At 38.3% G+C, this 288,358-nt stretch overlaps 2 protein-coding genes across 19 annotated transcripts; both read right to left on the reverse strand.

Moving 5' to 3' along the window:
* Positions 1–2,892: 2,892 nt before the first annotated feature.
* DYNLT5 (dynein light chain Tctex-type family member 5) lies at positions 2,893–25,861 on the reverse strand. Of its 2 annotated transcripts, none has more exons than XM_041771679.1 (5): positions 25,726–25,861; positions 23,600–23,728; positions 12,580–12,671; positions 6,158–6,282; positions 2,893–5,318 (listed from the first exon to the last, which is right to left on the reverse strand). In XM_041771679.1, exons 2-5 carry the CDS (start codon positions 23,710–23,712, stop codon positions 5,115–5,117), a joined length of 534 nt encoding a protein of 177 aa, XP_041627613.1. In that variant the 5' UTR covers positions 23,713–23,728; positions 25,726–25,861; the 3' UTR covers positions 2,893–5,114. The 2 variants fall into 2 exon arrangements, with proteins under 2 accessions (XP_041627613.1, XP_041627614.1); XM_041771680.1 differs by having other exon boundaries at positions 23,600–23,718; positions 25,726–25,825.
* Positions 25,862–33,912: 8,051 nt separating this feature from the next.
* Positions 33,913–236,167, reverse strand: SGIP1 (SH3GL interacting endocytic adaptor 1). Of its 17 annotated transcripts, none has more exons than XM_041771006.1 (26): positions 235,989–236,167; positions 235,432–235,557; positions 146,880–146,943; positions 142,197–142,221; positions 139,166–139,237; positions 135,516–135,572; positions 130,931–130,985; positions 130,025–130,200; positions 112,987–112,998; positions 107,012–107,023; positions 103,868–103,892; positions 102,859–102,910; positions 101,456–101,541; positions 97,472–97,564; positions 94,644–94,718; positions 92,007–92,507; positions 86,201–86,328; positions 85,018–85,144; positions 78,891–78,950; positions 54,005–54,116; positions 46,794–46,949; positions 41,429–41,561; positions 38,481–38,683; positions 37,266–37,330; positions 36,520–36,684; positions 33,913–35,108 (listed from the first exon to the last, which is right to left on the reverse strand). In XM_041771006.1, exons 2-26 carry the CDS (start codon positions 235,439–235,441, stop codon positions 35,086–35,088), a joined length of 2,487 nt encoding a protein of 828 aa, XP_041626940.1. In that variant the 5' UTR covers positions 235,442–235,557; positions 235,989–236,167; the 3' UTR covers positions 33,913–35,085. The 17 variants fall into 17 exon arrangements, with proteins under 17 accessions (XP_041626940.1, XP_041626941.1, XP_041626939.1 ...); XM_041771007.1 differs by having other exon boundaries at positions 139,166–139,234; positions 235,863–236,167; XM_041771005.1 differs by having other exon boundaries at positions 235,863–236,167.
* Positions 236,168–288,358: the final 52,191 nt, after the last annotated feature.

Raw genomic sequence — 288,358 nt, forward strand, 5'->3', positions numbered from 1 at the left:
GCCAGACATTTTACATGTATACTGTCTTCAGCGGAAGAACATGAATGGTGGTCATTGATGACTGATCAATAACAAGTAGTGATCATCATTATAATCATTTTTACCTTTGAAAAAACTGAGGCTCAGGACATTGGCTACTTTACCCAAAGTTGCACAGCTACTAAAAGTTGAAAGCTAAAATGAGTATTTGTCTTCAAATCTGTGCTTAAAACAAAACAGGGACGCCTGGCTGGCTCAGTCAGTTAAGTGTGTGCCTTCAGCTCTGGTCATAACCCCAGGGTCCTGAGATTGAGCCCCACATCAGGCTCCCTGCTCAGCAAGCCAACGCTTCTCTCTCTCTGCTGCTCCCTCTGCTTGTGCTCTGTCAAAGAAATAAATAAAATCTTTAAAACAAAACAAAAAAGAAAAAAAAACTTCAAACAAAAAACAACGACATCACATTGCTGCTCAAAAGAAATGAATTCAGAAGAGAGCTGAGGTGGAATGGGACTGAAGAAATATGTGGCAGATTTGGCCTGGACCACCACTTCCACTGTTTGTGAAAGCATCATTGGTGGGGGATGTGAACAGATTGCAGGAGGGTAAGGTGGGAGTAGCAGAGGTGCTGAGTGCAGGCCACTACCTTAAGAATTCCGAGAATACAAAAGCATAGTAAATTATCAGTAACTATCTAATACTGACTTTTCTTGATGCATTTTTTAATAATATCTAGAAAGACAGGTCAAGTAATGGTCCCAACAAGGCAAGGGTTCATTCTGTAAAATGCTAGATTTAAAAGTCCTCATTTCTCAACTGTTGTTTTTTAAATCACTCCCTAGGCTGGATAATTCTCAACAGTTTTAAAAAAATCAATGAGTTGAAGTAGCGCTTAATTTCCCAGCACATAATCCATTGGAATCCTGTTACATTTTCTTTAAAGTTGTTCTATTAACAATGACAACAGACAACAACATTGTTACTTCCACTCAAGATGCTAATGTATTTTTGAGAGGATCTTTTCTTTCTTATGACGTCTGGCAACAGAAATGGTCATACAGAAATTTTTAACAGCAAAAATATAAAGAAATAAAAGCATCATTTAATTTGGGTTTTGAGGGAAATTTTTTGTATTGATTCTGGGGAAGGGTTTCCTGCTGACATTTCCCAACTTAACTGAATTTTCAGTAATTTGCTATTAGTACTCACTATACTTGCTGCTGCTGCTGCCGCTAATGAATATTTTATAAAGCAGGAGGAAGATGTTAGGTTTCAATTTGGATGACTGCCAAGTCGAAATCTCTCACCTTGATGTAGCTCAGCTCCAGCCCCACTTTTTCAGCTGCCTCGGGCTATTTCCATTTAAACGTCCCATTATTAATTTAAATTCAACAAGTGAAAAAGTGAGTTTAGTATTTTCATCCTCAAATTATTCCTTGCTGACTTCTTTATTTTTGCTACCAGGACCATTGATCTAGTTGTCCAGACTCAAACTTTCAACTATAATCAGGGGAACTACTATTGATTGAGGGTTTCCCATCTGTTAAATGCTTAGCAAACATGTATTTTTAATTTTTTTTGTCTTTTAGCAAGCAAGGCTGCACCTCCAAGCCCCTCCTGGGCCTCCCTTAGAGTCAGCATTGGGCTCCAGCCTGCCACCGTCTGCCAATCTAAAACTCTGTGATACCAGCATTATCACTACTCTGCTTTAAGATGAGGAAGCTTCAGCCCAAGTGAGTTTTGTCATTTATTTAAGATCACTTAACTAACTAGTGACTAGGACAGCAGGACTTAGACCTGAGACTGCAAACATCCCCAGAGCCACTTTGTCCTATTGCCTGAGTCACCTCCAACTCCTCCTTCCCCTCTGCCTGGTCATGAAGGCTATCCCTAAAATGTTCCATACAACTGTCCTCTCCTTTCCATCACTCAGTTCAGCCTCTCATTACTTCTCCCTTCTCCTGGGGTCTTCCCATTCTTTATTGACAGATTCATTTTCTTAAATAGTTATTTCACAATGAACTGAATGAAAAGCCTTCAATGATTATGCATGATCTGAATGTGGCTTTCTTGCCATCAATGCTTTCTGGGGAAGAAAGCATTCAGTTTACCATCCATGGACCCTTCCAGTCTTAGTTCTAACTACTGATCTTCATGAACACAGTCTAGACTTCTTCCTGTACTCTGAACTCCTCTGTCTGTTGAAATCCTACTTTGCAACTTCATAGTCTAGGTAAATGCTACTTCCTTCATGAAGCCTTCTCTGATTCCCTTAAGCACATTAAGATATTCTGGACTTTTCTTATGAAAACATATTCTAGCCTGTACTGTGGTTACTTGTGTACTTATCATCCCTATAGGATCCCAGTTCCTCTAGAGTTAAACTGTGTGTTACTATTATCTCTGTTGTTGGAGGTTAGATAGCAGAGTGCAATCGATGCATGTGATTTTGCTTGAAAAGTTAAAATGTGTTCAATTTTATTGTTAGGTACTATCAGGATATGTGGTCCACAGACTCAAGGTGTTTTGAGTCTAGTAGGGAAAACAAAATTGTCATTCACAAATTACCTAGAGAACAAACAGGAGACTGACTGATTAGAGATTAAAGCAAAGAGATAACAGGAGGGAAGAAATGGACGGAGAAGGATTTAGGGAAAAGGCAAGACCAGAGTTTAATGCTGAAAAGTGAAGAAAGTCACTAAAAGTGGAAGGGAGTGTTTATGTAGAGAAAAGCATGACTGAGGGGTCCGTGGTGAGGGCTGGCATGGCAAGTCTGGCAAGAAGGAGGTCACTTTAGGAACACCTATTGGGAAGGCAAAATACTAGGTAAGTTCAGGGTGTCTCAAAGTAAAACAATTCCCTCAAATTTACTGAGTCATTTCTTTTTTTAAAAAAAATTTATTTTTAAAACTGAGGTATAATTGATATAACATCCTGTAAGTTTAAGGTATACAATGTGTCGACCTGCTACATTTGTATTTTATGTTATGATTACTTCCATGGTGTTAGCTAATGCATCCATCAAAATTACCTATCATAAGGCTTTTTGTGATAACCAGCATCCTTCCAAGTTAGCTGCAATTAGTGAGACTTTACTGTATGGTCTTATGCTGCTCTTTAATTGCTGGAATTCATCATCGACTGTCTGAATTACAGTACATGGCAATATGCTGTTTAACTGCTTCCTTTTTTTGCTTTTTAACTACCATCATTTTTTAAGGTTTTGATTCCTAACACAGCCTAGGACAGATGGTAAGAAATTATCTCATGGATGAGACTTTAAGACTAAAAAAATAAAGCCATTTTTATAATGGACTTTCCACGTACTAAGGAATTTTCTCCATTCTGATTTACTTGTGCAAAATTGCAATACGATTTCCCTTGCTATTGCTCCAAGAGGGGTGATGTTTGCAAATGTGTAATGAAAATATGCAGCTCATTTACTTACTGTACTTATGACCTAATCCAGATTCAGAACTGGCCTATGGAGATTGACAAATACTGGTTGCGATGAATTATTACACAGACACATTCCCACGAAAGCACTAATAGAAAACATAATGAAAATTCACTAATTCATGTTGAAAAACTACCTTAAGGGCCACAACAAACAGAAGGCAAGGGATTTTAAAAGTATACATTTTTCAATTTTTTTTTAGTATAAGTTTTGGGGTAAAATAAGACATCAATACATTTTAAAACTATAGAGCATTGACTGCTTTCTCATTTGCAAAATTCTTTTTTGATATGAATTACACATAATTTTTTTCCTTAGGACTATAGCATTGCTAATTTTCTCCACATGTGTACAATTTGTCTTTGACCTTTAACAAATGTCCTCTGGGCAGTTCACTTACCAGCCAGAAACAACACCTCAGCATCATTTTATATGCACACAAAGGGTTGAAAGCTCCGTAAAAATAAATGATCCATGGTACAAGCTACATTAGCCAGCAGAATAATAAGCAATTTCAGCCCTGTAAATTTCAGTGCCATCCATTCAAAACTGCACTGGGTCACTTTAGCATTCAATTCATAGGAACAGAATAATAAATACACATGTTTTATTTGTTAAGATGCCAGCTATATATTTTGTGTAAAAGTTTGTTAGCCAAGGAAAGCCTATTTAAAGGCACATCAGGCAGTGTATATTTAAAAGCAGTGTCTCTCTCCAATACATGATATTAAGCGTTACAGATACATTTACTATTAAACATCATGTATATTTAATACGACAATGTCTACTGCAGTGCCCTAAAAGCCTTTGTTCACTTTATAGTTTCCATTACTGGAGAGCCAACATTCAGTTCTCCCACAATTTTGTAAAGTGCAGGCAACCCACAAGAGCTGCTAGTTTTAGCTAGCAGCCCTGTGGGACTACAATAATTGTTATGAAATCATTAATTCTACCTCAGCAGTTTCAACTGTCAGGTACATGTAACAATAATTGCAGTTAATGAATGCTGCTCAATTTATTAAGTACAAAATGAAAACCAGTATTCTTTTATATGCAGCACTGAAGACACATTAACATTTATCATTTGTGTATACCGTGTTGAATATTCTTCTGTCCTTTATTGGCCAGGGTACATAGTCACTTTTTTTAAAAACTTTTCTTCATTAAAAAAAAACCACACACACCGGAAATTTTCACTCTCTATATAAAGAGTAATTAAAATAATTAGTACCAACAGTAATATTAAATTAGAACTCATGTCTTTGAAAAACAATCCAGCAGAACCAATACTTAGTTCTTCCTTTGGATAAACAAGAGTCTTTCTTGTGCCACCTTTCCCTCCCTCAGTTCTTTGAAGAGCATTAAAAAGTTCAAAAATTCCAGTTGTTTGAAATATTAATGTTGTTTTCTTCTCTCTCTCTCTCTTTTTTAAAGATCTGTTTATTCATGATAGACATAGAGAGAGAGGCAGAGACACAGGCAGAGGGAGAAGCAGGCTCCATGGTGGGAGCCCGACACGGGACTTGATCCTGGGAATCCAGGATCATGCCCTGGGCCAAAGGCAGGCGCCAAACCGCTAAACCACCCAGGGATCCCCTGTTGTTTCCTTCTCAAACTTTTGGGCAGTAAAGCTTTTGTGTACATAGATACAGCCTATTTCTTGATTTAAGAAAGTAAGAACTCACTCAAAGTAAACTGCATAGACACTTGCAAGAGCAAAGAGAGAAGAATTTCTGAAAACATAAGATGAAAAGGTATCACTTTTAGGATCCCAGAGGCATCTGCTTCCAATAAGAATGCTCTGACTATTCAGTTGTCCAATGTGAACAATCACAATTAGCTTATACCGTGGAATCAACAGGTCCTTCACCTGGGTTTTAATAACCTAGAAATGAAAAGAAAAAACAACAAAAAGGTCCTCACTTAGCCACATGGAAACTTAGGAGTCTATCTTTGTCATTAATATGGTGGATTTAAGAAAATCACATGATGTGTTGTAGATATTTTCAGTAACTATAGAAACTTAACTATGATTTCCTTTAAGCACTGTTCTCATGAGATAGGATATTTAAGGAGAAAATTATAGCACCAGCAATAAATCTACATTTCCTAAGACACATGGAAAAAGTATAATCCAGAGAACAGGACTTAAAGGATTTATCACATTCTTTGAAAATCTATGTTAAGATGGCTTCCCTTCAAAGAATGTTGGCATGAGAGTTATGCCACGTTGTTTATGTCTAATTAAGGGATCACACGTCTGGTCTCCTGTAATATGACTAATCATGAATGTTTATTAAAGAATTTGTTACAGAGAATTAAGTAAAGAAAAGCTAATGGAGTGTCAGCACTTTAGTTGATAAAAATAGAAATGTATTTAAAGGCCACAATATCTATATTTGATGCACTCCAAGAAATTACCTTGAAGAAGAGAAAATGATCATTAAAATATATCTTTGACAGTAAGTTTTTAATAAATGGAGCAGTTATAAACATTTTTTAAACAAAATGCCTGCAAAATGATACACATAATGGTTGTTTTAGACAAAGGCTTTTTATACACACACACATACACAGAATATGACCTAATAAATATTTTCATAAAATATAAATTAACTTTTTTTCTACTACTGAAAATTAATTGCCTTCATCAAAAAAGTAGGGGGTTGTCCTTTTAGCAATATTCTAGTTTTAGCGAACACTTCAGTCAAATCATGCATATACCTCAGAAATCGTTTTAGTCATCTGTCTGCAGAGCTCTGGTTCATATTGTTCTTCTTGAAGATAGTTAGTTAAGACATCTTTCAGGATATGATTGACAATGACCACAGGAAAATGTTTGGTAGGACCTGAAAATACAGATGAAATTTCTAAGTAATTTCAAATGACATCCACCCACCCATAGGCTAATCAAAGGAGAACTGAATCATGGAGAGACATTTAATCTTCTGGGTGGTCCTATTTAAGGGAAAAAAATAGTCCTAATTAGGTTTCCAGTCAGGTTCTCTGGCAGAGGACCAGAAGACAACATGCTCATCCATTTACTAGGCTACCTAAAGAGTGTATTCAGTACCATTGAGGTTTGATATTGAAAGTGTTAATGACTTACTGTAAAATGTTAACATTTTTCTAACTGACTCCCGGCTCTTTATCTCCCCCTTCAATCTTATGTATATCACACTACAACTGGAAGGGTCCCTCTAAAACCCAGATCTGGCCATGATATTTCCCTTAGCAAAGTCTAAGGTTCAGTACCTCTAGCCCTTTCGCCGCCTACCATAGCTCTCCATGTAGATGCTGCTCCATCTATATAGAGAGTTGTCTTTTAAGGGATGTTTGTGTCCATCTGAGAAATATCCACTCATGTTTCACGGCCAGCTCTAACATCTTCTTCTCCAGGAAGCCTTTCTCCTCTCTTCAGGTTAAAAAAAAAAATCATTCCTTTCTTTTTGTTACTCCCAGTACCCTGGGTCCCCATTGTTCCCAATCTCCCAGATCATATTCAAAGCATTTCTGCTTTTCTCCCTAGTGAAATGGTAAGCTAGGTCATATTTTATCTATCTCAGAGTCTAATATACAATGCTAAAAGCACAGGAAATATTTAATGTATGATTTTTAAATTTCAAATAGAAGTAAACATTTTAGAGTTAATGATCATAGTACAGATAACAACTACTTTTACTGAGCTTTTTCTACATGTCATGTACTGTGATCATTATATATTTATTACCTTACAGAATCTTCCAACAAATCTTTGGGGTGAATTTTACTATTCTCTCCATTTCATACATGGGAAAGCAGAGGTTTAAATACATTCAGTGACTTGCTCAGAATCACACAGTGGCACAGTGGGATGTACTTCTTGTTTTATCTGACTTGAGAGCTTATATCCTTAACCACATTTAGTGTTCAGGACATAAAGTTTCAGATGGATCTTCCTTATCCAACATCCCAGGAATCTTCCCTGTACTTCCAGGGAATATTAACCTCATCATCATTCTGTCATTGTACAGCATGTACATGTCCCCAGAGCCTGGCATATAGCGACTCAATCATTTGCTGAGTTGATATGGATAAAGGAATGAGATCAAGAATTACATCCGATTCTATTTTAACAGTCATCAGTATCTTGTAAGTGTTTATTTTTAATCACTGTATCAGAGTCTAAAGAAATACATGGCACACTAAAAGCAGGACAATTCCAGGAGGATTTAATAAAGAGACTCCTTAGGAAGTTTTGAGCAGGATGTAGGACCAAAGGATGGTGCAGTATCCCTTGGCTAGTGAATTGAGGGTGTTACCTCCCACTCCAGGTTTGATGGACCTGAAAAGGGAACTCTTACTAGATCCAGAAGAAGCACGTGGAAAGGGCTCCTTTGAAAGAAGCTACACCCTGTAGGTGAGTTAGGTCAGCCTCCTGGGGCTCAATAAATAGTATTTGTATTCTGATGATTATATAAGAATTGTTCAATTTTAATCAGCCTGGGGAATGAATCTGGATAGGTAAGGGAGAGACACCTGATCTGATGGGTATGATGATTAACCCCAATATTTAGTTAGCAAGAAATCTACATTCTATAGGACAGACAAGCAGTTATAAAAACAGTAGGGCTGTAGGTTTATAACTCCAGCTTGGTCCTGATGGCTTCTCTTTCATGGGGTCAACGTATGTACCTACAAGCCTCTGTGGCTCTTTTACATTTCCATTTGTGTAAGGCTAAATTTGAGGGTGATTTCCCCGTTCTATTCAAGAAATTTAAAGATGATACAATTGACTTGAACTAAATTAAGTAGAATACATATGTTCTAACTATATTTTTCTGGTTTTCACTCCTTCCTGCCAAGCAAGCATATTGCATATACCTTGGCCTACATCACTCACATGGAACTTAATTTGGCCACATAGCTTGTATGCATTGTTCCCTTCAGCAAATAGTGAATTCCCTCAATATTTATCTGTTTAGTACTCCTCTCTGTCATTTGGGAACAGCAACTTGCCTCCTAAGAAGATGAGTTTTCCATCTCTAACCAGATGGTCCTTTAGGATCTACCATCACCTCCTTGAGCCCAAGTCCAGGTTATTGTAGATTGGCCCAGGAGTGGCACTTGCCCACAAGCCAGTCCGCTTAGAATCCTTTCTCAGAATTTTGATTTTAAACCGAAACTAGGAATAAAAAGTCAACCTCTTTATGGTGATAAAAGTTAGGACATGTGATGCTGAGGAACTGCAGAAGGCCATGATTCTCACCATGGAGAGGAAGCCAGGCCACAATGAGAGAAGGAGGCCCACACCCAGTTTAGTGCTGGAAACACAGAATCTTGGTTGCACTTGAGTCTCTGTTTCCAGTAGCCCCTACTATTTAGCTGTACCAATGTCCTTTCTGCACTTGACTGTGTATATGTTTTTTAAAATTTCATTTACCAGATCCTATTTTGAAGATATTTTGAAATATCATCATGGACTTTTTTTTTTTCATTTGTTTTGTGACTTCTCCCCTGTGCAGCCAGAATCATCCCTTGCCTTGCTCATGCTGGGATGCTGAGATGCAAAGACAGAGAAAGAATGAATGTTCAGCTTTTGACTTCCCAAATGAGATCCCTAATCTACTATCAAAGTCAACTAATGGGAATGGCAGAACTTTTTTCTATTTCTTTTTTTTTTCTTTTTGAGTGGATTTTTTTTCTTTAGGAGGAAAAGATATTTTTAGAAATCAAAAAGCAAAGATCTGAAGAAAGGTTGGGATAAAAAAAGAAAGGAGAGGAAAAGAAAAATAGGAAAAAGAAAGGAAAGAAAAAAAAGACTTGTCACAAAAATAGATTTAAGGTACAATAAATAAATATTTGGTTATTTAATTTGTCTGTGTGTCAGCTTCTTCAAATTGGGGTAATAATAAGAATTATCACATATTGTTTTTTGTTAGGATTAAATGAGGCAAAATATTCAAAATGTTTAGAATAGTGCTGCCATGCACAACTCCCCCGCCCCTCAAGACACACACTCATTAGGTATTTATTATTATTAGTGTTGTTGTTATGGTTGGCCACCTCATTTTGAGGGAGGAGATGGGCATTGTTCTTGCTGAGAAGGCAGCAAGGTTGGGTGAGGGTATAAGTAGGAAGGCAATTAGACCTCCGCAGTCAGGAAGGACCTCAGGGGGTGGAGTGAGGTCAGGGTGGAGAGCTTGGCAGTTTCTGTCCTTAAGAGCATCTGATGAGGGGATCCCTGGGTGGCACAGTGGTTTGGCGCCTGCCTTTGGCTCAGGGCACGATCCTGGAGACCCGGGATCGAATCCCACGTCAGGCTCCCGGTGCATGGAGCCTGCTTCTCCCTCTGTCTGTGTCTCTGCCTCTCTCTCTCTCTGTGACTATCATAAAAAATAAAAAAAATAAAAAAAATTTTTTAAAAAAAAGAGCATCTGATGACAGTGCCTAATCATCCTATGGAAGCTGAGCTCAAATGATGTCTCTCTCTCTTTCTTCTCTCCAATTTCCAGTTCTACTTTTGTTATGTTGTCTACATTCTCAGACAGGCTGTCTCACTGTGGCAGCAAAAATAGCCACCAATATAGGTCTTATCTGACTTCCTGCTAACTGTCAGTGTTTTTAAAGAATCAGATACTTCTTTAACCATTGCTCCAGAAAAAGTCCTGTGGAGAACTCATTCCGTAATTCATAGGAAATTATACTGGATGTCACAAAAGGCCTTTTTTTCTTAGTGATTTAAAGTGAAATCCTAGATTCAGTCACATTGAGAAACTACCATAATGAATGAGGAAGTAATTTAAATGCATTCCTTCATTTAGTTCTCACAAAATCCCTATGATGTATGGACTATTATCCATTCTTACAGATAAAGAAACTGAGAGTCAAGGGTGCTGATACCTTGCTCAAACATTATTTACTTAGGAATTGGCAAGACTAGTACTCAAATTCAGACATCCTGGATCTTACATCTTGTATTTTTCTCTATACTCATGTTTTAATAATTAATTAATGAGAAAATATAAATGGTGTTTTATTATAAGAAATATACTTTGATTTTTCCATTCCCTGTTCTTTTTTATTAATTATACTTATGTTTCATCTCATTCTGGCTATAATTATCCAGATACAGGGAGGACAAACATACTAAACATTTAAAATGCTTTTATATGATGCAAATATTATTGGATAGAATTGGAAAAAATAAACACAATAATGCTGATTGACAGGTTGCCCCCACAGTCGTTTGGGAAGTACTGCATTGTGTAGATGTGAGAAAATCTTTACCAAAGGTCTACAGAGTACCTTTCAGATGCAAAATAATCTCAGAAACAAGTAGAAGTGGAAATACATTTTTGTTTGAGTATCAAAAGATGGCTAGTTGAATGCTTAAGAAATGGATTGTCAAGCATAAAAGACTTTAATCATAAAGGAATAATTCACATGACTTTTTGTAAGAAAATATGGGAAATACTTTATACTAAGCTATTTCTAACATTGCTTTTCTAACTTGGTTCAACACTCAGTACTTCTTAAATTGATAAGATGATTTAGTTTATTTAAGGAAATAAGTTATGAAAGTACATGCTTATGAAGAAGAAACACAGGACTTCATATTTCAACTCCTTTATCTTGTCAAAATCTGTTTCAAACCCTTTCAGCATGCAGAGCCCAATGTCATAGGTATTAAATGGTTAAAATCTTTTAGTTCTAAGTGGAGGAAAACCTGACCCAAACCTACCTTGTCTAATGAAAAGTCTAAGAGCAGATAGCTGAATTTAGGATTCAAATAATTACATTAGGATTTGGTTCTCTCTTGGTCTCAAGCTTCATATATTGGAGCAAGATGGCAAAGGGTGCTATACCGCTACTTCTTTCAGGTTTCAGAGACTAATAAGCTTCTTCAACAGCTCAAACAACATTTTCTAAGTTGAATCTCAAACGTTTTGATTAGCTTGATGTATCAAACAGTCATATGCTATCCCAGAATTGATCACTGTTATATCTCTGAAACTAGTGTCAGCTTTAGCAGGATATTAATGGATCAAAAGTGGTAATGATGGCAGTAGCAGGCTTCCCCAAAGAAAACTGGGTAAGGTTACCAGAAGGAGTAGAAGATTACACTGGAGGGCAGGAATATTAGTTGTCTACCCCAGCCACTGTGAAAATACCAGTAGACTGACTAATTATGGAGCCTTGAAATCCATGTAGTCTTGGGAATTACTGTAGAAAACTGGCTACAAGGCCTAATGGGATGCACTGATGGTTGTAATTTTCTTGAATTTTACTGGCTACAGATGGAACCACTCTGGCCCATAGAGTCCTTCCTTTGGTCATTGGTAAGTCTCTGTGGGATTTCTATGTAGCAATAATTATATATAGTGGGCAGATAATAGTGGGCAGGTACACATTTAGAGAAAACAAGTCATTCTATGAAAAGACATGAATGGGAAAAGGTATTCACTGTGGACTCCATCTGGGAGCATAGGGACAGGTGCAAAGATCTTTGTTTTCAAAGACCCAAAGCCTCAGCGGAAAGGGATAAACACTCTGTCAACAAGGGACCAGAAATCATTTGCTTTTGCTTTGAAGGCTTTTTTCTCCACCTATCAACAACATTAGTTGGGTTTACAGTATAAAACTTAAATGCATATCTCTTCATTTAATTGAACATAGATAAAATTACTCTACAGGATGACCCAGAAATATCCAGAAATAAACTTCTTAGTTCAGTAATACACAATACACATCAGTGCTGCCAATGAATTGCTTGATATTTAGGAAACGCTGATAAAGAAAAGTAAGCAATTTGGTCCCATCTTGCAGAGGAAGAAATTAAAACCACATCAAATCACTTAATTAAGATCTATTATATTGTGCTAATATTGAAGATAATGCCATGTTATCAGATATTATTTTAAGTTAATAATGAGATCAGAAGTTTAAAATAAGGGGCTATCTGGGTGGCTCAGTTGGTTGAGTGGCCAACTAATGATCATGCTCAGGTCATGAGACTGAGCCCCACGGTGAGCTTCATGTGCTCAGTTTGGAGTCTGCTTGAGATCCTCTCTCCGGCTTCCTCTGCCCCTCCCCCACACTCTAAATAAATAAATAAAACCTTTAAAAAAAAGTTTAAAATAGAAATGAGTGATAAAATAACACACCCAACTGATAGGTGTTTTCCATCTGAACTGTAAGGCAAGAGGCATCATCCCGCTGGCTAGGTTCATCCATATAAGAGACAGTACTGGTGGAGCTAAAAGGAAGGAAGAAAACAAATTTCAATAGTTATAATAAAAATAACAAAATATTGCTGCTTTCAGCAAAAATGTTACAAAGGCAAAGTTTCTCTAATATTTCAAGGAAATTTCAGGTAAATAGGCCTGTGTCCTAAGTCTAAAACATTTTAGAGATGCAACCATCAGGATACCTGGGTGGCTCAGCAGTTGAGTGTCTGCCTTCGGCTCTAGGCATGATCCCGGGGTCTGGGATTGAGTCTTGTATTGGACTCCTTGCCTGCTTCTCCCTCTGCCTCTGTCTCTGCCTCTCTCTATCTCTCATGAATAAATAGATAAAAATCTTTAAAAAAAAAAAAAGAGAGAACAATGGAACCATCAGGGCCTAGAGAAATTACATGGAGTAGGTCTCAATATAGTGGTTGAAGCCCAGGAAGTCCAAGGCATCTGATGACTCAGAAAGTGTCCATGGGCTGGTCTGTCTTTGTGGTAACAGAATACATGCTTCAAAGGCCATTGCCAATGGCATGTCTACCACAATGCAAAGGTTCTCTCCTCAAAACCAACAAAAGGGACTAGGGAATATAGGAGGAAGCTTAACATGTTGGGAAATATATATATATATATATATATATACATATATATATATACATATATGTATATGTATATATATATATGGCATATTATGCTTTATAAAAGTTCACTCTTATACATACCACACAAAATCCCCTTAACAGAAAAAAGAAAAACAAGAAACTCAACTACATGGTGAGAGAAACCACAATTCACCCAAATTATCATAAATCACTCGTATCCATCACCCTTTTCAATACTAAGAAAGGGTTTTGGCTTGGTTACCAAGGCAATATAAGCTTATCCAGGTGCTGAACCAGAGACCCAAACAAGGAGGAACCCCCAGTGTACCTCCAGCACCACTTAATTCAGCTTAGTTCAGAGGAAATTCAACTGTCACTAATGAGTCTCAGCTCTAACCCCACCTGTGAAAATGGAAGTTAAGACAGATGTCATTTCAAAGGAGATACTACAATAGTGTGTGTGTTTGTGTGTGTGTGTGTGTGTGTGTGTGTGTGTGTGGTTATGCGTGTTTCTGAGTGACCACTTTTCTAAGCAGGCTATGTTTTTGCTTTCATTAAATGACAGATATGTTCTTAATCTTTGGCATTTTTTTTTCTCTGCAAGATTAAAATACTTAGTTTTCAGCTGTTTGGGATTAGTAAACTTTTTGCAAATGATATTTTAAGAAAATCACAGATAATCTGTTTTAAAAATCCTTAATACAACTTGTATAATAAATTAAGGTTTACCCACCCATCCCAAGAAATTGATGCAAGTAATTATGGCTGCATTTTCACGATAGATTTCTGGATTAGTGATTTAGTTTGCATTCTTGTAACACCTGCTTTTCTCAGTTTTCTGCTGCCCTTTGAAGTAGCAACCAACCTGTTGGGCTACATTGGCTGCAGGTGTTGTGGGCAGCACCCACAGAAGATGATTGCTTCTGCTCAGAAAACCCCATGTTGCAAAAGCCCCCTGATTTGAAGATAAACCAATCTTTCCTGATTTTATATGGGCTACTTTTCACTTTGCAAAAACGCTTTTCATCAAATATCTCATTTTACCTTCACAAGACTCTCTTAAGTACACAAGTTATTATTCTACCCATTTCAGAGAGAAAAAGGAACGAAGCAAAGGGCTTAATGCCGTACGTGTAGGAAAGGCACACTTGGATTTCAAATATCCTATTTACTTTCCAGTAACAAAGTCTCACATACAGTCATTTCTGACAGAACAAAAACAGGGATGATGACTATTTGAAATAATTAATGACTGCATTTGAAACTCACAGCAAGTGTTAATAAAAACCCAATTTCTTTCTTACTGAACACCATATTAAAAACTCAGAGAAGTAGTATTTGTACAAAACTCAACATAGCATAAGTTGGAGGTCTCAGACAAAAAAGCAAATGAGGCTTTTTTTTACAAATAGTCCTCACTATTGCTTTGTTCCATGTTACTGAGAAATTGATCATCAGTGCAGTACTGTTTATCAGTATGAAACTGGAAAGTGTGATAAGGGCAGTTTTAAAAACCCACTGGTTAAAGATAGGTTTGCAAACAGAAGGTGCTGCAAACTAATTTTTAAGGGCAGCCTGGGTGGCTCAGCGGTTTAGTCCCCACCTTCAGCCCAGGGCCTGATCCTGGAGACCCGGGATCAAGTCCCACGTCGGGCTCCCTACATGGAGCCTGCTTCTCCCTCTGCCTGTGTCTCTGCCTCTCTCTCTCTCTCTCTCTGTCTATCATGAATAAATAAATAAGATCTTCAAAAAAATAAAAACTTACTGAAGGCAATTTCATTCAGTGCCTTTTCTTTTCCACAGTAATCGTGTAAACAGTACATGTTCATTGTAAAAAGTTTGAAACATAAAAAAGTATAAAGACTAAAGTAAAACTACACAAAAAAATTACTAACCCCAGTGGTTACCTAACCACTGGTAACATTACAAAAATCTAAAAATCTTTTTAGACAGGATTTTGCACATGGGAGCGTAAGATAGATTGTGGCTTTTTTTTTTCTTTACTCAAGAAAGTATCATGGATGACTTCCTATGTTGTTAAATAGTAATCTACATTAATATTTTAAATATCAAGACAGTATTTAATATATTAACATATTATGTTTTATTTACAGACTTGTTCTCCTGGTCATTCTAGGCTGTTTCCAAAATGCTACTGTTGTGGAGAAAGCTGTAATAAACATCATGGCAGGAAGTACCTGTCATTCTCTCCATCTTCCTTGGTAACAGAACTCTAAATTTGTGGGGATATTTCTCTCTACACTAAAGACAAATTCTTGGATTTCTTTGGTGCTATTGTGGCCATGTGGCTTGTAAGCCAATGAGACGTTAAGTGGAAATTTTGGTTGAGATACTGAGAGAGTTTCCTCAAAAGAATGAATTAATCAAAAGGATCCTGTTTATATCCTTGAGGACTGGAATGTGGATATGATGGCAAAGGTTCAGCAGCTATCTTGGGTTTTGAGATGACCTTATACATTATACATCAGGAAGAGAGAAGAAGGCTAGGTCTCTGAATTGCTTCCCTCCAAACTTCTTCTACATAAGAGAAAAATACATTTCTATTTTGTTTAAGTCACTACTTAAAAAATATTATTATAAGAAGCATTATATAATACTGATACAAATTCTAACTGATACAGAGTTTGCTACTTGGAAGTGGGATGTTGCAAGTACTGGAGAACAAAACGTGGAGTTAGTTTTGGGGAGAAGATAGGGCTTTGGAGAGTGATATTTCAGATATTTTGCTGTAACCTGGCATCCTTTCTCATGCAGAAGGAAAATATTCGGTTTGCCTATTGCCTTCTGTACCATGTATCTACTAAAACTATAACTTTGTGAAAAATTACAGAAAATTTTTACTTGTTAGTTTAAAAAAGATTCTGTTTATGGTATTTTTTTGAAACTAAGATCTATTTGCTCCCACATTAAAGGAGAAAGTTTGGAAAAAGGAAGAGAGAAAAGACTGGGCTGAACAGAAAAAATAAAATATTTTTTCCTTGAAAAAAACATGGAAGGAAGAGATAAAATATTAAAATGCTTGCAATCTGGGTAGCTAACATTAAACCAGAATATGGGTTTGTAAATTTTTAGAAATAGGAGAAATTCTATATTTGAAAATGGGGAATGACCAATGGCAGTTCAGAATACTTTTGGAAAATAAGTAGAACATATTTTCTATTGATAAATAGCTTTACTCAAGCCTTTTGAAACATTTTTGGATAAAAAAAGCAATTTTATAATTTTAGTTATCAGTGCTGTACACAGCAGAAAACATTTATTAGGTATATGTCACAACATTACAAGTGGCTACGTTTCAGTAGAATTATGACCAGATTTTCCAGTTTATAATAATCCTTCTAGAGAGATACACGATCTCATCACAAAGGGAATGTTGTAGTTGATCTTATTTCTTATTTACTGATTTTATTGATCTTATTTCTTAAAGGTGAAAAATGCTCTTTGTATTTTGTCTATGTGTTTCATCAGTTATCGGAAGCTAGAAAGGAAAAAGATTCAATTAGCAAAATGTATCCAAGAGAGTTGTCAAGTTTTAGGAAGGAACGGAGATGAAAAGTGAACACAGGAAAGCCGAAGGTCTGGCAGAAATTATTGATGAAAACAAGGAACAAATCAACCAATGCTATCCTGGGAGAAGAGTAACTATTTGTCACCCAATGCAAGTTTCAGTAATACTTGCAATCATGTGTACTGCTGTGGAGGACACACATGGCATTAACCTGGATGCAGAAATAGCTGAACGACAGTGGTCCACAAAAACAAAAGGAACCCTTCTATATTGTACCTGATTGACATTGGAAGCATCCATGCCAACCCAACAGTCTGTGCTCTGATCATGCAGGAAAGAGGAAAAAGAAAATTAGCGATGGAGTTGGAATACGTTTACTCTTCCATGATATTCAGTTCTCCTGAAAACCTCTTACAAAGGTACTTGCTGGTCATCCCTTTAATTACACAGAATAAACAAAGGATTGTCTTATTTTTATGACTGTTAGAGACAGTCGTAATTTCAATTAAGTCTCACCAGCCTCAATACCATGTAGTTATTATTGAGAATTTATTTTCAGTCATTTTCACAGACATTATTACTGAGATGTTTTGAAGCTGCAGTAAGAAATAATATTTGAATGCATAACTGCCTTTGAACCATTAATTTAGTAGATTAAGAAAGTCAAAATATCATCTCTTTCTTCTATTTATAACCATGAAATACCTGGAACTACCATATTTTGAATGGTATCATTTAAGCAGTTTTCACTCCTAAATCTACTAAAGTTATATGCTGCCTCCCAGTGGAGATATTTCAGGGCACACAGTGTAAAAAGATTGTATAGATCAGGGTGTATAGGTTTGGACTTTTGTTCTTTTGTTTTTCCCTCATTCTTTCAACAAATAATTATTGCTCACAATGGGCAAGCTGGTGATATGAAGAAAAATTAGATTCCTTTGCTCAAGAAACAAGGTATTGAAAACAACATGAAATACGCATAAAGGCTCACTTATTTGAGAACTTTCTGCCTCAAAACATCCAAAGGATATTTTTATGAATGTTATGTTTAAGAGCAAAACCATACTAACTTTTCCCCTGTCAGCAGAAGGTGGCAGTTGCCTAGTAAGGTAATTTAGTTTTGTGGCCATCTAGTTTATAGTATTTTTTCTGGATTTTTATGTAGCTTTGAGATATTTTATTCACATCATTGGCCCCATTGTACCAGTAAGAGAAAGGTTATAATAGAAACAAAGGTCAAGATACATCCTCATAAATGAAAGAGAGAAAAATGACATGGCATGTGTTCTTCTAGGATATATTTTTCAAGAGCATGAATGATTCTGAAGGACAAAGGATAAATCCCACAACCTGTAAAAAATCTAGTTCTGATGTGATTGAAGATAAGCCATGGAAGGTGACTGATAAAATAGAATAATTTTGAGTATGTGGATAGAAAATCAGAGCATCTGAAGCCACTGAACTAATGTTCACTCAAGAGAAGGTGAGGTCAAAGCCAAAGGCAGCTGATGAAAATTCTGTTGCAGCTCCTGGATGAATGGAAAGATTCATATATGATGTTTCCATGTATTCGTGGGTCTATTTCTGAAGTTCCTATGTGTTCCATTGGTCTGTTTCTCTATTCATGCACCTATGTGTTCCTGCATTTATTATCATTTTTACTTACTACAACTTTGTAGTATATCTTAATACTTGATTGCATTCCCAAGACAGTTTTTACAAAGATGCCAATGAAGGACTATGTATGAAAATGTTCCACATGGCATGTGAAAGCCAATCTCGATGTTCATCCCTAGGGGAATGGATACAAACATATGTGATGATATATATTAAGAACTACTATGCCACAGCAAGAAGCAAAGAGCTAATCCATAGTTACACAAGTATATTAAAAAAATAAAAACGCTGAACAAGATATATGAAATTGAGAAAATAAAATGAGATTTATAGCACAACACCATTTGTGTAAATCAAAATCCTTGGTAAGTACTTGTTCCGTATTCTTTTATTAGATGGTCAGTCAGGTGTGGCACAAAAGGACACAGAGGAGAAAAAATAAAATAAAATAAAATAAAAAATAAAAAAAGAATTAAAAAAAAGGACACAGAGGAGGAGCCCAGGAAAACACAGCTGACTGTACTCACAGATCCTAGAGATAAGATACATGCCATGCCATGCAAGGCTATGTGGAAAGACACCAGAGTGTTATGACACAGAGGACAGCAGCCAGGGAGAGATAAGGCTAGAGCCTTTATTGGGGTTTCTGAGGAAAAGGCACAACTGGGCACGAGAAGCCATTCAAGACTAGCTAGTCTGAGTAATTTCAGTGGGCCTGGTACTTGGCTCTGGGCCAGTTAAGGCAGAGGAATATTGCATGGGGTGTGTTGGGGGGCACATAGAGGGAAGCTGGCTCTGGATAGTTTGCATGTATATCTAAGGCATGTTTCCTAATGAGACATCGGCTAGCTTCAAGAATTGGCTAGACCTGGGAGGGGCATCTCTCCCCAGCCAGAAAGTTTTTTTTAAATGTCAAAACAGCATAATACACAGAAAATTACAGTACTTAAATATGTGTATTCTTGTAGCACGTGTAGTGCTGTGTATATGAGAGTGGGTGCCTTTTGAGAGTTGGGAGTGAAGTGTGGAAGGGGAAGAAAAGGAACAATCAGGTGGACACCAGGGGCCTCACCCACATTGGTGATGACACTGTGCTATGAAATGAGGAAAATTTTTAACTCTGTTCCCGAGAGAAATAAGATAATAAATGAGATAACTGAAGATCATAAAAGTATCTTCTCTACTTAACCCACAGGATTTTTATGAGAATCATATGGGTATTGTATGTGAAACAGTCTCATAACCTATCAAATACAACATAATATGAGTTTTTACTGTGGTTTAATTTCAGATGATGGTAATTTCAGTTTTCTCAAGTTTCTCTCTCTTTGAAGGGGGGAAGCTGTATCTCATCTAGATCTTTCAGGGGCTTTACTTTTATTTAGATGGCAAAAGAACTTATCAAAATCAGGAAACAGATCAGGAAACATCATTTTGCGATTCACCCCCCCAGCATAATGCCTGGAATATACTCATTGGTCAATAAATATTTATCTCAAATGAAGTCATGAATTCAGGATTTTCCTTTTTGCAGAAAAAAAAATTACCAGGTGGCTTTCAGTTTACTTGAAAAATGACCTTCTACAGAGTAAAACTCTACAGTTAGTTACCTTTACATGCCTAACATGTGACACAATAATTGGCACAGAGTAGTTCAGTAAACCTTGAATAAATGAGTAAGTGAAAGAATACAGTATGGCCTAATGAGTGTGTTAGATACCACCAGTGTGGTTTAAATAGAGAGCTGTGGGATCCGTACTCTAAGTTCTTGTTATACAACATTGCTGTAATTTTGGTTTGAGACAAAAGAGAGACTCTTTATTCTCCAACCTTAGGCTTGACCTACTAGTTGAATTACTGTTATTTTCTACTTACAGAGAAAATAAACCTGGCTAGCATGTCACATTATCCTGGGAAAGTAACTTAACCTCAGGCTTCTGTTTCCATTTTAAGAACATGAGAGAAGCACATCTGTTCAAATACTGTTTGAAGGCTGCCAAAGGCTGAGCTTCCAAAAGAAAGATGTCACTGTCAATACCTGCTCTTACTCACAGATGGGAAACAAAAGGTTCAGGTGAATGAATAGAAGAGCTTCATTAACATAGGTTACACATAGATAGCCAATTTTCAAAGAATGAGAATACCTGTCTATACACAAAAGCCCATTTTGCCACTTGCTAATTCTGTGGCTTTGGAACATCAACCTTTCTAGGCTTCTGTTTCTTCATTTGTAAAATGGGGACGACAACAGCATCTATTTTAGAGAGCAGGATCAGCCAACATTTCTGTAAAATGCTAGAGCAAATATTTTGGCTTAGTGGGTCCTATGGTTTCTATTGCAACCCTTCTACTCTATAGTGAAGCAGCCAGAGACAATACACACATGAATAGGTGTGGCTGTGTTCCAATAAAAGTTAATTGACGGATACTGAGATTTGCATTTTTATTAATACTCACATGACAAAAGTATTATTAAATTTTTTTCAACCATGTAAAAACCATACTTAGCTAGGGGACCATACAAAAATAGGGGGTAGTTTGGACCTGGCCCTTGATCCAGTTTGTCACCCACTACTACAGAGCTTCTGTGAGACTTAAATAAGGTCATGGTGAGGGCTCAATAAATATGAGATACTTTCAGCCTTATTTCTATCAATTATTTAAGTGAAAAAGCAAATAAAATTCAAACTTGTAGACTAAGTATGATGACAACTAGAAAGGTATGAAAAGAAATATGCTGACATGCTAACAGTTATGATCCTGGGAGAGTAAGATCCAGCTTAAGACATTTCATCTTTTAAAAATAAAACATAAAAATTATATTATAATGAAAACATAATTTAAATAAAAAAGATCCAGCCTTAAAAACAGTTAATAGTAATTATACCGACTATAAATTCAATCTTCCATTCATAATTCAGAAGTCATTTTAGATATCCATTATGCCCAGGGATGAATCTTAAGAATTAGTTACTACTGTAAAGCAATGTAGACATAGAAACCAAGACTGGAGGGCTAAATCTATGCCAATGAGAAGTGCTCATCTCATCGATGAGAAGCCCCAGAAGTGACTTTCCAAGTATGTCTATCTCCTAGTCTTCTTTGTCTTCCTTATCAGTGTGTTTACTGCTGTAAAGGCAAATAAGTTCACAATCTAACAAGAAAAGACAGACAAGAAAACAGCCTAGTATAGTAGTATGTAGAAGAGAAGAGCAGCAGGAACAGAAAAGAACATCTAACCTAGCCCAGAAGAGGAAGTGGTTGTAGTTGAGTAGTTTAGAGAGAGCTTCCTAGAAAGGTGGAGCTGGACCTAATCCTGGAGGAGGAGAAGGAGGAGAAGGAAGCCAAAGTATAAGAAGAACATTCCAGACAAGGGTACCCCATGGGAAAGAAACATGGCAGCTTGGCTGGAGACAAGGCAAAGCACTGAGGATTATAAATCTGCAAGCTGAGTATGGCCAGAGAGTAGGATGGAAGTAGGCTAATGGAGAACACAGAGTTGGAGAAGTAGGCAGATATCCCTGGGCCCTATATGCTTTACTCATGATTTAGGACCATCCTAGTCACTAAATTATTCCTTGACCTCTAAGCCTCAGTTATTTCATGGTAAAATGGTGAGGATGTGGTCTTCCTAGTAGGATTAATGCTGGGGATATTAAATGACAGAATGTATTTGGTCCTCAGTAAATTTCAGGATAGGTTTTATAAAATTGAAACTGATCTACTAAAAAAAAAAAAAAGAAACTGATCTACTAAAAAAATATTTTAAATACTTTTCAAGAGAAAGGTATATGCTTTCCCATAAAACTCTGAAATTTCAAAACAATGCCACTGATTGATAACCATTGAGCTTTCAGAATTATTCTGCTAGCTCATTTCATGAAGGAGAACCATTTGCACAGTCCAGTCCCAGACAGTGCTAAAGACCTTGAAAGTAAGTAGGAGCTAGCTTGAGGAGAGAGCCTCCTAAATGGCCTCTGTACTGAAGGGTACTTGGAAGCCAGTCGTTTGCTTTCTAAGAAAAAAAAATTCAGGTAGAGGATCCATTCTGAATGTTTTGATAGTCTGAATTTCTTTTTTTTTTTTTTAATTTTTATTTATTTATGATAGTCACAGAGAGATAGAGAGAGGCAGAGACACAGGCAGAGGGAGAAGCAGGCTCCATGCACCGGGAGCCCGACGTGGGATTCGATCCCGGGTCTCCAGGATCGCGCCCCGGGCCAAAGGCAGGCGCCAAACCGCTGCGCCACCCAGGGATCCCAATAGTCTGAATTTCTAACTGTGAAATACATCAATGAAATTATCACTTAAATGTATCTGTTAGTGAAAAATCTATCCTCATGTGTTGGCGATACAATTTCTGTATTTTTGTTACTTTTAATTTGTATTTATTATATTTCATCAATTAAAAAAGAAAGCTAATTATTCAAATTTAGCTGTGGTGTTCTGATTCTATATGACTTTCTCATGCTTTAGAAGGGAAGATGTAAAATGAAAATGAGGCAAATAAGAATGACAGTTTAGTCTTCAGATGAGAGCAGGTTTTTTTTTTATATAACCACAGGAACATGATTTATGTCAGACTATTGTTATAAATATTTTCTTGGAAAAAGTTGAATTTAAGCTAATAATTATTATTGAATAATTTAAAAAGGAACTTTATCTTTTTGTTTGTTTGTTTGTTTTGAACTTTACCTTTAAATACTGGAAATAGTAGCCAAAATGGCTTAGGGTCAGAAGTAAAAGTTGCAGAGGTTAATTTTTCTCCCAGTTTTACTTCTGACATTAGCTGGGATTGCTACTCCTTTACATTTTCTATCTGTAAAAGAGAGAGATTGTATTTATAATCCACAAATGATCAGATTATGAAACAAAATCTATGTATTTATATGATCCTGAGGAGAAGCATTTATATGATACTAAGGAGACACAAAAGAAGTAGGTAGTCTGCACTGCACATGGCATTTCTTTGGGGTAGATGATTTTTGGGGGATGCTATCTGAAATAGTAAAAAATGTTGCTGGAATCAATATACCACTTAGATTTTCTCACTCTCCTTTTTTTTTTTCATTTTTAAAATATAGCCCCAAAAGATGACTCAAAATATTCCATTTGCCCATTTTCTCCCTTTTTATATTCCAAAGGAACACTATGCACTGGTTCATTCAATAGTTGAATTTAGGTTATTAGATATTCAGTTACTCACTTTTTGGTATAACCATGAAGTTCCTTCTGCCGGAATTCACGACCACTCAGAGAAGACACACTCCTCCTTTTCCCTAAATGAGCCATCCTGTCTTTAGCAATGTCTGACATCATCCTCACCTATGGAAAACTTTTGTAAAACAGCAGACAAAAGATCTGAAAGCAGTTTAGTTAACGTTAACACCAAGACTCATTCTAGATTAAAAAACATAATTCTTCTATCATTTTTGAATGGGAAAGTGCAGTTTCCTTAATAGTGATTTTTAGTGTATGTTGTCATTCTGGACAGTATAATTGGGAACACGAAAGCTGATAACTTTTGTCTGTGCAATAGTATATTAGTATAGTATAATTCACATAATCAGATATTAAGCTGCAGCAAAAATGCTTAATAGCAGAAGAGGTTTAGTCACTGAAAAAAGCCTTGTGTAGAAGAAAGATGTTACTTCACACCCGAAAGCAGTATTTTCTATTGCCCTTCCCTCCAAATTAATCTTGATAAAAGTTTGCTAATTAATATTTGTTGTTGATGCTTTATTTTAAAAATTAAAATCGTCTTCCCCAAAGGGTAGTTTTTTCAAGCAACAGTGATTTTCTTTGTAGAAAGCACACAAAATTTAACCTGTAACAACGTATTTTATTAGAAAGACCACTTCCTTCCAGCTAACGTTTGTCAAAAAGGTGGTAGTAGGAACGGACTTCCCAGAATTTAGACTGTAGGTCTACTGCCCTATTGCCTATATACAAATTTAGACATTCATTTAAATTATTTTATAATCTGTAAATCTGAGAGCCCTAACAAGGAAACACTGTGCTAGACAGTAACACAGAACTAAGACAGAGTCCCTGCCTTCAAGGAGCGGGAGTGGAGTCGGCAGGGCACACAAGGACACGATCTAAAGTGTGGGGATCCCTGGGTGGCTCAGCAGTTTAGCGCCCCCTTCAGCCCAGGGCCTGATCCTGGAGACCAGGGATCTAGTCTCACCTCGGGCTCCCTGCATGGAGCCTGCTTCTCCCTCTGCCTGTGTCTCTCCCTCTGTCTCCCTCTCTGTGTGTATCTCATGAATAAATAAATTAAAAATCTTAAAAAAATAAAAATAAAACCTCTGTGTGATAAGTGTCAGGTAGAGAAGAGCAAAGGGCACATGGAGGGCACATGGAATGGCAGAGGTACCGTGTGTTGGAACCGAGGCACTGAGGGTGTGTGTGTGATTCTGTGCCTGTGTGTGATTGTGGCTCTGTGTGTGTGTGTGTTTGTGTGTCTGTGGGTGAATGCCTGGGTAGGCACAAGTGTGTCCCCATGAGTGTGTGGGGCTGCATGTTTGAGCGTCTGTGTGCATGGATGTGTGTGCCCAGGGAACCTGTGTGGGCACCTGTGTGTATATGAATGATTATCTGTGCACCTAAATGGGTGTGTGCCTGTGTGTGTGTGTGTGTGTGTGTCTGTGCATGAGCCTTTGTGTGCCATGGGTCTGTGTACTGAATGTATGTGTGCACTTCGGTGTGTGTGCTTGGAGTATATTAGAGTCTATGAATGTGAGTGTCTGTGTATCTGTGAATGCGTGTGTGTATGTGTATGTATAACGAGTGTGAGTGTCTATGTGAGTGTGTCTGTGTGTAGCAGGCACACTGTGCCTGGTTAAGTGGGTCATCCAGGTTCTGATCCAAAGGAACCCTAGGTAGACCTCAGTCTGCTCCCTGGTTCCCACAGGCCAGAGCTGGAACCTAGGGGTCCCGGGGGTGTGGCCGCCAGGGCAGTCGGGCCTCAGGGACACTGCTGCTCCCCCAGCACACCGGCTGGCCAGCTCTGCACAGGCCCTCACCCTAAAGCTCAGACACGCAGGAAGTCGGTGGTGGGGTGAGGGGGTGGCGTGTGGGGAGGGGTGTGCGGTGGGGCGGGGCTGGCTGGGGGTGCAGTGAGCGCGCCGGGTACCAAAGGCCAGGATTCACTTGCAGTTCCCAAATTTGGGGCCACTGTTTCTTATTTGTTGCGGGGGGGGGGGGGGGTTGGAGCGGGGTTGGGAGAGGTCGAGGCCCAGTAGACGCGCCATTCCTTACCCCAGGGCCGTCCCCCCTCGAACCCGCTGTGTCTCCCGGCCCGCGGCGCCGCGGGGAGCGCGCACTTACCTGCAGCGGCGCGGGGCGGCGGCGGGGCCTCGGGGGCCTCGGGGGTCTCGGGGGCCTCGGGGGTCCTCGGGGGTCTCGGGGGTCTCGGGGCCGCGGCTCGCCCGCTGCAGGAGCCCGCGGCGCTGGCGAGGCCCCCTCCCGCGTCTCCTCCGCCCGCGGCCGCCGCGCCCTCCGCGGGGCCGTGCGCCCGGTCTCCAGGGCGACCTCCCCGAGCGCTGCCCCCCCCCCCCCGGGCCTCCGCCGGGGCCGCGCGGTGCTCCGAGCTGCCCGAGGGTCGTGAGGGTCTCGCTGTCCCTGCCCGGAGGCCGCCGTCCCGAGCCCGCCGGTGCCCGGGGGCGGGGGGTGGGGTGGGGGGCTGGTTTATCCTGCGGCCAGGAGGTCATCTGGGACTCAGGGTGCAGCAGCCTGAACCCTCGTCCAGGTTTTCCCCTAAGTGCCGGGGGAGGGGGGGGTCAGTTGTGGGAAGTAGTGGGGTCTCCTGGGACAGGAAATCCGAGGCGCAAAGAGAAAGGAGAACTCCCTTTCCCTTTCCCAGACCTCGGACACCACTTCCCACCACCCTGTTTCAAGGTCCAGAAGCTTGATCACAGGGATCCTTTATTGAGAGCTCACATCTACCAGCTACTGGCAGTTGGCTTTAGATTAGGTTGTCCCAACAACTGTTAAGGAAAGGTGGTTCTCCCTTTACAGACACAGAACACTGAGATTCTGAATCCTTAAATAATAGGATAGGGGCACTGAGCCGCGTACAGGCTTATCTCCTGAGCTGCCAAGGAGGCTCCTTCACTTTTCCTAAATAGGTTTCTTCCCAGCCTCTTAAAGTTTAAGAAGCTTTGAAATGGAGGCTGTTTGGCCTTGAGGACCTATCTGGCCTCTCTAAAAGGCCCTTCCCTCCTTAATAATTAACCAAGAGACCCCTCCCCCAACCCAAAGCAAACAAATCCAAACCTTTGAAAGGACCCTTCTGTAGTGGGCAATCACTGGAGTTAGAAATAAAACAATACCTCTAAGCTTTGGCACCTGTCCTCTTATGAGTGGTCAGTGCAGTTAGCAGAAGCTGACAAGAGCAATGCACCGGGATGACAGTAGAGCCGTAAGAGTTAGGACAGCGCGGGGGAGGGGGGGGGGTGCAGAGCGTTAGAGTGTTCTGGGCCCATCCCAATCGCTATTCACAAAAGAGGGAAGGGGTTGTTTATTGAATATCCACAACGTAGTAGGTAGGAACTATTAGGGGACTGGTAAAGATTATCTCTTTTAATCTGTTCATTGACCCTATGATAAGGGGAGAGTAGCTCCATTTTCTTAAAGACAGGGATGAAGAATCGAGTAATGTGCTCCAGTCTATCATTAAATCACGGGACTGGGATGTGTCCTACTCTAAAGCCCCTTGCACTGTGTCAAAACGTTTTGTCCGCTTTGCCACCCCAAACACGCAGTGAAATTTTCCAGAAATGCGGGTAAAATTTTAAGAGGCTGGTGATAAAAGAGGTTCACAACTGAATTTAGTTTTACATTTTTTCATTTATTTTCCAGAAAAAAAATTACATTTAAATAACAATTTACTTTAGATATTTCATCTTGATCTCATGTATAATTAAAGTTTGTTCGGAAATGGGAACCCTAGTTGCAGTAATGTGTCATGATAAATAATTGCATATTTAGGATTTTGTGAAATGGGTGATTGGTATGAAGGAAAAAACATTTGTAAAAATCATTATTTACAAAAAAAAATGATGTCCACACCTTTTCTAACTTATAAGGCAAGTAATGTTAAAATGTTCTCATGATTATCTTCAGTAAATCAATACTACACATTCATATCACCTTTGCTCACCAGCTAGCTTTGCTACAGTGAACTCTTGCTTCTTTTGCTGGTTTTTTTCTTGAGCACAGTACAGAAGCAGTAAAGCTTTCATCATAGACAAAGCAGTAACGGCCATGAGAATAAAAGTACTCTTGGTTGAATTACACATGTAGGAAAAAGAGCCAGGCATTAATATTTTAATTAGATTTTAAAAATATACTTGAGTATTTTAACCCACAATTTCTTTTATAAATATTTTATGCTCAAGGAATTCTGTGAAATTAAATACTTCATACTAGGTCATAAAGAAATTCAGTTTACCGTTGCTATAAAGATCACGGGGAGTTCTAAAGAAAGGCTACCACCAACTCAAAGTACACACTAACAGCATTTTTCTTAAGAAAGACAATTGACTGAATTTTATTACCTTTGGAAACACAGCAAAATTTCTCTGAGATTCTTTTCCTAGTTTCTCTTATTATCAAAGGAAAAAAAAAAGAATGCCACTTAGTAGGTGTGAAAATTAAAATTTGATCCTTTATAGATTTTTTTCCTACATGAAGTGAAAAATTAAAAGTATTTGTATATTGAACCCAGTAATATTCAAACAGTTAAAAAAGCCAGCTCTGTAAATGACTGCTTGGCCTGTAGTGAAGCTCTGCTCATATATAAGATTAGCATATCATCATACATATCCCAACACTTGGCTTTTTCAAGAAAAAATATTCAGGAGCAATTTTCCAATTCTCTTAGATTGAGAGAGAAACAGAGAGATTAGACAGGGGCCAGTCTTTCATGCACATCCATTTAAAAAACAAGAATTCAATACTGACCTGCAAAATTAACACAGCTTGTAAGAATTTTCATCCTATCATCTCACAAGGAAAAGAAAACTATCTGACTTTGGACCCTGGGATAGTGATCCCAGTGGTAGACATTTGGTGTATTATTTAAAATAGTTTAAAGTAATGATGCATGTATGAATAACACTAGGCATCTGTTTGGCCAGAGAGAAGAGGGAGAGAAAATCTCAGTGAAGTAATATACAGCTGAACAAATGAGATGGAATTAACATTTGCGTGACATATTCAATGGTATATTTAAAAATGATAAATGGCTTATCGTCTATCAAGCTGATTCACAAACTCTGAGTGAATTAAAAATTGAGCTATATTTAGAGAAATGTAAAGTGATTCAGCTTTATTCTGAATCAGTTCATCCAAGAATTTTTTAAAAAGGAATTTTGCTGCTTTTGTGTATGAACGATTGATTTGAAAAATAAAGCATTGCAAAAAAGAACTGTGAAATGCTCATCAGTAGAGTGTAGGGTTCTGCAAAATCTTTGCTAAGTAATGTATCCCTCTCATTTTAAAGTGTTTTTTGTATAGTTTCTAACGAGACTATGTAAAACTGCGTTCAGCGTTCATCTATCATGATCCAATTTCTTAAAGCCACTCAATACGATATTACCAAAGATTGTTCGCTAGCATTAATTCTACTCTGTAAAGAATTTGTTTTCAACAGTTGGTACTCTGATGTGCTTGGTCATAGGTGCAGACCTTAAAAATAATACTTAAAAAATTAAAGTATTACATGAATATTTTAGGTGATAAAGTTAAATTCACTAAGATATACTAAGGAAAATTTAAAATAGATACTAGCTCATTTGAAGTGGCAAGAATTTTTCTTCAAGTTAAACAAAAACCCAGAAGCATTCTTTCAAAACATTCCTGGTTGTATTATTTGTGATTCTTGAAAGATATGTAAGCTGGTGTTAAAAGAAAACTTTTCTAATGTTTCTTCAAGGTGTGTTTAGGGAAAAAAAAGTGTTTTGTGATTTAATAACTTTCTTAAGCTTCATTAAAACACTAACCTTTATTATCAGTGTCCAAGGAGTGGGGAATATGGCATAGGATCATATATTCTCAGGCCACAATGAATATTTCCCAGAACCAGTCGGCCTGGACACAATTTGGAAAATACTGGATTATAGGTGAATGCTGAAGTATCCTTTACTTATTTTCTTTTAGGCATTAAGAGACACATAAAAATATATATTTGCTTCTCATTGAAACATCTTTTCTTATAAGGTTAAAGGTGTATTTAGAATAAGCAACGTACTACCTTAGGGATAGAAGAAGACAATCAAAAATACTATAAGTCAAAGGAAAAATAACTTGAGAAGTTATACCTAGAAAATAATTATACTTATAGTGGATGTCAATAAGGAGGTGCTTTTCTCTCACAAGAATAATCATTTAGGATAGAAATCAAGTGTTAAACATGAGGGAGAATCAAGAGATCTGATAGTCAACTCAATAGACTCTAAAATTTGACTTTCCTCCAAGAAGAATATTTCAATTTGAATTAGATATTAAAATTACAACTCTAGCCTACAGAAGATGATAGAACGTCAAAGCAATGACACAGAAATGCTAGTGGGTTTTCTTTTTTTTTAATATTTGGAAATTTAAATATTTGACTTCTATCTCCTTTTCCTCCATACATTCCATGTACAAAAAATAATGTAATGGTAGACGTGTTTAATTCACGAGTGAGGGAATGGCATTTAGATGCTATTTGCCAAATGAAACAAACAAACAAACAAACAAACACAAAAGAAGCAGGAAAATCCAATAAAGTTTCATGACAGAAGTGCACACAGTAAAAGATGGTGTGGCAGGTCATCAGAACACCTTCTTTAATCAGTTAACGTAGATTGATTTGTTCATTCATATCAGCAACTTAATTTGATTTATTTAAAGGAAACATCATTTTTACTTATATTAACTAATTTTTAAAATGATATTTAGAGATCATCCTTCTTTTAATATCATAACAAAATTTCCTTCCATTAAATAAATTGCTGGTCAGAAAACCATGTAGCAGAAAGTACGTTTAGCCTGAATGGGATCTTGCTGAAATGAATAATCTGTAAGGAAAAAGAAAGCTTAAAAAAAAAAGGCAAAACTCAACAAACTCATCTTCTTAGTAGATATCTAAATATTTTACTATGCCATTCAAATTTAATTGACAACTGTGATTATTCTGAAAAAAAAAAAAGGAAAAATAAAATTATTGAGTTAACTCCTTTAGAATGACACTGGTCCATGGTTATAAAGCATTCAATTCAAAGGCCTACAAAATAAATAGGGTCAGCTCAAAAGTTACACATCCATCTGAGTGTCTCTTGCAAGGAGGGAGACATTTATCAGGACTTTTTTTGTGCAGTGAGTGATAGCTTGCAATCTGCCTACAGCTTCTCTTAGTCTTTTGAGCCATTGATGGAAAAGGAGAAATATGAAAACGAGAAAATACATTTCAGGCCACTTTGAGACTATATAGCGAGAACTCTAAGGAAAAGATAAGGATTTTCCCAGAAAAGCCTTGAGTCTTTTTTTTTTTTTTTCCATTTTTCTTTAACTGGAGAAAGTTAAATGGACTGAGTGAAAAAATAAACTCACCAGAAAAATGATATTCATTCAACTTACAATTTAATGTTTAAAATTTGATAGAATGTCATAACTAAGAAGGACCTCAGAGATGTATTAGGGCAATGATTCTCAGGTTTTGGGTGCTTGTCAAAATACATATTCCTAAACTGCATCCCTAGATATTTATTCTTTTAATTTAAACTTGTTGATGCTATCTGCTAGGCTCTGGGACTGAGCCAAAATCATCACCCTTTTAAATGAATGTTAATACAAGTGGTCCACAGTCATTCTTTGAGAAACATACTCTTCCAACAATTTTGCTATTGGAATTATCCTTATTTTGATACTAATTTTTCACGGCACCTTTAACCTTGGGATTCAAATGATATGTATATAGGAAAATAAAACAAGAGTTTATTTCCCAGAATGAGTAAGCAAAACTGGTCAGAGAGGCTCCCTCTGCAGTCAAGATAACTGGGTTACTTCCAGCTGCTGTGTCACTTCGGGCAAATTAATTAATCTAAGCCTGGATGTCATCATTTGTAAAATAGGAATTAAGAAGAGTACTTACAACTTCTGGATTGCTACAAGTATTAAACGAGCTAGTATCTATCGTGACTGGTATATGGTAAGCACTCAAGTAAATATAATTTTTTATTACACGTCAGTCAATTACTGTGATTGTCCAAGTTTTCTTATGAAGCCCCCACAGGAAATCTATCTGATCTAGTAGAACCATGGAACTTCAGAGGTGGGAGAAATTTTATAGATCATTGACATGTTATGATAGTGTTTAAATAGTGCTGGTGTCAGGGTGGGAGTGGGGGTAGGGGCGCCCAAATCTAAACTGCTTGAAGGAACTTCGTCATTGCTTTGAGCTGTTTTGCATAACAGGATTTCATATGCAATTTTGTTAGCAGAAAATGCTGCTGTTAAGAAAAACTTGAAAACCACTGGCAATCCCAATCCCAATCCTAATCCCTCATACTAAAGAGAACAAACCGAGAAAGGCAGTGATTGTCCAATGTCACACAGCAGTAGTTAGTGGTAGAGTTAGTGTAGTTACCTCTGAAAAGAAGATTTTGAAATGAAAATATGTGTCATTATTGCATCAAACACTTTGCAGATGGAAATGGATAAAAATACATAAAAACAAAAATAAAAAACATCTCTATTCACTCAAAACCATTTGAAATGTGGACCTTCTTTCTTTATAGGTGAAATATATTCCCAAATACCATACAATGAATTTTCATTTTGTCTGTAGATGTAGAGAAGAGAGCTTTAAAAATAATTAAAAATTTAACTCTTAGGAATTATAAATTCCAACTATGGTAAAATTCAGACTAATTCTTAACAAGAATTTATTTTTAAAAATATCAAGAAAATATGAAATTTATTTAGAAAAAAACATACTTTCCATGTTGTCAAAATAAAGCAATATCATTTATACTTTCTATCTTGTTAAAACAGAAACTTTTAAAATCATAAATCTCAAGAAATAGTGTTCTGGTTAATGAGAACTCTTTCTTTTTATTTTAACCCCTAGTATTGAAAATATTAATATGTACTTGCCTGTTTTCTTCTGTTTTAGGAATTGATAATGGACCTGACTTAATGTTTGTTAGTTTTTATAGCAGAGACTCTTGCATTGTCTAGGATCTTTTTTCCTAATATGAATTCTTATTGTACAGTACAGTGGATACAGGTTTAACAGGAGATTGTAAACTATAAAATTAGAAAAAAAAAACCCACTACCAAAATCTAAAGCCCTGATATGAGTTTATTGTGTTATTATTTGACCTATTTTTCTGAAAGGAGAAGGGATATCTTCTCTATCGAGATACTGGTTATTGAAAGTTTAATAATTATCAAGCCAATAACCTCCATTCTGTTTCACAAAGACCAATTAAGGGATCACAAGAGATCTTTATAGTTTCAAATTTAGTTCCTGGAAACGTTTGAATAACATTAAAGATTTTTGTAATCTATGTTTTAAATTATATTTTTACAATATCAACAAAATTATTCCTTGAAAAAAACCCTTGTGTTTAATTACTAAGTCACTCTAGAACTATATAAAATAAAATAAAATATAAAGAGCAAGACATAAGAACCAGTAATATTTACACATTTTTAATATGCTTTGTGTTAATATTCAATACGTTTTCCTTATGAATTGATTACTTAAAAATGCATCTTTAAATTCATATGCTGTATAATTCTCAATTTTCTGCTCCTTACTCTCCATTGGTTTCAGTGTTTGATGTTTTGCAGGATTAAAAGTTTGCATTTTCTATTTTGGTTTCAAAATCAAATTGAATATCTTTACTTAAAATGAGTACATTAATAATTTGTCCAAAAAAACTTCAACTCCAGACTTTCTGGGGAGCCAACTGAGAGTATTTGAATAATAGAAATTCTTCTGAGGTAAAACAGATCATTTTGAACATTTTCTTTGTAGCAAGCACTGACGCAGCAGTACAAATGGTAATTTAAAAAGTTCCACTATAAACAATTGCCAATCACAATCTCATTTTAAAAGTAAGACCTACAAAATTTAATTTGATTCTAAAATCTAAAGAGACTAATGATTCTTTGTCAAGTATCAGTGAACGTAAAAAAATTTAGCAACTAATGATAAATACAACGGCTTACTAATTCCAGGTATGTAATACTATAACTTAGGATAAGAATTGGTTCATGTTTAAAATAAGTTCTATGACTTAAAGGAAATTTCATGTTTGCAGATAGTGGAGGAGGAAGATTTGACAACTGGGACTAACCCTGAAGAAGTGCTTCTCCATTCTGAATCCTCCTCACATTGTGAGGCCAGACTGAGTAATTACAGTTTTAATCGTACCTTGCAATGATGAAATCATGACATTAATTTTTGATAACTCTCTTTCTGATTCCCCGAGAATGGCAAAGATTTATAGTCACATATGATGAATCTTATCCAAAATGAAATTTATTGCACAATAATGTGGATTGAATTTCATTTATAAAGCTTTTTTTTTTCTCCTTCCCCAATGATATAAATGATAATGATTAAAATTTGCCTTCTGGACTTAAAAGGGGTGGGAGGGACTGATTTTTTTTTTTTTTTCGAGTTTTAGCCTTAATGGTCTGATTCCTGCAGGTAAAGAGAAAGATACATGGTACCATTCTCAATGCTATACGGGAGAGACTCTGTTCAGACTAATTAAGCAAAAGTTGTTAACCAGTCCAACTATGGAAAGTCTTGAAATTTTAAAGTCACAATTTTGGCTTTAGTCTGATATTATTCAGCAATCTCCACATTTGCTAAACTGTAGAGTGAGGGGGAAGTAGTTAAGACTTCAACATCTTCTTTACTCTTGATTATAACTTCATCTACTTAAACTTTAAATATGAATTGCTTTCCCTTTTTACACAAGTTATAAAAATAAGAGGCCCTGTTTACACAGTTTGCATTTTTATGAAATTTGCAGTTTGAAAAAAAAGCTTTTTAAAAAGTGGTAATTAATGCTCTTCTTGAATATGCTGTAACTTTAGAATTTTTTTTCTGAAATAGTTTCTGAATTTAACCCACTAAATATTTGAAGATAGAATTTTTATTTAGCACTAGAGTAAAACATACTAAGGATTGAAGAAAATGAAGGTTTTTTTTCCTCTGGTTCCACTTAATTTTCTTTGTATGTGGCACCCCCTTTATGACAGCTATCAATATTATATTTAAATTTTATATATTGACAAAATGCAATCTACCTCTGTAAGCATTGTGCCATTCAACAGTACTACTATTAAATTTACATACCACAGTTTAAATTACATCCATTTCAGGAATGGTAAAATGCTAAAACTCAGGTGTCTAATCGCCTTACTGGAATGAGTACAATTTACAAATACAATAATTACATTTTAAAACCATTAACAATATTACACCTAGAAGTAAATACTGCGAGACTGGTCATCATGGTATTGTGTGAGGGAAATCATTGCTGAAAGTCACAGACATTTCCAGCAGATATATCCCAAGTGCAGATTTTGGTTTGTTTCCATCAAACCAAAATTAAAACCTGTTTCTCATACAACAGTTCTCCATTATATGAATCATCCAAATCCTTGCATAAGATTTTATTAGTTATCTGCCAAATATTTTCCTGCAAAACAAAACAACATATCAACAGGTTATCTGCTAGTTCCATAATGTGATTATGATACGGGCAACATTTTTATCCTTCCTGCCTACCCCGAGGAGCCTAATACTGCATTTTGAGAGGTGTGGTATTAGTATAAAATACATACAATTTTTTAAGTTTTCAATTTCCCAGACCAGGTAGTTGCCTTTTCACATGTCCGTGTATGAACACTTTGCAGAGGTTTAGGTTTTAGGATGGGCTGGGAGATTTGTTTCTGTATGTGGGAATCCAACTTGTTTTGGGAAGAGTAATCATGTAACCTGGGTCATTTTTGAGAGTGGAAGGGTTAAAACTAGTAATTACATGAGACCAGCAGGGATAAAAACCAGGAGTTATCCTGACAAGTCATTGATAAGTATAATCACCCTAGTATTGGGGACTTCTTCACCAAAAAACTATCATGTGTGCCAAAAACATGTCTTATGGCCATATTCAGCTCATGGGCAACCGTTTCTGATACCTGGCTTAGATTCTTGAAGGTTGCTTATATTGAAGTGAAAGATGGATCCTCTCAGATTTCAGCTATGCCTGACAAGTCTAAAATCTATGAAGTCTTGTTGGAAAAAAAATGTCTTTAGGTAAGAGGTAAATTCAGAGGCAAATAGCATTTACTTTGTTTATCAATATAAAAACAGTAGGATTGGGCAGCCCAGGTGGCCTGGCGGTTTAGCGCCGCCTTCAGCCTGGGGCGTGATCCTGGAGTCCTGGGATCCAGTCCCATGTCGGGCTCCCTGCATGGAGCCTGCTTCTCCCTCTGCCTGTGTCTCTGCCTCTCTCTCTCTCTCTCTCTCTCTCTCTCCCTCTCTCTGTGTCTCTCATGAATAAATAAATAAAATCTTAAAAAAAACAGTAGGATTTATTCCACTGGCCTTAGTGTATACCTGTGTATATAATGTATATAATAGGAATGACTGGTGATCCCCACATAAGAAACAGAGCCAGAGCCATGATCGGTAGGCAAGGCCTTCCTGATTCTGATTTCTAGTTTATTATCCAATTTTTCATTCTACAATCTGTTTGCTTTCTTTTTTTTTTAAATTTTTATTTATTATTTATGTATTATAGTCACAGAGAGAGAGAGAGAGAGAGGCAGAGACACAGGCAGAGGGAGAAGCAGGCTCCATGCACCGGGAGCCTGATGTGGGATTCGATCCCGGGTCTCCAGGATCGCGCCCTGGGCCAAAGGCAGGCGCCAAACCACTGCGCCACCCAGGGATCCCTCTGTTTGCTTTCTAACTGGGATGAGAAATGGGGATTGGGAATGGGGAAGAGGAAAAGAAAGAAGATGAGCAAATCAGACACTTTTCCTTCTCAAGAGAGTAGCTAAGGCAACACTATTTTTGCAAAGGGAACTCACAGGATGCCCACTTACCTGCAGCAAACCTTTTCTTAATGAGTGAAAACCGATACCCTGCTCCAACAAGTTCAATATCACAACCAGAAAGGGTGCTTCCTTCACTTGTGAACTGCACAACCAATGGGGAAGGTTTGCTTGGGCCTTCGGATAGCTGAAATCTCGCCAATAAAGAACCCACCCCTATAAAAAATTTTAAAAAAGAGTATCATTGCACAACACACTGGATATAGTTTTGCAAATTATATTCAAAAGTTAACACACAAAATCTAACTTAGTATAAATATACAAAATAAAACATACAAAATAATGTATGTTTCAGTGACAAAATGGTGATGAATAAATTTTTTCATGAAATATTATGAGGAACTTTTCTTGTACACTAATGAAAGTGTAATTCAACCACATGATATTTCAAAATTTGGGAGCATGTTACTTGGAAAGCAATGTATTTTCCCAGTCAGAGGAAAGTGAAAAATATGTAAACTATCAGGAAGTGGAGATCTGACACAAAATGAAAACATGTCTCATTAAAACTCTTCTCTGGTTGAAGTATGGCCTGTCTGATGTGGGGTTGGGCAGAAAAGGGGAAGTAGAGGATCCACTGAGAAATTATTTGCTTTTATTGGTTGAGATAAGTATACACCAAAGTAAAGTGAAATATTCTGCTTGCTTCTAATGCTAAGTGTATTTTGATTGATAGTTTTCTAATACCTGAAAGTTGTTTCGGCTTTATGTATTAAATAAGCCTATAATTACAGTACCTCCATTTTCTGACTTCTGAGAAATATCAGGAATCTTCCACAATATTCTTTGTTGTTCAGCATTCCTAAAAATAAATAAAATAGGTAAAAGGCTTTTGTGTATGTAAAGGTTTTTGTTTAATGGATGCCTTATTTTTTCTAGATAGTGTTCATTTTAAAAAATGAATCTTGACAATGTCAATTATGATTTACCCATTATCTATCTATCTATCTATCTATCTATCTATCTATCTATCTATCATCTATCCAACCATCCACACATCCGTCTACACATAAATGTTCTTTTTTCTGTTCCTTATTATAACCAGCTACAACTCTGTCAGATAGGAAAACATATAGAGGACAATGCAGTTAATTTTTTCTGACACCTCTAATGAATAATGAATTCAGGTAACTTAAGTTGGAGCTGTCATATGGCTGACTTTTTTTTTTAATGTTCTATTTTTTGCTTCTGACAATCACATGGAAAAACTAGAATATTTTCTCTAAGAGAACAAATCCTTTTTAACTTGGTTTCTCTTCAGCGTCTGTTCCTGTACCTTCTCCAGTGGTGATTTTTTATGGTCCAGAGGCTATAGAACAAAACCCTACATTTCTTAGATGCCCCTGCAGTTAGGGTCTTAGATGCGGCTTAGGGTCCACATGACGTGCACTGCTTGAGATTTGGAGGACAGAAGGGAGCAGAGGCCATTCTCCTGCTGTGTTCGTAGCTCTTTTCTGTTGGCCAGCAGTCTAACTGAGATGTGGGGATCTTCCCACAAAGTGCTATATACAATCCAGTCTCCCAGTTCCAGGAGTGGTGAGAAGCAGTTAAGGCAGTGTCGGTAGGAACTTTCTTATCCTTGGATCAACATGGCTCTGGTGAGTTCTTGAAATTAGTGGCTCCACGGGCAGCTTTCTCATTTTTCTGCTTCTTGGTTGTGGTAGAGCTAGCAGCTTCCGTGGTAAGCCAGTTCTGCAGTGTCCTGCGGAAACATTCTTGGAGATCCAGTCTAAAGCTTAGTCCTCTAGCACTTCTACTATTGTGTGAGCATCTAAATCCCTCTGCTAAATCTTTTCTTCTTAGAATAACGGGACAGTGTTTCCTGCCCTGCACCTTGACATACAGGCCTGCTGTATGGCCTCCTGTAGGAAATGCAAATGCTAAGAAGTTTATGATCCCTTTGCCCAGAAACAGCCGTTTGGTAAAGAGGAAGGGGACTAGTGGCTCCTTACCAGACTGCTGGTGGGAGCACAGCCTGGAGCTTGGTTACTCCTCCATCTATGGGGACCAGGAACTGCACATTGTTGAGGGCCACAGCAGTTGTCATTGCATCGATGTTGTATTTGTAATCGATGCGCAGGTCAGTGCTTGCTGGCTCACACCGCCAGTTCACTGCCAGGTTCAGAGGTGTGGATTGAAGGCCCTGGGCAGACACCTTGCCAAATGACAGGAAAGAGAATGTTTAAGGCTCAACTGTTAGTCTGAAACAAAGCCAGAAGCTATGGTTATCTCCCATGGAATATTCTTAGATATAAAATGTCATCATGTTGTTGGTGCTGCTTACAAATGAGCTTGCAGTAAATATCATTGGGAACAGTGCCCTGTGAAAGGGAGCTGCATGCTACAGGTAAACTGTTACAGATGAAAAATAAAATCAGCTACTAAAATCTCTACAACACTTTAGAGTTTACAACGCACTTGTGTCACTTAGGGAGGTAGTAGCATGCTGCTTAGGAGCTGAGGACAAGGAGTTAGTCTTGGATGTGAGTTCTGACTGTCACAAGCTGAGTAATCTTGGGTCAGTCACTAGTCCTCTCTGAGTCTCAGTTATTTCTTCATCTGCCAAATGAGAATTATAACAATAATATCTACCCATAGAGCTGTTGGGGAGATGGAAGATAGTTTATGTGAAATAGTCAGCATAGTGCCTAGCACTTAGTAAAGCATTAATGTTTTCATACATTAATACTCTTAAAAAATTTTTAAAATTTATTCATGAGAGACACACAGAGAGAGGCAGAGACATAGGCAGAGGGAGAAGCAGAGGGAGAAGCAGACTCCCTGTGGAGAGCCTGATGTGGCACTTGATCCTGGGACTCCAGGATCACGTCCTGAGCCGAAGGCAGACACTCAACCACTGAGCCACCCAAGCGTCCCCATACATTAATACTCTTATCATACTTTCTCTTCACAACACACCAGTGAGTTAAATGAAACAGGTTATCATTACTCCTTTGGATTTGCCAAAGTGAGTACTTGAACCCAAGTCCTCTAACTGGAAGGGGTACATTCTACTGTCTCCCGTCAATTCTAGTTAGAATCAACTGTGAGTTTGACCAAGGAAAAGCCATGTTTGCAGAATTAACGATATTATCTTAATCTAAAGACAATAATACCAACTTGATTTCTGGATCTACAACGAAAAAATTTTAACGTTATTATTTCTTGATTGTTCACTGTGACGATGAAGAGCTCTAAGAGATTCTTCTTTTACCAGCACACATACACTACAGGGGCCATGTGGGTGATGCCTACACCCTTTTGGTTTTATTCATGGAGTATGAGTTTTGCTGATTTTAAAGACTATACGTAGCTCTATTGGCCTAGCAATGCCTCCACAGACGGATACCATGGGGAAGGGGCCTGAGGGCAAGTTGAGCTCCTAAGGCAGCAGGAGTTGCTATAGAAACAAGCCCAGATATGAATTCTTTTATAAAATGCCATAGCTTTTGATGGCAATTTTTGTTAGATAACAATTATAGGTTTTTAAAAATTTAAATATTTTTAGCAGCACAGTTCTCTGCAAATGAACTTTGCTTTGGAAATGTGTTATTTAAGGTAAATCAAAAGAAGAGCAGACTGACCCCTCCGGGCTGGATTCTGTGCTCTGTCTCAGTGGTGGTTCTTGACTCCCCAGTGGCTCCTCTACCTAGGGACAGTGCGTTTTGGATTTGTGCGGGTGTGTTTTTGATCGACCCAGTTACTGGAGGATGCTATGCTCATAGCGGCCAAAAACTAAACATGCTGAGATTTGAGGGCAATCCCAAAGAATGCTTATTGTGCCTCCCACCCAATTCCTTGCATGTTGGAAAACACCACCACTGCAACTAAACAACAGCAGAAGGGATTCCTCAGAGCTCACTTTAAAACAAACCAGCAGCCCTAAGGCTACTTATATTTAACAAATACTTTGAAATATATTAGGTCATTAGCTCCTTACAACAGCCTGTAACATATCTAGGTAGGAATCACAATGATCCTTATTTGCAGATGAGGAAACAGAGCTTCAGGAAGATTCAGTGCCTAAAGTCAGAGGCCAGTAGGAAGCTGATTTAATTCCAGAATAAGTTTCTTGCCTCCAATGTAATACTTTACAATAGCCTCATGTTGCAATAGGTGAATTCTCTCTTCTTCCTAGATTCCCTGAATGACACGGTGGAGACTTAAAAAAAAAAAATCTGACAGCATTTAAGAATTTAAAAAAATGTTTTTAATCTGAAGTGACAATGTAGAGGTGGTGTTTGTAATGAATGGTTGTGAAAGAAAACAAGTGAAGTTTTATATTTCCCCCTTTGGGCATAAGAACCATGCATGTGCTTCTAAATTTAACTTCTCATTCAGGGAAATATTTCATTGGAGTTTGCTTTTCTTGCTCCTTTTCCTTTCTCTCAGAAGCTTAAAGCAGTCACTAAATGTGTTTTAAACGTTTGGGGGGAAGAAAGTTAAATAAAAATGTATTTTAAATCATATCTTAATTATACAAGAGATGAATTTTTGTGGCATCATGTTTGTTCAGTATTATTGATAACATCCAAAGCTTAGGTGGTATTATTTTCACAGGACAAACAATACAATCATTTGCATTTTTGTAAAATGTACCATCATATAGATACTTTACTTTTAGTGGTTTCCTTACAACAATGTAAATAAGTGTTTTCCAAACTGTAGGGTATATTACCACCACAATAACTAGTTTACCAATATTTATAATCTCAATTATTGAAAGTTTCTGCAACTTCATTTTTGTAGTCTTCAAGAAGCCTTTTATTTTCTTAAAAATGATAGGTTTTAAGTTATATTAAAAGAAATGCTATTTTGTTTAGTTTTACTTAATGTTAGACATGTTAGAATATACATTTATAATGTGAAAGGGACACCTTGATCAAATGAATAGGCTTACCTGATATTTGAGCATGTCCACATTATAATATGTAGCCTGGGGTTTTTGTTCTGACACTTTCTTTAGGTGCATCATCAAATTTGGCATATTTACCCAGAATTCCTTGGTATTGGCATCATTTTGAGTATTATCACTATTCAGTTGGGAAGAAAAAATTATTGAGTAATATCTTGTGACAAATATCCACACAAAGAAGCATCTTAGCCACTTGTCATCTGATTTTTATATCCATCTTTGACAATTTGTAGAGATCATGTTATTAGCAGTAGTATATTTTATTTTACTTAATTTTTTAGCAGTAGTATATTTTAGTACAGTTACAGTTCTGAATGGCATTATTATGTTAATAGATTAATGCCCATAGAGGCATGATTGTGTCACGATGAATCTCAGTGAGTACCCAGTAATATTAATCAATCCTGATGATGATTGGTTGCTTTAAAGAGTGAATTAACTTTTAAACCCAAACTTAATAGCCTTCTTTCTACATCACCAGTTTCCTCTGAATTAGTCAGCTAATGTAATCAAAGAGCTGAGTACATTGATTTTGTTTGTTTGTTTTAATTGACTTGAACAGTTTTCTCAGAAATTACGGAGTTAAATATTTGGCCAAATGTAAACACAGTCTTTATTTCCAACTGAGGGGAACAGTGCAATACTAAAACCACCTTCATTAAAGAGCATCTAAATCATAAAACAGTGACTGGGCTTACAAGATGATCCTGGAATTTGAATAATAATCATGGTGGTTACAATAGAGAAGTGAAGTTTTAATGAATTCAGGAGTTAGTATTCTTAGGGATTTGTTAGTTTTGCTCAGATGTCTGTCCACACATCATTCACCCCATGTATCTTGACAATGCTTGTCTCGGTGACAAAAGGAATCAGGCAATAGTGTGAAAAGCCTCTGCTCACTTCCCACATAATGAAGAAATTGAGGGCCCAAGTAATTCAGTAATCTGACATACAAATTACTTACTGAATGAAAGATAGAGGTCAAGAAGACTGAAGGATGATAATAATAATGATGATGGCAGGGGTGCCTGAGTAGCTCAGTTCGGTAACCTACCGAACTGATTTTGGCTCAGGTCATAATCTTAGGGTTGTAAGATTGAGACCCACACTGGGCTGTGTGCTGAATGTGGAGCCTACTTAAGGTTCTCTCTTGGGGCGCCTGAGTGGCTCAGTTGGTTAAGCCTCCAAATTTTCATTTTGGCTCAAGTCACACTATCCCAGGGTTGTGGAATCGAGCCCTGTGTCTGCTCTGTGCTCAGTGGGGAGTCTGCTTGAGATTTTCTCCATCTTCCTCTGACCCTCCCCCACTTACACTTGCTCTCTTTAATATAAAAAAAATCCCTTTTTTTAAAAAAGATTCTGGGCAGCCTGGGTAGCTCAGCAGTTTAGCGCCTGCCTTCAGCCCAGGGCCTGATCCTGGAGTCCTGGGATCGAGTCCTGCATCGAGCTCCCTGCATGGAGCCTGCTTCTCCCTCTGCCTGTGTCTCTGCCTCTCTCTCTCTCTCTCTGTGTGTGTGTCTCATGAATAAATAAATGAAATCTTTAAAAAAAAAAAGAAAAAAGAAAAAAAGATACTCTCTCTCCCTCTCTTTCTGGCCTCCCTCCCATAAATTGATGAGGATAGGTCAAAGGTAAGTTGCTATAATTCAGTCTCCAAAGGTCAAACAAATTAAGAGAGTGAGTTCAAAAACATCAGGGCTTTCTTTAAAACTCTATTGATCTGTTAGGAGGGGCTAGGTTTGTGGCCCAAGTCTTAGCATGACCATGTTTCTGCTGTGCCCTGGTATATAGGTTGTTGAGAACAAAGCAAAGATCTATAACTCCCAGAATATAGGAAGTGGATGGAAAAGACTACTGGCCCCTGAGATCTTGTTCCTGGTCAAGCTAAGTTAAGGATGCTGATGAGGACTATTTAAACTTTTATTACCTAAAAGCATCCAAGTTGCCCAGAGGCAGGAGATAAGAGTGATAGAAAGTCAGTGATATTAAGTAATTTGCTTAGAGGTAACAGCAAATAAGTAACAGTCAGGATTTCAGCCCAGGTCAGTATACCACAGGTCATACTTCCCCACTGTACCAAAAAGAGGTGCAGAATTAATATCCAGCAATGCGTCATTAATTTGTACTAAGTAGATCTGAATAGCTGGGAAAATTTCAATGACACTACTTTTTAAGGAAATGTATTTTCTAAATTTAATAACAAATTAAGCTAAATCATATATCTATACAATAATTCCTCAGAGAACTTGCTTTAATAAAGATTCAAGAAAGCTTCACCAGTCAGAGTTGCCAATAAGATAGAGATGCAATTCTTGAATGCTCAGGAAGTCTGGAAAATTCTTTAGTCTTATGATTGGTTTAACAATTGTTCCTGAATTCTTTACAAGCAAACTCCTTTTGTTTGGAAGAAGTAGAAGTAAACTTCAATTTGGTTTCTTTTGAGGGATTGTAAAGGCAAATGTCTTCTCAGGTGCCAAGCTCTTGACCCAAATGAAGCCTTTCAGAACACATGACTGAGATAATTGGCTGGGTCTAAGGTGATAAATGTAAAAGGTTTGTACTACAATTGAGAATAGTGATCCTTCATGACAAACCCACATAGGCTACATGACTGTGAGTTACCAGTCACAGCCCTGACATTAATCAAATACTTAAAGTTTATAAGGTCCAAATTAGTGACGATTTTTTTGTTTTAGCAAATAATAATGTAATGTCTATATAAGGTTTTGTCAGACAAAAACATATTCAGAGTGTTATTTAATTCAATTCATAAGACTGACTTATTAATATAAGTATAAAACTCTTCCAAAGATGCCTAAAATCTTGGCCACATAACTACCTAAAAATGCAACAAAACCCATAACATTAGGTTTATTAACAAACAAACCACTGGTTTGTTTGTTAATAAACCAGTGAAATAGTGGCACATATTCTCTAATTTCAGGTGGAGTAACTTTAAAAAATAAATTCAACTGGCTCAACTGTATGTAAGTGATGAATTACTAAATTCTACACCTGAAGTTAATATTACACTATATGTTAACTAACTGGAATTTAAATAAAAACTTGAAAAAAATTAACAGGCTCTATGTGCACATCAAAAGCAGGGAGAGAAACTGAATAAGAAGTTGTTGATTTCTTTTTTTTTAAGATTTTATTTATTTATTCATGAGAGACAGAGAGAGAGAGAGAGAGAGAGAGAGAGGCAGAGGGAGGAGGCTCCCTGCAAGGAGGCCGATGCAGGACTCACCGAAGGCAGATACTCAACAGCTGAGCCACCCAGGTATCCTAGAAGTTGTTGATTTCTAATTTTGATTGTTTTACATTTATCTTTCATTTAATGGGTGACCATTTCTTTCCATACTTTTAAACCTTGAGTCATGTTTGCTAGTTAAACCATGGCAAGGGCCAAAGAGGGGGAGATGATCTTGGTAATCACTTGAAAGACCTGTGACTGTTTTGTCACCACTGGAATGAAAATGTCTCACTCAGTGAGGTAAGTGAAGTAAGTGACTACATTGTTCCTTAAATTCTAAATGCCAACAACCTTTAGTCATTTTTTTTCTTTTCCTTTTTTTTTTTTCCTTTGCAGGGGGAGCGGCACTTGTGAGCTTGGGGGAGGCATTCAGGGGGAGGAGAGGCAGAGGGAGAGAGAGAATCTTAAGCAGGCTCCACGCCCAGTGCAGAGCCCTCTGCCACAGGGCTCCATTTCACAACCCTGGTATCATGACCTGACTCGAAACCAAGAGTCAGTGTCTTAACCATCTGAGCCACCCAGGTCCCCCCAACCTTTAGTTTTTCCTACATAAATATCCAGCTTGACTAAATTCTTTAAATTATAGTTGAGTTCATTCATTCAACAAATGTTAGTTTAGTTTTTACTGGACACCAGGGACAGTGGAAGATACTGAAGGTGTGATGGTGAACTAGGACATGTGTTCCATTCCCTCATGGATTTTCCAGTCTAGTGGGGGAGATGGATGTATGAGAAAACAGAAATAGATATACAATTAATAATTCTAGTAAGTGCAACAAAGCGCAAGAATAGAGTACCTTGAGAAAGAACAACAAACAAGCGGACATATTTAGTTTGAGGATGGGGGTTGGGGTAGAGAGGGGAGTGGAGTGGTCAGGGAAGGCCAAGCAGGGCTGAAATCTGAAGGGTGAGTCAGGGTCAGGTGCAGAGGGGCAGGAATGGTAGTGGAGGCAGACGAAGCAAGCACACAAATCCCTGATGTGGGAAAGGGCTCCGCCTGTTCTTAAGACCAGTAGGTCTGGCTGGAGCTCCAAGGATTCTGAGGCAGATGACGGGAGCTGATAACAGAGAAGCAGGTGAGGGTAGATGAGTCAGGGCTTCAAAGGCAATGGGAACAAATTCACATTCCGTACAGACGCAATGTGAAGCCACCTGAGAATTAAGCATGGTGATGACCTGATTCACCTCAGGAAAAGTCATTCAACTGTTATGTAAAAAATGTAGGAATGGGGCAAGATTGAGAGCAGGAAGGGAAAGAGAAAAGCAATTTCAGTGGTCTGGGAAAATGACAGTGGTCACTTGGACAGGAAGATCCTAGGAAAGAGAAAAAATGGCCACTTTAGAGAGAGATCTTTAAGTAAAATATCAGGACTTGATGGAGAGGCAGCTGTCAAGAATGACATCTTTGGTCTCTTTCATTGCCAATAACTAACCTGTATTATACGCTGATCAATTTTAATAGCCTTATACATGTGTATGTTTGTGTGAATCTGTGGGTGTGATAAAGACATCGTGTTCAGATTTAATAGCTAAAAAATGTGAAAAAGTGCATTTATACAAAGAAATTTACACAAGCTTCTTTGAATATAGTAAATATAGTAAATATTGTTTTGATAGTAAAGTTCCATCAAAACAATCACCATTACTGTGAAATTATATATTTCACAAAAAAGTCTTTCAAGCTCATGTGAAGAATAATAGCTCACAGTTCAAATATCATTTGACCTTAAAAGATGCTAATACAACAAGTGGATTTTCTTGCTTTTATTAGGCTGATTTCCCACCATCCTCATCCATTGTCACCAATGGTAAGTAAAATAGGCACTGGATAAACTGTCACTAATACAGATTTTATTGCTCTAAATATCTCTTTAGCCACTTGAGACAGTTGGCCATTAGAATTCATATAAGCTTGCACACAGGAGCATCCACTAAACACTCTGACAGATGGCAAAAGTTCTGTGTTGAATCTACAAACATATCTGAATAACAGTTATTGCTCTACCATGCTATATTCTTGCTAAGGTATATCGTTCATGTAAGTATCCACTGCTAAGCTACACACGTCTAAAAATTTGTGCAAAATATATTTACCAGCAGAGAAGTTGGGGATTTGGCAGGACATGTTCTAACCTGCTGAAATTTATCACCCGAAAAGTCAGAGCAGCAGGTGACGGGTTGTTGGCAAAATGTCTGGTGATGCCGGCAGGGAAGGACAGCACCATTTCTCCAGTAATCTTCACGATACATCTGGCATATCAAAACACAAGAGAGGAAAGAGAGGAAACCCAGGTCAATATGCTGTGAATCAAAAGAGTTGTGAAAAAGAAATGACTTATGCAACAATATTACAAAGCAGAAGAGACAAAAGGTAAGCTCTTATAATTCCACTATCAACAACTAAATCATTTCCTTAGAGTGGAAGAGGCCAGACAAAAAAAAAAAAAAAAAGATTCACATACTTTATGATTCTGTTTACATGAATGTGCAAATTAACATGTAGTGTCAGAAAGCATATTAGCAATTGCTAATTTTTTTTGTCTGGCCTCTTCCACTCTGTAATTATTTTGAGATTCATCCATGTAGCACGTGTATCTATAGTTCATGACTTTATTGCTGTGTAGCATATGGTTATACCACAGTCATTTTTCTTTTTAATCCATTCATTTGTTGAAGAACATTTGGATTTTTCAAGTTTTTGAGTATTCAAATAAAGCTGTGATGAATATGTTTCTACAAGTCTTTGTATGGACATATGTTCTCATTTTTCTTGGTAAATTAAATAGGAGTGGAATCACTGAATCACACTGAAATCAAGTAGTGATAATCCACAAACTTTGTTCTTTTTCAAAATTGTTTTGGCTATTTTAAGTCCTTTGCACTTCCATATCAAATAATCACTGCATCAATTTCTACATAAAATCAACGTAGTTCCAATTCACCCCTTATTGCCTGCACATAGCAAATTATTATTGGACCCTTTATATATACTTTTTCTTCGCCAACAGGCACTATGTTAAATTTTCAATAGAGGGCGCTGAAAAGACATCGCAGGAAGAGGCGATTTTTCCTTCCTCATTCCAGAGTGCTTGCTAGGCAGGCTCCGGTGGTACTTAGGGCATCTAGTGCCAGGCTTTTGTAGTGCAGGAGGCCTCTGTGTGACCTCCGCGGTGCAGGTGGCATCCCCAGGGTGTGGGTATTGCAGCCTATGTGGCTTTGTTGGTGCCCAGTGGCAGAGGCAGCTTCCCTAGCATCTGATTCTTGTAGGGCATGTGTCTGGGCTGTCCCAAGGCCCAGATCCTGCAATGCAAGTGGATTCTCCAGCCCCAGGCTCCTGGCATGTGGACACCTTCTCCACAACCAGCTTCTGTGGTGCATGGTGGCCTGAAGTACCCACCGTGTGGCCATTAGCTTTCTCTGTCAACCCCCTCAGCTGGTTTTGTTAGTGGAGTGTGCCTCAGGGAGACACCTCTTTGTGAACAGCTGGGAGTCCTCCAGGCTTCCCCTATGTCATGCCAGAAACTCTTAAGGAAGTAAGCTGGGGCCATCACAATGCACACCTCAGGTCCAGTGTCTTGTAAATCATTGTTTCATATGTTTTGTCCATTTTTGGGGTGTTTTCAGGTAGAAAGATAAATTGATCTCTACACCTTGGCCAGAAGCAGAAATCTCAAAGGATTATTCTTCTTTGGGAAACAGTAAATATTTCAAATGAGTGAACTTCTTTATGACTTCCTTCTACATTTGGATAATTTACTCTCATACCAATTCTATGACTTTAAGTTCAGGAGTGTACGTTCTAGGGGAATTGGGGCTACAAGATGGAAACTTTGCTCCCATTTGAGTATAAGGAACTCCATTTGCCCCATAGTCACCTTGTATGGCTGTGTGCCTGTGATTAACGGGACACATGGGGCTCAGGGGAAATGGCCCTTGGTACATTTAAAATAGCTTATGTGAAGAAGTGCTACAGCCTTGTATGTGTAAGGCTGCCTTTGAGGTAGAGGTGGAGGGCAGGGGAACTTTCTAAAGTTGCCATGTCCCCTTCTGAGCCCTCATTCAGATGTTATCATCCATAACTCTGCACTAATCTGGATGAAAATTCTGGCTTCTGGAAGTTTGCACTTCCATCTCTTGTGGAGAATACTACTCTTCTCCCAGTTTGCCTGCCAACTCTGCTGTCTTCCTTCTCTTTTAGATACATAAACCTCACTTTATTTACTGGTGCTGAGCTCAGAATTCCCCTGCAGCTGAGTCTACTCTTGATGTTTTTCAATACATGGGCATGCAGAATATGATTTCACAACTCTAGAAGACAACAATTAGAGCATTTGTTAAAATAGACTTCGGCATCTACCCTCACTCAGTATGTTGTTGTCAGCAGCATGACTCAAATGTTTTTAACGGGTAGGGAATCAGCTCAGTTGCTTTACTAGGTTGCTCAAAATGAGATCTAAATGGTCTCTTGGTGGGGGATAAAGTTTCTCTTTTGAAAACTAGTCAGTGAAGGCAGGGAGTAGCATTTTTTAAGTCAATAAAAATTTATTGACTCTTAATTCTGTAATTTTTGTTATTTATTTTGAATGGGGAGGTCATTTAAAAATGAGCAAAACAGCTCCCATCTTCAAAGGGCTTATGGTGCTGGGTGGCTGATAAAAGAAGTAGTCAATATAAACTAATATAAGAAGCACTGAGTTTCTTCATTTTTATTACTTTTTGCGATTGTGTCTCCACTGTCACAGGTGGAATTTTGCTGATTTATTAATTCATCCAGTATCTATTTATAGATCTGAAATTTCCTATACAAAAGTATTTTCAATCCACACTCACTAAAGGAAAATATTTAACTCTCATGATTGTTCCTAACAGTACACAATGTGGCTACATTTCATGTGAGTTTGAATTACAGAAATCTGAAATACAGAGATATGGAAATATTAACAAACTCAAGTTATGAATAAACTTTGAAATTATGTGAATCCCAACAAATGAAACACTTATCAAGAATGGCAGAATTTCAAAGTCATCTGGCTATAAACTGGGCTCTCCCCATTGCCACAGGCAGCACCACATTAGCCAATCAACAGAAATGCTGGCCAATTTTGGTCAGGAAATGTGTGAATTTGATATATGTGAGGTCATCAGAAATACATGTCTGACATAAATGTGACTTCTGTATACTGTTTGATAACTAAGCCCACGGTCTTCTTTTCAAGTATACATACTGCTGGGCATATACTTATAATTCCCTTTCATTGGCTTAGGTACTAGGCAAACTCCTTTTTAGGTTTCAAGACTTAGTTCAAAGGCAGGCCTTTCTGAAACCTTCCTTACTATTCTCTTTATTCAGCCCTCCTTACTTTTTCCTCTCTCCAGGTTCCTTGGACAGATGTACAGATTAAAAAAAAAAAGCTATTTCATAGCTTCTTGCACATATCTTACCCATTCTTCTGAAGACAAGTGCTGTGTCTTGGGTTCTAGAAAGGCAAACATGCATTACACAGAACCTAGTGCAGACTAGGAACTCGATAAAGTGTTAAAATAAATTCATACATTTAATAATTATATGTAGGGTGACTATACAATGTACCAGGTATTATGTGATGCCCTAGAAAGGACAGTGACAAACAGGACAAATGTGGTCTTTGCCCAAACTTCTGATTTAATTGGGGAGACAGACACTTGAATAAAAAATTTGAGAAATGATGAGAAGAGAAGGATAGAATATAGGTGAGAAACATAATTTTTCCAGAGAAGTAAAGAATTAATCCCTAGCACGAGGGTTGTTCAAATAGGAGTGAATAATGGTAGATATGTTTCTCCAGCCAGCTTCAAAAGAATCTATTATTAAAAAAAACAAATAAAAAAACAAAAACAGGTATCCCTGGGTGGCTCAGCGGTTTAGCGTCTGCCTTCAGCCTGGGGCCTGATCCTGGAGACCCAGGATCGAGTCCCACGTCAGGCTCCCTGCATGGAGTCTGCTTCTCCCTCTGCCTGTGTCTCTGCCTCTGTGTCTCTCATGAATAAATAAATAAAATATTAAAAAAAAACAAAAAGAAAACAAAGAAAGGGTATAACTATACTCGAATGGATTGTATATCACAGTATATAATAATTAAAGTAGTAGATTGTTTCCAATGTATGGTCTGAAAGCAAATGGGGAAGGCTTTGGGTGCAGGATGAGAAGAAACCACAGGCAAAAGCAAGTCAACATGGCTTTTCTATATCATTTCTCTATGTGGCACTGTGTTTGACTTTATCCTCCTCCTCTGCTCACCCTATGATAGAATTTTTGAACTTGAGATGTTTCCTTAAAAGTGAATAACAAAGGAACAGCAATTAAAATGATTCACTGCCTGGAGCTGAAATTAAATTTAGAAGACTGTCACCTCATGATCTGTTCATAAATTTCAGATCCCATAATTCCAATGAAATTTACTGAATCTCCCATCTACCAGTATGCAATATGTACTGCAACTACTTATGGCAATATATTTGAAAACAAACTCAGTATATGCAGTCATCTCAAGTCAAAGACTCAGTTCATTTAGAAGGGCATAAGAAAACACTAATATTAATTTGGCTCAAATGCCACATGGCTGGAATGCCAAGATCAGGGTTCTTCTAGTTGGGGAAGAGACAGACAGTGGACACTGAAAACATGCAACATGCTAATTAGAGAGAAGGGCAATGGGGAGGGAGAAAGTGATGACAGAGGGTGGGGAGGAGTGTTGCTATTTGCATGGGATGGACAGAGAAGGTCTCTGATACATCTGCTGAAGAATCCTGAAAGAGGTAAGGGGGCAAGTCACTCAGATAGCTGGAGAAGATTTCACCCAGGCTGAAAGAGCAACAAATTCTAAGGCCCTGAGATGCAGATAGGGTCTGCATAGCAGAGGAACAGCCTAATGACAGAGGAATAGCCATGAAGCCAGTGTGACCAGAGTGGAACAAACAAGGACACCACCAGTGATGGAGACAAGATCAGAGAGGTGGGAGCTGAAATGGGAGAAAAGTCTCAACAGTCTCTAGAGCCTCATGGACTATTGTAAAGCATTGGATTTTACTTTGAACAAGAAAGGAGGATACTGAGAAGAGTGATATATTGAAAATAGATTTTAGGGGCAAAAGTGGAAGCACTCCTACTACCTATTATGTCTCTCTGAATAAATGAATGAATGACAACCAATTAATAAGCAGACATGAAAAGGACTAATTCTTGTGTGATTCCCAGTGCTTTTCAAGCTGGTATAGACATCTTTCCACACTCCTGACCACTCTTATTCTTATTTTCTTTTTTTGAGAGAGAGACTGAGAGAGAGAGAGTTTGTGGGGGAGGGGCAGAGGAAGAGGGAAAGAGAATCTTTTTTTTTTTTTTTTTTAGGGAGAGAGAATCTTAAGCAGGCTCCATGCTCAGCACAGAACCCAACAGAGGGTTCAATCTCAAGACCATGATATCATGACCTGAGCCAAAATCAAGAGTCAGATGCTTAGCCAACTCAACCACCCAGGTGCCCGCTGACTACTCTTATTCTTTTATTTTTTTAGAAGATTTTATTTATTTATTCATGATAGACATAGAGAGAGAGAAAGACAGAGACACAGGCAGAGGGAGAAGCAGGCTCCATGCAGGCAGCCCAACGCGGGGCTTGATCCCGGGACTCCAGGATCACACCCTGGGCCAAAAGCAGGCGCTAAATCGCAGAGCCACCCAGGGATCCCCTACTCTTATTCTTTTAAAGGTGTGTTTCTACCTGCCTTTCTCAATTCTGGTCAGCCTGAGCTTTCTAAAGTATAGGCAGGTCCGTTGATAATAAGTAATCCTTAGAACTGGTATTATAAAAAGTTATGTAAATTCTTCGTTTAAAGAAGAGTTTACAGAACCAACATGTATATGTGTATATGAAGTATATATACAACTTAAGCACATGGCACTTACGCTAACAGTTCAAATGCATACTCTGTGTGAGGTAGCTTTTAATTCCTATTGATATGTGCATGTGACAAATTACCTTCCTGGTTTGAAGATTGAAAAGAAAAGATATGGGAGAAACCAGAGTGAATGTTTGTGTCCTTCCAAAACATGTATGCTGAAATCTAATTTCCAATACGATGGTGTTTGAAGGGGGGTTGTTGAGAGGTGATGAGGTCATGAGGGTAGTACCCTCATAAAGGAGATCAGCACCTTTATAAAAGTGACCTTGAAGAACTCCCTAGGACCCTCCCTCCTCCCATTTATGGTTACTGTGACCCAGGATGCTGGCTCTGGTCCGATACTAAATCTGCCAGAGCCTTGATCTTGGACTATTCAACCTCAAAGACCATGAGAAATAAATTTCTGTGGTTTAGAAGCCACTCAGTCTACACTATTCTGTTATAGTATCCAAATAGACTAAAACATCAGAGTCCATAGTGTTGGTTTCTCTACAATAGTCTGGGCACAGAATAAAATCTAAATGTTATTAAAAAGGACATGACATTTAGGGAGGTTGATAGACTCTATGTCTGGAGTTACTAATCATGTTTCCCAGCATAATATTGTTAGATTTAGGCTTACAAAAACTAGTGTTCCTGAAGTGTAAAGAGGATTCACAGTTAGTCATATAAATTCCCACTTAAAATATATGTGGAGATCCAAATCCTAATTATACTTAATTATCACTCTTTAAAAAGTTTTCATAAAATAGTTCAGTGTTCAATGTGAATGTTTTCTTTTTCTAATTCTTATTTCCATGGATACTAAGGTCTTTTCAGCCCTAGCCCTTGTAAGTGAAAAATAAAGAGCAATTCTTTCCTCATTTAGGTTTGCCCTTTGTTTATCCATCACATTCAACCCTGGAATTGTATTAATGACACACTTGAAAGCCAGTTTGACTTCGGAGTTTTGTTTTTAGTGTAGACTAATAATCACTTTTAATTTTTGTTTTTTTGGATCATAAACCTTTTTGTGAAATTGATGGATGCTGTAGACCCTCTCAATGACAAATGCACATATGTACACACACATAAGATATGCAGTATAATTTCAGGGAATCCATAACTTCCTGAACTCTATCCGTGGAATAAGACACTAGATTATTGGTCCTTTGGCATATTTTTTTAAAAAAGCAGTGAATTAATATATCTAATTAAATTTTCTCCTCCATTCAAGGTATGCCATCTGTTATTATTAATCAAATTTTTGTTTTTTGTTTGTTTTAGTTTTAAGATAAGGAATGAAATAGTTATGTTTAGGGTGTCCCCCCCACCCATCCACTGGATAGGATAGAGTTTGAAAAATATGGTGGACCAAGTCCCAGGCTTACTTGCTGGGATCTGCTCCTTTGAAGTAGGCATTGACCGTTTCTGTAAATGCTGCTGCAACAGGGAGGGTGTCCTGGGCTCCCATGGTTAGGGGGCTGGGGCCCCTGGAAGAACCTGCACGAAATGAAAAACTTTCATTTATTATGGACATAGGAGACATGTTAGTATATGTGGAACTAAAAGCCCATTAAAAAAGGATTAAAGGATGAAATCTATTATTGAAAAAAAGTAATGTGCTAAGAACCATGTGTGTATATTCAACATAGAGCTCAAGTATTTAAAAAGAAATATTTGGCTGATTTACAAACAAACACACTTGAAATTAATTCAATTACTAATTTTTCTACAGAAAAAAAATCCAAGCAGACGAATAAAGTCATCAGGGGGTTTCAATGTTTTACATAAAGCATAAGGCAGTATTTGAATGACAGTTTGTACAGCAGGTAGTTAATAAAGACAATTATTAGCTTCCTATTTGAGCATTCAACCTACACTCAAAACTTTTTGTTTCTTTATTTCAAAGACACAAATGGCCATGGGGTACCATGTTATGCATTGTTCTTTTTTGGATTATTTGTTTCGAAAAGCCCAATTACCTTCAGATCAAATAAGCTCAAGTTTACATGTCCAAAAACATACATGACATAATGTACATACATGACTTAACACAGACACACAAGCACATCAATTCATACTATAAACAATAACAGTAGCTCTCATGTTTATTGAACACCTGCTACTTGCCAGGCTGTACACCACATATCTTACAAGAATTACCTCATTCATACCCCACATCAGCCCTTTAGGATAACCATTATAGTTTCCATGCTACAGAAGAGAAAACTAAAGCTCAAAGAGATAAGGGACTCAACCCAAGATAACAGGTAAGTGCAAAACTAAAATTCAAAGCTAGATTTGCTGCTCTATAAAGCTTGTATTCTCCCTATTATACCATACAGTTTTTCTAAATGAAACATTTTCTTTTATGGTTTTGATATAACCTGAGGTTTCTGAAAGAAGCAAAACTTAGGATTGTTGTCTTTGCTCTTCATCTCTAGGTATGGTTCTAGACAGCAAAGTTTTAGTAATGACAAGGTATTTAATCATGTTGTTGCTCACTGCTTTTCCTTCCTATCAAACAAAGCACATTTACTCTTCCCAACCCTGGAGCAGACTACGTATTATCCTTTTTTTTCTTTTACTTTTGGTAACTTCTGTACTCTTCCTTTGCTATTAAAAAAGAAAAATCTACCCTTTGAGTATCTCACTTCTCAATAAAGTTTTCTTTGGTAATTCTCACTCATGCTGGTCTCTCCCATTTACTGTTTTCCACTGGCTTTCAATATCTTGGACTTGGGGTAATTGATCATTAACAAACACACGCTTACTATCTATTATGTATAAGGCACTATGGTAAGGTTCTGGGGATTCAAAGTTGAAACATAATCCCTGTCCTCAAGGACTTACAGTTCAGTGTGCTCATATCATCATCATCAATATTCATGAGCATTACCTCCATCACCACTATTTGTTGCATACTTAGTATGTGTTTTACATTTATTATCTATGTAATGTATGAAGTAAGTGGAGAGATCGGGGAAGATTTCATCGAGAAAGTACTGTTGGAACTGAGGTTTGAAAATGAATACAGTCTCACAAGAGGGAGAAGGAAGAAGGCTCAGCATGTACTTAAGTGTGGAACTGAGCAAACATGGTATTTTGAGAAACCACAGGAAGTTTGGCACTATTTGCAAATGTGTGCAAATGTGGTGGTTATTGAAAGATGAGACATGGAAGTAGATGAGGTTGGGGGCCACTAGAAATTAGGTCTTGAAAAGTTTTGTATAAAAAAAAAAAAGAAAAGTTTTGTATAAATAACTTAGTAAAAATTGTTTATTTTATAGGTGACTTATTGGCATTAAGATCATAGTTACTTTTTTGATAATCTAATACAAATCTATGGATGCTTTTCAAAGCGGAGTGCACATGTAGACAGCATTCATGTAATTTGAAATAGGGCTTGGAGGTCCTAAAACTGAGGTTAAGAACACCAGCTCTAGAAGATGAGAGGCCTCTGAAATATCTGAAATAGGGGAGTTATGATGGGCCTGAGTTTAGATTGCTCTAGTGATAGTGGGGCAGATAATTTAGGGGCCTAGAGACTATTTTCGAACATCTGGAAGAACATTACCAGACAGTGACGCAAGGGACCATGGCCATGAATCTGCAAATTAATAGCTTTGTGACCTTGGGCAAGTCAATTTACTTTTGGCTTTCTCAATCATAAAATAGAGGCAATAAATAGATCATATAATCTCTGTTTTAGGATTCTATGATTTTTAAGTTGTTGATACACATTTAGCTTTTTTTGAACTGTAGAAATAATGTTCTAACACAGAAGCAGGCTGCTTTGAAAACAGTTTCTCTTCAATGAGGATTTGAGTGGATCTGTCAAACACTTACTGAGCCTCTACTATGTGCAAGATAGTGGTGGGAACATCAATATGTAAACTTCCAGAAAATAAGACATAAACGTATGGAAACATCTAATAGCAGTAACATATGCAAGCAAGAGTTTAATAGTTCAGGGCTCCTGGGTGGCTCAGTCGGTTAAGCATCTGCATTTGGCTTGGGCCATGATCCCAGAATTCTGGGATTGAGCCCCACATCATCAGGCTCCTTGCTCACTGGGGAGGCTGTTTCTCTACCACTTGTGCTCTCTCTCTCTCTCTTGCTAACTCTGTTTCTCTCTCTCTCAAATAAATAAATAAAACCTTTAGAAAAAAAGAGCTTAATAGTTCAAGTGATAGTGCTACAAGATTATTTCACTGCAAATTAATTGCCAAATGAATAGTATAGGGTGGGCTGTTCTGTGATCTAACAAAGAGAAATTTCAGCTCTTGAGTCATACAGACTTGGATGTATGGTTTTTTGCAGATCACATAGGTGGCCATTGTATCTGTTAAAGTTGCTTGATATAATGCTTGGACCCGTAGGACATAAAAATTGGCTGAATATGTACTTTCTTTGGATTCATTTAAATATGAATTCCTGTAATAATTAAGCATTGTGCTAAGTGCTGACTGATATGCCAACCCCCCTTCATGGAGCTTATGGTCTGGAAGGGGACTACAATATTAGACACAAATGAAAGATAAAACACTATATGAAGTTAGAGAATAGCTTAATATTATAATTATTACATTACTGTTAATGATATTTTTAAAGAATTCAAAGTAGAAACAGTATTTATTATGTGTATCCTTTAACATAATAAAATATCAAACACTAAGATGGCTTTATGTTCTTCATACATTGAAAGGATGAACAGGTTCAGTATGATTATCTCTATTTTACTTGCCAAAGGTTACTCTGCTAGAAAGTAGTACAGCTAAAATTCAGTTCCAGGTCCTGACTAACAAAAACAGTAGTAGCAACAACAAAAACACATCTACTTCTTATTGCATACCCAGAACTATTCAAGGAGCTTTCCTGATGTTAGCTTTAAATCCAGCTATGATTCCAATAAGGCAACCACCATTATTGTTCTTCTTTTAGGGATGGGAAAACAGATCCTGAGCCTTGCCCACAGTCACCCATACTAACGTAAGCAGTATGAACAGAATTGGGATGCATTGCCTGACTCTGGATCCCACACTCTTACCTATTCTGCTCTAATAGCACAGAAGTCAGAACAAATTATGTTAGGCATATGATGGCGCATTTGCAGTACCCCCAGAAGGACAGGTTGCTGCCACTAGCTTGTGGAGTCTGACAAAATAGCAATTCCAAGCAAACTCAGGTACAGAAATTGAGTAAGAGTACAAGAAGGTTAACTCTGCAAATAAATAAATAAATGTTTGCATGTCAGGTTAACAGAGCCCCTGGCCTCACACCACTGCTGGTTGGGCATTGGCATGGAGGTGAAGCATGTCACGAAGGTGTGCACGAAGGTGCGCCCGAAGCAAACCTGTGGCAAGGTCTCACCTCCCCTTTATGTATCCTCTTCTTCATTTTGTGTATAATTTTTTCCACTTCACAGTACTGGACGTTAGAACTGTTTTCACATCAAGACCAGCTCATGGAAAGGACTTATTTTTTAGTTGTTTTAAATTTAATATGAGTTTATGTCAAAATCATGCCTCCCTCCAGGGTGTTTGTACCATTTGTTTCTATCTGTTCTAAATGGTAATAACTATTGTTCACTTTTCCCCAACTTTGTGCCAAACTCTTGTAATGCTTCTCTTATACCAACTCCTTTGATTCACACAACCGGTTCACTGAGTAGGTGTTATTGTTAACATCCCTTTCTTACAGATGATGAAGTGTTGAGAGCTTAAGTAACTAGCTCATATTCAGAGAGCAAGCAACCTACACTTGTAGTTACTAAGCTTTGCTTCTATAGTAAAGAGTCTAGGGCTGTGTCAGAGGCTGTGAACTTCACTCTTCACCGTGCTGCTTAGTTCACATCTGACCTTGAGCAGGTCAGTTATTCCAGCCACGTGCCCATGAAATTGGGACACTGATACAGTGCTAGCAACCTTATCTAATTAGAGAGGAGAGGGTGTGCACTTGTAAAAGCCCAGATGCCATAAGAGCAAAAGCTTTACCTTCTGTTCATCTGGGGTTGGAAACTGTCCCTTTGAAAGCCCAACTGGAAGCATGAGCAACAGGAGAGGCAGTTTACCAACCCCGGTAACTGCCCACTCCATCAGGCTTGCTGGAGGTGGGAGACAAATGATCCTATGTCCAGGAGTAAGAGTGCTGGAGATGGAACCAATAGATGGAAGCAACAGAAAGTCTCCGTATGCATAGAGGAAGAGAGAAGAAACTCTAAGAGTTGTATGAAGTAGTGGACAGTGGGAATTTTGGGTTAGCTTTTTCCAGAAAAAGTGGATTGTATTAGTTAGAATTAATAAAAAGATAAGTATATTCAATTCTATGATACTTTATAGATGATATTCTGTACAATGCAGTGAGAGAGACAAAAAATGTTGGAATCAAATTGAATTACATTTGAATCCTGACTTTATCACTTACTGTGTGGCCTTGAGCAGATTACTTAACCTCTCTGAGGCCCAGCATCATCCTTTCATGAAACGGAGATGGTACCTTCTACAGGTGTTACGAGAATTACATATGATAACATAGGATGCCCTTGTTATCTGAGGACAGTCAGTATCAGAAAAAAAATCACTTCAAAATGAATATATTTAAATTTCATAGTATGTAGTGGTAAAAGGCTTGATTGGGAATCAAAACTGTCATATATTCAATTTGTGAAAAAATATTTTAACACACTACGATTAAATAATCAGTGAGTTCTTAGGGTGAGGGAAAATGACTTGTGTTGATATTTTGAGAAAAGGTTCACTTTTCTGACAAAATTGTATTATAGCTTTACACATTAATCTAGATTCAGATTTGGCTTTGATTCATGATCATAAAGTGAACCATTACTGCAGAGTTAATTGAGAGTTTTATAAATTTCCTAAAGGCCTCCCAATTTCTTGATTTTCTTTTGAAGTGTGTATAGTGTAAGCTTCCTTTCCTTCTCTAGTTATTAATAATTTTTTTTGTTGCTAAACCCTCAGCTGACAAGGGCTATGAGTGTAACCTAAAGATCTTTACACCATTGCTTTCACTGACTTTATAGAATCCTGTATCCATTTTATGATTGGCAGTTTCACTTTTCAACAAATGTGCACTGTATTTGCATTGTATGTCCACTGTTCTTTTTTTAAATTTATTTATTTATTTATGATAGTCACACACACACACACACACAGAGAGGCAGAGACACAGGCAGAGGGAGGAAGCAGGCTCCATGCACCGGGAGGCCGACATGGGATTTGATCCCAGGTCTCCAGGATGGCGCCCTGGGCCAAAGGCAGGCGCTAAACCGCTGCGCCACCCAGGGATCCCTGTCCATTGTTCTTAAGATCGGACATTTACAGAGAAACTGACTGACTGCATTTATGCAATCAGTAAGGATACATACTATTGACACTAGTGTTAATTTGGGACTAATGTTATAAGTAAATGCTTTCATTTCATGTTGGTCTTTACCTACAAAATCTAATAACTGCAAAGATGCCAGTAATGACACTTGGATAGAGTTTCACTGGGTACCTTCCTGCACATAGTAAATGCTAATAAATGATAGCCATCACCATGCACAACAAAGAAAAATCTGCCTGGCAGTCCCAATATGTAACGTATTGCTTCAGGCCCCCTCAACACCTGATGCATTTAGCACACCAGAGAAGATGCAATGAAGATTAGAACTTTTTACATTAGAAAGAATTATATCCAGAGAGCTTACTTGAGAAGGTGAGTTGTGCTCTTGAGACCTTGTGAATCTTAGCTGAAGTGATGATTAGTAAAGCTATGGCATGTTTTAAGAATAACAGCTGCTTCATTAAAAAAAAAATTTAGGATAAATTTTTAAGAAGAGGAGTTAAGAGACAGTTACTACATAAAAATCTTCTGGTTTTTTCTTTTTCTCTACATCTTTGAATGTTATGATTTTACATAAGCTAGCTGGTTTAAATTATATGAAATACATATGTATATGTTGCATATATATGTGTGTTTATGTGTATGCTGCATATGAAGCTCTATCCACAAATTATTTTGTCTATTTTTAGTATATTTGTATATTTTTGTCTATTTAAGAATTTCTGGTAGCCTAATAAATGCTACAGCATAATCTAATAATGCTATGATGAGAGCTAAATTAAGCATATACTTTTTGTATTCTAGGGGCTTTGCTACATGTTTCATATGCATTACCTTATTGAATCCTCACATTTTAAGAAAAAAACATATTATTATCACTGTTTTGTAGATGACCAAACCAGAAGCATATAAAAGTTAAGAAGTACCCCCAATTGCTACTTTGACTTCTCACATCATGAGATAAGTAGCATCAACTAACATGCTAAGTATCGATAAAAAGGAAAAAGGGCAAACCTCATAAAAGAAGGCATCAGTATTACTGAGAACCTGTTATGAGTTAAACACTGTCTTTTATGCTTCACACATAGTACATAATTATCACCATAATCCTGTGCCCAATAGACATGACTACATATTACAGATCAAGAAAGCAAGTCTGAAAGAGTCATTTGCCTACATTTTCACAGACAATAGGTGGTGGAGTCAGGATGTAAGTGTAGGTCCACTTAACTTTCTGCTCTTTCTATAGAAGGAGCCCAAAAGGTCTTATCTTAACTCAGTAGCACTGTGCAAATTATATGTTACATGCTTTTCAGTGTGCAAGGCATTTGCCTCTATGAAAAACGAGGAAGGCACACTTAAAAAATCAGTTTGCACAAAATAGAATTAAGGATACTGAATTTCTGGGTAAGCAAATGGGATTAGAGTTATTTTCAGTTTTCTTCTTCATAAATCCCTGCGTACTTGCATATGGTACATATATAGTATATATTTGATAAGCATATATTTCTTGCTTTTCAAATATCACTCAATCCAGAAACATGATTAGCTAACATTTTTGTCATGTTTTATAGAGAATTTTCTTCAAACTAGGTCTTTGCTTACAGTTCCCAAACCATCATCCAACATTAATGCCATATTTAATTAACTTCCTAAAAATATTTTTTAAAGATTTTTTAAAATTTATTTACTCATGAGGGACAGACACACACACACACACACACACACACACACCGAGAGAGAGAGAGAGAGAGAGAGGCAGAGACACAAGCAGAAGGAGAAGCAGGCTCCATGCAGGGAGCCCAATGTGGGACTCAATCCCTGGTCTCCAGAATCAAGTCCTGGGCTGAAGGCAGCGCTAAACTTCTGAGCCACCTGGGCTGCCCCCTAAAAAATATTTTTGACTAGGAAAAAAATTATACTTGTTTTCATCATCAAAATCTTTGGGATATAGTAAAAGCAGTCCTGAGGGGGAAATACATCACAATACAAGCAACAATCCAAAAACTGGAAAGAATTCAAATACAAAAGCTTACCTTACACCTAAAGGAGCTAGAGAAAAAACAGCAAATAGATCCTACACCCAGCAGAAGAAGAGAGTTAATAAAGATTCGAGTAGAACTCAACGAAATCGAGACCAGAAGAACTGTGGAACAGATCAACAAAACCAGGAGGTGGTTCTTTGAAAGAATTAATAAGATAGATAAACCATTAGCCAGCCTTATTAAAAAGAGGAGAGAGAAGACTCAAATTAATAAAATCATGAATGAGAAAGGAGAGATCACTACCAACACCAAGGAAATACAAACGATTTTAAAAACATATTATGAACAGCTGTACGCCAATAAATTAGGCAATCTAGAAGAAATGGATGCATTTCTGGAAAGCCACAAATTACCAAAACTGGAACAGGAAGAAATAGAAAACCTGAGCAGGCCAATAACTAGGGAGGAAATTGAAGCAGTCATCAAAAACCTCCCAGACACAAAAGTCATCATCAAAATCACATCAAATATATTCAACACAAGGACTCTTGTTAAAAATAGACACAAGGTGGGAGACAAAGCCATAATGAAAATGTTCTCATTATGAGAACTCACTTGACCAAATCCTAGATAATTTTGTATAGACAGTACTAACTGTTTGATCCAGAATCTAAGGCTGAGCCAGCAGTAGCATGGTATACAAAGAATATGAATAATGATATCAAGAGCTAATTTACGTAGAGCACTGATGTGTGATGGTCACTGTGTTGGATACTTTATGTGCATTTTGTCTTATACTGTCAAAACATCTTTCTGAGGTACATTCCATTAATATGTACAGTTTACCATTGAAGGAATTGAATCTTTATAAAATTACATAATTTGCTCAGGTGCTGGGACTGAAAAGCGGATCAAAATTTAATGGCATTCTTAAACCCTACCCTATATTAGCAATGTTTGCCCATTCATATTAGTGAGCTTTGCTCTGAGATTTGCCTGGGTGCACAGTGTGTATCCTCTGTAGGGTAATATCACCCCAAAGGGTGTGGAAATTGGTTCTTGGGGGAACATGAAAGAAATCTTAATTTTTTATGTATAAAGCACACAGATATACAGCACACAACCAGATGTATAGTACATTTGTGATATTAAAATTCTAGTAGGGAGTGATTAGGAGAAAACAAAGGTCTAAAAAGACTCCCTAGGTAAGAAGGGGGATAATGAAAAAAAGTTTGAGTTGTAATGGTTTCTAGTTTTAAAAGAGCTATGGACATGGATGTCCTTGGATACCTCAGCAGCTCTTTTGGGAAAAACTTCAAGCAACTGGTTTTGCTAGAGGATAATAGTTTCTTTAAACTTACACTGAGGGGGGAATCCCTGGGTGGTTTAGCGCTTTAACACCTGCCTTCAGCCCAGGGCATGATCCTGGAGACCCGGGATCAGGTCCCACATCAGGCTCCCTGCATAGAGCCTGCTTCTTCCTCTGCCTATATCTCTGCCTCTGTCTCTCTCCTCTGTGTCCTTCATGAATAAATAAATAAAATCTTAAAAAAAACCAAATTACACTGAGTAATATCTGTCATGCCATAATTATGGGTGATCTAATCGAGATTCTTGGAAAAATATCTTATAAGGACCATCAAAGGAACAGAGCACAGGAAAGAAAGGCTGGAGAGCTTGGTCACATCAGGAAAGGTGTTTTCCCATGAGTAATCCCTGAGCTGAGGCAGGGAGGAAGTGAAAATAGTCAGGGGATTTTATTTAATCAGAGAAACTAGAGAGAGCCTGGGTCAGGTTTCAAACCAAACGGGAGCAATGACACAGGTCCAAGAGTACCAAAAGAACAAGCAAGGAGGGGATCCCTGGGTGGCTTAGCAGTTCATCGCCTGCCTGTGTGTGTTACATTTACTTGATTCCAAAAGGCTGTTCATTAGGATATGCTCCACTGGCTTAATGACAATTTTTGGGTGCAAAGGAAACTTCATTAAATGTAGAAAGCATTTTTTCTAACAGTAATAGACCAAATGCAAGTGACCATCTTCAGTATAACAGTTAGAAATTTAGACTAAACCTATTTCATATTAGGAATAAAGATGGTTCTATCTCAATTCTGGCCATCAGCAGTTAGGTTTTTATGCTGCATGTTCAGACCCCTGACCTCTTTCTTCTCTTTGACATTGATAGTTTAAGTGGGGGGCACATCAAAAATTCCAGGCTTTTATCTGTCCTGAGTTTTTTAATAAATTGCCAAAGGTAAATAGTTTTTCTCAAAGTCATCTAGAAGTTTTTGAGAGATAGTTTTATTATATATTCTATTATGATGCATAATTCAGTCATAACCTACTTGTCCCATCTTTCAGAACTCTGTGGTTTAGTTTACAAAGGATGTGGCAGTTTCTCCTGCCTGCAGGTGCATAGCCTGGTATGTGACAGTTTATCTCTTGTGTACAAATAATTTTTCACTTTATTACTGCATCAGATGGAATCTCTTTTTAAAAAGCATTTTAAGGGCAGCCCGGGTGGCTCAGAGGTTTAGTGCCACCTTCAGCCCAGGGTTTTATCCTGAAGACCCGGGATTGAGTCCCACGTCGGGCTCCCTGCATGGAGCCTGCTTCTCCCTCTGTCTGTGTCTCTGCCTCTCTCTCTCTCTCTGTGTCTCTCATGAATAAATAAATAAAATCTTTAAAAAATGCATTAAGGAAAAAATAAGGGTCCAAATGCAAGTTAAAATGTAGTGGTGAGAGGCTACCAATTCAAGTAACTCAGCTCAACTGAGGAGACCGTAAGGTGAACTGATAACTTCTACTTGTGGCTATGTCTGGCAAGTATAAAGACAATGGTGGAACATGCTCTATTAGGAGCTGTTTCTTTTGACTTTGGTTCCAAGATACATCTCAACTTTGGATCTTAACAGACTCCTTGTTTGTTAAAATTGTTTTCAAAAGTATATTTCTTAAGATCAAGGAAATATATTACAAATAATTTTATACAAATAGAATATATAATCTACCCTGTAATCTTCAGTCAACAGTAGGCATTTTTTTAAGATATATTTATTTTTTGAGAGAGAGAGAGAGAGAATGCACATGTGAGATGGGAGAAGGGCAAAGAGAGAGGGAGAATCTCCAGCAGATCCTGTGCTGATGCAGGGCTCGATCTCACAACCCTGACATCAGGACCCTGAGATTAGGACCTGAGTGGAAACTAAGAGTTGGACACTCAAAGGACTGAGCTACCCAAGCATCCCAATAGTAGTCATTTCAACTTACCATATGCAGTGTGTGTGTCTGTGTATACATGTATGTGTATATATACTCATTTATCTGATAACAATGTTAATGGTTCCATAGTATTATATGGATGTATCTATCTTCTATTAGGGGATATTTAGGTTTTTACCCTTTTTATTGCTATTATGTAAAATGGTGCAATGAGCAGTCTTAAATCTATATCTTAATGTATTTGTCTTAATTTGTCTAAAAATAAATCACTAAAAATGGAGTTGCTATATTAAAGGGTATGCACATTTTAGACATTACACTACATTACTGTCAAACGTCTCTCCAAAAAGTTCATACCAACATTATGATTAACAATTTTTCCATGCCCACATCAACAGTTATATCAATATTGTTCACTTTTCCCAATCTAATTGAGAAAATGTAATATGTAATTGCTTTTAGCTCTATTTTTAATTACTGAAAACTTTTTAACATCTGCCTAGCATTTCACTGTCATGAATCATGATTTATTTCACTTCAATTATTAGGCATTTAAATTGCTTCAAGTTTTCCTACATGCAGTGAACATCTTTGCATATAATCCTTTGGCCTGAAGATATTTTCTTAGAATAGATTTTTAAAATTGGAATTATGGGCTAAAACTGTGAAGCTTTTAAAAGTTCATGATACACATTGCCCAACAATTTTCCAGAAAGATTATACCAATTTTTACTTCCATTAATATTTTCTTATAGTGCCTATTTCATGAAGTTTTTTTTTTTTTAGACCTTTTCTAATCTGAAAGGTAAAAATTTCTCTCATCTTGTTGCATTGCTTTGGTAACTAGTTAAGGCTGAACTTTTCATAGTATTTTAGCCATTTATGGCTTTTCAGTGAATACCTTGTTCCTTTTTAAAAAGTCTTCATGTTGCCCACTTGTATTGCCCACTGGGCTATGTTACATATAGAGAGAGGCTTTTCTTTAATATTTTTCACCAAAGGTTAAAAATGTCATCTTGACTAGTCTCTCAATAGTATGATCAGGGTTGTATTTATTTATTTATTTTTTTGTAGTTTAGGGTCTTTTTTCCCCTTCAGCTTTATTGAAGTATAATTGAGAAAGAAAATTGTATGACATTTAAAGTGCACATCATAATGATTTGATATGAGTATACATTGTGAAAGGATTCCTCTTACCTAGTTAATTAACACATTCATCACCATATATATGTATATATTTTTGTATATATGCATATATTTTTTGGTGAGAACATTTAAGTTCTACTCTCTTAACAAATTCCGATTGCACAATACAGTACCATCAACTATAGTCACCATCTTATACAGTAGACCCCAAACCTTATTCATTGTATAATTGACACTTTCTACCCTTTTATCAACTTTTCCCTATTTCTCCCACCTGCCAGCCCCTGGCAACCACTTTTCTATTCTTTGTCTCTATAAGTTTGACTTGATTTTGTTTTTGTTTTAGATTCCACATATAAGTGATGTCATGCAGTATTTGTCTTTCTCTGTCTGGCTTATTTAGCAAATGTCCCCCAGATCCATTCATGTGGCTGCAAATAGGATTTCTTTCTTTCTCCATATTTACTTTCATATATACTTTCCATATTGTTTGAATTTTTAAAAATATGCTTAAATCAATGTCATGATCAGAGTGAAGCAAACTATGAGCTATTTTAAAATACATTTGAATGGCATGGTGGACATTATATGTTAAAATAAAAGGATGCATAATTATAAAAATATACACTACACATGCATACACACACACAGTGATATCACATGAAAAATGTTAGAAATGAAATAGACCAGTGATAGCAGTCCTTATTTATGGTTATTAGACTATAGGTTATTTCATTTTTTTTATATTTTTCTGTTTTTCTAAATTTTCTATAATGAGCACACATTGCTTTGATATTGTGGCAAAAAATATAAATAGAAATTGGGATTCAGATCTTAAATAACACTGAGATTTCTACATTTCTCCCTTATTTTTTGAATGGTTCTTCTTATAGCAAAAAAGTAAATGCTGGTGATTTTGATCACTACTAAAAGTTATTCCCCTAGGGTGCTAATATTTATGAATGGAGAGGCATGAAGAATGCTATTGTAGTCTGACTGTCTGAAAGCCTGGGATTTGAGCTGCCAGTTTCCTGAGGAATTTTTGCCCAAAAAAGGCAAAATCTAAGGAAAGGAGTGATCAATATTAAATAACTCATGCTTCCCCTTCCTGGCCTCATGCTTAACAATGACGACTGCAACTCTGAAGAGTCACCAAAACATCCTTGAAAAATTAACATCACCCTTGTTCCTTTGTGACGCTTCTCCAGAATGACCTCTCGTGCTTTCTCAGTGGCATATTTCAAGGATCTAAATCAGATCTTAGAAGGAGGCATGCTGTAATTATTCTGAATATAAGATCAAGAAACACAATGGTAAATAACACATACTGTCTGTATGGAGGTGTGCCAGCAGGAAAGAATTCCAAGGCCATATTTACTCATGTCCTGGTGACTTAATACAAAATAGCCAGCAGAAGTGGAACAAGTCCAGGAAGACTCCTGCCTGCTAAAAGTCCATGCTCTAGCAGAAATTATTGCCACATGCATGTTGCAAAATAGCTGAAGATACAAAAGGGTAAAAATCTTAAGGGCAATGGCTTCTTTTAATGCTTCGTCTTAAATTCCATATCTTAATGAGCCCAAATCAATCTCTGACTTAATAAATGAAGCAATGAATGCAAATTCTTAGCACATGTTAAATATTCATTAATGGCAATTATTATTTGAGGAAACGATTACATGCATATAGTACTGTATAGTTTACAAAGGCCTTTCACAAATAACTGAATAAAATATCTTAAAGGTATTTATGGTGTTGATTAAATATATTCATTCCACATACACGAAATGCTTAGAAATGGGAGATTCTCTTGAGTCTTGACACTACCTCTTTGAATCACTTCTTCATTCATTATGTCAGCTTTCGTCTCTGAAGGGGCCAGAGGGAGGGTCTTCTCTGTCTGGGGTGCCAGAGTCCAGAGCACAATGGATGGGCAGCCTTAATTTATAGATAGCTCTCCTTAGAGGACACATAATAATAATGAAAAAAAAAAAAAGCTATTGCATGATGAAGGCTTGCAACTCTGCAAAGGTAAAGCGGTATCCCCCCTGGTGATTCTCAGCTTCTCCTTTCTTTTTCTCAGGAAGTTTGAAATTACTTGTCAAATCTGCTGAAATGCCATGATTTACAAACCCTCTAATAAAAGAGATGGTAACAGACTTTCTTCCAGCATCTCCCATCAGCATTAACACAGCACCCTAAGGAGTGTCAGATCATTAGTCTCAACAAGTCAGCTTTAAAGATAGGCTCTGGTGGAGGCAGGGGGTGTACAGCAGGGAAGATGCATCCTGCTTCCAAATCATTCTCTTCCTCCATAAGCAGTGGGGAAAAGACTTCTCCTTGTCCCTGCTGACAAGGGGGGAGGCCATGTAGCAACTCACGGCTGATCAAGTTACCACGTTTTATGTGGAAGAAGGTTACAGTGCTACAACCCAACCTTCTCCAAAGCAGGCAAAAACTCCGCAAAACACAGCCATGTTACAAGCAAGGGAAGTGTGAAGTTGGAAAATAGTGCTAATAGCTAATGGCTATCGTGTGCTTTGCATGCACTGACCTCAGTACTTGACCATTTTTTAAAAAGATTTTATTATTTATTATTTATTTCTTTATTTCTTTATTTATTTATTCATGAGAGACACAGAGAGAGAGAGAGAGAGAGCTAGAGAAACGCAGGCAGAGGGAGAAGCAGGCTCCATGCAGGGAGCCTGAAGTGGGACTCTATCCTAGATCTCCAGGATCACACCCTGGGCTGAAGGCGGCACTAAACCACTGGGCCACTGGGGCTGCCCCGTACTTGACCATTTAATCGTGACTTTACCCTATGCACTAGGTGCCATTGCTATTCCAATTTCCATAAGAGGAAATCAAGACTTAGAAAGGTTAGATAACTTACTTAAAGTCGCTCAGGTGCTGAGGTTATATTTCAGACCTGGAAGGCTAATTCCAGAGCTAATGTGAGGACACACACATGTGCACACGCTTTTTCTCTCTTTCCACATATACATGAATGTACATTCTCTCTATATATAACATATATTTTTCTCTGTGTGTATGTGTGCGCATGTGTATGTGCTGAAAATAAACTGATATAAATTAATTGAAGACTCTTTTTCTATTTTTAATACCTAGGATAATACCCAATATATCTGTAGGTTAACATTTTTATATTACATAAGATTTTATATCAGAACTCTAACTCAGGGACATTTTATATTTCTTCAAAGCAGAAGCTGTGTACACTTAAATATCACTCCCATCTTTTCCTTTGGAAGCTCTCTCTAACCGGGGAGGCCAGGTGAGGTCTCCCTGCTGGTTGCCTCCAAAATACTTATTTCTTGAATATAGCAATCTCTGCACATTATTGTAACTACTTGTTTAATGTCTGACTTCTCTGCTCCATAAAAAGAGAAGCATGTCTTCCTTGTTCACTACTGTAAACCTAATGCATGAAATACCTTTCACCATGCACATAGTAGGGACTCAAAAAAACACTGATTGAATGAATACAGCCATAACACTATCTGTCCCTATAGCGATATTATCAAGGCCTTATTCCACAGTTTGTTATTGTTTTCCCTATCAGATACTTAATGACTGCAGAATTAGTAAATATAGAAAACTATTCATTTTGTTATGCACCCATCATAATCAATTTCATATATATATATATATATATATATATATATATATATATATATATATAAACATATGAAGACAGCCTTGAATCCAGCTGAAGCATAGTGACTATGAGCACATCGAGGCATATACATATTGGAGTTGCCCATGAGGAATATTTCAAGTCAAACTGTATAATATAATAGACAACAAATTCCTTCTTTTGAACATGACAGATATGGCTATAAGTTTATCATGGGGATAGGTAGGGAACATTACAGTATTTTGCAGAGCTCTTGCTTCATGGAAAAAGAAAAATGAAGAATCCTATAAAAAAGAATTTTCTTTCTATTCATGAACAAAGAAATACAAAATTTATTATCCAATTATTTTTAAGGTTTGTACAAGTCATTACATTTTTATTTGATGTACACAACAAATACTAAAACTATCCTTAGTCTCATATTATGTTCAATTTTGAGTGTTCATATCTGTGTGTCAGAAGGAAGAAAAAGGAAGTAGAGATAGAAGATTATAAGGCACTTGAGAAAGACATACACACAAAGAGGACAAAGGCTTTGATGGGGAAGCAGTTTGGGAAAGGAGGCAGTGCATCATTTCTAAGTTGACTTGCATTTGCAATAACAGCCATATAAAAGCTGGTATTTTCTTTCTAGGCTTGATGTCTGCAATCTTCCTATCTGGTACTTAGATTAACAGTCATAATGAGTGCAACTGGGTCAGCCAGTTAGGCATTCCCTAGAACAAGAATAACTGAGAGACAAAAGATCAGCAAAAGAACTAGGCATGGAATACATTTCACAAAAGCATATCCACTGAAATTATGCATTAAAAATTAATCACTAATATTTGTGTGGCTATTTAAAGCAAGAATACTATGGAGAAAGTTCCAAGTTACAATGCATTCTTTTTCCAACCTGGGTCCTGAATGTAGGCATGCCCCAAGATTAAACCCTTATCTCCATGGATTCAGTCCTTATCTCTAAGCAAATGACTCCCAAATTTGTATCGTCTGTTTACTCCGGGACTCATCTACGGATCTTAAAGTTGAGAGGTCTTAAAAGTAACTCATTTTTTCCCTAACCAAATCTAGCACTCTTGGAGACCTCTTTCTCTTGGTTTGACATCAGCACCCTTCTCCCTGTGTCTCAGGATGGAAGCTTTCACTCCCTTCTACATCCTAGTAGATTTTAAATGATTCTACCTCAATAGTGCTTCTCAAATCTCCAGAAGAAAACAATACTGTCTATGCCTGACTACTTCTCTTGAACTGCTTCAGTAAATCCCCAAGTTTCATCAGCTAGCTCAGGTCTCTGGGCCTCCACAAGTTATTCTAGATTCCTCTCGGTTAAAGTCTATCCATTAGTCATACATTTCCAGCACTTTGTTACATTCTATTATGACTTTTGGTATAGTATGTCTTTTGTAGGAAGTGCCTATCTTCTCCATTTCTTGTGAATTCCCAGAAGGCAAAAGCATTGTTTTACCTCCATCACTCCTGCACAGGGGCTTAGAGCTCTGAAAACATCATGGAATGCCTGTTAACCATTGAATGAAGGAACTAGTTCTCTTTTTAGTAACTCCAGTCAGATGGGAAATACCATTATATAATCTACTTCTGTACCCAAGCATGTGTAATTCAAACTCAGGGTTTATCTCCTTTGCTAGGGAGTAAAAGTCTTCAATCTTGAGCAAAGCAAGGCTATATATATATATATATATATATATATATATATATATATATACACCCACACACACTAAGATTGAGAGAGAGAGAGAGAGAGAGAGAGAGAGAGGAGTGTGGGAAGGGCAGAGTGAGAGGGAGAGAGGATCTTAATCAGGTTCCATGCCCCACATGGCACCCAACAGGGAGCTCGATCTCAGAACCCTAAGATTGTGCCCTGAACTGAAATCAAGAGTTGGACACTTAACCCATCCAGTTGCCCCTAACATTTATATATTTTAAAGTTATTGAATTACTCATTTTCTATTGAGTGAGGGACACATTCAGAAACAATTGTATATTTAAGACTGTTATGGCCATAAGGGAGTCTGATGGAGATACAAGAGAAAACTCTCCAGCTTAGTCACTACCAGAGACTCAAGAGATGACTTTGGAAACCAGGAAAATAGCAGACATAAGAAACAAACTCATCTTGGGTAGAGAACCTTTGTAGGCTCTTCCTTTAATTCTCCTTATTCAGTTTGAATGAAAGTTCAAAGTATGAATAATAAAATCCTTTCAGAGCTATTGAGCCATAAAAACATATAGAGGAACTTAAATACATCCTACTACATGAAAGAAGCCTATCTGAAAAAGCTACATATCATACGATTCCAAATATATAATACTCTGGAAAAGGAAAAACTATAGAACCAGTAAAAGATCAGTGGTTGCCAGGGGTTGAGGGCCAGAAGAGGGATGAACAAAGGATTTTTAGGGTAGTGAAAATATTCTTTATTGTGCTATAATGGTAGATACACATCATACATTTGTCCAAATCCACAAGATATAAAATACCAAGAGTGAACCCTAATGTAAACTATAGTCTTGAGTGATTATGATATATGAATGTAGGTTCATCAATTGTAATAAATATGTCATTCTGGTGGGGGATGTTGTGCATGTATGGGGCCAGGGTATATATGGAAAATTTCTATACTTCCTCTCAATTTTACTGTGAACCTAAAACTGCTCTAAAAACATAAAGTCCCAATAAAAACAAAATAAAACCAAAAAAATCTTTCATGTTACATTACATGTACATTAATAAAAAAATCTATCTTATTTGACTTTCCCAATTGTCTTGCAAAGTACTTATGACATTATAAAACAGAGGCTCAGAGATATTCTCAAGGTTACATGGTTATTGACTGGCACAGTCAAGATTTGAATATTATAGTAGTTAGGAACATTGGTTTTATAACTCCATACTTAACTCCTCCAGAACCAATTCACTCGCTGACTAGCTGTGTTATCTTAGGAAAGTGACCTAAAATCTCAGAGCCTCTGTTTAGTCATCTATAAAATGTAAATAACAATAGTGCCCACCTGGGACACCTGGGTGGTTCAGTGGTTGAGTGTCTGACTTTGGCTCGGGTTGTGATCCCAGGCTCTTGGGGTCAAGTCTTACATCAGACTCCCCGCAGGGAGCTTGCTTCTCCCTCTGCCTGTGTCTCTGCCTCTCTCTGTGTGTGTCTCCCATGAATAATAAATAAAATATTAAAAAAAACCCCAAAACAAAGCAATACTGCCCACCTCATACAGTTGCTTTGTGGATTTACATGAATTTGTGGATATGGAGTAATTAGCACAAAATGTGGCCCATGGTCAATTTCCAGCACACCAGCCATATAGTAGACATGAGTGAAACAGGGCAACTGCCTCAAAGGGCAAGAACCCAAGTGAAATATCAGCATATTAGTCAATCCTAGAGATTTTCAGAACTGGGTAACTACTTCCTTTATGAAGCAGCGACATGAATTTGGAAATCCTCAGCAACTCTGCCGGGTAGAACATTTTGCAGGTTCAGCCTCACTTGGATCTTAACACGTTTAGGCTATTTACAAAAGCTCTCTGTGACTTTCAGTTATTAATAGAAAGGATTTTACATTTTATATATACCATATAATTTACATATAGACATTCAGAAGAGTTAGGGAGTATGATTTTAATGTTTTCACTGTCTTGTGTCACTGCTTTTTATGTTTCTATATATTTTTCTTAGCCTAGTTGTACTTAATGCAACTTTACCAGGTTGTTGACTGTAAAGGGCCTACCTACAGTAGGGTGGGGACAATTAGTGGACACTTCTCACTTAAAGAATATTGTGAATTTAGCAAAACACTTGCTTTCTAGAAAACTGGTCATATCTTCCAATTTTCCTTTTCCTAATGATTCTCAGATGAATTAATTAATGTCCTCTGGCCCCATGTGAAAAATCTAACCTGTTTGCTTCTTACAGGATGTTATTACTATGTCAGGGTAAGGAAAGTTGACTGGTCCATGGCTATGCTTCTACCTTACCGACTACCCAGTAAGGATATTTAAAACCTTGCTGAAGGAGGTCAGAAGTTCAAAATGTCAAGAGTTAATTCTTTTCACATAGACAATGTAATTCCAAGAAGGAAAATGTAGCTGCTGTTGTAAGAAATAATTAAAGTCATTATCATTACAGAAACATATTTTTCCTCTAGGGGAAAGAACTCCCTAGAAAAGAACTTGAATGTAGGTTAGTGCTAGGGCAGCGAGAATAGGATGGACCTGAGACCAGAGGTCTCAGTGAGGTCAGAGACAAGGTATAGTTAGGGCAATGGAGAGCTGAAAGGTCAGGAGGGAGATTGGGGGAAAACCCACCAGAAACCCTGACCTGAACAGGTATTGCAAAGACTGAATGAGGTCATGTATGTAAAGCATCATTGATAGGCCACCTGGGTTTAAATTCCTACTGTGCCCTTTCTTGGCTGAGTGATCTTTTGAAAGTTACTTACATTCTCTGACTCTTAATTTCCTCATTGGTGAGTGGTTCAGATGAAATGACATAATAGTGGAATGTACTTTGCATATAGATAAGCACTCAGATAATATTTATTATTATCCATTACTTTTATTACTCCTGGCTCCCCTATTTAAAATTGCAATCTCCAATATGCTCCATTGGGAGTGTATTTCTCTATTTTATTTTTCTCTGTAGAACTTACTAACATCTCCATGACTTATTTATCTTCTTATTTTTGATTCTTCACATTAGAATGTAAGCTCCATGGTGACAGGGATATTTTTTCTTTTTTGCTTCCTACTGGGGAGTGCTTACACAGTACTAGCACAAAGTTCTCCTCAATACATATTTGTTAAATGAAAAAAATCACTGCCTAATGCAGTCCTTGGTGTACAGAAAGGATGACAAATTCTTGGTTATGAAATAGCAAAATGACACTTGCCAGTGGGGACCATTTTCAAGATGTGGTCAGAGGTGTGGATGACTGAGTAGTGTAGAGAGAAAGTGTGTTGGAGCTGAAGAAGTCAAAGAGGCCCTAAAACCAGGGTGTTGGATGGGTGATCCACATCAATCTCCATCACAGGATAAGCTAGGAAGCAAGGTGAAGAAGAGGGTCAAAGGGGGCTCCCAGAATATCTAAGCCTGAAGTTAAATGCAGAGGAATGCTCTGTAGGTCAGTAGTGTACAGCAATCAGGAGTGACAGGAGGTGGAATTATCAGGTGACGGCACAAAGGCTCACTAGGACGTGGTCTGGAAGCAGCAACAGGCAATTGGGGGAATTCAAACAGTGCCTTGTAGTCCCATGACATATGGCCCACAGAAGACTGAAGAACTTTTCAGGCTGAGTGCTATAGAAGTGATGGTCCCTGAAGAGAGCTGGGATTCAGTTAAAGAAACAGGTGGGCGAGGTTGGCAGAGAGCCTGAGAATGTAGAGGAGGTGTTGCTAAAGATGTGACATTTCCGAAGGCGTGATAGGAGTAAAAGCAATAGCAAGAGCACAGAACAGTCTAGAAATAAGTGTGCAAGAGGCTGTATGCACAGAGGATGGAGACGATATTCAGACACAAGGACACTTAAGAATGGTTGTAGGGCTTTTTGTTTGTTCATTTTTCATTACCAAATACAAGATGATTTTGTAGTTGAATAAGCTAATCAAAGAGAGGGACAGTAGTGGACATTTCTGGAAACATATTCATGTTAAATGAACATATGTCAAATGTCTAATGGTCTCATCTTCTACTTGTCATGGAAATATCTTTCCTTTCCTTCCATCTCAGAAGAATACTTGATAGCTTCAATAGGATACTCTTGGATGAATTAATTTATTACATTTTGCAGCCTTTACTTTGTAAAAAAAAAAAAAAACAACGTAAATAGGTTAAGATATTACTGAAATTATTTAAATTATTTACCAAAGTGAAACACTAAGAAGAGCTTTGGACTCTTGTGGGTTAGAACCATTGTTTAACACTTTTCTATCTTTCTTGTTAAATCAAATTTGAAAGTATGAAGCTTATCACATTTATCTCCAAATAAATTCATAAGCCAATGTTCATTAGTTAGTTGTTGGTTGTTCAGTGGCTCAAACACTTACTGAATAACTATAATGCCTAGAACGCTGTAAGAACAAAGCAAGAATAAGACCCACTAAGGTTTTGAACACTATAAGAACACTATTTAGATGTTAATAAATAATAACTTAAAAGCTGGTTAGAACAGGTGAATAATTTGACCTGGGAATCTTTTTCTCTATTCCCTGAATGAAGAATTGAAGAAAATGATAATATGAATGGTTTTACCCACATTTGGGTAAAACTGGAGTGCCATAGAAGAATATACTAGAAGGGCTATTTGATAGAACATGTTGAATGATGGTCCTTTTGGAGTTTAAAATTTGGATAGAAAAAAAAAATTTGGATAGGGGCACATTCTCAAGACAATTTCCATGTCATTTATCATTACAGCAGAAACAAAAAAAATCCTTCCAGCTCGCACTAGCTAAAAATACCTGAGGCTAATGTACAAGGAGCAATGGGGGAGAGAGCATGGAGCCAATGCAGGGGTGGATCTCATAACCCTAAGATCATGACCTGAGCTGAAACCAAGAGTCAGCTGCTTAACCAGGTAGCCCAATGTGGGACTTGATCTTATGACCCTGAGATCATGACCTAAGCCAAAACCAGAGTTGGGCACTTAATCAATTGAGTTATCCAGGAACCCCACCCTTCTCTAAAAACATAGCCATTCATGCTCAGATGGCAACGTGTCATGTTTAATTTCTTCTAAACAAAAGTTCTAAAGTCCTAAAGTTCATCTTAATGTACTTTTACCTACATAAGCATTTCTTTTTTTTTTTCTTTAATGAGACAACTAGGGGCATATATTTATGATATGGCTGCTCCCACAGTCCCTCAGGAAGCCCTTTCTATACTTCCTTGATTTGAGCTAAGTCCAAGATGAAGGTAAAACAGTACTAGAGATTCTGATTTATTTCTATTAAAACACTTTCTTGCATGACTTTCTTGTTCCAAATCAAGATGCTTATGAAATTCAGATCTTACTAATTAGAATGGCTGTGTTATCAACTTTAAATACCTCATATTATGTTGTATATTATATATTATAATTGTATTTTTCTAAAATGAAAAAACTGTAGTTTACAGTATGTTATTCCACACAGTTATTAAAACTTATATTTGATTGATAATATATATTTTAAAAACAAACAAATCAACAATCTAAAATTGTCTTGAGACAGGTATCTTTTTAAAAAGTCTCTCTCTCTAATTTAAAGAAACCCAAGCTCAAACACAAGCAAAGGAGCCAATAGCTACTCTAAAACCGAAACAAAAGGAAACAACAAAAACCATCCAAGTTGCTTTTTTATGAAGTCCCAATTACTTGAGGATTAGCAGTAGCATATTGTTCAATTTCCTGATGGAAACAAGGTAAACTATTCTGCTGTGGTCAGACTGAACCAGAGATAGAGCCTTTACATATGCAGGTATTGGCTGTACTTGGGGATTACCAACCTATTCAACCATAGCTTCTCCTTTTGAGATGTGCTGATCAGTAAAAAGACACCTGGGCACTTTTTAATTCCATCTGATTCAAAGAAAACGTTTAGAAGATCATGTTTGTGGATTTTGCATCTTGGTTATTACAAAAGTAATGACCTGAGGTGATGAAGGCTTCTGACATCATGTGGGAAACATGCATTCTTGCCTGAAGACTACCTATTCAGCTGTCCTCCACCTGAGCCAGGACTGGGCATCAGGTATTTGGAAAACCTTGAATCAGGTCGTTCTTTTCTGCTGCTATCCAAGCTACTCCAAGCTAAGGACTTCCAGCACCAGGACCATCTTGCAGGGAAAATTCATCCCAGAGAGAAAAAAGCCACCACCTCACAAGCTACTTAAAAATATGTATCAGTCATTCTGATTTTTAGAATTGCTATAAAACACACACTCAAGTTAGGAATGTTCTTTTTGTTGTCATGGAACAGAAAGACAAGATGAATGTTCAGATTTGACTCTAGAGCAGAACATATTTTGGACAACTTTTGATCCTAGGAGAAATTTAGCTATTTAAAATGGTAGAAAGTAGGGGCTTAAGTGATAAATACTTATGGGTAAGAGGGCCCACAGTTAAATTACTTAAATTTTCCTCACAATTAGCCTACATTAAACTTTTAATCAAATGCCTGATCTGTTAAAATGGCTAAGAATTTAAATATAAAACAGATAAATGTTAATCCTTAATTCAGAATATAACAAACTATCCAACATTGAGGTTAAATATCTGACATTATATCTATGTATATTCTCCTTAGTTTTCTAAAATAGCAAGTCCAGTAATAGTTGTCCATTTTACTATAGCCATGTCAGTTGCAATTTCAGTAGATAGAATTTACTAAAATACTCCTTTTCACTGTTTTCCTCATTTTTAAATTTCCTATGCAGCATTCCTTGTCATAAGAGTATGTATACATATTTATGTTTTACAATGATGGATGTCGTATTTGAAATATTAATTATCCAAAACAAAATTGAATGCCAATTCCAACTAAAAACATCCTTACATTTGTTGTATTGCATTTGCAAAAGAGTCAAGAAAGAGCCCTGGTTGACAGAGTTAAGTTCCTTGGCCAAAAAAGGTGTTTTTTTGTTTTTTGTTTTTCCCAATTTAACACAGTTAATTAAGTAACCAATATTGACTGCAAATTGGCTTGATTTTTTTAATATGAAAAATTGAAGATGCATACAAACCAAATTCATGTCATATTTTCTTTAGTATTTAATATTTTCTAAGTAGCCATAGCATTTGTACATAGAAGGTGAGACCAGGTCTTTTGAAGAGAACTGGGATTTGGAAATGCAGAGGGGAAAAAAAGGATGCGGGGTATAAATTAGAATCTGGTATGCTATGTACTACTTACCTTCAAAAGTCAAATAAAACTTTCCTCTGTCAAACCAAACGAGGGAAGGCTGTTCATTCTCTGTATGGCCAGGAGTTGAAGCGGGATGGGAAAGGTTAAGGAGAGGGAGAGAGAAGGACACAGTATGAGTTACAGGTCATTAATCTCACTATGGGGGAGGGCGGAGGCACTGCATGCCATTAGCGTGCAGGAAAAAGGGAAGGCTGGCAATCTATGATTTAGTTTTTGTTTTTAGTTCGGGAAACAGAAAGCAAAAGCAAAGCTATGGAGGCCTAAAGGGATGGGCACATGTTGTTGGTAGCTTGATACTCGGTGCTTGCGCGCATGGAGCGGAAGTCTTCCTGGCCATGCAGGGGCGTCAGCATATTTTAACTGCACTAGTTAGGGCAAACGGTCATTCAGCAATTGCTGTATCCATTTCATCTTCAATGTCATCCCCTTCTATAGTTTCAAAAAGATAAACTCGGAGTTATGGATTATATCAAACTTAGCTTAGGTTTTAAATGACAACAGCATTGCATATCAATTTAAAGTTCATGGAAGATGTCACATATCTTCCGTCCCCTCCCCTGGAATCACCTTAGGCATCCAGACACAAAACACCCTTTACCTATGTACCAAAGAGAAAACAAGATTACTGACGGTGTTCTATTATATTTTAAATTAAAAAGCAGTCACTGGACATGTAATTCTGAGCAGTTAAATTATTCCTTCCTTTGTAAATTCACAAAGCAATAGCATCTCACCTTTTTCAAACCTTTTGAGAAACTGTCATGCAACCTGCTGCTTTTTAATATGTTCACTTAAAAAATTGGTGATATGAGTTCCACGATGAATAATAAATAGACAGGGTGCATCTGAGAGGCATCAGACACTCATGAGGTGACTAGCATGTCCATTAAGTTTACAGCATTCAGATGGCATAATGGCTTGGATTTTTGAAGTCTGGATATCTAGAGATCACTCGGCTAGCACCATACCTGCCAGCGTTTCACAGCGCCTTTCAAACGAGGGCAGTTTGTCATAAAAAACATCATCTTCTGACACTACGAACCAAAGAAATATAAAGGAATGGAAAACAAAAACACAAATACAAATCCCAAATGAAATCAAGCAGTACACTTCATAAATTGAAACACAGGAATGATATTAATGGAAAAAGGAAACAAAACCTAACACATCAGGATCATGATGATAGGGTATAAAAAAAGGGGATGTGCTTATTTTATGATGGTTCTATGAGGAAAAAATTAAAGATTTTTAAATGTCAGGTTTTAGCATCTGTGAATTTGGTTGAAGTCAGTGCCATGGAAGAAATCACACCTCCACCTTTTCAGGGAATTGTTAAACGCACTCCCATTAGTAATTGACTTGTGTAAGTGCATTCTACTCAGACATAGTTCTCAGGTGGCCAGACATATGTCCATCAATAGAACCTCTTGGTACACAGGATCACTCAGAATACACCTTCCCCCTGCCCCAGTGGGAAAGAGTAAGCTTTCAACAGACCATAAAAAAGCAACAGTATAAATCTGAGGTAGCTGAATGAAGTATCCCCTTTCAAACTCATCAGTATCCAAATTCAGTTTGCCTTGCATGCATCTTTAGTAGTTGTGGCTTGTTAATTTTGGGCAATATGACTGTAATTCCATCTTTGGCTATGGTATCCAACTATGGACAAATATCTTTGTAAATTGATCACAACAGTTGTTCTGGACCCCAACTGTTCCAGATCTTTGCACGTGGTCTCCTTTCTCACCTATTAACAAATACAGGTAGTTGGAGTTCTATTCTATATGATCAACTAAAGACGTGCTCAGTTCCACAGGTCTAAAGAATATTATTACAACTTAAATTAAAAACTGAATCAAATCTGTACAAAGACCCATAAGGGAGAATCCCCCCCACAATATAGAGAAGATAAGGAAATGGATGAGGGTAGTAAAATTATTCTATAACCAATGTTTCTTGGAAAAAATATTCTACTGCCTTGCCTTCTAGATTTAAGTAAAGCAGGAAAACTGCTTCTTAACAATTTTTCAGGTTCTAGGATAGCACCTGTCAATCAGGTTTTATTATACAAGTGGCTTCCTTGGTGCCTGGAACAAGTTGATGCAATGCCTGCAATATCAGTAGGAGAGGACAAGACAAATGGAACTGGCAACAAGAAGGACACTCCATAATCTGTCCAGAAAATAGGAAGCCAAACAGTTACTGGCAGTATCTGAATGTTACAATACCCTTTCATACCAGTTAATGGAGAATGATGGAGGATATTTCTTTCCTTTGAAGACCTAACTTCATATTTACAATTTCCTTAAAATGAGGAGCCTCCATCATGATAGGTACTGAGTAATATATAGAATTGTTGGATCACTATTGTGTACACCTGAAACTAATATAACACTGTATGTTAACTATACTAGGATTAAAATTTTTTAAAAAATTGAAAAATAAAGAGAAGGCAAGAATTCACATACAAAAAAAAAAAAAAAAAAAAAGGAGCCTCCAATACTGCCATTTGTTTTTTGAGTTGAAGTTCCAAAAGAATAGTTCATAGGGCTGAATAACATGCTGACAATTTTTTTTTTGTGGTGGTTGTGGATTTGAGGGCTTAGAATACAGCATCATAACTAAATTGGGAAACAAAAGATGAATTTTTGGATAGCTCTGTGCTTGCTTTAAGTAAGGGCAACACTCAAATTAAGTACAGAAGAAAAAATTTCCTTAGGAACTAACTGTGGAAATTGCCTCAAACTGATCTGAGATGGGGAAGCCAATAATAGAGACAGGTTTAAAAAAAATAGTAGAAAGAAAAAAAGACTAAAATTAAATGTGGGAATTTTACATTGAGATTGGGAATATCCATCTCCAAAGATCTTTCTGTGTAAAGTAATTGGCATTAATACAAGTATTTTTAAAAGAATGTTTATCCAATTCAGAATTGCCACCCAGCCTGGAGAGACAAAGACTTGGAGAAAATATTGTAAGATTTAGATGCTATGGCTAATATTCCAGTACTGAATATAAATCACTTTTGCTTAGAGTTCTACACCAAAGGAAACATCAAAATCTACCTACTGCTTCCTCTGGTGTCCATAAGTGGTTACTTTTCATTCATTCAGATTTCTGAGAGGATGTTAAAGATGCAGTTGTAAATGCATAATTAACAGGGAAGGAATATAATTAACAATATATTTTATAATATAATATATAAATATATATATTATATTATAATATATATTTATTTTCATTTAACAATGAAAAAGTTGTCTTTATGGTATTCTTATTGCATTGGGGTACCAAAGATTTTGCAAACATCTAAAAAAACCCCATTACTATTATCCATAGAAATAAGAAAAAAAAAAGTAAGAAAAATGGATATTTAAATTAGAAGCAACTCTGTTTATCTCTAAATGGCTAAGAGTTTGTTTCTTAGAATAATTTTAAACATTTTCTCTATCCCCATAATATTAATAGGATTTCCCCCCCAAATCAGTGAAGATCCTTTAAGTTTTTCTCATGGAAAAGGAGTGTATTGTATTTCATTAATTCTGATATGTGCACTTTTTTACATTTTTGACATCTTTGAAATTGGGATGGGCCTTAAAATTAATGTGATAAGAATGTATTGTATCTTAGCTCCCTTGGCAGCTTTCCCCTTCCTTTCTTAGTCATATATAAAATAATAGTGTATTTTCTGATGGGAGGTGTCTTAAATTCAGTGATATACAGTTGCAGAGGGGTTCTTCATTATTTGAGTGTGGCAATGCAGAGAAAGTCCTATTTTTAGGTGTGGTTTCAGATTTATTACTTTATATCAGAGCTTTCATGGAAGATTTTATGTCCCAAGTCTTCAGGGGGCATAGTCTTACTTAAAAAGTTTGTCCTTGAATTACAGTAAACTTTGCAATAAGCAAGTGCAAATAAATATGTACGAAGTTTCCACCACATTTGCCCCAGTTTTGGCTCAGATGTCATAGGAAATGTCGAAAAAATTTTGTGTGGTAGGAGGAAAGTTTCCTGCTAAAATTCTCCATCCTCTGCAAGCCATTTGACTACATAAAGTTGACATTCCACGTCAGTCATGAATAGTCGACCCCTTGGTGCTGAACTGCTAAAGCACATCTTCTCCAGAAAGAGATAAACAGCAATACACAGGAGCTGCTGGGCAGCCATTTAACAAGGCAGTTACTTCGGAGAGAAGTGGCTGTTGGGTGACTCACAGACGCAGGAAGTAAAGGACAAGAGCGTGAGGAAGAGGAAAACTAAAACAAAACAAAAAACCAGAACCAAACAAATTAAGTCGGAACGCTCCTCAGCAATGAAGCAGTGTGAGTATCTTCTCAGGTGGCTTTATTGTTTTTCAACCCCTCTGTCATTCATTTTGAAAGAATGCGTACTGGTTGTGCTAAGAATCAAAATCACTGGCCAGGATTTGAGATTTCTGAGGCAGGGAGTATAAAAACCCATTGTATAAAACATGGACACAGTTCAAATTCTCTGTGTGTGTCATTTTCTCTACGAATCTCAATGAGTTTAAAGAATATGTTAGTCGGTCATCTGAGGTCAGTCGAGGTCTGCTTTGTGAGAGTTTATGCTTCTTACTTTCCTCTTTGACCAACCAGGAAAATCACACAGAGTGGGTGGAACAAATAATCTTGAGAAAAAAATAAAACAAAACAACCCTCCCCCCCAAAACAAAAACAAACAAACAAACAAAAAAACAGAGCAAGAGTGAGAGAAATGGCAGTTGCAATCAGAAGTATTAAAGTGTCCAAAAAAAAAAAAAATGTTGGGACATTACAGAAAAAAATGAACAACAACAAAAAAAAACCCAGACAGAACTGACCTCATAGGCATCTTAAAACAGGAAGCCCCAAATTATCTCCATGGATGATGCAGAGAAAGAATAGTCTTATCTATATAAATAATGTCAAATATCTGTCTGTTAATGAATCCTACAAAATTGGATAGCTGGCTATATTTTCACCCAATTTGAAGGATTGTTTTGGGTTTGTCTGATTAAAACTATAGAACACATGATATAGTTGAAATTCTCTTTAGGGCCCCTATGAGGCACACCTCCATTTATATCCCTGGGAAAATAAGTAGTTTTCCAGAAGAGCTTCAGGCTTTGATCAAACTATTTCTCCCATGGGCAACTCTGTAGCATGCTCTTCTTTGGTAAATAATAGCAGGGATTTATTTAGCTTTGGGTTAATGATTCTCCCAAGCAATGCAGGATGGGCCAGCTGTTTACAATATGGGACACTTGGAAGAGAGTTCAGACAATGAAGGAAGACAATGGGAAAAAATGTAAGGGCAGAGCCCCAGGTCAGAGATACCATGCAAACATGAGAGAGGCAGCAGCTTGTGGAAGATGGGTAAAGAGGTATGTAGAGAGATCAGCCTTGGGAAGAGGAAAAATGCTCCAGGCAAAATGAGGCATTTAAACCTGGGAAAACCTGAGCAGCCATTCTCAACTCTTGACTTTCATCATACCATATGGAAAGAGGCACAAAGGCATTTGCTGAAAATGCCAGCAATGACTTATTTCTCAGGGAAAATTGACCACACATCATTGCAAAGCACTAGAAAAGAATGTGAAAAAGTTTGCCCAAGTCCCAGTTACACCAACACTTATACCATCTGTCAACATAAGAACAACCAAAAGGAATGAAGAAATGAAAGCTTGAAGAAAACAAAAGATTTAAATTTTGTGATTTCTGATGTGGTACACGATTGGAACTTAAAGAAGTTCCAGTATACTATACAAACATTCTTCTTCAAAGGAGACTAGTTTTATTATAAGAAATAATATGTAAATAACAGGACCTTTTTGATGATTTCTTCTTTACTTTTATGAGTAGCTCTGTATGGAATAGCATAAGAGAATTCCTGCAAAATACAGGTGTTAATGTTCTTTTATTTGTTTATTTGCTTAGTCAAAGCATTTTGCCTCCTTTGCTGAGAAGCTGCTTTTAAAAAAGAAGAGTCAGCTGATAGTAGCAGAACAGAGAGCAAAACAATTTCAACCAGAAATACAGGGCCTTGAGGTATTCAGATCATAAAAAATAGCCAGTCAAAACAACAAACAGATTAAAAGAGAGGAGATAATTTTTACCAACTGTGGGAGTGGTGGCTGCACTCAAGGAATTGGTGGACGATATTGAAGAAGTACTCTCAGCTCGTGCAAGGGGTGCTATTGGAGGAGGGCTGGAAGAGTGTATGGGAGGGCTAAAAGGTCTGGGCTGCAGGAAGAAGAAAAGAGATAAAAAATTAGATATGCAGGTTGTAGTATTTTTGTTCCATATTTTTGACATCTTCCAACCCTGGATATGACAACTCAGGTTCTTAAAAGAGTATAGGTGACACCATTTTTATCTTGAAATTGCTTATATCTATACAAGGAGCTTGTGGATGGAGCTAGAGGAATTACAAACCATGGTATGCTACACTCAGCAGGTACATCAGGCTTAGAGAAACTGAGATCTGTGATGTTTCAAGACTGTGAACCTACCTTCCCCCAGGGACTAAGCAAATAACTTCAGGTGTGAGCTTATACCCATTTAAAGATATTTAAATAGGGACATCTGGGTGGCTTAGAGGTTAAGCAGTTAAGCATCTGCCTTTGGCTCAGTGGCTCAGGGCGTGATCCCGGGGTCTCGGGATTGAGTCCCACATCAGGCTCCCTACATGGAGCCTGTTTCTACCTCTGCCTGCGTCTTTGCCTCTTCTCATGAATAAATAAAAATCTTTTTTTAAAAAAAGATATTTAAATACAGTATACTAAACTGTGCTTGCTAAACCAGATGGTATGGGCATCACAAAGTTGTGACTCCTGTGTGTTGATATCAAAGTGCGTTGATATCAAAGAAACTGACCTCTTTCAGAGGTCTCTTAGTCACACAGAAGGTTTTCCACCTTTTCAGCCCAAATATGATGCAAGAAACTTCTGGAACAAATTTAGCAGGCTACCACCCTCCTATAAATCCACACGGTGTGCCAGTAAGATCTCTTAGTCTGGGGATGGAGACCAAGACTTACCTTCTCTTGGAGTCTTCCCAAACCAGATACATAGGGTGAAAGGAAATACCTCTCTTTCTAAAGAACTCCCTATTTTAGACCTCGACTTGAAAGATACATAAATCAGTATCATCTTTCAAATGTGATATTTAAGATGACATCTGTTGGGCCATTTGAACCAGCGATCTGAGGCCATTGAGGTGGCCCGTGTTACGGCATTTTGGCTTGTTTGTCATTCTCACCATGAGTCTCTGAGCAAGGCAGGGCAGAAGGGAACATACCACATCTCCAACTCCAGGTTTTCCCGGAGGTAGCTTTGGCCGAGATGGAGGCCGGGGAGGAGGTGGTGGAGGGGTGGTGCTGCTGCAGGGAACCAAGGGAGTGGCTGGTCGAGCAGGGGATGATGCACCTGAAAAACAAGCTGGTGTTAACAATGGCTGGAACCACATGTGGCCAAGAGCTGTCATCAAGGAATCCTCCTTCCCCACCCCCACAGTACAGTGCCAGTCCCAGGTACTTTTCTTCACCGAGCAGTTAGTACACTCAACACTCTAGCATCTAGTGTGTATGTGTTTTTTTTTTTTAATAAAGAAAAAAAATCACTCAGTTGAACTATAGTTGATGGCAGAAGCTGAAGCTTATTGCCTTTTGTTGTCATGTGACACCCAGTGAAAGGTAAATCCTTTTATTATTCTCTGTGATGGAAAATACGCTTTAAGACCCTTTTAGCCTGGTAGTGAGGACCTTTCATTTGACCAAACACACACCAAACTTATAATAAATTATCTTGTTTTGCATATTCAGAATTTATGTCCAAGATGAAAATGAAAGTTAGACCTTGAAGGAAGGTGAATGATTTTTCCACATTATTTATTTATACATATATATATATATATATATATATATATATAATCATGTATAAGGGATTTATCTTTTTAATGTGCTTCAAAATATGAGTGCTAACTTTAATAAATGTAAGTAAGCACTTGATAGTAAGCAAAGGACAGAATATAAGACAGTAAATTAGATGTTGCACGAATAGTTTGCATTTAGCATCTTAATAACAGAATCACATTGAATTTAGAGGACTGTATTTTTTGAAGGAGGCTGCTTAGGAATCTATGTCGAGTTGGCCCATGATGATTTTTGTGGTGATTTTGAAAAGAGTCTTGGATTTACTTTTCTGGCTGTCAATGACAAACATGGGACACACAGAAGACACACAGAGGCCGGCATGCACACTAATCAGCACACCAGTAGGGTCTCGAGACTCAAAGGTCTGCCTATCTTTAGCCAGATGTCTGGGGTACATGGATCAACTACTTGACTCCAAACCTGAAGAAATTCAGATCACTTTTCCAAAACGTGCGTGTTCAGAAAAGTTCCAACTACTCCAGAGGTTTTGTCACTTTGGTTAGAAGCACAGGTATCGGATCATTCCAAGAAAATTCTAAGAAATCCTGCCTCAGGAAAATAACCGCCCACTCCTATCTTCCCATCCAACATGCCACAAAACCGTGCTTTCTGGAGAATCCTAGATTGGCAAGATGCTGGTCCCCATCTCCAGATCTTCAGATTCCCAAAGAGCTTTGAAGTTGAACAGCAAAATCCATCATCTTGGAATCTGCTCTCATCTTAAGAGAGTCTGGGTGTAAACCTTGCTCCTCTTATCTAAATGCAACCTGAAAAATTGAGTGTGTTGTGTTTCTCTGTGCTGTTTATTCTAAGTGTAATTTCATTAGTGTGAAACTACTAAAATTACTGCCACATCCATCCCTATCTCTATTACCTCTACACCTCTACCACTTTTCTAACTGTATTCGTATTTTTTATTGTATTGGGCCAAGATTGTTGCTAGACACTTTACATACACTATCTTATTTTATCACCACACTAAATTTTGCAGGAAAGTACTGTGGTTATCTCAATTGGAGCTAAAGCTCAGAGATATTGAGTAACTTGTTCAAGATCACAGAGCTCAGATGGTTGATTTAACTCCAAGGCCCAAGATCTTAAATGCAGTGTCTTGTAGCTTTAGGTGGACTGTGAAGTCCCATATTTTGCATTAAGTCTGCTCTGAGTTTTGCAGCAGCAGCTTGCACACATCTCTCTCTACGTAAATATTTTTAGTCTTTGGCAAATCTTTTCTTGAATAAAAAAATAAGATATGTTTTGACAGGTCCCACTACAAAGTTTTCTTTTGACTTAATAGATTGACGCCCAGGATGTTTCCAGGAAACAGAAGTGACAGCTGAGAGACAGAGAATAACCCTTTAAACAACAGAGTCTTTGTCAGGAAGTTTCATGAGGCTTTTTCTAGGTTCTGTTTCACTGGAAAACCATGCCATAGGAATGGTTCAAAATATCTATCCAAGAAATAGTCTTCTGAATCAAGCTCAGGAGAAGGTCATGCTGCTTATCCTCATTCTACATGTTCTAAAAGGGAAAGTTTTGAAAACCACTGTCAATAATGCTTGGGATAGTTAATATGGGGGTTGTTATCAAAGCAGTGTGAAATAATGAAAAAAAAAAAAAGAAAATTAATGAAAAGGCAGATGATCTGACTCCTGGCCCGGCCTGCCGCTTATCAGCTGGGGGATCTTAACCTCTCCGAATCTCAGCTTCCTATTTTAAAAAAATGAGACATTTCTAACATACAAGGTAGTTGTAACAATCGAAATGGAAATGCTTATAAAGTGTTTAGTAAACTACAAAATGCCACACAAATAAAAGGGAATAGATGTTGACGATGATAGTAAAGACTGTCTTTTCATACAGACACAACTGAAAGCAAAGAAAAAAGTGGCTAGTTAACTGTTTTCCTTGCTCTTTCACTTTTTCCTAACTGAATTGACTTAATTGATTTGTTGCGCAGTCAGAAAGACACTGAGCGTCTTTAAGAAGCAAAAGAAGTATTTAGGAAGCAAAACAATCTTGATAGAACCCTGAGGTTCAGCAGAGAATAGTCAGGGCCTGAGGCTTATTTTATAACTGAACTGAGGCTTCCCATGCTTTTGTGAGATCGCACAATTGTTTCGTATGCTAAGAGTGTAGAAGACTGTACATCTCTATCCTCATTCTTTGATCTGGAATTATGTTTTCATTTCTTCTCCAAGCAGTGTTTACTCCCATGAGCAGTTCTGGAAAAATTAACTGGACATCGCTGAGTAAGGTTTAACTTTAAAAATCACATGTATGTTATTTGAGTTTTGTGAGTTCAAAAAAGTTGACAACCATTGACATACTTTCAGTTCATTTGCTGCTTCAACTTGAAATTCTAGCATAGTTTCGTTGGTAGCCCCTTGAAAACCACACAATTATTGCTTCAACTTTCATTTCTCTTTGTTGAAGAGTGCCTTCCCTATTTGGACTCTGCCACTCTAAAAAGACTTGTAGTTAGGAAATATATGTGTCTAGTTCAACCCCAGTTAGCTCATTTTCATTTGTTTATAAATGTGTGTGTATGTGTATAATATCTTTTATATTGGCTTAGTCTCTCAAGTTGGAAAGTGTTGCACATCCTATCTTTACTAACCTCTTTTTCTCTGGTCTCTATAGGCCAGTAAAACTCTTTCCCCCTCCCATTCTCTGGCACACCACCCACAAGGAAGAAGAAATGGCCTTTGCAAAGAGAATTATTGTCTGCATTCCAATAAAGCAAAGTTTTGGCCAAACTAGGTATTTATAACTTTTCCATAAGGAAATCAAAATTCTTGGAGCAAATTCTTAACTTCCAACTGTTTTTCAACATCAGGTAACTCAACTAATTCACAAGGCTGTGAATACTGTCTAAATTTGGTCAGTGACCAAGTGAATGAAATTTTAAAAGTGAGTAATGGTATTCAGTTAAATACAGTTTGAGATGTATAGGAAAAGTTAGTCTCATCAGGCTAAGTTTTATAAAAAGGAGGTCTTGAGAAGCATTGCTAATCTTTAAAACATGAGGCCATCTCTCATTGTTTTAATCGTAAATGTACATTTCTGCTAGTCTGTGTATATTATATCAATAAAACATTAAATGGAAAATAAACTGGGGCTTAATTAAGGACATAATTGTGCAGTTTTATTTATTCATGAGCTTCATTGACTCAGTTCAATCTTCCGCTTAGAAATTCAATCTTTTACCAGCAAAGTAGAGGGTTTTTTCCAACTCAGTTATTAAGAATCAATAGCCTTTACTGGTAACACCTAAAAATAATTTCAAACATTTATGCTAAACAAAGATGACAACAAAATTCTCAAAGATTTCAGAAAGAAGGCAAAGACCCCATTCTTCACTCATTAGATCTGTGGTCAATTCAATTAAACTTCTTCCAGAGTCTTGTGGTAGGTGATGGAAGAAACAGATGAGCAACAAATCTGCCCTGTCCTCCTTCTCCCCAACTAAACATGTTCATTTTGAGGAAAGTAAAGTGGCCTGCCATTGGAACAAAGGGGTTATTCCTCTATGTCTTTCAGAAGAGCCTGGAAAGAAAGAATACCCTGGAGATATTCCCCACTTTGACAATAGACAGCCAGCTTCTTTGGGTTTGAAGTCTGAACCAAAGGCTTCACCTACAGTCCTTTTATTACTTTGACAGATAAGTAAAGAGGCTTATATTCCCAAAATGATCTAAAAAAGCAACCGAGGATGAAGGTGGGTGCTCTAATCCTCTAAACTTAGGGAGAGAAGCACAGAGAAGTGGGTTTTGAGAGAAAACTGTTGATCTTGTTGGGCAGTATAGGTGGGTGTCAGTGGTCAAAAAGTTTGGGCTATTTTGTAACTAAACCTTAAAAGAGTGCTTAGAGAGGGGTGAAGAACACAGCCTGAAAATTAGACCTGAGTATGACTGAGTATCCCAAGTCTATCACCTGTAGCTGTGTAAACTTTGGAAAGTTACTTGACATCTCTGAGCCTCTGTTTCCCCAAGTTTACACAGCTGTAAAATAGGAGCAATAAGAGAGCATTTATCACATGGGGTTGTTGTAAGGATGAAATGGTGTGCACAAAGCATTAATGATACCCAGGAGAAGAAACTGTAGCCATATTATTGACAAAGGCTCTCAGAGGTCCTATGGTAAAGAAACCTGCCGATTTTAACACAATGTTCCCCAAATTTGATAATTGAGTAGCTCTTCTCTTTTGGTAGAAGAAGGCACATGGGACACGTGTAGTGATATAAAGGTGAATCTCCAGCCCTCTCCTTGATCAGATTGGATGCTTGAAGCACAGGAATTTTCAAACACATGCACTCTGTGCACTGTTTGCCTATTGAAAGAGGCAACAGTGATAAATGACTGTTACAAAAGAGACAAATGCCTTTCCTTCCTATCTCTTACTAGATCTAAATTATCATAAACTTGGTTGCTTCTTCCAAAGCAACGAACAAACAAACAAACAAAAAAAACACATGGCACTCAGAAGGTGCCTAAATCGAACCCACGGGCATAAGAGGGAAGGCACTGTAGGGTCTTGCCAGGTAAGTCTGAGCACCAGTAGAATAAAAAAATATTGAAGAAGATACCTTAAAAATTTTTTTTATCTTTCTTAGGTTTGTGTGGCAGATATTGCCATCCTTTCATAGGATGGGAACACAATATGAAGCTCCAAGGAAGGAAAACCAAAACATCAGATTCAATATCAACATTTGCATAGAAAGGCCCAAATTCCATTTCTGATTGACTTTTCCATCTCCTGTCACCATACTTAGAGTTGACTTCATGTGCTGACAGGGAAATTAGACACTGAACATGAAATTCACTGGCTAGGAAATCTGTCTTTCTAGAACTTTCCTAAATTCCAAACAGTGACAAAGCAGCTTCCTTTAAAAAACTATGCACTTCCTAACAGCAGGGTGGAAGGCAGAGCACTCCCAAGGAGTGCTAGGAGTGCTAGGAGTGCGGGGAAGAACACATCCACAGACTTGCACTATGACACTTAGCATTCGATGCACTAGGACATGCCATGGGGCCACAGAACACCCAGACCAAAGGAGGAACGGCGGAAGCTCTAAAGCCAACTGCCAGGCAGGAGGAGGGTGTTGTTCACACTGCAGCAGCCACGGCCATTCCCGGTCACACGAAGCACACTCAAACAGTAAGACGTACCACTGGTGGTCCCCGTACCACTGCCCGAGCCAGGTCCAGGGGATGAAACCACAGTCCTGTAGGTGGGTGGTGGTGGGGGAGGTGGGGTTGCTCTCTGTCCCAACCCAAAATCTTTGGGAGATGAGATTGTTTCTAAGTAATCATCTTTAATGAAGGTCTGCTCAGCGATTTTCTTCTGGACTTCTTCTAAATTGAGCGGCGATGGTACATTGCGCGGAGGGCCAGGGGGTCCTGGGGGCCCTGGGGGGCCTGTAGGTCCCGGGGGGCCCGGAGGTGGGGAGTCAGATGGGTTGTCTGATGCAGCTGGTGGGGACACCACCTTTTCCCTTGGAGTCAACTCTGGCGTAACATGTTCCGGGGATGTATCAGAAAAATGGACCCACTTTTCTTCAGCATTAGCAGCAACAGACTTGGGGGATGACACTGGACCAAAAATGCTGTCCAAGTCATTGATGGATGGTAGCTTTTCAATTTTGACCTCTGTGGCTGACTGGTCACTTCCTGTGGTTAAAGTAGTTGATTTTTAACTTTAATTGACTTTGTGAATATTATTTTCATGGGGCAGGAGTGGGAGGGGGTGAGGCAAAGAATAGTAAGCAGATTGCCTCCTGAGGTGTAAAAATAACTGGATCAGAACTGAAGGGGAGGAGAGACAGTTCCCTGCCTCCAGAATGTGAGCATCACCTTTTTATGTTGTTATTTTACCCTTTCTATTGAGTGACCCCAGGTAGCTGTTTTTACCACCATTGAAAGCGCTGAGTGTGTTACTACTCTCAAAGGCTGCTCACAAGAGTGCAGAGGGTGATCACTCTGAAAACGTTGCACTTTGAAAACGTTCACAGAATACAGGCTCTGGAACTGCACTTCCAAAAGGGAGGTCCCTTCTGAAAGTCTGGCCTACCAAATTACAGACAACACAGTAGAAAGATAATTGATAGCTGAAAATCACCCTCATATTTGATAAATACTGTCTGCTCTAGCACATTAAAATGTTTGGTGAAACTAATAATTATCTGTTAGTTTAAAAAAGTTATTGTATCATAACAAGCTGTACATCCTCCACCTTAAATACACCAGAAACACAGTACAGAGATTATTTAGAGGAATATCCCCCACATATATTCACAAACACACACATATACACCCCACATACAACACACACAGGTTATTGAGAAGACATTTACTACTTATTAGAACTGTTATGAATATACTTGCTTAAGAGGGAGGAAAACTCAAAATATTTTTGTAATTTCTTTTCTCATAAAGTCTAACCTGTTAGCATCGTAGATGGAACTGTGCTATACATCGATCTGGAGTCATGAAACACAAAAGTCTCTATTTTGCTTAATCATTAGCGGCAGCTCTTCTTTTTAATTTAACTTATCAGTAATACGAGAGAAAATTAAAACTATCTTCTACAGCTTGGCAGGAAATGCTTGATAACAAGTGCAATGTGAAGAGTGCACTTTTTATTTAAACACTACAGTTATTGAAATTCGAAACTGTCCCTGAATAATTGCAAGGCATGAGCAGAAGCAACTTTACCTTTAAATAACCCATTGACTCTAAGAACTGGCTCAGCACTTCCATATTTCACATTAGAAAAGAATTAACCTTCAAGACTCCAAGGCCACAGATAAACAGGGTAGCAGATTGCATGTCCCACAATATTTATAATTCTGTCACTAGTAGATTTATTTCTATCTAACATATTTATGAGAATACAAGGATCCAAAATGATTTGAACTTGCAGATACCTTTACCTTTGATGCTCTGGATGACTCTTCGTTGGGTTTTAATCAATACAAATTTCAAAAATGACTATGGCTTGCACTTGGTCTTGTTGATAAATACCTACTCTGCAGCTATCAAACTCACCAGGCTACATAAATAGCAAAGGACAAAGCAGCAATAGAATTCCAAAGGTGATAAAGAACCATATTCTAAGGGCCCAGACACATAACATAGCAATTACTGCTTTTGACTTGCTAGCCCAATAGAACAGGGTAGATTATAAATTGCATGAATATGTAGTATTGATTTCAATAGAAGGTAAAGATGTGCCTTAGAAATTATCTGTCTAAAGGCATGTGGCAGTTCCTTGACATATGCCATGATCCTCACACATCTCTTTGCCACTGGATAATAGGGATTCCTGGGGAAAAAATTCCCCATCTCCCAAGCTTACCCACAGGCTGCACATCCTGGGAACCATTCTATGTCTTTGTAGACTAGGCAGTTTTAATTCTAGAAAAAATAATGATCGGTTCTTGGGAAAATATGAATTGTGCCTTGAGATTTTTAATTTGTAAATCATTAAAATGAGTTCCAAAGAAGTAAAATGCCAATTAAACAGGGACTTTCGATGTCGACATTTTTTTTCTTTCATTTCCTAGTAAATGTGGCCCTCATTCAATAAGATGGTACACAGGAAAAATTAATTGAGAAAGAATATTTTGTGAAACCTGGGAGTGATACTCTAAAATAAATCTGTAGAGTAAGTTGTAATGGAAGGAAAACCAAACGCAAACGTTTTCATGCTAAGTCTCTACAGCTTCAGACACATCGGGGTGTGTTGGGGTCCAGGGCCATTGCTGATTGCTGTATCATCCCAGCACAGAAAAAACTGAAGCTTACCTGGTGCAACTGTTAGTGGGGAGCCTGTTCGGGGTGGGGTGGCTGGTACATTTTTGGGAGGCAGTGGTGGAGGTGCTGAAAAGACATGAGAAACCAAGCATTATTGATTACTTTCTCCTTAACTGACACAATATTTTGTAGATAAGCAGGATTTAGGCTTTCATCCATATTGCTGCTATTGGTAATGTCATAACCATTAATAAATTTTTTTAAGTTCAGAGCTAAGAAAGTGAAGCAGGACTCATTCAGATTCTTCCACTTTATGATAATAAGAATTTGTCAAAAGAATGTCAGATGATGTGGGACACCTGGGTGGCTCAGCAGTTGGGTGCCACCTTCGGCTCAGGTCGTGATCCTGGGATCTGGGATTGAGTTCTGTATTGGGCTCCCTTCGAGGAGCCTGCTTCTCCCTCTGCCTATGTCTCTGCCTCTCTATCTCTCTGTCTCTCTGTGTCTCTCATGAATAAATAAATAAATCTTAAAAAAAGAATGTCAGGTGATAATTATAAAGTCATCTTTTTATTCATGCATCCCTTTATTTGACAAACTTCAAGCACTAGCAAAGTTTTACAGCATACTAGGAACTAGGGACTTGGGTTGAATAAAAGAATCTTCTGTCCTCAGGGAGTTATGGTTGAATGAATGAATATCACATTAACAGATGATTATAATCTAGGGTGTGGTGAAGGAAATGAAAATATCTTGGGGTAGACTCAGGTGAAGGGTTTTTAATATAGTCAGGATTGTATTGCTTAGAGTGAATCTGGAAAGATGTCTCAAAGTTATATATTTTAACTTTTAGTATATTTTTTAAAGTCTGAAGCAATATAATTGGGGGCAAGGAAAAATATCCCGATTCCCCTGGTAAAAATTACAGCAAAGCAAAACCCCTGAGATAGAAAAAGTATTGTATTATGGCCTGAACCCAGAGATTCAGCCCCCTGAACTAGACTTGTCATTTTGCAGGCAAGGTTAGGGATCATTGTTTCAACACGTACATCTTTTTTCTTCTTTTTTCCTTACATGTTTGTTTTCCTGTCACTGGCTCCATTTGGTAGACTCAAGGAGTTCACACTAATTTCATAAACCAGATTCCAGTTCATTTGTGAATCTCAAATGTTGTTCAATCTTTCAGGACCTAAAAGCAGAGTGGGTCAGCTGGTTGGAGAGTGCTTGGCAGCACGAGAAAGAGTACCTTTCTGTCACTCCAACTCCACCTGACTTCATTTAATTTTAGAGAGCATCCTGTCTTTCTACACAACAGGCATGACTAATAGTTATCATCCTAAAGCCCAGTGCTTCCTAGTCTTTGTTGTGAGCTTCTGAAAACTACACCTCAATTGGATCATGTTTTTCCATAGAAGTTAAAAGTCAATCAGGGGCTCTGTTTCTGATGAAGGTTCACTGCAAAACTTGAGGTCATAATCAACAAAAACACATAAAATACAGCAAAAGCATAATAATTTAAAATAGCTGATTTATGCTGCAATCACAAAATGAGCAAAATTATACCATACACACCAATTATACAACAGCCTCTGCCATGCTAAGTGCAGTTGCTGCACATGAAACTCAGAAAACTCTAAAATGCCAATAATTGGCCTTAAAATCAATACATTACCTACATAAACATTTCATTTATGTAGTTTCTTGGCATCTAGGAAAGGTTTTCTAGGAAGAATCTGGATGGCTCAGGTTTCTAAAGAAAGCTTTTCAAGGAAGTTAGAGCTTTTGCACTGGCTTTGTTTCCCAGTAGCACAGAGACACATTCAAAATCACATCACTGGGGTTCAAATTTTCTCAAAGCACATCTCTAAAAGTTTAGGTGTTAAAATAGTTATTGGTGATGCTGTTTTTCCTCTCCTGTTTTATGAAGGAAATATCTTTGAAAAGACTGGATTGCATGGTTTTATAGCAATATCTCTTGGAAACAAACTCTTGGGCCTTTGATTAGGTATCCCTCTGGTTAATTCTGATGATTATTTTTAGGCCCCATAAAGCAGAACCCCGGGAATACTGAACTAGAAAAGTATTGATTAGTGTGTATGTAAGCCTCACAAAGTGAAGATACCCATTGCATCTCACTACTGCCCCAAATGCCTCTCCCTGAGACTCAGTCTTCCTTCCAAAGGCATTTTAAGGAGTGCTTTCCACAAGTGTGGATGCTCTGAGAAGTCTACTGAAATGAGAACTCAAGAGATCCATCAAGGAGGTGGCTTGACCAAATAAGCAATCCACTCAGGCCAAATAGTCCAACCCACTATTACCTGACTCTCAGCATCTTCAGGAGGAAGGGGGGTGAGTGCTGGAATAGTAGTTCTCACAGCCCCTGGTTTGAGACAAGTTTGCCCAGGCCTCCTGTCTCAGCTTCCTACCAAATAGCATCATTTCTCTTGCTTTCCAATTATCCCTCTTTCATCTCAATGTGTCCTTTCTGTACCTTGCATCCTCCTTGTCTTGTAGGACTAGCAGAGACTATCTGACTCCACTTCTGTGTTGAGTGGTAGCCCAGTATCTGGAGCAGGGTAGGTTTCTTTAGCTTATTTGCTTCTTCCTCTTATATATGCATATTCAATTAATGAAGGAACAGGCATATAGGATGTCAGAAGAGGCTATGATTCAAAGTTAATAACTTTATTGTATTACTTTTGCCTTGACAAACTGCCCTAGGCCCCTAAAACTCTAAAGCCCTACTAGAGTAACCTCTTCTAATATTATACAGTCAAAATGTTGCTTACGTACTTTCTACAAGTTGCTTAATTTCACTATGCAGACAGACAGTAAAATGAGTCACTTATTTTTCCAGACAGAACAAACACATAACTTACTTCCAGTGGGAAAAGGCCTTGTTAACTTTGGCGACTCGATGCTTGGATTAATTGGTTGGCCTGAACCCCATATCTCAGGCTGATCTAAAAGAACTGGAACCATAAAAAGAAAATTTCCCAAAGTGAGTTCAAAAAAGAAATACTCCTGGATTTCAGCACTTAAAATTTCAATTCAAAATTGAGCTTCACAAAATTATCTCTCTCTTGCCTCAGTTCTGGCAAAGTAATTTAGAAGTGTGCTGCTCCTCATTCTTTTCAAGCACAGAATGCAAATGACAGTGGTGTGTGTGTGTGTGTGTGTGTGTGTGTGTGTGTGTGTGTGTGGTGATGGTAGGGGTGTGTGTGTGTGTACACATAGCTAAATAAAAACTTTTGAAATACAGCATCTGTATTTTCTTCCTGGTTGGTCATTTAAGGACATTCTGAATGTCAGTATATGTACTAGCTCTATTTCTGGCACCCATTTGAAGATCTAGGCATTAATCTCATGGACAGTCATTTCAAGTTGGCTTATTTAAAGTTTGGTATGAATATGCTTCAAAAATGAAAATGGGTTTTACAGTGACTTGTATCTTTAAAGGATCATATAGGGTCTTTAAGTAAACTTTTTACAGTATCATAAAGAGAAATGAAATTATTCTAAAGATATTTGGTAAATATCTTAAGAGAACGAGAAAAATAAATAAGGGCTTCGACACTTAAAGGAAATCAGAGAAATTAAGTATTAGGTCTAATGACACTGAATCTAACATTGTTTCTATTTCTTCTGTCTCTGTGTTTTGATTTTTTTATTGCTATGATAATAATGTAAACAATTAGGTCTTTTCTGCACATATCATGTACCAGAGTCTATGCAAGTACTGCTTTTAATTCATTATGTTGTAAAACACAATCTGGGAAGTTAATGGGATATGAATTTAAATCCAGCCTCTAGGGACACCTGGGTGGCTCAGTGGTTGAGCATCTGCCTTCAGCTCAGGACCGGATCCCAGGATCTGGGACTCCCTGCGAGGAGCCTGCTTCTCCCTCTGCCTGTGTCTCTGCCTCTCTCTCTCTGTGTCTCTCATGAATAAATAAGTAAATCTTTAATGTAAATAAATAAATAAATCCAGCCTCTAAACTTAGACTGTAGGACCTTGGGCCAGTCATTTCACCTCTAAGTTTCCTTTCCTTCAGAGTAGAGGTAATAAAGAGCAATCTGAGAATTATTAAAAGGATCAAGGATCATGGGAGATAATGCATATAAATACAATGTTTACAAACTGCATATAACACACTTATCACAAGGCCAGTAGCTATTATTAGATATTATAGTCCTCACAACATCACCTGGTGGTTGATATTAGTACAATTTTAAGTAGAGGAAGCAAAGATTAAAGTGATTAAATAACATGCCTAAGAGCTACCTGATGAAGTAGAGAAGCTAAGATTTGATCCCAGGCATGCATACCTGACTCCAAAATAAATATTTTCCCTCCAGGCATTTTAATTTAGTGATGGAAGAATCAGTGAAAAGAAGTGAGAGTGAGTAGATCTGAAAGGTAAGTGCGGGTACTGTAAGACCTAGCGTGCTTGGTGCAAATGTTGAAATTGAATAGAATCTTGGGGGATGAAACCATCTCAAGAGAAAGCAAACTAGGCTCATGGGCAAGTTCAGGTGTGTATTTCGTCTCCATCATAAACCCAAAGATGGTTTTAGTTCTGTTTTGTTTTAACATGAAAGCAAACATTCTCCAAAGCTGTGAAGCAGTGTTTTTTGTTTTTGTTTTTGTTTTTTGTTTTTTTTTTTCATGGATTTGATGTGGGACACCTCCTTGATTTTTTAAGAACTATTTTCTATTTTGTAAATTAGGTTTCTATACAGTTATGGGATTCTTTTAATAGGTAGATGGAGAAGTAACAAATAAAATTCCACCATTAGTCACTACACAATAATGTCATTAAAAGCAAAATTGAGGGGTATCTGGGTGGCTCAGTCAAATAAGTGTCTGCTTTCAGCTCAGGTAATGACCTCAGAGTCCTGGGATTGAGCTTCATGTCAGGCTCCATGCTCAGCGGGGAGTTTGCTTCTTCCCCTCCCATGGCTCCTCTTCCTGTTCATGCTCTCTCTCACTCTGTCTCTCTCTCAAATAAATACATAAAATCTTTTAAAAATTTAAAAGCAAAATTGATCATAGTTAACAAGACAACTGGTAGTAGCCTCATTACAAGGCCACATCTACTTGGATTCTAAGTTGTAGACATTTAAATCTCTGAAGGAGTATTTAGGGGTGTTCCTTATATATTTCCTTTTTTTAAAAATTTTTTTTATTATTTATTCATGATAGAGAGAGAGAGGCAGAGACACAGGCAGAGGGAGAAGCAGGCTCCATGCACCGGGAGCCCGACGTGGGATTCGATCCAGGGTCTCCAGGATCGCGCCCTGGGCCAAAGGCAGGCGCCAAACCGCTGTGCCACCCAGGGATCCCCCTTATATATTTCCTAACCAAATCATTGAAAAACATTTTGATGTGGTTGACTCCTAGCTCTTCTCCAGTATCCATTTTCCATTTCTTTTACAATTAAAAAGTTCTAGCTGGCCATATGGCACTAAATTCTCTCTGATTGGCTCTGGTTAAGGTGATGTATGTGTCTTTCAGATTTTGCTCTCACGGGAATTGGCAGTGAGTACACTGGTCCTCCCTTTGCTCCCACCCCCTCCCCACATTATTCTGTTTGGGAAGTGATGAGAGCTGGACCAGCTCCTTTGGATCCAGAGACGAAGGCCACATGTTGAGAATAGCAGAACCACCCTACCAGTCCTATATTGTTTACTTTGAGATTGTAAACACAAGACAAAGATAAAATTCTGTATTGTTTAAGTCCCTATACTTTAGAATGTCATTGTTACTATAACTTAGTCTACTAATTATGTTTTCAAGTTCTATTGTCCTTAATAGTTCAATTTGATTTCTTTGCTCAACAGTATAAAAAAATAACATAATATTATACGTATACCATAGTGTGTGTTTGTTTGTTTGTTTGTTTATTTATTTATAAAGATTTTATTTATTTATTCATGAAAGACAGAGAAAGAGGGAGAGACAGAGACATAGGCAGAGGGAGAAGCAGGCTCCATGCAGGAAGCCCAATGTGGGACTTGACCCCAGAACTCCAGGATCACACCCTGAGCCAAAGGCAGATGCTTAACCGCTGAGCCACCCAGGTGTCCCTACCATAGTGTTTTTAGATCAAATGACTTTTTAAAAATAAAAACATTCCATATTACCCAACACATCTACCAGAGATACATGCACTAGACCTAAATACATTTCAAGAAGAGTTTGGATGCCTTTTATAGAGTTTTATTTATGTTAGCAAGGTATATACTATTTATAGCCACAAAAAATGGTTAATTTTAAAAACTTAAATATTTAATTCTAGGAATAAATATTTAATAGGTAAACCCAATAATAATGGCTGCATTGATATTTTTCCCACAACATTTTATTTTTAAGTTGGTCAATGATTCAAGGTCATTCTTGGGTCTTGAGCCCACAAACAAGTCTGTTGTGAGCAACCCACTGACATCTCCACAGAAGAGGTGGAGAAGAGAGTAAATGTAGTCAGAGAGGCTAGATCACAGGGACAGTGACTATGCCAGGAAGTCTGAAGTTCTAGCTCCACAATGATGACTTACTTGGCTCACAGAGCACTATTCCCTGACTTATTCCCTGTAATTTGTATACATTTGCAGTAATTTTTACCCACCACTTTTGAGGAATGAACTTGTTAGTTATTTGATGTTTCCAGAAGTAAAGTTTCAAATCCTAAAATACTAGAGGTTTGCAAATGAAATTCTTGTTCCAACAGCATACCTAGATTGGAACTTTGCTTTCACATGAGGATCTGATGGTGCATGACTAAAAACATATACCTTTATTCTAGGTAAGTTATACTTTAATGAAAAGAAAAAAGATCTATAGAGATACATGTTTCTCCTACCTTCTGTCTTCTGTTCATCAAAAGCTGATTCTAATGGTGGGCCAAAGAGGGGAGCCAGGGCCATAGTGTCATCTGTAGGCTTTTTGCTAAATCACACAGATTAAAACAAAACATAAAAGAAAAGGAATATTAATGCTAAAAAGATATACAAGCTTTCAAATTTTTTCATGGTAAGGCACATATATGTGTAATTGTATACATACGTGTACATGTATACAAACTCCCATGGGACTGGAAAGTATATGTATGAATGTCAATGTGTCATGGACAAGAGAATCAGTAGGAGATAAGATCCCTGGTTTTCACTGGGAGATCAAGGTGATGGTTCAATAGAAATAAGTTGGAAAAGAGGAACTCTTTCAAATCATCATGATTCTTTATACCTAGAAGAGATGATACTAGAGATAACAGTTTATTGCAAAGCACCTTCATCTCTTCAGATCTCAAAAACCATTTATATTTCTCTTCATCATCTCTCTATATTGTAGTTAATATGGTGATTAGTAAGAGTCAGGTAGAGAGAAGTTAAGTGACAAGCCACCCAGGAAGTTTGTGTTTGAGTAAGAAACTAGGTCTACTAGTTTCTCATTTCCATCCTGTCTCCCCAATCAATACACACAATAGACTAGTTATAACCTCTGAACACCTTAAATACAGCACATCTCAGAAAAAGAACATGAAGAAATCAAGGGGAAAGGATGGAATAAGTTAAAATCATACCCTTTCTCCTAATTATTACTTAAAGGCTATTAACAATAGGCTGCATAATCTTCATTTCTTCCCTTCATTGATACTGATGAATTCTGTGTCTATATGTGTGTGGTGGGAGTAAGGGGTGAAGGGGGAGGGGAGCTGGAGAAGGAAGGAAAATGAAAAGGATCCAGCTTTTAAATAGAAATAGTAGCCCCTTTGGAAAACAATGTCCATTTGTACAATACTTAACCTAAAGAATACACAGTGCAAAATGCGATGTTTTGCCAAAGTGAAAAAAAAAATAGTAAATTCTTTTTTGGTGTATGACATGTGGAATGTATCACGAAACTGAATCCAACTGAACAGGTTATTCTTCATAGGACAATATAATTATATATCAGATCCAACACCAAGAGACATCTTCCAAACACCAAAAGACATCTTCATACAGTCTTTAACCCTTCCATTAGTGTGGGGCCTGCATATTCTGATAGACAGTTACTTTAGATGACCATACAGTACTTCCCCCTAAGGATCTCTCTCAGGCTACACTTCTGAGAAATGATAGCATGCTTGAACCATGCTATGGACTTACATGCAAACAGGACCTTTATTAATAGAAGTTGAAGTTCAGGCTAAAGGAGATTTGCTGAATTGTTAACAATATGTGATGCCGTCTGTAAAACTCAACTAATGTCTTCCATGCTTACCTTATAAGTTCTGGAGTTGGTGTGGAACGCCTGGGTCTCACCACTTCCTCACCTGATGTACAGGACAAAGAAACCTTTTAGGCATACTTTTACTATTCCTTTCTTATATGTCTTATGAGCTATGTTTGGAAACACTTAGAGATTTAAGTCCCATCCATAAGCAACTCAATATGAAAATTTTGTAAAACAAACCCTCTACCCCGGCAATGCAACAGCCACATATCAGACATATGTAGTAGCATCTTATCTGGCATTTGTAAAACCTAATTAACCAAGGAATTACCATGATAAGCTGTCAAACAGAAGAGTTGTATATTGCAGTTTAGTGGAGTAGTCTGCCATTCTTCGAATGTCTGCCGCCTTGAGCAGTTCTACTTTCCAATTACCATAAGAGAATACTAAGCCAGGCCATATGTACATAGTACAGGAATCCAGCATTCTTTGCCTGTTCTTTTCTTGAAATGCCAAGAAAATGTTATATCTTTAACTAGCATCCATGAATTTAGAATTTGCTATATGTAGCAGAGGAAAATTGTGCCCTACATAAATTATAACCTGTATCATATCATTGTGGTTGACTAAAATTTTTATATCAGATAACATTATGAATGGGTTAGTTGCATCTCCCTTCAGTTCTTTCCGCCTTTCTCTTCTCCCGACCCCCATCAACAAACACTTCATTAGATTCATTTCTAAAGTCAAATGATACAGCAAGAGTTCACAAATATAAGAAGAAAATAGCAATGTTTTTCCAAAAACATATTCATTTTCATAATTTGAATATTACTCATTCAGAACCCACGAGGCCCCTTTGTCATTATAAGATTTCTTTGCTATAAAACATTCATGAGCCTTAAAAATCAAGCCCAAGAATGTATAATGCAAATGTATATATATAATATATATACTTATATATATATACTTATATATATATATAATTCTCGAAGATCCAAGGAACTGTTTCTTCTTTTAAATTTTACTCTATTTCTGGTAGCTAGGATATACTTACTGGATAAGTTCCTTTTAATTGCACCCTAGAATTAGAAATAGACACTATAAGGTTTAAGACCACATATATGTTATGTACAATATGTATATTTCTGTCATTTCAATTCAACTGAACTCAGAAATGCAGATGGGGAAAAATGAAATTTTTCTCAGAATTGTTTTCAAGTTGGAAATTGTAGACACACACATATAAATCAGTTTTTCATTTAACTCAAGGATTATAGGGAGAAAAGGAGGGTAAATCATAAGTCTTCTGAACCAGAGAAATCCCTACCTGGGCAGATTTGGTAAATTAAGCAAATATTGAATAGCCTATTAAACAACAACAACCACCACCTTGAAGTCTATCAGACAAATAAAACCAAGCTTAACAAATGTTTTATATTTGAAAATTATAGAATGTATTAGGAGTATGGTCTGCTTTTATCAGGGTAGGGGCAGTCCATGAATTGTTAGTAAAAACAGTCATTATTTTACTAATGTAATTTGTAAAGATACAAGCAGCAAATGTTAAAGGGAAGGAAAACTTGGAGGCATTAATCCTGGATGGGTATTGTAACCAGGGGGCCAGGGAATTTCATTCTCCTCAGCTGCCCTCCCCACCCCAGTTTCTTCCATTTACCTACACAGGCCCACCTATTTGCGAATTGAAAGTCATTCCTTTTGTTCAAGGCATTGTGATAGTACAGGAATGCAAACAGCCATGGCAGGAAATATTCGAAGTCATGCATAGTTTTTATAATACCCTAGCAGAAATTTACTTCCATAACAGAAAGGCTGATTAGATAAAAAGTTCTGATTCAAAACTACTATGAAAGGGTCTTAGCATGGGATGCTATCAGGAAAGCAGAGCACTGGAAGGGTGGCATCACGGAGTGGGAGGTAGCCTGGAAGGGCCTGCCTTAGGAGAACAGTAGGGCCATAGCTGGGTCAGGGGAGGGTACAATTATAAGTATTCCAGAGGGTATGACCATGTGCTTGGTGGGGTGTGGTGTCACAGGTATGTTTTCTTCTCTCATATGATAACATTAACAGCTCAGGACAAGATGTAGTGCCTCTATAATAGACCTAGAAGGAACTTCTCACCTTCTTTCCTAGGATTTATCAGAATTTTCTCTCATTTTGAACTCATTTACAATAGAGCAGTAGTTTCAATCTAAGCAAGAATTCACTAGGTGTTTTCTAGTGAATGACTCAATCTTTCAAACTCTATTCTCTGGCTTGTCTTGCCTAATAATACAATCTGTGTGTATGTGCCATTATAGAGAATTATTCTATTACTAGTAAAGATTTTTAAAATAGATTATTTTATTTACTTTAATGAATAAACACTTTAAATTAATATATTAGACTAAGTTAATATGTTTATTTAGATTAATAAACATTTAAATTCAATATGGTCATTTAAATCAGCTATAGTCATTATGAGAGTTTAGACAGGTTGGCTTTTGGATAATAAGGCTCCACAGAAAAAAATAAGAGAACAAATTGTCAAAATGGAATTAAAATGTTTTTCTAGGTTTGGAAGTCTCAGATGGTCAGATTCTTATGGGTGTGATGGAAAGATACCAGGGTTCTAACTTCCAAGTAGTCAATCACAAGGTTGGCAATGAGGGAACAGGACCCACCTAGAATTGTGAGAGCTGAAACCCAAGAGATAGGAGACCCCAGAGGCTGTATTGAAGATCTTTTGGCTCTCTATCTTATCCCTTTTATTAAAAATGTAATACTTATGAAACCAAGAAGCTACAATAGATGTTTATTGTTGAAAGGCACTGTTTAGTGCCAAGAAGCCCCTGTACATTCTTATTAAATATGCCTCATAAATGAACAATCACCAGTTAAGTGCAATCAAGGTATGGCAGAAATAGGCAAGAAAACTCTGTGGTTTAGAATTTAGGAAAAATAAAATAATATCAATTTAGAAAGGAACAGTTAACTTGGATGATCAGCAAGTCAGCAGCAACAGAAAAGAAAGTCGCCATTGTCAGCTGGATCCAGCCCACAGCTCTGATGGCCTGGAGTTGCAGCATGGCAAATCTAGAACGAGGTTAAGTTTTTGTTGACACAAACCACATTCAGCCCACTGAATCAAAAAATCTTCTTCTTTCCAAAGGACCACATTTTTCTCTTTTCAATGATTGTCCTTACATGTATATTGTGAATAAACTACCTTCATTTTGAATTAGTTAATTCCCCTTTTCCTTTAAAATAAAAAAAGTACTTGTCATAATCTGAAATGTCGCCTAACTGGTGGGTAGGAATCATCCACACCTGAACAGCAGTCCCTGGAGGTGTTGTCTTTGATCATTGGCTGTATAGTACAAACAGCTTGTCAACTGGGGGCAGAGTAGTGGCCTCAAATAATGATTAATCAAATGCATATGCCCCTGGAGGGCATTTCAGAGAGCATTGTTTTCAGTTCCATTTCCTCTTTCAAGGCAGATGGGGGTCATTTCAAACAGAGCAAAGACCCTTCTTTTTGTTGCTTGAATTCATCATACTCTTCAACCTGAGAAAAATGACTGAGATTTCACTTTGAGCAATGCAAATTAATACTCATTGGTCTTCAGTGGTGAAATAATAGAATAATGTGACAGCCTAGAGGTATTGCCTGAAAATATGTCTCTTTCTCCTAATACATAAATTATGATTATATTATTATGTATCAGTATATACTGATCAATGTAAATTATGGTCCAGGAATTTATATTAAATTCAGTCTTAAAAACAATGTGGCTTAAAAATCGTTTCCTTACAATTCTTATTCTTTATCATCATTTTGCTCTAAACTTCTATGGTGCTTTCTGGTCAATCTTCAGGCCTTGCATACACACACACACACACACACACACACACCCCTCCCCCGCCCAACACACACACACACACACACACATATTTTTCAAATTTAGCACTAGGTTTGGAATACCTATCTATTAATTTAGTTTGTTATAGAAAACTGCTCTGATAATCCTAAAATACGCTCTTGATGCTTATAGAACCAAAGGCTTCCAACCAGTAAACCTAATTTATCTGCTTCATTCATACTGGGTTTTAAGTTTAATGGGAAGCCAAAAGTGGCTACCTTGCCTTGGCAATTATTTTCTCTATAGATGTTTAAGGTAAAAATGTTGAGAGTTCTTACCGGGCTGCGCCTCTGTGATCAGCAAAAAGGAAGAGAGAACAGATACCTAGTCAGAGAATGATGGATCAGTCAACAGGCTTGGGTAATAGAGGACTTCATCAACAGCCAACCAAACATACACTCCAAGTAACTAGGCCAAAGGAAGACAGGCAGTCATCGCGCCTTCAGCTTCTTTAAAAACCATAAGGAAGTTTTGGGAGAACCTAAAAAGAAGCTATCTGTGGTAAAATATAGCTTTGCTAATTGGGTGTACTATCTCAGTGACATGTATTCAAGAACAAGACAAACATACAGGAGAACATGACTGATGGCTTTTAATGTTTTGTTATAAGAAGTTTCTCTCCAGATTATTTGGGGAGGAGGTTCTAGAGACTAGATACTATGGAGAAAAGTGTTTTCCACACACAACAGGTGTTAGCAAATGCCACAGACACCATAATTTGGACTAAATTGGATTCTCCCCAAATCAGAGAGCAGGATTTGAAAGATCTCTTCTTTGCCTGGCTCTTCTTTTTGGTGTACTATTGCATGAATGCTGATGAGAACTTTTTTCTTAAGTATCTGTTCTTGGGCTGGTGATTTGGGCAGCCTCTAGCAATGAGTAGGAATGTAATGGGGAAGACGAGGAGCCCCTGACAAGCACAGATGGCAATAATGCAAACTGTCCAACATCAGTAGAACAACGGTGGACCAGATGATGTCTGGAATAATACAATGAGCAGACATGACTCCTCTCTTTCACTTCTCAAACCTGGATTATAGCTGCTATCAATTTATTCCAACAATCTCTGATTACTCTCCCTCTTCTCCCCCTTCAGGATTTTTCTGTAGTAACAAGAATGACTATCATGTGAGTGGGGAGAGAGATGTTGCTTAGAGTTTTGCTTTCAAAATATGGGCTACCTCGAGAAGTCACTAGAGGCTACCTGGGAACCAGTATTACTTAAATCCCCAAATCCAGGCCAGGGGCACAAACACCTAAGTATCTTGAATGTTGCTCAAAGGAAAAGGATCGTTCTTCTCTAGAACAGACAGGAAATGAGCCTCTAGTGTTTTATCCCTGGGAGGCCTCTATGGGTATCTGGTCCAATGGCCTATATGATAAAGAGGGGGAAAATGAGTCTCTGAGACCAACAGCTAGTGAATGGGTAGAACCAGACACAGACTTTAGAGCTCTGGTCACATTCTTACATTACATTGTGGGAGGACTCCTAAAGCAGAGAACCATGAATGGTTATTTCTTGATTTGAATGTTTTGTAACAAAACTCATCATTTTAGACATATTTACTCTAGTCAATTCTACTTATAATATTTTAGACTTTCTCATTTGCCTTATTTTCCAGATTCTGCTCTATATTGTTCCCACCTTTTTTGTACATTTGTTGATATGCATGGATGTAATTTATGTAAAATCAGAAAAAAGCCCAGAAAATACGTATTTCTGGGCTTGGATCATTTTACTGACTAATTCATACTGTGTTTTGAGAGGAATTCACTATTTTATATGAAAATTTAGGCTTTATAATTCTTTTAATGACCAGACTAAAGTTCTTCTCTAAGAAGAAAATGTAGGAGCTTATAATTTTAGCTTCAATTTCGTGGCTGACCATTCACTTTTAAAAGTTGCATAAACTACAGCAAAGGGGATTAAAAGCAACACAAATCTCTCTAAAATGAAATTATGAAAAGTAATGCATCTAAAATGTGGATTGCACCCATACAGAGGCAGAACCTTAAATTCAAAGAAACCATATTAATTTAAGATTATAGAGAACACTTTTCAAAATAATTAGGTATATTAATATACCCAATTTAAGCCATATTTTAATTCCAATGAGTTAAAAACCTATATTTTTTAATCAACCGTTCCTGTTTGTATTGTTTTTCTAGTGAAAGATAATAACATAAAATAACATTTTGGCTTGTTGTTGGGAGGTAGGTGGGGGGGATGGGCTAAATGTGTCATGGACATTAAGGAGGGCACTTGTGGGATAACACTGGGTGTCATATGTAAGTGATGAATCACTAAATTTTACTCTTGAAACCAATACTACACTATATGTTAACTAACTTGAATTAAAAAAGAAAAAAAGCATTCTGGAAACTCCACTTGCAAAATGCCTTCATCTGGGGCAAAACTGTTCAAATTCATGCAGTCACAAGCTTATTATCCAGAATCCAGAAGGCCCAGCTAGCAGCTGTGGGGAGGTCAGACCCAGAAAGCCTCAAAGTCCATAATTAAGAGCTATTTGAGAGGTGCCTAGGTGGTTCAGTTGGTTAAGCATATGCCTTCAGCTCAGGTCATGATCCCATGGTCCTGGGATCGGGCCCTGTGTCTGGCTCCCTGCTCAGGGGAGAGTCTGCTTCTTCCTCTGCTTCTGTCCCTACTCATGCTCTCTTGGTCTCTCTGTCAAATAAATCTTTTTTTAAAAAAAGAGCTATTTGAAACCTTCAAAAGAAAAAGAATTCTACACCTCAGAACGAAGGACTTCATATATGTTATTTATCACCATTAAAGTGTATAAAGCAGCTGTAGGCTCTGCTGAACAACAATTTTGACAGCAAAGTCTGTATGAGCCAGGAGAGGAGTGTCTTTGCTAATTAAAAGTTTTATTTTACTCCTTCTCCTCTCATTTCCCAAGAACTTTGAAAGCTTTAGTGTTCTATCTTTGCTCTAGCAATATATAGAATTTGCTTCAAAAATGGAAGGAAAGTCATTTGTATCCGGTCTTGGTATATTTTAGTTTAGATTCTTTTTTTTTTTTTTTAAGAGCGAAAGTATGAGAGCATGAACTAGGGGAGTAGGGAGGGCAGAGGGAGAGAGAGAATCTCAAGCAGGCTCTACACCCAGGATGGAGCCTGAAGTACTGATCCATCTCATAACTCTGAGCTTACGACCTGAGCCGAAATCAAGAGTCAGACACTTAACTGTCTGAGCCACCCAGGCGGCCCTGGTCTTGATATATTATATAAGCTGAACACTATGCATTGAGTGACAAACTTAGATGCGTACAGGGCAAGGAGAGGGGTGCTGTTGGTAAGGGCATGTTCACAAAGCTTTGGTGAATTCACCACTACTCGGGTGCATCTGTGCCTGCCCTGCAAATATTTGGGCCTAGGGTTGCAAGATCTTCACAGTTGTCAAGAGAAGAAGCACATCCTGTTGTTTTTTGTTGATTTTTTTTTTTAATTTCAAACATTCTGGCTTTTAAATGCGGGTTAAAGCCGTTTTTAATGGCATAAGCAAACAAAACACTTACTCAGTTGTTTAGACTGCAGGTGGCCAATTTGTCTCTGATTGCAAGCATCTGTACTACATATAATAAGCTCTCAGTAAATTTTATCTACTGTTCTTATTACTTCACCTGATTACTCAAACAGGGACTTTGCTACTAGTCTATTCCTTTTCTGAACAAACGTCCTGTGTTCCTATTTAAATATTAATCCCTCAATTCCTAGGTTTCTCTCAATCTTCTGATACATTCTGAAAAAGGTTTTGGAAAGATTTTATTATTCCCTCTATTTTTATTTTGGTGTTCAAAGAAGAGATAACTCTTTCTTTGTATCTCAAGGCTATTTTCTAAGTGTGTGTACACCAATAATTTATGAAGATCTTTGTTTAGAACATGTTGTATTTCTAGAAGGTATATCATTTGCAATATGAATATGCCTCCCTAAAATAATATTTCAGCCTATGTCCTCACAGTCTCCACAGTGTCCTTATTCCATACCAGATTTGCTTTATTATTTTTTTGCACAAAAGGATTAATTTAAATCCAGCCTACTAGGATACCTTAGTTTTAGCCATTGCGGGTAAGTGTTTTAAGATATTTATAAAAAGAAGTAACCAAACACAATCTGTCTTGCTCATCAAAATCACTAAATCAGCCTCAAGTTTTGAAGCTTTACAACATCCTCATTTGCTAAATTTAGTATGGGGAACCAGGGGGAAATGCATAAAAAGCTACAAAGCACTACAAAGCACCAAACAAATATTTTTATACAGGCTAGTCATATCAAATTCAGTGATTCATGTTACAGAATTTTCTAGGAATGAATTAGAATATGTGACCATTATGCTTATCATTTTGATTCCAGCCCATTTTCTGACTTGCTTTTAAATGCTGATGGGGAAGGCCAACTATCTGACAAGAACTTATCTCACACCCTTGCCCCTTGCAGATATTTGTCTAAAGTTTTTTTAAAGATTTTTCTTTATTTATTCATGAGACAGAGAGAGAGGCAGAGACACAGGCAAAGGGACAAACATGCTCCCCGCGGGGAACCTGACGTGGGACTCGATTGCAGGATCGACCTGGGATCACGACCTGAGCTGAAGGCAGACGCTCAACTACTGAGCCACCCAGGTGTCCCCGTTTGTCTAAATTTGTTCCTGTATCCATTACAAGTCAGACTATAGTAAATACCTATCATGTCCATCCAATGGGACTTGGTTGAGATGATCTCCTGAAACTCCATTTGGGAAGAGAAGCAAAGAGCCTGCTATTAACCAAGATACCTTAAAACTCAACCAGATTGAGCAATCAGCAAGATGGACATTTCCAAAGGAAAATGAAGTCAGGGAGTAGGAAGAGGACTCATCCTTAAAAACACACGGCTTAAAATGACAAGGACTACTTGTAGTTAAAATTGCTATGAGGACAACAGGAGGAAACCAATGAGGAATGGAGCCTTCTTGAGGCACTGCAGATAAACTTCAGGTCTTGCAGTTGAGTCAATTTTTGAAGTAGCCAAATTTGGAAAATTTGGAGAAAGATTCAGAGTCAAGAATAAGTGCAGTTGGAAAAATATAAGAAAAGCTACTAAGGCACATCAGCAAAATTGAATGCCACACAATATAGGATAGGTAGCTGACTCTCAATTACTCAGAAGTGGGCCATTCAGTTTAGTAGTAGCTATAGTGATAATAGTAATGTGTTTATTTTTTGAAACCAAAAGACTTTGGATTTATATGTTGATGAATTGTAGTATTTTGTTCCCATTTTTGTTCTTCTCATTCTTCCACTTTTCCTATCATGTGAACTTCCTGCAAATGTGATATCCTGCAGGTTGTATGGAGACTGCCAGGCTGGGGGCAATGGATGGGATGACATGTTATAGCACTTATTATAGCATCCACTTTGGTGAGTTAAGTACAACCAATCACTAGTCATTTCTTGGTGCTCATTAAGGTGGAAACACCATTTTTCCATATCTTCCAGTGGAGAGGTTACCTGTATCAGCCATGCACTGGCATCCTAGGAACATTTTCCCAATATACCAGGCAATTGAGAAGAGAACATTGAATTTTTTCTTTTCTTACTTTCTTTTTTTTTTTCCAGTGGATCTATTTCATTGTTGTCCTAAAATAAAAAAAGATGTAGGTACATCATAGCAGATTTGTGCTGCCACTGAAAATCACCCACTGGTGCTAAAAAGGACTGTGGAAGAGTTGCATTGCACTTTATAAAGATCCTCTTTTTCTGTATCTTTGACAATTCCAGAAGGGGATATTTTTCTGATTAGCTGAAAAATAAAATAAAAAAGACAACTTCCCTCTTCTAGGCCAGCTTCACAATCCTTCCTTCATGGATGCCATCCTATTGTGCATTAAACAAAAAGTTAACTTAAAAGAACGCTTGTCTACCTCAAGGTATGTATACATAGCTTGACTAATCCACGTGGAAGCTGCAATAAATAAAACTTAATGCCTAAAATATTTAATCATATGACTGTGATTGAGGCAGAGGTGAATCTTCACAAAATTACACTGTGGCCCTTCTTAACAGACTTGTAAAATCACTTAGCAACTTTCTTCCTTTTTTCCCCATGGGGTATAATTAGACCTTGTCCTGGTTCAGGAAGGTTTGTTTTTAAAATTCTTGTTTAGGTGTGAAACACAGTCGATGATTATGATGATGAAAATGAACATAAGTCATGTTTGGCCAAAATGTGGAAAGGACTTATTTCTTACCGGACTTTTCCTCTAGAAAGCGTAGGCATGAGGAAGAAAAAGAAAGAGAAAATGAGAGAGGTGAAATGTATTTTCAGAGAAACAGCTCAAGCCTCAGGATAACAACCTTCCTTAAAGCAGCTCCCTAGGCGTTGCTCTTCTAATGGCTTTCTCCGGGCCACTGACATTGTCATTCCCAGGCCACCAGCTTTAGCTTGAAGGGTGGCAGAGTAGTCCCAAAATATGCTATTTTGCTATATTGATTGTTTTGAACTGCAAGCATTTGAAAACAGCCAAGGCAAGGAGACACGTTCTCTGAACAATCCTCACCTGCCTAAAGATAAATCCTCCAAAAGAATTGTCATAAATCCCCTTCCCAGGAGTGTTATCGATCAGGGAGGAAGGACTATTAGCACAGGGCAGGAGACCAGAAGTTGATACCGCCCTGACAAGCCTGGTCATGCACTGTTCTTCCTATTTATTCTTCCTAAAGATCAGATGTTCTGCTTCAGAGGCCTACATCCTCTCCCCTTTACCTACTCAGTGATATTTAAACTCAGGATTTTACAGCCACCTCTTTGAGTTACTTATTTTCCTAGGTGTCCCCCACTTATACATGAAATGTACCTGTTAATATACTTCAGACAGATGAATTGCCCTCTGTTTTCTCTTGTTAACCTGACTTTTTGTTAAAGTCCCAGCTGAACACCCAAGTGGGTAGAGATCAAGGTTTGCCTCCCCTTTAAGTTCAAGCTATAGAGGGCATTGGTGGGGCCCCTTGGAGCAGATGCTAAGCTCTCTTTTGAATGGTTTGCTTTTATCAAATAGATTTGTGCCTTGAAAATAGAAAAGTATGGTTTGTAATATTGAAAGGATTTGGAAGATGCCATAAATGCAATGCAGTTGAGCATGGTCATAAAACTAAACCATGAGCTTTTCCAGTACTGGTTTTGTCAGGGAACTGGGTAACTGTCAGCTTCTTACAAGATACCCTGGCTACAATCACCAATTCTTTCATCCCATCTTTCATTTCTCCCTACTCCCCCACAAACAATAGCAAATCATTGTCCTGGTGAGTGGTTGCTGGCCCCCTTGGACAACTCTTTTATTTACTGGGCAACTGTCTTGATGAGGGCCTCATCCCTGGATGATAGTAGTGCTCCATGAACCTTCTGCACCCACACTTCCGAGCTGATGGTCCTACTTCCAGTTTCACCCCCTAAAGTCATCCTCTGCACTACCTCCAGAATTATTTTTCACAATAGTGACATGAATATATTACTCTTCTCTTCAAAAACCTCCCAATTATTCAGAAAATAGAACACATGCTCCATTCTACATCCGTTCTGCCTCCACGATTGGTCCCCAGTCACTCTCATGCCTTCACCTTCGGCTGCTGCCTGTATGAAGCCCAGGGTTAACTGCAGAGGATCCTGGCCCACAGGCTGAATGTTCCGTTCCCTCAACCACTTCTCTGCCTTCTATTCAGGCTGCTTCAGTAGCCCTCAGTTACAATTTTACCCATTCTTTGAGACCAGGACCATGTCTTCCATGAGGACTGCCCCAAGCTTCCCCATCAGAATAAGTTGTTTCCCTTCTTTTGTTTGATCACAGTACATTCCTTTTGTTCAAAATAACAACCTCATATTGAAGGTCTTTCTGTTTGCCTGGCATTTATTAGCCTCAGGGAAAGTAAAGGTCCACATTGCAAGCATATTTTTTGCAGTTCTTATTTTATCCTGTATTATTTAGGTGTCTCCACCCGATTATTGGTTCACAGTAGTGGTCACGGGTGGACTCTCTCTGGTCCCAAACATAGTGCTAGGCACACAGGAGGCATTCAAAGCATGTTTAGGAATTCCCTTTTTGGGGGCCACTAAAACACTGTAAGATGTTCGAAGCACAATGTGTTTTAAAATGCAGACAGATGAATTACCGTCTGAAATAAAGCTGAATTGTATATACCCAAGGGATGTGGCCCCAGTGGTAATGTTCCTTCACCAGCTCCTATAAATATTTCACTTAGCTCCCACTTAACTGTTGATCTCTCTGCCATTAGTGACCCCAGGGGCGAATATATGTTACAAAGGCTCCATGGAAGTAGCACAGCTTTGTATAAACATTAGTATAGGGCTACATGATCAGATCTCCAGGGTAGAATGTTCTCTTATAGCAAAAAACTAATGCTTCAGAGTAACTGAGGGTCAAAGTAGGGGTTGACAATCCTAGTGCTGCTCTCAGCCCCAGACCCTTGGTAAGTAGCACAGAGAAGTGAAAATTATTAAGGCCCATGTTCTCAACCTACAGAGAAAAATAAAAAATCAAATAGCTTCATCAGAGGAGTTGTCCCAGAAGGAGGAGCGGGAGCTTTTCTATATTTAAATTAGTCTCATACCTTATTTTCTGGATGCCTTTGAGTTGTCCTGTGCCTAGATTCGATAATTTCCAAGGCAGGCATGTAGATTTATTGTGGAATTATAGAATTGTTGTAGGAATGTTGTGAAGATTAAAAGGAGTGGGTGATATTGATAGCTAATGTTTACAGAGAACTGACTTACTGTTTTTGTTTTACTTTATGCAGTTGGTGTCCCTGTTATTTCTAATTTACCAGTGAGGAAAAGGAGGTTCAGATGAATTCCAAGGCCATGCAGTTACAAAGGAGCAGAGTTGGGACTGGTTCCCAGCTTATCTACCTCCCCAGAGCCTGGTCAGGGTGGGCCTATAGCACAGACCAAGTCTTCGAAAGTGATTAACCCACTTTCAGGGCCTTAATTAGCATCGGGATCTAGAAACAACACAGATAAAAGCTCACAGACCGCACACCTGGAAAATAACCTTGGATCTTCCAAAGGAAAGAGTTAAATACATCACATCTATCTATCATAGCAGGTCTCAGGGAATGAGCTTTTCAGAATGTGAGCTTGTGTTTCTAGGCATGGTTGGACCTTGGAATTAAACTCTAATTAGGAGGTAAATTTCTCAGCCTTCTCTTAGAATTAAATGCATTAAGTTGAATTAGAATCAGAAGAAAAAACACGAGCACACAAATGCTAAGGGCCCTCTCTCCTCCGCACATCTTCTTCCCATTCCAGGCTTCATGATAATTAAACCATTTTTATTCAATATATTGTTTTGCTTTCATTGTTAGCAGCTGTTGACACCAAGGCTATGGCCTCTTGGCTTAGGATTTCTTCAGAATATTAAACAAATAAATAAAGAAAAAAATCTATAAGACAGTTTTCCTTTGGGGAAAAACAAAGATATTTCTTGATTTAAACTGAATTCATAGCATCAGAGTTGATTTTTAATTATGGAAAAGATACTAAGAAAATTGGAAAAGAGATTTATACCCCCAAGTGCACTTGTACAGATAAACAGAGTGAGTGAATTTTGGGGCTAGACAAAACGTATACCTAAAATATAATCAATGAATCATCTCTAGTGCAAGGATTTTCCTGTGCGATAGCCTGAGAAAGTGTAATTCTTTAGGTTGCAAGCTTTGCTGAAAGGCAGCTCATCCTTATCCTAAATCACTTTCTAGTGCCAGGAGTCATTCAAGTCAGGTCTTGTCCAAGCCTACATTTCTGCATAAGGGGCTCAAAAGCAGCAACATTTACAGTAGAATTTAGTTTAAGGTCCAGAGCCAAAGCTAAGAGAGGTGAATGAAGAAAGTATACACCAGAATTTAGTGATCCTTACACAGAGGTTTTATGCTCTAGATACATCCCTGCATTCTTAACAAGGAACCAGCTGCCATGGGATTTTTTTGGTATCAAGCTTCTAAGAGTGGAACCAAGACACACACAAAAAAGCAAGTCTAATATAAAGCTTCTTAAAAGTTTGCAACTGTTTAACCTTAAAAATAAGATGGCTATATTTTGGAATTTAATATTTAATGAGTGAGATTTTATCATAAATATAACCACTTCTTTCAGTTATGTATGACAAAAGAAGCAAAAGGAAAATTTATTCATTTATTAAACCATTAACAAATATGTGCTGGGTACCTAATAAAGACCAGACATGACTCTAGAGATATTGGTGAACAAAACAACAAGAACAATAGACAAAAAGGCTCCTATGCGCTTAATTTGGGGGCCAGAGGAAGGAGATAGATAATAAGTAAGAAACATAATAAATAAAACAAAGTATTTTGTATTTTAGAAGATGATAAATGCCATTTTTAAAAGCAGAGCAAATAAAGAGGTTTGAGAATGCCAGGGTAGAGAGCTCTCTGGTTTTCAATGAGGTGGTCAGAGTAAGCCAGTGAGAACATGACTTGAACAAGTACCTGAGGTGGAGAGGGGGAAGGGGGCACAGCCAGGGAGCCAGGGAAGAGTGGAATGAGAAGGAAGAGTGGCGAGTGCTAGCCTGCAGGCTGGGAGTGTCCCCACCATGAAGGTCTTGGAGGCCACTGCAAAGACTCTGGCTTTGCAGACTCTGTTCCAATACAGCTTATGGCTATCACTTCTCAGGAGTTCTCCAGTGTGGGGGTTTAGTCACTGCTGGCTGCTGAGAAGAGGCATAGAGGAAGCAATCTCAGAGAATGCCTGGATGCCCCAGATCCTGTCATATTTCATCACTCTTTGGAAGCTGACTTTGATTCCACAAGAATCAAGTTAAAACATAAGATAGAGATGGGTTTCACATAGGTTAGGAAGTGGAAAGGGAGTTTCTACTCTGCAAAACAGAGTGAGGCCAGTCTCTCCTGTCTTCCCTGTCTGCTGGCCACTTTAGGACAAGTGGTTCAGACAGGCTCTCCAGCCCTGAACCCATGCTGTGCTGGTAGCCAATTGAACTCATGCGTCCTAAGGTCCATAGGCAGTTAGTGGCTGTGTTTTAGACAGAAAGAAATCTCACTTCATTCTGTTCATTCTGAAAATGTCCCCAGTCTCCAAAGAGACATTTTCTGACATAATGGAATGTGAGTGATTCACACTCTAAGAGCTCTTTTTCTTCCTAAAACAATAACAAAATACATCCATTGCTTTAGATTATTTCTGGCCCTAAAAATTTTTTTTTCTTTCAAAGGACAAAAGGATAGATACATTTTTCTTATGCTATTATACTTATTTATAATTTATACTATTACTCATATACTTATCAAAACTCCTTGGTACAAAAATAAATACAATAGTATATAAAAGATAATACAGTATGTACCACTAAAGGACAGAACCCTGGGGCTTTAGATAGGAGAAGAGACATCTCCCTGGATATGCGGGATCAGGGGAAGAGGATTATGACAAAATACTAGTACTCCCAGAAAATAAGAGTGCATTAATAAACTTAAAAAAAGAACTTTGCAAACAGTAAGAGAAGAAACAGTTATTGTTCGTATTATTCATCCACCCAATAATGCAGAAAAATGAGTGAATTGAAAGGGGAAAAGACCAAAGAATGGAGAGCTATAAACCTACTCTCTAAAACGTGAGGTATGTAAGTGGCATTTTGTCACAGTGAAACACCAAGCTCCATATAAATTCCCACAGTGAAGAGCATCCATCCAACCAACCAACATGTATTTTCTAAGTACCTACTATGTGTCATTCAGTTGTAGGCTCTCAAGGCCCCATTCAGTAGGTAAGAATCTGCAGCATCTGGGTGCAGGATGACTTGTCAGAAACCCAACATTTCCTGAATTGTTCACAAATGTGCTTCTGTTACAAATTTATTTTCCAAATTGATTACTTCATTATAGAGCCCATTCCACCTTGATTATGGCCATTAAGTAATAAAAATGGTTTTAAAGTCTAAACTCTACATCAGTAGGACTAACACAAAGCAAGGCAGAAGAATTTAACAATATAAAATTAGCTTTTTTGATGATGATTAGCATTGTAATTAAAAGCGTGTAATCCAAGAATTTCCTGTCTCTGGTCAAGGACACCTTAACATTTTCATGTGTCAAAACTGTGGGTATATTGTCTCAATTAGATATTAAGTTGGTAACAGAAATTGGGGGTTTTAGGTCTCTATACCTGGTGGTCATGTTTCTGACCCTCCTCCCAACCACATCAGATCAAGTTGTCTGAGACAGTAAGACAAGATAGAAGAATAAGGAGTGGGGATTCCTGGGTGGCTCAGTGGTTTAGCACCTGCTTTTGGCCCAGGGTGTGATCCTGGAATCCTGGGATCAAGTCCCACATCAGGCTCCCTGCGTGGAGCCTGCTTCTCCCTCTGCCTCTCTCTCTCTGTGTCTTTCATGAATAAATAAATAAAATCTTAAAAAAAAAGAATATGGAGTTATGCAAGGAAATTCTAATTCTAAACAAAAGACCATGTGCTCAAAAGGTACAACCAACATTAAATGGAGAAATAATGACATAGGCAATCCAGAGAGAATTCATATTCTGCCCATTTTCAAGAAGATCAAACCACACAACACAGAGTTTTCTTCTGACCAGCACAGGATGGGCATGAAAGGTATGGAATAACGATATTTTTATTTTAAAGGTCAGGAAATGGAAGCAACAGAGAATTCTTTAGGAAAAAAATAATTGGTAATGAGGAAAAGAACAAACACATCTCAGGTATGAAACTAATTCTTCTGCAGAGAGCCCATGGCTTATTAGAATGTAAGAAAGAGAACAATATATTTTGAAAAAGGAAGGTCCTACCCGTTTCTCCATCTATCCTTCTCAGTAAGGCCTGAAAAAAAAAAGCTACCTCTTATGTGCCAACTGGATGATTCTGGTCAGGCTGCTTGCAGCTCTGTCTGGAGGGGGCTTCTCAGACTACATCAGGGATATGGAATCTGATCATTGTGTTTGCAGAGTTTTTGGAAGGAGGGAACAGCATCTCAGATGCCCCATGTTTAATATCCCTGGTCTAGACCCAACCCAGACCATGTTTGCCCTGCGAAGATCTCCTTGAAGAGTAGAACCCAAGCTGAGCCTCTTGCCCCCAACTAGCTGCACTTGAGCACTGGGCTGAGCACTTAGCATCAGAATGCACACAATCATTAGCCTCCCGTTGCACCATGCAGTAATCCTACCCAGAGCGAATGCCAGCATGTAGGAGACAGAGCTTTCCTCCCCCACAGATGACTCTTTGTTTTTACTGAACTCAATGGGGTGCTGAACCTTCTGCCAAAGTGAGGACAAGAAAGGGGGTGGTGTTACCAAGCAGCAGCAAATTCATGGATTTTACTCACTGGCAGGCTAATTTGGGGGTGGCAGGGTGGGTGGGCCACCTAGAACAGGCAAACAGCACCAGACTGTCTCCAGTTCAGAGCTATCTCCCTCTTCCCATATTTTTTGATTAAATAACTCCATTCTGGATTGCAAATCACCAGGAACAAGCTTAAACTAATGGCTCCTTCAGAATAGCACTGAATTTCACAGGGGACGGGGAGGAGGCACCAGCATACATGCCAGGATAGGTCAACACCTACTCCCATATTTCTTCCTTTTTTTTTTTTAAAGTAGGCTCAGCACCCAGCATAGAGTCTTTTTTTTTTTTTCCAGCATGGAGTCTAATGCAGGCTTGAACTCATGATCGTGAGATCAAGATGTGAGCCAAGATCAAGAGTTGGACACTTAACCAACTGAGCCACCCAGATACCGCTCCCACATCCTTTCTATCAGCCTTTTTCTCCTTGATTTTGCTCAAGTCCTCCTTTACTATTTTTATTTTCTTTCCCTCTCCCACAAGTCTCCAAACTTACAGAGAAGCAGAGATGAAAGGGAACTAATACTTTAGAGCCCCTCCAGGGAGACAGGCATCTAACTGGGCATTTTTTTAAAAATTAAAAAAAAATTTTTTTAACTGGGCATTCTGCAACATAATCTCATGTCCTCTTTACATTAGTCCCGAGAGGATGGATATTCCTGTTTCCATCTTCCAAACTTAGGATCTGAAGCTCCATATTCAGGAACTTGCCCATGGACACAGATAATAAGATACAGACTCAAAAGTCTGTGTTCTTCCAACTGAACCAATGTGCTTCAAGAAAATGTTCTTTCTTGGTCCCCTTACTATATTCCCAACCTACCACTAAAACAGCTTCCCACAAAGGCTCTTGAGTCAGAATACACAGCATAGTATTCACATTGAGAGGGATTTAAAGATGATAGAATCACAGACCCTTACTCTGTAGATGAAAAAAAACCTACTGTGTTTTCAACTTGGCAGAAAGGAGGCAGATGTTGGAGTTCAAGTCCTGGTCCTCAAACCTTCAGCAGCCATTCAATCTTTCTGGGTTGATTGCTTCTGTAAAATGGAGTGATCACCACCTCTCTGCCTGCTTAGTAGAGTGGCTGTTCATTCCATCTTTCTGATTATAACAGCACATATAAAATATAAACCCTTATTATAATGAAACTTCAACATAAAAAAATGCTTGATTGTTTAGGGGAACTGAAATATGAGTCATATAAAAATGAGACATCATTCCTTAACATTTAAAACAAAGGTGTATGAGGTCTTAATATAAAATGAGAAACTTCTGGGCGGCCTGGGTGGCTCAGCGGTTTAGCGCCTACCTTTGGCCCAGGGCGTGATCCCGAAGACCCAGGATCGAGTCCCACGTCAGGCTCCCTGCATGGAGCCTGCTTCTCCCTCTGTCTGTGTCTCTGCCTCTCTCTGTCTCTGTCTCTCTGTCTCTCATGAATAAATAAATAAAATCTTTAAAAAAATGAGAAAATTTTAATAAAGTAGAAATCACACATGACACGGCAGCACTTAAGGCTGACTGACTTTTCAGCTCAGCCTTCCTCTCTTGTCACATAGAATGGCATAGGAGGTATCATAGAAGGTATGTCTGTAGATTGAAGGGGGAAGAAAGCCTGGGTGGTGGGCTTCTGAGCTGGGACCAAGAGCCCCTTAGGGACCATCAAAGTGACAGCCTTCAAAGGGTTTATGAGTACTCAGAAGTTGTATGTAAAATGTTTTAGAAGAGCTAACGAACTTTTAATTTTTCCCCTGGAAAGAGAACCAATAGTTTCTATCAGAAGTAGGATAATGTAATGGGTATTAGTTCTGAATTAGAAATTAAACCTTCTGGGGATCCCTGGGTGGCGCAGCGGTTTAGTGCCTGCCTTTGGCCCAGGGCGCGATCCTGGAGACCCGGGATCGAATCCCACGTCAGGCTCCCGGTGCATGGAGCCTGCTTCTCCCTCTGCCTGTGTCTCTGCCTCTCTCTCTCTCTCTCTCTCTCTCTCTCTCTGTGACTATCATAAATAAATGAAAATTAAAAAAAAAAAAAAGAAATTAAACCTTCTGGCTTTAAATCCCAGGAACGTCGCTTATTAGCTATGACATCTTGGGTGAGTTTAATTAATCTTACCATGCCTCAAATTTCTCACCTGTAAAATGGGGTAATAATAGTAACTTTCTCATAGAGTTGCTATGTGTGAAGCATCTGACATACGGTCACACTCAAATTTTCATAGCTGCTACCACCTATACCATCATTATCACCATTGTGATTTCTCAAAGGGTCCATAACCTTAAAGGATGTTGACAAGTATTCACCATGAATACTTTATTATTATGATTAGTAATAGCCATCATTTACTAAGCATCTCCATTGGACCTTATATACATAAATATACTTACAAAGTACTAAGCACTTTACATGTATCACTTCCTTAATCCTTACACAGACCCTATGAGGTGAGCAGTAGTATTAACCTCATTTTACACTCGATTAAGCCTTGACTGAGGCTTAAAGGTTTAAGTAACTTGTCCAGGGTCACATGAGTAATGAGCACAGAGCCAGGATGCAAACTTTGTTCTGACTTCCTCCAGAGCAAAAATTCTTAGTGAGTACAGAACTAAACACTTGTAGTTCAAGACAACTTCTCCAGGTAAGCCTGCAGTGATTTGTGGCTTACCAAAACACATAAATAAAGGCATCAGGGGGTAGCACATGAGAAAAAAAAAAGATGCTGGTGCAGCAAAAATTAAACCATAGCATTTGTCTTCTCATTTTCATGAAAGCTGCGAGAGCCACAAGTTTCAAAGGATCTAGTGAGTGAAACACACAGCTGAAGATTTGTCAGAGATAGTGCTCCTTGTGGGTTCTGGGAGAAGAGGAGGTGTCCATATCTGAGACCCAGGAAGCAGTGAGGAAACCAGGAGACTCTGCAGTAGAGGCCAGAGGGGAAGTTGAAAGACTCTAACTTCAGTCAGGAAACTGTAGTGAATGCGGGCAGGGGTTTGGACCACGAGAGGAAGATCAGCTTCTGTGTGCTGCTAGTGACATTGGTTAGACATTGTTTTTAGATAGATTTGTATGTAGGCAGATGGTTAGCTAGGTGGTTGGATAAAGTTTGCCCATTATTTGTGATATTAGCTCTCAGTGCCCAATACATGGAAGGTGCTTACCAAATATTTGGTGAACTGATTTGAAGGGGAAGTGGTAAATGATGTCAATTCTCCATGAAATAATTTAGTGGGGAATTGACAGTACAGGATCCCATTGTGAACATTAGTCTTCAACACAGTCTTCTGAAGAAGCACCATACTTGTTCAGGTGATTTTGATGTTATTCAAAACAATTTAGGAATGCTTTTTTTTCAGGAATTTTCTCCAAAGCCAGTTGATAGGCATGACACACACACAAAAAACAGTTATTTTATTAATTTTCCCAGTGTTATGCACAGGGTTATTACTGGTCTTGGCTCTAAATGACTTTTGATCATTTGGGTTTCCTAACTTATCACTATTAATGATGTTCCTTAAACTGTGCTCCAGGCTTTGCAGATCATCCTGACAATGAGGGAATAATCTCTACATGTAGTATGTGTAATGATACTTTATATGTATTAACTCATTCAACCTTCACGATACCTTATGAAGTTGGTTCATGAATTAACTTCATTTATAGATGAAGAATCCAAGACATAGGTTTTAAAACTTGCTCAGGGCAACTCATTTAAGAGGTAGAGACCAGGTATTTGAATCACTGTGACATTACTGAAATAAGTGTCCATTTCCATTTCCCTCAAATGATCTAAAATGGAATTGTATTCAGTTGGATGTTGAATTCTCATTTTGTTGCTTTATAAAGGCATATTTTCTTATGGTTCAATCTTGTACCCATTATTTTCTTTAGCCACTTTCAGGAGATAATTTTACAAAGCCACTGAAAGATGTAATGAAGGTGTGCTTCTATTCTGAATGTAGGGGATGTGGTACAAAGGTACACAAATAGCAGAAACACTCACCTCATGTCCCTGTTTCTATCTCCTTCATTAGGATCTGTGTGTTGTACTAATAGAAACGGATGGTCATCCCCAAAACCACCTTGTAAGGTAGGTGTATGTTATTCTTATTTTAGACATGAAGAAACTGAAATGGGAATAGTTTTAAGAAACCTGCCTAAGCAGTTCTGTTAACCAGGGGTTCAGATCTTTCAGATTTCAATGTCTGTCCCACTATATACTTATATGTCTTGATCCTTCGGGGTTTCCATTTTTGTGTAATGAAATATCAATCACAAATGTCCAGTATGAAAAAACTTGTCTTAAAAGTAGTTCCTTTAAAAGGTGGATCAGGTTTGGTTCAGAATTAAAGTCTAAGATATGCAAGACGTCCTCAAACCCATTTAACTGAATTGAAGCCTTGAGATACAGATATATTATAATCCAAAACATGTAAACACAGAATTTTTTAGGGCAGGAGACTGATAATGGAAAAGCAAAGCCATGACTGTCAATTAAAGGAGAAAAATATTTTTAAAAAAATTCATATATGTTCACATAGGCTAGTGTGGTGATTAATTTTATGTGTCGACTTGCCTGGTCATAGGATGCCCAGAATAAATATTATTCCCGGGTATGTCTGTAAGGTTGTTTCTGGATGAGATTAGCATTTGAATTTATGGATTCAGTAAAATAAGCCCCCTCCTCTATGTGGGTGGGCATTAAGCAATCTATTGAGTACCTGAATAGAACAAAAGGCAGAGGAAGAAGGAATTCACCCTCTTTTTCTGCCTGACACCTATATGAGCTGGAACATCTCATCTCATCTTCTTCTGCCCTGGGATCTGGACTGACACATTACTTCCTGTTCTCAGGCCCTTGGACTTAGAGTGAATTACACCACCAGCTTTCCTGGGTCTCCACTTGGCATATGACATATAGTGATACTCCTTACCCTCCATAATCATGTGAACCAATTTCTCATAACAAATTTCTTCACACACACACACACACACACACACACACACACACACACACCTGTTGGTTATGCTCCTCTGGAGAACCCTGACTAATACAGCTAATATTAAAGAGCCAAGAATTGCAACATACTAATTATGCATCAGGTACTGTGACTAGGATCTTCTGCATGCTTTGCTTTGTTCATAAGTCATTTACTAAATAACTATCTGAGTGCCTAATGTGGGCCATGCTCTGTGCTAAGCACAGGGTACAAAAAGTCAAAGAAGATTGACCTGCCAGAGACCTACAATAATCTGCACAAAAAGTCCATTAAGGACTATTATTAACCTCACTTTCCAGAAGAGGAAATAGAGGCTCAGAACAATGATGGAGCTTATCTAAGGTCACACAAGTAGAACACTGTAGACCACACAGCTGCCTCCTACAAACCCAAAATTCTAGAAAAAATTATGTAAATGGGCAGACACAAAGCACTTGGAAAAGAAGGTGATAACCTTAGGTGCCAGCACGAAGAAATACTTATGGCAAATTAAGCCCACCATTATCTCCAATAGTTTTTCTGCTCTGGCAGATTTAGGCAAAGCTGCAGACATCCTGGGTTTCTCAAATTCATTGTGTTCAATGAGCTTCTATCACCGGTTTGAATGAAATGGAAATACGTGACCAGGATGAGAGCACAGTTAGGTAAACTTTGGGGTAGACCCCAAAGGTACCATGCAGATTTCTCTTCCAAAGATTTCTTGTACCAGCTGCGAGGTGTGCTATTCACACAGCACCTCAGGATCTGCTTCCGCTGCCCAGAGCCACTTGCTCTAAGGCCAATCCTCTTCTTAGCTTGCCCATATCAGAGCAGTGACTGATGTGGCAGGAAAAAGGTTATTCATCTCCGTCAAACTCAGGACAATTCTGAAGGGGCATCCTAGCTCTAGAGTTCCCTGTATGGTCAGCTCAGGCTGTTGCTGAGCATGAGAACTGCTTAACTTCTCCTTCTGCCCACCCTACCCCACACGAGGTAAGCCCAAGGTCACTCCTTAATAAATATCCTGTACTATAAACCTGGAGGTAGAAACGGAGGCGTTTTGTTCTTTGTTAATCTTCTAAACAGCACAGCTACAATCAAGGACAAAAGTTGCACAGAGATAGCATTTGGTTTTAATAATTTCTTTCAACAATGAAACAGCCTGCCTCAAAAAGCAGGGCACTTTGCAAGACAGAGGAAGCACTGTTACTATTGGAAGGGTCAGTATCATCCAAACAGGTTGTATTTTAATGAAATTTGTTTCTGTTCATCTGCTGCTGGCTAGTATATTTAGAATTTAGTGATTAGAAATTTTTAAAAGGAAACCTCCTGGGTTCAATAGGTTTTGCGAATAGTTTGCAGGTAAATGGGGGAAAAAAACATTTCCTAAGGAACTTCCAGAAGGAATCTGAGATTAGCTAAGACCCAGTGGCGGAAACTGTCAATGCCCACCACAATTCATTCACTCCTTTGTCTTTTTATAACAGAACCCTGAATTTTAGCTGGTTACATGTCAATCCAGCCAAATGTAAACAGCCAATACCTATTTACATTTTCCCAGACTCCCTTTTAGCTAATGTGTCCATGACTCAATTATGGCTCATGGTAGTGATGTTTGCAAACTCCTAGTGAAATTTTTAAAGAAAACCACTTGCCTTTTATTTTCTCTTTCCTCCATCCTAAGGCTGGAACACGGAGGTTATTGATGGTGGTAAGAGAGGCACAGTCTCAGAAAGGTAGAGCAATAATAGAGAAAGTTTCTGGGTTCTTGAATAAAGCCTAGAGTAAGGCTCTATTACCCATCTGGAGTGCTTGCCAGTCTTGACTTTTACATGCGAGAAAAGAAAACCCCACTTGTTTTGTTAAAGTCATCACTATTTTGGTCTCTGTTAAAGCAGCTCTTCCAATGTTCTAATTTGTACAGATACCAAATCAACAACTCAAACCTGAGTGCTATTCATTTCTTGCCCAATCAGCACAGTATCTTTTCAGGAGACTACAACATGAAAAGAATAGAAATTAACATCCTTTCCTGTGAGTTAACCCTTGCATTATCCCCTCTTCTTTTGTAGTCCTCTATCTTGTTCCAGCCCATATTATACTTCTGTAAGAAATCAAGGGCCAAGGCAAGTTCTGGACTGAAATTACATTCATTTGTCTATACAGTAGGACTTTTGCCAACTATCAAAACCCTGATTTTCTTTGCTGCTTATGTTTTATTTCTGGGAGGAGTAATTTTCAGATAGGTTTATATTATATATACACATAGCTATCTCTATATGATACAGCATGCATGCATGCATCCATCCATTCACTCATTTCATTCATTATTGGGTAATTTGGCCATGTAGTGTGTATAGGGAGCCATTCAAATAAAATAAGAACCTGTTTATGATAAGAGATATAAAATGGGTTATAATTCATTGATACATATTCACAGATGGATGAACAGAACAAGTGAAACACAACCTAATCTTTAAATTCCTTAAAACAAATAGAGATTAGAAATCCAGCATAAGCCATTGTTATGAATAGTTTACCATTTGAAGTTTCCTCTATTTCTATTAGTACGATGATTGACGCTTTTGTAGCATAAGAATCATAGCCTACATGAAATATACTGATATATTATTAGCTAGTATAGACTCTATTTCTCTTTTTTGCACCGGAACTCAGTGTAGACATATAAATGTCTGATTGTCTGACTGGAAACATCTAAAGTTGCACAAAGGATTTGCCATTTTTATCATGACACTAACTGGATTTCAGATGTTTTTTTTCTACTTATCTGGTTCTGGAGATAACATACTATTCATGTCATTTGTGAAATGTAGGTACACATGGGTTATCTAGAAGAGAGTAAGGATCCTAAAACCAAGAATATGTTCTCCATTACAATCTCTCTTTTTACTTATGTATATCCAGAAACACTACCTTTCCCTAAAGTAGCAATAACAGCCCATTCCCCCATACTAAATATCAAACATCATAAATGTTTGGGAATCATACTAATGGCAGAGCCAGGTTCTCACATTAGATGGAGCAGGCTGGGGATGCAGGGGTGGTGGTGGTAAGTGGATCCGAGGGTCCCTTGGTTTGTGGTGTTGTTGGTGTGAAGAAATAGCCTAACTCTGTAGCTGATTTCCCTGGGTGTCCCCACTACTCTTCACATTGCTTTCCCTAAATCTTTTCATCAGTCTTAACCACATCATATCAAGATATTACCTTGAAAATAGGCGTTGAGAAGAGTTCAGAGTAAACCACCACTCTTCTTGCTGCACCTTCAGCAACATATCTGGTTGGAGGAATATCTGCCGGGTGACTTGGGCATACATATTGTTTGTGATACAGGGGATTTCTTCCTTCCTAGATGCAACTAGCTCTCAGTAAATATATACTGTGTATCTGAAACTGTTCCAGTAAATTTTCTTTCACGTAAATTTGTTCATTTAATCCCATGATCTTATCTTCTGACACATACTCCCAGGTAGCTTCCAAATGCCCACTAAGTGTATTAGACCCTATAGAAAAGTGAATATAAATGGATTTCAGGCATTTAGATAAAATTTTATAATCAATTTTAAAAACAAATTCAGCGAGTGAAAAATGATTTGAAAGATGTCAACTTGAAAAGTGAAAATGTATGCATTGAAATTGCCCCTCTTACTTGAAATAACTAGTATTACAGACCAACGTATGAGTTTAAAATTTGTACTTCCAAAAAAAATAAATAAAATAAAATTTGTACTTCTATTGCAGAATGGACAGAAAATGAATAGATTTCATGTCTCTTTTCTCAGGGAGACATCTTGAAATACCAAGTGAGTTAAAAATTATCTGAAATATCATTTCTGGTGGTTGATTACTATTAACAATCATTTTATTCATCACCAACAGTAGTGATAAAGGCCATTATAAGCACTAAGTTCCAAAGAAGGCATCAGTATAGATTTTATTCATCCCAGGTAGGTAAATATTTATTCTCAAAGGATAGATGATTGTAACTTCTTTAGAAAGTTTAGTTGAGATATTTTTAAAAAGCATCTCAAAAATGGTTCAGCATTTATTAACCACCTCTTTAAGGGGCTGCTGTAAGAAGATCACATCTTTCTGAAGAATATGCCAAGAACATATTAGCTGCTAGTTTGAGAACCTTCATCTACTCTTTACAGCTATCTTTAGAAGACAGTTGTAGCATTTATCAACCACCACCAAGAAAATAGCGTATGTGTTGGAACTTAGAAATCAGCAACTACAGAAATCTGGCAGATGGGAATGGGGTGGGGATGAAGAGCAAATTGTAGAGAAATACCAATTTGAATAATATAAATAAGGCTACCTAAACCTTAGGTGCCTAAAAAATGAGAGCACTTAAAACAATTTGCTAATAAAATATGAGGATTATGAGTTAATATCTTTTTAGACTATGATCTATATTAGGTTAATATTTCTTTTGGGAGCATAGCAATGAAAAGGTTGGTTTCTTGTTTGTTTGTTTTTAAGAAAATAATTTCTTTGTTTCTAGGTGTTACATCATAAAAAAGGACACTATGTTTTTAAATTATCATCTTTAGGAAACATGTAAACTTCATATTGGTTTTAATTGTCCCAGAAGTAACTCTGGATAATCTTTTTGTTATTTTTTCCTTCTTTTTCAAATGCTTGCAGGAGAGTAAGTCAAAAAGAAATGTGGTCCCATACATTTTTACCATTTTGAAAAGTACAAGTATTACAGTATAAAATGAGGATAGCTTTCTAAAATAGAACGAGCTGTTTAAGGTTGACAAAGTTCACAAAACGGTGACCATATGCAGCCTCCAGCTTAAGGAGTTTCTGATCTATTTAACATGTATGGGCAGAACACAGCTGTCTGTCCAGACTCATCAAAGATCTACATAAAACCACTCACCACCGGTGATGGGGAAAGTGCAATGTTGCCTATGGACGCCTTCAGCTCGTCTACGGTTGCAGCATTCTTAAGAATGTCTTTAGATTGCAATGGCTTAATCTTGATGTTAAATTTCTTGTGTGATTCTTCTTCCTCTTCCGATTCGCTTGAAGAATAAAAGTGCTTTCCTTTGGTAGGTAGAACACAGTTAAAGATACATAACTTAAAGATACTCTTTTCCTTAATGGGAAGCAATGAGTATAACTCAAGAGTGATTGCAAATAGAGGCAGCAAAAGTACCCTTAGATGGCAGAAAACCAAAGCAAAATACACAGATGACTAAAGAGCAAATCAGGAAAGGGTTTGAATTTATTCACCTTTTCTTGGAACACGATTAAGGATAGTGAATTTCCAGGAGGAATAGTTCAATGTCCTACATTTTTGCTTCGAGTGACCATTTGTGATGTCCCAGTAGCACAAACACTGACAGGCCCACATGAGCTTCCCTGTCTACCAAAAGAGGAAAGCCACTCTCTGGATGATTCGTGAGGAGTTTTCCATCCTTCAGAGATGCTTGCCCAAGGATGGTTTGTGGAGAGGGCACAGGTGAGAGCTCTTTTCCAGTCACGAAAAGTGACATGGTCATGTCAGGTATTAACAGACAACCCCAGTACCCGCAATTTACACAATTGTTTCTCAGTACATTTTTCTCTTTCTCCTCTCTCTCTCTTTTTTTAATAAATAGATCAAGGCAAAATGCCTGCTTGTTAGTGATGAGGCTGTTCCCTGCTGTTTATTCATTTCTAGTATTAGGAACAACGGGACTTGGGAAGCTTGGGTTATTTCAACATCTTTTCAAAATCTGAGTTTATCATTCAGTTTCTTAGAGAAAATAAAGATTAAAATTAAAAAACAAAGAAAGGATATAGCCGGGTTCCTCAGGTCTGATGCTGTAGCCTTCTTCATCTAGCTCAGGGGAGTTCTACAAAATATAAGAGTAGATTAAGCATTTATTATTCTGACAATAATCAAGGAATTGTTCATTTTTTCCTAGAGACTTCTATTTCAAGATACAGATATGACTCTTATTTTAGAAGGTGAGGATTTTAACCTTTGGAAGTGAATGCTGAGCAATATATGTGTAGATATTTACTGAAGGATACTTGGAGAGTCTTCCTATCAGAAAAATAATCTAGGAATCCACTGTCAATGAAAGAAAACATTCAAAGAGCATTTATAAAGGTTTTATTGTAAGCCAAGGACTATACTAAGCAACATAGAGGAAGACAAAAGGCAAATTATTTTTCCTCTGGAAAATGGCAAAGTATTTTGATAGGCAAAACAGGTTAAGAAGTAAAATATAGGGCTACTTGGGTGGCTCAGTGATTGAGCATCTGCCTTTGGCTCAAGTCATGATCCCGGGGTCCTGGGATCGAGTCCTGCATCAGGCTCCCCACGGGAAGCCTGCTTCTATTTCTGCATATGTCTCTGCTTCTCTTTCTGTGTCCCTCATGAATAGATAAATAAAATCTTTTTTTAAAAAAAGAAGTGAAATATAAAACACCAATCATCAGTGATAGGAGTTTGAAGGAAGAGGAAATTAGTGAAACTTGAAAGAATCCAAGGGGTCTGCATGTGCCTTTCAGGACAGATGGAGAGGGCAGAGGGGAGTTGGTAGTAAGGAAGAGACTGTAAGAATGGACAGCATGGTTCAGATGGGGAAGGGAGAGGCAACAAAGAAGACAACTGGCTAGAAAGGAAGCCGCAAAGGGGGAGAACATTGGAATTGAGACCACAGATGGCCAACATGCTGGAGGAAGAATTCAAACCTAATGTAGCTACTGCTGCTTCTCAGGGTAGAAAGCAGCTTCCAAAGGTGTTTTGGAAGTATGCTTCAGGACAGACTGTGGGCAGAAGAAACTGGAGAAAGGAAATCTTATTCAAAATACTTGTATCAATTCAAAGAAGATGTGCTAAGAATATGAACCATGTTGGTGGTGGTGGGAAGTGATGAAAATCAAAGAATTTCATAAGGATAAGTGCTTAGTTCTTTGTAACATCTGTCATAGGAAAAAAAGGAGAGGGAAGGGTCAAAAAAGACTCCAAGATTTCTACTCTCAGTTTGTGGGACACTGCTGGTATTCCCTAATTAGCTAATTATAACAGCACACAACTAACATTTTTAAAAAGGAGGAAAGATACAGGAGAGTTTGCATAATTGGAATTAGTATTATCATCTTTAAGTTCCTATTATATGGTAAGTACTATAACCTACGCTTTATTGCATGGAACCTTCATGACAATCCCACGTGGAAAGAATTATTTGCTAGGGAGAAAAATAAGAAAAATGAGATGCCATTTCCCAAGGACACACACACAGCAAATGGTAGACCTGTGTGCTGTGACTCCAGACATTTGAGACTTATACCCTGTGCCCTAGAAGGGATACAGGTGAATCCATTCAAAGGTGGCCCTTTTAAAGGGGAGATTATAGGCCTTGGAAGTGAGAAAGGACAGAACCGGAGAGAGAGATGTTGGAGTCCCCAAAGTGATAAAAGTGCTATGACTATGGAGAGAAAGAAGGCCTGAATGCTATGGAAAAGCCATCATTTCCTAAGCATTTATTGTCTACCTCTTGTTCTTTAGTATTCAAGTTTACTTTTTTAAAAATACAAGTGTATTGAGGTCACTTCCCTGCTAAAAACTTGTCCCTGGCCTCTTACTGCACTTCTAATGAAAGCCCAGGAATGCCTGGGTAGCTCATTGGTTGAGCGTCTGCCTTTGGCTCAGGTCGTGATCCTGGGGTCCTGGGATTGAGTCTCATATCAGGCTCCCTCTGCCTCTGTCTCTCTCTCTGCGTCTATCATGAATAAATAATTAAAATCTCAAAAAAAAAAAAAAAAGGAAAAAGAAAGGAAGTCCAATGCCTCTGTGCAGCCCAGGGCCCTCGTGACCTGGCTCAGGTCTGAGCTTCCCTTCCCTGAAGCCTCTCAGCTACACGGCCTTCTTTCCATTGTTGACTTATACTGTCTGAATACACAAGCTCTTTCCCATTTCAGCGTCCTTATAAATGACATTCTCTCTGCCTGGAATTGTCTCCCCTCAAATGTTCAGCCAGTTAATCCCTACTATACTTAAGGGCTCTGCTTAAGGTCACATCTTCTCTGGGGTCTCCTGTACTCTCACCTCTCCCTGCCAAAAGCAAGATGACATAATCTTTTTTTTTTTTTAATTTTTATTTATTTATGATAGTCACAGAGAGAGAGAGAGAGAGAGGCAGAGACACAGGCAGAGGGAGAAGCAGGCTCCATGCACCGGGAGCCTGATGTGGGATTCGATCCCGGGTCTCCAGGATCGCGCCCTGGGCCAAAGGCAGGCACCAAACCGCTGCGCCACCCAGGGATCCCCAAGATGACATAATCTTTTAAGAATAAAACCTTTCTTATGACTTAAAGAAGGTAGTGTCTAGTGTAGAATTGCAACAGCAATTCCTACATGATCTAATTAGTTTTCAAGACTAAATAAATATGAGGAAAATTATACTTCATTTAAGCATTCACATGTTGACCAAGGATAGCACTAGAGTGTAGGGTTTAGATGGAGTAGTATGTGATTTGATAAGTGATTTGGTATTTTTACTGTCATACTTCTTGTTTGCTTAGAGTATGCCATTTTTTTGTGTGTATTAAAGAATCTTACAAAATACAAAAGTCCTTACAAAGTCCTTCTAGGTAATGAAGGACTAACTAACTCTGGGAAAACAAATCACACTTTCTTAATATTTAGTAGTTCCCCTTACTTGTGAACAATTTGGATTTAGGGTAATGTATTTGTGAAAAATTTGGATTTAGTGTAACATAGGGGTTGGGATAGATTTTAGGGAGCTGAACTGCTAAAAATACCTAAAAGATCCCGATCCTGGGAAACAGATAGAGAGGACCAGGTGATGAGGTTGGCAGACTGACCTGTTTTAGACTGAAGGAATGGGAAGCATCAAGAATTTAACCTCGCTGAGGTTCAGTTTTCTTTTATGTGAAATGCAAATAATGTGTTTGCTTTTTAGGGTGGTAAGGACCCATAGCATTTGATATTATGACTGACAGAGTCAATAAATGGTGGTATTATTTATTGTAAAAATAAAATATTGGGGCTCCTGAGTGGCTCAGTTGGTTAAGTGGCTGCCTTTGCCTCAGGTCATGATTCCAAGGTTTTGGGATCAAGCCCTTCCTCAGGATCCCTGCTCAGCAGAGAGTCTGCTTCTCCCTCTACTCTTCCTGCTTGTGCACTGTCTCTTCTGTTAAATAAGTAAATAAAATAAAGTAAAAATAAAATTATTGTTAAGAAATATGGAAAAGCTTTAATATCAAGATTAACTTTTATAATAGCGGAGGCTGGGTCAAGATATTCATCTAATGGATATACATGCAAAAGCTTTTTGTAGGGATTGTGAATTTGGGCACCTGCTATACAATAGAAATGATCTTTGATATGAATATGATCTACATGTTTTACATAATTGGAAATCCAAGAATGATTGTGCCTATCCTATTGTGGTTGGCAAAGTAGGTGTTGATGATGTGAATCCATTTCCAGGGGAATCCGGTGGAGAATTTAGGTCTCAGCTGAGAGTATGCTCACTCCTTGAAAACAACGAATGATTGTCACTTGACCTGGGAATAGTCTATACCATGAAGTTCTAATAATTGTTTTGTGCTATGGTTTGGATGTTTGTGTTCCTGCCAAATTCATATGTTGAAACCTTAACCCCAAAGTGATGGTGTTAGGAAGTAGGGCCTTTGGGAGGTAGGGCATAAGAGAGGAGCCATCATAGTTGGGCTGAGTGCCCTTACAAAAACTTCCCAGTGAGGTTGCAGCTAGAAGGTGCATCCACAAACCAGAATGTGGGCCCACAACCAGTCACACCAAACACCAAATCTGCTGGCACCATAACAACAGACTTCTCAGCCTACACAACTGTTAGAAATAAATTTTTGTTATTTATAAGCCACTAAGTTATGGTATTTTTGTTATAGCAGAAAGAATGGACTAAGACACTATGAAACCAAGCCCCAGAGGTTAACTGACTTGACTTGATTCTCAAAGATGCTTAGAAAAAGACCAGGACTGTAAAATCTGGAGCTAATATTTTAAAAAGCATATTTCTGGAACACATATCACAGGCTAGGCAGGTACTGATATAATCTGCAAATCATTAGCTCATTGAACCCTCTCAGTGTTATAAAGTAACTACTGACTTCATTCCTGCTGGTTAGCAAACAACTATCCCAAAGCCAGACACAGCTGATATATGGAAGGGCTGGGTCTTGAATCCAGTGTTAGAGACTCTAGTGCCCTTAACCTCTATATCACCCTAAGCATGCCAGGCACTGCCTAATGGAATGGAATGGAGAATGGTCACTTATTTCTTTGCCTTTTATAAACATAAGGATGCCTCAACTCATTTTCAAATTGTGAAACACTTAATAAAGAAAAACAATCTTCTGATACTCACGTATCTTTCCCAATCAATTTCCGCATAAAATCCATTTGGTGCCCCATTGCTTTTCTTCTGCAATAAATTTGAAAATAAATTTAGAATAGAAACATTTGAATTAAAAAAAAGGAACAAAGAACACTTAACTCTTATCTCTATTTAGCAAGAGCTATCAAAATCCAGCACTGGAAAGACAAATTAGAGCAGCCTATTAAGCAACCACAATGGTGTAACTGAATGGTAAATTGAGCTGCTGTGACACTGCATAAAAGAGCTTACATACTTATTTCACAAAAGACTGTAGGATACCTAAGCATAGGGATGGTAACAGCTAGCTGTTCAAATTTTATTCAGTTACTGAAAAATTAGAAGTATCTACATTATAATTTAATCCTCCATACCTTAAGGGGATATAATCATTGACTTTCATGTTGCTCTTATATACAATTAGTTCCAACATGTCTAAAGAGTATTCATGTCATTAACTAACCTTCCTTTAGCTTTTCTAACACTGACTCAACTTTTCCCTAACCACCTCCTTGATAGAATGTAAAGGAAATCAATCTGAATTAATTCAGCTCCTAGGTATTAAAAATAGTGTTGGTATTCTTTTCAAGTATAGGATTCAAGGATTGACTGTGGATTTCTGTCATCTGTGTGTTCTATGACTCCATGAGCATACATCATTGAAAGATGACTAGATATCAGCGTTACTCTCTCTGGATTCTATTCAAGTTCTATTTTAACAACTAGAACAATCACGATAATGGCCACAAGCACTTGAGCAAGGATGTGGCAACACACAAATAGAGATTTCTAGGATTTCCTACTTTTTTGTGAGCAAAGGACAAAAACACAAATCAGGTTGGTAATGGAGAGTCCATTTAACAACATTCCTATATTTAGCACATACAGCAATGGTATGTCACCAAGCACTAGCAGATCTCAGAACAGCACATATCAAAAATGGTGAAGCATGAAGGGTGAGGACAGGACTTAAAATTTTACAATCACAGGTAAAGTCCACTGGAACTACAATGTGAACAGCCAACACCAAATTAGGTATTAGACAAATAGGTAGGAGAAGTAAGCTTTTCATGTATGTGTAGCACTAGAAAAGCAAATTAGAGGCAACCTAGTAACCATGGTCATTGGCTAAGACTTATTGGATGTTGGCCTAGGCATTCTAAGAACTAGCAGTTCAGTTAGGGTGAAGAGTGGGGGAGGCATGGATATTGCGTCCACGTCCTCTCTCTCCTTATCCACCAGCACTGCGCTAGTGTACAAATACAAGAACTCAGACATGCCTCCAGCATCCAGCAACATAGGCTCTGTAACCCTCTTCCATTTTGTTTCGCTCCTGACAAAGATCATATACTTTGTCAGACTACAACATTTTAACCTTCTCACAGAATTGCCTTTATTGAATTAGTGTTTTGATGATATTCTCCCTAATTTGAACAAAGGGCATTTTTAAAACCTGCCAAGTCAACCTTGTACCTCTAAAAGCTACAGAGTTAAGGACATGGTCCATTACATAATGGGCTATCCAATAATAAAAAATCTCTCCCATGGAGAATGGGCATGGTTCCTATCTTCTTTTTGTCATATTTGCTCTCTTGCTTTCTTTTTTAATTCCTACTTTACCAATTGGTTACCATATGACTTCTTTGCAAAGTTCTTCAAAGCTTTCTTAACAAGTATATTTATAAATTCAATATACAAATTTAATTTATGATAATGGGAAATCAAACTAACAAAGTTGATTCCAAAGAACTAAACTCACAAATTTTGTGATCACTATAGTACTACTATTAATATACTAAACATTTTTTCAATACAAAGGATAGTTATCTAAAAACCAAACAGATTAGGTAAATTACTGAGATCAAAATTCTAGTTTGCTTCCATAATAGTCTCATCTCCATAACCAAAGCCCTTTACAACCAAGATAGTTTATATGTTCAGCTAAATAAATAAATAAACATGTGTGTGTGTATCGTTCCTGAGAATACATATTCAACATTATGAATAAAAGTTACTGAATTTTCTAGATCTGGGCTGAGTGAAAAATTCCCAGTTTCCATGGAAACTAATATAGAAGATTGAGATGAAGAGAAAGCAAAATCTAAAAAAAGAAATTTCCTTTTAAACTAGAAACATTTTTAACAGAAATACCAGACACAAACAACAAATCATAAACAATACATTTTTGGGCAGATAGTCAGCATACAAGCACACCACACAAATACACACACACATATACGGCTTTACCAGAGGAACTGACAATTTGGCCTCATTTGTGCTAGCAGATAATATAGATATATTTCGTTTCACAAGTGGAAATTGTCAAGTTAAAGCTTGGCTAGAGCCTGGCTGAAATTCTTCTAGTTAAACCCCAAGAAAAAAAGCAATTCTCCTGGTTAAACCACTGATGCAAGGTATAGCTCATAGCAATAATAGGCAAGGTGATGGCTCTTTCAATTTTCAATTGGAAACATTGAGGAAGCAAGAAGCAATATGAATAGGAAAATATCAATTAAAGACTAGGCTTCATTGTAAAAACAATATTGGATATTCACTAATACATGAACACTGATTTTTTTCTCTTGGAGTTGAAGTTACATATTCTTTTTTCTTTTCTGTATTTTCTAAAATTCTACATTAGCATAAGTAACTTTTCTAATTTGACTATATGACTTATTTAAAGATAATTGAGGCTCGATCAACGTTAGTCATGCTAAAATAGGTATTTTACTTTGGTCAGGCTTATGATCTGATTTCAGATAATGTGATGGGCTAAATCAATATATGTAGTAACAACAGTGTTCAATTATACATTCATCAAAGTTCTCAATTTCCACTGTGAATGCTCCTCTTTTCCAAGGTCAGCTCATGGCCACATAGTGTTCCTTGGACATGAAATATTAAAGATACATGATATACTACATAAATATTATCTTTTTGCCACTGAGGCAAGACTTGACTCACTTTGTAAATAATCCTATGGAACAACACTGTTCAATAGAACTGTCTGTGAATGTGAACATATTCTGTATGTGCACTTTCCAATATGATAGACACCAGCCACAAGTAGCTTCATATGAAGTACTTGAAATGCAGCAGGTGCAACTGAGGAACTGAATTTTGAATAGGCATATGTGGTTACCACATTGGAAAACACAGCCATAGTTGCTGATAATCTGGGCCTGGGTCAGCATCCTTGACTCACCAACCTTTGGTCAATACATTGGTTCCCACAAGCCAAGGTCCTGTCAAATTCTTGATGTTACTGAGATAGTGCTTATCCTCATAAATGACTACTCATTTTGTATGGTGATGTTTATATTATAGCCAAAGCTATAGATAACAGATTATTTTAAAAATTTGGATCTCTGTCCTTTGTCTAAGACAAAGGAAACACATATCTTTTTATACCAGATCACTCGTTGGTAGTATTTTCAAATGTCAATAAGGTCTATATGGCTGATTTAAAAATTGGTCCTGGATATTCAAGAGTAAAATTTGGAAATACCTAGGAAAACCTTCTCAAATTGATTAAATAAATGCTACTGGTTTTTTTTTTTTTTTTTCAAATTTCAAATTGGGATTTTACTCACTGTTTCTACCACCCCTTGCAAATTTTAAACTAAAATCTGTTTCCTTACCGAAACTTTTTTTCCTCCTTCACGAGCACACTCTGCTTTGTTATTGTAGGGTGGTTCATGTGGGCTGGGCTGCTGGAATTGATTGTTTTCATGTAGAAAAAAGTTGTTAAAGGATCTGTTTGTTCTTCAAGACACATATAAAGAATCACATGGAGTCAGCAAACATACCATAGAAGAAACAATTTCTAGACCAAATCGGAGGGCCTACCAATCTTGGCAGGGTTCCTTAAGCAAAGATGGACTTTGGGGCCCATAATGAGGCTCTATTCAGCAGGCCAGTTTGGCTAGGCCAGGAGAAGAAGGAAGAAGAAGGAAGATGCATCCCAGGCACTAGATTTTATGTGGAATTAGTCCTTATTCAGCCAGCACTCAATTTACAGGTAGAGAACAGACACCAGGACACAGCTAAGAGACTAAATAAAAATGCTTACACTTCCAATAGAAGTCTGAAAAATCTAGCTCTACCATATTTTCCTTTTATCAAAGCCTTCCTGGGGGTTGGCAAATACATACAGCATGAACAGCTGACAGCTCCAAATCTGGGCCTTTTTCCTGTGCACGTGTTCAGGAGGAGCAGAGATCTCTCACAGCAATGGCTGGGACTCCCTGAGCCCCCCAGGCTGTGTGGATGGAAATCTGAAAACATGTGAGTGTATCCTGTGCAAATTAGAGTTTGTCTCTGAGTTAGAATGCATTGTCACACGCAGCTGCCTGAAGTCTCAGATGTCATGACAGAGAGCTCTGCTGGGGAAACATTCACCAGTGGGGATCAAGACAAGCCCACCTTTGTACATGCAGCCCTGCCATGAAGCCTCTGTAGACTAACCTTCAAAAGCATTGTCACCAGAGATAGGCTTCCTTCAGTTTTGAGGAACAAATTAAATAAGCATCAGGAGATCAAACTTATTGCACAGCCATTTATAAGCATTAAGTGTGTGCACCACCACCTGTAGTTTGCAAATCACATTAGTGAAACCATACGTTTCAACCTCAGATACTTTTCAAAAGACAATGATTTGGAAGCTAAATCAGCCAGGTAAAAAGAGGTAAAAGAAAGTCTGTCTGGATTCACAGAGGATATTTAAGAAATCAGTCTGAGTTTGAAAGAAAATCAGATTGAGATCTCTGAGGACTGAATGCAAACAGGAACTTGCTCTCCTGGGCTGGAGCGCTATCATATCATAGCAGTGATACGATAAGGAAGTTCTCAAAATTTGGTGACCTAGGAGTATTTGGGGGAGTTTTTCCAAATGGTAAAACTAACAGCTGGTTAATAATTTCCAGTTACCTAGGAATCTGTTCACCCTGCTTCTGAGAACATTGCATTTATTTTGAATGTAGCCTTTTTTTTCCAAACAGGTCTGCTTTATTTCCTGAGAAATCAAAATTGAATGATTCCTCTTTCCTAAAATCGTGACCAGTGGTATTTACGGCATTTCCAATTAGGGAACGAGAAGGGTACAATGGTTGATAGATAACTTTATATGACTTGGAATGGTGGCAGAGAAAGAGAACTCAGGGAACTCGGGTAGGAAGCCCCGACTTCAGGTGCACAAGTCCCCAGAATCCCGGCCGCGTACTCATAACCGCCCGCTGCCTGCCAGGGCTGGACCTACATGCCAGAGCTGCGTGTTCCACCAGGGAATTAAACTGATGGCCCTAGAAGAGCAGAGAACACTGAGGTAGCAATGGGGCCTCAGAGACAATGGAGGGCTAGGGGATGAGGAGGTGTGGGGGGGGGCACAAGGGGGAAGGGGTTCAGAGAAAAATAGGACAAGGGTGAGGGTGGCAGAGCGAGAGAAGCAGGAGATAGCGGCCCAGCCTGGGAGCAGCAGGGACAGAAGCAGAGAAGAGCTAACAGAGCCTTGCCGAGGTCAGAATGAGGGGGACAAGAGAACCCAGGGAGGGGCCAGGACAGAAGCAGAGAGAAGACACAGAAGCAGAGAGTACCTGAGACAGAGTTAACGAGAGGGCTCTGAGCCAGAAGCAAGAGGTGAGGAGAAGCTGAGTCTTCTGGGTCTTTTTTTTCCCCTGCTGAATAGAGCCTTGATTATAGCGTTACCCAATGTCTGATCAATTTCAGTCTACTTTCTTAACATTTCATGGCGAGAACTACATGAATGCAAAGGGACCCCACAGCTAAGAACCTTGAGTCAAGTGTGGAAGAAAAACTTCAGCTATGGCTGCAATTAACACCTCAGTTTGGGTATAATATTATAAAGGGTGATTTTTAAAAAAATATATATTTTTAACCACCAGATTTATTTTAGTTCCCACTCCAGCCCAATGAGCCTAATGTGAGTCGCTCTTCTTATTCAGTAACAGCTGTTCTTTTGAACCTTCTGAATAGGCATCTGATTTAGATTCGGAGGAAGTCATTTTACAAGTTGGTACAGACTCCCATAAGCTCAACTCAGATAAATCCAAGGCCATGTGCCACAGACTTCTTAAAGAAGCAAGAAATCTGGTGGCCAGCAAGGAGTCAGAGTCACCGTTAAGCCTAAACCCAGCGGACACATTTTCCTCCTTCAGGCTCTAAATTCAGGCATAAGTGGTTTCAAGACCATTCCCTACTTAGGAATTTAATATAGAAAATGTATCTACAACTCAACTAAAGGGGAAAAGCTTCTTTCAATTTTATTGGATCTCAGCTCCATTATGACTTTGTGGCCTCTGTTGGAGAAAAACATTCTCACTTAATGAGCTTTTATATCATTAAATTGGAAATGAAATAACAGTTAATGGTAGCAGCCCCTGCAGGAACTGTCTGGCTTTTGACCCACAATATTGATGAGGTTTGCTTGCCTACTCTGGGGCAGGATTTTAGGTGAATGCAATAAATAAGTTTAACTTGACCAAGACTGCATTTGTATGTCCCATGCAATTACTACAGAAAATTATAGCAGTGAGAGGTCTGAAAAGTCATTTAGGCTATTTTTTCCCTACAAGAAAAAAAATGGGGCTTTAAGAAATTTAAACATAGTGTATATTGAAGTGCAAACCTACTGAAAATGGTCATTTAAATACTTACAATTCCATCTCTATCTGGTGAACCTCTGTAACAAAAAGAAATTGGTAGCTATTAGGAAAGGAATCATTCTTGCTACATAGACTAACGCACAACGATTAAGATTCACAAACCACATCTCTCCCCCTTTCCTGCATTCCCACCCCAGTGAACCTGGCTAATGCAAACTCAATCAAAATGAATTGGTTGAATGATATTTGATTGTGGGATGTGTGTCTGTCTGTCAGGGGTGGGGGAATGAGGGTGGGTGGGAAGGCAGATTCTCATTAAAAGCTGGTGTCCAAAAGGCACAGGTTGCTAGTGCAGTGCCTTGGTCCACTTTTGAGAGGGGAGTTTATTAAGAGTCTATCTTACTCAGCGGGCTCCATTAAACTACCACAAGGAATGTGAACTGACTTGTCCTCTCTCATCTTCTCCCCTGTGAGTGGTCTTGAATTTTCCCCTCTAGAAAGGAGTGCCTATGGTGTTTTTCTATTTACTTTGAGAATCTGTATTTTCTTCCCTATTTCTATACTTACTGTACCTTTGATTAGAGGAGAGCAGGAAATGGAGGACAATGTTTGCTAAATGGCTCGCTCTGCTGATTGAAGTCTAGGATAATTAATTCCTGGTGACACTGTGCTGTAGTGCCAAAAAGTAAGGGTTCTAGTGTAGGATAAATCTGGGTGTTCAGCCTCCACCACTTATTAGTTCTGTGACCTTGAATACAGTACTTAATCTCTCTGAGATTGTTTAAATAAGAGAAGGTATAAAGAATTTACAATTAGTTCCTGACACATAGTATTTTAGAATGTTCATTTGTTATCATTTTTTCCCCCTCGTTCATTATGTCTCCTCACTAAGAACACAAAACTGACCACTTGCAGTCGTTTTAGACTTCACAGCAAGTAATATCACTGTTTCTCTGGAAAACTGAAATGAAGGAGCTAGAGTAAGGGAGAAGCGAGAGGCTAGTCACTGTAACTTTAGAACTTCCGATTTTAGTTCACTCTGTAAGGAGCTAGAAAAAATGTCATTCTATTAACGTGGGGACCAGAATTATGCTTAGATGAAGACTTGCATTGTTTAGAAGAAAAACTTAATAGGTGCTTGAAGTGGACTATGAAGTTTTGTGGAGTTTGCTGTGGTTGGAACTGTTCTTTAGAAGGTGGGACCATTCTTTAGAAGAATGTAACAACATTCCATACTGATTCATAGAGTGGGGCAGAGGAGAGAGAGGGAGGAAAAGGGGAAGAGAGAGATGCAGAGAGTTGGTGGCACATCTTCTGGGCTCCAAGATGTGACTCCCCTTTCCCACTAACATGCCTTTCAAATTTAGCAAGATATTCCAGTTGGATTACAAAATGCTTGGTAGGAGTACATCATTTTTCACAACCAGTTCTGTGTCCATGTAGATGGATGCAGAGGTGAATCAGTGATACATGGGCTAGAAGCAGATAGGACCCAGATATTAAAAGACCCATAGGAGTTGACAGAAATCTTAGGGTCTTTGAACCTGGCTATGGGAATGAGCTGGTTCAAAGAAATTTCACCTAAAATAGAAGGGTAGGAACATAAAAGTTGATAAAAGTTAGAATTCATTGAACAAACATTGAGTGTTTCTGATGGGCCAGATACTAGGCTAGAATCAGGGGATAGAAGTAATGAAGATATGCTCCTCATAAAAAGAATGAGACAGGCAAGTAAATCCAATGGGTCATTATGGCCATAATAAGCCCAGATTGGACAGAAAGTACAGAGAAAAGGCATTGATCCACACTCATCAAAAACAACTTGCCCTTTTCAGATCTCTACACCACACACAAAACAAGGAGCATTTCTTACTAGGATAGTAAACTTGTTTGAAAGATATTGAGAGAGGTCATTGTATCAACTTTGGGGTAGGATATATTCAAAGGCACTTATCCTTGTGGATATGTCTTTGCGGGCAGCAAGTCATAGATGTAGAAAAGACAGGCTCTGGAGAAAGGCCTGGCTGTGGTGTTGCCCACTATTGGTCCAAGTACAAGAGTATATTAATAGGGGATCTAAATGAGAGGCTACTTGACTTTATGCATTTTTCAGCTATAGGGATGGCATTTCAAAATTTTAATCAGAAGCACTGTAATTATACACCACAGCATTACGTTTTATTCTGCCTTTGTCTTAACCATTGATGGAATGAGGCTGGTGCTTCCTAGTATGGCAGCAGTAAGCATGGCAGTGAAGATCACCAGCTGTAGTACCAGACTGCCTGGATTCAATCAACCTGGATTCCTAACTGCATCACCTTGGGCGAGTTGTTTTGCCCCAGTGTCTCAGTTTCCTCATTTACTAAATAGTCATGAAATTGGCATATACCCCATAGGTCTATTAAAGGATTCAATGAATTAATAGAAGAATATAGTAAATATTCATGAAATGTAATCTAGAATAAAATTATTATACAGTCTGATCTAGGACGGGGAGTAGAATGATATTAACAGTCTCAGACTCTTGAATGTATTTTCAATTCATTTCCTAACCCCCTCTTAGGAAGTTTTATATATTTTTAAAAATAAATCTTTTTTTTTTTTTCTTTTTAACAGCAGACCATCATATTTACTGACCTCTCTTAAAGCTAGTCATCTACCATGGACACTTTGTCTATTTTAAGAAGTGTCAGTAACCTATTGCAACCACTGCCCCTTCCTTCCTCTGATTATGGTCTTGATTATAATTTTGCCCATCTAGTCTTTTTCTTCTGGATGATAAAGAATGGGCATTTGATTCTGGACTACAATCCTGGCTCTAAGTCTTATTTTCCAGATAGCCTTCAGAGAGTTACTTAATCCCTTTTGGCACTGATTTCTCATCTCTAAAATTGAGATATTATTTCTGACCTTATTGAATCACCATGAGGATTAAAAAGGATATCAGTACATAGAAAATACCCTGTCCAGTGCCTGCCACTTAGCACCAGCTCTCTCTTTTCCTCTATCGGCCACTGGAATGATGATCAAATCAGGAAGCTCTGGTCCTAAGCCCCCTCTCTATTTAAGGAGGTACAATCAGTTATAGTTGGAGCTGGCTGGCTAACTGTAGCAGGTTGCCTGGCAACCCTCACAGATTTGCGACAGTCCTGAAAACAGTTTGCATCAACAAGCTTTCAGTGATTGCAGCCGAACAGAAGCATTACCTAAAGCTGAAGGGACAGCAAATTGCTGGAACATCTTCCCAGCCTTTTGCAAGAATGATGTATGACCCGATTAGAGAGCAAGGGTTCATGAAAAGCCAAGGTTTACAATAAACAGCCTGTTCTTTGACCGTCATTGCTGGTAGAACTAGTCAATGGCTAATTTGCTAACATGTACTTAATCTGGGGTGCTCAAATGATAAGAAGTTAAGAAGAGATGGTTAAGACACTACAGTAGTGTCCCACACAAGATGTGGCATGCTGTAGGTGACAACAGATGTCACTGACAGATGAACTGGTATAGTGTCTGGCCCTTTACAGGAATCAGATTCCATCTAGTATAAACTGAGGCCCAGGAAAGTAAAATTTATTCCGAAGGCCGAGGAGCTATTGGCCGTGCTGGAACAAAGTCCCAGTCTTCTGACTCTGGTGAATGTACCATCACCTATTCTGGCTGGTTCATTTTTAGACAATGGCAATTTCTTAAGAACTAATGGAGATTACATAAATCTCAGAAATACATTCTTAATTCAATCATTTTGAAAAATTTGCAAGACTAGAGTAAATGTGATTTCCATGAAATAATGATCTACCAAAAGAAAAGTATAAAGAAAAGATAAGAACAGATTTTTAACATGTGAGATCCAGACAAAAAATAGCTTCTTCCCCTTGCAAAACTCCTTACCCTGTCTGGTTTAAAAGCCTTCAAGGCTTCAAGATTGCCCAGTGCCTTAGAAAAGAAGACCAGACACCTCAACCTGGCCCTTAAAGCCTTTCTATCTGGCCCTAATGTCCTTTCTAGCTTTGCCCACCATTACCACCTTTACCTGTAGCCATCAGGTAGACAAACTGCCCTAGTTATCTTGTCCTGAATACCTACTTGACTTTTCTACCTCTCTGCTTTGGCTTTGTTGGTCCTTTTGCATGAGATGCATGTCTTCATTTTCTCCAAGTCCAAACTCAAGGCTCCTCCCTCTCTGAGATTTCACTGATCATCTGCCCAAACATGAGTTTAACCATCCTCAATTTTCCATAAAATTTCATTTTTAATTGCTTATAAGGAACTCACCACATATTAATTTGTCTTAGTAATAAGACTAGCATCCACTTGCCATTTACTGAGCATTTACTAAGTAGAAGGTACCATACAAGGCATTTCAACTGTTATCTCATTTTGTTATATGAAGGATATTTCTTTGGTATGGTAGATATTTTATCCCATGATTTATAAGTTCTTGGAGGACAAGGACACAGAGCAGTGTTTGGGTCTTGTGCAAAAATTTGTGCATGATAAAAGGGTACAGAATGAAAAGCTAAAGGTGAGAAATAAAGGTAGCTCTCTGATTTCACCTGTGTCCACAGAACTGTGAATTTTCCCATTTTCTAACTTTCTTTCAGGGATTCTAGCCAAATAGAGTTTAATAGGCTCTTTATTCTGAAGTGCAGCTGACCACACCAGATCTGCATTTCCACATGGCCACATGTGGTCCCTCCGCTGCAGCTGAGCAGTTGGGCCCTCCCAAAGTACGTACGTCGAATCAGTGTCCTTTTCTTTCTTCCGTATTCCAAAGGCCTTCCTTGTACGTTTTTTCAATCCTGTGGGAAAACAACAAAGGGTCAAGGAAATCTATTTTCTATTTGAATATCCCTAGCAACATTCAAAGGAATGATATTTTTAGTTGCAAAACACCAGTTAAATTTGAACATTCAAAAAGCAATGAAAATTTCTTCATTTGTATGTATGTGTCTGTGTGTGCACGTGCATATGACTTATTAGTATTTTCGACAGATGTTTATCAAAGACTCAGCACTGTAAGTTCTTAGCACTCTGTGCCACCTAAGAATATAAAGAATGGAAAGGAGATCAGGGCCAGATATAGAAGAGATCACAATCTTGTCTTAGATTATTGTTATTCATCACCAAATTGGTCCTTTGCCAAGAAACCAAATCACAGGTGTACATGAATAGCACTTTTTTGGGTGAGATATATTCCTGACAGGACTAGGACAATTCCAAGACACGGGTCATGTATACCATAACAAGACAGCTACATTGATCGGGCATATCTCTGTGTCCCATATTCCCAACTCATCTTTTTCTACTTCCTCAATTCTGTGACGAGACTGATCATTAGCCATTCTCTGAACATTCCTCAACATCTATACTCCCGTATCTCTTTCTTCCATATGTGGTTCTTACCTTTGATTGGAGTGCTTTTCCTATTTGGATATTTAGGACTTTAATTCATCCTCCAAGGCCCAGCCAAATGCCACTTCCTCTATGAGGGCCTTGTAGTCCTAGTGGTGCAAGAAACTCAGTGTTTTGTGCTCACCCTCTAAAATATTGCTCTCAGATGTATCATAATGTATCAAACTATTCCAGTAGTTCTTATGTCAGTTTCCCCTCTGTGAGCTATTTTAGGATAGAGGCCAGGATCCCTTCTATATGTTTCCTACACCTACCTTGGGTATCAGATAATATTTGTGGATTTAAAATGCCTTCCAGGAAGCATCATTTAACAGCATTGGAGTGAAAAGGCTCCTTTCTTCTATCTTGGACAAACCAAGCTCAGTCTTGATTCTTCCATTCCTATTCTGTGAAGGCTCAGTCTGGGATTCCTATCTCCTCCATGTTCCATAGTTACATACATGGCTAGTGTTTCTTAGTATTATTCAGATATACTAAATGCCTCTATATTTCAAGACCTTAGACTTGTTGGAGCATGTGGGTGGCTCAATTGGGTAAGTATCTAACTCTAGATTTAGGCTCAGGTCATGATCTCAGGATTGTGAGACTGAGCCCTGCATTGAGCCCTGCATTGGGCTCCATGCTCACCAGAGAGTCTGCTTGAGATTCTCTCTCTTCCTCTGCCCCTTCCCTGCTTGTGCAATCTCTCTCTCAAATAAATAAATAAGTCTTAAAACAAAACAAAACCTTAGACTTGTTATTGGTAGTTTGGAAAGTCTTTCTGGCAAACTGAAGCTGAAAAAGTCCCTGAATTTCAGGATTTGTTTGGCACTAACAGGTGGAACAAAGGGAAAAACATGACAATATCAGGGATTTGATGACACCTTCTTCCAAAACATGTGAGTCAGCCCAAACCACTCAGGCTACGTGAGTCATTCATTATCTAACACTTAGGATGCTACTCATATATAATCCCCAAAATGCCTCTGTTCAGTCTAATTTTGCATTTTAATGGTCATTCCATTTAAGATGCCTAGGTCCTTATAATGTCAATGTTTGTTTTTAAAAAACATTTCTTCCCACATTAAGCTCTTCTTCATTATTCTTTACATTTCTTTATAGGTAAATTAATTGACATTTACAACAACCCACTCATAATATCTAGGAACACCTTACCCCTATTCATTTTCAATTTTAATTGTGAAAAACTTTCTTCCTTCTTCCTTCTTCCTTCTAATTGCCTTAATCCCTTATAGGGACAAAATATCATAGTGACAATCATTTTCTTCTTATAATGTTCTTTGAGTTCAGGTCTCTTAATTGGCTTCTCCGTGCTTTTAATTCAGGTTTGGGGTCACAAGGAATGCTGTATTTCACCAATCGCTACTGATTCTTATAAGACTATAAAATAAATGCTATTATTATCTTAAGTTTCCAAATAATTTCATTTTCTGTAATTTGACTATGAGATAATAGATTGTATGCTCTACCTAATAGATCAGAAAATACACATAAATTCCAGTAATTCTTGTATTAAATTAGTAACAGAACAGGCAATAGTAGTTTTCCATAAGCTCTGTCCTGTATTTGATCACCAAATTTGTACAACAGCTAATATGAACTGGCTCAAGAACATCATGAATTGTCCATTTCTAGTATCATTTGTAAAAAAGATTTTATTTATTTGTTTTAGATACAGAAAGAGAAAGAACAAGAGAGGGAGAGAGAGCACATGGGAGTGTGGGACGAAGGCCTGAGGGAGAGGGACAAGCAGACTCCACACTCTATGGAGGGCTTGATCTCACTTGAGATCATTACCTGAGCTGAAATCAAGAGTCAGACGCTTAATCTACTGCACCACCCAGGTTACCCCCAGCAACATTTTTAAGTATGTAGCTTAATACAAGTTATATCTCTTTGTGCTTCAATCTCTCAGTCTATAACAAACCAGTCAATAATAAGTGATGAAAAAAATGCTATGCCAATCTGTAATTTTAGTTTCACAGAAAGTTATATTTCCTGTACCTAGAATACATTCCTATATATGGAATATATATATATAGTAATATACCAAGGATGTGACATTCCAGAAAAACAGAACTAATCAAATTGTGGAATAAAATAAAATATTGGAAACATTTTTCCCCCTTGAAATGTCAAAAGATATCAGAAATTTAAGAAGTTATGAAGATAACTTTGAAAGACTAAAGCAAAGTTATGAAATGTAGATTTTTTTTTCTTTTTTCCAGTCTCTTCAATAAATGGTGCTGGGAAAATTGGACATCCACAAACAGAAGAATGAAACTAGACCACTCTCTTGCACCATACACAAAGATAAATTCAAAATGGATGAAAGATCTTAATGTGAGACAAGATTCCATCAAAATCCTAGAAGAGAACACAGGCAACACCCTTTTGGAACTTGGCCACAATAACTTCTTGCAAGATTCATCCATGAAGGCAAGTGAAACAAAAGCAAAAATGAACCATTGGGACTTCATCAAGATAAGAAGCTTTTGCAAAGCAAAAGATACCGTCAACAAAACTCAAAGACAACCTACAGAATGGGAGAAGATATTTGCAAATGACGTATCAGATAAAAGGCTAGTTTCCAAGACCTATAAAGAACTTCTTAAATTCAACAGCAAAGAAACAAACAATCCAATCATGAAATGGGCAAAAGACATGAACAGAAATCTCACAGAGGAAGACACAGACATGGCTAACAAGCACATGAGGAAATTCTCTGCATCACTTGCCATCAGGGAAATACAAATCAAAACCACAATGAGATACCACCTCACACCAGTGAGAATGGGGAAAATTAACAAAGCAGGAAACCACAAATGTTGGAGAAGATGTGGGGAGAAAGGGGAACCCTCTTGCACTGTTGGTGGGAATGTGAACTGGTGCAGCCACTCTGGAAAACTATGTGGAAGTTCCTCAAAGAGTTAAAAATAGACCTGCCCTACGACTCAGCAACTGCACTGCTGGGGATTTACCCCAAAGATTCAGATGCAATGAAACGTCGGGACACTGCACCCCGATGTTTCTAGTAGCAATGTCCACAATAGCCAAACTGTGGAAGGAGCCTCGGTGTCCATCGACAGATGAATGGATAAAGAAGATGTGGTCTATGTATACAATGGAATATTACTCAGCCATTAGAAACGACAAATACCCACCATTTGCTTTGTCGTGGATGGAACCGGAGGGTATTATGCTGAGTGAAATAAGTCAATCGGAGAAGGACAAACATTATATGGTCTCATTCATTTGGGGAATATAAAAAATAGTGAAAGGGAATAAAGGGGAAAGGAGAAAAAATGAGTGGGAAATATCAGAAAGGGAGATCGAACATGAAAGACTCCTAACTCTGGGACACGAACTAGGGGTGGTGGAAGGGGAGGTGGGCGGGGGGTGGGAGTGACTGGGTGACGGGCACTGTGGTGGGCACTTGACGGGATGAGCACTGGGTGTTATGCTATATGTTGGCAAATTGAACACCAATAAAAAATAAATTTATAAAAAAAAAGAAATGTAGATGTTATTCATATCTTAACAGATCCTTCAGAAGATCCAGGAAGAAACAGTCATACCAACTGTGTTAAAAGTGAATGTACAGGTGTGGTCATGACTTCTGAGAGTTCATTAAAAAATATTTGAAGAAATTTTTTTAAAGAGTAATAATAGTCAAAGATCATATAGGAATAACAAGTTAAAGACAGTATGTCTGGTAATCTAACAAGCTTTAAAAACACTATAGCCAATGATTTTTCACTTCTGACTCCAGAACTTCATAAGAATTTTAAAGTTAATCACTATAGTATAGTTTTTAAGCTGGATCCTGAATATCTGTCAACTATTCTTTACCCAAAAATGAGAGGGAAAAGAAATCACTTATTTTTGAGAAATGAAGTAACTATTCTTTTGTCAATATCAAAAACATAGAGAAATTAAAGGAAAGAATTTTGTTGTCTTGATGATCTTGGGCTAGAAAGGTTCTCTTCCAAGTTCTGGAAGTGAGAACATCCTCCCGTACGCATCCAGAACTACAGCCTTGGGTCAGCCACACAAGAAGTCTGGCTTGTACTTCTAGCATCTTTCCACCTAATTCAGATTTCTTTTAGTTTCCTTTGGTATTATGAGAACATCTAGTCAAGTCTGGGAACAACAACAACAAAAAAATAAAAATAGACTGATATTTTAAGAGAGTGGGAAAGATCATTTATTTCAAAATAGGCAGTCCTGGATATGATATTACAAGATAATAAAATAAAGCAATGGGCACAGAAATTGACAATGGTGATACCACACACACAAAATATAGAATAAGAAGTTTCATCATTGCAATATTATTAGTTACTATTACTGAGATCCTACATATAGACCAAGCACCTGTTGCTTTGCATCTGTTGTCTCATTTATGTGAAAAAGTAGGTGTTTTTTTCTCAAATTATTTTGAGCCTGAGGTTTGCCTAGGTTAGGTGCTATTATCACCACCATCAGGGAGGAAATTGGAGGCTCCTTTACCTCTCTATTGCTCCCCAAATGTTGAAATTCTCCAGGACTTTATTCTAGGTTCCTCTGCATCCTCTCCCTGGGGCAATTTCATGTACTCACATGGTTTCACTTGCCATGTGTATGTAGATGAACCCTGAATCTATAGGTCAGGCCCAGTACCATCTCATGAGCTTCTGAATATATAGCACTTCTTCTCACACTCAGACTTCTATGAATAAATGTCAGATTTCTTCAAAAGTCTTTAGGCTCCACTTATTATACATATGCAATTAAACCTATAAAAGTATGCCCGATCACTTAGTTTACAATCATTTCTGAATAAAATTCCCCTTAAAATGAAATAGTTCTCATGGTGACAGATGGTAACTACACTTACTGTGGTAAACACTGCATAATATATGGAGTTGTCAAATCACTAAGTTGCGCACCTAAAACTAACATAACATTGTATGTTAACTGTACTTCAAAAATTAAAAATAAATTAATGAAATCATTCTCCAGGAAGAGATAAATGGATAAATAAAATGTATACCCATAAGTAAAATATATTTCTTTAAAAAAGTTTTCATTTGTAAAATATATCTCTTATGACAGGTCCAGAAAGTTTGAGTCTTTTTTTTTAAACTTAAAAAAATCTTTTAAATTTAAAACATAAATTGTGTTTGCTAGTGTTTTTCTCTGAAATTTTCCCAAGATAACCTAAAAAAAAAAATCAAGATACCTTAGAACTTCCTGGCTTTAAGAGTATACAATTCTGCAGATAAAGAAGAAACAGTACAGCTGAAAAAATTATCATTATCCATTTTATTTTCTCCTGAGTAAAACTGTTCTACAGGAATTCAATTAACAAATACTAAATTCTGAATTTGAGCCTTTAAGTGTTACACTGAAAGCAGAATTGTTCAGAGGGGTCTTCTAAAAAGAAAAATTTGGACTCTATATTATATTAGGTCAACATCAAAATCTGATACTCAAAAGAACCTGCAGGGTTTTTTTTTGCTTGGTTGGTTTTATGTATTCTGTTTTATTTTTTTAAAATCCTACTTGAAATATTTTTCTCCCAAACATGAAGATTGATTCTATGGATGAACAAGTTGAGGTAACAGTCCTTGAACTGAGTTTAGAAAAGGAGAAATCAAGATATGAAAATCCTCTAGACAGGAGCTAAGGACCAGCCACACAGGAGACACTGTTGGTCTTAACCACAGATGTTGCCCTGCCACATAGGAGTATAAGAGGAGAGTCTTGCCAATGATCCTCTTTTCTGTCCTTGTCCAGAATTCCTGCCACTCCACTGCTAGCTGGTAGTACAACAAAGAGAGACCAAACATAGAATGGTCATTGTCCTTTGACATGTTGACAGCTACTGGTTTTCCACCTGAGCTAATGTAAAGGGCTGAGCTGGGGAGACATCTGGGCTGGGTACAATAGAGAGGAGCCAAGGACAAAGCCAGGTTCCAACACTGGGGGATAGTGCACCTGCCAGGGTGAGGGAGGCATGTTCTGTGTATTTGATTGTTAATCTGTGAATCTGAAGGCATGACTTTTTGATTACGTTCTTTACTCATTTCCCAATCTTGCTTACTTTCCATTCATGGATAGCTTTTCATTGTGTTCAAATCCTCATATAAACACAACACCTACGAAATTGTTGAAAAGGCACTACTTTTGGAGATCATCTTCCTAGGGGATACTTGATTCTTCTACTTCCCACCTCTCCTGAAACAATACTTTTGAGCAGAGCTTGGACAAGGCAAGGCCTGGGCACAAAGCTGGCTGTAGGTTGACCTAGTGGTCTGGAAGAAAAAGGAGCATGAGGAGAAGTGGCAGTGACAGCTGTTTTGGGTTAGTATGTAAAACACAGGTCATAGAGGAACACAAATCATTCCTTCAGGTATCTCCCCAGAAGCCTGAAGACACTGCCTCCCAGAAACACAAGGGAAACATAGTGGAAAGGATCAGAATGCATGGAATTTGGAATCCAAAGATTTGGGATCAAACCCTAATTTGATCTGTTAGTGGCTGTCACTTGCAGCAAAACTTAGAGAATCTAAAAGGTGCTGTGTTATTTTTAATGTAAGATTTATGTCCTCACAGGGCATGAGATTTGGAGGGATAATCCCAGTTTCCCCCCTCTGTAATCACTAAGAGTGAGGGGAAGGTCACTCTAGTTCACTGAGTACCTTGTATGTACCAACACTATGCTTAGCACTTGACACAGACTAACCCTTTCAACAAACCTCAAAGGCGTTACCAACCCCCTATTTTATGGATTAAGAAACAGACTCAAGGTGCTTAAATTCCTCTTCTAGCATCACTAAACAAACAAGTGATAAGATGAATATTTGAGCCAGGTGTGTTTGACTCCAAAGCCAAGCAACCTCTAAAAGGGTGGTCATGAGGATTCTTGTAGTACCCAGAGCAATGCCTGGGATTTGGTGAACACACCATCAATATTTGTTTAACAATTTTTTTAAAGGCCACTCAAAATTTGAATAATAATTAAAACAGAAACTAATGACTTTTTTCTGATGTTTGCAATATATATTCCATTGATACTTAGTTTTCTGGTATTCATTTGCATATATAGACATGTTAAGGAAGCTCCAAACTGCACAGGATGGACTTACCTGAATGCATAGTCATTAGGCCAGGGAATAGAGACTTGGGGTGAAGGGCGTATTGTGAATTCACCACATTTTTAGGTGAAGAATGAATATAATGGCACATCAAAAGGCTCAATTTAGCCCAAAATGCATATCATAAATAAAAATGAATAGATGTAATTTATTAAGTACTTACAATGGTTTAGGAAATATGTCAGGAAGTTCTTTATCCTAGCCCAATACAACCTTATAAGGTGAGAGCTATTACTGTATTGATTCTATACCATGGGGCATGAGGAAAAACTGGTGCCAGAGCACATAGGTAGTACCTGTCAGACCACATTTCAGAGTTCCTTCTGCCCTGACTCCAGGATCCATGCTCTTCATATCTTTGGAATAACTTGTTGCCAGTCATCACAATTCATTTTATTTTCTTATAAAAAAACAAACAAAAAGCAACTGTATATTTTTTTAAATTGAAAGACATTTTTAGGAAAATTAAGAGGTACATTTCTTCAACATGAAGACTGTATTTTGCATGTTTAAATCTTCATATGCTGAACATAAGGAGACCCAATAGATGTTGCTAAATGGATTATTTCTGTAATAAGTGTAAATTTTCAGTTTGAGCCTTCATCAGCATGGTGGGTTACTCAAAGGTGAATCACATGTAATGAAATTATTTATTTTCTGCAGGAACCCAGGCCAAGCATTTGGTCTCAGTAATACAAAACAGGCAAATTTAATTGCCCTGGGCATAATGCCCCATATTGACAGCAACTCTAGACTGGCAATATCTGTTCATTATGATGGTCACTGTATTTCTGTCAGGAAAGATTAAGATGCTTTGCACATCAGTTCTTCCTCTAAGTTTTAAATATAGGTACTCTAATCTAATTCAGAGTCTTTGTCATAGGGTCTTACAGAACAATGTGAGACCAGTTAAAATGGAGGTCAGCTCTTTCCATGATTTTTTATGATGCTTATGATTTTCAGTACCTAGACTACTGCCTAAGATATGGGAACTGCTTTATAAAAACGAGTACCAGGAAATATAAAAAGCCGAGTTCAGTGTATTGCACTACTTGGCACATGATAGTCACTCAGCAAATGTTTGCTGGTTGCTCTACATATTTGCAATTTTAACCAAAATTGTTCCAATTTGATGGGCATGTGCCTTTGGTCTGAATGCTCTACCTTCATTTTTATTTGAGTCAAAGGAAATCCCGGTGTTCTTTGTACTTAGTAAGCACAAAGATGGTACCCCACCATTCTGAGCTGAGGCTACGGGGAGAAATGCACATCCTGATAATATACTTCATTTGCATTGGATTGCAAAAGGGCCTGAGATGGATGGCACCTTGAAATTCAGATGTGATATGTGAGAGTTCATGTTAATGCACTAAAATGGAGATTGCTAGAAGGCAATTAAGAACTTAAAGGAGCTAAAAACAGTGATGACTTTTTTTAAAAAAGAAATGTTTGACCTTTTGGTGACATGGATGAAAATGTTAAAGAGAAGATGGCCATGGAACAGATTTGCCATAAAAAGATTTAGTGTTTGCTATGCTATTATTAATGGAATAAAGGAGCTGAGTAGAATTAGGAAGAATTTTAAGCATGTGAACAACTTCTGTTAAGATTTAAGTAGCAAGATCCATGGGTAGCATATGTTGTTATAGTGAAAATGAGGAGGTTTGAGCTCTAAGAGACTTGAATTCAAATAACTTCTCTACCTCCTAGGGCAAGTATCGTTGAGTTTCACTCTTCTCAGCTATTTACCATAAAAGCTTTTTGTAAAGTTTAAAATGGGAGTAAAAGTCCTGTATAACACCTAACATATATTGTGCACCACTTTATGCAGATTCTTCTTGCCTTTCTTAGTTTTGATAGTTACAAAGCAATTGGAAATCAGCCATTTTAACTGATTACATAAGGACAACTAAATGCCTGATTTGTAGATCTATTCCTTTAGAAATAAAAAATACATAGAAATAAAAAATAATCAAATTTTCAAAATATGGAGCTTTCTTTGGTTACTTAAAAAGATTTATTTATTTATTTATTTACTGATAGCTCATGCGCACCAGTAATGATAGGGGCAGAGGAAGAGGGAAAGAATCCTCAAGCAGGCTCCCCAATAAGCGTGCGAAGCCCAACTTTGCAGGGCCAATCCCAGGATCCTGAAATGATGGCCTGAGTGGAAATCAAGGGTCAGATGCCCTTAACCAATTGAGCCACCCAGGCACCCCTGGTTACATTTTTAATAACAAAACTGAACTTGGTCTCAAAAAATGTAAATTTACTAATATCTATCACAAAAAGTAAGTGGAGATTAAGAGATTCAGCCTTTTAAAGCAGCACAATCATCTCCTATAGCAGAAAAATACAGCATTGATGAAGACTTTGCTAAATGCAAGTCTATTACAAACTTAATCAGCTGGTCTTCTCAGTGTGATTTGAAAAGAAGCCAATGGGGGGGAGGGGCAAGATGGCGGAGGAGCAGGGTCTCCAGGTCACCTGTCCTCAACAAATTACCTAGAAAACCATCCAATCATCCTGAAAATCTACGAATTCGGCCTGAGATTTAAAGAGAGACCAGCTGGAACGCTACAGTGAGAAGAGTTCGCGCTTCTATCAAGGTAGGAAGACGGGGAAAAAGAAATAAAGAAACAAAAGGCCTCCAAGGGGGAGGGGCCCCGCGAGGAGCCGGGCTGAGGCCGGGGCGAGTGTCCCCAGGACAGGAGAGCCCCGTCCCGGAGGAGCAGGAGCTGCACCGACCTTCCCCGCGGGAAAGCGGCTCCCCGGGAATTGGAGCAGGATCCCCAGAAAGGCGGGGATGCCCTCGGGCTCCCTAGGACAGTAACAGAGGAACTGCGCCCCGGAGAGTGCGCCGAGCTCCCTAAGGGCTGCAGCGCTCGGCGGGGCCCGGAGCAGCTCGGGGGGGCTCGGGCGGGGGCTCCGCGGAGGGGGCTGCGCGGCTCCGGGAACAGCTCGGAGGGGCTCGGGCGGCGGCTCCGCGGAGGGGGCTGCGGGGCGGGAGCGCGAATCCAACAGCGCAGGCCCCGGAGCACAGGGCGCCGGGACACAGCCCAGGATCCGGCCTCCCCCAGGGACAGGCAGAGGCCGGGAGGGCCCAGGACAGCAAGGACGCTCCTGCCCCGACCTGAGCAGATCAGCGGCCCCGCCCGGGAGCCTCCAGGCCCTGCAGACGGAGAGCCCCGGAGCTACTGCGGGAGCTGACTCCAGGGTCCCAGAGCTGCCCCTGCCACTGTGGCTTCCTCCCGGGGCCTCACGGGGTGAACAACCCCCACTGAGCCCTGCACCAGGCAGGGGCAGAGCAGCTCCTCCAAGTGCTAACACCTGAGAATCAGCACAGCAGGCCCCTCCCCCAGAAGACCAGGGAGACGGACCAGTTCCAAGGGAAGTCAAGGGACTTAAAGTACACAGAATCGGAAGATACTCCCCCGTGTTTTTTTTGTTTTTGTTTTTGTTTTTGTTTTGTTTTTTTTTTTTTGTTTTGTTTTGTGCTTTTTTTTCTCTCTCTTTCTTCTTGATTTCTGATTGCTTCCCCCACCCCCACCCCTTTTTTTTTCTTTTTTCTCCTTTCTTTTTCTTCTCTTTTTCCCCTTTTTTTTCTTCTTTCTCTTTTTTCTTTTTCTATTTTCTTTCCTTCTCTCTCTTTTTCTCCTTTTCCCAATACAACTTGTTTTTGGCCACTCTGCACTGAGCAAAATGACTAGAAGGAAAACCTCACCTCAAAAAAAAGAATCAGAAACAGCCCACTCTCCCACAGAGTTACAAAATATGGATTACAATTCAATGTCAGAAAGCCAATTCAGAAGCACTATTTTACAGCTACTGGTGGCTCTAGAAAAAACCATAAAGGACTCAAGAGACTTCATGACCGCAGAATTTAGATCCAGTCAGGCAGAAATTAAAAATCAATTAAATGAGATGCAATCCAAGCTAGAAGTCCTAACGATGAGGCTTAACGAGGTGGAAGAATGAGTGAGTGACATAGAAGACAAGTTGATGGCAAAGAGGGAAACTGAGGAAAAAAGAGACAAGCAATTAAAAGATCATGAGGATAGATTAAGGGAAATAAATGACAGCCTGAGGAAGAAAAACCTACGTTTAATTGGGGTTCCCGAGGGCGCCGAAAGGGCCAGAGGGCCAGAATATGTATTTGAACAAATCCTAGCTGAAAACTTTCCGAATCTGGGAAGGGAAACAGGCATTCAGATCCAGGAAATAGAGAGATCCCCCGCTAAAATCAACAAAAACCGTTCAACACCTCGACATTTAATAGTGAAGCTTGCAAATTCCAAAGATAAGGAGAAGATCCTTAAAGCAGCAAGAGAAAAAAAGTCCCTGACTTTTATGGGGAGGAATATTAGGGTAACAGCAGACCTCTCCACAGAGACCTGGCAGGCCAGAAAGGGCTGGCAGGATATATTCAGGGTCCTAAATGAAAAGAACATGCAACCAAGAATACTTTACCCAGCAAGGCTTTCATTCAAAATGGAAGGAGAGATAAAGAGCTTCCAAGACAGGCAGGAACTGAAAGAATATGTAACCTCCAAACCAGCTCTGCAAGAAATTTTAAGGGGGACTCTTAAAATTCCCCTTTAAGAAGAAGTTCAGTGGAACAATCCACAAAAACAAGGACTGAATAGATATGATGACACTAAACTCATATCTATCAATAGTAAAACTCTGAACGTGAACGGGCTTAATGACCCCATCAAAAGGCGCAGGGTTTCAGACTGGATAAAAAAGCAGGACCCATCTATTTGCTGTCTACAAGAGACTCATTTTAGACAGAAGGACACCTACAACCTGAAAATAAAAGGTTGGAGAACCATTTACCATTCAAATGGTCCTCAAAAGAAAGCGGGGGTTGCCATCCTTATATCAGATAAATTAAAATTTACCCCAAACTATAGTGAGAGATGAAGAGGGACACTAACTCATACTCAAAGGATCTATCCAACAAGAGGACTTAACAATCCTCAATATATATGCCCAGAATGTGGGAGCTGCCAAATATTTAAACCAATTAATAACCAAACTCAAGAAATACCTTGATAATAATACACTTATACTTGGTGACTTCAATCTAGCTCTTTCTACCCTGGATAGGTCTTCTAAGCACAACATCTCCAAAGAAACGAGAGCTTTAAATGATACACTGGACCAGATGGATTTCACAGATATCTACAGAACTTTACATCCAAACTCAACTGAATACACATTCTTCTCAAGTGCACATGAAACTTTCTCCAGAATAGACCGCATACTGGGTCACAAATCGGGTCTGAACCGATACCAAAAGATCGGGATAGTCCCCTGTATATTCTCAGACCATAATGCCTTGAAATTAGAACTTAATCACAACAAGAAGTATGGAAGGACCACAAACACGTGGAGGTTAAGGACCATCCTGCTAAAAGATGAAAAGGTCAACCAGGAAATTAAGGAAGAATTAAAAAGATTCATGGAAACTAATGAGAATGAAGATACAACCGTTCAAAATCTTTGGGATGCAGCAAAAGCAGTCCTGAGGGGGAAATACATCGCAATACAAGCATCCATTCAAAAACTGGAAAGATCTCAAATTCACAAGCTCACCTTACACATAAAGGAACTAGAGAAAAAGCAACAAATAGACCCCACCCCCAGCAGAAGAATACAGTTAATTAAAATTCGAGCAGAACTCAATGATATCGAGACCAAAAGAACTGTGGAACAGATCAACAGAACCAGGAGTTGGTTCTTTGAAAGAATTAATAAGATAGATAAACCATTAGCCAACCTTATTAAAAAGAAGAGAGAGAAGACTCAAATTAATAAAATCATGAATGAGAAAGGGGACATCACTACCAACACCAAGGAAATACAAACGATTTTAAAAACTTATTATGAACAGCTGTACGCCAATAAATTAGGAAATCTAGAAGAAATGGACGCATTCCTGGAAAGCCACAAACTACCAAAACTGGAGCAGGAAGAAATAGAAAACCTGAACAGGCCAATAACCAGGGAGGAAATTGAAGCAGTCATCAAAAACCTCCCAAGACACAAGAGTCCAGGGCCAGATGGCTTCCCAGGGGAATTCTATCAAACGTTTAAAGAAGAAATCATACCTATTCTACTAAAGCTGTTTGGAAAGATAGAAAGAGATGGAGTACTTCCAAATTCGTTCTATGAGGCCAGCATCACCTTAATTCCGAAACCAGACAAAGACCCCACCAAAAAGGAGAATTACAGACCAATATCCCTGATGAACATGGATGAAAAAATTCTCAACAAGATACTAGCGAATAGGATCCAACAACACATTAAGAAAATTATTCACCATGACCAAGTAGGATTTATCCCTGGGACACAAGGCTGGTTCAACACTCGTAAAACCATCAATGTGATTCATCATATCAGCAAGAGAAAAACCAAGAACCATATGATACTCTCATTAGATGCAGAGAAAGCATTTGACAAAATACAGCATCCATTCCTGATCAAAACCCTTCAGAGTGTTGGGATAGAGGGAACTTTCCTCGACATCTTAAAAGCCATTTACGAAAAGCCCACAGCAAATATCATTCTCAATGGGGAAGCACTGGGAGCCTTTCCCCTAAGATCAGGAACAAGACAGGGATGTCCACTCTCACCACTGCTGTTCAACATAGTTCTGGAAGTCCTCGCCTCAGCAATCAGACAACAAAAAGACATTAAAGGCATTCAAATTGGCAAAGAAGAAGTCAAACTCTCCCTCTTCGCCGATGACATGATACTCTACATAGAAAACCCAAAAGCCTCCACCCCAAGATTGCTAGAACTCATACAGCAATTTGGTAGCGTGGCAGGATACAAAATCAATGCCCAGAAATCAATGGCATTTCTATACACTAACAATGAGACTGAAGAAAGAGAAATTAAGGAGTCAATCCCATTTACAATTGCACCCAAAAGCATAAGATACCTAGGAATAAACCTAACCAAAGAGGTAAAAGATCTATACCCTAAAAACTACAGAACACTTCTGAAAGAACTTGAGGAAGACACAAAGAGATGGAAAAATATTCCATGCTCATGGATTGGCAGAATTAATATTGTAAAAATGTCAATGTTACCCAGGGCAATTTATACGTTTAATGCAATCCCTATCAAAATACCATGGACTTTCTTCAGAGAGTTAGAACAAATTATTTTAAGATTTGTGTGGAATCAGAAAAGACCCCGAATAGCCAGGGGAATTTTAAAAAAGAAAACCATAGCTGGGGGCATCACAATGCCAGATTTCAGGTTGTACTACAAAGCTGTGGTCATCAAGACAGTGTGGTACTGGCACAAAAACAGACACATAGATCAATGGAACAGAATAGAGAACCCAGAAGTGGACCCTGAAATGTATGGTCATCTAATATTCGATAAAGGAGGAAAGACTATCCATTGAAAGAAAGACAGTCTCTTCAGTAAATGGTGCTGGGAAAATTGGACATCCACATGCAGAAGAATGAAACTGGAACACTCTCTTTCACCATACACAAAGATAAACTCAAAATGGATGAGAGATCTAAATGTGAGACAAGATTCCATCAAAATCCTAGAGGAGAACACAGGCAACACCCTTTTTGAACTTGGCCACAGTAACTTCTTGCAAGATACATCCACAAAGGCAAAAGAAACAAAAGCAAAAATGAACTATTGGGACTTCATCAAGATAAGAAGCTTTTGCACAGCAAAGGATACCGTCAACAAAACTAAAAGACAACCTACAGAATGGGAGAAGATATTTGCAAATGACATATCAGATAAAGGGCTAGTTTCCAAAATCTATAAAGAACTTATTAAACTCAACACCAAAGAAACAAACAATCCAATCATGAAATGGGCAAAAGACATGAAGAGAAATCTCACAGAGGAAGACATGGACATGGCCAACAAGCACATGAGAAAATGCTCTGCATCACTTGCCATCAGGGAAATACAAATCAAAACCACAATGAGATACCACCTCACACCAGTGAGAATGGGGAAAATTAACAAGGCAGGAAACAACAAATGTTGGAGAGGATGCGGAGAAAAGGGAACCCTCTTACACTGTTGGTGGGAATGTGAACTGGTGCAGCCACTCTGGAAAACGGTGTGGAGGTTCCTCAAAGAGTTAAAAATAGACCTGCCCTACGACCCAGCAATTGCACTGTTGGGGATTTACCCCAAAGATTCAGATGCAATGAAACGTCGGGACACCTGCACCCCGATGTTTCTATCAGCAATGGCCACAATAGCCAAACTGTGGAAGGAGCCTCGGTGTCCATCAAAAGATGAATGGATAAAGAAGATGTGGTTTATGCATACAATGGAATATTACTCAGCAATTAGAAACGACAAATACCCACCATTTGCTTCAACGTGGATGGAACTGGAGGGTATTATGCTGAGTGAAATAAGTCAATCGGAGAAGGACAAACATTATATGGTCTCATTCATTTGGGGAATATGAATAATAGTGAAAGGGAATATAAAGGAAGGGAAAAGAAATGTTGGGAAATATCAGGAAGGGAGACAGAACATAAAGACTCCTAACTCGGGGAAACGAACTAGGGGTGGTGGAAGGGGAGGAGGGCGGGTGTTGGAGGGGAACGGGTGACGGGCACTGAGGTGGACACTTGACGGGATGAGCACTGGGTGTTTTTCTGTTTGTTGGTAAATTGAACACCAATAAAAATTAATTAAAAAAATATATAAACATAAAAAAAAATGAAAAGAAGCCAATGTTACTTCTACTTGGATCAGTGGTATATCGAATTTGAAGTTTCTTGCCCCCACCCTGAGGAGGAGAAACACACATTCTACTGGAAAAATAACACTGCAAACACTAGTGAAATTAATTTGACCTGTTCCTTAAGAACCTTGTTCTGTAAAATGGTTCCCCTCTTATTCACTCTTCCTCTCCTTCCTCACATTCACGGATTCTCTTCTCTCCCCTCTGTCTCCAATCCCTCCCCTGCCTGACATTGCCATGTAGACTAAATTGAAGTTAATGATCCTGTTTAGATGGACTCTGGTTTTCAGGCATAAACAGAAAAATTCAATTGAGTCATAATTCACCAAATATCATTTCCCAAACAAACTTCTATTTTCAACAAGAAAATAATTTTAAGAAAAGAAAACTGGACAATAACAGAAATCCTTTTCATGTCCTTTTTTTCTTTTTATATTTCATCCAGAGAGGAAGGAACAAGTACTTTCGTAAAACCTTTAAGTTGTTACTACATAACAACTAAATGTACCATTTAGGGCTCTGAATTAAATTCTTAAATTCTTCAAAGGTGAATTAAAAAAGAAAACTGGAACACAGCCTACTAGAATTCTTGTGGTTTAATTCTAACCTACAAGGTGGAGGCACAGAGATGGGCAAGGAGAAAGGAGATTTATATGGCACAGCCGAATTCAACACATCATAGGCTCTTAGCCAACTTTACTTAGTAAGAATCCATGAAGTCTACTTCCAAAATGGAATAGTAATAGTTTAAAAAGTTAAAAATATGTAAATATAGAGATATTGTCAAAAAAGATCAGTTATTGAATAAACAAGTACAAAAAAAGGTACAAAAGGGAGCTAAATACAGAATTTAGCTCTAAGTTTTTTTGAGAGCTCTTAGAGGCCTGCATCTAAGATGCATGTGGATTGACCCCATTTACTAAATTTATAAGGATAATGACTATCCATGTATTTATTCACCTTTCCTCCATCCATCCATCCTTTCATCCTCACACACATCCATTCTTTGGCTATAAATCTCAATAGATTACAAAGTTCATTGTCATGAAATTATTCCTGTGGGATAACATGAATCTATTAAGTTGCAATGAAAACCTGGTTCCCTTTTGCCTATTCTCATTAGGAGGCAGAAAATATCAAGTTAACCCTCTTGAGAAATTAATCCCTGGTAGGCTTTCAGATTTATCAAGCAATCCCCTCAGCATAGCTAAATGGCCATATTATTATTCCCTTCCTTTATATACAAGTCTTATACTCCAAACGTTTGTATTGATACTTGTTACTCTAATGAGTCTCTGGCTCTAGGTCTTCATACTTACCTAGCAAGCTCAGAATGGCTTCCATATTTTCCATATTGGTCAGTATTCTCTTCACTAATACCCCAGTATTGACCAAGGATATAACTTTAGTCTTTTATTCAGTGCCTAGCATCATGCAAGCTCCAGAGTATTTGTGATCACTGTCAGAAGATCTCCTCATCTTCTCATTCAGTGGTTGACAGAATAGGAACCTGTCAAACATCTATCACGTGCCAGGGACTCTTCTAGGCTAGGGATACAGTATCTAATAGAACCCTTGAATTATGTAAGATCACAGATCAGTTATTAAAACCCTAAAACACCCACCTTTAGTTAAGTAGCTGTTACCTATTTTAGCTCTTTCTTATCTGTTCATTAGTGTGACATATATGCATAATTGTGTGGTATTTGAGGTGAAGAGTGACATAAGATGAGGAAGTCAGGGGCCAGATCATGCAAGTTCTTGAAAGTTAAGGATTTTAGCTTTTAAGGGCAAGGGGCACTCATGAAAAGCCTTTGAGCAGAAAAGAACATCATCTATTATCTAGTCCCAGAATGTTCCATCATCTATTATCTAATTTAATGTCACTATGACATGCTAAATAAATGAAATGACTGTTTTCTAGATCATCAAAATTACTCAATTACATTGAGTATTCTTTGGTGTTAAAAGTATTATGCTATAGTGGTTATTGAAAACTAATATATTTTTAAAAGATGTTATTTATTTATTTATTTGGCAGAGAGAGAGAGAGAAAGCAAGCCCACGAGGGAGAGGGAGAAGCAGGGTCCCAGCTGAGCAAAGAGCTCAATGGAGGGCTCGACTCCAGGAGTCTGGGTTCATGAACTGAGCCACCCAGGTGCCCTGAAAACTAATATTTGAGTATGGTTTTGGTATAGAAATTCAAACCAAAGTAATTTGCCAGAACAGCTGAAATCTTACACTTTTTACCTCTTAAGAGTTTACCATTTGTGACAGTATGAAAATATATCACTTTTGATAATCCTAATTGAGATTCAAACTATTAAGAGCCTTCTGTTTAGATCTCCATAACTCCTGAATTCAAACCCCTCACAGTTTTGTCACATTTGCAATCAGCTTCAAAATCAAATTTTAGATTTACCACTAACCAGCTGTGTTTCCTGAATTGTAAAATACCTGTTTCCCATGATGTTGTAATAAATGAGAAAATAATTCAAATACGTAAATTAAATGCTACCTAAGCAGAAAGTAATATCATTACTTATTAGTGTGATTATTATTATCATTTTAATTGAGAGTTGAAAGACAGTAAACTGTGGTAGTGTATACCATCTAAAAGTAAAGTATTCAATCCAGTGAAAATAGTAAGGTCTCTCTCTTTCCTTGTTAACACAGAAGGGGAAGGAAAATCCATTTCTCCTCACAAACCATTTGGTATATTTTCTGGCTTCTGTTGGATATGTTAACTTGAAGATTCTATAAAATCTTGTCTACTTCTCAGCAATCTAACAAGATAATGACACATGTTCACATGAAGCATGAAGAATTGAAAGCAGAACTTCCTCCCAAGCCAGTTCCTCCCTTCTCTCCAATGGTACCATCATTCCTCAAGATGCTTCATCTAGAAATCCAAGAGGCATCTTTGACTCCTCCCTACCTTTCCTTTCTACAGCCAATCCATCAGGGAATGCTGTTAGCTCTCTTTCTTTTCTATTTCTTTTTTTTTTTTTAAAGACTTTATTTATTTATTCATGAGAGACACACACAGAGAGAGGCAGAGACATAGGCAGAGGGAGAGGTAGGCTTCCTGTGGAAACCTGATGGGGAACTCGATCCTGGGACTACAGGACCATGACCTAAGCCAAAGGCAAAAGCTCAACCACTGAGCTACCCAGGTACACCAGCTCTAGTTCTTATATAGATCCAACCCATTTCCCCTAGGCTCCTTCCTTCTCATAAGGTTCTCACCTTTAAGACATGGCTTCTAAGATTGCCTTGGAAGAGGAAGAAAGCATAAGAAAGGCAATCCAGAAATGGTTACCACCTCGGCCCGGAAAGAGTTCTCTACCATTAAGTAAAGAGGATGGCTTATATAGCCAATGGTCTCACCTAGATGTAAAAGATGCTGAAAAACAAAATTCCTGCCTGCCAAGCCAGTCCCTAGCAACACTTTGCACTGTGGTAAGGGAACTCAGCTCTTTGGAAGTCAGCTGGCTGTCTCTTTCAATCCCTGCTTGGATGGAAGACACTATCACTTCTGTGCAGCCATGAGCTCTAGTTCCACATAATTAACTGGTTCTGCCACTTGCTACTTGTGTTAATTTGAATAAATATATACCTCTCTTAGCCTCAGTATTCTCATCCAAAGGATTGCTATGAAAACTAAATAAATCATGCATATAATGTGCTTAACAAAATCAATGGCTTGACCCAATCATTATTATCTAAAAATTGAGTCTGAATATAAAACTGATCCCAGGATAAATTCTTAAAATGTTTGGGTTAATAAAAAAATCTATGCTATGGTTTATTGAATTACCTTTATCCCCCTAAGGGTAATGTTGAAGAAGGCTTTGAGGTTTTTAACCATCCCCTCAACCATAATTTAAGGCAAAAGATTTTGTTCTTGGAAGGGGGTTTTAATCAGCTTCTGTTAAAGGACAAGAAAGAGGAAATAACACAGCACACCTGACAGGTAATTGAGTCACAGAATAGCAGGGTGGAGGTCAACATCTGGTTTGGTACTAGACTGGCAAAACTAAAGCCCTGAGAAATTAAAGCAGTAGGCCCACAGCCACATAGATAATTCCAGAGGGTGCTGGATTACAACCTTCATGCTTTACTTCAGTCCAGCATACTTTACCTGTTGATCTGCTCAATATGGGTGAGCATATACATGCGTGTGTATGATAAATATGTATTAATATAAAATATAAATATGTATATGTGTTTGTATGTGTGTGTATATCTATCTATCATCTATCTATCTATAGAGAGCACATAAGCTACATACCTATCTTCTCTAGTACTCTAAAATACCATGTAGTTTCAGGTTTGAGTATACTTTTACTTTCTCCTTCTATGTTAAATATATCTCATTACTTTCTAAATGTCGAGAGTAGTGTTGTAAACACCTATTTGGCTGAATCTCATTGCCCTGGCAATCTGAATCACATTTCCAGTGGCACTAATACCTTTTTAGCTGGAATTTGGCTTAGCATTTTGATTAAGGTTTCTGTTAAGTACTCTAAAAAGACTTTTCCATTTATGAGACTATAACGTCAAAGACAGAAGGGGAGTAAAAGGTTGACTTTAATAATAGAAAACAAAACAAAACAGAAAAAAAAATTCATTAAGGACAGTGTCTGTAGAAACGCCAAGATCCAAATGCTGAATATGAATTAAGCTAATTATGTGGTACTCTCCACAAGTGTGTTTTTTCTTCCTGGAATAGTCACATTTACAAGAGAAATTGTATTCTTGATTCAAAAATTTGCCAGCATGCTAGTTGAGCTGCCCCAGATATTTCTCCTTTGAATCTCCCTTGAAAACCAAGGCTAGCTCTAGTTTTGTTTTGTTTTGTTTCATGGCCACCTAAACCCATGTACATGCCTTCTTCATCTCTGCCACTAGGTTTAAGTGCACCCTACCTCAGTGATTTCAGTGGGATTCAATTTGCTCTGAAGTTACCAGAAGGTAGAACTCCTTACTTAGTGTGGCATTTATGACCTGTTCTGTTTTATCTACACCATTACTCTTTGAACACCCTGCTCTGCAACCAAAGGAAAATTCTGCTCATTCCCTAAACAAGCACATTCATGACCTATCTGTTAGCTTCTGTTTGGAGGACTATCTCTTTGAACAACCTTCTCTTCAAACTAGAAACTCACCCACCCTCAGGAATGCCTGACTATATCTGTAGGAAGTGTTCCTTTAGAAGTGTTTTTCTTTTCTGCTTGGGTTCTTCCGAACTTCACTTAAGATTTCCTTATAGAATTTAATAGCTTTTTTTGCCTCATTTTTTGCCTGCTCCAGTTTATGTTATCTTTGTTCTTTTAGATTTTAAGCTGCTTTATTTTTATTTTATTTCATTTCATTTCATTTCATTTCATTTTATTTCATTTTATTTTATTTTATTTTTTAAGCTGCTTTAGAATAGGACCCACACATGTCATTCATTTTGTGCCCCAATCGGTGAACCTAATTCAGTGCCCTGTACACAGCAGATGGTCACTGAACATTCACTAATTGAGAAAAAGCTTTCAAGCCAAGCAGAGACTCAAGTGGTAAAAAATCACTTTCTCCATTATTATTTGATATAAGCCACCAAACAAGGAGTTTTTTAGTTAAGACTTTTTTCCATCACTGGGAAAAGAAACTCCACTAAATGCTTGGAAAGTTTTACTTATCTAAGAGCATGTATCATAAATACAGCCAAAATCCAAAAAAGAAAAAAAAGACCAACACCCCCTCCCTAGAAAAACAAAAAAACACAGCAAAGTATATGAATATGTAGAAGGAAAGGTAAAAGAAGTTGTCACACTTGGGTATGTAAGTATGTAAACATGAATGAGCTTACACGTATGTAAGTATGTAACACTTGTGTACGCAACACAGAAAGGACTCTCAGATTCTTCCTTAGTACCTACCCCCTCTTGTTTTAAGGACAAAAATAACAACATTAGTGATCTCCTTTTCCAGACCAGATGGGCAGCAGCTAAATGGAATGAGTCAAAGCGGCAAAGTTAAACATTGGTCATTATGGCAGCTGCCAGAGAGAGAAGGATCCATCATACTCTTTAGATAATGAAAGAGCTTTTATCTTGGGGCTACCAGCCCAATACATAACAACAGTGCCTGTTGCTTTCTTATTGGTTGAATTAGAGCATAGGGCATTAGTTGGAATTCTAAACAATGATACATATAAAAAACATTTTTATTTTTTTATGGTTTTATTTATTTATTTGACAGAGAGAGAGAACACAAGCAGGGGGAGTGGCAGGCAGAGGGAAAAGCAGGCTCCCCACTGAGCAGGGAGTCTGATCCCATGTTCTATCCCAGGACCCTGGGATCATGACCTGAGCTGATCCCTAAGCCAAAGGCAGATGCTTAACCAACTGAGCCACCCATGTGCCCCTTAAAAGCACTTTTAAAGTTGTCTTAAGTAGTTAGGAAAATGTTACTTTCACCATCAAAAAATAGATTAAATTACGTTTGATGATCTTTGCATAGGAAACACAAGCAATATGAGCATAATATATTTAAGAATGTATATCACATATATATTAAAGACATGAAATCTACACTAATATATATCCATAATATGTATTAACATAATACATCAAAACCTAATTTTTTATATTTCTAAACTGTAATATATATTATATTTACATATGTTATATGTAAAAATATTATATTCTTTTTTTTAGAAAATTTAATTCTATGGAATAAAACTAGCTAGCATTTATTAAATGCCATCATGTAATTTTTACGCATTATCTCATTAAAACTCACAGCTACACACTGTGATGTGGCTATAGTCATCCTTGCTTTGCAGATGAGGAACACTTCTCAGAGAAGTGCCACAAGTTTCTAACATAGCACAGATAATAAACGATGGGTCAAGGGTCACATTCAGGCTTGTCAAAACCCAAGGCCCATGTCCCTGACCCCCTACCCATTTATGCATGTCTGCTGGGTGGCTGAGCAGAGAGTGAGCAGTGCACACAGGGCCCTGACCATGCACTTGCTAAACTAGCTCACAAGTGAGATCCAGTGATCTCCTCAAGCACCCCTAGTCTCCTCTCACAGCACTCCTGGGAATATCTGCTCTTTATGGTCTGCTCCATTCTGTTGCTATCATTATTATAGAAAAATGTTTGTCGTCAAGAAGGCTTTTTGAAATGGCCTGACCTCTGAAGAAACTGAAGAGATTGATTAGGCATCTTTGTGACAGGGTGTCCCCTGGTGGAGGTAGGGAGATGGGGGAGGGTGGGAACTTCACTCAAAGCCTTTCAGGACGCCCCACTGATAGAATAGGGTCATTCACACAATTAGAAGGCCGGAGGAAAGAATGTACCATTTCTATCTCTGAATTACTAATTTTTATTTTAGCCCTGGAGATAGTGACTTCAGCTTCTTTGCTTCAAATACCCTTAGTCATCAATCACCAGCTAACTCTTCTCCCCAACACTACTATGGTGCATCCTCTGTCACTCAGCTATGTCCAACGGTAGGCCATGCCCAAAACAGCTCTCTGCTTCACATCTGCCTCTGGGTGCTCTCTAGTAGAGAGCAGGTTTTATTTAGAAGTCATGCATTGAGGTCGCTGGGCTAGCTGGCCATTGTGTGTAATAGAACTCCAAGCCTTGGAAGGAACTCGTGTTTGAGATGACCAGTTGATATTTTGTTTTTTTGAAATATGAGGAGATGATGAGGAAAGTTCATGGTTAGGAGAAGAGTGTTAGAAACCCAGTCATGTTTCATCAGCAATTAAAATGGACCTGGGAATGTGTTTGAATTCTGTTGAGAAATCAAAGTAGTAAAAACCACATTACAAGATAGTCTAGTTCACAAAAACAATACACAACTCCAATCTTGCTTTCGTCAGGCCGAATGTTGTAGGATTCCAGGAAAAACATAATTGTGAAAATGGTCTCTCTGTAACAAATAATGTCTGTTAGTATGTAGTAGCTGTTCTTAACTTCTTTTTGGTCACAGACTTCATTGAGAATCTAATAAAAGCTACGGATTCTCTCCCCATAAAATATTGTCATGCACATATATCTACCAACCTGTGTGTACTATTCTTGGGAATTTATAGACTTCCTAAATGTATCACAGGCCGAGTTAATTTAAGTCCCTTTCTCTGTAGGAACTCAATTATTTTTTGCATTAATGTGTAACAATGGTATATAATAAATGATATTGGCTGAGACAACCCAGTTATGCCAAGCATTGTAGTGAAGCTTGGTCAGATATTAAATGAGTTATTCAACACTTTAGAAAGAATCAGAGTCTGAGTCAGGCTTAGAATTCAGTGTTTGTCCTTGGACCCAGAATGATGGATGTCCTAAATTACAGTCAATCAGCCGAGTCCTCTGTTATGTCTCTGTGATGAAGCCTCTCTATTTTTCCTCTGGCTCTTCTAGTCATCCATCTGTTTCTGTTACAAACAGCTACAGTGCTCTTGCTAGGCCCACGGCTTTTAAAAATGAGGAGAGGGGGGAAAAAAGCACATATATTTTAGAAGTAGAAATAGAAACTAAAGAGCTTGATCATTAGCAATGATAATAAAAGAAAAAACAGAGTTCCTACTGGCTGCTAATTATAATGGTAGGCCCTCTCATGCATCTTATCTCACAGAAGCCATAAATCCATCCTGCTGAGTAGGTATCATCCATTCGCTATTTTATGTATGGGTGGCCAGAAGCTCTAAGAGATTATGTGACTTGTGTAAGACCCCCTGGTTAATAAACTTCACTCCTACATATATTTGTGTCTGACTCCAAGTCTAGTATTTTTTCCCATTATATATGCTTTTAAAGACTTATTTTATTTTTTAAAGATTTTATTTATTTATTCATGAGAGACAGAGACCGAGAGGCAGAGACACAGGCAGAGGGAGAAGCAGGGTCCATGCAGGGAGCCGGATGTGGGACATGATCCCAAGACTACAGGATCACACCCTGGGCCAAAGGCAGGCGCTAAACCGCTGAGCATCCCATAAAGTACTTATTTTAAAAATGAAATCTAGGGACACCTGAATGGCTCAGTGGTTGAGCGTTTGCCTTTGACTCAGGTCATGTTCCTGGGGTTCTGGGATCGAGCTCCACATCAGGCTCCTCGCAGGGTGCCTGTTTCTCTCTCTGCCTATGTCTTTGCCTCTCTCTCTATGTGTCTCTCTTAAATAAAATCTTTGAAAAAAAAAGTTAAAAAAAATGAGATCTAGTTCCACACTTCCAGTATCTTAACATTCCCTATGTCTGAGAGATTTTAAAACTTCCCCAGATGAAAAGATATGCATGGAGGAGAAAAGGTGACCTACACCTAGAATACTCAGGTGGATTCCAACACTAAGGTTACATGGTCTTGGCTAAGCCACAGAGCAATTGAAACCTTACTTGGAGAACTGGGCTTCCATCCATGAGCATTCAGATTCATGCTGCCTTTTCTTCCAAGATGTGGCTAATTGAACTACAGAGACAATCAGTGGTATCAGGCAGTAATGAGGAAACTTCATATCCTGTTTCCATTCACCCTCAGACACCAAACTAACTTTCACCCATATTTCCTCCTAGATGGAAATTGAAAGCCCTTATGAACTGTCATGGCAAGAATATCAGCTTGTGTTGGCCTGTAAAGGGGTCGTGAGTCATTGTGTGGCTGTATTTGTTATGACCTCTGAGACTCACCAGGTAACAAAATAGTCTTATGTTAACTAAAATCATGGCCTCCTTGCCACATCCCATTACAACATGGTCCATTATAATGACCTGGTGCCAGTCTCCTTAGATTAATTTTAAGTGTCCAGGTTGAAAACAAAGCCACGTTACAGTGCTGTGGGGGAAATGTTTTAGCAGTGCCACATCTCAGTCTTCTCAGACTTCGATTTTGCTTCTTGGACTTCCCAGCTTCCAATTCCTGTGCCTTCTTTCATTTCTCTACCTCTTGGCAAGGTAACTGGGATGAGGTAAGCAGCCAGTCTGTGGACTTGTGTATCCAGAGAACCCTGCCCTGGGGAGGGGGCTCCACCTGGAAAGTTGCAGCCATACGGCAATTGTCTGATCAGGTAAGAAAGCCTTTAATGCCTGCCCACATAATGCCTTCCAAAGTCATGCTCAGAACTGACCCTGAGTTCTCCCTTGGTAACTGCCTCCAGCAACATACCTAAAAATGTTTGGCAAATGCTTATTGATCATTTGCTATATGCTGGAAATTATTCTATGTATTGGGGTACAGAATTAATAAGATAGAGCTTCTGCCTTTGAGGAGCACTGCTAAATTGGTGAGAGAGATTCATAAAAATATGATTTCAGCATGATATTAGGGTACATTTGTGTGCAGTCATTAGAGCCCATGACAACACAGAGGAAAAGCACCCACCCCAACCTAGGGACTCAGAGAAGAGTCCCATCTGACATGCATAATCTGAGTCCTGAAAGATGAGGAAGAGTCTGGTGGGAACAAAAAAGTGAGATGAACATTCCAGATCAAACATGGTGACAGAAGGATGACGTGGATAATCTATATAGGAGAAATAGAAGCAATTTGCTATTTGTTAGTAACACTAAGTAAGAAAGAGACAGTGATAGGAGATGGGGCTAAAAATGTAGGTCAGGATAGGTCATAGGGTGCCTTGCATGCCACACTAAGTGACATGGACTTTGTCCTATAAGTTATCAGGAAGCAAATGTAGGTTTTTGGCAAAGCATTACATGGTTAGATTTGTATGTAGTGGGGAAGATGGATTAAATGGTAAAGACTAGAAGCAAGAGACCAGTTTGGAGACCATCATAACAATTTAGCAAAGAGATATAATGGAGGCCTAAAATTGATAATGGAGACAAAGAATGGATTAAAAAATATTTAGAACATAGAGCAGGGAAAACTTAGTGAATGATAGATGTTGGAATGAGGATGGAAAGAACCCAAGATGACTCACAGTTAGAAGTAAGGGGCTACAGGTTGACCAGGGAAGACTTGACTGTCGCAGATTATACAAACCAGATAACCCTTTGCTAATCCAATGTGATAACCCACATTTATAGTTACAGTTATGAGTTAGGTCTTCATCACAATACTTATTTTGCCAACTGTCCTATGAGGAAAATATTTTGTCACAGTTGAGGAGATGGGTTCAGGGAAAGTTAAATGGACTTGGGCAAGGTGACATAAAAAACCAGTGGTAGAGGGAGGCCTCAGGCTCAGGTTTACACCAAAAATCTAGAAAGTGATCTTTCTTTTTAAGTTATACTGTGTAAAATTGTCCATCTTTTACAATTTTGGCTATTTTGGAAATTTCACATGGTTCTGCAGTAGAGGAATCTCATTGCCCGAGACCCCCATGGAAGAAATGCAGGCTGCTTCTTCATTCATCATGTCAGAATCTTTATATTTCTGTATTCTAGTGGTTTTCTTGCACAGACCAGTATGCTGTATTATGAGACAAAATCCAGATCCCAATAGTAAATTCAAGGGGTAAGTTTTATAGTCTCAGAAACTTTGATGTATGGGAAACTAACTTCCTTTTATCTAGGACTTTTTCTTTTCAGACATTTCATCGTACTTAGCTCACCTAAGAGATATTTTTATGAGGGAGAGATGTTATTTCTCTAGGTTCCTGTGAAGGTCAAATCAGATAATACACGCAAAGGGGACTCATAAACTTTAGAGCATTGTCCAACACATATTAATGTGTTGTTATTTTCTGGTCAGTAATGCAATACAAGGGAGGTGGTGGAAAACTTTAATTTCCTTCAGACTCCTTTCTGACTCAGTATATTCCCCGCATCAGCACATTCCAAGGTTCATCTGCAGTTGAAGGAGCTAGGTGTTGATTATATCTAGCTACAGAAAAAATGTAAAAAATACTCCAGAACCACTTTTTAGGTAGTAAGGGATAGTTGGGAAGCAATTGCTCAGATATAGGTCTATTGGTGATAATCTCAGCCATCCTTCATATTGTTCTCTATTTCTATTTCATTTTCCCTTCCTTCCTAGATCATACCTTAAATGTTTTGCCTAAAAAAAGATTAGGTTTTCCTATCCTAAAAATTTATATCAAGCTTTTTAAAAAGGGTCTCTCAGTGTTTTACAGCTCCAGTGGTGTGGTCTGTGTGATTGGTTCTTCTTCTTATTTTTTCAAGCATAGCTTTATACTTTAGATGCCCTATCAGAAGCCATAAAAGCAAATATTTTAATTCCAGTTCTTTAGTTTCAGTTCCAAAATTTTCATTATTTTTTCTTAAACCACTGAGAAAGCCTTATGGCTTTCATTATTATATCTTAAACCACTGAGAAAGCCTTTATCGTTCATTTTTAAAATGGAAATTAAACTCTTCTGGGCTTCTAACCAAGACAGTCTCTGAATTCACTCAACCACAAAATATGGTATTTATTTATTTATTTATTTTTTAAAATATGGTATTTAATACATAAATCCTATTGTATATTCTATATTGGTAAATAAAAAGCTATACTTGAGAAATGCCATGAAAGAATTGAAATAAAGTTGTTTTGTTTTAAAAGATTTTATTTTTTTATCCATGAGAGACACAGAAAGAGAGGCGAAGACATAGGCAGAGGGAGAAGCAGGCTCCTCTCAGGATGCCTAATGCGGAACTCGATTCCAGGATCCCGGGATCACACCCTGAGCCAAAGGCAGACACTCAACCACTGAGTCACTCGGTGTCCCTAAAGTGTTTTTTTTTTTTAATCTTTAATATCTTCTCAGAGATTGAACACTTCTAGTCCCTTCTCTTTTCCCAAGTCTAACCATTGTCAAATAGCATTAGCTTGACATTTATCACGTACTTTAGGATTGACTCCTTTAGACTTCACCTTACTTATAAAATATAAGGTGAAATTTTTCATATCTTCTGATGGCATTTGTAAAAGGAGAGGAAACAAGTACACACACAAAGAAATCTTATCATATTCCACATATGATAACTATAGCTCATCATGTCATTTTGTTTGGGAAAGGCCAGTTTCAAGGACTTCATTTTGTAACATTCTTAAAAATTTATGTGAAACTTTTTTTGGAAGTTCTAGGAAATGTCTAGTGTTCTCACACAAGCAAAATATTTAACTTACTTCAAAAAAAGAATCTCTCTTCTTTACCCTCAGTGATTATGAGTTATTTTCAAGGTAAGCAAAGACAGAGCATGCACATTAGGATATCTCCTACTTTCTTAACCTACTTTCTATTCTACACTTGGCAATTTGAGTATATCCATTATTCCCAGCCTACATTGCAACTGATTCTGGAATTCAAAGTTTAGAAAAACATTGTTCATTTGCCCAGATTGGTAGAAGGCCTTCATCTTGTCGCCTTGCACCTGTAAGGCTTTGACTTTTCTGAGGGCTTTTACACACACTATTTCATTTGTTCCCCATAGCAACCATTGCAGAAAGGCAGACCACGTGACTGTTCTCTGGAAGAAGAACCCGGGTTTGCATAAAGCCCAAATCAGAGGTTTCCTGTCATGGTCACACATGCAGATCATGCAAGGAGCTTTTAAAATGTTCACATTCCCAGACCTCACTCATTGCAATGCTCATAACTCTGGCATTGAGGCCCAGGAACTGTACTTTAAAATGTTTCCCACATGATCCTGATGCAGCCAGTCTATGATTCAGTCACTGAGAAGCTCAGGTCACATGAACAAATCTGGGGACACTCAAATCCGATGGCAAGTTTCTTTCTACTACCCCAGTTTTTTTGGTTTTTTTTTTTACCCCAGTTTTTTTTAAATCACTACCCACCACTACCCCAATTTTAAACCCTTCTGATCTATTTGGATTTATAAATCTCTCTAGTAGAATATCCATGCCATTTGGGATGCTGAAAGTCTGGCTTCTCCAGACCATGAGTTCTTAGTTCAATTGTCTCCTCTCTGTTGCCCTGACACCAGGAGTTCCTTTGTGCGTAAAGCAACTACACAGAGGCACTTAGGACATTGTCTCAGAAAAGTGGGGTCTACAGAGAAAGGGTCCGTGTATTGATTAGATATACTGCTTTATTATCTGACTACTATAAAGAAAGGATTTCTACTTCAGAATGGAAGTTGAACTAGATCAGGAATTTTCAAACTGCATGCAATTACTCATTAGGGGGTCAGGAAAACAGTTTACTAAGTTTTGACAAGCATTTTAAAAATGAAATGGAGGCATGCCTGGGTGGCTTAGCAGTTGAGCATCTGCCTTCGGCTCAGGGCGTGATCCTGGAGTCCCGGGATCGAGTCCCACATCGGGCTCCTTGCATGGAGCCTACTTCTCCCTCTACCTGTGTTTCTGCCTCTCTCTGTGTGTCTCTCATGAATAAATAAATAAATAAAATCTTTTAGAAAAATTTAAAAAATAAAAATGAAATGGAATAGAAAATAAAGTGCTGCTCCTATAGGAAGAATAGGTTATTATTTTTCTTTTGCAAAATACTTTACTTTCAATCTGCATATGTATGTGTCTATGTCTGGGTCCAATGTAACATTTTTTATTATTATGGAGGTCAGCATAAACATTTTTTGGAAAATACTGGGTTGGATCATTTAGTTTCTTTCCAGGTACAGAATTTTAGAATTCTATTTTCTTTTTTTAATTTTTTTTTTAATTTTTTAATTTATTTATGATAGGCACACAGTGAGAGAGAGAGAGAGAGGCAGAGACACAGGCAGAGGGAGAAGCAGGCTCCATGCACCGGGAGCCTGATGTGGGATTCGATCCCGGGTCTCCAGGATCGCGCCCTGGGCCGAAGGCAGGCGCTAAACCGCTGCGCCACCCAGGGATCCCTAGAATTCTATTTTCATACATGCATACATGATTATACATGATCAAAAAATATCCCCCCAAAAGAAAACTCTGACAAAAGCAAGGGAAAGGAAAATATGTTTGAGTTTTATTAAAGAAGTATAAAGTTGCTCTTAGCAGAATCTTTTTGCTTCTTTTGAGCAGCAACACTTGTATTCTTGAAAGTCAAGCATTCCCTTTGTGTTCATACTGAGGAGATATCTATTCAAATCAAAGAAAGATTAAATCTTAGACACAAGTTTTTGTTTAATTGTGAGTCATAATCTTTAGATGATGACTCTTTTTAAACAATTAAATTTCTATAGGTTTATTGAAATGAATCCAAGGGTACAAAGACTGTCTAACATGCTGTTCATAAGGCTGCCTGTTAAATGCCACTGAACAAAAGCAAAGCAAAAGCTCACCAACACTCTGGAAAGCTGTGTTTTAAAATACCCATTACAATAGAGGCCAACATGTGAAATCTTATAAAGGTTCTATCAGCATTCATTGGACCTTGGGTTTTAGTATTGCTGCCCCTCTGGATTCACGAGATAGTATCAGGGATTGTTTCTGTGAGGGCTGATGGGAAAAATCCAGACTCTCTTCAGTGTTAAATTAGAGCTCACTGGGTTGAAAATAGATCCCAAGTGTCCAATTTCCTGAAACACAGGATCAGCCATTTAGCTACAGGAAACGTGAGAAGAGGACAATGTTCCCTGAAAGGACTCAAGGTCTCCCTGGTTACAGCAACTGAAAATAGTGTTTCAGCATTTATTCATACCGAACAAAAATCCTCACGCCATAATATCTTATACATTTTCCTCACCTGCTCAAAAAGTAAGAGGAGCAGCAGTTAAATCAGTACCAATCTTACTGTAGTTAAGGAGGATACTTAGAATGGAAGCCCATCTCTTTATATTGTAAATTCAAACTTGGAAGGAAGTAGACAAGTGAGGATTTGCAGAGATAAAGCATGGCTTTGTAAAAAGTGTCCCAGGAGGAGAATCAGGACACCAGGATTTTGTTTCAGGGTCCTGCCTCTGATTTGCTATGAATTTTCAGGCAGGTTGTTGAGACCCTGCACCCTCGATTACTTACCAGCAGCTTAGATTTGGACACGTCACCAAAACTGGATGTTCTCAATTTCTTTTGGCATAAAATTTGATTATACCTACCTTATGGGATTTTTCATGAGGAATAAATGAAGTAACATGGATGGAACATGGTCCTCAGTGCCCTGAAGCAGAGGTTCCCAAACTCACTTGGTGTCTAAGTAATATTTTCCCAGAATAGAAATACCTAATAGCTCCATTCATTGGGTAGTTAGGTGCAAATAGCTTAATGAGTATTTTTGTCCTTAAGAATTTAGTAATTTTATGAACAAAATACATAAATTGAAAGAAAAAAATAACAATTTTATTCTATTCGGGAATAAACACAATTACTCACTAATGAGATGCATATGTGTGTCAGGTCCTGCACCAGACACTGCCTCCTTCATTTCCTGTTCCACACTGATTTTCATGCTCTACTTGCTTATTATCATGGTTACTGTCTAACACACAGGTTTGCAAAGATAATCATCTAAGGAATATAGCATGGTTTAAGGTTGAAGGTGTGAGGTACACTAAGCTCCTTCAACATCTGACATATATTACTATCTTTCCTTTGAAAATCTAAAGTGTCTCTGCTTCACTAGGGTATCTTGGCACACAGTGTGGAAACTATGGCTCTAGCACATAGTAGGTCCTCAGGAGGGATGTGAACTACATAAATGATCTCTCTTTCAGGTAAATTGTTCTATAATTTAGGTTTATAATTTAGGTTCTATTAATTTAGGTTTTTTTTGTGACTTTTCTTATATTAGTCTGGACATAATGTATAGGAAATAGATTTAAATCACCTGTTTTCTCCTTTCTTCTGGATTAAAAGCACCTTTATTGTCAAAAGTCACTGGTGTCAGCATCTAGACACTGATAATCTCTGACACTGAAGGTTGCCAGTATGTATTAATTATTGCAAAAAAAGGGGCAATCATCTTTAAAAATATGCACATGCCCAAGAGAACTTACTTTCCCCTACACTGGCCAGTTGTGATTTTTCTCTGCTTGAACTATAAAGGAATTAAAATCTGTTCAAAATTTACCAGCTGCATATGGCACTACTTTTTAAGGAATGTTGTATTTCATACAAAAACACTCAATTTAGGGAATTTTTATTTATGAAAGATAAAAGGCATTTCAGCAAAGTATCTGAAACACATTTAGAGCAGGGTAAGCTGGGGGAAGGAAAGAAAATGTTAATGCATATTTTTTTCCCCTAATTTGGCATGGACAGGGAATAGAGTATGCTAGAAAAAAAAAATCCCATATTCTGGGAAGAATTTGGACATAAATGCTGACTCTGGGGCTCCATCTTGTGTCAATGGCAACTTACTGTTAGTGGCTCTCTGTGTTATGTTGAGAAGTGTTATGTTATGTTAAGAAGATTATGTTTGTTAAGTGTTACGTTAAGACGATTCTGAGGAAAAATCCAAACTCTTTGAAAAATCAAGTGCCATGATCCACTAGTGATGTCTGTCATAGACTTAGGATCAAAGGCTGCCAGCATCCATGTTGCATGCGGACTAAAATACATACAACATCAGAACACTTTCCCTCTCCCATTTTTAAGGGAAAAAAGCCAGATCACATTTTTGCTTATTTACTGTTTTATACTAAAAATAGAAAATAAAAGAAACAAATATAAACTAATATCCTCTCAAGTTCTAATAAAGTTCTCAGGCTAATAGAATGTTAAATCAGCAACTTTCTGCTACAGTATCAATGACTCAGGTCAAATAAGGGAGCAAACACGTCTTTGACAACAGTCCTGAAAGTAGCAATATTAGGAAATAGTGTGAACACAGCCACTTAGGTGGTTGAAACACCTGAGCACTATTCTCTCCTATTCTAAAGAAACAATTCTCTTTATTTGATACTTAATTCTTACAAGATTCCCTAAATCTCATTGCAGATTTCTAAAAAATCTTTTGAGATAAGTTTAGATTCACATGTAGTTGTACCCTTCCTCCCATTTCCCATTCCAATGGCAAATCTTGTAGGACTGTAGTACAATTTCACAACCAGGAAACTGACGTTGATTCAATTCATCCAACTATTCAGATTTCACCAGACTTACAGGCGTCTGTGCGTGTCTGCATGTGTGTGTGCTGTGTGTACGTATTTTTTAATACAGTTATACAACATATGTACCTTCTTGTGACTGCCACACCAATTAAATTACAGAACAATTTTGTTACAAGAACTCCTTGTACTACTTTTCTTTTTTTTTGGCTTAAACAACAGAAATGTATTTTCTCACAGTTCTGGAAGCTAGAAGTCTAAGATTAAGGCGTAGGCAGGTTTGGTTTCTTCTGAAACCTCTCTCCTTGTATCCCTCTAGCAGACACAGCTACCTCTCTCTCTTCCCTCTTCCTAACCTCTGGTAACCACTGATGTCTCTTCCATCTCTATAACTTTGTCACTTCAAGAATGTTATATAAATGTAATCATACAGTGTATAACCTTTTGAGATTGCCTTTTTCAATATGACTTAATTACCCTGAGGCCAGTCCAGTTTGTTGTGTGTATGTTACTAGTTCATTCTTTTTTTTTAAACTAGTTCATTCTTTTGAGTCATATTGTATAATATGGATTCCATGGGATGGTTTAACCATTCATCCTTATTGTAAATATCATGAATAGGTTAAGAAATCCAGTGACTAGAAATGCCAAAGTACGAACTTTTACATGCATAATACCTGACAGTGGAACTCAGTAGTTCACCAATATAACTTTAATCTTTATCCTGCCATATTTTGTGACGTTATGGAAAGTAACTGGGGGGTGCCTTACAATGCCTTACCAAGGTGAAAATCTGATTAATGGAAACAGCACACAATGATGAGAGATAATGTGTTTTAAGCTAAAAGTACAGACAAGTGACTTCACTGTGGCCTGTTCCCAAGATGGAAAATACATTTCACTTCCAGTAAAAATGATGAGCTATTGGAAGTGGCTGTCTGGAGGTCCGTGAACGAGAATTCAGAGGGCAAGTCTGGGCTTGGCAGGAGCAGAACCCAGCTGGTTCCTGATGTCTGCCCTAGGCATTGGGAGAGATACTGCCACAACTGTTCCAGTTGTTTGTCAGCAGTGGTGTCCGAGCTTAAAGAACGTTTCCATCAACAGAAAGGTCAATAACCCAGATAGGTATATAAAAACAGTATTTAGAAAACCAAACCTGATAAGTATGTCTGTCATTGTTCAGGGAAAGAGCTCTCAGCCAGGAGGGCATCACTGGGAAATATATCTCTATAGTAGGAAAGGATGGCTCAGGCCAGGAATGCCCTTCATTACAATCTACTGACTCCTTTTTATTTCAACTCTATGCAGATCAATAAAACAGTTCATTCTGATAGAGAAAACAGTGGCCAAAGTAGCTGAAATGTTTTCCATTTCCCTACTCTTGAGTGTTTAGTAAGTGACAAGTAGGGTGCTAATACATTTTATATACATTATCTCATTAATTCTCACACAATCTCGTGGAGTTGGGTCCTATTATTATCCCCATTCACAGATAAGAACTGAGGCTTAAAGTTTGGTAATTCACTCAGGCTGGAAAAGGAAGCCCTTGGTATCTGCCTCCACTGCCTTTCCTTCACCTCAGACTTTCTCATTATAAGTTAACAAATTGGAGTTATGCCTAACATACAAATCTCTGAGTCTGGGCTGCATGATCATTTCCACCTTCCTGGAGCCTGCTCATTTGAGGGCACTGGCAAAATCAAGTGCCTGAATCCCCAAAGGTTAAAGACCTGACCCAGGAAGTGGAGACTCACATGTTTTATGAAGCCACTTTGCTTAGTCTTGAGCCAGCCTTCCTAAGCCACACCCTTCCTTATCACACTAACAAACCACAACACAGATCTCATCATAAATGATTGAACTTCTGAAAAAAAAATTGCTATGATTATATTTTAACACTTACAGGGTGAGAAACTATGCTAGCAGGTCTAATAGATTGAAATGAATTTCCCAAAGAGATCTACAAGGAAGTAGAAAGAAATTATTTTGAGAACTAAATATGTATTAGGAATTCCGTGGGTAAAAAACCTTTACATTCAAATAAACAAAGTTTCTATTTTTTTCTTCCACATATGTTGTTTATTCCCATTAGATCATCCCACGAATATGCTTCATTCTCACTTCTACATTTGGTAGATATAGTAGTATTTTTAAATTCCTAAATTTAAACTCGCATTGCACTTTACAATGTTGCGAAGAAGAAAAACACATTTTTGTTATTAGGTAATCATGGATAAATTCTTTTATGTTACCTCTCATGACATTATTCATTAAGAAATTCATAAAGCTTAATCAAAATATTTGTTCTAGTCTCTGATTTAAGATTATAATAAAAAAATTATAATTACATAAATATTCTTTAAAATATGTGGGTATCAGGGCACCTAGGTAGTTTGGTCAGTTAGGCAGTCAACTCTTGGTTTCAGCTCAGGGCATGATCTCCAGGGTCATGGGATCAAGCTCTGCATCGGGTTCCATGCTCAGCACAGAGTCTGCTTGAGATACTCCCTCCTCTCCTTCGGCCCCTCCTGCTTGTGTTCTCTCTAAAATAAATAAATAAATCTTAAAAAAAATAAAATAGAATATGTGTATATCTCTTAACTTTATTTAGAAGAAGAGGAAGCCAAAGCATATAAAAATTGGCAGATTGTAGGGCAAATGAGGAGCAGAACCAGGTCTTAGCTGGGTCTGTGAATTCATTGTGCCTTATAGCTCACACCAGTATTCTGTTTTCCTAAATGACTAGAAGACACTCTTATAAGGGAACCATAGACCTAATCAGCCACATAGAGTAGTAAGTGCTATGAGCCAAGTGACTCCTCCAGCCCCTGTGAAAAAATGATCAGAACTGTGGAATAAGAGCAACTCTCAGTCAGTGCTGGTAGCAATGCAAAAAGGTATAGCCAGTTCAGCAATTTCCTACAAACATACTCTTACCTAGCAATTCAGCTCCTTGGTACTTGCCCAAAGGAGTTGGAAACTTATGTCCCCACAAAAACCTATACATAGATGTCTATAGCCGCTTTATTCATGATTGCCAAAACCAGGAAGCAACCAGAGACATCTTCAGTAGGTGAGAAGATGAGTAAACCAGAGTGCTTCCAGGAAATAGAATATTATTCATTGCTAAAAAGAAATGAGCAACCCAGCTGTGAAGACATGGAGGAAACTTAAATACATAGTACTAAGTGAAAGAGGTCAAAAGGCAACATACTGTATGAATATACAACATTTTGGAAAGGGCGAAATATAGAGACAGTAAAAAGATTGCCAGAGTTTAGTGGGGAGGGAGGGATAAATAGGTGGAAGCAAAAGATTTTTAGGGCAATGGAACTATTCTGTATGATACCATGATGGTAGATACATGTCATTATATAATTGTCCAAATCCATAGAACGCAAAACACAAAAATGAATTATAGTGTAAACATTTGGAATTCAGCTGATAATGATGTGTCAATGTAGGTTCATCAATTGCAACTGATATACTATGATAATGGGGGATGTTGATAGTGGGGGACACTGTGTGTGGAGGAAGAGAGGTTACAAAATTCTCTGTGCTTTCCACTCAATTTTGAGGCAAACCTAAACTTCTCTAAAACATGGCCTATTAAAGGAAAATAAAAAGTGAACAGAACTGGCAAAAGATCAAAATAGGGGTCAAACAGAATGTGTCCATCACCTAGACATGATTATTCTCACAGGCTTATGTTGAGCTTAAGAATCATATTCTTGGCCTAAATGAGGTACAATTATCTGAGGAAATTGTATTGTTTAGCAATTGAATGAAGATTCCTGGTAAGGAGGAATCTGGCACTGTTTGGAAATGGTTTGGTAAGATGCATCAAGACTTTGGTACCAAATCCAGAATGTAGAGAGAGACTGTAGGATAGATAGAAATGTCAGAAACCTCTTTCCCCTACCCCGTAGGTGGTACAATCAATGCTCAACTTATGGAGAAAAATCAATGAACACAGAAGATTTCAAGTTAATTGTGAGTACATGATATTAAAATATCTCCATCACCCCTAAAAACTGTTTAGCAAATTTTACATCACTCATTAATACGGAAGCATTGACAAGAGTGGACTTTTTGTTAGGGCAGATCAAAAAGGAGGACAAATGGGCCACTGAAAGAAACAGAATGTCTTTCTTATTTAAAAAAAAAAAATCAGATATACAGAAAACATACTTAAAACCAATAATTCAGATAAAAATTATTTTCTAATGTGTCTTCCAATTTTATAGAGATTTATTATAGGGCTCTCTTAATCAAACTAACAGATGTTGACAAAATCCAATTATTCCCTGGAACACACAAAGAGGATAATACTTGTTTTTATCTTCAGACAGATCAGGATTACTAAAAGAACATCTATGGATTTGCTTAGGAGACCAAAATGAGAGGAAAAAAAAAAAAAACCTTAAAGAATGACACTTCCCAAAACAAGCATAGAAATTTTTGAAATTTGCTAGAGTTCCTTATTTAACTTAATAATGTCATTTTTATGTTGAATTAGATGTGGTGGTGGAGGGCGATGCCAAAATCTTTTAGTACCTAGGGTCTCTTGATGTCTTAATCTAATTTCTGTCCTCAAGAAATTAAATAATTTGAAGGGGAGGTAAAAACACAGAGATAATAAGAGAGAATACACAGCATTGTATCATCATGTGGCAAACTGTGTGCTTTTGTCTATAAACACAATCCAAAATCTATGAGACATAAGACAATAATTTTATAGAAGAGACAAGACTTCAGTGAGGCTAGTAGTACTGGGTGGGAACTTGATATTCATTCAAAAGGAGGTATGAAGTTTAATAGCCATGGAAAGTTTAAACAGCTAACCATTTCCATGATTTCTGAAGGTAATTCCTTTAAAAAGTCTTTACTTAAAGATAATGTTTTAGGAACATGTTATCAAACACCTCACTGGTTGAGGCTTCAGAGCTTAGGGTCATTAGAAACACAGGAAAGGAGCATCAGGAAAGTGTTTTGGGTTTTCACTGGTACTTTTTGGAAGCTAGATGGTGGGGAGGCTCAAGGTCCCATTACAAGCTCTGAGGTCCTGGGAAAACCGTCCTTGTGGAATTCATGGACTAGAAAGGCCGACAGTTTGAATTTGCTTTAAGGACTCTTGACCTTCTAGTCCAGTGTTTAGGAAATTTGTTTTGTTTTGTTTTAAAAAAAGAAGAGAAATTGGTGTTGATGACAGAGGAAAGTTTTGTGCTCAGAAGATTTAGGGAAACAAACCCCAAAATAGGCAGGTCTTAGCCTCTTCAGCAAACATTAAATTAATGCATTCTATTTCCTTCCACTCATGAGAAATCCCTGAGCCCTTCCTCTTCTTTTTACTCTCACTCCTATCCAAAAAAAAAAAAAAAAAAAAAAAAGAAAGAAAAAGAAAAAGAAAAAAAAGTAACTATGTACTTATTAGGAATTTAAGTGAAGAAAATTAATGATGACATCTTTTTAGCTTATCTTAGGCACTGATAACTCTATTGCCTCCTATGTCTTTGGCTAGAAAGAGTTAACTGCTTTTCCACCAACATATGTTCCAACAGAACATACATGTGATTTCATAAAGCAGGCCTATGTTTGTGTTTTTTTAAGATTTTATTTATTTATTCATGAGAGACACAGAGAGAGAGGCAGAAAGATAGGCAGAGGGAGAAACAGGCTCCTTCTGGGGAGAAGCAGGCTCCCTCTGGGGAGCCTGATGCAGGACTCATTCCAAGACCCAGGGATCAGGACCTGAGACAAAGGCAGATGCTCAACCACTGAGCCACTCAGGTCCCCTAAAGCAGGTCTATGTTTAATTGTTGAGGGAAAAATTAAGAAGGTAAAGGTACTGCTACTGGTTCTTCTGTTACAAGGATTTTTCTTTTCTTATCAAATTCCTAACAAATTTTACTCTTTTAAGTGCCCAGAACCAAGTAAGTAGTATATTCCTTTTATTTTAAAAACTCAAAGTACAGTTAATAATAATGGTGTTTTGGTTACTTCTAAGAATATATTCAACTGAGAATCTATTGCTAATAGTCTACAAAGACTAAAACAAAAATTAAATGTGAAATCAAAAGGGAGGTAAGAATAAAGAATAAGAATAGGACTTTGTGAATGCTAACTGCACTGTTAACTCCAGAGCTTTCTGGAATGCAAATGAAATGCAAAATGCAGGAAGGAAGATCTGTTAGAAACAGTGAAAAGTTAACCATCCTCAATGAGTTCTTATTTCTTTTCTTTATTGTAAAAACCAAATTACCATGTATTATTAGACCAAGTATATCTCTGCCTTGCATCACTTGCCTCAGATATTGAAAAATCCTGCATATTAATAAATCTGTGCTTCACAGTACATTGAAACACCATCACCCTACTTCCTCTTCAACAGATTGGTTGGTGAAGCAGGGAAGGTTCTAATATTTTCATATTTTGCAGTTGAAGACATTGAAGGAGAGGGAGGGCAGGTACCTTCTAAGAGATTGACAGTCAGGGCAACTTGGAGTATAAGCGACAATCCTTGCCTATTATTTTAATATTGCTCTCTAATGCTTCAAGGGGACAAATATATAAATATATATGCAGTGATATAAGACACCACTAATCTCTGCTTGATGGGAAATAAAAGGCCTTAGCCAAGGGTGTAAAAACAAAACGCAGCTGAGTCATACAAGGGTGCTCCAGATAAACGGGTATTTGGGCTCAGAGAATTATGCTTGTATGTATTTAATCACAACTGAGGAACTTGGATTTTATTCATTAAAATAAAAGGTAGCATCATCAATTTTTAAAGATTTTTAAAAGATTTTTTATTTATTCAATTGAGAGAGAGAGCACAGGTAGGGAGGAGGTCCAGAGGGAAAGGGAGAACCAGACTCTCCAATGAGCAGGGAGTGTGAGCCTGGTGATCCCAGGACCCAGGGACCATGACCTGAGCTGAAGGCAGATGCTTGACTGACTGAGCCACGCAGGCTCCCCTAGCATCATCAAATTTTGCAAAGGTGAAACTCAGGATCTAGGCGAACAGTCTTTTTTTTTTTTTTTAAGATTTTTTATTTATTCATGAGAGACACAGAGAAAGAGAGAGAGACAGAGACACAGACAGAGAGAGAAACAGGCTCCATGCAGGAGGCCTGACGAGGGACTCAATCTGGGGTCCCTAGATCACATCCTGGGCCGAAGGCAGCGCTAAACTGCTGAGCCACCTGGGCTGCCGTAACAGGCTTAAGGGTTGACAAACTTTAGGATGCATTAGAGCAAACTAAGGAACTCATTCAGTACAGTTACTGGGGCCCACTCCCTGACATGTAGCAGAATGGGGCTAATTGGAATTTATAACATGCACTTCAGGGGATTCCAGTGCAAGTAATTCAAGGACCAAACTTTGATAATACTCCCAACTCTCCTACTATTTTCTGGAGCTGATGGCTCATTTCCGGTACAAATCCAGCTTCATCAGAACCACTTAGATTTTTCTGGCATACCATTATAGCTGGATGTCTTATTTGAGAAATCATATATAATTTGAGGCATATCTCACTGTCAATCTCTTAGAAGGTACCTGCCCTCCCTCTCCTTCAATGTCTTCAACTGCAATGCCTAGAGGCCTATCTGTGTCATCTTCTTGATACATAATTTTTAGGCAAGATGTTTTTACATCTTTACAGCCATGTGTAATTCAGATATTTATGAATCAATTGATGTGAAACATACAAGAGACTTGGTGTATTAAAGAATTTTATACATATTTATAAGATAAAAATCATTCCCTAATGTATCTTTTTTCACAAATCTGAATTTAAATTTCATTTGTCTTAAAGTAACATGTACCCATAGGTTAATACTCTTTTTTTCTAGCATAGAACAACTGATTGTCACTCTGTTAAAGTAAACTCTTGAGGATTTAAGAGTTAGATGTGGGGGTTAGCCTATTTTGACACAATCTTGAATTGTTCAAGGTGGGTCATCTTTTTAGCTTATCTTCCTATGTCTTTGGCTAGAAAGAGTTAACTGCTTTTCCACCAACATAAATTGGCGAAGTCTTTTCTAAAAAAAAAAAAATATGTTCAGTCTGTGAAGTGTGTTTTCCCCTCATTTAATCAAAAACAGAGGTAAATGCCCTTCCCCAGATCTCCCAGAGAACAATGACTCTCCATTCATATTTGTAGTCATGGGACCTGACCCGTTTTCATACAGAGTATCCCTGGAAGGGATGTTGAACAGTAAAGTCCTTCTATCTTCACTTGCCAGTTCATTTGGCCACTTCCCCTGAGAAAAAATACCTCAGAGCAAAGCCATTCATTTTCAAAGGCAACATCACACAATAAGTGATGTTTTATTTTATCCATCCTGTTACTATTCTAGTCCATTTATTCTCATTCAGAATTTATGAGCCCTTTTAAAATCAAAATGACTTTCCCCCATATTTCTAGATGCCCCATAACCTCTTTTATGAGCTCCGTTGAGCAGGAAGTGGAAGGAGCACTGAGCAGATGTGGAGAGACACAGATTCCAGTCCTGTCACCAGTACAACAAGGCAGGCTGTCTCCTTTCTGGGAGCTGAGTCAGAAGTCATGATTTTCCTCCTCTCTGAGCTATAATTCAATGTTTCTCTTTTTTATTTTGTGTAATTCTGATGCTAAAGTAGTTGGCAAACTAGCCTTGTTTTCAAGTAAGATACCCATCAGTGGAAATTAGTGGAGATGCTGTCTCTCCAAGGTACACATAGGTCATCCGGTCCCACGTCATCTGTTGCGAGCATGCCACACACAGAATGTGTGCTCATTTGTCATGAGTGCATGTGGCCCCTCAGGTGGTGTGTGGGCAGCTGATACTCTGGGAGGCAAATTAGATTATAATACAGAATGATTAACCAAATTATAAATATTAAAACCGAATTTTTAATAGTAAATTATTAAAGTTATTTTTTAGAGTAAATTATTAAAACCATAATTTTTTAATTATGTCAGGACCATACTTACATTTGATGACATGTATTACTAAAACAATGGTTCTTTAGTTTTCAGCAAGGAGCATGAAACACCACTAATTTGGAGTTTTCTAGTGAAGAATGTATAATGACTTGGTTTAGGCAGAGGTGAAGATATACCAGGCAAAGCATTTTAAACAGAAAAGAATGCATGGACCCTACTACATGCATTGCTTTTATATCAATGGATGTTAATTACAGTTTTTATCTATTGAGTCAAGAATGGCAGGGCCTATTAGAAAATATCTTGTTGAAAGTTATTATGTGCAAAAAAGTAATACAAACTAAATTTTATAATAATAACAATGGCTAAGATTAAGCTCTTACTATTTGCAAGGCACTATTTTAAGGATTTCAGGATATATATATGGTTAGATCCTCTTGTTGACATGAGGAGGTAATATATTATCATCCTCATTTATATCCAAGAAACAGAGATGTTAAGAACTTTTCCAAGGACACACAACTAGTAACTATTCAAACTAGAACTGGAAAATACACAGCCTGACTCTAGAGCCCTGATCACTATACTACACTGCCTTAAGAGAACAAATTAAGTATTTAAACAGAATGGGCTTTATTAGTCTAAAGTAGTGAGATTTCATCATTTGCTCTCATATCTCAGAGTATTTCAGTACAATATGAGAAGGAGTCAAGTTTTGTCACTGGTAAAACAAGTAACTGTAGCAAGAAAAAATGTACAGAAAAAAATTCCTCCATTTTTTCATACGTTTTTTTAAGCTTTTGGTATCTATGACAGCTTTTCTATACGTCAGACCTGACAGATCACAAAAAATGTACTAAGCACTATACTGAACATTGAGGACACGGTAACAAAATTCGTGCTGAGTATGGAGAGATAGATGATGACCAAATAAATAATACATCTTGTGTCTAGTGGAGAGAAGTACATGGATAGGAAAAAGCAGATTCAGGTGGTAGGTATTTGAGGTAGTGTTTACTATTTTATGGGGTATGCTCAAGGGAAGCCTCTCTGGTTACGTGCTTTCTGAGCAGAGACCTAAAGGAAGTAAGGGAATATATCATGGGGCTATCAGGGAAAGGGTTCCAGACAGGAGGTAGAGCATGTGCAAAGCTCTGAGGGCAGCAAAAGGCTTGAGGGTGTGGGAAACAGTAAGGATCCTATTGGGGTAGAGAAGGGCAGAAGAGGAAGTCGGAGAGACAGTGGGCTCTAGGTTACTGGTAGGGGCTCCCGAGTCTGGCTCTTTTGTTGAGTGAGATGGAAAGCCATTCAAGTATACTAAAGAACTGTGACAAGACCTGCTTTACATTTTAAAGGCATTGCCCTCACTGTCATGTAGAGAATAGATAGAAAATGGGGGTAAGATGAAAACAGAGAAGATAATTAGGAGGCTATTAAAATAAGCCATCTGAAAGTAGACTGGGGCTTACACCAGGGTGAAAGCTTTGAAGATGCTGAGAAGGGATTGTATTGGGGATATACTCTGACAGGAGAAATAAGAGAATAGTTGGTTGATTGAATATGGTTTATGAGAAAGAGAGAAGAACCAGGATGACTCAAAATTTTTGGTCAGTAACAACTGCAGTAACAAGGTTGGCACTTATTCACTAAGATGAGGAAGAGGAGAGAATGGTGGGTTGTATTTTGGTGAGGCTGTTGCCAAAAAAAAAAAAAAAACCTACAGGAAAATATAACACTTGAGCAGAGTCTCGAATAGATATCAAGTTAGGGAAGATCCTCCAGGGTGCATGAACAAGGATGACTCTTATTTTCATCAGAATAGATAGCATGAGCCAAGACAAAGGCAGACAAGAAAGTAAGAATGTTGTGAGAATCACAAGTGGTCTGTTTGGACTGAAACAGAGAGCATAAGATTGGCCCAAATAATGAAGAACCTTCCACATGTGCACTTTATTCTGCAGGTACTTTGCCACACGTGCAGAATCAGGAACCACAGTCTTAAGCACATAGCCTTAAAGTTCTTCTCATGTGAAGTCAGCCTTCTTCCATAACCCCATATAGAACTCATTTTCTAATCCTATAGAGCTTCCCTAATCCCATATAGGTCTCCTTCTCTGTGCTATAAAATGTCTCTGTCTGTCCCTATCATTTTGTAAAATCTTACAGAAACTTCTGATATCGGGCATCCCTGTGTCCACCATTTTATACCTATTATCTTATGCCTCCTGGGTGTCCTCAGAGACACTAACATAAAGGGCCAGGCTAGTGAAGAGTGTGGATAAAGCTGAACACAACTTGCCTTGAGATATAGCATGTTGGGTACTGGTGAGAAGACAGGGCAGAAATGGCTTCTCCTCACTGTAGCTTCTTGAAAGAGAATAAAAACAAATGACAAAAAAAAATGACAACAATGAAACATGGTTAATCCTGATGGTAAACATGTACATGACTTAAAAAACCCCAAGATGGACAAAAGCAAAAGCACACTTAACCATATATATATATATATATATCTCCACGAAATCCTTAAAATAGTGCCTTGCAAATAGTAAGAGCTTAATCTTAACCATTGTTAGTATTATAAAATTTAGTTTGTATTACTTTTTTGCACATAATAACTTTCAACAAGATATTTTCCAGTAGGCCCTGCCATTCTTAAGCATACTTAAACATGAAGAGAAAAAATTCTGCTCTTTTTCTTTCAGCAGGTTTTCATCCAGACAACCTGGAGAATACATGGTTACAGACATGTCTTTGGATCATCAGTGTCATTTTACCTATAGATGGCCTTCAGGTTCTCCCTGCTTGCTGTCCTAGATATTTGTTTCACCATGACCAAAGTCCTTGGACCACTGAGTAAGTTTGTTGAGTAAAGAGCATGAGGTATTTGAATCTGGGCCTGGTCAGGATTTCAGGTTTCTAGACAATTCAATTAATGCCTTTGTCTTAATACTCATTAAAAAATTGAATAAAAATAATTGCTTTACTTACTTTATAGAAAGAATGAGGAGTATAAGCACTTTATAAAATGCTTTACCAGAACATGTAAGTTATATGTTTCATAACACAGAGTTTGTGAGTTATTTTTCTTATGTCTAATCTTTCTAAGCAGCTTATAAACTCATAATGAGTAGGACCCAATCTTTTCACTCCAGTGGTTCCCATGTCAGTTGCTCATTAGTCCTGTTTGGGAAGCTTTTGAAAGATATACATTCTTAGCACCAGACCCATCCCAGATATCCTGACTCTGGGATATGGGCTCATGCATAAGAGGTACCATCTGATTTGGGCAAGGCCAGATTGGGGAACCATTTGTACATAGTAATGGAAATTCTCCACCTCCAGCAATGCCCAGTATCAGGACACAGTAGGAACTTCTATTTGATAATGGACAAAGATTAAAATAAAATGTCTCTGCAAGAGGTAAGGTTTTGAAAATGTCACACTCATTTATAAATAACAATGTGATATGTTGATTAGAACAGGTGTTAATAGAAGAATGAGTCTAAGAGGCCAATTTTGAAGCTAAAACTGATCATCTGGTCTTGAATCCTGACTTCACTAAGAAGGAAAAATGCAAAAGAAATAAAGAATATCGAAATGTAACCTCAGATTGAGCCTGCCATCATGGTGTTCTTCCCATTCCTCTGTTTCTCTCTAGGTATACAACACACACACACACACACACACACACACACACACACACACACACACAGGACTGGATTAGTACCACTTTTCTAGATTGCCAAGGAAATTAGCTCATCAGATTCAAATGATTAATCATTTGAGCAGTTGCTATGTTTGAAGGCTCATTTTACGTAGATAAACAAGTCTCTGGAATCTTGCTCTTGGAAGACAGAAATAAGACAAATACAGCTATCACTGTAATACAAATAAATGAAGGTAACACCACTAGTTAAGATAGGCCTATGACTTGTCTCTGTGTGTGTCACTTGTGACCATCCTCTCATGTGGTCGGAATCAGAAGCCAGAGGGGTTAAGCTAATTAGTCAATTTAAGCATCAGAGTTAAAATGGATTAAAGTAGATGGGCAGCCTGGGTGGCTCAGCGGCTTAGCGCTGCCTTCGGCCCAGGATGTGATCCTGGAGACCCGGGATCGAGTCCCATGTCAGGCTCCCTACATGGAGCCTGCTTCGCCCCTCTGCCTGTCTCTGCCTCTCCCCCGCCCTCTGTCTCATGAATGAATAAATAAAATCTTAAAGAAAAAAAAAAGTAGAGCATGGTTTTCAAACCAAAATACAAGTATATCAAAAGAAATTGTTCAGGATCAGTCTATGAATGACAAATGTTCTCCAAGGGGTTCCTTATTTTTTATGATTTTATTTATTTATTCATGAGAGAGAAACACACACACAGAGAGAGAGAGAGAGAGAGAAGCAGAGACATAGGCAGAGAGAGAAGCAGGCTCCATGCAGGGAGCCCAATGTGGGACTTGATCCTGGAACCCCAGGATCATGACCTGAGCCAAAGGTATATGCTCAACCACTGAGGCAGTCAGGTGCCCCCAGGGGTTCCTTTGCATGAAGAGGCCCTTCGGGACTTCACCAGATTAACCAAGGAGACTAACAGGTATGAGCGTGTGCTATAAGCATATGCAATGAACTGAGAGGAGAAAAAAGTCCAGCAGAGAGACCTAAAAAGGCCTTCATGGAGGAATTCATATTTGGAACACACTTCAAAAAATGGGGAAAACATTTCACAAGCAGAGATGGGAGGAGGGCGGTAGTGGTGGTGGTGCCAGTGGCAGCTTGAGCTTTACGTGGGAGAAAACCCACCCTGCCGGAGTACAGCAGTCCGGGAGTTACTCAATACCCTCGAGTGTGACCCCCCAACTGGCAGTTCGTGGCCCTTCCCAAGAACTAAAATGGAGCCTTCTCTGCTCTGACTGCAGCTGACTCCGAGCACCAGGTACGACCCTCCTGATGCTGCTGCCTGAGCCGGCAGTAGCTCTGCCCTGGGAGGAGGTGGCAATTACTCTTTGTGTCAAGTTTGGAATCTCTGAAGAATAGTTCCCAGATCCGGAACTTCAGATGACACATGGCTAAGGCGAAGGCATATTGTTTCAAGAAGAGTTTGGCATATGGCCAGTACCCATTTCTACCTACTCTGAGAAGAGGGATGGGAAGAAAGGAAAGGTCAGAAAGAGAAGAAAAGAGGACCACACATAGTTTCAAAGGTTTTACATAGATGGATTTTGCGAGCAAAACTGGTGGAGATAGGAGAGGCTGGCCTTAGGATGTGTATTAAAGTTTGGCATAGCAATAAAAATATCGATTAATTACTTGAGTGCTTCCCATGTGCACTGGATTCACTCTCTCTTTAAAAACTTACCACGACCTATACTCTCATCTCCACCTTGTACACGAGGACACAGACTTGTGAAAGTACCTAACTTGCATGGGTTCATAAAGCTTGTAAATGGCTGAACCTAAAAGGATGGAACCTCAGTTATGGAGAGAGAGAGATGATGAGCTACAGATATCCAGGCTCCAGGCTCCTAACCCCACACTGTAATGGAATTAACCACCCAGGTTCAGCAATGGGAAGCTACTTGGTCACAGTTATTTCAATTTGCCTCACGTAGACAGGTTTTCTCATTCTTCCTCATCGTTAATAATTCCAAAGTGATACATACTTCATTAGCACCTCCTTTTCAAGAAGAAAACCGCTAATGCTTATCCAGCGTCTCTTTCCTTTTAACCACAAGTTAAAAATGTGTTTATCTTTATGACTCCAGAAGGACTCAGTCCCAGGGCCTATCTCCATCTTGTTACTACCAAGTCTCCTATTATTTATTTATTTCCCATATCATTGATGTGCAGTGGTATATTAGTTGCAAGAAGACTGTCAGTTCTCATTTTTCAACCTCTTGCTGCAGTATATAAATAAATATTGGTCCACTTTGCATCTCTGCACCTTCATTTCTGGCTCCATTGCCCATATGTTCCTAGGAAGAAAAGTCCTAGAAACAAAATAAGTTGCACACTGCTCCTGGTGTGATGCTAAAACTGTCACTGGCAGGGGAAGCCGGGATCTGTTTGGAGCATGAGTAACTGGTAATAAAGGCAAACTCTGTCTCTAGCTGTCTTTCCAAGATGCCCAGATGATGGGTGGTTTCTATTTAAGCTTTAAATATACAACACCTATTTTATTTACTTTGAAGTTGATCTGAATCTAACCATGGATAGAAAGTAAAGCCCTTGATGTGATTTTACCATGGAGTACATATACACTGGACATGAATAATTCCATTTATACAGTGTTAGAAACAAAGAGACACTGGCTCTCTCTTCTATTTTTAATTGTTGACAACTGAGGCCCAAAGGGCTGGCATGATGTGCATAATGACCCACACTGAGCCATGTGCAAGATGTTAACACACATGGGTTTGATAGAATGAACATTTACTAAATTTGTGCTATGGCTATGTGGAACCAGTTTTAAGGCTTTTAACTATTATTTTTAAGTGGCTCTATTCTAAAACAACAGCCAGTAGAAAAAAATTGGGGTGTGTCTACAAATAAGTGTAAAGCCAACTCAAATATAAGAATGAGAAAGTTGGCCAAATGAAATAGGATGTTTTATTTTTTTATTGTTTTTAAAATAGGCTTTATGTTATGTTATTTTATTTTTTTAAGTAGGCTCCATGCCCGATGTGGGGCTTGAACTCATGACCCTGAGATCAAGAGCCATTATTCTCTACCAAATGAGCCAGCCAGGCACCTGAAATAGGACATTTTAAATGCACATTTTGGGCTTGAAGGGGTTTAGAATATGCCACACCAAAATATTCTCTTTGGTGTATTGATTATTTTGAGCTGAAGGCATCTGAGAAACAGTAGATGCAGAAAGGAGTCTTTGAACTCTCCCTTTCTGCCTAAAGGCTAGTCACAAAATTTCACATGAGAGAGGCACCTGGGTGGCTCAGTGGTTGAGCCTCTTGCCTTTGGCTCAGGTCATGATCCTGGGGTCCTGGGATCGAGTCTCACATCCCCTCTGGGGAGCCTGATTATCCCTCTGCCTCTGTCTTTGCCTCTCTCTGTATCTCTCATGAATAAATTAGTAAAGTCTTTTTAAAAAAAAATTCCCATGAGAAAGGTGCCCTCCCTGTACTAGGAAGAAAAGAATGTTCTTATCACCAGGGAATGAAAGTCAATGCCGAAATGGACCTGTGCAAACAAACCTACTCAGATAACCCTGATCTTCCATTAGTTTCCCCCATATGTTTCCTAATCACTGCCCCATAATTTACTGCCCCAGCACAAGCTGCTTTGTCTTGTCACATGCCCACAATTTATTCATCTTTTTGTGTAAAAAGACATATAAGCTTTTGGGCCTAACAGCTTCTTCAGGTCTTCATTTTCCCTCTGAAGACTTCTTGTGTACATGTAAAAAAATATTAAATAAATTTGCTTGCTGTTTTCTGATTAATATGTCTGATGTCAGTTTAGTTCTTCGGCCTGCCACAGAATCTAGGGGATAGAAGCTCTCCTGAGAGCTTTTCCTGTATTCTTGCATAATATAACTCTATCTCTCTACACACCCTCCTTTGTCCGTGAGATTCATTCTTCTACTCCATGAGACAAGAACCTAACTGTCTCACTTCAACACCAATTTATATTAGGTGATGGGTAAAAAGTGGCAAACAAGTGGAGACAAGCACAAATAAATTGAGGAGGAAGGAGAAAGGAGATAGGATGCATAGGACTGGGAAGGGTGGGGAAACCACAGCAGAGACTGGATAGCCATTTGCCAAACCAGTTTCCTCTTCTTCCTGGACATATAACTATGGTACATTTCCAAGAGTCCCTTGCAATTAGGTGTGCCATTTGACACAATGGAACTTGAGTGGGTGATACTGGGCACTCACAAGCTGGCAGAGCAAAAAAAAAATCAATGTACTTTTTTCCACTCACTTTCCCCATTGCCAGCTGAATGAAGAGGACTGGGAGGCCTACCAACGGGAAGAGACAGAAGATGGAAAGAACCTGGATCTCTGAGGGAATGCATGGGAGGTTCCTTACCTGCTAGGAATACCTGCCATGGACTGTTATATTATGTAAATGAGAAAACAAACAAATTCACTGGTGTGAAACCACTACAATGCTTGAGTTTGTTTATTATATCAGCCACGGTTTGTTACCCTAAATATACGGCATCCAACTCATGCCTAAACTTTAAAGAAAAATAATAGCTTTATTGAGATACAATTTATAGACCCTACATTTACAATTTAATGTTTAGTATGTTCACTGAATTGCAACCATCACTGGCATTGAGTTCTGGAACATTTTAGAAATGTTCCACACTAAGAAACCCAGCCATAGCCATAGACAACCACTAATCCCTTTTTCGGTCTTTATAGATTTGCCTATTCTGGATCTTTCCTATAAATGGAATAATATAATATATGGTCTTCTGTGACTAGCTCCTTTCACTTGGCACAACATTTTCAAGGTTCATTCATGTGGCCTGTACTTCATTCCTTTTTATTGCTGAATACCAATCCATTATATGGATATGCCATATTGTATTTGTCAATGACTCATGCCCAATCTTTTATTGTCTCTGCTGTAGACTTTGTAAAATACTCTATCACCATAATAATGAGATTTATTTATCTACTGAATACGCAAACACATTCAAAATCTTGTAGGTAGATTAACAACTATCCATAACTATCCATATTTTATCCCCCCCCAAAATGGTTATTTGATTTATTTATTTTTTAAAGATTTTATTTATTTATCAATGAGAGAGAGAGAGAGAGAGAGAGGCAGACACACAGGCAGAGGTAAAAGCAGGCTCCATGCAGGGAGCCTGACGTGGGACTCGATCCTGGGTCTCCTGGGCTGAAGGCGGCGCTAAACCACTGAGCCACCCAGGCTGCCCATGGTTATTTGATTTAAAATCACTCAGAAATTTTGAAACTCCTTTCAAAGTAATAATATACAAAAATGCCAAGTGTGGAAAAACAAACAAACAAACGAGGAAGAAAGCATGGTTTCATACCACTGAACTCAAGAATATTAAGGAAAAAATAATGCATTGTAACCAAATAGTCTGACAGCAGCCTCCCTAAGGATGTATCTTGAGGAGGAACCTAAGGAACTAAACCTAATGTCAACACAAAGTAATTAAATAGAAATTAGGTATTGCTGGGTCAGGAAAAAAAGTTCATTAAAAGAATCAAGTCTCAGTGTTTTTCTAAAGATAAATCCCAACTAGTCAAAAAATCATTAAATCTTAATGACAGAATCAATTTGTTGGTGGTGTTTACAAATGAAATATTAACATATTTCTGTAGCCTGAAAATTTAGAACTGTGATTGCCTTTTCATATTAGAGAAGTTAAATTTCTGAAAAGATTTACAAGACAAGAGTAGAACACTGTAAGAAAGGAAAAGTGCTCTTTCTTTATTTGCCCTCTTTAGGTCATCAGAAAGGACTGACTCTGCACACATTGGACTTGTTTGATAGACACTTATCAAGCACCCCTTATTTCCTGGACATAGTAGTGGAGCCAAGAATATAAATATATAGAGACATTGGTTTGGTTATATAGTAAGACCTGTAAGAAAGTCATGGGCAAAAGGGAAGCTTGGAGAAAATGCCTAATTCTTCTTTTTTTTAAGATTTTATTTATTTATTCATGAGAGACACACACACACAGAGAAAGAGAGGCAGAGACACAGGCAGAGGGAGAAGCAGGCTCCACGCAGGGAGCCGGACGTGGGACTCGATCCAGGACCCCAGGATCACGCCCTGGGCCGAAGGCAGGCGCTCAACTGCTGAGCCACCCAGGGATCCCCAAAATGCCTAATTCTAACTGAGCTCCTTGTCTTAATGGAAAATATATTGTGTTGAGTCTTTAAGGATGAGTACATTTGCTCATGTACATGTGAAAAGGAAAGCAAGGAAATTCTGGACAGTGATAATGGGATGCACAAAGCTTTGGAAGGGCATGAAAGGGCATGGTAGGTTTAGGAAAAAGGAAGTTATGCAAGAAGGAATTATGGAGAATGGAAAAGTAGGTTGAAAACTAGTTTGGGATCTATAAAGAGACGTGTGTGGTAAGCTCATGTGTTTAGATTTTGTTCTTTAGCCAGCAGAGAATTAGCAGATTTTTTTAAGGAGAAAGAGGTACATGGTTGGACTATTTAAAAAATTTTGCTGTAAAAACAAAAGAATAAAATAAAAATTACCACATCTATATCACCCACTCAGCAATTACCAAGATTTTACACTTTTTCTCATTTTATTTAAAAGAAGAATTTTATTTTTTATTTTTATTTTTTAAAAGATTTTATTTATTTTTTGAGAGAGACAGAGAGAGTGAGAGAGAGCACAAGCAGGAGGAAAGGCAGAGGGTGAGAGTGAAGCAGACTCCCCACTGAGTGGGGAGCCCAATGTGGGCTCAGTCCCAGGATCATGGGATCATGACCTGAGCCAAAGGCAGACACTTAACTGAGCCACTCAGACACTCCTAAAAGAAAAATTTTAAGGCAAACCTCTCACCTGATTTCTTTTCACCCAACTGTACATATGGATATGTTTTTGTTTTAAAGATTTTATTTATTTATTTATTTATTTATTTATTTATTTATTTATTTATTTGAGAGAGAGAGAGCGCGCACACAAGAATGAGGAGCAGCTGCACCAAAGGAAGAAGCAGGCTCCCTACTGAAGAGGGAGCCTAAGGTGGGCCTCGATCCCAGGATCCCGGGATCATGACCTGAGCCGTAGGCAGATGCTTAACCAACTGAGCTACCTAGGTGCCCCTATGAATATGTTCTTATCTAAGCATGATACATTTTCACATCTAACTAAATTAATAGTATTGCGTTGACCTCAACCACTTGCGGACTGAAATGTCCTCAATTATCTCATAAATAACTTTTTCACAATAGGTTTGCTCAAATGAGGATTCAACTAACTTCCCATGTTGCATTAAGTGGTAATGATTCTTAAAAATCTTAACTTAGAGTTCTTCCTATTCATTGCTCCCTCTTTTATCCCATACTATTGACTTCCTAAACAAACTTGGTATGATATCCTGGCATCTAGACATCCCACCTATAGCATTTATTGTTAGCTTCTTTGTTGATATAATTCAACTTTTCTTATATTTTTCCTGTTTCCTACAAATGATAATTTACTCTAAAAGGCCTAAAGTTTCAACTTCAATTTTTTAAGACAATAATGCTTCATAGGATGATAATAGATAAAGAGAGAGAATGTCACATTCAAGAAAAAATTCTAGAGTGGAATTATTGGAATATTGGAAATAGGAAATATACTACAAGTTTAAATGGGAAATAAGAGTTGGAGCAGGTGAGCAAGTGGTAAGGACAAAAGAAGATAAGCTCCATGACAGCAGACAACTGCTTAATGCTTAGCACCATGTTTGACATACAGTAGTACTCAATAAATATTTGTTAAATGCATGTATGAATTGATGGGTGGATAGATGGGTGGAAAGGTGGTATATAAGCCTAACTAGAAGACTAATTACATGCTCACATTTTTCCTAATAGCTGGAGAAAGAATTTGAAACATCCATCAAATTTGACTTTCCTTCAGAATATTTCTGTATTGACCATTAGTACCTCAAGAAAATACTTAATATTGTTTAAGTATACTTCAAATTACTAACCCAGGGATGTAAAAGAAATATCTAAATAAATCTAAATGTATTCCTTGGAATATATATCTGGATTATAGGAACGTAGGGATGAACTTTTTATTTTTGTTTTAGCCTCAAGAAGTTTCAGAAATTTCCTAGGAGAGTGATAACATGAGAATTCAGGCATATTCACTGAGTAACATTTCATATGGTAAAAATCAAGAGCATTAAAACTAGTTACAAATCTTCAAAGCCACAAAAATAAGCCTTTAGCCAGGCTAAGAAAAAAGGAGAGAGAATACAAAATTACAAATATAAAAAAAGAGGGATCCCTGGGTGGCGCAGCGGTTTAGCGCCTGCCTTTGGCCCAGGGCGTGATCCTGGAGACCCGGGATCGAATCCCACGTCGGGCTCCCGGTGCATGGAGCCTGCATCTCCCTCTGCCTATGTCTCTGCCTCTCTCTCTCTCCTCTCTCTGTGGGACTACCATAAATAAATAAAAATTAAAGAAAAAACAAATATAAAAAAAGAAAGAAGAGCATTGCCACAGATCCCATCAATATTAAAGGATACTAAAGAAATATTGGGCCCACAAATTTGATAGTCTTTATGAATTTGCCAATTTTTTGAAAGGCATAATCTATCAAAATTGCACAAAAATATATAGAAAATCTGAAAAGGCCTGTAACTATTAAAGAACTTGAATACATGATTAATAGTCTTTCAAAACAGCACTGGGCTTAGATGTGTTTGCTGGTGAATTCTCCTAAACGTTAAAGGAAGAAATTATACCAATTCTGTACAGTTTCTTTCAGAAGAAAGAAGTAAGGGGAATACTTCCTAACTCAGTCTACAAAGCCAGCATTACCCTACTGCCCAAACCAAACAAAGAAATTACATAAAAAGAAAACTAAAGACCAATCTCTGTCATGAACACAGATGCAACAATCCTTAACAATATATTAACAAGTTGAATCCCACAATATATACAAAGAATTAAACACCACAACTAAATGGGATTTATCTCAGGCACACAAGGTTGGTTCAGCATTAAAAAATCAATTAATGTAATCACAGTAACAGGGAAAGAAGAAAAATCACATGATCACGTAAGTAGATAAAGAGAAATATTTGACAGAAGCCAACAGCCATTGATGATAAAACTCTCAGCCAACTAAAACTAGGAAAGAGGGGAAATTCCTCAACTTGATGAAGAAAACCTACACAAAAATCCTAGAGCTAACATCAGACTTACTGACGAGAAACTCAAAACTTTCGCACTAAGATCAGGAACAAGACAAGCATGTCCTCTGTCATTACTGGTTTTTCATTCTGATTCTGTTGGGATAATTTGCCTCTCCCTGATCCAATCACTGTACTTATTTTATTTTTTGATTGGCTAGTTCTATGCCATATGCACTCTGCTACATAGAGGAATGGCTAGATCCCAAAGGAAATTTTGGATATTGCTACTATAAAAAGAATGAATGCATTCTAGGAAGGTAAAAATGAAACAATCTCTGGTTTGTACTTGAGCCTTCGCAGTTATCCTGTTGTCATTACCATTGCAGTGGTGTGCTTAGGATGAAAACTCAGTTCTCCCCTTTCTCAGCCTGGTGTTATTCCACTGGACTACATTGCTCTGCATACTAGGAAGTCCATTATTCCAAAAATGAATAAAAGAACTCCTCTCCCAGAAAAGGTGTATTTTGTTGCTGTTGTTGGCTCAAATAAAATATTTTGGAGTAAAATATAAAAGTTCCTCTTTCCAAATTATCAGTTGTTATTCCAAATGTTTCTGAGTTGAACCTAACTGAAACCATAACAACCTAGAATAATTTACTTGAATAAAATTTTCTTTTTAATAAAATGGGCTGGCAAATGGGAAGGAGATGAATATTTAAAATTCAGACTAGACTATTCTATTTTGGTACCTCTTGCTCTTTGCTCCCTCTTAGAAGCACAGCATAATAGAATTAATAAAGTTTTACTTGACAAACTAGATTTTAAATTCCACAGGAGCAAAGACCATTCCTATTGTACTCACTGCCTGGCATCCACACAGAGACTAGCATAGAGGAAGTAAATAAAGAGTGTTGAATAAATGAGTAATGATTTATGTAACTTTCTTAGAGGGATGAGAGTCTTCCAGCTTCTGGATTCCACTGTGACACTCTGTTTTCTAGAACTCTAAGCCCAAATTTCGGAAAGTCCTTCCTACTATAACCTCAATTTTAGAAATCTCTCCCTCTCTTCAGAACTGTCTTGTATTTTCTGCTCATACCCTCTCACTTGGAATTTATGTACTGCTTGTAATTTTCAAGTATATATTTTATTTACCTCAATTAAAATGCAAGTTTCTTAATGTTAGAAGGTTTATCCTCACTATACCCCTCCCTACAGCCTAATTCAGTCCTCAAATTCTTTTTTTTTAACATTTTATTTATTCATTCATGAAAGACACACAGAGAGAAAAGCAGAGACACAGGCATAGGGAGAAGGAGGCTCTGTGCAGGAAGTCTGATGTGGGACTTGATCCGGGACCCCAGGATCCCTCCCTGAGCGGAAGGCAGATGCTCAACCACTGAGCCACCCAGGCATCCCTGAGCCTTCAAATTCTTAAGTTTGAATTTCCACTTGTTTCTGATAACCTAGACAGTTTTTGGAAAGATACACTCAAAGGAAATATACTATAATGTTTAAACACAAAATAAATAAAAAACAGCCCACAGAAAGTAAGAGTAATAGAAGAATACTTGGGCAAAAATTTGGTTCCAAGTTATCTAGAACAAAGAGAAAAAGGGAGACACCCTAATTACATGTCAATGGCTATGCAATGGCAGAAATCCCCCCCCCCAAAATTAAGCCCGGATAGAAATTTATCAGAGGCCATTGCAGAAGAAAGCAAATAGAGTCAGGTCATCCTGGTTTCATATCTCATTTTCTTCCCTTTCCTAATTGTGTGACTTGGGGCAAGGCATTTAACTTCTCCGGATCTCAGGTTCTTCATTTTTGAAAATGAGGACTTTGGTAACTACAAACCCCACAGAATTATTTTAAGGAGTGTTACTGTTAAACCAGTTTCTTCTCCTCCTCCTCCCCTGACTTCTCCTTCTTCTCCTTCCTGTTCTCCTCCTTCCTCCTTTTCTTCCTCTCCTTCCTCTCTTCCTCCTCCTTATTCTTCTTCTTCTTCATCAGAATTGTGGTAGCAGTAGTAGTAGTAGTCAATACTATTACATGCTTACTCTACAAGGCCTTAGGTCAAAGGCTCCATGTGTTATATCTCATTTCCTCCCCTCATCCTCTCCCTCTGAAAGAGGTGCCTAAAGTAGTGGGATCAAGTAACTGGCCTAAGGTCCCACAACTAGCAGACTGTGTGACTCTCCACGGGCACTCAATCAAAGTTAATTCCTTTTTCTTTGCATGGTCTGGTGAATATCGCCCACTACCACATTTTTACAAAAACAATAACCAGTGGCCTGATTTCCTATGTGGGTCATTTCCTCAGGACTAAAGCGCATCTTTGGACCACATTTGGACCAAAGTAAAGAGCAAATGGCAGATGACACAGAAATTTCAAACCTCTCAAGAATTCTACTAAATAATCTTCTGTGTGCCTTCTTTGCATGTTTGTATGCATTAGTTTAGACCTGTCAAGTCAAACCACAACTTCCTCTGACTCTGCCTCACTTTATTTTCCCCAGTTGCTGGACACAGTGACATATTGCCCATCCAGCCTCATCCCTTCACTCTCTGACAGAAGTTAAGAGCGTTTACCATGTAAGTGAGATACAGGAAGTCAAAGAACTGAGATTGAAGAAGCCTGATTTCAAGTTCAGACATGCCACACATTAGCCACAGAACCTTGGGAAGGTCATTCTGAAACCTGACTGTCACTATTGATAGAGTGAATAAACAGGACAAGCTTAGTTGTTGTCTAATTGCTTCTTTAGGGACCTGTCTGAGGGACTGAGACTCCAGGGGAAGGAGGAGATTAAGATGTTCTCAGCCTCTAACTTAAATCTGGGTGGCTCCAGTTTTAGTGATTTTTATTTACTGGATGTTGGCTTTAATTTTATTTTTTTTAAATAGAGCTCTGACCCATTGGAGTAGATGATTTTCGTCTTGAAGTAGATGATTGTTAATGGTCCTGGTTTAACAATCTCTGAATGCACATCCATCCCAGGATGTACTGACTGCTTTACGTGGGAGGTTGGTGTTACAATTTACTACTAGCCATAGGCTAGTTAAGAGGTTATGGGAGAGACTTTCTTCCTTCTCTTGGCTATCTTCTGAAAGGAAGTCAAATATTTCAAATGGTATTCCTTCTCTGAAACAAGCAAATAGATGGCCACAGGAAGGCGGTTGAAGTGAGACCAGATGAACTGGGAAATTATTTACTGTTTCCAGCAAATTAGCTGGAGGAAAAAAAGAACCCTTTCTCCCCTTTAGCACTGTGGGGAGGAAGTAAACAAAACATTCCATCCGATGTGATTCAGAATTTCCCAGATGCTAAGCCAGTCGGCCCACTGGAGAGCTCTAAATCACTAGGACTTTCCCAAAGCATCCTCACAGCACAGAATCATCTTGTGTGAAAGAGACAGGACAGAGTGAACTGCCCTCTGGGCTTGCAGTCAGAGGATCTGGTTGTGGTCTTTTCTATGCCTCTCCTTGTTTGGAATTGAGGAAGTCACTTTCCTCGCTGGTCTTGGTTTCCAAATCTGTTAAAGGAAGATCCTGGACTAGATAATGTATTATTAAAGCCCCTTCTTGTTACTACATACTGTATTCCTCCAAATAACCTAGGAGTCAGCCAAATGAACAGCCCTGAGTCCTCTAACCTGTGTAACACCTCTCAGGATTAAAGAGAAATGCTTCAAACCCCAACCCTGTCGGCCGTGATACACCCACTGACCCTCCCCACGTAACTCCAAGGTTTACTGGGAGGGTTACATCCTTAACCCCAAGCATAGCTTGTTCAGATGGTCTATTTACACGGAATTCTTGATGCTGTGTTTTTCATTTCTTGGCTGATTTTTATATTTCTGTGTACTTTATGCTGATGTTTCAGGACAATGCCCTCCCCCCCTCTTTTTCATAAAAATTGCCCCTAAATATCACATATTAAAGAAGACTGGGTAATAGAGTTCAATAACAATGAATAGGAGGTTCAAAGAAAGGGTTATATTACAGAAAAGTAGGTCACTTAAAACTGAATTTTAAGTGTTTCTATTCTTAAAAGTCACATGTCATGATTGTCACAAAGAACCTTCCACCTGCCAAATCTCTTTATCTCCATCAGCCCTTCACTCCTGGTTCGCTCCTGTCCTTTCCAGGTCCCGCCCCCCCCCCCCCCCCCCGGAGATTCGTAGATACTTTATATTTGTCTAAGTTCATTTTGTAGAGCAATTCAGCTCTCTCTCTTTCTAATGATGCTCCTTTGCCATGCCCTGGGGCTAAGTGTTCCACATCTAAAAAAGATCAACATATTCTTTTCTAATTGATCTCTGTGCTTCAGTTTCCTCATCTGGAAAATGAGAAAATCTTACCTCTGTGGGTTATTGTCAGGCTTCAGTGAGATGATGACTACTTGGTACCCCAAATAGTGCCTGGTACATGGTAGGTCCTCAATTAATGTTAGCTATTATTAGACATTGGTATTTCCAATACGACATAATCTTGTTTTGAAGTTTAGAGGCAAAGTGTGTAATACAGGGCTTGTCTCATGGAAGGCATATAAAAACATGTAAATGTGTTAATACTTACAGAAAGCTTACTCTATGCCAAACACACTTCTATTTATATGCACATTTAATATTCATGACAACCGAGAGAGAGAACTGCTTTTCTTATCCTCATTTCCCAAAAGAGGAATCTGAAGCATAAAGAGGTTAAGTAACTTGCCTCGGGTCACACAGCTACTTTAGTGATGTAACTAAGGCTTAAACTCAAGCAATTGGGTTTCGGAAGCTATGTTTTTACCCACCATGTTGCTCTGCCTTTTTTTCTTATTAATAGCATTCATTAATAAATGAGGACAAAAGGTTCACTCAATGCATTTTCTAACTATAGCAATTTATATCAAGAAACAAATTCTCCTGGGACACCCGGGTGGCTCAGTGGTTGAGCCTTCAGCTCAGGAAATGATCCAGTCCCGGGATCGAGTTATGCATCAGGCTCCCCTGCAGGGAGCCTGTTTCTCCCTCTGTCTGTGTCTCTGCCTCTGTCTCTGTGTCTCTCATGAATAAATAAATAAAATTAAAAAAAAAAAACGAAACAAATTCTCCTGACATACTTTTAAAAAAATTCTTATTTAAATTCTAGTTAGTTAACAGTATAATATTGGTTTCAGGAGGAGAATTCAGTGATTCATCACTTACATACAACATCCGGTGCTAACCATCACAAGTGCCCTTCTTAATGCCCATCACCCATCTAATCCATCCCCCACCTATGCCCCTCCTCTCTATCAACCCTCAGTTTGTTCTCTATCACTAAGTCTCTTATGGCTTGTTTCCCTCTCTCCTTTCTTCCTTTTTCCCCTTTTCTTATGTTCATGTTTTCTGTCTTAAATTCTACATAAGAATGAGATCATATAGTATTTGTCTTTCTCTGACTTATTTCACTTAGCGTCATACACTCTAGCTCCAACAATGTCATTGCAAATGGCAAGATCTCATTTTTTTGATGGCTGAGTAATATTCATTGTACATATATACTACCTCTTCTTTATTACTCATCCCTCAATGGACATTTGGGCTTTCTCCATAATTTGGCTATTGTATATAATGCTGCTATAAACATCAGGGTGCACATACTCCTTCAAATCTGTATTTTTGTATCCTTTGGAAAAATACCTAGTGAAATTACTGAATTGTAGAGTAGTTCTATTTTTAACTTTTTGAGGAACCTCCAAACTGTTCTCCAGAGTGGATGCACCAGTTTGCATTCCCACCAACAGTGCACCAGGGTTCCCCTTTATCTGCAAACATGTCAATACCTGTTGTTTATTTTGTCGTTAATTATAACCATTCAGACAGTCCTAAGATAACTTTTTAAGTAGTTTTTGATAATTCACTAGGTCTTCCAGGAATGTTTTCAAGAAGTGTGGTTGCAGAGTGCCTGGGTGGCTCAGTCAGTTAAGTGCCTGCCTTTGGCTCAGGTCATGATCCCAGAGTCCCAGGATTGACCCCCACATTGGGCTCCCTGCTCAGCAGGAAGTCTGCTTCTCCCTCGCCCTCTGCTCCCCTGCCCCTCGTTTGTGCTTTTTCTCTCTCTCAAATAAATAAAGAAAATATTTTTTAAAAAGTGTCGTTGTTTTTTAATTGATTTTTGTAAAATTCATCTAATGTCTAAACAGAGAAGCTATGCTGGAAAGTGCTGTTAAAACCATGAGATCTCAACACCTATATCAAGAAAGTATCGAACTTCAGAGTTTCCTCTATTTGTTTAGATGTATGAGACACAGAGATGACCTTATTAATGGAACTAGTGAAACTCATGAATATGAGGGTGGACCTGAAAAATGTTTAGTATTTCAACCAAGTACAGTCAACAACAAAACCAATCTGGTACTTCTTTCTAGTCACACAATTGTTCCTGTTCTGCACTATAATTAAGCACTGGGGGTCAGCTACCCACTAAAATGCTGCAGTTAAAATTACTTTTCTAAAATAAAACCAAACTTTTTATGTGTCAGTTTTGAGGACAAGGACTCCAGTAAAGGAAAAGAGAGAGTTTGAGGCTCCAGATGGGGGGGGGGTGCAGATCTGTGGGGAGATTGTCTATTGCCCTTTTAAAATGAAAGTCTTTTATTGGGGTGTGTAAGAGAGTAGACTAGATTGATTGTGAACCCAACCTTCCTTCTCTCCCTAATTACAATGCATTTCTACTTCCTAGAATAACCTAGACTTTTTGCAGATATCGACTTCTCCATATATCCATGTGATTCAAAGGACACTAACCCCTTCCTCCCTGGCTCCAGCAAGTGGACCCTGATTATCCTGATTAAGTTAAGCCAATCATTCCTTTGGCTAAATCACTGAACCCAAAATAGACTCATATAGGTACAGACCCGTGATACAAAATATGAGACATTTGCTTGGAGCTTCTGGGAAATGTATCCAGGTTCTAAAATGAAACACCTCAGAGACAGCCCTTTTCTGCCTCTGGACATTATCTTATCTGAAGGTAATGCCTGTAATAGATAGAGCCATTTTGTATGCTGTGGATGGCATAAAAGGGAGAAGAAAGCCTGGATCTTTGATGATACTCTGAAGTCATGGACTCTACTGCTCGTAGTACCTGTTTTGGGTTCCCTCTGCTTTTCTAGTTGTGTGAGATAATACATCTCCTCATTGAGTTAGGTTTTCTCTTGTTTGAAGCTCTATGCACTCTAAGTCATAACATACATGCATGCACTTGTGCAGCCTGTGCCACTACATGTATAGGGAATATAGGGTAAGCCAGATTATTTTTATGGAAAGATGGTAGCTCCCCTAAGGTAAGACAAAACAGAAATTCAGGGTTTTCCCAACACCTGAAAAATGCAAACCTGTCAGCTTGCTACCCAGCATGGACCAGCGCCATCAGCCTTACCTATGAGGTTATTTGAAATACAGAATCTGAAGCCCCAGCCCTGACTACTTCATCAGAACATGCATTTTAACAAGATTGGTAGGTGTTTCCTATACACATTCAAGTTAGAAAAGCATTATCCTAGGATACTTGAGTCCTGGAAGAGAAGTAGGAGGAAAGGGCCCAGAAACATGGTTCCCCAGGTATTTCTTGAAGAACTTTTCAAGGCTTCCAGTCTTCCTTCTTTCTCTTGTTTCTAGCTGGAGGGAAGGTCCTGAAAGTCATTCACAAATGCCAGCCTTTCTCCTGGTCCCCTTCTCTAAAGATTTTTCTCTTTGACTCTTTGAAACCAAAATCACAATGCCTACATGGAGGATTCTGTGACTATTCATCTGAAGCCTAGGTAACATGGGATGCTTCTCACTGATATTGATGCCTTCTGTAGAGGTCTTTTTAGTAAACAACTGGAGCCACACTTCACAAGCACAGCCATTACTTGTGAATTCAACCTGGGGCAAGAAAAGCTGAATTGGGAGGATAGCCAGCCCACAGCTGCCAGTATAGCACACTGTGTATTAGGTACTTAGGCAGAATCTGGTACGTAATTTGTGGGGTTTGGTGAAAAATGAGTCCCTAATTCAAGGATTATTAAGGATTTTAAGAAAGTAATAGTAGAGCACTACACCAAGGGCAGGGCTCTTCTAAGCTTTATGCAACTATTCACATGAAGCCAGCCCTGCCCTCAGGATAAAAAATGAGTGAAGAGAAATGGATGCAGTTGTCCCTACTTTCAGAAAACTTTTTACAATGAAGAAAAATTGTCATTGGAACAGGTCCAAGATTGGTTCAGGGGGAATAAGATTGTGAGAAAACCATTCATACTAAATATCATTTATTCATTTCTTAATTCAAACCTACCACAATGCAAGGTACACTGCTAGTTTCTTGTATACAAATTTTAAAAAGAAAAGACATTTCCCTTCCTAATGGAGTTCACACTTTGGTGGGCAAACTAAAATGACAATAGGCCTATAATCTGAGGCAACAAATCATCATAATAAAATAATCCAAAAAAGTATTAAGTATCTGAAACTGAATCACAAACCCAGAAAATCTAAGTGTCTTCTATAATAGGGTTAGTAAAGTTCCTCTCTTAACAAAAGCGTGTGATAAGCTTTTTAAAAAAGGCCAAGAAGCATGTTGTTCTAGGTTACCATAAGTTGAGTTTCTGGTTGAAGGATGAGGCAAATCACTTTACCTACATGGAAATTTTGTCAATAATATACCTACCTATTTTCCTCATGCAAGGCCCTATTCCTTTTTTTTTTTTTTACTATATCCTCCCAAAACACTTATTCCAATTCCATTGCCAGAGGTGGGCAGATCAAATGAAATGACCCATTTTCCTGATGTGTTTGAAGAATACTTGGCAGTGTCTAACAGACCCAAACTTGTGTAGCAGAGAATGGAGAAATCTGTATTTAAAGTCAGGCTCAAATTAAAAAGAGAAAAAAAGAGGCAACTTATTTTAGACCTTTCAAATCCCAGTAAGTGAGCAATTTTCACATCTTTGAATACCATATCCAATTAACCTTTTGTAGAGGATTTTGATACAGACTGCATTTGGCCAGGGCAGTTGATTGACTAGCAATGTTGGCCATGAGTCTGGAGTGAGAAAATTCCGAAAGCCTTATGTCACAATCATTTTTACAAAAATCTAAAGCTATATCACTGATTCAGATGTCGAGTTTACTCTTGACACTTGGAAGAGAAGCCCCAAATTATAATCCCTACCCAAAAGAATAACAAAGCACACTGAGTTGCAGATGTTGGACCCACAACTAGGTCTACTCTCTAACTGACCCCCACCTAAATCCCTGCATCCCGTAGTGGGTGATTCATATTCACACCTTAGGAAACCTATACTTTACTCCTTATTGTCAACCTAAAATGCTATATATGAATAATGGAAATAAATAATGAACATTAAACTCGTAAATATCAAAATACTCCTATAATATTTTGTTAAGCATGGACTCAGAAAACATAATTTAACCAGGTTGACATCTCTTAAATAATTGGAATTCACATGCTCAAGATGAGGCTTTTCTGAGAAAAAGCTTTCAAGTACCATGAGAATATTAAGCTTGAAAAACCAATGGGGAACAGTTTGAGACATCTTGTGTTACATATCATCTTATCCATGATGGATGCACTCATCCTTTAAAAACACTTTCTGATCTGCACGCTTATTTGAACAGGGTCCAGTTGGCATGAGAAGTAGGGCATCTTGTACAAATCATCCCATGACTTCTGGGTGGGTGCAGGGGAGTTCTGGAGCCTTGGTTTTAAAGGGTACCATTGACATATCCAAAGTTATGCTTTGCAAGGAAGCCAGAAACACAGCCTGCCTACCTCCATCTCCATTGCAAGCCTGGAAGCAAGCCTGTCTATGCTTTTGTGAATCTGAACCTCCATCAGGTTGAGCCAACTCAATCAATGGGGAAATACAAATGCCCACTTCATTTTTATTCAGCTGATTAGAGCCTTGCAGGGCAGAGCTTCCTAGGATAGCATGCCAGAGAAGCTCCAGGAAGTAGAGCTTCCTTAAAAGAAGGCACATCCTGTCATTAGCCATGTGGCATTTCAGAGGGCCAGAGAAGACCCTTCAAAGGAAAAAGAGAAGCTCCAGCTAGGGCAACTTTGTTATCATTTAATGTCAAAACGCAAGAGTATATCTGTTTATAAACATTGAGGAAAGCATCTGACTAGGGATTCTGAATAAGTGAGAGGGTAATTTATCTAAATAAATTTATTTATTAGATAACTATAAATATAAAGGGCTATCCACTCCTAGTAAGATGATATTGTGTTCCACTGACTATAAAGTCTGACTTAAGAGGTTTTGTTGTTTTTCATTCTTGGGGTTAGTCTCATAATATATTCAATATTTTCCTATGATATGCAATGGTGTGAGAAGTAGCATGGTATAATGCTGACAATTGTATACTCTGTAGCCAGAATCCCTGAATTTGAATCCTGATTTAACCATATTCTAGCTTTATCTTGGGCAAGTTAACTTCTCTGGACCTCAGTCTTCCCATCAGTAAAATGGAGATAATGTAGCACCTACCTTACAATGTCATTGTAATGGTTCAATAAGTAAAACATTGATAGAACACTCAGAACAGGGTCTGACAAAAAAAAAAAAAAAAAAGAACAGGGTCTGACACATAGGAAGAATTTCCTCTCCTCCAATCTTTAAGAGAAATGGCTAAGGCCAGGAGTTGGCCAATTCAAAATCTTCTTAGATTTCATTCATTTTGTTCTTCCTTTAGTATGAAAACAAAGCAACTCTCTGACACTATTAGACTATGGAGATGCTAAATTGGTATCATTCACTGTGTTTTAAAAAAATCCTGCCATAAATGTAGGATGAAAGGAGTCATACTCTCATTCAACAAATATCTACTAATGCTCATTATGCACCTGGCATCACACTTATGTTCAAAATAGTCTATTTGTTTTTAAGATTAATTAATTTATTTGAGAGAGAGAGAGAGCACTCACAAGGGCTGGTGGGAGGAGCAGAGGGAGAGAATCTCAAGCAGATTCCCCACTGAGTGTGAAGCCCCAAGTGGGACTCAACCCCAGGACCCTGAGTTCATGACATGAGCCGAAATCAGAAGTCTGATGCTTAACTGACTGAGGCACTCAGGTGCCCCTCAGAATATATTCTTCATGAATAAGAGGGAGGAGGCTCTTTTTTGTACTCAGGCTGGACCCTGAAGGCCTTGGAAGAATTCAATGAAGAGAGTTATGGGAAACAGCCTTGGCAAAGGTTCAGAGCTAAATAAATATGGTGGACATGGAAGAAGAGAAAGTTGATTTGGGGCAGGTTCTGCTTATGAAAGCCTGAAGAACTTGATATTACAAGCAATAGATAAGGACCAATTGAGGTTTTGAATAAGAGTAAGAAGTGAGCAAACATGTATACATAAGGAGGGCAGACATGAAGGACTGGGAGGGAAATTGAGTAGAGAGCTTGGGAATATGGACAGCTTGAAATCTATTCAGGATTCCAAGAGTGAAATGAGGTCCAGATTGACCACAGTGGGTGATATAAAGAGGAAAGAGGAATACAAAGAGTCATTTTAAAATCAGAACTGAGGGCACCTGGATGGCTCAAAGGTTGAGCACCTGCCTTTGGCTCACATCATGATCCTGGAGTCCTGGGATCAAGTCCTGCAGGAAGCCTGCTTCTCCCTCTGCCTATGTCTCTGCCTCTCTCTGTCTCTCATGAATAAATAAATAAAATCTTAAAAATAAAATAAAATAAATCAGAACTGATAGTACTTGGTGACTGACCCTAGGAGATAAAGCACAAAAAAGAATAAAAGGTGATCCTATGTCCTCCAAGCAGCTGAGATGACTAAAGCATTAACATGGCTCAAGGTATAGAGTCCCTAAGAGTTAAAGACAGTTTAAAGACAATCAATTTTATAGACTGATTTGATCAATGAAGGGCATCTTTTTTTTAATAAATTAATTTTTTATTGGTGTTCAATTTACCAACATACAGAATAACACCCAGTGTTCATCCCGTCAAGTGTCCCCCTCAGTGCCCGTCACCCATTCACCCCCACCCCCCGCCCTCCTCCCCTTCCACCACCCCTAGTTCATTTCCCAGAGTTAGGAGTCTTTATGTTCTGTCTAATGAAGGGCATCTTAATCAAAACAGCACATTAAATATTAGTAGTAAAATGGAATGAAATGTCTAATCTAATGCTTCTTTCTATTATACACCAAGGGAAAGGTCACAGTATCATATAAAAAATACAGGCAGACCCAACTTTGAATTTGTTGTACAAGCTATAAGGTCTTATCCTGTCTGAGCCCTGGAGAAAGTATCAAATCTCACAAGATGGTATGAAGCAAAGCAAAAGATATTCAACTTAGTGGAGCTCATGGCTGTTGGGCTCCCTGTCTTCTACACTCAACTCCAACCTGTCTTGATTCTGCAGAGCATCTTCTGAAATTGTATAAACATGTGGACCATGTTTATACAACACATATTCAACAACTATTGGGAGAGAATTTTTGTTGTTGTTGTTTAAAGATTTTATTTATTTATTCATGAGAGACACAGAGAGAGGCAGAGACAGGGGAAGCAGACTTCATGCAAGGAGCCCGATATGGGACTCGATCCCGGGACTCTGGGATCACGCCCTGAGCCGAAGGCAGATGCCCAACCACTGAGCCACCCAGGCATCCCTCGGGAGAGAATTCTTGAAGCTCTATTGGATTCTGTAGAGGATTTGCTCAGGAGCAATGGAACAAAGTGTGTTTGGTACAAGAGACACGGTAATGGGAGCTGGAATGTGATTAAGAGATAGGGTTACAGACAGTTGCAGCCTAAACCAAGCAGCAGTGAGCAAATGAGGCCAATTCATACACATCTGGTCAGATGCTAAGAGAGTGACCACTGGTGACAGTGGTTGATCCAGAGTACCAGAATGTCAGAACTGGAAGGGAACCCCAAAGCATTGTGCCAAATCCTATCATTTTTTTTAAGATTTTATTTATTTACTCATGAGAGACAGAGACAGAGAGAGAGAGAGAAAGAGAGAGACAGAGACAGAGACACAGGCAGAGGGAGAAGCAGGCTCCATGCAGGAAGCCCGACGCGGGACTCGATTCTGGGTCTCCAGGATCACACCCCGGGCTGAAGGGAGTGCTAAACTGCCAAGCAACCGGGGCGGCCCAAATCCTATCATTTTACAGATGAGGACACCAAAAGAAAAGAAGGTGTAGTGCAAAGTGATGGGAGTAGGACGGTGAGTAGTGGAGACCTCATACGCTGGAATCAGGTAGATCTCAGTTAAATTACCTAACTTCTCTTGGCCTGAGTGTTGTTGACCTTATTTTTAAAATGTCAAAAAAAAATATCATATGTAGGAGGAGATGGAATTATCAAATGAAATGCCTTATGAAAACTACTGGGCACAGCTGGCTCTGAAGGTCATTCTAAATTCATCTTTACATGCACTCCTCCCCACCCACATTCGAAGTCATCACGTGTACTCTGGTGCATATCTGTTGTGGGGCAAGTGATCAGAAAGCCATGATTCTCCCAGCTTTCTGCCCAGCCCCTAAGTCCACAAGGCCCAGGTCAACAGCCACCCAAATGTGGAGCTACTGCCAACACACTCCCGCATTGTAGATACAGGTAGCAGGGAGCTGGAGAGACAGGACTTGCAAGAGTTAAGAGTAAAACAAAACTTGGCTGATGTTTTTGGTCTCTGAGGCCCCAGTGGCAGTCAGCCAACTTGTGTTGTGGCCAAAGGGATCTTGACAACGAAGGAATGGGAAGCGTCTTAAAGGGAGAACTCACTTTGTTTTCTTCCTGGGGGAAGGGTTTTCCTTGTATGATTGAAGTCATTTCTATCTCCAACAAATGATAGGATTTCCTGACATTAAATACCTGCCATCATTAAATGTAAAAACAAAACAAACATGGTTAGATGAGCAATTATTACGTGCCAGGCACTAGACTAACCGCTCTATATGTGTCATATAGCTCATTCATCCCTCGTCATAACTCTGAGATGAGTATTAGTATTTTAATATCGATTTTTAAAACTGAGAAAACAGAAAACAGAAGCACAGAGAAGTAAATGAGCTAAGATTGCATAGCTAATAAGAGTTGGGGGGGGGGGGGTGGAATCAGGATTTGAGCCAAGTTGCCTAGCTCAAAAGACTGCCTGCTGCCTCGTTGATGCTGTTCTACTGCTACCCAATCGGATTGAGTGGGGGGAGCATGAAGAGCAAAGACCACAGAATGGGAACACAGAAAGCAGCAAACCACACAAGGAGAAATGAGAAAAGAAGAGAGAAGAGGGAGCAGAGTAACAGTGCAAAATCACCCACTCTGCAGAAAAGGACACAGCAGAGGAACCCAGAGCAGCCTGGCCCCGGAAGCTTTGTGGGTAAATGAGTTCTCCAAAGTCAGTAAAGGCTCTTAACAATACATAGCCAATATAAAAGACACACTCGAGAGCACAGGCAGGATGATAAGTGGTGATGAAGAGGTCTCATGTGAAGTCTTTGGCTGCTCTTGACAATGGACAAAAGCCTCACCAACCTAGCTGCCCCAGACTGGAACAGGATAATGGGTGGCAGTCACTAAACAGTGGCTCAGAGATGACAGGATCAGGGACTCGGTGGTTCCATCCTACTATGCCATGTCCTAGTTGTGCACATAGCATTGAGCCTCATTTTCCTCATTTATCAAATGGGAAGAAGAATGACCTTCCTAGGGTTACAGTGAGAGAGAGGTGATATGCTGTTTATATGGCCTCTCACTCAGAGCCCAGCACACTTGTGCATTATGCACAGTAAGAATAATGACTGTCATTACTACCCCCTCAGGTGACTGGCCCACTTTCCTATGAGCCAATTTTGCCCTTGGAGAATCTAGAGTCTTGGACTTTGCACACTTTGGATATATGTGCCTTAGACATGGGGTTCATCTCTGCTGTTGCTTTTCCTGCTTTGACTGAAGAACTTGTGAGGAGACCAAGAAAGAGAGTTCAGGTAAAACGGTGATACAAAGAGCTGTGCTTGTATTTATGCTGCAAAACAGCATAAATCCTCTGTTTCAAATTCATAAATGAACTTGGAGAGGATTTGCATATTTTTACACGTTCCTAAAATATGCATTTTGTTATAGTTATTGAGAACTGAGCATCTGTTAGAAATATTATAATCAAAGGCAGGGTTAAGCCTTAACTACAATGGAGCTATTACTATGGAATTGGGAACTATAACCTTTTCCAAACCACACTGTAAAATGACTTTATTTCTCATATTAAACAAAGGTCAACTGTTGATTGAATTGCCTCTGAAATTCTATAAAATAAAATTTAAAAATCTATGGTAACAGAAACTAGATGTGCTCAATAGATTGTTAAGCAAGAAGAGAAAACAGATTTCTCACCCGAGAACGGGAGAAGTGCATTAAGCACCGAAGAAAGCTTTGGAAATTTCTCTGAAACATCCAATGTAGTTTATCAAAGTTTGCTTTAACATACAGCACCAAAGAAGCCTATAAAGTAAAATGTGAGAAACTATAAGCCAATTGGATTAAAAATAATCGGAACAAAGATATTCTGAATAATAGTTTTGTTACTTCTGTAATTATCTCCTCATTTTTTATTAGCCAGAAATTTATATGAGAGCTATTACAGATATTTAGTATTATGGGAACTGGACAAGAATTTCCTCAAATTTAATTTTTGTATGGTGAGAAGAAAGAGGTAAGCATGCTATTACTTATTGTAAACCTCTCTCTCTCTCTGTCTCTCTTTTTTAAAGATTTCATTTATTTATTCATGAGACACAGAGAGAGAGGCAGAGACACAGGCAGAGGGAGAAGCAGGCTCTCTGCGAGAAGCCCGATGCAGAACTTGATCCCAGGACCCCACGATCACGACTTGAGCCAAAGGCAGTCACTTAACCGCTGAGCCACCCAGGTGCCCCTATTGTAAGAAGATCATTCTTTATTTTTTTAAATTTTTTAAAAAGATTTTATTTATTTATTCATGAGAGACAGAGAGAGAGAGGAGCAGAGACACAGGCAGAGGGAGAAGAAGGCTCCATGCAGGGAGCCCAACGTAGGACTGGATCCCGGGACTCCAGGATCAAGCCCTGGGCGCTAAACCGCTGAGCCACCCAGGGATTCCCCTGGTGCCCCTATTGTAAACTTCCAATTGTTCTGATGTTACTGTTTTGCCCTTACTTGGGAATACATTAAATATAATTTCTCAAAGGTAAAATTTGAAAAATGATATTATTCAGTGGTTCATAACATAAGTTTGGGAATCAGAAACATCAGTGTACAAGTTCTAAATATTTGGGCAACTCATAAACTCCCTGATTCTCAGTTTTGTCATTTATGTAATGGAGATAATTATTATAATAGTAATCCCACAGAGATTAGATAGAGACAAATGCCTATAGAAAATTTAGGAACAGAGACACCTGGGAGGCTCAGTGGTTGAATATTTGCCTTTGGCTCAGGTTGTGATCTTGGGATCCTGGGATCGAGTCCTGCATCAGGTTCCCCTTGGGAAGTCTGTTTCTCCCTCTGCCTCTCTCTCTGTGTCTCTCATGAATATGTAAATAAAGTATTTAAAAAAACATTTAAGAACAGTTTCTGGCACATGGCAGGAGCTCAAGAAATGATAGCTATTTTTATATTAATAAATCTGAGCTCTACTTAAATGTTTCCTACTCCTGGGGAAGGCAGTAGTTATAGCTGTACCTACTTGTTACAAGAAATTACAGAGCATTTCCGAGAAAATATTATTCTTATTATTTTCTACTATGCAATATTCATAGATCAAAGGTTGCTCCGAGCAGCCATCTTTTGGTAAGTTATAGGGCAGCTACCTATTAGCAGACCTTACTACTCAAGTAGACCTTGAGAACAGAAAGAAAAAGAAGAACTTAAATCAGGGATGAGCAACTGCAGTAAAGAGGTGATTTGGAGATAATGACCATAAAGAGCTATTCCACTCACCAATCGCTGGGAAAATCAAGAGTTGACCACATACAGACATATGTATCACATATGCACTGACAATATCAAAATTTAAAAAACATATTTTCATAGGCTTTGGTATGGAGGAATGGAAAACTCTGACTCTAGGTCAGAGGTGAATAAAAAACAAAGGACTGTCTGATAAGCTAACAAGACGAAATACATAATTAAATACATAAGGTTCGTAATTCAGCTAGAACAAGTGCTCATATTGCAGAGTGGGTGTAGCAATGGGCTCTTTAAAGGGCTTCAACAGAGAGGGAGACGCTCTCTTTTCTTTCAGGAAATTTTCTAAAAGCTTCACTTGTTCAGAAGTCTAGCATAGCACAGCAACACAGCAGTTATCATGTTGGGATTTGGTTGACATTCATTTAGGAGATCGAACAGTAAGATCAAGAGCTTTCTAAGGGATCTGGGAGAGCCAAGGTATGGATGGCACCCAAAATATGAGTGGCTAGCCCCAGAAACTACTCAGATACCAGGTCAGAAATGAAGTACCCTGTGCAGGAGTCAGGGAGCACAGATGCAAAGCAGTTCTAGGCAAGTAACCAAGAACATAGTCAATCGACATTTTTGGAGCAACCACATAACAAGTTCTGGGAAAGCTCACTGAATCCCATATATACAGGTGCAGGGTGAGTATAATATTAACAGTGACAACAGTAATGATAATAATAACAATAACAATAACTATGATTGATTGAAGGCAAAGGTCATACAGTAGTCCCCTCTTCTCCATTGGGGATACCTTCTTAAATCCCCAGTGGATGCCTGAAACTACAGATAGTACCAAACCCTATAAATACTGTTTTTTTTATATATACATGCATACATATGATAAACTTTAATTTATAAAATAGGTACAATAAGAAATTAGCAACAGTAATAGTACAATAGAACAATTATAAGAATACACTGTAATAAAAGCTATGTGAATGCAGTCTCTCTCTCTCTTACAATATCTTATTGTAAAATACTCTTCTTGTGATGATGTGAGATGATAAAATGCCTACATGATGAGATGAAGTGAGATGAATGACATAGGCAGTGGGACTTCGTGTTAGGCTACTATTGACCTTCTGAAGTCAGACGGAGGATCATCTATTGACTGGTTGACCATGGGTAACTGAAACTGCCAAAAGTGAACCCACAGATAAGGGGGGACTACTGTATGGTAAAAGCAACGCTTTTGTGATGCTTCTAACAACTCTGACTCACCCTCATCATACCAGGTTAGGTCACACATTTAAAAAGCTCTTTGAGAATTCAGTATTTCCCTTATAGCACTTTGCTCATTTATAATCACTTAGTTACCCTTATTAATTTAATGTCTTTGTCACTATATTGTAAGCTTCACAAGGTGTGTGTTCATGTTACTTATCATATGTACCTAGGACATAGAATGATGTTTAGAGCTTTAATAAATACTTGCTGAAAACCTTGTAAATTGTGATAGATTAAAAAGCAAAGAAAGAAAGAAAGAAAAAGAAAAGGAGGGAGGGAGGGAGGGAGGGAGGAAGGAAGGAAGGAAGGAAGGAAGGAAGGAAGGAAGGAAGGGAGATGACTTGCAGCTCAGGCTTGCCCAAAAGCACACAGCCAGTAAATTGCAGAGGCAGGATTTGAACCCAGGTTTGTTTTGACTTCTAGGTCTATGTACTTACCTGCTATATCATATAAATCATTAGAAAAGGAAAACAAAGCTCTTAGTATAAAGAAGATTGGAACAGGAACAAGCCCCACCTACAGGAAGCTTCCTGTGTTTTCCTCTGGGTTACAGATACATTTCAGAGCACAGTTTCAGCCCCCGAAGGAGGAGAGGAGCTAGAGTCAGAGGCGTGCACAAGTGAGTCTAGTTAAGGGAGACAGTAAGGATCTACATCAATGAAATTGAGCGAGGACACAAGAGGTTTTAATGGAAACGTGTGGAGAAAAATGGAACACGGAGAGGTCAACCTCTGTTAACAAAAAGATCTCTTAAGTACTTCTATTTTTCTGATCTGGCTTAGAGGGGAAAGAGCTTCAATGATGAAAGCCAGCCTAATAAACTATCTGATTCAGTATCAAAATGACTATCAAATAATTGAAGTGCTTCAAAGCCATTAAAAACAAGTACATGAAAAAAAAAAACATGATATACTAAGATCTTCATCTTTTTTACCTGTCAACATGACTCTGAAAAAAATCTACTATCAGAACCATTTGGGTTATAAAAAGAGTTTTTCCAATAGTTGAATTAAACCATCACCTGAGCCCTCAGGCCTCAGCAGTGACAGTGCTGAATGGCATTGGGGAAGGGCACCACAGTCCCTTCCAATCTCTCTTAGCTTTCCTGAAAATAAACATAACATTTAAATAAAGTCAGAGTATTTATTACTCAAACACAGACTCAAGACAATCTCCTCTCAAAACAATAACAACAACAACAGAAAAAAAAAAAAAAAAGAACAAACCCAGAGGGCCATCTGTAGCTACTTCAGTCCATCCAACATCCAAAATAATTGCTTAAAGATGCAAATGGAAATGTGACCTTCTCCTAAAACCCCTTCAGTGGCTTTCCACTGCCTCCCAATCAATTCCAGATCCATCTCCATTGCTCACATAGCCCTGCCTGATTTGAATCTTGCCTTCCTTCTCTGCTGTTTCCTTTCCCTGCTTTCACTAGTCTCCAGCCACACTGGCTTTTCTTTTGTTCTTTGAGCTTAAACAAGATCCAGGCAGTCATTTGCCCCTGCAGTTCTCATTCCCTGAAATACTCTACTCTCAGATCTTTACATGTCACAGTGTGATGAAGTCTCAGCTTAAATGCTTCCTTTACCACCTAAAGCAGCTTTGACCACCACTTTCCACTCTTTTCCAAATGATTCTTCGTTTTTCACTGATTTTATCACCATCTGAAATTCTCTTGTTTATTCATTTGGTTTGTGAGTCTTGTCTCCTCATAGTTGAATGCAAGTTCCAGCAGAGCAAGGACTCTATGTGTTTTGCTTACTTGTATCCCACACTTAGAACCATGGCTAGCTCACAGAATTCCACTGCCACTAAAAAAAACCTTCCTCCGTATCTTAGTCAAAATTCATCAGGGGAGCAAAACTCTATGCCTCAATCTGCCGGTGTAAAGTGGGTTGCCACAAAGATAGAAGATGGTGGAAAACTCAAAAGAAGAAATCCAGATTAAATAATTTGATCTAATAATAAGATTGCATGGATTAGATCTCGCTGAGATTACATACAGAACAATATTTGGTTCTGTAACTAGGCCAAGATAGATGTTATTTGAGCACACTTTGAAATGCGTTTTAATCGTTCCACTACGTGTTCATTATTAGAAACAATATTTTTACTCAGTTTCGCAAAATTACATGTAGCATTTTCTTTTTTTTCATGTAACATTTTCTATTCAAATAAATATTTCATCAAATGAGGGAAGGTGTTCTTCTCCTAGTATCCAGGAATGAAGAAAATCATTTGTATATGTGAAAGGTGGAAAGTATGAGGAGAGGAGTTAACTGTAATAGGGATACAACCTGAAACCCTTGTCATAGAGGATAGAATTTTAAAACTAGTTAGTACCTTCAAAATTATTTAACCTAACCTTTACTTGAAAATAGTTTCCAAGATACTAAATATAACAACAGCCCTAGTACTACGTTATATTTATATATTAATTTACTGCTTTTAGAAATATTTTCACATATATTTTGTGCTTTGGTATTCACAACCAAGTGAGAAAGGCAGGAGAGCTCATTTCCTACTCCACAGATGGGAAAATGGAAGAGATGGTGACTTGCTCAAAATAAACAGCCAGGATCTTTAAAGAGGATACAAGAAAATCAATTCTTACCCACCTGGCAAATTCTTGACCTCATCCTCATTGCTAACAAAGAATGGTGCCAGGAGATATTAGAATTTTTTGAATTAAAATCAATTATTCTTTCTACTGCTTTGCTTTCTCTTCCCAATGTTAAATAGTTTGTCCAAAGTCACTCAGCGATGTCAGGACTAGACCCTAACACAGAACTCCTTCTGCCTCACCAAGCTACCTTATTAAATGAAAATGAAGAATTCATGACACATCATGTCACTCATTAATATGAGCCATTCTAGCTCAATATACAAATCAAGCTCCAGCTAACAGTCTAAATGTCTGACAAAAGGGGAATAGGTACATAAATGACAATGCAATGGAATATTCAATAATCAGTATAAATAACGTTTGTGGAGACTGTTTCATAAGGATGATAATGATGGCTAACACCTCTTGACTGAGTGTTTACTGTGTACAAAATACTGTTTTTATGTATATTATATGTCTCATGTATGTAATTATATATTATAAAAATAATACTAATGATATATAACATGTTCAACTCATTTAATCCTTATAATAGCCTTTTCTGATATGGATTATGCCATACAGAAGAAGAAACTGAAGCACAAAAGGGTTAAATAATTTGCCTAAATGTTATATAGTTGGCAAGTGTAGAGGGAACAAGGTTTGCATCTGGGAAGTTTGTCCCAGATCCTATACTCTTAACTAATATACACACTGCGTAGGACAGTGGTTAACATCTAATGTCAAGTGAAAAACTTGTGTGTCTGAGTGAGTATATACACACATGTATGTATACATATAGATAGATCAAATTGAGTTCTTTGACATAAATATTTATTTTGCCTATAAAGCTATTAAGAGCTGGCATTCACTGAGTGCTTACTTAACATCTCAGGTTAAGTGCTAACTGAAATCCATACATTATCTTAATTAATTCCCCCACAATCTTATGTGGAAGGTGTCATTTCACTCTCTTTGCTGGTAATATTGCTGAGACTTAAAGAGCTTCAGATTGTCCCCGAAGTCCATGTTCTACACTCAACAAATTGTAGTAGTGGTTAGTTATTTCATAATAACGAGATAATTGGTGATTTCAATTTCTCCTTTGTATCTTCCTATTTTCTGAGTTTTCTACAATGAAACCTGATCTCTCTTAAAATGAGAGCAAAACAATTAAAGTAGTCAAGCAGACTGTGTGAAATACTAGGTTAACTGCATGCTTCTGAACCAAAGTGTGGCTCTCAGCCAGACTGATCCTACGCAGCAGATGGGAGCTCTGGGGAGAAGAGAGGGCTTATGATCCTGGGTACTGCCTGGCATCCAGGAGCCATACTGGAGCCTTCAATGTTCCCAGCAGAGTAACATTTAATATACCTTTGCTATGGACCAAATACTTTTCTCAATATTTTACATATGTTAACGTATATAAGCATCATGATAACCGTACACTGGGTGGCTTGCATATTTCCCAAAAAGTTGTGATCCCTCAACAGCATTCATTCATTCACTGAATTTTTGTTGAGTACTTACCCGTGCCACACATTGGGAATAAAAAATTGAGTGAGACATGGTCCCTGCTTTGGCAGAGTCCTTGGTTCTTGGTGGAAGAGCAAACAAAGTAGGTATATAAACAGAAAATAGCAGCTAAATAGTATTGAGAGCTTAACACTTTACCTCAAGACTGTAGCCTCAATCCCTACCCACCAGCCTGCTCTATGGCTTCTAGACTTGCCATCCCAACAATCAAGTGAACCAGTTCCTTAAAAATATCTCTTTCTCTCCCTCTCTTTCCCTTTCCCTCACCCTCTTTCTTCCCCTCTCCCTGACCCTCAACCTCTCCCTCTCTCTTTCTCTCTCTCTCTGTCTCCTTCTTAACTTATTGGTTCTGTAATCTCTGGAGAACACACTGCTACAAGTGCACTTTCTGATTTAATCCTTACAACAGCACATGATTAAATTAACAATGAGAAAGTTACTGTTATTATCATTTCCATCTTCTAGATGAGGAAGCAGGTTCACTAGCTTCCCAAGGTCACGTACATGACATTAAATCTAGACCAGCCTGACTCCAAAGCCAGTGCTCTTAAACCTTCTGATATGTGGCCTTAGGAGGGCAAGGACTGATTGTCAAGTGAGCTCAGGGAGCACCTCACTTTCAACCTGGGGAATGTGGAGAGGCTTCATTGAAGAGGGGCACTTCTGTTCAACCTTGAATGATCAGAACAGACTGTGACTGTGTGGATAAGGGTAGGAATAGTACATACAAAGGAAAGAGGACATGGAGCTCCTGGCTGGCTGGCATAGTGGGATATGAGCAGATAAAGAGCCTGTGTGTGAAAGTGTTACACAGCAACTAAAGCATTTGTACTTCATCTTAGAAGCATGGGAACAATCAAAGGCAGATGGGGAAAGTGATGCCTTTGATGGCTGTGAGAAGCATGGATTGGAAGCAGCAAAATCTGATCAGGTGTGGTAGCAGAGGATGAAAGGGAGAAGACGAAGCCAAGATCTTTTAGGAAGGATAATCTATAACTCTAAAGAACCTACCGCTATGAGGCAAGCAGGAAGGAGAAATGAAAAATGAATCCAATCACTGACTGTGGCTTGGCTATCTGGTAGACACAGGTCTTTGAATTGGAGGCACAAGGAGGCTAAGGAAAACTTGGTGGTTAAAGTCTATAGTACAGCGGTAGGGTCCTACCTGTTGTGAGGCTTGCATTTCCTACTACTGCTACCATACCTAGTGCTGTGAGCAATTTTTCACATGCCATCTTTCGGTGATACACTAAGGGCATTTGTAAAGGTTGGATGTACAGTGAGACCACCTACATCCCAGGTTTACTCATTGTTTTTCAACTTTGGGAAGCTGCCTATGGTAGGGAAAGCAACATGATATCATCTCATGTGCCAGTCCCAAACAACTAGCAGAAGTGGCCTGGAATATGATGTTAAGATAGATGCTGAGGCCAGAGAGAAAGACAGTTAAGATTGATTAGTGATGCCTTCCAAGGTCAAGAAATGGATAGTGTAACCCATGGACATTGGGAATCAAGGATGGTGGAACATGCTAGTAATTAACAGTACGGCGAGGAGAAAAGAAATCTGTAGATCTATCTGCAGAAGAGGTCCAGCAATAATCTACTTGACCAGTCAAATAGTGAGCTGTAATGCCTAGCCACTGAATGCTAAGGAACCCACATATAACAACAGGACTAAGAAAGAGAGTGATCTGAGAAAATAACTGGCACTTGCACCACTCTTCTTCAGATGTTCTCATATTTATTATCTCATTCTACCTTCCCTATGATTCTGTGAGATAGAGAGTCAGCATTATTCCTACCTTATAAATGGGGATGCTGAGGCCAAAGCAGTGCCAGAACTCATTCAAGGTCATAGAGCTAGTCAGGAGATCCAGCCCCTTCAAGTCACACTCAACTCTAACTCTAGGATTGGAACCACGAACTAAGGTAAGAGCATGATATTTATCTATTTACTTAAATACATGGAAAGATGAGTCCAAGAGGCACCACAGAACCAGTATCAAAATGCCAGGCTTTTGAATGCCCACCTGTCACTAGACACATGGATAACATAGGCTCATGCCAACTGACCAACACAAAAGGAAGCTGGCTTTCCTATCTCTGAAGATTCACAGATGTGTGCTTATGTGTTACCTTGGAGTCCCTCTCTTGAACATCCCCCTGTGCTTTTGTCCAGAAGCACTGACGTCCTTGCTGTTCTGCCCATGTTCTGAGCATTTGTACATGCTCTTTCTCCCACTTCTTTGGACTCATCCCCTGAATAATTACATGGCTGCTCACCCTCTCCACTCCTTCAAGTCTTTGCTCATATGTCTTCTCAGTGAGGCTACCCATTACCACCTTATTTACAATTGCAATCCCATCTACCCTACTCCTTCCTCTCTCCCACAATTTCCTCTATCTCCTTTCTCCACTTGATTCTTCTCCAAAGTTCTTATCCCCATCAAATGTACTCTGTGTTTCATTTTATTTTCCCATCTCTCTTGCATCAAACAGGAAGGTCCATGTAGGCAGGAATTTGTATTTGGACCTCCAGCACAGAGTCGAACACCTAGTATGCATTCATACAATTCATGCAATTTCTGATGAATAACACAGACAGTTCTATGCTAGGGACTAGAGATAAGGGTTGTGTAACTGCACCTTTCTCTTCCAATACTGAAAAGGGGCAAAATTAACCAATGGCATCCATACAAAAGAACAGCAGAGGAGGAGTAGCCAATGAAAGGCAGATAGTAATACATTTGGACTATTCTTGTATTAAGACAAGCATATTTTGAGATGGGAGGAAAAAGACTCAATAATTCAATTTAAACCTTGGAGGGAGTAAGTATGGGGAATCCAAACCATTCAGTGAATGCCAGAGACTCTTAAAACTAGAAGTTCTAGAGATAGGCAGATCAATTCTCTCATTTTGTTTGCAATGAAACAGAACCCCAGGAAGGTAAAGTAACCTTCTCAAGGCACACAGCCAAGCAGTCACAACATTTAGACTCAAACCTAAGTCTGCCTCTGGGTCCATGCTCTTTCTACCAAAAACATCCAAACTACACAAATTCAGTAAACAAACTGAGCTTCTAAGACTAATGAATTCTCTGGTCAGGAATAATTTGGCATTTGAAAAACCTCATTTACCATCATCACACTGCCACAAATACATTGTACAACATTATGCTCATCTGTATTCATTTACTTACGTAAAAATACTTGCCAGATTCCAAGTCAAACTCCAGCTCTAGAAGCCAGTGTTTCCAGATCTGGTCATAAACCAGAGAAAAGGAAAGATAGTCCAGGGAGAGAAAGATGAGGTAGAAGGATGAGGGAAGTAGATATAGGGAGGGCAGAAATAAAGGAAAGCAGAAGGGAGAGAAAAAAATGAAAAATATGTATAGGCACATTGACAGCACTGCTCCTGGGATTTTCTCGGGATTTCTTTGAATGGCTGTGCTATCACTTGTCTTTCCCATTATAAAATAATTTCTTCAGAGCTAATCATCAAAATGATTCAAACTCAAGCACATATTTTCAAATGGACCATTTCTTTTTCTTTTGCTTCCCAAAATATATTATCTGTATCTCACAATATCCCATTCCATAATACTTCATTCTTTTTCTTGATCACTTCATGTTTATTCTCCAGCGAGAACACAAATTTGAGCATTTATTTTTTCCTACATCAACTATAATGCCCCAAATAATACCTTACAGTGTTACCACATGAAGCCATCAGGGTCATTTATATCTGGTTTTCCTCACTTCTCCAATGGATAAACACACTAAGCATCCACTGTGTATCAAGAACTAAGAATGAGGAGGTGAACCTGATAGACCAGAGTCCTGTCCTTGTGGAGCTTAGCTCTGAGTGAGAAATTCAGCCCATACACCGTTAAACGACCATGAATCATAAATACATCTCTGAGGAGAGAGAGTGGACTGGAAGGTTCTCAGGGGCCCAGGCCTGTGTGTTTGAGAGCTTGGGATGACAAGAGGATAGGGAAGTCCTCCAAGGAGGTGGTAGTTTTGCTGGGACCACAAGAAAACAGTCTGGGAATTGGCAAAATCATGCTCTAGGTAGAGCAAAAGCCCTGAGGCAGAAAAGTTTGTTTGTTCCAAACACTGACACTGGCAGTAAGGCATTCCACGAGCTTGGACAGGCCTGGCAGGTCTGAGTATGCAGCCTTCCATCTGCAATGGATTTTAACAGAAATGAGAAGATACAGAAGTTTTTTAAACAAGCAACATGACACAAGATATTTAAATAGAGATTCTAAATATCTCCCTGAAATTCTGTGGATGTAGTTAGAGGGCAAACATGTGCCAAGAATGCAGACTGACCCTTCCTCAGTGGACACTGACCTCCACCCACCGTAGCTCTCTCCCTGGTAAGCAAACCATCCAGTGCTCACAGAAATATTTGGTAGTCAACATAGGAACCAGTTAGGCCCAACACTCCTGCCACACACACCCCTTTGTCCTGGAGGATATCTTGCCCTTCTCATGCCCCTCAGTCCCCTTCCATCTCTGATCTTCTCCTTACTCAGTTCATTACTCCTCAGAGATTTTTTTTTAGACAGGAGCCCAAAACCATCATGATCCCTTAAGCATTTTCTTCTTCCAACCCCTGTACCATCATCTCAGTAAATTCTCTCTCCCTTTATTAATTCCATTCGCAAGTTTACATAACGAAAGTAATGACAGTTTAACAGTAGTATATATGATAAAATTGAACTGAGAAAAGTAAACCGTGAGTATGGAAGTAAAATTGAACATAATTGAAAATTTAGTGTCATAAGTCTCTACAACTTCTGAAAATATACCTTAAAACTCCCTTCATATTTTTTCTCCATATCCTCATTGTCCTCTAATGAAACCTTCCTTTTCACAAATAGCATCATTTACAATTGAAAACACATTTAATTCCATTGTTCCTTTCTGGCTACTTACTGTGGTAACCATACTGTTCTTCACACATTTCTTTGCAAATATTTAGTATTTCATCTAGATAATGGGTTAATAGCCTTTGAACGAGTGTGAGAATCTAATCAACATCTATGTCATTATTCCTATGGGAATACTTGTTTCAAATGAGCAATTCATAAACAAACTTTCAGGAACATAAGAACTGTGAGTTGGTGACTTCCTGCAATTTGTTTATTTGAAACATGGATAATGTATGTGGCAAGTCCAACAGAAAGAATTATCCAGAGTCTTCTAGAATGGTTTGTCTAAGATAATTTTTTGAAGACTGCATATTCTTCTTAGAAATTTAAAGTTTTGACCTCTGGAATTGTTTGGGAACTTATATATATAAGAAGGCTCCTTCTGACACAGAGCCGTGGGGAAGAAGAGAAATGACATACATGATGGCCCATATATTAGAATCTCATATGCATGCTTAAGATTTTCCAAAATAACTTCACTCTTTCTGGGAAGTATTTATTCTCTTTAAAACTTCTTTGCTAACTAGAAAATGAACAGGTCCAGCTCCAAAATGCTTTGTTTCTTTTTGATCAGATCAAAGAATTTTCCAAATAAATAAAACTCTATTTCTAGATAGGAAAAAACAATCTTTACTATTATGAGGTTCATTGCAACAACAAAAGCTCAGTTAATCTAGAATCGTTCAAAATTGTCTAAGAAGTTTGAGATAAAGAGCATTAACGAGGAGTTGAGGGTATGGTTCTGTGCGTATTCATATTTAAAAGAGAGACAGAATGTGTCCACCCAAGAAACCAAGTTCTAGTTTTCAATTAGGTTAAGATGCCCATCTTGATACAAATTTTAAAAAGGTTCCTATTATAAAATATTATCATGGGCCAAATGTATGAGCTTTGTTGCTAAGTGAACTTGAGTCCAGAAAATTCTCATCTCCATTTATCAGAATTCAAGAAAACCATGTAATTAGGTCTTCTGAGGTAAATACGTTAATGTAAAACATCCAGGTTACTATGATGGTTCATTGTTTTTCCTCTAAAATTGAAGGAAGCAATAAATATATGACATTATAAAGGACTCCAGTTTATACTATTTATAAGAACTTGAATTGACCAAACAAACAAACAAACCATGAACTTGGGTTCACATTCCATTTTGCCATTTTTCTGCCTCAAAATATTATTTTTTATTTTTGCAAGTTTGAAAAAGTATTGCATGCAGAATACACTTACAGATCATCGTGAATGGTAAATATAATAAAATGTATTAAATCATCCTATACATTGTAATTATATACAATAAACCCTTAATAATGTGCTTATTAATTTAAAAAAGTTGTTATATAGGATGAAACCACTGGCACCCAAAACCTTACCCTTCTAGGACAGCACCTAAGAGCCTGACTATGGAACTAAAAGCACAATAACTTGCAGTGCAGTTCTGCAAGATGAGGGAAAACTTCCTAGGCTGCCCTACAAATAAACAGATGTCCTAAGAAACCCTGACTTTGTTCCATTTATCTTTGAAGGGATATCCAAAATGGCATTTTCAAACTTTAACGATAGTATGCGATAACAACAGAATCCTTCAAGAGTTGCCCTAATCACACAGACTGCATCGAAAGCTTAACCAGTACACATGCCTGTTAGCAAATGACTACCTTTGCTCACCCTCTTTCCCTTCACAGTCATACCACACAGGGCTCCCTATCATGTGGCATTCCTTAGGAAAAACACAACTCGATACCAACCACTGCCAAATAATAAAGATTGCGGTAATCGGTGAGTCAAATATCAAATTAAAATATATGTTTTTAAATCAAAAGATTTGAAAGGAATCATGGAGGGACAAACTACTGGTAAGATGTTTGAGGTCGGGCAGCCCAGGTGGCTCAGCGGTTTGGTGCTGCCTTTGGCCCAGGGGTGATCCTGGGGACCCGGGATCAAGTCCCAGGTCGGGATCGCTACGTGGAGCCTCCTTCTCCCTCTGCCTGTGTCTCTGCCTCTCTCTGTGTGTCTCTCATGAATATATAAATAAATAAAATCTTAAAAAAAAAAGATGTTTGAGGTCCCTGCAGTATTATTTCACTACCTTCTATGAAGTTAGCATCACTGGGGAGGTAGTAACCTTCCTCATCTATGACCAGGATTTCCAATAGGCATTGAAGGAATGGAGCCCATATCTTGTTCCATCAAAACAAGAACACAAAACTAAACTATGAGCCATTCTGAAGAATCTTTATTTACTCCTGTTTTACACAAAGTAGAGAAGTAGCTTTGAAAAGTTGCCATGGCCATGCTTTTTCTGAACAGCAGACTAAAACACTTTGGTGAATATAGAAATATATACAGTGTAAATGTGGGCTCTCTCCCTTCCTTAATAATATATATATGCGTCGACTACTACATGTGTGTGTAACTGTGTGTGTGTGTGTGTGTGCGTGTGTGTATGTGTATGCACGCACCGAAGCATATATGAAATGTACTGTTGAGGAGAGACATCATTTAACCATCTTAATGTCGGGTGACACATTCTCAGAGCCCACTAATGTTTCAGCAGAGGGCTTCCATGACAGGATTTTAGGGTGACTTTTAGGGGGTTCCTTATCTTTCCAAGGTTATTGTGATGGATGGAACGAACAGCCTAGTTGCCTCTAGGGATGAGTTAAGTGAAAAATAATAACTGCTCTGTCACATATTTGGAATAAGAGCAATTCAGAGGTGAATTCTGGGATGCAATATCAGAAACATATATATATTGCCAAAAAGACTAGCAACTAAGTTAAAAGGTTTTTGATAGGCAAATTGATTTCTAGTTAAGGTTCCTACCTGCCTTAAAAGGTCACTGAACCATTAAGATAATAAGTCTTGAAAAGCATTTAAGTATGAACTATGAGTAGATAAAAATGATTAGTTTCATATAAATTTCGAAGCCAATGGGAACAGCTGTCCATTTTCTTTTTCAGGGATTTGACGGAAGGCAACTGCATCCATAGTGTCACCTCTAATTCAAAACAGTACTAGCATAGCATCCTTCATTAGATGAATTTGGCAGACTCAGAGCAATGGTGCTAATTCAGCTCCAACACACGTCTTTGTTACAGTTCTCCTTTCAGTTTAGGCAGCTCAGATAGGCTTATCATAGGGCTTTGAACTGCCTGACATTCTCGGATGGCACAATAGACAATATTCCCAGGAAAGTCATTAATGAGCGTCAATAAATATTACTTCCTTCAAAAAAGACACTTTAACTCCATAGTTTGCAAGGCAAGAAGTAAAAATGAAAGATCTTCTACTTGCCTGTGTAAGATTCAAACCTAATTAGGATGTATGCAGATTTCTCATTAGGAAATGCTACAAATGAAATTTAGCTGGAGAAACATAGTAAGTTCCTCTATAGACAAAATTATTTTTCTTTCTTTCTTTCTTTCTTTCTTTCTTTCTTTCTTTCTTTCTTTCTTCTTTCTTTTTTTTCTGAAGAGAGTAATCTACATGAGTTTAAATTGAAAAGTGTTACAGTAATACTCTTTCTGTTTGTCTTGCCTTGTTATTCAAAGATTAAATTCATTTTCTATTGATGAAAATGATTACATCTTAGGCCGTTAGTAATCTCAGTTTATTTAGACCTGTATTTTAAAGAACTAGCTTGAGAGCCCTTTGCAGACAAGACCCAGGCTCCATGACAAAATGATACCCAATTTCTCTTTTAAGGCTATTTTCTAAAATCTGTGGGCCATGACTGTAGAATTCTTCACTCCCTCAAATTACATTAACAATGTTTGACATCATGACAGAGAGAGCAAAAAGAATTCATTTCTCCCGAAATAAGTGGGCTATACCATTGCTTTTTGAAACCATCCTTCTCTGATTCCATTTTGGTAAATTTCTAATGAATGTTTAAAATCTGTAGGACAGACCTTGGCTTAAGAGGTGGCCTCTCTGCCATTTTCATGGCTGATTTGAGACCCATTATGCACTCGATTCTGCATTGTGAAATCCAGGCTAGGGACAAATTTCTGCCTGTCATCTCAGGAAAGGCCAGGAGTTTTGCACCATCCTTCAGTGTGAAAACAAAATCAAAGCCAGGGTAAGGCTGCCTGCTTCTTTCTTAATCAGCTTGATGCTTTTTTGAGGCAATCCTGGCTGTCACTATCTCAGGCTTGGAAGGGTAATTCAGTAGAATAAAATATAGTTTAAACAACATCTCCCCAGGGAAAGTTCCTTCTTACACTTAATATTGAATGCAAAAAGGTAATCAGTAAATAATCATTTGGTGCTTGGTTAGGAATCATTGCACAGGAATGCATTTAAGAAGAACAAAATTCTTTTTTTAACCCGGTAAGACCCTGAATCCGGGGCTAAGAGGCCCAGATATTTTCCTCATATTGCTCATTCCGTTGCAATGGCATCCTCCTATAACTATATCTTATGGGCCAAATTTGCTGCACCTGTCACCCCAACAATAAGAAGTAAATTGCAGAGATAAAAATAAAAGAATTTTTAAAAAAATGTTAAGCAGTTCACTGAAAATGACAGCATGGATAACTCTGTCAATGACCTCTCCTCGCTAATGTCAATTTCAGAAAACAAGTTTCCATTGTAAATGTTTAATCAGTGTAGTCCCAGGAACCCAGAGCAGAAAACCTTATCTTCTCTCCCAACTTATTTGCTCTGCAAGCTCTTTCTTAGCTCTATCTCTGCTCCCTGGAAGCACTTTATGGTTTTGTGGTTTGTTGTTGTTCTCTCTCTCTCTCTCTCTCTCTCTCAAGAGCTGGGAGCTCTGTAGGTTCTGAGCTAAACAGAAGCCTTGTGGTTTGATTCCATTAGTCTGAGCCCTGGTCCGCGGCAAGCAAACTGCAGCATTGCTGCTTGCAAATCCTGGCAACCAGGTTCTAGACCAGAGCCACAAACCCTGGCTGCACACATTCTTCAAGGCCGTTCTGCCCAAACCTTGCCTGAAGCCAGTCAACCACAGCAGAAAGCATCCTACCTTCCATCATGGTGGCGGAATTGCATTCCTTAATTTCCCAAGGAGTCTGAAAAAATACAGGAGGATAGGATTCCAGGTCCCAGCTAGGTCCTCGCAACGCTGCCGCCGAGGGGTCTCCTCTGTCCACTGCCGAAGCCAAACGAGACGAGTGTTAACCCCCAAGACAGGCCATGGATGCTGCTGGTGCCGCTTCACCTACGGGCTCCCGGGAAGATGCTGCGAGAGAAAGGGAGAGGAGCGGCAGCCCGGCCGAGCTGCACCGCCTGCGCCGCCCTGGCCAATCCCTTCGGCGCTGGACCGCGTCACATGGCAGCCAGCCTGCGTCTCCTGACACAATACCCCGGGAGAGCGCACAGAACCTATTTTCCGTCCCTATTCCCCTCCGCTCCCACCCCTCCCGCTGGTCACCAAATGCACGGCCCCTTCCCCACCTGGTGACGCACTTCCCCGCCCCTCCTCGTCGTCTTCTGGAGCCCCCTTGCAGCGGCTGGGTCCCCGCGATTGATTGTCAGAGCTGCCAGCTGGACGGGGGGCTCGGGCACGCGAGGAGCACCTACGTGGCTCGCTGCGGAGGGCATCGGTTTGTTTTGCTTTGTTTTAAGAAAAACTGGCCAGTAATTCCATGCACTCTGAAGTCAGCCGCACACTTCTAAGCTCCCATTCCCGTCGTCTTTGGCCCTGAAGGAACTCCAGACGTTAAGGTCTGTGGCCTCCGCACACGCGTGAGTCAGTCTCTCTCTCCCTCTCTCTCCCATCTCTCTCTCCCTCCCTCTTTCATTCTTCCTCCCTCCCTCTCTCTTTCAAGAGAGAAAGAAAAAAAAATCAATCCGGCTGACGTCACATCAGAAGCAATTATCCCCAAAAGGATGATGCAGAAGAAATTTCATCCCAGCTGCCTTCAACAGAGCCAGGGAATTAATCGCGCGTGACATGCCCAAGGGCTGGGAAGTGTCATTAAAACAAAGAAACAAAAGAACCCACCCGAGTGGGGGCTCTGGAATCAACCTGGCAACGCTCGAGGTCATTCCTGGGGCGGGAGGCGGGAGGCGGGAGGCGGGAGGCGGGGGCGAGGACCGCAGGCCGGGCGCCCGGAGCACCTGGACGCGCCCGGCTCCCCGCTCCCCGCTCCCCGCTCCCCGCTCCGGGCCCCGCACGCGGCAGCCGCCGCCGTCCCCGGGTGCAGGGGCTGCGCCGCCAACCGCAGGCCCTGGAGGAAACCAACTCTCTTCCAGAGCACACGATTTTTTCGCAGCGCGCCTTCGGCATCTGTGCGGGTCGCGCAGCCCATTCGATCACCCCAGCGGACATCCGGAGGGAGGCGTTGGTGCGGGGTTCTGGCCCGGGGGCGGGGGTGGAGCTCAGGGGTCTGCAGCTTGCAGGGAGGGGATGTGGGTGCCGGGCTGCTGCCTCCGCGGGAAGGGTGATGGCACCCGGGCTGCTGGGGCCGAGAATCTGCCCCCTGACCGGTCCCCAGAAGCCCCGGGAGCCTTCCGAGGGGCCTCAGGCCCCGGGGGCCCGCGGCTGCGGTTCCTCGCTGGCAGGCTCCGGCAGCTAAGGAAGAAGCAGGCAGCGGCCTGTGCGAGGGAGGGGAGGGGGAGGGAGATCCGAAGAAAGGGAAGGTCCTCTGGAGAACTCCGGGGACGCGCGCAGAAGTGGGCATTTCTCCCTCTGCAGTCCAGCGACAGCACTGGGAGAAAAAGCCATAACAGCCCAGACCAACTGTGAGCATCAAATGGAAAGAAGTTAAGATGCATTGCGTGGTCAGTGTTGAGTCTCTAAGGCCATTATGAATCTTTTATGTTATAAATATATCCGCAAACTTTTAATGTTGCTTAGTCCTTGACATCGTGTAGTTCTCTCTACCAGAGCAAATATGAGCTATTGCCGGCTAAGGACTAGGAAAGAAAATAGAACTCAAAAAGCTGACCGAAGAGCAAACTAATAGTTAAACAAACAAACAAACAAAACACCAAAAACTCAGTTCCTTAGCAACTTAGACTTTTTTTTTTTAAACTCCTTATTCTCCCTAAGGATACATATTTCAGTAGCCTCAAAATTTCCCAATGACACTCTCCAGGGAGGTACAAATGCTTGTGCCTTTTTCCTTATATCTATGAGGCAGTTGAATTTTAAAAGAGAAAGGAATTTCAGAGCAAAAGCTATGTTGAGTACAACTCATACTGGTCTGAAAACCACAGGAACAAGATTCATGCGTGTGTGTGTGTGTGCGCGCGCGCGCATTTAGCCAAATTTTCAGTAGTGGTTAAGAAAATGGATAAATACTGGCATCAAACAGACTGGGATCAATTCTGTCCTTGCCACTTAATGAGGTCTGTGACCCTGTACAAGTTATGTAATTCTCTGTGCCTCACAGTTTCCTTATCTGTGAAGTGAAGATAAAAATAGTTCCACATTCATAGGGCTATAAATAGTAGCAATAACAAACCTTTATTAATGACTTATTATGTGCCAAGCAGTGTTCTAAATACTTTGCCAGTAAATTACTTAGCATTGTGTCTGGAGCATAATACACCCCCCGCGCCCCCGCCCGTTAGCTTTTTAATATCAGTGTTATCACCAAGGGGCTGCCAAAGGCATCAGAGAAATTTGTAGCTGAGAATTATACCACATACACAAAGAACAGCTCAGTGAAAGACCAAGGGATGCATCCAGAAGTGGAAGAAATTGGAGCCTTCTGAGGTTCCAGGGCACAGGTGAGTAGAAGAGAGATTTGAAACAAAGGAAGTTCAGGAAGGTCCACTTTCAGAGATGGAATTTTAAAGTCCAAGGGAGAAAAAAATGGAATGGGCTTGGAGTGGCAGTTCTAAATCAAATAAGGAATCCGAAATAAGGAAAATGGCTCAGAAAAAATCCTGAGGCAAGTGCAAGCACCAAGGTGTGGGGATAAAAATTGTCAGAGATATAACGGAGCAAAAGAACCAGAGAAAGCCAGGCTGCCTGCCTTCCCTCACCCATTATACATTCTACAGAGTATTAGGGCTAACTTCTCAGATAGATTTAGTATGGACACACATCAGTTTTGTCTTAGACATGCAGCAAGGCAGCTAGTTAGAAACAAAGACAATTCAAAGATTTTTTTCATTAGTGGGGTGTTTATAGGAAAAAGAAGTATCTGGATATGATTGTCAGAGAAGGACCAAGAAAGGGATGTGGAGTTAAAGGTAGTAAGGCTAGTCTGGAGACTGGTTAAACTTTGTGCAACTTTCTTACCAATTATAATTACCAATTGCTAATTATCCACTGTGAGAACACCTGATGAACAAAGTTCTGCTTCAAGTAAAAAAATTGCTCAAGTATGTTATGGAACAGTTAATTTTGTCTTCTCATAGGTTTTGGGGGGAAAATGTTTTTCTCAAGAACAAGGATAACACATTATATTGTGGCTCAAATTTCATTATTTCTTAGTACAGTTTTCGCTTACCAACAAGTACAAAGGAGAATTTTTAGCTGCTGAAATAATGGAATATTTTTTGCAAATTTTAAATGGAAGTCAAAGGATCTGTGAAAAAGATTGGTTAAATTACTAACTTGCATCAAAGTGCCAGGACTGCCTTAAGGGATTTAGTCCAGGATGGTGAGTGTGTACCCAGATCATACTAGGCTCTCAGGTCCTACAACTAGTCCAAGACTAAAAACTTAATTGCTGAAGTCACTAGACATTGAATTTTTTTTTCTGAAATAATATTTGTATGGTGGTGATGCCCTGTTACACATGTCTTTTGGAATCAAATCCTACTGTATACTTACCATAAAAGTTGAATTTCTTCACAATTTCCCAATTTTAGTGTTTGGGGAAAAATCTGTTCATAGTTCACAAAGAGAAAGAAAATCATGAGAACCGAGTCACAAAAGAAGGAGGAAAGAAAATTAACATGGAGTGACATTTAATAAATGGATATATATAGAGATACATATCTATTTAGAGAGAGAGATACATATATATCTCCAAGATTATAATGTTAGCATGACATTTGATTCTGTCCCACTTTCAGTCCCTGCTAAGGAAATTCACAGAATGTAGAAGAGAAAATATTGTCCAAGTCCTGGAAATCAGCAAGGTCCCACCGGAAGAGTTAGACTTCTGTGGGATGAAATAGGTGAAATATATATTTTTAAATATGAGAGAGATTTGTATACTTATATATATTTATAAGAGACAGATTTATATATAAATATATGTATATATATTATATATGTGTATATAAAGCCCAAGCTCACTATATTATTGGTTAGAATGAAGAATGCCAATTGGAATTGACATGGCCAAAGGGGGCTTTATTTATGTAGCTCACAGAGTTATATGAAGGACTGAATAGCTGAGAGAAAGCAAGAATTAGGATGCTCCAGGAAACTTTGTTACCAGAACCAAGTACTCGTGACTCTGTTTCTCTCAGCATGTCAGCTGGTTTTCTCTTACTAATTTTTTTCCCTGGGGTCTGATAGCTGGCCATTTAAATTCTTTAAGCTCACATCTTCAGAGCTTGACCATTCAAGATCTACTTCAAAAACCTTCTGGAGAAGGGCTCTGATCGAACTGGCTTGGCTCATTGTTCACCCTTTGGACCAGACAATGGGACCAGGTTGATGTGGTATCATACTGGACTTATTATTATTATTTTTTTTTTTTACTGGACTTATTTAAACCAAAACTTACATAGAACTTAGTCACATGCTTACCACTGTGACTAAACATGGAGAGGAGATAGGCAAATTATGGTGACAAACAACCCTCAATAGTATGAACCCCCTATATAATTGGAGGGGTAGAAAAGGCATTGTTAAAGAAAGAAGGAGCACTATTCCTGGAATAAGAGAGAAACTATGAAACAAAAGCTGTCCGCCATAGACATTACTCAGTTCACCTAAGATAAAACTGATAAAAGGATTCATGATCCAGAAGGACTGAGACTGTTACCCTAACCCCATCCAGCATACTTGAGAAGTTATTCATATTTTCGCACTCGCTACATCCTGAGAAAAACTGCAGACCCCATCCTCCTCTTCACTGTGGGGAAGCAGACCACACTTCTTGTTTGCCTTATCCCAAATACAAGATATGCCCTGGTATGCTCTCCACCCACTGCTCTGTCCCTGCCCAGACCTACCTGAGTACTGAAGGAATGTATATCAGCTGGGAGTACTGCTTAATCTAGAGGTACATGGATAAAGCTAAGCAATAAAGACTGAGCACATCAGGAGAGTCAGCAGCTTCAAAAGAGGAAGGAAACAAACAATTACACTTCACCAAAGCATAGGAAACACTCTCACTGAAAACAGAGGAAATGAAGAAAACTGGAAAGGCATTGAAAAAAATCTGTTTTTTACTTTTGATAAAATTTTAAGGATATGACAACAACAGATAAGATCAGAGTGCTATGACAAAAGAGTAGGGGGCAGCTGTGTGGCTCCATCAGTTAAGGGTCTGACTCTTGATTTAGGCTCAGGTCATGATCTCAGGGTCATGAGATCGAGCCCCATGTGGGGCTCCATGCTGAGCATGGAGCCTGCTTAAGATTCTGTCTTTCTGGGAACCCTGGGTGGCGCAGAGGTTTAGCGTCTGCCTTTGGCCCAGGGCACGATCCTGGAGACCCGGGATCGAATTCCACGTCGGGCTCCCGGTGCATGGAGCCTGCTTCTCCCTCTGCCTGTGTCTCTGCCTCTCTCTCTCTCTCTGTGTGACTATCATAAATAAATAAAAATTAAAAAAAAAAAAGATTCTGTCTTTCTCCGTCTGTGTCTCCCCACCTTCCCCTACCCATCTCCCTTCCATCCCTCCTTCCCCCACCCCCACTCAGGCACCTGCTCTCTCTCTCTTTCTCAAAAAAAAAAAAAAAAAAAAAAAAAGCAGACTGAAGGCCAGGAAGAGTGCATGATAATAGTAAAAATATTCTCATTAGAAATGTTTAAATGTTAGGGGCATCTAGGTGGCTCAGTCAGTTAAGTATCAGATTCTTGGTTTCAGCTCAGATCATGATCTTCTCATGGGTGGTGGGATTAAGCCCTGCAATGGGCTCTGCACTCGATAGGGAGTCTACTTGAAAGATTCTCACCCTCTGCCCATTCCCCCCTAAAATAAATAAATCTTTAAAAACTGTTTGCATGTTATAGCTGTAATCAATGATATAGAGAATACTGCCAATAGGAAACATTGAAAGGCCCAGTGCAATATGCCGGAAGCACAGACCCACAGCAACAATGACTGGCCCAAGCATAGTGGAATTCTTTTTCTCTGAGGAATCAGTTAACACAGATGCAGCTTTAACAGTTCAAGAAACTAGAGAAACAGAAAAACTTCCAAAATTAATTATGAATTACAAAACCTGGTAAAAAATAATTTTTAAAAAGAGACTATAGTTCAGTCTTATTCTTGAATATCATACAAAATTTTTAAATAAAATAACAGCAAGCAAAATCCAGCTTTTCAAAAATATTATACATATACATACATATACATATCATAAGTAGACTATTCTAGGAGTAAGAAAAATAGTTCAACATTTAAAAAATCTATGAGCATAATTCACAACATTAAGCTACTAAAAAGAAAATTATATTGTCTCCACCATTGCTGAAAAGATATCTGATAAATTCCAACTTATATCACTCATTTTTTTTTAAAATTTTTTTATTTTATTTATTTATGATAGTCACAGAGAGAGAGAGAGAGGCAGAGACACAGGCAGAGGGAGAAGCAGGCTCCATGCACCAGGAGCCTGATGTGGGATTCGATCCCGGGTCTCCAGGATCGCGCCCTGGGCCAAAGGCAGGCGCTAAACCGCTGCGCCACCCAGGGATCCCTATATCACTCATTAAACAAAACCCTTATTCACAAAAAAAGAGATAAAAACTTCCTTAGGATGATAAAATACACAAATCTCTTCCCCAAATCTATCCTCTTGTTAAATGGAGACACAATGAAAAAAAGCCTTTATTAAAATTAGGAATAAGACTTAAATGCTTTTTGTCATCATTGTCATATAGTATTTAATACTTTTCTATGGATGCTGGCCAAAAAACTGGGAAAGAAAAAAAAGATATGAAATTGTGTTGGAAACAGTTATAACGTGTTTCTCACACCATTTTCTCTATCTGAATACCCAGGAAGACTGTATTTGTTGGCCTTTCTTGCATCTGGGTGAAGTTATATGACTAAATTAAGGCACTGGAATTTTCCAACACTGGCCTTTGCAAACATCCTACACATACTCCTTGCCTCTTTATCCCTCCCAAATGGTAGAGAGCTACTTGATCTACATTAGACTTGAAATGCACGAGAAATAAAACTTCATTGTGTTAATCTCTATACAATTTATATGTAGTGTGTATATAGTGTGTAATGTTTACATATGTTTCCACGTTAGATGTGTATATAGTCTTTTATGGATGATATAATAAAAATACATATTTTTTAGAAGAGTTAGAGGAAGAGAAATCTAAACAGAAGAAAATGTAGAGACCATCAAAAGGGAAAGAACTAGGTATGTTCTAGAATCACAATATCTAGTCACTAGCTACAAGCGTCTATTTAGCACTTACAATATGTTTGTTCTAAACTGAGATGATATAAGTGTTGAAATGCACACCGGACTTCAACAAGAGTACAGAACAAAGAGAATCTAAAATATCCTGTTAATTGTTTCTAGATTGATTATATGTTGAAATGATATTATTCTATACATTTGATTAAATAAAATGTGTACTTGAAAAGTTCAAATTATACCTGTGGTTCATAATTGTGGTCACATTGTATTTCTATTGGATAGTGCTGTTCTAGAGACTGACAGAACCCCGACCCAATAAACACTGTGGACGAGGGGGATGAGTTACATGTGAGGGTTATGTGTTAATGGTCCATATCACCACCACTCCACATACATTCATTTTTTTCATATGACAAAAATATGTTAAGAATTGTCAATGCTCCGGAACTTTCAGGGTTTGGGATACCGAGATGAAAAAGTCCTAAACCTTTCAAGAGGCATATTGCACTGCAGAGGAGGCAGATGAGCAAACTGATAATTAAACACAGTTTTATAAATGTTCTTAGCTAAGGCAACACAAAGGCGGAGCAGCTAGGGCAGAGGAGAGGCCTAGGAAAGTTGCATATATCCACTGTACTGGAGGCCATCTCCCTTTCCCCTATCCCACCCTCATCCCCTACTCACTAGGTGAAGAGCAGTGATTGGCATTTTCTTATTTCTCTATTTCAGCCTCTGTGTCAATCATTTGCTGCCATTACCAAAATATCTTTTAGGATCCATCCCTCTTACTCTCCCCCATTTTAGTTGTTTGTTTGTTTCTTTCTTTCTTTCTTTCTTTTTTTTTTTTACCAACCCCAGACCAACTCCTGGTTAAACTTTTCTCTATGACTTTAGCAACTGTATCATAATCCTCTTTATCTCACCACCTGTCCTCATTATTCATGACTTCAGCATCCCTTCCATGATCAGCCATACCTATTTCACAGTTGCTTGACTTTCTCAATCCCAATGGCCTTCATTTCCCTTGAGTCTTAGACACTAAAAGTATATTCACCTTTTGGACCTCATCTTTGTTTCCTCCACTATTTCCCACTGTAGATTTCCCTGTACTCTGAACTATTTATCTGCCCTTCATCACCCTCCACATATCATACATATATGCCTTAACACATCCGGAATCTACATTTGCTTCTTACTGTGATTCCTAGGGCTGCTGACCTTCCTTATTCACTTCTCATAGCCTTGGGAGTGAAAGCTGTGTTTATGTATGGTAAAGTGGGAGGAAGGATCTTTGAGAGCAATCTCTCCTTCAAAACACAACACTACTTGCTCCATTTTGCTCTGGCCATTCTCTCCTTGTACTCACCTAATCTGAAATGCCTACTTTTATCTCTATAAATGCCATGCTTTTTGTCAAGGTCAAACTCAAATCCTCTCGGAAACTGAGATCCAACTGAAAAGGATCTTTCACTCTCTTAACTCCTACTGCATGTACCACATCTGCTTCTGATAATATAGCTTGTCATCTCCTAATTATTTTGTGTCTATTAGTTGTTACCTCAATAGAAGTCTAGAAAAAAGGGACCATACCTTCTATTTCTTTGACATTTCCTACTAGAGATAACACAATGCTGGATGCATATTTGGAGTCCAAAATTATTATTCTTTAAAAGATTTTTATTTATTTATTCATGAGAGACACAGGGAGAGAGAGAGAGAGAGGCAGAGACACAGGCAGAGGGAGTAGCAGGCTCCATGCAGGGAGCTGGACACAGGACTCTATCCCTGGTCTCCAGGATCACACCCTGGGCTGAAGGTGGTGCTAAACCACTAAGCCACCCGGGCTGCCACAAAAATTATTTGATAAATATATTATTTTTTTATTAGAGAGGTCTGGGAAGATCATAGTAGGAATATAAACCCAGAAAATTACCTCTCAGATTAGATCCAAAAGCCAAACCTGTTTAGTGAGGTTGTTATTAGAGCAACCAGAAATAAAAAAAACATAGGGCATCGTGATAATAGCTGAGTTTTTTAGGCATTTCATAGAATCTTACATTTTATTAAGCATTCTATAGGCAGTCCTGCTAAGTAATTTGTGAGCATTACTACAAGTAATTCCCCCAAACCTATGATATAAGTATTCTAGTCCCACTTTACAAATGAGAAAATAGAGGCTCAGAAGTAGAAAATAATTTGTCCAAGAAAACATAGTATTAGAGCTGAGATTTGAACTCACATTTGTCTGACTCTAAAGCCCATGATTTAACCTTGAAGTTACAGGATTGTAAGTCTGTCTTGAGAATATTAATTATTATTTTGGGATTCAATATTTCTCCTTTGCTCTGTTAACACCATTCCCCTTTTTGGGGGGAGAAGTTCCCTTTTTCTTCCCACTACATTCCATCATGAAGAAGAAATGGTTTCTGTCACCTCCCAACATGGCTATACCTCTTTATCCCCAGTGTTGGGTCAAGGGAGAGATACCTGGCCCAAGATGAACCAATAATACCTTATTCCCCATGTTGTAGGTCAAGCCAGCCCAGTTAGAAATCTTCCCTGAGGTTTAAGAAACTAAACCTGTGAGTGAGGAGCCTTTTTCTGTTAGGTACTCGAGCTGTATGAATGCAAACCTGGAGCCACAGCAGCAGCCACAGCAGCCATGTGTGGACATGGACAAAGCCTGTGTGTAGGGAATGCAACTGAGAAGGAGAAAGAGGGAGACAGAGCCAGTCCTACTGGCTTGTAAGCACCTCTACCTTTTTTGTTTTTTAACTCCTGTTGCTTCTGATCTTCCTACAGTTAGAAGAATGAATAACATCCCCATTTTGCTCAGACAAGTTCAGGTTGGCTATTTGTCCCTTGCAAAGGAGTTCTAAACGAAGCTCTTTTCTTTTCAAAGATTATTAGTCAAAATAAGAATCAGTAGGTCAACTTAGTTCAAAGACATGGATGGAGTAAGACCAATAAATCTTTTAATAATCAAGCCTAGATGAAACCATCTCCATCTTAAAATGTTTTTTTTCCACCGGTATTCACCACCTCTTTTTTAATGACCACTACAAACTAAATAAATCATGTGCTAGACCAAAGGAAAGAGTCAAAAGGAAATAAAGACATTTGAATATGTAACATGTCATATTAGCCAAGGAATTAAAGTGATACAGAATTGATTTACAGAAGAAAAAGAGCCTTGGTTCTTGGTAGACTTAATTTCACCAGGATGATGTTTTGATGTTTAGATTAGGCCACAATCAATCTTTGGCAGTAAATGACTCTCTAAATGGAGTCATACTCACCACTAATTATTTGACTATAAAAAGGAAGCTTTCTCACTCTGTATTTTCCCTTTTGAAAATATAATTGCACAAGCTTAATTGCCTAACTGGGTTTAACTGGGAATCCGAGTCAAGCAGCAAGCTCTAAAATGTAAACGATTCATTAGTTCACATTGTGATTTCCATAGCCATGAAGGACTTTAGCTCCCTGACCTCTGGGAGACAGGGTTGAAGGCTTGGACTGAAGCTTTATTTAGCAAATCCTTTTCACTCAAAACCCATAAGCTCCTTGTCCCTGTCAGCAGGTGTCTAGAAGGTGCCTTGTCAACAGACCCCAACGGAGGGGAGCATGGCTGCAAGCTGACAGCAGTGGGAGGAGCCTTGGGAGCTTCTGCTGCAATTAGGCCTGTCTCTCGAAGTAAATTGAAAGTTGCTCTGATTTACCAGCTGAAAGTAAATAAGATGTGTATGGCTTGCTTTCTGTTTCGTGATGTGCATGTGTAGATGTATAATATATGAGGTGTGTACATGTGCATGCACACATGCAAGTGTATTTATCAATTGAAATTGGGCAGTGTTTCCACAAAGTCCATAGTTCAATAAAAAGTGTTGCATCTCCAGGTGCTTCTTGTGGGTTCTGTGATTATGGTCCAATCCAACTCATTGCAGAATCTACCATCAGTACAATCAAGGAGTATGACCAAAAATGTCTGAAGGCTGCTAATTTACATGGATCTGTGCCCAAGCTGTAATATTAACCATTCAGTTTTCTCTGAAAGATTTAAAGTTTGGGAGTGGCTTAGGAGTTACATAGAAAAAAACCCAGAATTGCTTATGCAAATTTCTTTTTTCCTTTGAGAAAACAATTGTTCTCTTCTTTTAGTCACATCACTGGAAATAGGCCATGATGTAATGTTTCTACCATGAGAAAGACAAATTAACTAAGTTCTCTAAATTGTATCACTTTTACAGGTGACAATTTAACCAAATTATTATGCCCATAAAATAGAATAAGAGAAGGGCCTTGCCTAATAAATCATTTCAATTTTGGAGTTGCTTGATAAATAGTAATAGGAATGTAAATTCTATTAAATGAGAAACTCTGCACTATAAATCAGATAAATGGGTGGACCTGAGAAATGGATTTGAGATGAGAAATATATTTGCTTTGTGAAAAACAAGTAATGTAGTGGTTGTTAATTTCATTAAGGTATTATCTGGTTTATAATTCAGCATGTTAATTTAATATTGTGGATGATAAACTTTGCCCTAGTTTTAGTATCTATAATAATCCTGTGTATATATTTTTCCCCATTTCAGACCATGCCTGTTTTAGTCCTTTTGAAATAGCATCATTGATACCTTTCATCTGTGGCTTGAACTGCACTTCTTGTGAATCTTCTCTGACAAAAGCTGGAAAAAATATTAGTAATTGCACTCATTCCTACCAGTAGGTGAAACTTATAATTATTTATGTTTTCAAGTGTGTTATCAGGGTGCTTTGGGTGAACTCTGGATGCCTGAATGCTCTCTTATACCATTTTATACTGGTCCATATACATCATTTTCCCTTAGTTTTCCAGCTTGTTTCCCCATAGAACCTGCTTATCAGAGACTCTGACATTTTCCCAGTTTTATCAACAGAATTGGTATCCATTTTCCACTTGCAGTTTTACATCACTGAACATCACTGTTGCAGAGGCCACAAGCTGAATATAAAATAGTAATAGATGATCACTTCCAGCATCAATCTGAGTTTGTACAAGATAGTTGAGATACTACAAGGATTAATGGTTATCATTGAGTTTAATAATGAAGACAGGGCTTACACAAATGTGGAAAGAGCCAAGGAAATATCAGTATTGATGGTCAAGGCTGGAGAATCAAGAAACAGTCACAAATGTCAGACCAAAGCAAAGGAGCAGAAAGGGTAGTTTTCAAACCTCTGTGATTGCTAGCTGAGGAAGACATCTGGAAATCCACCATGTGGAATTGTGATGACTTTCCAAAAATTCATTTGCTTCATGTCTATCTTCTAAATTTCAATTAAGTTATTCTCATTGGAAAATTCTGTCCAGAACCATATAGGAAGGAGATTTGGGGACACATATTTTCCAACTTCAAAAGGTGGGACTATCAAGATGCTACTAAATTGACAACAATCTAGTGGCCTCAATTCCTTTGTAAATTTCTTTTTACCACATTTAAACCCCAAATACAGAATTAAACAACCTCATTCTTTTTAAATATTTTAAAAAGATTTTTATTTATTTACTCAAGAGAGACACAGAGAGAGGCAGAAGCATAGACAGAGGGAGAAGCAGGCTCCCAGCCAGCAGCCTAATGCAGGACTTGATCCCAGGACTCTGGGATCATGTCCTGAACCAAAGGCAGACATAACCACTGAGCCACCCAGGCATCCCAACATCATGCTTTTATTTTATAATCATGCTTTTAATAAAATAAAAGCAAAATTATTTTATTATTTTTTCGTGCTTTTAATTAGCACAATTCAACCATCTTTTAACAACCGAAGACCAACAAGCAATATTCCCAAAGAGGAGCCTTAAGTCCCATATGTCATATTGACTATCCCTAGGTTATGTCTAACCCTCTTAAGCTGAGTTACATTTACCCATTTGAAATCATGTAATTTAATATTGAAATAGATAACCATTATTAAAATAACTAATATTAGTTAATATGACAAGAAAAAAGGAAAAAGAAATAATTCATTAATTTATATAAATATAAATAAATAAGGCATTAAAGAAAAATTAGTATAATTACAATTATTGTTTCTATAAGTAATAATTTGGCCATGGTTGGTATTTACATGTTTCTTATTCTACTAAACTTCTCTTAGTCTCCTTGTCTTTTGGAAATGGCTCAGTTGTTTGTGGTTCTCTGCCCAGTAGAGTTACCTAAATTCTCCTGGAAGATGTCTGTCATTAAAAGTCCTGTCTGTATCAGATTTCTATAGATTCCTGTTATCTTTTGCCACAGAACATAAGAGTACCAAGAAATACCCTGCAGTACATTCTGGGTTCTAGTCATACCCAATTTACTTCCATTTTGTAGTAGCAACCTACTTTCTTCTTTATAAATGGAATGAATTACCCCAACCATCATAGCAACACCCTACTTTGTTGTTGGTTCAGTGGCATGAGGTGTCCATAATGGCCAGATGGTGGTTACAGTTTCTAGTTCATAAAAATTATTGTATGTCTCCTGATTCTAGGAATTCAGATCTTAAAAGCAGCAAGCCCAAGTGGTAATAATGGAAATGGTTAATTATGCTTGTGCATCATTAGAGGTATAATGAAAGGAGCCAGTTCCTTTGTGTGGTTCCTAAATCCATGCTTTCTGGCTATGGGTGAAATAACATACACTAGTTGCTCTTTCAGAGCATAAAGTATCCTGAGGACATTTTCCCAGCCTTGCAGAGTTTGGCAAGCACTTACAGACCTATATCTTAGAATATCTATATTCAGAATAAATGTTTGTTTCAGTAAGAACAAATCACTGCCACTAGGCAGCTGGCTGGCCCTCCTAGGGAATGGCAACATATAGAGGGATTCAGTATTTTTAAAAAAGATTTATTTAGTTATTTATTTATGATAGACAGAGAGACAGAGAGAGAGAGAGAGAGAAAGGCAGAGACACAGGAAGAGGGAGAAGCAGGCTCCATGCCGGGAGCCTGATGTGGGACTCGATCCCGGGACTCCAGGATCGTGCCCTGGGCCAAAGGCAGGCGCTAAACCGCTGAGCCACCCAGGGATCCCCGAGGGAATCAGTATTGATCTTTGCTTTGGCAGATTGGTCACTCAGTGGAGGCTATAGTCAACAGCATTGATGAGTGTGCAGTCTTCGCCCCATTTTGATCATAAGCACAATGGGTAAGAAAAGATGCGGCTGGAGAGAGACTGATGAAGATCCAGACATGGGATTATATCGTCCCTCCAGTTATTGAAAGTCCCCTCTCCTGTGGTAGCCCTTTGGTGAGCATTTACATGGGACACAAGTATCTTATATACTATGCCAATTTGGAGAATTCCATCCACTTATCTCTTCTCCAGACTTCCTTGTAAATAATTTTGCAATTCTGTGTCTTTCAATTCTATGACTGTCTAACTAAACTGTTAGCCACTGCCCAGAATACAGTAAAGATGCATATCTCTGCCCACAGTTCTGTCCAAGAAAAATGAATAATAAGTATATTGCTCAACATTCTTTGTACTGGGAAGATTTCCCTTCACCAGCATTCTTTAGGGTCGCTCCTGAGTGATGCTGCAGTGTTGCAGCTGCCTGCTTATAGCCACTAGGATATAATGTAGATCATCTGTGAACAGGCTTTGTTTTTGTCAATGAGCTCACCATGAAACTAGAGGTGCTGACTGAAGGGAAGTCTGTCAATAAGAGTAAGAACCATAGGAGTCTTAGTAATTTCCTATGCAAATTGCTTGTGCTTCTAGTACCAGCTTAAGCCCTATCTTGTATATACTCCTTCTACTTGATGATGAAGCAATGTTGAACTCACCCAAGTTTATAACTTGGTGAACCAGACAATACACATTTTGTGAGAAAAGCTTCTCCCAAGGTGTATTTTCTTCGATGGCACATCTCTTCCCCAACTCCCCTAACTGGATGAAATGTACAAATATCTGAATTAAGCAGAAGGATGTATCTTATTAAGGAAGGACCTGGGATCCCTGGGTGGCTCAGCGGTTTGGCGCCTGCCTTCGGCTCAGGGCATGATCCTGGAGTCCCAGGATCGGTCCCACATCAGGCTCCCTGTGTGGAGCCTATTTCTCCCTCTGCCTGTGTCTCTGCCTCTCTCTCTGTCTCTCATGAATGGGTGGGTAAAATCTTTAAAAAAAAAAAAAAAAAGAAAAGAAAGAAAGAAAGAAAGGACCTGCAATTGTCCAATACATAGATGTTGTTGATCATTGCGTTGTGTGAGTTCCCCACCTGGCCTGCCCCTGCTGACCTGGCACAGGTCCTTCTAGAGGAGGCAAGTAGGAGTGCCAGACACATGTCCCTCCTTCAGCAATATCCCCAGGGCCTCGTCCTACCTTCAGACTTCTCAGACAGCCACTCCTGAAAGGTGGGGCTCTATAGGGATGGGGATCTGCAGACTCTGAATCCAGAGCCAGTGGATCCAGTCTAGTTTTCCAGGGGGAAAAAAAAGTCTCTTCCAGGACCTGGGAGCAAGCCAAAAGCTGTTTTTCAAAAGGAAAATAGTGATTTCAGAAGACAACATAGCTTTACTCCAAAATTCAAAAGGTATGCACTGTTATTTATCTATAATGACCTCCCAAAGACTCTATATATCATTCATATCTGTGGCTGATGCTTCACCACCATTGAATATGCATGGCTATATGGCTCAAGTGGCGGGGCAGTTTGAACAGGAAGTACCATGGACCTGTCACATAGCACTTGCTCCGTGTCCTACTGAAAACTGTAGTAATAACACATTAATACTCAGTAATGGATAGATCAAAGCAGAATTCCTAAATGACTTTTTGAGGATTGCCTCAAAATCCAAGGAAGTATCCTACATGTTATACCTTTTTCTTAGTGGTTGGAGCCACTCATGATTCACTGTGCAGGTATTATCGCAATATATCCTACACAATAGAATTCCTAGAAATTTCACTGAGTGCAATCTCTGAATTTTATGGGCCTATCACCTGACATGTGTAGGTTTTATTAAGGTATTCAAGGATATTAGCTACTTCCTGCTTAGCAGTTCCAGTGAGCCTGACATCATCAAAGCAGTAGACAAGAAAAATGTTCTGTGGAATTGCTAAACCATCAAGGTCCTTGAGGACTGAAGTATTACAGATGTGTGAGGTTAAGGTAACCTAGTGAAGGTGTACTGCAACTCCCTCTACATGAAAGAAAACTTCTTCTGTTGTGTTTACTAACAAGTGTAGAAAAAAAATTCATTAGATCAATAGCTGTCTACCAGATTATCACGAGCTGCATCAATTTGCTTCAGTAAAAATCCACATGTGATCAATAGTTTCAACTAAACTCACCATGTGATAAGTTTATGGTAATCCACTGTAATTTCCAAGATTTATCTTTCCTCTGCACCAGTCAAGTAGATAGGTCACATGAGTGAAGTGGTAAGAACCAATATCCCTCCATATTTCAAATTTTTGATGCAGCATTACTTTTGGTTTACTATTTAGAAGAGAGAGGACTTTCTTACCACAATTTGTCACTCCACAGATCAAGAAACTAATATGAGAAGTCTGAATATGTCTATTTGAGCTATGCATTCAGAACTAGGTAAACAGTGAGAGTGCTGGAGACCTAATGGTGTTATAGGCAGGCATGAGCCGATACTTCATTAACTAACCACCTGACGACCTCTTGCATCCTTACTTTAACTATTGGGCCACAGTGGCATATGGGTCTACAGGTATGAGCATCATTTTAGAGTTAGTTTCTACTAATCCCTGGAAAGTGTGGCTATTTCCATTTCTTCAGTATGGTAAGGACACAAGTCCCTTTGGGAAAGGTTCAGAGGCAGACTTACAGACAATTTTCATAAGTATAGCAGATTCTTTACTTAAAATGACTTAGTGTATTGACTTAAAATAACCCATGTCTGTCATAATAAATTACCAAAAATGTAATGGCTCAAAACAATACAAATACAAACTTATTAACTCGAAGTTTTGGAGGTTAGAAATCCAAAAGTGGGTTTCATTGGCCTGAAGTTATTTATTTTTTTTTGGAGGGCTATATTCCTTTCTAGAGGCTGTAGGGAACAATCTACCTTCTTGGCTGTTCCAAAGGCTACTTGCATTGGCTCAATATCCATCCTATATTCAATACCAGCAGTGATTGGTAGACTTTCACCCAAAGCCATCTCTTCAGTTCTGACTCTTCTGCTTCCATCTGCCATCTTTTAAGGACCTTGTGATTACACTGGGTTCCCTCAGATAATCCAGGATAATCTCTTTATTTTAAAGTCAGCTGAGTAGAAACCTTAATTCTATATGCAACTTTGGTTTCTCCTTTGCTGTGTAATATGACATATCCACAGGTTCTGGAGTTTAGTATGTGGACATCCTTGGGGAAACCTTACTCTCCTGACCATACCTAAACCCTCCTTTTTTAAAAAAAAATTGTTTTAAGATTTTATTTATTTTATTCATGAGACAGAGAGAGAGAGAGACAGAGACATAGACAGAGGGAGAAGCAGGCTCCCTGTGAGCAGCCTTATTCAGGACTCAATTCCAGGACCCCGGGATCACACCCCAAGCCAAAGACAGACGCTCAGTCAATGAGCCACTCAGGCATCCCTAATCCGTCCCTTTTAAAAGGGGCTGTAGGTCTGTGATTTGGCTCAAGTCCAGGAACTTGTTGAAGAAATGTGTCCAGCTATTGTATTGATCTATATTAGGTCTCTGTCATCCAATCAAGTTTTGTTTTTGTTTCTTTTGCTTTTATGAATGAAGTGGGTTGTTTATTGTGGTCCCAGGGTCTGCATGATAAATTAGCCACTACCAAAGATTTCTGTAGGCCAAATCATTCTGATTACTTCTTGGATCCTATAACTCAGGGATTTCATCATTCATTGAATTCAGAGCCTATGTCTATGGCAGCATCTCTTACTTTATTTGCAAGCAACTGCCACTACAGAGTCTTTCAAGAATACTGATAGTGTCTTAACTGATTTATTTCTCAAAGCCTTGTGGAAGGTCCTCATTTCCCCAGGTGGCATAAGTAGCAGATGGGTAAGCAGGCCATTCCTAATAAATAAACTCCAGCATTCATATCTCTATAAGCCTTTGGATACCTTCCTTTATAGCAATGGTTCTCAACTGGAGCCAATTTTGCTCCCTCAGGGTACATTTGACAATATCTAGAGACATTTTTGATTGACTTAAACTAAAGGAGATGCTACTGGGACCTAATTGGTAATAGCTAGGGATACGGCTAAGCATTCTACATTCTGTCCCCAAACTCTAACAAAGAATGATTTAACTCCAAATGTCAATAGTGCCCAAATTGAAAAATCCTGCTCAATAGTATACTAAGGAGGTTTTGATATCTTAACTTCATTAATTATGGACCACTAAATTTCAGTCAACCCATCTAGAAAGTCTTACAGTCATTCTCAGCCGGTTGAGCTAGTACCTTGAATTCAGAATCTCTTGTTGATGCATCCATTTTAATAAATTCAGGCTGATTCAGGCTATTATATTTCTCCCACCCTGGTCTAATGTCCTTAAAATCCCTTCTTTAAAAAATAATTATTGTATTCTTTTACCAACTTCTTCCAATTTCCTCCACATCCTAGTCCCTAGAAACCATTTTATATTCTGAGTTTCTATGGGTTTGACTTAAAAATAATTAGATTCCACATTTAAGTGATACAGTTTGGTTATTTGTCTTTTTCTGCCTGGCTTAATTCACTTAGCATAATTACCTCAAGATCTATCCACACTGTAGCAAATGGAATGATTTTTAATTTTCTCGTGGCTTAATAATATTCCATTTTATATGTACACCAACTTTCTTTATCCATTCATCTGTTGGTGGACACTTACGTTATACTCATTTCTTGGCTATTGTGAATAATGTTGTGATAAGATGAATGTACATATATATTTTTGATATCCTATTTTCATTTCCTTTGGATATATATCTAGAAGTGGGAATCCTGGATTGTATGATAATTTTATTTTTAATTTTTTGAGGAAACTCCATACTGTTTTCCATAGTTGCTGCACCAATTTACCTTCCCACCAATAGTACACAAGGGCTTTCTTTTTTTCACATCCCCAACAACACTTGCTATTTCTTGTCTTTTTGATAATAGCTATTCTAACAGGTGTGAGATGATATCTCATTTTGACTATGCACTTCCCTGATGATTAGTGATATTGAGCACTTTTTCACATACCTGTTGGCCATCATTTTTATGTCTTTTTTTTTTTTAAATGTCCATTGACTTCCTTTGCTTATTTTTAAATTGGATTGTTTTTGTTTTTGTTTTCTGCCCTTAAGTTGTATGAGTTCTTTATATTTCTGGATATTAACCTTTTATCAGGTATATGGTTTGGAAATATTTTCTCCCTTTCCATAGCTTACATTTTCATTTTGTTGGTAATTTCCTTTGCTGTGTAAAAACTTTTTAGTTTGATGTGGTCCCACTTGTTTATTTTTGCTTTTGTTGCCTTTCTTAAGATCTCTTCTCATCCATATTTCTCAAATTTCTGCTGGTATAATTGGTAAGACCTTATATTCAATGCCTGTTCATCTGGATTATCCTGGGTATTGAGTCGTATTAAAGGTGCAGCATCGATAGTGGTGATGGGGATTAGTCTTAAGGATCAGCATTTACCTAAAAGGAAACTGTCTCTAGAATGGTCATTACGGGTTCTGCAGGCAAGAAGAGTCTAACCCTTTTACACAGGGAAAGAAAGGCTATTTCCACTGGCAAGAGAGGCTCAGGGGAATTTGAAATTCCAGGTCCTCAGCTTAATTAAAATCTGCCAGATATTCTTACCCCAATTTTTAAGGTCTTGCTCTTTCCCAATCAGTGCCCTAAATTTAACATGAGAGAAAAAATAACTTTGGATTTGGTTGTCAGAAACTTCAACCCTGAGGCTCTAGGAGATAGGGGTTCTTTCAGGGCAGTCATAGAAGTTTTCTAATTATTTATCTAGCCTTAAGCAGGAACTTCAGAGTCCTAAGTATACCTCCCCATCCTAAATTCTCCATTACATATAGAAGCAACCAACCTATCCAACAGTTACTATGCGCTTATTTCCATTACACTGTTCTATTACAGAAGCTTCCAGCCTCGATTTCTATAAGGGTACTTGACTCCAGGTAACTACAGTGATAATATAAGTAATTTGTTTTCCTACTGTCTGCCATATACTACCATTGACTCACTACCACTAAAAATGAAGGTTATTAATACTTTAAAATCTAATGAGGTCAGAGAACCAATGCAACACTCCCATCCACAAGTTTCTGTACCCCTAAGACTACTTTTAACCCAAAGGTTTTATTAGTTTTGGTTTGGTCAGGGAAACGGGGTGATGACAAGTACAATGGAAATAATTAATTTAGAAATTAGAGCTTACAAATTAGAAGGATCTGAGGGATCTGGGATATCTGCTATTCCAAGGCTGGATGATGGGAGAAAGTTTTGTGGTATCAACAAAAGCCATGGAACAGAGAACGAAAACTGCCACTTTTGGAGAAATCTGCAACTACAGCAACTTAAAAGTAGAAACTTTGGAAGAAGTTTTGAAGCCTGCCACGTATGACTGCCATGATATTGCAAACATAATAGCTTTTTTTAAAAAAACTTTTATTTATTAATGAGAGACAGAGAGAGAGAGAGAGAGAGAAGCAGGCTCCATGCAGGGAACCCGACGTGGGACTTGATCCCAGGTCTCCAGGATCACACTGCAGGTGAAAGCAACGCTAAACCGCTGAGCCTCTGGGGCTGCCCACAAACATAATAGCTTCTGCTTCATTTCTGCCTTTCAAATATCATGCAAGTTCTTCCATTGGCAAATTTGAACTCAGAAACTTACAGATGAGGAATTCTGGGTAATGTAGTTTGTAGCCTCAAAAGGGACTGGTGGTGATACTATCAAGTCAACCACAAAATGCAGCATTCTGGCCAATTTTACAACTACTGATGAATTTCCATTGTCCAACTTTGCCACCTATATTAACCTTGGTGTTTCAATTCTTGTTTGTTAGACCTCAATCTGCTTTTGAATGCCCTCCCTAGCATTAATGAATCAGCTTCCAAAAGTAAATGCTCAGTGTTTTGATTCAAAGATTTTAACTTTTTTTTTTTTTTCAGAACTTTCTACTGGCTTGAGGAAACCATGTTTCTGGACTGAACCAGATGGTTCATGTGTTTGAACTTGATTTTAGTTTTATTAATCCTTTGGGCTTTTGGAAACCAAGTCTCCATAGCAGCTCTAGGTAGAAGCCATTCTGAGTTTCTAAGGTCTGTGATCCTATCACTCTAATTTTAGTTCAAACATTACATCCTTAGAGAAATTTAGACTGACTTCCATATCTAACCTACCCCGTCAGATCAGTTGACTACATTCTCATAGTAGCACTTTGCACTTTTTAATAGCTCTTATCACAGTGTGCTTACACATTTGTACAATTATTTAATAAATAATTCTGCCTCCCCCTGCACTGTAATTCCCAGGAGGACAGAGACTATGACTGTTTCATTTACCACTACATCCTTTTGTTTATCATTATATCACAGTGCCTGATACATAATAGGTGCTCAATAAATATTTGATGAATGTGTCATTTGATAGCACCATGCCATCCCTTGCAAAGGCAACAACACGATATAAAGAAAGAAGTGCTAATAGACCATCAAGAGAGCTCTGTTCTAGTTCCTCCTCACTTGCTACCTTGTCAGATGACCTTGGGCAGGTGACTTAAACTTCTTGAGTTTCAGTTTATTATCCAAGAAGTGAAGCAGTTGAACTGGAGGGAAGGTCCATTTCAGTTCTGAGTCTACAACTTATTTGTACCTTGTGCATAGAATCCTATTCAAATTGGGTGTACTATCAAATACCTACATTGAATATAGGGGATATGGAAAATGGAGGATACTGAAATGACTCCCAAATTTTTAACTTGGGTGATTGGTATTATTTATATAAACAATAGAAATCGTAGTCCATAGCAGGGATCTTTCTTTGCATTCAGGATTAACAGTATTTCCCTTATTTTTACTCATTTTCATTAATTTTGGTCATCCTTTTTTTATCACATTATTCCATCAGTTCACAATCAATTATACTAGTTGAATCAACATTCCTAAATTATAATTCATTTCAAATCATGTTCTATAATTTTTGTTTTATAAGAGTAAAAATGAATAGCCCCAAAGTTGCTTTAACGATTATAGATTCAACCTTCTTAATTCATAAAAAGAGAATGGAAGCAGAGGGAGTTAAAATAACATGTTCAAGGTTTTATGAAACCATATCACATGACATAACTGGAATTTAAATTATTATTGTCTTAACTCCCCAAAACTCAATTTAAAGATTATCATTTTTTTGGTTTGGGTACTTTGGAAATACTTTTAAAGTAAAATATGACAAATACAGAAGCTTACAGAGTTTAATATATTAGTATATGTGTACTTATTACCCAGATAAATTGAAATTTAACTGTCTTTATATTTGGCAATGAAATATAGAGTTATAGCTCTTCCCCAACATTCTCCAAAATTTTCGTCACTTCCCTCCTTCCTCAGAGATAACCGTTATGACAAACTTGGTCTTTTTCATTTAGGACTTCCTTCAAACGTAATTACATTTATGGAGTGTTTTTATTCTTATTAAGTTGTGTGAACCTACAATGCTAAAAGGAGAATGCAAATAGAGTTGCTTTATACACCAAAATCACCCTATGAAGGGAAACAGAGCTCTCCCAAGTACATCTCTCACGGGAGTCCCAAATTGAAACTCAAGGTCATACATAAGAAATTCTTTGGTTTCAATAACAAGAAACAAATCTTCTTTCTCCAAGAATAAAAACCCAGAGAGATGCTTCTAGGCAGGACCAGCTTCATGGACAGGCGGCCTGTGCAATCACGCAGAGCCCCCATTGCTTAAAGGGTCTCAGACTTGATTTAATGCTATACTATTGTTGTCTTGAAATTCAGCAAGAATTGGTTAATTTTAAACAAGGGGCCCCACTTTTTCATTCTGCACTAAGCCCTGCCAATTAAGTAGCTGGTTCTAGTCCCAAGGGAATAAGCCTCTGAACTGAACTTTCCATCCCCAGCTCTACCACTGAGAATGAAGTTAGTTGGCTTCAAAGGACTGGAGCTGACCAGGACTGTCAAATTCACTTCGAGCTCAGGAGGGCGCTGTTCCACCTTTAATACTCAGCCCTAGTCTTAAACGTTGACTTCTTGCCTTCTTTCCCCAAAGCACACCTAAATATAAAGCCTGGAATGTTCAAGTAGGATTTTAAAGGATGGGCTACCTCAGAAGAGGTATGGACATGGAAATACAAAGATAAGAATTACAGCCATTTGTTGAGCTTACCTTGTGCCAAATGCTATGCTAAGCACAGGAAATGCAGTATTTCTTTTATCTGTACGCTATGATATAGATGCTATTATCTCCACTTCACAGGTAACAAAACTGAAGACCAAAGAGTTTAAATGCCTTCCCAAGGGCAAATAGCTAGTAAGAAGAAGAATTAGAATCTGAACCCCATTCAGTCTGCCTCCAGAGACCATGAATGGAAGGCTCTTGCTTGTTTTAATCGAGGAGTAAAAATTCCAGAAACAGACAAACAAACCCCAAGTAACAGTTGTTTTTAAAGGATTTTTTTAAAGGGGTCTCAATGCTTTAAATCATCCCATTCTAATAACACAGGAATGATTGCCATAGTGCATGATGTACTTTCTGAGCTCATCCTACTAATCAGATGCAAAGCTCTGTATTATTGTCTGGATCCAATAATTAAGCATTTCAAATTTTACAGAATGCTATCCTCTGAACGGTTGTGTCTCCTCTCATTCATATGTTAAAATATAACCCACAAATTGATGGTATTAGGCGATGGGATCTTTGAGAAGCTCCACCCTCATGAATGAGATTAGCAAGTACCCTCATAAAGGTGTGCTGGAAAGCTCGCTTGCATCTTTTGTAATGGGAGGACACTGTGAGAAGATGGCCTCAGTGAGGAAGCCGGCTCTCATCACACATGGAAGCACACTAGTACTCTGATCTTGGATGTCCCAGCCTCCAGAACTGTGAGAGAGAAGTTTGCTGTTTATAAGGCTTCCAGTTTCAGGTATTTTTGTTAGAGAAGTCTGAAAGGCATAAGATGAAGAAGAGTCCGGATTTCAAATATGTTGTCCCATTTTCTTCTGAAGTTTTTTTGTGTCCAAGGCAGTAAGTTTTGATTTGGGGCTCTGGAAACATAGTCATGAAATTGAGACATAACCATAAGCTGCTACCTTTTAACCAAAACCATTATCAACTTTATAAACATAGCTTTGGGGTACATCAAGCCATATATTTCTCTAGGCTATAAATTACCTGTAGGGTGGGAAAGTTAACTATTTAGGATAATTTTAAAAATGTAGCTCAATACGCCTAACACCTTTACAGAAGACATATACATTTCCTAGTAGGGGTTTATATTTTTAATAATTTAAGCTGGCCCTTATAAAATGCCACATTAAAAAGATATTTTCTCATAAAATAGAGAGATAATGTATATCAGATGAAGGAAATTTCCTTTGTTTCCTTGTTTTCTAATAATTATTATTATGAATGGGTGTCGAATTTTATTGAATGTACTTTCCATGTCTATTGAGATTTTCATACCTTTTTTCTTTCTTTTATAAAGAACATAATGTGTCCATTTATATTCATTGGTTTTCTAACATTTTAAACTGAATAGCTGGGCTAAATTCAACATAGGCATTGCATATTCATTTGGTTATTTATTACTAGATGTGGTTTGGTGAATCTCTCCATTGTATCCCTGTTATTTATTTAATGTTTCTGCTGTTATTTTATAAGCTCTTTCATTCTACTTTCTCTGGGCTTATTCTCCCCAATTAATTCTGATTTCTTAGGTTCAAGGCTTGGCTGGCATATTTTAAGGCTTCCTTTTTCTTTTTCTTTTCTTTTCACTTTCTTTTCTTTTCTTTTTTCTCTTCTGTTTTTTAGAGAGAGAGCACATGAGCATACAAGTGGTTGGTGAGGATGCAGAAGAAGAGGGAGAGAGAGAGAGAATCAGAAGCAGGCTCCATGCCCAGTGCCTGAGCCCAATGCAGGGCTCCATCTCACAACCCTGAGATCATGACCTGAGCAGAAATCAAGAGTCTGATTCTTAACTGACTGAGCCACCCAGGTGCCCCTTTATTTTCTAATATTACCATTTATGGAATAAAATTTCTTCAAGTACTGCTTTAGTTGAATGTTGCAATTTTTGATATGTTTTATTATTTATATTCATTTTTAAATATTTTCCATTTTCCATGATAAGTTTTCTTTTGATTCTTGAGTCATTTACAAGTGAATGTTCAAAAATCAATAACAAAAAATGGCTAAAAATGAAATAATATTCTGTAATGCAATCTATGAAATTTTATTAGCTCCTAAGTCTCTAACTATCTTTAGCTCTGTCTTAATCTTCTATTCAACCTATCCATTGAGTTTTCATTTCAGTTATTATATTTTTCACTTCTAAAAGTTTTGTTTTCTTTTCCACATCTTCCTGGTCATACTTTGATACTCTTACTGGTTCTTTAAGCATATTAAACATGCTTTTAAAATATCTATTTGTTAACTTTTATATATAAAAATACTTACTGGATCTAATTCTACTGGTTGTTTCTGTTGCATTTTGCTTCACACATTGTTGATATCTGACTGTGAGCTCACATGACTAAAAACTTAATCCATATCTTTTCTTGTTTCAAGACTGAATTTAATGTGATTTCCCCTAAAAAAGGATCTACTTATGCTCTGTCGGGCACCTGTCAGACACTACCAATATAGGATTATTTTCAACTCAATTATTTTTATTTCAAGTTCTTAGACCACAAATAAGCGTGAATTCTTGCCTGGGGTTATGTGACTGTGGGATTCTGTTGAGATTTCTCAGGGAAGATTTTCTTTTCTTTCTTTCTTTCTTTTTTTTTTTTTAACCTTTTCACTCACAGTCAATGCTAAGAATGCAAGTATTACCACAGTTTTCCTCTACAGGGTATTCCATCCTCCTCACCTAAACATCCCTGGAGGACATCATCTTCCAGGTTCTTGCTTGAAAAAGGGGTTCAGGACCACCTTCCCATTTATTCAGGTGCCAGGAATGGTCTTTGGTGCCCCACTTGAATGCCCAAACTCTTGGCCACTAGAATCAGAATCAGACACTTTCAAGACACTACCACTCCTGAGCTACCTGCCCTTGCTGGTTTCCCTCTTCCTTATCTTTTCTGGCCTGCATTTTTAAAGCCTGTTTTGCTCTACCTCAATGGTACATCTATCAAGCACTTTTTTTGGTGTTATAAATCATAAAATTTTCTCCAGACCGCTTAACAACTTGTCAGAAATGGAAATCCAGGAATCAGCTTTAATAAAGAGGAAACTATGACATAGACACAAACTACTTCATTCAGGTACTTTTGTGTGTTAATAAAGAAACCTCAGTTTAGGGATGCCTGGGTGGCTCAGCAGTTAAGTTCTGCCTTTGGTTCAGGGAATGATCCTGGAGTCCCGTGTTCAAGTCCCACTTCGGGCTCCCTGCATGGAGCCTGCTTCTACCTCTGCCTGTGTCTCTACTTCTCTCTCTCTCTCTCTCTCTCTCATAAATAAATAAAATCTTTAAAAAAAAAAAGAAACCTCAGTTTAATAGCTGATAAAAGAAACAAAGAGCAGTGGCCAGTAAAATGATCAACTGGGGATAGATCATCTGTGACAGTCTTCTTTATTCTTCATGTTATAGGTTTATTATTTCTCCATTTATTTTAATTTAATATTTATCCATGTCACTGTCAAAAGTGTCCCATTTGGATGATGAATTGTGGTCATCCTTACTAAGGAAAAGTTTCCTTTGGTCTCTCATGTGAGAGATTTATCTATTGTATTTTCTTGTCATTCAGTTTAAAGAGATAAGGACACTTGTTAGGTCAAATTTTTCTACAACAGTCAACCTTTACCTATTTGAAATGTAAGCACTATATTTTTATGATAGTCATCCTTTGAGACAGAATAAAAGTGATATGGGAAATGATAAAGTATAGCGAGAGAAGGAGATAATTATTGTCAATAAAGTTATTAATAATTTGTAACAGAACTTACAATGAAATTACTGTTTTTACTTAATGTATTATAAAGTATTTAAGATATATAGATAGTATAAACTTAAGATATATAGAAGGTGTAAATCTAGTATGAAAAGCTTGATTTTATGTCATTATTATTTATTAATACCCCAAGTGATGGTACTTCTGTGTTATCTCTCCCCCAAGCCATACCACCCCACTCAGAAATACTGTTCCAAATTTCACCTATAATTCTGATTTCTTTTTTCAAAATACATTTTTTACTTCACATGTATGTTCCCATTACCAATAGTTTTCATTTTAATTTAATTTTAGTGACATCTCATCATATATATATTTTTTGCAATCTAATTTTTAAATCTATCACAGTTGTGAGAAGTATCATGTTTATTTGTGATGCTCTTAAACATTTATTTTAATTGGCAAATAGACTCCACTGTGTTCATGTAACCATATTTCTGGAGGTGGATATTTAGGCTTCATGCATTTATCTATTATTACAAAAAGTGCTTCTCTGAGCATTCTTCTACATGTGTCTGTGTGCTCATTAAAATGTACTCAATATATACATGTCAAAGAGTTGGAATACTGGATTATAGGGTATGCTTATTTTCAATTTTACTCTAATAACCTCAATTTTAATTTAGTTACTTCTTTAAAAGCCCTATCTCCAAACATAGTCACAATCTGAGGTACTGGGGGTTAGGGCTTCTATATACGAATTCTGGGGAGACATGAGCCCATATCACCAAATTACATGGAAAACATTTTAGGATTTTATATTTTTTTCTTTAAATGTATACAATTCAGGGGAGAACTGGACTCTTATAAGTGTCCCAATTCATGAGCATTTATTTCAGTCTTTAGAGTCTTTCAATAAAATTTTATAAGTCTCCCCATGAAAATTTTACACATATCTGTTAGATTCACTTCTAGTGTTCTCATATTTTTAGTAGCTATTTCTAGATATACCTTTTAAAAATGTATATTTCCTGTGTTTAATGGTCTTAAAATTGTGTGTGTGTGTGTGTATGTTTAAATTCTTTCCCCATCTAGATTTAAACTCCCTTCTGGGGATCCCTGGGTGGCGCAGCGGTTTGGCGCTTGCCTTTGGCCCAGGGCATGATCCTGGAGACCTGGGATCGAGTCCCATGTCGGGCTCCCGGTGCATGGAGCCTGCTCCTCCCTCTGCCTGTGTCTCTGCCTCTCTCTCTCTCTGTATGACTATCATAAATAAATAAATAAATAAATAAATAAATAAATAAATAAATAAAAAATAAAAAAATAAACTCCCTTCTTCTGTGAAATTATAAAAATCTCAGTGACTTCTTTTTTTTAAGACTTTATTTATTCATGAGAGACACAGAGAGAGAGCTCGAGAGAGGCAAAGATACAGGCAGAGGGAGAAGCAGGCTCCCTGTGGGGAGCCTGATGTGGAATTCTATCCAGGATCCCAGGATCACACCCTGAGCCAAAGGCAGATGCTCAACCATTGAGACACCCAGGTGCCCCTCAGTGACTTCTGGTATTTGGAAGAGCAGCTCAACTGGTCATCTCCCCTCTGCAGTGGTTTGTTTAAATGTAAAGTGCCTCTGCCAATTTGTTGAACCAAAGGTACGACTTTCTGGACTCAGTGTACTGGGCACACTTTTCTATGCCATATATCCCTGAACAAAACACTTCCTGTTTGTACTTCAAAAATATCTGAAGTGAAAACAACATCAGATTATGAGGCACATGATATGTGAGGTAGCCTCACTCAATCAACAGCATTCTAAGCTTAGCGAATCGTTTCTCCAGCTTTCACTCAAAGGAACGCTCTGGTATAATTTCTCAGTTCCCCACATAAGAGGCCTTGAGGCTGCTCACAAATGATCTAAGTCATGAATAATTTGTGAGTGCTAAGGCACTATTTTGATGGTAAATGCTGACATTTGATGAATGTTTAATATACTCTAGATATTGTTTTATGTATTTGAATGAAGTCTTTTTTAAAGATTTATTTATTTTAGAGAGAGCAAGAGAAAGAGAGCATAAGTGGGAGAGCATAGGGGGAAGGAGAGAATCCCAAGCAGACTCCATGCTGAGTATAGAGCTGACGTGGGGCTCCATCTTATGATCCTGACATGATGGAAGACCTGAGTGGAAACCAAAAGTTGGAGGCTTAACCAACTTCACCACCCAGCTGCCCTTGCACACATGATTTCTAATCCCCATAAACAGTCCTATGCAAGAGCTACAAATACTATTATCCCCACTTTGCAGATGAAGAAACTAAAGCCTACCTATTCTCCTGAAACCTGGGGAATAATTATTCCATTTGTGTGAAACTCTATTCTTATACAGAATAAACTTAACTCTATTCTTCTTACGTAGTTCTGTTCAGAATTTTATCTCAATGACTTTTATTCATGAAAACATTTCACTGATCATTTCACATTTCCCTAAAAGAAAAATAATTTAACACTTATAAAATGTTCTGGAACATTTTATAACACTTATAAAATGTTCTGTTACATTTTTTTTCTTGATTGAATTAGTATTATAAGTATTAGCATAAGAACAATACCTTAGGAGCACCCAAGTGGCTCAGTGGTTAAACATCTGCCTTTGGCTCAGGTGGTGACCCCAGAGTCCTGGGATTGAGTCCTACATCAGGCTCCCTCTGGGGAACCTGCTTCTCCCTCTGTCTATGACTCTACCTTTCTCTGTGTGTCTCTCATGAATAAATAAATAAAATGTTTTTTTTAAGGAACAATACCTTAATCCCTTACCCCAAATCCTGAAATTCAAAAATTAATCTGAAACTTTAAAAATTGAAAACATTTTTTTTAAATTAGCAACAAATATATCTGGCTAGTAAAACTGTCCAAAATTGATATAGTACATGTATAGTCTCTCAAACATCAAACATATATTATACATTTTTATACATATTAAGAAAACATTAGACCTTCATTGGCACTGAATTTCTTAGTAAAAAAGGATAGTAACTTCTTAAAAAGTCAGTTTAAAAATCCATGAATAAATATTATTCTTTGCTAGAATGGGTCTAGGGTAAGCATCAGCTCTATTGCTTTTGTTGTTGCTTTTAAACATTTAGGTTCTGAGAAGTCTTTATATAAGTAAGTAGATGAAAGTGGAAGAAGTTTTGTCATAGAAATGTTACCAAGTTCTTGGTATTTTTATGTGCCTAAAGATTATATAATGATTCATTATCAAACTATGTTTAATCCTCAGCTTACAATTTATGTCTTTTTCAATTTCTTCTTCTAAAAAAGTTTTTTTTCTTCTTCTATCTTTGCAAACAAAGAATATGGAACCCATCAAATTTACAATAGAGTTTTTATACCACTTGTGAGTGATATTCACATTCTCCATAGCTATACTAATATTTCAAATTTTTCCCTTTGTGGTACCTTAAAGTTGTTTATAACCTAAGAAATTTCCCAAAGCAATCTAGTATAAGTTTGAAGTTTGGCCATTTTTTTGTTTCTTGGGTTTTTTTTGGAAAGTAGAGAAAGGGATTCTCTAGCCATAGGTGTCTTTGCAGGCACATCAACTTTAGCAAAGAGTATGAATGGAAATTAGGTATCTGGAAATCAATTCCTTAAAAACTATACTTGACATGTTTTGATTATCCACAGGAGTATATAAACCCTGCAGAACTTTGCTACAACCAATGAAAAACCACTGATGACACTAATCAAGATAGTGTTAGGTTCATATTTGAGTTTTAGAAAGATCTATCTGGCTTTGGAGAGGAGAGATCAATAAGTAGATGATGAAATGCAGAGATTGGCACCACTGGCCAAAGGAGTAAAACTGAGGCCACTCAGATCATGTTGGCCACAAAAGGAACTGGAAGTTAGGGAAGGTGTTCAAAAATTCTGCGAGTAGTGGCTCAAAACTACCTAATGGTACTATTAACTCATGATTTCCTTGATCTGTTATATTTATTTACACCATGGGAACTATGTAGGAAGAACCCCAGGGAACAATGGAATGAATTTCATGAATATATGAAATTATCTTGAGAATTTGGTTTTTATCAAGTACAGTTTTCAATATTCTCAATTCAAAAATGATGATTCAAAAATGATGAATAATTTCCTAGAATATGATTTAGAAACTAGTAAACTAAATCAGCTTCTGCTCCCATAAAGAATTTATTTTGGGTAAACTGGACTGGGCAGTATAATGTGAACTCATCCTACCTAAATACTATGCATTCTTTAAAGACCATCTCATATCTGATTTCTAAAAATTTCTCAAATGGAGCCAAAGATTGGCTAAAGTCAATGATTACTTTAGGAATCTCCATTTTGTACTAAATTGTTTACAATTAATTTCTATTACCCTATATTCATCCATTTTTTCCCATATTGCCTTGAGACTTCTCTTTGGGGGTTATAATAGATTGTTGTTAATTATAGACACTTAGCATTCCATTTTACTAAGTTTGAATCTTGTATGACCCATGAGATTTTAAGTTAGAAGTATCCTGATCTTCTGGAGTTGGGACCTGAGTCTAAAGCTTCTCTGAGGCTTGCAGTGTCCAGTGTCACGTCACGCAGAGCAGATTCAATAAATATTTGTCAACTGATGAAATTAAACCTCCTAGATACTATCCTTGTCTTTGTGAGACTATTTAGAGAGGGTATCCTTTTTTTCCAAGTTTTAAAAAAATCATTAGTTTCCATGTTTCAATAAAAATAGTTGAGTGATCAAGTAAACAAGAATAGAAATGAGGGTGACAGCCAGGTCTTCTTTATTATAAGGCTCACTTTTTAGGCACTTCTCTCCCATACCATTAAAAACAGAGTTTCTGCACCACCCCAAACTTTACTCTTTGGTTGTAAGACTAATCTAGAACTTAAATATTCAGGGATGGAAAGAGATACAGGAAGCAAACATGTATTGAACTCCTACAGTGCAAGAGATGACTCGGGTGTGCTATCTTACCACATCAGCAATTTCTTGGGGAAGGTCAGAGTGGTAAAGTGCTAAGGATTAAGTATCTGTTCTCAGCAATCCTTGAAGGTTCTTCCTAATCCAAATTTCAAATTCCAGATATCTTTAAGAGACCCCGACCCTGGACAGTCATCCGAGCTTTCATATGAAGATGTTTTATAAAAACCTCCAGAATTAGATCAAGGTAGTGAACAACTTGCCCCACTTTAGGTCACTTAAACTACCAAATTCTTTGCAGTAGCAGACAGAAGGAAACAACAAGAACAGGAACTCTGAAAACAGCTGGCTGATGTCTTCAGTGTAGTCGAGATCTCAGGCCTGCTTCATAGAACAAAACTACAGTAGCTTTCCAGTCTCTGGGGCCATGGAAAATGGCTTCCCAAAAAGGTAGACTCCAATAATGAATTGCAAAGTAAGTGGGCCTGTAGCTAGAGAAAGGTTGTATGAGGCTGAAGCAACCTAACTTTGGGAACTGATGATCTCTGTGTGTCAACTTGAGTCTTGGCTTCTTAAAATCTAGCTGAGGGTAGTCTTACACCAAGATCTATATTGGTAGAGAAGCATGGGAAGCATGGGCAGTGGGAAAGAATACTGCTAAACAGTTTTAGGAAGGTTGAATTCGATTCTTGATTTTGTGACATTGACATTGAGTTAGGTCCTTAAGCTCTCTGAACCTAAACATCCTTTTATGTAAAAAAAAAAAAAAAAAGTAATAATGATACCTACCTTGCCTATACCACAGAACCATCATGAGGATCATTCCAACAATTTTAAGCAAAATATTTATCACATACTTTCTATGTGTCAGGCACTGTGCTACATGCTGGGCATAAACTGGTGAGCACAGATGTGTTTCTTGGTCTTATGTAGCTTTAATCCACACAAAGTTCCTCAACCTCAACACTATTGATCTTTTGTTTTGACTAACGCTTTGTCTTTGTCGTGGGAGGCTATCCTGTGCATATCCTGCAACAACATCTCTACCCACTAGATGCTAATAATGTCTCTGCCTCCTGTCATGGCAACAAAAATGTCTCCAGACATTTCCAAATTTCCCTGGGGAGGCATAATTATCTTCAGTTGAGAACCACTGGACTGATGGAAAGCAGGTGGCTTCCAAGAAAGGGAAAGCAGTTCTTTTTTTCTCTCTTTCTCTTACTAATATTAATTGGGAAGCATCTCCTGGTGGCAGCCATCTTATGACCGAAAAGAAGTTATAGGTGGCAGAATGGAAAGATGGAAATAACTTGGCACCCTGTTAACACAGTAGAAACTTAATTCTCGCCCTCTGGATTAGCTGTTCAGTAAGATAGTGCATTTTCATATCATTTAAGCAAGAGTTTCCATTGCTTGGAGTTAAAAGATTCCTATCTCATGTGACCTAACTTCAGTTCTTCTTGTTTCTCATCTATACAATGAGTATCACAATACATTCTTTCTTTTGTAATAAGGATAAAATGTTTGTAGAACATCTTGCCCATTGTTGGGCATACTGAGTGTGTTTAATCAAGTAAGCATTACTATAATTCCCATTACTGGCCTTTTAAAACACTCACCATCATTTGTGTATATTTCTGTTTCATGCTGATCCTTAATATGTGCTTCAGACACTAATTTTGATCAGAGATTTCCTTGGAGAATGTTCCTTAAAACATAGTTTGCAACTTGCTAATCACTATTATTTGTTAACCCAATAACCATACATCTGTATATTAAACCTATAGCACTCTTGGTGACCTCACTGTTCTCACCTCTCTCCATGTCTCACTTTTCTTCAGATTGCTTATCTTCCTTATAGTGAAAAGGTGAATTATTACACTCCTCTCCCTTTGATGCAAATTGTCACTTCCTAAGAGAGGCATGAGATTAATTCTGGATCTTCAGTTAGGAAGGAACAAGAACATTATTACCCTCCCAGTGATGCAATATTAGATGTCCTTCTTATCTATGCTGTCAGGAGGTTTGAGGTCTCTACACAAACTAACTGGTGCTAACCTTACCCAGCTTTCCTTTCCTTCCTCAGCCCAAAGGAAAAATGCCCTGGGCCCTTACCTTCAGATAGAGCCATGTGACCAATTTTCAACAATAGTCTGAACAAAAGTGACACGGGTTAACCCTGCAGAGCAACATTTGAGAGTGGGCATGAGCTCTGCAGGTTCTTTCTTTTGTAACTTAGGAAGCTGTTTTTTTATCCAGATGATGTAGCCACAAAATGGAAAGAGTCTGGATCCCTGCTTGGAAGAGAACAGCCTTAGAGAGCTGTCTGACCTAAGCAGATTTTGTGAGTGAGAAATAAACTGGTGTGGGTAAGACCACTAAGGTTTCTGGGCTGATTTGTTACCCAAACATAGCAAATCATATCCAGATAAGGGGTATTCCTAATTGTCTGTTTCATGTCACATATCCTGTGGCTATACTTAGTCATTTTTTATTCAGATAAAAATCCTTTTTATCTGGAATCATCTGGGAAGGAGATGTTCCACATTACTAAATTTTCCAAATACCCAAGTGGAACCAGCATGTTGAACAAACACTACTTGTGATCATCTCTCCCCCATGCCTGATTGAAAATTGGGCAGGTCTCATAAATTTTCTGTTCAATCTTAGAGAAAAAAAACAGTCTTAGGGTTATTTTAAGTTGTAAACACAGTTTCAATTCAGTATTTGGAATGCTCTATGTAAGATTTTAATCAAAACTCTGAAACCACATTTTGTTCCTTCCCCAAGTTGGGTCCTGCTTTGGACTGGAGGTCACAGCAGGAAGGGGACATTTGGGTTTCTCCTTCTCCTGTCCCTGCTCATCTGGTCTTCATATGCCACCTTTGCATATGGCAAAGTGTGGGGAGGTGCAATAAGGAGATGGGAAATTTTTACTTGGCTGTGTATCTTTATGTCCTATAGCCCTGGAAGATGATTAAATTGGCAGCTCTGGATGGGCCCAGAAGATAATTAAGTCTGACTTCCTCTTGATATGCTTTTGTGAGCTCTATAAAAGTGCTATGCTAATTCTACTCTCTTCCATTTCTCTTGACTTAGGCAGATGCATCTCTATTCTCAATGGCAAGACATATGATTACTTTCTCAGCTCCCAGATATCTTCTTCTCCTCTGGGTCACCCTATTAAGTAAGAACCAAGAAGACTCCATATTAATATGGTCTGTGTGGCCCACAGACAGTCCACAGGAAACATGCCTATATTGCCTTGTCAGACTCCAGAATTAAAGGCAAATCTCACCATGACAGCAACCCTGGCTCTGAGTCCCTAAACTAATCAATCTTTCTCTTCCTCACTCTCTATGTAATCCACAGTCTCCTTGTGCTTTCTTAAACACCAGTTTTCACCTTGGTACCTCCCAACTGCAGTGGCCACATAGAATCTCTCCAAGTGGTCCTCTTGAAGATCACTTCACTAGGATTTAGAAGATAGTAATTCCACTTTTCCAAAACAGCCAAGTAGAGACTTACAGCCAGGTAAACTCACTCCTCTTTGAATGCATCTCCTTTCCCCATTTTTTAAATCTGGCCCCATTTTTATTTTTGATCTGACTGAGGAGTTTAAGAGCCTTGGACTATTTTCTCAGGATCATTTTCTTTATAAATCTGCATTTGGAAGAATAGGGGTAAATGGAGAAGTTGTATCTCAGGCTCATTTGGGGATCCTGATATGTATAGAATGCCTTATTTGATACTAAGATAGGGCAAACAAGTCCCACTGTAATATCTCGTTACATGAAACTTAACTTTTCAAAAAGTCCTTTTTTTTAAAAAAAAAAATTTTTTTTTAATTTATTTATGATAGTCACAGAGAGATAGAGAGAGAGGCAGAGACACAGGCAGAGGGAGAAGCAGGCTCCATGCAGCGGGAGCCCGACGTGGGATTCGATCCCGGGTCTCCAGGATCGCGCCCTGGGCTAAAGGCAGGCGCCAAACCGCTGCGCCACCCAGGGATCCCCAAAAAGTCCTTTTTATTTTAATAATTTTCAGTGACATTTAGACTGTGTTACATACTTTGCCTGTAAGCTTAAATAATTAGTAGATAGTTGAGGAGATTTATTTACACATTAGTTATTATTTTCATGCCTAAAAATTTAATGCCTTTGGGGTATACTGATGTATGTAAATGTGCTTATTTCTATATAAAATGGCCCTCAAATGATGTTACTGTTAAGGTCAAATGAAGAAATTAAAGAAATTGGAGGTATTTAGATTGAAGACAATAAAACATATGAGAGACATAAAATCATTCTGTAGATATTTGAAGGGTTATCTTATGGAAGAGGGATTAGAATAATTTTATACTGTCTTGGGGCAGAATTAGAACCAATCTATGAAAAAAAAAAGAACCAATCTATGTGGAATTTTGGCTCAACATTAGAACGAAATTTCTGATGGATAAAACTGTAGCATTGAGTGGCTAGTCATTTAGGAAAACCTGTTTCTCCTTGTCCTGGGCACAAAATTAGACTTATTTCCCAGCCTTGTTTGCAGTTAGGTATGTCCATGTGATCCAGTTCTGACCAATGGAATGTGACATTTGCTGCTTTCAGGCCTGCTCTAGAAATAACTCCTTTGCACAATCCTCCATGCTCTTTCTCCTTCCACTAGCCGCATGTGGATGATACTGGAAGCCTTAGAAGCTACATGCCAGAAATGAAAGGAGACTGTGCTCTGACTCAGTACCTGGGGTGAAGCCTGCTACCCATTAGGTAACCTATTTTGGACTTGACTAGATTTATTTGACTAGATTACTTGTTACAGATATGAGCCCTGTCCTAACTAGCATACAAACCATTCTGGAAATGGAAAGGGCTTCATTGGGAAGTACTACATTCTTTGTCACTAAGATATTCATTCCACAATGATGCCATAGAAGTAATTAAACATTTGCACAATAGTTGAATTGCATGATCTCTGAGTTCCTCTCTAATCCTGAGCTTTTTAATATTTTATTCACTCAAAGATTTTTCTAATTTACTACACTCCCAGACACTCATTCGAGAGTTGACAGCATATTTTCCTTTAACGGTCCCTAAGTCTCTCTTATAATTTGCTGCTTCTAATACTCTGAATATTTTAGACAACCAAACTTGTTAGCTCTGGGCTTAAAATAACGATCAGTATGAAAAAGGCAGGGTATGAAATATATAGAGAGAATGATTTTCATTTTTCAATCTATTTATATTCATATGCAAAGAAAAACAAGATTAGAATGAAATACACAAATAGTAAAATGGTTATTTTTGTGCACTGGCATTACTGTGAATGTTTAATTTTTTTTCTTTAAACTTGTATTTTTTTAAACCAAAAAAATAGAAAAAAAAAAGAAAGAAAAAGAATTTTCCCTTGAATAATTAAAAAAAAAACAAATTAAGGGGTTACTTAATTTATTAAATTATTATTAAGTTTACCTTAAAAATTAAAAATAAATGCATCTTAAACTAAGACCTCTGAGGTTATGTATAACATAAAACTGTGACTTTGATTTGTATATTTTGTCATATTCATTATCTCCAGACAATCAGACTTTACCATCAACATCTCAGGTGACCAACCACATGCCCTCCAGCTAAGTGATGCTACTTCACTGTGCACATGTTGAATTTTATTTATATCTGTCACTCAGCCTCCATTTCTCATTGCTGTATACAAAGGAAAGGCAAGAGAGAAGCTGCATTTATAGTTAATATTAGAGGTGTTTATCTCATTCTTTATGACTCATTTCATTAACTGATTGCTTGTATAGTTTATATACCACCATTGTTACTCTATGGAAATCTTTGATTGGAATAATTATTCACAACTGCAGCCTTAAATGAATGCCTTTTGTAATAGAGAACTTGATGGGGTATTATTTCATATTCTCCACAGAATTATAATTGGGTAACTCTCATTATAGCTGTCCTTTGTTTTATTACCCCTTGAGTCCCAGTTTACCTTTCAATTACTTTTGGATTTGTTTTCCCCCTAAAATCTGAGCTATCATCTCACATAGTTGTAAGAGAAACAGGTTTCCCTGGTAAATTTTATTTCTGTCAAAAAAAAATTTTATTTCTGTCCTTAAAATGGCTCACCAGCTACCTTGTTTTGTTGTAACTGGAATTGACTGCTGTGAGATAATAGAAAACAGATATATATTGGTCTCTGCCCCCAGTTCCTGCACAGGATTCCTAAAACCCATTCATAAGTGGTAAGAGCACCAGGAGCATCTTTTGTTCTAATGAGGCAGCTCTGGGTGGACTTCTGGATGGGAACTGATCACCAAAAGGACCAATCCAGGATTAGAAGCTTAGAATTTCCAGCCTCATCTCTCATCCTCCAGAGAGGCGCGAGGGGCTGGGAATGGAAATAATAATTGATCATGCCTTTGTAATGAAAGCTCGATGAAATCAACATAGTATGGGGTTCTGAGAGCTTCTAGGCTGGTGGACATATCCACATTCTTCAGACTTTCATTTCAGACACTATATTAGCCATTTTTATTTACCTCTTATCAGAAGCTACTTATCTTCGCCTCCTTTAATTTGTTTATTGTTTTCTGTCTTCCTACTCTACCCTCTGAGTAAATAACTTTAAAAAAACTTACTTGTGGTCAGCCCGGGTGGCTCAGTGGTTTAGCGCTGCCTTCAGCCCAGGGTGTGATCCTGGAGACCCAGGATCGAGTCCCACGTCAGGCTCCCTGCATGGAGCCTGCTTCTCCCTCTGCCTGTGTCTGCCTCTCTCTGTGTCTGTGTCTCTCATGAATAAATAAATAAAAAAGTTTTTAAAAACTTACTTATTTCCACTTTAAAATAATTTTACATAGCATTTCTCTTATTCATATTTTTAAAAATTATAAATACTTCCTTATTTGGTCGTCATATTTTCTCCAAATGTAATTATTCTCATCAAATGAGAGGACTGACAGAGAATTTGAGTAACTTGATTATGGTCACAAAGTTAATAAGTGGCAGACTAGGGTGATGACAAGGTCTGAGGGATCCCAGAACCTGCTCTCCATTCTACTACTGCTTTAATTGAAAGGGGGATCCAAGAAGAAACAGGGTTCAGGGAAAAATATTCATGCAAGAAAGATACTGTTTTCTCATTCTTTCCAAAAATTTTATAAATGCCAAATTTGGGGTGGAGAGAGACAGGGAGATGAAATGTAATCATGAATCAGCCCTAGCTTCTGCCTTCAAGGGACTATTCATAGCCTAGTTGAAAGACCATCTATTTTAATAGTTGTGTTTTATAAGGAAGGAGAATGTAAGAATGCCCATCTTCTCAGAGGAAGTGATATCTGATCTGTGTCATGAAAAACAAGTAGAAGTGGTAATGGGACAGTTGGGGAGAGGGAGCCATCAGCCCCAAAGGCAGAGTCCTGGGAAGGCTAGATCCAATAGAAAAAGAGCCATCCAAGGAGAGAATGGGGTTGTGAAGGCAGTGAATCAGAGCCAGTTTATGAAGGGTCCTGGATAGAAGGGGCAGGGAGTTTGGGTTTTACCCCAGAGACAATCAGAAGTCCTTGGAAGTTTTAAAGCTGTTGCCTTTGAGTGACTAGCTGAGCTCTGCATATCTGGGAAAAGTCGCAGCCGGACTGGAATTAACACACTCTGCTAAGAAACAATTATGATTGGTGTGTTTTTACTTGCACATGTTTTTTGGTTATTCTCTTCTGGTTAGTCAGCTCGTTCATGTAGTTATCAATCCTGGCAGGTGCTTGCTTTTTTTTTTTAATAAAGATTTTATTTATTCATTTGTGAGGGATGGGGGTTGGGCAGAGGCACAGGCAGAAGGAGAAGCAGGCTCCCTGTAGGGGACCCGATGTGGGACTCAAGCCCAGGACCCTGGGATCACATCCCAGGCCAAAGGCAGACACTCAACTGCTGAGCCACCTAGGTGCCCCCTGGCAGGTGCTTCGAGTTGATTCATCCATCTTATAGCTGCAGTTGCCCCCAGAGTAGCTCTAACTTTTCTGAGTTCTGGATCCTTCTCAGATTTTGGCCACTTAGAAATTTGGGCATCCTCATCTCTGACCTTGAGCCCTTCTGAGTCAGCTGGCTTCTAACCATGGCAGGGGAATTGGAGAAAGAAGCTGAACAGCAATGTCTGCAAATGTCACCTGAACCAAAGTAGGCCAGTGAGTGAATCCTGACCTCAGCTCCATTCATGTGGTTGTGAGGGTATCCATGTTTGGAAATCGCAAAGAATTTAAGAAGTGATTTTTTTTATTACAAATATTACCTCATTTAGTCTTCATATTAATGTGTTTTTTTTTTTTTTTGGAATGTTGGTTAAGTCCAGAGCCAATGGTCAAGGAAAAATTCTTGAGATGTCTTTGGTGCAAAAAAGTGGTCTTATTAAAGCAGGACAGGACCTGTGGGCAGAAAGAGCTGCTGCACTGGGGTCGTAAGGAATGGCTGATTATATACTTGGGGGTTGAGGGAGGTAAAGCAAAAGGAAGGTGTCCATAAGGACTTTGATATGCAAAGAAGACTTGCTATTTTCAAGCTAAGATTGTTTTTACCTCTAGTAAAGCATTAACATTAAGACAGTTGAGAGTGCGCACCTGGATGGTTCAGTGATTGAGCATCTGCCTTCAGCTCAGGTTGTGATCCCAGGGTCCTGGAATTGAGTCCTACTTTGGGCTCCCTCTGGGGAGGCTTCCTTTCCCTCTGCCTATGTCTCTGCCTCTCTCTCCGTGTGTCTCATGAATAAATAAATAAAATCTTAAAAAAAAAAAAAAAAGGACAGCTGGGAGTTTCCTGGAGGAATGATATACTCTTCTATTACAAGTCCTTGTCAAGAGTCTGCAGCTCATAAAGAAATTTAATTTTGTTTACATTCCCTTCAGCCTCTGTTTCCCGCATTGTAGAGGGAACTCATACATGGCAAACTAGGCTCTCTTAGCTTGTTTTTTTTTTTGTGCCTGCTCCAAAGTCCTGAGAATCCCAAAGAACAAACATAATGTGAATTACATTTCACTGATTTGGTCTTTCTCTTCCCTTTCTCATAATAGTGTAGTAGTTAATGGGATTCTCGCCAAAAGGTAGTGGGAGGAAAGGAAGGAATTAAAATGGGATCCAATGCCTATGCATTAACTATAGTATCCTGAGAGCAGAACAGAGGGTATATCAAAAATCTTAGACAAGTTTGATTCTTGTGGGAATTTTGATATCACCAAAAATATTACTGATCCATCACTGAAATATTACAAAAGAGAACAGAAATACCCCTTGCGACTACCAAGTTTGAGATACACTCATCTTGACTTGCCCATGGTCAAGTATTTCATAAGCATGATCTTAGTCAAACAGCACAATTTTATTCACTCCACCTTGAAGAGGGAAAAAAAAACCCTGAAACTCCAAATGGCTGAAATTTGGGTCAAGTTCATATTAGAGCAAGATTAAGGTGGAGCAGACATAACTTAGTTAAATTTCAGGTCACCTGGGCCAAAGCCAAAGGGCTTAGGCTTCCCGTGTTCTGCTTCATCTTCCCACCCATCCTTCCTAACTCCCTGCAGCATAAAACTCTGTAAACCTCTATGTCTAGGAATAAATAACATGCAGTTTAGCCAGGTATTCCATGTTGTGCCCCTAATTTAGCTTTTCAACTCTTCTGGAATCCTCACTTTTATTCCACCAGTCAAACTGTTTACTTTCTAAGCCTTGAGCAGCAGGTGCATTTTGAGGACTCCATATCTTCTTAAATAATCCTCCTTCCCCCTTGAAGCTTTTTCCAGGTTTCTCCAGTTTCCACAGGTCCTTTGCTTCACAACTCATCTCAATGAACTCATCTGAAAAGCTTTCCCAATCTCCACTTCTCCCACCTTATAGCTTTCTTTTTTTCTGTTTTAGGTCCCTTGCCACCATTGTGGGGGCTACCTTTTGTTTTGTCTGTCCAGGATCCCTATCCTGAGATATAGCTGCACCCACTTCTTGGTTCCTTCTCCAGCACCTACTCTATTTTCTTCGGTGGCGATTCCTACGTTCCTGGTCATGGTAGGATGGTTTAGATGAAGCTCCTGTTTCCAGTGGGAAGTTTAGCTGGAGTCTTTCCTAAGATTTTTATAAGTAGACCTGAAAAAAAGGAGGACAAAGCTCCCTCTCCAAGAAGCCAAAGTTATCAGGCATCAGTGTTGGTGGTGTATGGCATATGTTCATGAAGAATGGGACTACCTGAGTTGATGTGCAGTGACAAGCACAAGTTAGAGAAGAGGAAATCCAGGCAGCATCCAGGTCCTATTTCCTGTGGTTTCTGAGTTAAAGCTGCCTTGCATTCTGCGAGCCAATTGCCAATTATTTACCTGTTGTCTCTCAGCTGCCTCCTCCTGCCTTTCTATGTTCTGCAAACTGCATTTTCTAGAACCCTCTGCTAGCTGGCTTCTTGTTTACTTATAGGATGCCCAAGAGGGAGAGAAGGAGGCCCAAAGAGAAGAGCTGGGACTCCTTTTCTGTTTTCTGGCTGCTACCATCAGTGTCTGCCCAGCAGTGCCAGTTGGCTCTCAGTTGCTGACTCATCACAGCCCCTTGGAGAAACCAACAGTAGCCAGGTGGCAAGCCACCCCTTCCTCAAAAAATCTGAGAATTAGGTCCACAGAGATATTTATCTGAGATCCATGGTTCTGGAAGCTTACCCTTCTGTTTTGTGCTCCAGCTGGTGGAGGTAGCTTCTTTCTGCACCTATCATCCCTGTGGTAGCTTAGGATTCCCTTTTCATCCTCTCAGCCTCCAACATGCATGAAACTATTTCCTATATGTGATCCTCTTTGATAACCAATTATGATCTCTGATACATAAAAAACTCCCCTTTTGTTTGAGGTAGTTTAAAGCGGGGTTCTGTTTCTTGCTATCAGATTACTCCTGACCAATGCAGGCATGCTTTATGGTTATCAATTAGAAGTAGCAACACAGTGCATTGCATATATCTCACTGTCTTATCTCCTTCAGAATATGACCAAAACATGATTTCATTTCTTTTCTACTCTTCACTCCTGCCCTCAATTTATTGGGCAGTGCCTTGCCAATAACCAGAGACTCTAAGAATGAATATTGAATATCTTTATAAAAACACAAACAAACAAACCCCACCATCTGTAAACTTCATCTTCTTTCTATTTGTTCCAAGGGCTTTGAGGAAGGCCAAAGAATCTGCTGGGCAGTCCCATCTTTGAGACTTCCAGCCCACCACATTCAAAACAGTCCTTCTTTTTTTCTGTTTAATACTACATAATCTATTTTACATAAGATCAAATCTGAGAAAAGGGTTTCTGCTGTCAAAGCAACTTTGAAAAATTCCTGATACCGAATACTTTTCAAACTACCTAAACTAGTTCTTTCATATGTTTTTATCTCCTTTTACCCAGCCTCATAAGAAACAGTACCTAAACAGTACCTTTAGTACCTAAAAAGCTGAGCTGCTAAATCCATGATGGTAGGCCATTAGTATTAAAATACTGATGGCAGTGGAAAGTGATGAAAACTGGTGGCAACAAAGGTGGTATAGTACATGGCAGATATTTGTGTTCTTGCTGCATATCTTTAGAGGAAATAGGAGTCATGTCCTCAAGTCTCAGTGGCATTGCTGTCAAGGAAGAAGCCTCTGTGATTGGTGGCACAAGGGTTGATGGAATTTCACAGAGGACGCTGTGGGACCTGGCTTCTACTAGATTCACTTCCTCATTTCATTCACTAGGCCCCTCCATAGAGAGCCCGCCCCTGACCTGCTGTCTCTACAAGTGTCTTCTCCCATCCATCTGCCAGCCCTTATTCTGTTACATTTTTCCCGAATTCCTTTTATCTCTACCTGAATTGTAGTATATGTGTGTGTTCATTTCTGTATTTATTGTCTGTCTCCCTGCACTAGACGTAAGCTCCATGAGGGCAGACACTTCATCTTTTGTACTCACTTCAATCTTCCCAGTGCTATAGGCAATTCAATGCCTTTGTTGAATAGATGGATAAATAAATTCCATATCTTGGATTTCTCTTGGGTAGAGTTAAAGGTCTACAACTCTATGCATATTAGAAAGGAATTGGGACAGACCTCTGACCTATGGGTTTTTTCTTTCTTACTAAATTAAGCTAATAATGACTTTTCTTCCCAGGATTATTATGTTTACACTGTATTTCCATGTCCACAACTGATGGGGAGATAGGAGTTGTTAGTAACTGTGAAGTTCACTTTAACTTACATTTGTAAATATCTTCAGGAAATCCTGTGATATTCTCAGACACAGTAAAGTCTCATTTATTCAAATCCCACAGATTTGTGATGATATGGGCAGACATTGGACTGAAGTGCATTTTCTCCATTATCTGAAGTAAGGTTTTGCTATGTCCATTGAGAGTCCGAACAAGGTCATAGGGCAACTGCGTAACTACTTAACAAAATAAATTCTTATCCAAGTGTTTTTTAGAATATTCTGCAGTACAAATAGACTAATATATTCCAATGGTTTAAATGACTTATCTATATGGATTAAGGCATATGCAGTAGAGCCTTGAATTGAAATGTTAACTTTGAACTTTGGTTCTTTTTTTTTTTTTTAAAGATTTTATTTACTTATTCATGAGAGACAGAGAGAGAGAGGCAGAGACACAGGCAGAGGGAGAAGCAGGCTCCATGCAGGGAGCCTGACGTGGGACTCGATCCTGGGACTCCAGGGTCAGGCCCTGGGCTGAAGGCTGGTGCTAAACCACTGAGCCACCCGAGCTGACTTTTGTTTGGTTCTTAAAACAATAAAACTTCACAGAGACTAGGACATGAAATCTCTGTACTCTATTTTTGGCTACAAAATTTAAAAAAGAATTAACTAAATAGATTCCATCAAAGGTGGCCACCATGACGGTTGAGACCCAGTGTGTACCTCTAAATTCCTGTTTCCTTGGCTTGCTTATATAGATCTCATGCCACCACTGTTAGGCAAGTTCACCTAGTTCCTGTTAGTCCTGATCAGGACCATGGGCATATTAGCAATTTTTGCTCTCATCAGTGAAAAATAATTAAAATAATATATTGACCATTTGCTGAACACTGACTACATTGCCATGTACTAAACTATGAACTAAAATAGTATTTCCTTTAATTTTCTTGATAAGGCCCTTTAGTTAGGCATTATCTCATTGCATAAATGGAGAAAGTGAGGTTCAAATAGGTTAATTAATTTATGCCCCAGGTCCCTGTAGCTGGTAAGCTGCAAAGCCAGGATTTAGAATCAATGCTTTTAATCTCCAAATCACTCTCTTATCTAGTGCACCAGAGGTAAATGGCCTTTGGTGCCACAAACTAAGCCTTGGTGCACTGAATAAACCCTGAATTCTCTGGTACCTCCCAAGTATTTCCCTTCAACACTCCAGTCTGTAGAACCGCACAGTGCTTTGCCTTGGTTTTCTGCCTAGCTGTCTAGTTATGTCCATAACAGCCTACTGGCTAGGTCTAATATATAACTCAGATTTGACGTGTTCCTCTTTCTTATGATAACTCCCAGGACATACTCTACCCCACTGACAAGAACTCTTTGATCCTCATGCTTGTCAAAATCACATTCAAACTTGTTCAGTCCTTTAACATTGCACGCTATAGCCTTCTCCAGCCTCTGTAGATGATTTAGTTTTCCCTCATCCTGTCTTAATGACCATGCCTGCCCTCTTTTCTATGAAGGTTTCATCGTGTGATGTGGTCTAATCCCCTTGAGAAATGATAACATCTTTCCATAGTTTAGCCCAAAGGATGCTTTGGCAGAAATTTTCTGCACACATCATTATTTTCATTTCTCTCTTCTAGTGTTATGATTGAACGTGCTCATTAGCAGTTGTTCATCCAAGAACTTAGCAAAGCAGTCATTGCAGATTACAGTGCACCTGGAGATAGAGCCTGATGATATGATACCCAATTCTTTATCTCTATCTCTTCTGCCCATTCTCCTTGCTCCTCCCAGGCAAATTTACTCAACATTCCCTTTGTGTCATCACCTTAATCCATCCTTGAATGCCTCTTCCATCACACCCTTGGCTCAGAACAATTCAGTCTATTCATTTCTTATGTAACCATCTCCTGAACGTGATTGTCTCATGAATTATCCAAAAATTCCATTTGACAAATTGAAAGAGAGGTTGCAATGATCTCTGAACTCTTAATCTTTTTCTAAACAAGCAACTACCCTTTCTTCTCCTGTCTTACTACCTTACAAACAATTCATCAGTTAACAGCAGCTATCAGGATTTCTTTAATGCATTGGGTTACATCTCCAGTTACAAAATAATAAGAAGTTAAAAAGGAAAAGTGTATTTTAAATAAAAGTATCACAAGTAGAATTAATTTGATTTATAGTCTATTTTAGATTTCCATGATTAGGGCCCATGGAAACCTTAAGACAGGCAATTGGTGATTAGCATTAAGCTGGGTGGCCAAAGAACTGGATTGGATATCAAGAGGACTGAATTTCAGTTCTATCTCTTCCACTATACTGTGTGATGGTGGACAATTCTTTTCATATTTTTGGATTCCCTGAAAATATAGAAAATTGGACCACATGGTATACTAGGTTCTGGAATATTTCATAGCGATAGCACTTACAAGCCCAATTTAATGTTTTATTAAGAAACAAAAGTTAACTTATTTAGGTTTCTTTTATCTCATTATAATCTACCAGATAGGGCAGCACAGGTGGCTCAGCGGTTTAGCGCTGCCTGCAGCCCAGGGCGTGATCCTGGAGACCCAGGATTGAGTCCTATGTCGGACTCGCTGCATGGAGCCTACTTCTCCCTCTGCCTGTGTCTTTGCCCCTCTCTCTCTTTCTCTCTCTCTGTGACTCTCATGAATAAATAAATGAAATCTTTTTTTAAAAATCTACCGGATAATTTATTTCTACACCACTCAAAATTTCAAAAAAACAAAACAAAACAAAACAAAACTCTTTAAACTGGACTTTTGAAGCCCCTGCAACTCTGTGTTTTTTTTTTTTTTCTATTATCCATGAGTTTGTAATAAAATTTTATTTGGATGTTCTAGTTTTGCCTCATCTGGAACAAGAAATATTAAGAGAGAGGTCCAGTGTCCCTGCTTGGACAAGAGTATAAAGAGGATGTAGACTAGCATGGAGATGTCAGGGACAATGAGTGACAGACTCGGAAGGGAGAGATGAATCACTGGGACAGACATGGGCTGATTCACGAACCACCCCTCACCCCTGAAAGGTTCTTCTCCTGGTTCCAACCTAGAGACCCTATGGGGTTTATTTTTACTGAGAAAGAAAGCTTTTCCTTTTCATTTATGTATTTAATAGAGAAATTACTACATGCTAGTCATCAGGCTAGGAACAGAGATGCAAGAGGGAGCAGAGGAGCTCAGTGTGTAGAAACAAGCATTAGCCAAATAGTCAAATAATAAATACAATTACACAAAGTAAGTGCTATCATAGCTCTGGTGAAACAGGTTCCCTCACCCACCCTTTCTCCCTGGTGATGTTCCTTACTCTGCTATATGGTAGAGGGTGTGTGTATGTGTGTGTGTGTGGGGGGGATGCGTGTAATCTACACTTGAGAACAAGGTCCCAGTTTTTTATCTTAGCTAATGTCTTTGCCTGGATATCAAAGGATTTTCTTAGCCCAGGTTTTGATATCTTACAAATGGAAAGATAGGAGTTCTCATTCTGTGAGCAAGAAAGATTGTGCATTTTCTGTTTTCAAATGACTCTCTATATCAACAAGATCTGATTACATCACAAATTACCTAAGAGCAAGCACTCTTTGCCAAAATAAATATTATTTTCTTCTAAGATAACTTATATCCCTTATGAATTATGAAGATAACACATTTGTCCTATTGACATAACTTTTTACTTTACTCCTTGCAAAATAATAATCCTGTCAGGATACTGTTAAAAACATCTGACCTCTTCCTAAACCCATTCATAAGATAAGGCCTATTCTATTAGCTTGGAAAATCTGTGTCTGGATCAGATGGACCTGTTCTAAAATATTCTTTTTGATCATATCATTTCTCCCAAGATAGAAGAATAAAACCATATGTGTGGAGAAGTTCAGTTCACTCATTCCTCCAACTAAATCATGAAAACTAAGGAATCTGATTTTGTCTAGGGACACTGGTTATGGGTCTTAGTAATGAACAATGACATCAAAAATCTGAAGGCCATCTCACTGAAAGAGGATCTAAAGACCCCACCAAAGAAATACTCAAACCTAATAATTCAAGTCAGTGTCAACCATTTGTAGGTTTGATTCTATTGGTTCATTCAGTTACTCATGCAAATGTACACAGCATTATCTGCCATGTGTGCAATATGATGCTAAAGACAGAAATGCTCTTGCTGTTTACAATCTAGCTGAGCCTTTTATCTATTGCAAACATACAAAGAGTATTTATTAGCTGTGACATCTAAAAGATACATTTTTCTTCTTATATCACATTGCTTCTGCACTAACACTGTAAAAGATGTGTGTTATTCAGTGTTGATTGAAAATTTACTTGATTATCCATTTCCTTTCTTATTGAGGAAAAAGAAAAATGATTTTCTAGGTTGTTACTGATTCTCTCTTGTCTTGGAAAGAAGGGTGCATCAGGTGACCTGGCAACTCGTTAAAGTAAAAAGCATTCTTGAAATGTGCAGTCAAGGAATAAACTGAATTTCTTTCTTCTCTTTAGTCTGGAATTTGTGGTTCTATTATTTCTATGACCTAGTTTCAATAACCAGAGTGTTCATGGAAATGGCATCAGATGAAGGCCAATGCACATCTCAGCACAGATGCTGGCAAAAGTTCTACCAAGTATAACTCAGCTCTATGACTAATCGAACAAAAGTAACATAAGGCTGAGTAGCTTGTAATTTCCTGTAAAAGTCTTTAATGTTGGGACTTGAGATCCAATTCAGCTGTATTTGACTGCATGTTAATAGTGTTTCCTTTTAATGGGAAAAATCTTAAGTGCTGTTGGCTTAGCTTTTGAGAGTTTCTTGAGTGTTCTCAAGCCTTGTAGAAGGGTGCTCGGAAAATCTGTCCTTAGTGTGCTGGGATCCTGATGAAGAGCTAATAAACTTTGACTGCATTCATTGAAACTTAATACCCTCTATAACAAGTTGGAAACAGACAAGTGGGAAATTGCGTCCTGTTCTGGGTGCGGCACTTCAACAATGACACTGGCAATTATAAAATATAAGGTGTAATAAATGCCACCTGGGAAGTAGCTCACTAGGAAAGTTTTACAAAAAATAGTTAAAAGAACTCAGGATATTTTCTCTGAAGAAATGAAGATTCAGGAGTGGAGAAAATAACAGGAGTTGGGGAAAAGCAGAGTTACAAAGAATTAGCTTCTTTAGATTTATTCCAAAAAGCTGCATAAAGACTCCGTGGAAGTTTCTGGTAAGCAAATTTTGGGGTCAGAAATTAGAGAAAAACCTCAGAGCTATTTAAATATAGAAAGAGCTGCCTCTCAAAACAGAATCCATTCCAGACTATGTTGTTCCAGATGAAGATGGGGCCCCTACTCCCTGTGATCTGTGAAAAAGAATGCTGTAATTGGAGGAAGTAAATCTGATTTAGGTACAAAAGGTTAAGGTCTTGGATCTGAGCACACCTGTGTTTGTAGATTAGCTCTATAACTTCTTGGCTTTAAATTTGAGTGAAGAATGTACCTTATCCGAATCCAAGTTCTGCCATCTTACAAACAGAGGTTAACACTTTCCTCAACATTTTTTTGTTTTGTTTTGTAATGAATAAATAAGACTTTGTATGTCAATGGTCTGTCGAAATGCTTGACACATAGGAAGCACTTCTCTGAGTAACTTGTAGGGTCTCTTCCAGTCTTAAGAATCCCAAATTCTAAGAATGGTACAGGGAGTATGTAACTCCATTTCTTCTGACACATATTGTGATCCTGCCTTTTTTGGGTTGAGTACCCTGTGCACAAACCTGTGATCAGAGGTTCTGAAATCAATATGCAATTACTCAGCTGATACTTAGTAATTTTGTCGTAGAATCATGAGTGAGTTCAATTTAAGATAGTATGTTTGAGTTTGCCTTTAGTACTGGGGGAGGTTGGAAAAACCCTCCACACCTTCCTGTCTATTGGGATATCAGGGGTTTTGTTCTGGCTTTACTATAAAGTAGCTCTATAAATTTGGAGAAGTAATTGCACCTCTAAATACCTCAGATTCCTAATCATCGAAACAAGGATGTTGACTAGATAATCTTTAAAGAACCTTCCTATCTATAAAAGTAACAGGATTTCACCTTAGAGGCAGCTCTTTCAATATTTTCCTAGAATGGAAGGTGTGGATAACACCTCAGAGAATGCAATTTGAATTCCAAATAACTTTATTATGGCAGAGAAGTAGGAAGAAAGCAGTGGGAAAATGTTGATTGTAAACTAATACAGAGGAAAGTAAATGGTACTATGTCAAGGTAAGAAAAACACCAGATTTAGATCACACAAGAAGCCTCAAGTACATGAGTCAGGGAGTAAATAAAGATTAATGAAAAGAGATACACAAGGTATGCTGAAAGACCCAAATCTTGTAAGAGGCAGTCAAGATAGCCTTCAAGATCTCTTCTTAATAGAAGAGAGGGAATTTGCCAGAAAGACCAGAAGAGAAGGCACTAGGTCTCAAGCCCAAGTGAGTGTGAGAGGACATGTGGTAACTTCAGGGACAGCAAATGGGTCCAGTATACCAAGAGTTCCAAGTGTATATAAAGGAGTAGCAAAACCTGAAATGAAAGAGGTAGGAAGGGGGTCAGAACATGAAAATGAGTGTTTCTGAGCTATAGTGTTATGAAGAAGTGTAATAGGAGCTTGAGCATACCACTTTTATCACCCTCATTTTCCTCAAAAAAAAAGATGTGTGTGGGTGTGTGATTATATAGGGGGTATAGTACCACACAAAGATAACTAACCCACTCACTTTTTTCTTTCTTATCTGACTTCCATAAACATTTACTGTGCATCTCCATTAGGGCAGCCCCATATGACATGCAGCCGACATTTAAGTCCTCACTCTAGACTGCAGAACGTCTCTTGTCTACACAACTCCATGTTTTAGGAAACCTGGCCTTTGTGCCACTTACCCATTCCACCAGGCCTCCCAAAAGGTACTCCATCCTGCTCCAGCTCCCAGATTCAACACGCAGCCCAGGTTAGGCCAATAGCCTTTCTTGGTGACATCCACAGGGGATTTCAGGTATCTGCAAGGCACGCTGCTTCACTCTGGTCCCTTTCTCAGTCCAGCTATGTTCCAGTTCTCTATTCCTCTGTTCATGGTGATAAAGAGGTTAATAAATTGCCAGCCATGCAGATTTCTAACTGGGGAATAAATTCAGGTCTCCTCTCATTGCGGGAACCCCAAATCTTTAAGAACTAGTCAACCAGTCTAACAGAGACCCTGAGCTCTGAAGCAACTGGCTACCCCTCCTCCACAAGTGATGGCGAGGAAGGAAACCTCCACTCTTTGCAAACTCTACTTTCCAGAAGGTTCACTACCTTTTTCCCTTCTTGGTTCTTCTTGTAATGACTAGGGTTTGGGCAGTTTGGGTGCTTCCCACTGAGTCCTTCAGGTAAACTTCTGAAGATTCATTCTTCTTAAAATGTGTCATACTTTTAGTATCTTTTGTAGTAAATTTTGGGCCTTAACCGCCCTCTTGACTTCTTATATTGTTTAAAAAATAACATCATGGGATGCCTGGGTGGCTCAGCAGTTGAGCATCTGCCTTCAGCTCAGGACTTGATCCTTGAGTCCTGGAATAAAATCCCACATCGGGCTCCCTGCATGGAGTCTGCTTCTTCCTCTGCCAATGTCTCTGCCTCTCTTTCTGTGTCTCTCATGAATAAATAAATAAATAAAATCTTAAAAAAAAAATGACATGGTGCTCAGAACTGCAGTTTACCTTTTAGACATCAAAGTTTAAAAAATTAGTACAATTTAGAGGATTCCTATCTAAACCTTTGATTGTTCAATGGGAGAGCTAAGTCCCAAAGATGTGAGGGGGCTTGTCCAAGGTCACATATTTGCTTCTAATACTAAAACTGTATGAATTAAGATGCTCCTGTTTAGGGGCACCTAGGTGGTTTAGTCAGTTAAGTGTCCAACTTTTGATTTTGGCTCAGGTCATGATCTCACAGTTGTAAGACAGAGACCTGTGTCAGGCTTACACACTGGGCATGGAGCCTGCTTAAGATTCTTTTTCTCTCTGACCCCCGTTCCCTCTCCTTCTCAAAAAAAAAAAAAAAAGACATTCCTGGTTATAAGAAACTCTGATTCTAAACTGTGTTAAATAACATGATACATTATATAAATAAATAAATAAATAAATAAATAAATA

Source organism: Vulpes lagopus, chromosome 10, assembly GCF_018345385.1.
Source record: "Vulpes lagopus strain Blue_001 chromosome 10, ASM1834538v1, whole genome shotgun sequence".
NCBI lineage: Eukaryota > Metazoa > Chordata > Mammalia > Carnivora > Canidae > Vulpes > Vulpes lagopus.

What these genes read in the sequence shown, in the direction of transcription:
- DYNLT5 (XM_041771679.1), bottom strand. Translation starts at nt 23,712, where the DNA reads ATGATGTCAGACATTGCTAAAGACAGGATGGCTCATTTAGGGAAAAGG. An exon ending in CTTCATGGTTATACCAAAAA is followed by an intron (nt 12,672 to 23,599) that starts GTGAGTAACTGA and finishes CCTTCCTTTTAG; the next exon opens with CTCCACCAGTACTGTCTCTT. An exon ending in TGACTAAAACGATTTCTGAG is followed by an intron (nt 5,319 to 6,157) that starts GTATATGCATGA and finishes TTTCATTTCTAG; the next exon opens with GTTATTAAAACCCAGGTGAA.
- SGIP1 (XM_041771006.1), bottom strand. An exon ending in GTGCTCCCACCAGCAGTCTG is followed by an intron (nt 37,331 to 38,480) that starts GTAAGGAGCCAC and finishes ATTTATTTTTAG; the next exon opens with GAATGCTGAACAACAAAGAA. An exon ending in TCAGAAGTCAGAAAATGGAG is followed by an intron (nt 36,685 to 37,265) that starts GTACTGTAATTA and finishes AATTTTTTATAG; the next exon opens with GGGTGGGTTCTTTATTGGCG.